The sequence below is a fragment of the Carassius gibelio genome, chromosome B8 (assembly GCF_023724105.1).
Source record: "Carassius gibelio isolate Cgi1373 ecotype wild population from Czech Republic chromosome B8, carGib1.2-hapl.c, whole genome shotgun sequence".
Classification (NCBI taxonomy): domain Eukaryota; kingdom Metazoa; phylum Chordata; class Actinopteri; order Cypriniformes; family Cyprinidae; genus Carassius; species Carassius gibelio.
In genome coordinates, this window is record NC_068403.1 from 25,299,328 (window position 1) to 25,523,261 (window position 223,934).

At 38.8% G+C, this 223,934-nt stretch overlaps 8 protein-coding genes, 1 long non-coding RNA gene and 3 pseudogenes across 11 annotated transcripts; 6 read left to right on the plus strand and 6 right to left on the minus strand.

The window, feature by feature from the left end:
- Nucleotides 1-11,209: 11,209 nt before the first annotated feature.
- Nucleotides 11,210-26,993, plus strand: LOC127964192 (taste receptor type 1 member 1-like; annotated as a pseudogene).
- A 10,740-nt stretch (nucleotides 26,994-37,733) lies between these two features.
- On the plus strand, nucleotides 37,734-54,396 carry LOC127964193 (taste receptor type 1 member 2-like). The gene is made up of 6 exons (XM_052564335.1): nucleotides 37,734-38,042; nucleotides 38,190-38,933; nucleotides 39,157-39,369; nucleotides 53,294-53,414; nucleotides 53,809-54,236; nucleotides 54,358-54,396. The coding sequence occupies exons 1-6, from the start codon at nucleotides 37,734-37,736 to the stop codon at nucleotides 54,394-54,396; spliced, it is 1,854 nt and encodes a 617-aa protein (XP_052420295.1).
- A 19,489-nt stretch (nucleotides 54,397-73,885) lies between these two features.
- Nucleotides 73,886-88,441, plus strand: LOC127964195 (taste receptor type 1 member 1-like; annotated as a pseudogene).
- A 10,934-nt stretch (nucleotides 88,442-99,375) lies between these two features.
- LOC127962874 (syntaphilin) lies at nucleotides 99,376-111,396 on the plus strand. Its single transcript, XM_052562471.1, has 5 exons — nucleotides 99,376-99,479; nucleotides 104,141-104,242; nucleotides 105,391-105,516; nucleotides 107,628-107,777; nucleotides 109,758-111,396. The coding sequence occupies exons 2-5, from the start codon at nucleotides 104,199-104,201 to the stop codon at nucleotides 111,028-111,030; spliced, it is 1,593 nt and encodes a 530-aa protein (XP_052418431.1). The 5' UTR covers nucleotides 99,376-99,479; nucleotides 104,141-104,198; the 3' UTR covers nucleotides 111,031-111,396.
- A 3,091-nt stretch (nucleotides 111,397-114,487) lies between these two features.
- Nucleotides 114,488-116,842, minus strand: LOC127962881 (peptidyl-prolyl cis-trans isomerase FKBP1A-like). Its single transcript, XM_052562479.1, has 5 exons — nucleotides 116,722-116,842; nucleotides 116,462-116,509; nucleotides 115,582-115,694; nucleotides 115,141-115,315; nucleotides 114,488-114,842 (listed from the first exon to the last, which is right to left on the minus strand). Exons 1-4 carry the CDS (start codon nucleotides 116,756-116,758, stop codon nucleotides 115,187-115,189), a joined length of 327 nt encoding a protein of 108 aa, XP_052418439.1. The 5' UTR covers nucleotides 116,759-116,842; the 3' UTR covers nucleotides 114,488-114,842; nucleotides 115,141-115,186.
- A 1,450-nt stretch (nucleotides 116,843-118,292) lies between these two features.
- Nucleotides 118,293-126,884, minus strand: LOC127964196 (sodium-dependent lysophosphatidylcholine symporter 1-like; annotated as a pseudogene).
- A 2,488-nt stretch (nucleotides 126,885-129,372) lies between these two features.
- Nucleotides 129,373-134,146, minus strand: LOC127962875 (protein FAM110A). Its single transcript, XM_052562472.1, has 3 exons — nucleotides 133,984-134,146; nucleotides 133,803-133,846; nucleotides 129,373-131,028 (listed from the first exon to the last, which is right to left on the minus strand). The coding sequence occupies exon 3, from the start codon at nucleotides 130,896-130,898 to the stop codon at nucleotides 129,621-129,623; it is 1,278 nt and encodes a 425-aa protein (XP_052418432.1). The 5' UTR covers nucleotides 130,899-131,028; nucleotides 133,803-133,846; nucleotides 133,984-134,146; the 3' UTR covers nucleotides 129,373-129,620.
- Nucleotides 134,147-134,537: 391 nt separating this feature from the next.
- LOC127962869 (prickle planar cell polarity protein 3-like) lies at nucleotides 134,538-194,433 on the minus strand. Of its 2 annotated transcripts, XM_052562466.1 has the most exons (11): nucleotides 194,193-194,433; nucleotides 188,386-188,468; nucleotides 151,574-151,757; nucleotides 149,469-149,582; nucleotides 148,924-149,061; nucleotides 147,078-147,281; nucleotides 145,206-145,392; nucleotides 142,687-143,019; nucleotides 141,559-141,837; nucleotides 141,122-141,481; nucleotides 134,538-137,649 (listed from the first exon to the last, which is right to left on the minus strand). In XM_052562466.1, exons 1-11 carry the CDS (start codon nucleotides 194,232-194,234, stop codon nucleotides 137,237-137,239), a joined length of 2,337 nt encoding a protein of 778 aa, XP_052418426.1. In that variant the 5' UTR covers nucleotides 194,235-194,433; the 3' UTR covers nucleotides 134,538-137,236. The 2 variants fall into 2 exon arrangements, with proteins under 2 accessions (XP_052418426.1, XP_052418427.1); XM_052562467.1 differs by lacking the exons at nucleotides 188,386-188,468; nucleotides 194,193-194,433 and adding an exon at nucleotides 154,967-155,091.
- A 943-nt stretch (nucleotides 194,434-195,376) lies between these two features.
- LOC127962879 (proteolipid protein 2) lies at nucleotides 195,377-214,846 on the minus strand. 2 transcript variants are annotated; one of them, XM_052562477.1, is made up of 7 exons: nucleotides 214,620-214,827; nucleotides 214,381-214,494; nucleotides 206,533-206,688; nucleotides 206,349-206,447; nucleotides 206,132-206,228; nucleotides 199,177-199,257; nucleotides 195,377-196,307 (listed from the first exon to the last, which is right to left on the minus strand). In XM_052562477.1, the coding sequence occupies exons 2-6, from the start codon at nucleotides 214,477-214,479 to the stop codon at nucleotides 199,205-199,207; spliced, it is 504 nt and encodes a 167-aa protein (XP_052418437.1). In that variant the 5' UTR covers nucleotides 214,480-214,494; nucleotides 214,620-214,827; the 3' UTR covers nucleotides 195,377-196,307; nucleotides 199,177-199,204. The 2 variants fall into 2 exon arrangements, with proteins under 2 accessions (XP_052418437.1, XP_052418438.1); XM_052562478.1 differs by lacking the exon at nucleotides 199,177-199,257 and having other exon boundaries at nucleotides 214,620-214,846.
- LOC127962878 (putative per-hexamer repeat protein 5) lies at nucleotides 203,011-206,124 on the minus strand. Its single transcript, XM_052562476.1, has 2 exons — nucleotides 205,297-206,124; nucleotides 203,011-204,292 (listed from the first exon to the last, which is right to left on the minus strand). The coding sequence occupies exons 1-2, from the start codon at nucleotides 205,602-205,604 to the stop codon at nucleotides 203,584-203,586; spliced, it is 1,017 nt and encodes a 338-aa protein (XP_052418436.1). The 5' UTR covers nucleotides 205,605-206,124; the 3' UTR covers nucleotides 203,011-203,583.
- On the plus strand, nucleotides 207,470-214,387 carry LOC127962882 (uncharacterized). The gene is made up of 3 exons (XR_008154679.1): nucleotides 207,470-208,343; nucleotides 211,107-211,992; nucleotides 213,598-214,387. It is a non-coding gene; the product is annotated as an uncharacterized LOC127962882 (long non-coding RNA).
- A 5,367-nt stretch (nucleotides 214,847-220,213) lies between the features above and the next one.
- On the plus strand, nucleotides 220,214-220,561 carry LOC127964197 (NFU1 iron-sulfur cluster scaffold homolog, mitochondrial-like). Its single transcript, XM_052564337.1, has one exon. It carries the CDS (start codon nucleotides 220,214-220,216, stop codon nucleotides 220,505-220,507), a length of 294 nt encoding a protein of 97 aa, XP_052420297.1. The 3' UTR covers nucleotides 220,508-220,561.
- Nucleotides 220,562-223,934: the final 3,373 nt, after the last annotated feature.

A 223,934-nucleotide genomic window follows, 5' to 3' on the forward strand; every position in this document is an offset into this window, starting at 1 on the left:
TGCTGATTGGAGACCCTCGTCTGCTCTTGTATTATTCTGGTCTTGTCCATACTGTTTGCCATTGTTTGACCCTTCCTGGGTTCTAACCATGTTTATTAATAAAAGCTTGCATGTGGATCCTCACGCTGCATGTCTTGTCGGCTACGTTGCATATAGCAACATCAGTCATCAGTTTAACCACATCTAAAACTGAAAACTATTGATTCTAATTCTTTCACAAGAGTTTGATTTAGAAATTCAAACATTTGTTCACATGAAAAGACATTTGTGGTGTAATGCTCTATTTAAAAATGACTGACATGCTTAAGGAGTTAAATATGGAAATTGACATTTGAATCAGTGATTACAGTGGTTTAAGCAAATTGACATGTGAAAATTAAGTCTTGAATATGAGCCTATCCTTTTTCAAATGATTAGCCACTACACACACAGTCTGTTTCACAACCAGTGGTTTCTATTAAACCATGCTTCTCAGTGGGATTTACATTTTGCTTGTGGGCTTTACTAATAGTTTCTTTTTCAAAATTTCTTGGTCAACATCAGACTTCAGCTTGGAGGAAGATTGATTATTGAGTGGTCTTTTCCCTTTACATGTAATTGAGCATGAAACAACTCCGTTTTCCGCAGAGACCACTGAATGTTTCAGGTAAGCAAGGACTTTTTGCCAGTCTATGTTTCTCAGTGCACAGTATTTTAAATTAAAGCAGCATTTTCTCTAATTTCTCATTACTAAACTGAATATTCAATTACGTGCTATTAATTTTCTCAGTGATGTTTTCAAGGCACATTTTCTCAAAATCTGGATATCACATGTTGCAAGTAATGTAAACATACCAATTTGAAAAATTTATGGAATGCATATGTAACAATTATGTCACCCTCAGGTTGAGGTATGCTGGACCAGTATCTAGATTCAGAGGAGCAGTAAATAAACTCACACAGACCACTAAATGTGTTTGAACTGCCAGCTTATATTGACAAACAGTGAGCACTCGTAAAACCTCACTTCACACACAATACAAAGAAAATAAATAAATTACCATCCACATTATAAAAGGAAAAAAAATAAAAAAATAAAGCAATATATAAAATGGATGTTTACCTTTTTTTCCCTATAGGTTTCCTTCTATTAGCGCTAATTTAACTAGTTTTGTTCACCTAGTTGTTTTATCCTATTTAGTTTAGATCTAATAAAGTTTTTATGTTCGCTTTTAGGCCTAATCAATTTAAGTTCGGTTCTTTTCTTATTCAGTGGTTTCTGCTATGCAGTATTACTTAGACTGCTTCAAAGTAACCTTTTTCTTTGTTCTAACACAAATGATAGATAGCCAAACTCAACATTCAAGAAGGTAGAAAAAAATAAATAAATAAGAAAATGCACAAAAGTTACAAAATTCTCAAAGTTGGTTTCACAATTCTGGTTACAGTCAGTCACTCAGTCCAACTGCTGTCTGCAGGAAGGAAAATATAGCAGTCTTTACAGTCCTAACATGATGGAGAATACCCAGGTGAATTTGCTTTCCTTTACAGGTCACTGATATATGGCAACAGTCTCTCTTCTCCTCAGCGGTTTGTTGGGTGGCTTGCCATCTCGTTGAAATCAAATTTCAGATGTCTTCAAAGGGAAAAAAAACCTGTCCTGTTTTATAAACAGTACCATACACACACAAACAGAACAAAACACCATTAGCAATACAACACAATCTACAAAGATTAAATATCTGCTTGAAACGATAAATCTTCCCAGTCTCAAACAACCATGAGATGTTCTCAAAATGGTGGCTGCACGTTTGTAATGCAGCACATGTGGATATACATTTCCATATAATCCACATCTCATTCCCACATAAATTAACCAAAACATTTACTCCTCATTAATAAGTTACAAATAAAAATACGTTTTTTGGAACCATACACATTTTAAACAATTTAGAGAACTCACCAAATCCGTTTGGTCTCAAACTCACAAACGCAAATATACTCCAAGTCAATCCAAGTCAATATGTAAATGGAAAAGATTTCGCCAATGTAGCACCTCAGAACAAATTACATTTACTTTTACAATCATAAAGTCAAAGTTATTTTTCTTTAACTTTGCACATGCGTTCTTCTTAAAGGGGCTGTGTTCTTTTTATCCTCCTCACATTAAAGTCCCCGTGAAATGGAAGTTGCAAACGACTTTTCTCCAGTGTTGTGACGCATTTCCAAGAGAAACGGAATAATAAATGAGGAAAATAGTGGCCGTGGCTTATTTTCCAACTAGCACCTGATTGGATCTAGATAAGTAAGTGTGTTCAATTGCATGAGACATGGTTAATTTTAAGTTGTTCTATATCTTTCAACATAAGTTACCCTTTGTAAAGTGTTAGAGATGACCGTTATGTCGAAACTGTCTTGATTTAAGTTGTGATGTTGGTTTTCGGCGCGCACGCACCAATTCACGCGCAATAAACATGTATTTAGTTTATTAAGCATAATATGACAAAGTAATGTTGGCAGCCCTGTATGATGTTCAACGTCTCAAGAGCTTGGTTGTAGCTAGTTCAACTCACCGTCAAACTTTGTGAGGTACCAACGGTGTACACTGATGGGACAGCGTTATCTGTCAATGACAGATATCTCACAAACCCCATTTCGTGTTCTGTCCAATTCTTTAGGCATTCGCGCGTGAAGTGCTTCGAGCACATCCGTGACCACTCTGTTATCCCTCCTTCCTCAAAATGTAAAAAATCGAGCCATCTGGACCGTGACGAGGGAATTTTAGGGAAAGGGAAAAGTGTTCCGTGAGTTCCACAACCAAAAATGCCCCTCCTCGCCATCTCTCCTTTCACGCGCTGTCAATGCTCGCAAACACACAGGCAGTCTGTCTACTGTCAGTTGGAGGGGCGTGGTTACAGATTAAGCAGACACCCAATTCCTCAAGCCTACGTCATCAGTGAAGGTCCTCCAATGCAGAGGGGAGGGGCATTTTCAGATTTTGATTAAAGATTATGAAGCCCAAAATTTCTTTTGTGTGGATTGACTCGCATGGATGAATTGTTCAGCACAAAACGATCAATTTAGGCAAACAAAGTAAATATAGTCAATTTTGATTTCATGTGGACTTTAAACAGCGTTTTAAACATTTAAATTGGTTAGTTAAGTAACAGAATGTAATTTTAAGATTTTCTCTTTTTCTTTTGAGGTTGTGTTTTTATATTTCTAACCTGGGTTACACATAGTCAGTATAAAAACCTGGATGAGTAGTAATTATAGGACCTAAAAACTCAGCATGTAATTATCTAGAACACTGTCTAAGAGTTGATGGCTGCTCTGTCAGTTCCCTTTCGAAGGGAACTTCGACAATACGTCAACGACGCTATGGGGAACGCCTCAGGTGTGACAGGTGTCTGAAATCAAATATCAACTCACAGCAATCATGCTGACCGGCGACAGCCGTGAATCATCAGCTTGAATGATGAGCGTGCGACCTGGATATAAAAAGGGCGCCTTGAAATCATGACAATATCCTTTTCGTCTTCAGGGACTGTTTTGTCTGATTTAAACATCTGCTTACAGCGAAGAAATGAAACGCACATCTAAGGCAAGTCCTAAAAGTTTTGTGAAATGTGTTGACCCGTGCCCAAGATATTTGTCGCCAGGTGACACTCACGAGATGTGTGTGTACTGTTTGGGTGAAGAGCACGCACAGGATGCTCTTGAGGGAGCATCCTGTGCAAATTGTGAGCGTTTTCCTATGAAAACGATCCGCTCTCGTCGGGCTCTCTTCTCGAGGGAAGAGAGTTCAGCGTCTGGTCCTCGCGGATCGGGTCCCGCTCGTGCCGAGGCAGAGCGACGACACGCTTCATGGGGCTCCCAGATGGAGCTCGCTGACAGTCTCGAGAGGGGCGTTAACCTCTCGGATGCGTCATCGGCTGACGAGAGTGAGCTGCAGGTGGATGACGGAGACTTTTCTCCTACTTATACTGCAGCGAGTGCTCTTCAGGCCGGGCAAGAGATGGCTAAGGAGGATGATTTAGATCCTCAACCTCGTCAGCCATCCTGCCCCGTGTACGCAGAGCTGGTGGAAGTTATGGAGCGCGCCACTGACAAACTTCAGTTGCCATGGCGCTGCGCTCAGGGAGAGATCGTTCACGGTCGTTTGGATGATCGGTTTCTCCCTGAACATAGACCACCAGCTCAGCAGAGCCTTCCATTCCTTCCTGATCTCCATTCAGAGATCGACAGGGCATGGAAGAAACCGTACTCTGCCCGTATTCATCGACATCAGCGGGGCAACTTCGCTGATGTTGAGGGGATCGGTGAGTACTGTTATGTGTCGATGCCGCCCATTGAAGAGACGTTTGCGAACTATCTCGTTTCTGGGCAGGTGTCGACACTAAAAGCTCCGACTCTGCCATCCAAGCCCCTTAAAGCCATGGCTCGCTTGAATGGCAGAGCGTACACGGCGGCAGGTCAGGCTGGTGCTGCCCTTCATACCATGGCAGTGCTCCAAGCCTACCAAGCTGACCTGCTGCAGGATCTTGACCAGGGGGCAGGGCTGTCCCCTGAGGCAGTCGCTGAGTTGCGCCGGACCACAGATTTGTCCCTCCGGGCCACTAAACAGACTGCTGCCGCGATCGGCCGATCGATGGCGGCGATGGTGGCCACAGAGAGGCATCTGTGGCTCAACTTGGCTGATATCGGGGAGAAAGAAAAATCCCTTCTCCTTGATTCACCAGTTTCGCCTGCTAAACTTTTTGGCACCTCCGTTGAGGCGGTGGTTGGAAAGTTTAGGGAGGCGAAGGCGCGCTCAGCTGCATTTAAGACCTGCATACCTCTGAGATCCGGGCCCCAGCCCAGGCAGGCGGGAGGACCTGGTCCGTCTTGGTCTGAGGACCGTAGGCAGGACCAGAGGTCTAGTGTCGCCTCTCGTGCCCCCCCTCCATGGAGGAGTAGGACACAGAGGAGGCGGGCCTCCCGCAAAAAGAGGGACTTAAGGGAGGTCATTCAGCACAAGCGCTGCAACGCTCAGCGGAAATAGGGTTTGATCTCCCTGGAGGGCCTTTTCTACCAGCCCTCTCCCTCTTCTTGACTCCCCAGGCGTTTACATTACACCAGCCCTGGGGATGGGCCTTATGATGAGAACTATGTTCTGATGGCCCACCGTAGCAACTGGTTGATGTGAGCACCTCTTTTAGGCATGTGAAAGTGGTGGACCCCAGATTCATTGAGAACTCTCTGGCGAGTCTTCACTCCGCACGCCGCAGGTGAACTTTTGGTTTGTAAAATTCTGTGTGTATAACTAACACTGATTGTATTTCTCTACAGACCCTGTTCCCTGTATAGACCTAGGGGGTCATTCTTAGAGGAGCAATTAAAGTATGGACTTTAGAGCCCTGAAGCCTGCCCCAGTTGGTGGCTAGAACGAATTAGGAGGAAGCTCAAAGAAGATTCGGCTTCTGTGCTGAGTATGTGATGACCTTCCTGTCATAACATTTTATATGCGTGGTGGGCCACCGCTCATTTCTGTTTAGCCTCAGGGCTATTAGCCACCCAGAGGGTAGAGTTGGTCTTCCTAAAAAAAAAAAAAAAAAAAAAACTTTTTTGCTTTAGGTTTAGACTGACGCTGGCGCTTCAGATAGATCTTCAGATAGATGTCCTGCCTATCGGTTTGTGACATTGGTATCCTGAGTACTCGCTCCCCTGAGCTCTGTTGGGTTTCAGTAGGTTGAGTGTTTTCACGGCCTCTCAATCAAGTAGGCTGTGGCTCCTCTGAGCCCTCAGGTAGATCTATGCTTGTAGGTTTCGCCCTCATCCGGGCCGCCTCTGTAGCTGGCCTAGGCTATTCTAGGGATGTTGGAGGCGTGTTGCTAAGTATAGCTGCCACATTCATTATGTGTTAGGCTTCCTCCCCTTGATTTCAGCCTCCTCCCTTAAATGGGAGTTGTTGGCCAAGGCCCGCCCCTTTCTCTGCATTCAGGGGTGATAGAGTAATGCAGGGTGGTAGCTGAGGTAGGATCAGTCTGGCAGGGTTAGGCCATCTTTCGCTCTGCGAAGTGAGAGTTTGTCAGACCCTGCCGAACAGAGATGTTTTTGGGCCTCTAGAGCTGGCTCCACTCAGCTCGTTGAGCTAATCGCTCGACCGATGGGTTGAAGTGGGTTGGCTTGCAATTTAGCCCCCCCGCTCCCCTAGGCTGGGCGCAGGACAAATCCCTGTCACCCTTTGGAGCCACTTGCAGGCCTGCTCCCTGTCTAACATTGCAGGGGCATATGGTTGTTACTCCCCCGCTAACTCAGGGTAGTTTTGAGTAGTCCATTCTCAGCTCTGTATGTATCTACCTCACACCACGATGGCTCCGGTTGAGCAGGGAGTTCTAAACTACATTTCATTCCGGTTTTTGAACTCCGCTCCCTTTGAAGCCAGAGCATTGCCATGGGCTGACGCCTATGCATTTAGTAGGTAGGCCCCTAATGGGGCCTCCACTAGGCAGAATGGCGTATGTTGTACTCCCCTGCTATAAGGGTATTGCTATTTGCTGAGTACACTTCCTCTGGCAATATGATTAGGTACCAGGATGCTGTAGCAACAGATTTCTGCCGCGAAGGCTGCACAGTTGGGTAGTAGGCCCCAGCAGGCCTCCTTGACGGAATAGCCCCCAATAGGGCTCCTAGGCCAGCTCACCTTCGGTGGTTGGCCCTGGTAGTTCGGGCAGAAGGCTCACTGCTGATTAGTAGGCCTTAACAGGCCTCCTCTGAGGTGGGTCGCAACATTGTGGAACATACACTTGGACAAAACTATAGGAAGAGTTTTTAATAGTATGGTTCCAGCAGTGTTCGGTAAAGTAGCAGAATAGACTCGCTATCAGGTAGCAGGCTCGACAAGGCCTCCCTGTTAGGCGAGTCCCCAGCAGCAGTTACATCCAGCTGATTAGACTGTTTCAGGTAGTAGGCCTCTTCAGGCCTCCCTGAAGGTGGGCTCCCACATTTTGTGGTGGTCAGGTAGTAGGCTTTACTAGGCCTCCCTGAGGGTTTAATCCCACATACTGTGGTTACTAGGTGGCAGGCCCCACAGGCCTCCCTGGAGTTGAATTCCCGCTTCTTTGAACTGTCAGGTAGTAGGCCTCATAAGGCCTCCCTGAAGGCAAAGCCCCAAAGACAGTCAACTGGACTGCCAGTCTGGCTCACTATCAGCTATGGTTTTCAGGTAGTAGGCCTCTCCAGGCCTCCCTGAAAGTAAGCTTTCCTGCACTGTGTTTATCAGGTAGTAGGCCTCACTAGGCCTCCCTGAAGTTGAGCTCCCACATACTGTGGTTGTCAGGTAGTAGGCCTCACCAGGCCTCCCTGGAGTCGAGTTCCAAATGACTTTCAGTTTCCACTTAAGGTGGTTATCTGGTAACAGGTAGTAGGCCTCTCTAGGCTTCTCTGTAGGTGAACTCCCACATATTGTGGTTATCAGATAGCAGGCTTCACCAGGCCTCTCTGAAGGTGAGCTCCCACATACTGTGAGCTCCCACATACTGTGGTTGTCAGGTAGTAGGCTTCTCCAGGTCTCCCTGGGAGTAGTTTCACGGTGATGCTGTGTTTCGTAAGCTAGTGGCCACTTACTTTCAGTTTAGCAGTCCTTATCAGGCAGCTACCGGAGGTGAGTTTGCGCCCTGGCTCGGCTCAAGTTTTTATTCTCTGCTACGGGTTCCCTCCTGGAACTTTTTTATCCTGCTACAGCCTGGTTGCCTACCAGGTAGATCTTATGCTCCCCTCACTGAGGGTCAATGTGAGTATGTGGTCTCCTGAGTCTGGTCAGTCGGTCGTAGGCCTCCCTCCCAGTTAGATCAGTCCTTAGGCCCTCACAGGCCTCCTCAGTGTTTTTTGAAACACAAACACTGGGTAGATCCGTGGATCGAGTAGAGAAACTCCCCTCGCTGGCAATTGTTGTAAAGCACTATGCTGAGTCATACTCTCCAGGATATCCCATCTCTGAGATCCGGGCCGAGTGGTTCACTGCCTGCTCCGCAGTTCCTCGGGCTGGATGCCTTCCTAAAGGCAAGTGTCCAGAGGCTCTGTCTTCGGACAGACAGGAAGTGGCCAGTCTGTAGTGTCTTATGTAGTGACACCAGGTCAGGCCTGCCTGGTGGCATTTCAGGTGGCACATTCCCCTGAATAGTGACTGGCTGGGGTTCCCTAGCCACATTCCCTAGAAGGGACCCCTTCTAAGAAGTTGAAGTTGTGGTCCTAGGCCCTTGAGCAGGCCCAGGTAGACCTTTCACTAAACTATGTTTATGGAGGGTTTCTGTGGTATCATATAGCTTGGGCTATGACCGTAGGGAGTGCTGTCACTGACAGCCCTGTGTGACCTGAGGGTGAGTGGTTCTAGCGTTCATTGAATTGCTGGTTCTGACAGTTGTCACTGCCATTGGGCATGCACTCCCTTTAGCATGGCGGCGTGGGTATTTCGTTCCCCATAGCGTCGTTGACGTATTGTCGAAGTTCCCTTCGAAAGGGAACGTCTCAGGTTACAAATGTAACCTTGGTTCCCTGAGAACAGGGAACGAGACAATACGTCTCCCAGTCATGCCTCAGGGTCTGCCTGCCAAACAGTCCCTTCAGACGAAAGGATATTGTCATGGTTTCAAGGCGCCCTTTTTATATCCAGGTCGCACGCTCATCATTCAAGCTGATGATTCACGGCTGTCGCCGGTCAGCATGATTGCTGTGAGTTGATATTTGATTTCAGACACCTGTCACACCTGAGGCGTTCCCCATAGCGTCGTTGACGTATTGTCTCGTTCCCTGTTCTCAGGGAACCAAGGTTACATTTGTAACCTGAGACGTTCTTCGTCATCAGTTAGGAACCTAGGTGTGCTATTTGAGAATCCATTTCTAGCATTTGTAAAACTGCATTTTTCTATTTCAAAAATATATCTAAATTACGACCTACAGGTATGCTCTCAATATCAAATGCAGAAATGTTAATCCATGCGTTTATGACCTAAAATTAGATTATTGTAATGCTTTATTGGGCCACAGGAAACAGACGATTATTCTGCACAATCTGACTTTGCTGCAACCTGAAATTGAATGGATGGTTTCTTCTGGTCCAGGGTATAATGGTTAGGTTAAAGACAGTAATTATATTATATTTTATATATTTTGTAATATCAGCTCACTTTGCAGCAAAAACATTCTCTGTCGGCTTTTATTATTTGAGAAATAAAAACTTGTCGTGAAAAGTTATTTAAATGGTTAACTATTTGTATGACTACATCACAAAGAGTCAAGTTTTGTAAAAGCCTTAGATGGAAAACATTGACATTTAATAAAAGTGTGTAAATAATAGAATTGCAGTTAAAAATTCCCTTTCTTTAAATGTCAATGTTCTAATAGTATTTAAGTAAAGAATATACTCACTATAGTCCTAATTACAAAAAAAAAAAAAAAAAAAAAAAAAAAAAGGGTCTTAAACCCTGGGTGTGTGGATGTGGGTGTGGGTTTGGCCATGGAAGAATTTTCAATCCTTTTTTTGCTTTTACCCCTGATATTAATGTAATGTATGTAAAACATTTTTAATGCATATAAATTTATGCACAAACTTGGTTAAGCAAATTTGAAAATGTAAAGTAAATGGCAACAGCATTTCTTTTTTTTTTCTAGTCCATTTGGAATCTATGAATTTTCTATTGACTCATTTTTCAGCTTCCTGGGAAAGCATTAAGAAGTTTTGAATACTCAAAAAAAATAAAATAAAAGCATCACAGCATTATTCACCTCACACAATGATCACAGGTTTTTTTTTTTTTATTATCTCTAAATTAGAAAATCTTTGTGATCCTCATCCAACTGTAAAGCCCTGTTGAGATTTCAGTAGGTTACAGCTTGTTTCACAAGAGTTGATTTGTAGTTTTAAAAATTTGTATAATTTGCTTTGTATGAGGAGACATCTGTGGTGTAATGCTCTATTTAATAACTGATTAATATATACTTTGTGAGTTTGACATGGAAATGGACATGTGCATTATGCTTGAAAATGGTGGTTTAAGCAAATTTAATTGTGTTTTAAGAAAATTAAGATATAATTAAGAAATATTAGACTGACTACTCTCAAACGAATATTCACATTTCTGCTTCATGACCAGCAGTCCATCTTTAACCATGCTTCTCAGTAGCATTTACACTTTTCTTTTGTGCTTTACTAATTGTTTCTTTTTCAAAGTTTTTTGTTCAACATCTGAATTTAGATTGGAGGGAGATTACTTATTGGGTGGCCTATTTTCCTTACATGAAATTGACCTTGTGACACCTGTTTTCAACCCGGAGACCACTGAATGTTTCAGGTAAGCAAGGATCTTTTACCACTTTAGGGTTATTAGTACGGAGTATTTTTTAATAAAATCAGCTTTTCACTGAATCTAATCAGCTTTTCATAATTCTAAACTGAATATTCAGTTACATTCTATTAACTTCCTCTCTGATGTTTTATAAGGCAAAATTTCTCAAAATCTGGATATCAAATGATGCAAGTAATGAGGTTTGCTGTTGAGGAGATCAATAATTCCACAACTCTTTTGCCCAATGTATCTCTTGGGTATGAACTTTTTGACCATTGTTCTAACACAAGGAATTTTCCTTCAGTCTTAAATTTCATCTCAAAGAATGGCTCAATAAATCCTAAAGAAAAACTCAACAACTATCAGCCTAAAGTTATTGCTTTAACAGGACCATACGGAAGTCCAAGTGCTATAACTGTTGCACCACTGACCACAATGGACCTTATACCAATGGTAAATTTTGTGTCTTTTTATACAGTACACATAACAAAATACATTTTGTTCCTACATTTTGTTCAGGACTAGCAAGTTACTATGAATATATATATATATATATATATATATATATATATATATATATATATATATATATATATATATATATATATATATATATATATATATATAAAACAATGCATTAAGAGGTCGGGGTGTAAACATTTGAACAGAATGAAGATGTGTACATTATTTCATCTAAATATCATATATACAGTGCCTATAAAAATTTATCATACTCCTTCATTCTTTTTAACATTTTCACTCCATACAGCATAAGAACAAAGCAAAAAGACAGATCTGTAACAACTTTGCAACTTTATTAGAAAAAAAAAAACTGAAATGATTTCATTGCATAAGTATTCTGGGACAGTTTAAATTAAGCTCAGGAGCATTCATATCACTTGTAGATGTTACTACACTGTGAGTGGGGTTAATCTCCGGCAAATTACTTTGAATGGGTATGATTTTGAAAGGCACACAACTCTCTATAAAAGGTCTAACAGCTGAAAATGTATATCAGAGCAAAAAAACAAGCCCTGAGGTCAAAATAACTGTCTGTAGAGCTCAGAGACAGTATTGCATCAAGCCAAACATATGGGGAAGAGTTCAGAAACATTTATGCTGCATTGAAGATTCACAGAATCATGTAGTCTCCATTAATTTTAATGGGATAATTTGAAAAAACTAGGACTCTTCATAGAGCTTGCCTCCTGGCCAAACTGAACAATCGATAGAGAAGGGCTGTGGTTAGATTGGTGACCAAGAAACTGATGGTCACTCTAGTTGAGCTCCATGATCATACAGTATATGTAGATGGGAGAAACTTACAGAAGGACAAACATCACTGCAACACTCCCCCAGTCTGGTCTTTATGGTGGTGTGGCCAGACTCAATCCTCTTCTCAGTGAAGACACATGAAAACACACTAAGAAACAAGATTCTCTGGTCGGATGACCCGCAATTCTAAGCATCATGTTTGGAGGAAACCAGGCACTGCTCATCACCTGCAGAATACCGTCCCAGAAGTAAAGTGTGGTGGTAGCAGCTTCATGCTGTGGGGCTATTTTTCAGCGGCAGGGACTGTGGGACTCATCAGAGTAAAAGAAAAGCTCAATGCACCAAAATATTTAAGTAGCGCTAAAGAAAACCTACTCCATAGCATTCAGAAACTCAGACTGAGCAGAAAGTCCACCTTCCAACAGGACAATGACCCTAAGCACGCAGCAAGTATGGCTTATAGACAACTCTGTGAATGTCCCTGAGTGGCCCAACCACAGCCTGAGCTTGAACCCAATCAATTATTTCTGGAGAAACCTGAAAATGTGTGTCTGCCCCCATCCAACTTGACAGAGCTTTAGATTTCCAGAGGTGAGTAAAAGAATGTCAAATAATTGACAAATTCAGATGTGCAAAGCTTGTGCATCATACCAAAAAGACTTGAGACTGTAAAGGTGCTGCAACTAAGTACTTAGTTAAGGGTATGAATACTTATGCAACACACTTATTTCAGTTTTTTAATTTTAATAAATTTGCAAAGTTGTCACAAATCAATTTTTTGCTTCATCATTATGGTGTATGGAGTGTAGACTGATACAGAAAATATAAGTTATTTAAACCAATTTAATACTTAAAAAAAATAATAATTATATATATATATATATATATATATATATATATATATATACATATACATATACATATACATATACATATATATATATATATATATATATATATATATATATATATATATATATATATATTATGCACTGTATATATATACATATATTATGCACTGTGTCTATATATACACATTTATTGTATGCCCTTCAGAAGATGTTTCCCAGAAGACAAAAGATTTGTTAAATTTTCTCTGATCTTCAAATTAAAAAAAGTTTTCACCTTTAGCTCTTAATGCATTGTTTTTCCTTCTGGAGCATCAGTGAGCATTTGAACCTTCAGTAATAGTTGCATTTGAGTCCCTCAGTTGTCCTCAAAAGATGGATCTCAAAAATCATACAGTCATTGTTGGAAAGGGTTCAAATACACAGAAATGCTGAAAAACCAAATAATTTGTGGGATATGAAGGATTTTTCTGAAGAACAGCTAGCAGTTTATCAATTCAGGACATACAAGAGACTCATGAACAACTATCACTAAACAAACAAACAAAAAAACAAAAACATCAGTTGATCGTTCAGGTAACAACACATAATTAGATATCAAGCATATGTAAACTTTTGAATGGGGTCATTTTTATAAATTCAACAATTATTTTCTCTTGTTTACTATATATAAATGTCTTTTATGTGAAATATCTTATTCAGGTCAGAACTAAACAAAAAATAACATGCATTTTGTTTGGTCCCTCTTATTGGTAAAATAATGAACATTTTGCCAATTCTGCAAGGTGTGTGTAAACCTTTGACCTCAACTGTATATATAAATATTTTCTTCTCTTTCAAAGGTGAATTATGGAGCTTCTAGCTATGTGCTCAGCAATAAACTTCAGTTTCCTTCTTATGTAAGAACACTTCCTAGCAACAAAGACCTGATAAAGATGATTATTCACATCATACAGTGGTTTGGATGGAACTGGGTTGCCTTTCTTGGAAGCCAACAGGATATGGATGGACTAAATCTGTTTAACAAATATATAATAAATACTAGCATTTGTTTGGCCTATCAAGAGGGTTTGAGCCTAAATGCAAACTATAGTCAAACGCTTAAAAAGATTGATGAGCTCAACATCAATGTCATTGTAATTTTTGCTTTGCCACAATATGCAACCAAAACAATCAAAGCAGCCATAGCAAACAACATCCAAGACAAAGTATGGATTGCAAGTCAACATTGGGCTATGAATAAACAGCTTCCAAGTGAGCCAGGAATTAGGAAAATTGGCACAATCATTGGCATTACTGATAACCTGTTGTCACTGCCTGGATTTAATGAATTTGTCTATAAAGCCAAAGGAACAACTGTTGTTGGCCATAGTGATAGAGCTGAGAGTGAAGTCCGCATGAAGAGTAAGACATGTAATCAAGTTTGTGATTACTGCTCATTGTTGACCGCAGAGGATATTATAAATGAAAATCCCACACTCTCCTTTGCCATTTATTCTGCTATATATACCATAGCTCATGCATTACATAAAGTTCTGCAGTGTGACATGAATGAATGCCAAAAAACTACAATGGTGAAACCGTACATGGTAAGTAAATTCATGTGAATCCATGAAAAGTTGAATAATTATTATATTTACATTGTTGAAGTAATGTTTTAATTAATTAATAATATTGTATTTTTAAAGTATATTATACCTTATTGTATTATTGTTTATATTATTTATTGTGCAATAATTTAATAAAAGAATAAAACAAAAGTAATATAAATTGTATTGATATTATACTGTAGTAAAATAACTTCAATATAATATAACAGATAGTTATATGATGCTTTTGTTTTAAACACCTCACAACAGCTTCTTGGAGAAATAAAGAAGTTGGATTTTCTACTCATTGGCCGTCACATTAAATACGATGATCATCTTGATCCAACCATAAGTTATGCAGTTGTGCTCTGGCGCACTGATGTGAATCCTCCACTGTTTAAGATTGTGGGCTCATATGAGAATCATCCAGAAATGTATTTTACCATCGACAACTCTCTCCTTCTCTGGCATAATGGTTCCGTAAGTTTTTAAAGTTCAATGCTAAAGATTTTATTTACAATGTAAAGTCTTTGTACAGCAGTTAGGGGGAAGGGTAAATGGTATGGATAATTAAAAAAAAGAAAAGAAAAAGATAAAGAAAAGACAAGACGCTTCTAGCTTCAGGAGGAGGTTAAGGCCAAAATAACAAACAAAAGGAGTTCATACAGGAACCACTTTGGCAAGTTTACTTGAGTTTATTGAACACAATTTATCTTTGGCGGTAATGGTTCCTTATTGGGGTTCTTGCTCCCAGAATAACTGAACATACAAGAGCTTTAACATTAACCCCCTGGAACCATGAATTTAGATATACATAACAATTAAGACTTTTACTTGCCAACTTTTTTTAGTTAATGATCTATAAGAATGGGGCTTTATTAGTGCTGTTCATTGGTGCTTTTTTGACATTTGAGTATAAAGTGTTTTAATTCTACAACATTTGGTGCAAAAACGTCTGAGTGCTTCCCACTTCAGGTTGAACAGTGGCTACTGCAGTTGATTTTTCCTATTGGGTGTTTGCAGTGGCAAGTGATGTAAGCGGTGGCAGGTGACGTAAGTTTCCAGCTCACCACGCCCCTTGGTACGAGCTACCACGCCCTTGGCAGTATAAAACCATCTTGTCCCGTCAAAATAACTGTAGTGAGTCAGGAGCTGGAATTATTGAAAACGATCAGGATAGACTATTATAGCATCTATTTAGCATATAAATTATAGAGTTATTTAGATCATAGATTTATCTGTATTTAGTACAGTGGTCAGGATGGTACGTAGGTGTGTTGCTGGTTGTGACAGCACTGCTGGACTGCACAGTTTTCCAGCAGACTTTAAAATTAGGCACCAGTGGTTGCATGCATTTGGCCTGGAAGACTGTGAGTTCCCGCCTAGAGCTGGAGTGTGCAAACTGCATTTTACATGGGATTGCTTCTCCAACGCAATGGAAGTGGAAATGGTCTTCTCCACACAGCTCACGCTGAAAAGCGACGCGATGCGGGAGTTAAGACTGCAGTTTGAGCCAGTAACTCGAATCGATATGAACAGACACCTCGACATCCTCCACTTCAGGTGAAGGTGGGGGAGAAAAGTCCTCTACTTCAAATGAACGCTCCGTTGCAAAGCTACTTGTGTCATTACAGTCATTCTCCATTTTAGCGACTCTGACAGCAGCTTTCAATCAATCCGTGAATGCTGGTCTCAGATTCACGCCGCACTCGCTTAGCCCCGCCCTCAGTTCGTCCCCTCTATCTCCGCTGTGATCTGACCACTTTTCAGCTTTTTTCAAATATTGTCAGTGGGTGGATTCAGGCTCTCACCAGGGGTTTAGTTACCCTTTAAAGCATACAGTGATAATCATGTAGATGTGGCAGTGGGACATCTATCCTGTAGCCAGGTTATGAAGATGGGTGTCTCTCAGCAGTGAGGTCCATGCCAGCTAAGATTTTTGGAAACTTTAGTGATCTGAAACAAACAAGATGACAGCCAGAAGGTGCGCAGTAATGTGCTCATGCTTATAATGGGGAGGGAGGGAGGGTTGCGAGTCGTTGAGCATACTTACCGAGCAGTAGTGCCACGTATATATATGTCCCATGTCTAATAAGAGAGAGGTGGTGATTGGAGCGATTTGACAGGTGACCCCATCAGCTGTTCACAGCCTTGCCTCTGTGGCCTGACTGAACTAACGCTGCGCTCGATGATGCTACATGGGAATAAGGGAATCTAACTTACCTATCAATCAAAACATCAAAATAAACAATACGTTTCTTCCTTGACTTCCTCACTGTCCCAACAAAACAAGTAGAAAAAAGTAAGTGTTGATAAAATAAAAGTGGCACCAACCTCCTTACTGCGTTTGCAGGCAAAATAATACACAGTCACTACAGCAAGTACAACAGGCTTTCCTCAAAGAAAAAATTGAGCTCCGAGCACACAATCTTCAACATGATCTGGGAAAACAGACTATCTCATGAACAGCCAGTTCCCTTTGTTCAAATGCAGACTGCTCTTCACAGCTCTGGTGAGGGACAGGTGACATAAATTAAGCTTCTGTGAGAGGTCAGGAAGGAACAGAAAACTACACTTCCCAGCAGGCTTCCCAGTAATTGCTTTGAAATACCATATTATCATACTACTCTTGCTATTTCAGCAGTATCCAGTATGTATGATGTAAAAATTTTCTGTATGCATCAAATACCTGGATGACCTACTATATTATACCAGAATCTGCTAAATATAACACACGTCCACTGAAATCAGTACAGAATCTGTGTTCGGAATGACTACCATACAACTCCTGCTATATTGCAGTATGCTGCTTGTATACTGTGAATAGTAAGTGAATGTTCTGTATGCATGGAAAGCCCGGATTACCTGCTACATTGGCTGAAATTTGATGTATGCATCTAAAGACACTGCATGGGATACTGTTTCCCAGAATGCAACGCGTAATGTTTCAGCTTCAAACGTGTGAGTGAACTAACACTTTTATACATACATGTTACTGTAAACTACAAACTATCACTGTTTATCTAAAAATAATATTGCAGAAATTGTACTTTAATCTCTACAGCAGTTCCCGGTCAAGTCAAATGACGTCACCTTTATCTCTATAGTGCATTATATAGTACAGTTTAATAAAAAAAATAAAAAAAAAGAATATTAAAAGTAATATAATATATTAAAAACATAATTTGTTGTTGAGACTATTTACATTAACTCCACCCACCAATGCCAGGCTACGATAAACAGCATTGCAAAAGATGCCCATTTACCTCTAATATCAGTAGCGCAGTGGGAAAATTATTTTGATACAACGACCCAAGTTCAAGGCCGCCCTTTACAAAACTTATTCTAGGCTACTCCTTTTCCCATTACATATCAGATCAGAAAGGCATTTATTTTCAGTAAAAATAAAGGAAATATAAAAATATTTGAAATAAAATGTCTAATTAATAATAGTGTTATTAGGTGGTTAGCAGTATAGCTGTAAGGAGTTTTTTGTCCAAATAATAAGTATGATAATTGAAACACATGTTATTGCATACTCTTTTATAATTTATTACAGTACTGAAAAATAAATATCTACCAACTAACTACTATTTACACAATTATTATTAGTTCTGTTCAGTATGTAAAGTCCATTATTAATAATGAAATTAGTTCTTACCACATGCACAAACCGAACAGGCCAAAACAAATCCTGAATGTTGCAAGCCATACCTGTCCACCAAATCATTGCTTTACCAAAAAACTGGTTCGATTAACTCCTGGATGACATGCCACATTGGAGCAATGACCCCATCGAATAACGTCTGACCGTAATCTCTCAGGCATGGATAGGCTGATTTGACATTTGACTCGATCTCCCATGTGAGTGTGGAAACAATACGTTTCTCAGGTAAAATGCACTTGGGAGTAGTTGGGTGATCGGAGCGGTCAAAAACTCGTGACAAATCATCGAGTTTGATGTTCTTAGACCCCGGGCGGTATGATAGGGAAAAATCAAATCGTCAGAAAAAGAGCCCACCGACCCTGCCTGGGGTCTTTTAGCTGATTTGATATTTTCCAAGTTCTTATGATCAGTCCAGATGACAAAGGGAACCCCCGACCCCTCTAACCAATGACTCCACTCCTCCAATGCTAACTTTACTGCCAACAACTCTCTGTTACCAATGTCGTAGTTACGTTTGGCTGGCGATAGATGATGAGAATAAAATGCGCAGCGATGCATCTTGTCGTCCAAAGGAGGGCGCTGAGGAAGAACCGCACTTACCTCCACCTCTGACGTGTCGACCTCCACCACGAACTGACATGAGGAATCAGGTGCAATCAGAATGGGAGCCAAAACAAAGTGGCTCTTGAGTTTGGTAAATGCAGCTTCGGCTACACCAGACCACCTGAACGTCATTCGGCAGGAAGTCGAGGTCATCAGAGGCGCAAAATTATGAATAAAACGTGGCTGAAATTATGAATAAAACGTCTGTTAAAATTGATGAACCCCAGAAACCTCTGTAGGGTCTTATGGGAATCTGGACTTGGCCAATTTACCCCAGCCTTGATCTTGTCGGGGTCCATGCACATTCCCTTGGATGACATGATTTACGCTAGGAATGGAACAGACTGTACATGAAACTGATGCGGACCAAATTATAAGCATTATGTAAATCCAGTTTTGTGAATACAGATGCTCCCTGCAACTTCTCGAAGGTGGAAGACATCAACGGCAAAAGATATGTGTTCTTTACCATGATGTTATTCAGCCCTTGGTAATCAATCCAAGGTCGCAGAGAACCATCCTTCTTACACACGAAAAAGAAGCCCGCCCCTGCTGGAGAAAAAGAAGGGCGAATTAACCTGGTTGCAAGAGAATCAGAAATGTATTTCTCCATGGCCTCCCTTTCCAGGACGGAAAGTGGATATAACTTGCCCTTAGGCGGAGACGTACCTGGTAGTAACACTACAGCATAGTCATATGGATGATGAGGAGGTAGAGAAGTAGCCTGGGACTTACTGAACACTTCCTTCAAGTCGAGGTACTCCTGGAGCACGTTTGATAAATTCACTGGCTCATCCTGCAACACAGAACTAGATACAGATGTACAGGCAGACACAAGACAAGAGGCTAACACTGATTACTCCAAGTAGTGATGGAGTTGTGACCCCAGTCAACCCTGGGATTGTGCTTGACCAGCCAGGGATGACCGACAACCATGGGAACCAGGGGAGAATTGGCAATGAAAAAGGCTCTTCAGTGTGGTTCCCGGATGTGATGAGGTTGATTTTGCTGGTGGTGTGTGAGATGGCTGGAAGTTCGTGTTCATTCAGTGCGCTGACAGAAAACTTGTGAGGAAGGGGGGTGACTGATTTGACAATGAAATTACCTTCTGCCCCCGAGTCATCAGGCTTGACACTGATTAAACGTGGTTGCCCTTTGCAGTCTTAACGGGAGGAGAGTTGATGATGAGGGTTTCTCTGTAGCCAGTCCACCTGACAGTTACCTCAGTCCTACTGCCTGGCTTGGTCTTTTACCAAGCAGTCCCTTAAAAAATGTCCAGATCCCCCACAGTAGATGCAGAGTCCCTTCATCCTCCGCCTATCTCTCTCCTCCCGGGAAAGCCGAGCTCTACCAATCAGCATGGGTTCATGATCACACGTAGGACCAACCAAATTACCACTTCTGGTTCTGTGATGTTCCGGGAACTTGGAAACCACTGTCTGACGAGTGTGCCTCTCTAGTCATTGTAACCGTGCGTCCACCCGAAGCGCCAGATCGATGAGACCGTTAAGATCTGTGAAAAGAGTGAAAATCTCCTTCTGAATGTGGTTGGCCAACCCATGCAGGAACATGTCCCACTGCACCTCCTTGTTCCATTTGCACTCTGCCGCTAGGGTGCGGAACTTGATCGAATAATCCGAGACGGGTCTGTCCCCCTGACAAAGCTTGGCGAGTTGATGGGCCACCTCGCGTTTCATCTCCTCGAAGAGTGCTTGGAACGAGGCACAGCAGGGATCCCACAACACCGTTCCCCACTGAGCCACACGTCCTGAAAGCAGCAAAGAGTTGTAGTGGTGGGTCAGACAGAAGCAAGTGCACAATGGTCCACTCCTGGCAGCACATGGACACAAATTGGCAACCAGTCTTCCATGGAACACGAGGAATGGAACGACCATGAAGACAACACAGGAATCAAGACAATAATGTGGGAACAGGACAGCCATGGACAGGACGACTCACAACAAACTCCAACGATCTGACAAAGACAGGAAGTGAGATGAGAACATATATAGGCCTGTGAAAGTGACTGCAGCTGTCGGTGGTGATCAGGTGATTGGTAATCAGTGGCCACTCCAACACATTTTCATAAAAAAATAAATAAAAAGAATGTTCAGTAATGACTCAGTAATGATTCGTTTAAAAATGAAAATGTGAAGAGTCACTTATCCAACAGCTCCTGCAGAAATGACAACACCTCTGTAAAATTGGACATGAGGGTCTTTGCCACGGTTTAAACACCAAGTGGAGAAAAAAGACCATTTCAAGGCTTAGAGGCATCTCGTAGATAGGGCTCTAGCCTCTGAAATTGTGTTTAAGACTCACTCTGGGAAGTTCAAAGGCCCCCGTCGAGAGGCCAAAGGTGCAGGGCCGATAGGTCAGGCTGAGGATGCCATACTGTCCCGTTTGTTTGAAAGAGGAGATCCCGTCTCACAGTGGAATGGGCCAAGGTGATGCTATCAACAGCTGAGTTAGCTCTGATATCCATGGATTCATCCAAAGGGGGTCCACCAGGACAACCATTTGTTTTTATTGCCTTCCTCACCTGATTACCTGCGTGATCAGGGTAATTGGGTGAAAAGCATAGAGAAGGAGGTTGGGCCAATTGTGGGCAACGCATCCCTGGTCTTTGGGAAATAAATTGGACAGTGAGAGTTGTCTTCCGAGGCAAAGAGGTCCACCTCGGCCTCGCTGAAGATCTCTCAGATCTTCCGAACCATCTGTGGATGGAGCATCCACTCCCCTGAGGGGACATTGCTACTTGATAACATGTCCACTCCTTGGTTCAATTTGCCCCGTATATGCACTGCTTTCAGAAAGTGCAGGTTGAGTTAAGCCCATTCCAGGAGGCACTCTACCAGAGTGAAGAGACGTTTCAAGGAGAGAACTCCCTGGTGATTTATGTAGGACACCACAGACAATGTTGTCTGATCGGATAAGCACATGATGTCCTTTTAGGACTGGCAGGAAGAAATGACAGGCTCGACATACTGCTAACATTTCCAGGCAGTTGATGAGGAAGCCCTTTTCCACTATCGCCAAGTGGCTAAAAGTCAGTATGCCCTCATACAGCGTCCCCCAACCTGAGTTGGAAGCATCTATCATGACAACTGTTCTTCTGCAAACCATCGCCACACCCTGTTCCAGCCAAGAGGAGTCGTTCCAGTGGGGCAGGGTTGTTACACAAGCTTGACTCACCCTGATCTGGGGGCGTCTGTGATGGAACCCATGGGATAGAACCCATGATTTCTACCAGCGCTGAAGGGGGCGCAAAGGAAGCAGACCAAACTGTAGCACTGGCGATGCTGCAGCCATGAGGCCCAGCATCCTCTTAAATGCTTTAAGAGGGCAAGAGGTACCAATCTTGAAGGAGGTCGTCAGCCTCTGTATGGACAGAGCACATTCTGGCATGACTACAGCTCTCATTTGGAGTCGAAAACTGGGTTGGGGTCCCTGACACTTAGGAAGAGAGTAGCATTTAGCTGAAAGAAAGCATCCCCATGTCTGCTGCATCTTAGCAGGCTGAATGGCAGGGGTAGATGGTGCTGGCTTCACAGGCTGCTGAGTCGACACAGACATAGGGCAAGCAGAGGCAGCAGTGGAGCTGGAGCACTTAGGCAGGAAATGTTGTAGAGCCTGGGATAATTTATGTACTTCCGTAAAGCATTCTGTGTATCCTTCAATTGCCAATCCGAAGAGACCTTTGGCAGAGACTGGAGCATCATCCTTGATCTGTGTAATTGTCGAGCACCACAAGGCTGGCCATCAATCTCCCAATTGCCTGAGAGTTGGTCTTAGTGGTGTCCAGAGCCAGGTCAGTTGCACTCCTCAGCTCTGTCAGAGGAAACAAGGATTTTGGCCTGTAAGACCTGGAGGACCGCCATTAAATGAAGTGCCAAAGTCGCCTGTCCAGCTGACGTGTAGGCATGTCCAGCAAGAGCTGAAGTGGTCTTTCAACCGCTTTTGAGAGGATTAGGAGAAGCTCGGCATCCATCCCATCTAGGGCAGCGCTAGCTGCGGACGATGGCAAGGGGGTAGGGTCAGTCACAGAGTCCAACAGTTCCTCTGTGTCCGATGCTGTTAATGGCATGCTGTCATCTATCAGCTCAGCCTCACTTCTCCTAAATGAGATCAGGTTGCTTGCATGAGCAGAGGGAGAAGAACTGATCAGACTGGGAGAAAAGGATGGGAGAAAACTCTCTATATGGTGAGGGCAAGGAAGAGCATGAGCTCACTCACAGCTGGTCGCTTTAGTCCTCTGACCCTCAGGTCCCTGGGAGGAAGAAAACTGGAGGGCGACGAGGGGTGGAGCCGCCCTCTGAGAAGAAAGTGATCTGGGAGAGGAGAGAGCTCATTTTAGTAAGCTCTTTTAGTATTGCCGGATATCGGCAGGGGAAATGGACCGGAACTGCTGTGTCACTGAAGCAGTGGAGAAGTAGGTCAGCCATGCTGAAAGGTCCAGATTCCAGCTGTGACGGTGTGTCAGAGGTGAGTGGCTTCAGTTCAGTGTAGAAACGTAGAGTCATAGCTGAAGGAGAAGAAATCTGAGAATCCTGTAGCGAACGCTCACTTACAAAACCAGATGCCCCGCCCATTCTGGCAGGCTTTGTCACCATAGCCTCATGCAGCTCTGTATCAACAAGTATCAAAAGAGAACACTTCTCTTACAGCATTGTCTGTCTCTGTGTGTTTTGCCAAGTCTTCAGTTTTGATTGTAAAACAACTTTAATTATTGATTCCTGTCGGGATAATCAGAATTTCAACCAGAATAACAAAAAAGTTCCTGGAAAAAATTTCCTGTCGAAACTTTTTCCCCTTTCAGGATGTGTTAATTTGAAGATAGTTTGTTTAGATTGAGAACACCGATCTTAGTTTGGAGAAATGTTTAAAATCAATTGAGATTTTACTTTAATAGTCATTTAACTTTAATGACACATTTTCTAATTTCTTTCTCAGGTTCCTTTCTCAAACTGCTCTGTTGAGTGTGAGGCTGGATATTCAAGGAAACCTGAAGGTTTTCACAGTTGCTGCTTTTCATGTGAAAAATGCCCACCTAACACCTATATGATTTTTTCTCGTAAGTACCTTAGGCAACAATGACAGCTTGGCATTTTAAGAGATAGTCCACCCCCCAAATTTTTTTTGTCATTTACTTTCCCTCATGTGATTGCAAATCCACATACATTTCTGCAGAACACAAAAAGAAGATATTTTGAAGAATGTTAATAACCAAATAGTTTTGGTTCCTATTGATTTTTCATCTATATTTTTATCAATTCAATTAAAGTTAGTGGAAACTGTTTGGCTACAAAATATCAGCATTCTGTAAATCCGACTAACAGGACTCTGAAGTGCAGCACGAACAAACATGGTGGCGCCCATCTCACATTACAGATCACGATCAAGATAATTTAGAAACGTTTTTAAAGGACAAAACTCACTCATTTACACATACTTGTTAATCGGAATATCAGCTAGTTCATGACATGGTGGTGTGTCACATGACAAGCCTGATGCGTTGCCATGGAAAAAGTAAGGGGAAATGTTCTTAAATAATTGCCTTAAAAAAACTCGCTCTGGGGTGATTTTAAACTCACCACTGAAAAGGTTAACCCAGTTCAATATGGTAGATCATGGTATGCTGATTGGCTGCCTGGAATACTCAGTCGGGCTTAAGTAAAATGTGCTTAAGTGGTTTAAATCATATCTCATGGGAAGATCATTCTCTGTCTGCAAAATTCATCCAGTTTGCCTATTATATGTTACCTTTAGGATCATTTTTTTTCGAAAATATAATGTAAAGCTACTAGTTTAACTACATTTCTCATTAGCTTGGTCGTAGCTTCGCTGCTTTCTGAATCAACTAGCTTTTTCAGTAGCGAAGCTCTTTTTTTTTTTACCAAGTAGTGCGGTAGCTTCCACACAAGTTACATTTTCGCAAGCATTTCTGAAGCTCATACTCAAATCGGCAAATACAACTGCTAAGATCGCTGATCCTGGATCAGTAGTGACGCGATGGCGCTACTTCATCTTGTTCGTGTTTACAGTGGATAGCAACCAACCATCTTTATGATGCATTACCGCCACCTTCTGCTCCGGATGGTACCACTCCTTGGCCAGTCACGCAAAAAATTATTTGATGAAATGATGGCATAGGATGAGGTCGGAGAACAGTTAATCCCGAGGAGTGAGTCGCCGTGGCCGTACCTCGACAAGTACATGACACTGACCGAGATAACAGAGAGAAAATATGTTTTCAGATGCTGCTTGTAAAAATTATCGGGGTCCAGCCTGGCCATTTTTTTGTACTGTTTGGAGGTCTTGCATTTTGTTCTGCAAAGGCCTACAGTATATTAAGCATGCCCATGCAACAGGTGCATACACTTACTTGTGCGCACATTGTTAATGGTATGGTATGTATTATGATTGTTTTTGTTGCCAAATTGATAAGGAACACAAACAACTATTAAACTAAACAATTACACCTGCCTATCTGTTTGACTGACAGATTTGAACACTGAGATAGCATTGACTTGTAATAAAACGTGTTCAACATAAAAAAATAATTTTAAAAGTAGCTTGGATGTAGCAAGCTACTGTTGATGTAGCTTAGCTTGCTACATTTCCCAGGGTGGTAGCTTCAGTGTAGTGAAGCTTCATTTACTGTAGAGTAACTGGTAGCTTAGCTCACTACATTTTCCAAGTAGCTTGCCCAACACTGATGTATCCTATGTAGCCTTTTTACATTCCTTCTAGATCTTTGAGATCTGAAAATCAAAATATTCTTTGTGTTGTAAGAAATAAATACTAACAAGAGGGTGACAGTATATTTTCTTGTGTCGGACCCAAACTGTGGTTCATATTATTTATGCATTTGTTTTTTGTGATTGGTAAGCCCTTTGGGTAACAGTGGTGGCATTAAATGTGCTATAAAAATAAACAAAACAACATTTTTGAGGATCTCTTTAAGCTTTGACAGGTCATTATACTATACAACAGTTATGGAGTTATGTGCTATTTGAAGTGTGATATTTGACGACAATATATTTTTCCACATCCAGTTACAATTACTGCAAAATTCTAGTACTAAACATTCATATTATTTTACTATTTTTCAGGCGACCCCTATACATGTTTTCCATGTGCAGAGAATGAATGGTCTGATGAGGGCAGCACGACATGTAAGACACGTTCTGTTGTCTATCCTCAGTTCACAGAAATTCCCTCCATCATTGTCATGTTTTCTGCCGGATGCCTAATTATTTTCCTTATTGCTGAATTTGTGCTTTTTGCTTACAATTACGACACACCAGTGGTAAAGTCTGCTGGTGGCAGCATGTGTTTACTCATGTTGGCCAGTTTGATTCTGTCTAGTATAAGTGTGTTCTTTTTCTTCGGAAAACCCACATCTGTATTTTGCCTCCTGAGAAATGGCATATTTGCTTTTTTCTTCACTGTCTGTATTTCCTGTTTGACAGTCCGTTCCTTTCAAATTGTTTGTGTTTTTAAAATGGCTGTTCAGTTTCCTAAAGCGCACAGCCTTTGGGTAAAACACAATGGCCAGTGGCTTTTCATTGCATTTTCTTCTTTCATCAATTTATTTTTTTGTGTGGTATGGATGACTGTCGATCCTGTCAAAGCCACTGCTGACTCATGGAGTTTTAAAGACCAAATTATGCTCAACTGTGAAATGGGGAACACTATAGCATTTGCCATTGTATTGTTTATAAGTTGGTTTCTTGGTTTCCTGTGTCTCCTGTTTTCTTATATGGGAAGAGATCTGCCAAAAAATTACAATGAGGCCAAATCAATAACATTCAGTCTCATTTTGTACTATCTGACCTGGATTGCATATTTCACAGCATACCTCACTACCAAAAGCAAATACATCATAATTTTTAATGCAGTGGCCCAGATAACCAGTATAAATGCAATTCTCTTCAGTTATTTCATACCAAAATCCTACGTAATAATATTCCAACCGCAAAAAAACACTCCAGCATACTTTCAAACATCTATTCAGAATTACACCCAAACCATTGGTAGGTCTTAGACTCAGACTGTAGTCTTTATGTATAGAAAGTAAGCCAGCTTATTTCTTATAGATCCTTAACTTTTATTTAATCACAGTCTTAAACACAAGTAGAGAAAACAAGTAAGCAAAGTAGAGAATAGGGATCTATTGGGTTCAATCGTCATATGTGATTTTTAAGATTTATACGGTACAGTATGTAATGTAAACACAAAGGCTTCCATTTTTGTTTTTACTTATAATAAAGAACATTTGAAAACTCAATAATTAGTGTCCATGTTATACGTTTGTGAAGTGTGGGTCAGCTGTCTTGTATGTTTGATATCATACAGTACTCACTGTCTATTATTTAATAGTCATATATATTGATTTGTTTAGAAAATGTGCATTCTTCTTTATAAAAAAAAAAAATAATAAAATAAATAAAAATAAACAATAATATGATCTCACTGCATTCTAATAACTTTGCTTTGGAAATCTTCATTTTCAAGGCCTTGAGAACCTCCTTGAGGTCTGTCTGTCTCTGTGTGTTTTGCCAAGTCTTCAGTTTTGATTGTAAAACAACTTTAATTATTGATTCCTGTCGGGATAATCAGAATTTCAACCAGAATAACAAAAAAGTTCCTGGAAAAAATTTCCTGTCGAAACTTTTTCCCCTTTCAGGATGTGTTAATTTGAAGATAGTTTGTTTAGATTGAGAACACCGATCTTAGTTTGGAGAAATGTTTAAAATCAATTGAGATTTTACTTTAATAGTCATTTAACTTTAATGACACATTTTCTAATTTCTTTCTCAGGTTCCTTTCTCAAACTGCTCTGTTGAGTGTGAGGCTGGATATTCAAGGAAACCTGAAGGTTTTCACAGTTGCTGCTTTTCATGTGAAAAATGCCCACCTAACACCTATATGATTTTTTCTCGTAAGTACCTTAGGCAACAATGACAGCTTGGCATTTTAAGAGATAGTCCACCCCCCAAATTTTTTTTGTCATTTACTTTCCCTCATGTGATTGCAAATCCACATACATTTCTGCAGAACACAAAAAGAAGATATTTTGAAGAATGTTAATAACCAAATAGTTTTGGTTCCTATTGATTTTTCATCTATATTTTTATCAATTCAATTAAAGTTAGTGGAAACTGTTTGGCTACAAAATATCAGCATTCTGTAAATCCGACTAACAGGACTCTGAAGTGCAGCACGAACAAACATGGTGGCGCCCATCTCACATTACAGATCACGATCAAGATAATTTAGAAACGTTTTTAAAGGACAAAACTCACTCATTTACACATACTTGTTAATCGGAATATCAGCTAGTTCATGACATGGTGGTGTGTCACATGACAAGCCTGATGCGTTGCCATGGAAAAAGTAAGGGGAAATGTTCTTAAATAATTGCCTTAAAAAAACTCGCTCTGGGGTGATTTTAAACTCACCACTGAAAAGGTTAACCCAGTTCAATATGGTAGATCATGGTATGCTGATTGGCTGCCTGGAATACTCAGTCGGGCTTAAGTAAAATGTGCTTAAGTGGTTTAAATCATATCTCATGGGAAGATCATTCTCTGTCTGCAAAATTCATCCAGTTTGCCTATTATATGTTACCTTTAGGATCATTTTTTTTCGAAAATATAATGTAAAGCTACTAGTTTAACTACATTTCTCATTAGCTTGGTCGTAGCTTCGCTGCTTTCTGAATCAACTAGCTTTTTCAGTAGCGAAGCTCTTTTTTTTTTTACCAAGTAGTGCGGTAGCTTCCACACAAGTTACATTTTCGCAAGCATTTCTGAAGCTCATACTCAAATCGGCAAATACAACTGCTAAGATCGCTGATCCTGGATCAGTAGTGACGCGATGGCGCTACTTCATCTTGTTCGTGTTTACAGTGGATAGCAACCAACCATCTTTATGATGCATTACCGCCACCTTCTGCTCCGGATGGTACCACTCCTTGGCCAGTCACGCAAAAAATTATTTGATGAAATGATGGCATAGGATGAGGTCGGAGAACAGTTAATCCCGAGGAGTGAGTCGCCGTGGCCGTACCTCGACAAGTACATGACACTGACCGAGATAACAGAGAGAAAATATGTTTTCAGATGCTGCTTGTAAAAATTATCGGGGTCCAGCCTGGCCATTTTTTTGTACTGTTTGGAGGTCTTGCATTTTGTTCTGCAAAGGCCTACAGTATATTAAGCATGCCCACGCAACAGGTGCATACACTTACTTGTGCGCACATTGTTAATGGTATGGTATGTATTATGATTGTTTTTGTTGCCAAATTGATAAGGAACACAAACAACTATTAAACTAAACAATTACACCTGCCTATCTGTTTGACTGACAGATTTGAACACTGAGATAGCATTGACTTGTAATAAAACGTGTTCAACATAAAAAAATAATTTTAAAAGTAGCTTGGATGTAGCAAGCTACTGTTGATGTAGCTTAGCTTGCTACATTTCCCAGGGTGGTAGCTTCAGTGTAGTGAAGCTTCATTTACTGTAGAGTAACTGGTAGCTTAGCTCACTACATTTTCCAAGTAGCTTGCCCAACACTGATGTATCCTATGTAGCCTTTTTACATTCCTTCTAGATCTTTGAGATCTGAAAATCAAAATATTCTTTGTGTTGTAAGAAATAATTACTAACAAGAGGGTGACAGTATATTTTCTTGTGTCGGACCCAAACTGTGGTTCATATTATTTATGCATTTGTTTTTTGTGATTGGTAAGCCCTTTGGGTAACAGTGGTGGCATTAAATGTGCTATAAAAATAAACAAAACAACATTTTTGAGGATCTCTTTAAGCTTTGACAGGTCATTATACTATACAACAGTTATGGAGTTATGTGCTATTTGAAGTGTGATATTTGACGACAATATATTTTTCCACATCCAGTTACAATTACTGCAAAATTCTAGTACTAAACATTCATATTATTTTACTATTTTTCAGGCGACCCCTATACATGTTTTCCATGTGCAGAGAATGAATGGTCTGATGAGGGCAGCACGACATGTAAGACACGTTCTGTTGTCTATCCTCAGTTCACAGAAATTCCCTCCATCATTGTCATGTTTTCTGCCGGATGCCTAATTATTTTCCTTATTGCTGAATTTGTGCTTTTTGCTTACAATTACGACACACCAGTGGTAAAGTCTGCTGGTGGCAGCATGTGTTTACTCATGTTGGCCAGTTTGATTCTGTCTAGTATAAGTGTGTTCTTTTTCTTCGGAAAACCCACATCTGTATTTTGCCTCCTGAGAAATGGCATATTTGCTTTTTTCTTCACTGTCTGTATTTCCTGTTTGACAGTCCGTTCCTTTCAAATTGTTTGTGTTTTTAAAATGGCTGTTCAGTTTCCTAAAGCGCACAGCCTTTGGGTAAAACACAATGGCCAGTGGCTTTTCATTGCATTTTCTTCTTTCATCAATTTATTTTTTTGTGTGGTATGGATGACTGTCGATCCTGTCAAAGCCACTGCTGACTCATGGAGTTTTAAAGACCAAATTATGCTCAACTGTGAAATGGGGAACACTATAGCATTTGCCATTGTATTGTTTATAAGTTGGTTTCTTGGTTTCCTGTGTCTCCTGTTTTCTTATATGGGAAGAGATCTGCCAAAAAATTACAATGAGGCCAAATCAATAACATTCAGTCTCATTTTGTACTATCTGACCTGGATTGCATATTTCACAGCATACCTCACTACCAAAAGCAAATACATCATAATTTTTAATGCAGTGGCCCAGATAACCAGTATAAATGCAATTCTCTTCAGTTATTTCATACCAAAATCCTACGTAATAATATTCCAACCGCAAAAAAACACTCCAGCATACTTTCAAACATCTATTCAGAATTACACCCAAACCATTGGTAGGTCTTAGACTCAGACTGTAGTCTTTATGTATAGAAAGTAAGCCAGCTTATTTCTTATAGATCCTTAACTTTTATTTAATCACAGTCTTAAACACAAGTAGAGAAAACAAGTAAGCAAAGTAGAGAATAGGGATCTATTGGGTTCAATCGTCATATGTGATTTTTAAGATTTATACGGTACAGTATGTAATGTAAACACAAAGGCTTCCATTTTTGTTTTTACTTATAATAAAGAACATTTGAAAACTCAATAATTAGTGTCCATGTTATACGTTTGTGAAGTGTGGGTCAGCTGTCTTGTATGTTTGATATCATACAGTACTCACTGTCTATTATTTAATAGTCATATATATTGATTTGTTTAGAAAATGTGCATTCTTCTTTATAAAAAAAAAAAATAATAAAATAAATAAAAATAAACAATAATATGATCTCACTGCATTCTAATAACTTTGCTTTGGAAATCTTCATTTTCAAGGCCTTGAGAACCTCCTTGAGGCTTCATATACAGACTGTACACTTAATATGACGTCAGTTTGTGCTTTCAGAATCGACAAATCTGCTGCCGTCGTTCCTGCAGCGGAGACCTGAACCAGGAAGTTGGTTACCAGATAACACGGTAACCAGTTAAAACATAACACCAGGAAGATTAGGCAAATAGACTAGTGACGTAGGTCTACACATGTTTCTCAATACAAAGTATGCTGATTTCAGACTTGCATCCTCAGTAGTTCAGACTTTGTTCATTCGACTCGGGAGTGTGATATCCGCAAGGATGCAGGTCCGGTAATTCTGCAAACAGCTTGATAACATATCAGCTGGCTTTGGCTGCTGCAATTTTCCTCACTGTATATTTACAATAGAACGAAAAAGTATATGAAATACCACTGCCTCCTTTAATTTTTCATTTAAACATAATAATAGCAGCAGAAATGTACTTAATTCAGGGAAATGTGTTTACATACAGTCATTACAAATGAAACTAAATATTATATCAATTGCCTCTTTTATTACTGTCGGCAGTGAGTGACATCACTTCCCAATGCAAACATGCCCAATAAAATGGCCCCACCCTGTCACTTGATTGACAGGTCTCCGTGTAGACATCGGAAATTCAAATGGAAAAGGAATTGTGATTCCATTTGAGTTTTGCCAGTTTACATGCACAGTGCAGAGAGAGTGAAAAAGCAAATGTGGTAATTAATATTGCTATTTAAATATGACTGTAACAAGGAGTCAGGGACATTTGGATCCATGTGCAATGTTTATTAAGAACTCGTAGTGATAACAGGCAGGGTTCAGACAACAGCGTCAGCGATATCAGAGACAATCAAAGACAGGGTCGATTACCAGGCTTGAATCGGGGCAGGCGGCAGACAGTATACAAGTCGTGGGCAGAGCAAAGGGTCAGTAAGGCAGGCGGCAGAGAATCGCCAGGATCAGAACAGTTCAAGATAATACATGGAAAGGCAGGCAGGGATAAACGCTCAGAAATGTCAGACAGGCAAAACAAGACCTTGCACTGTGTGTGTGTTTGGTTGCAGCTTAAATAGGGCATGAAATGAGGAACACCTGGTGGTGATTAGTCCAAGGTACGGGGCCGCTGGGTAATGTAGTCCATAAGAATGTCAGTATTCCGGTGAAGGTGCCCTCCGGTGGCTGTCGGAGAGAGCCACAGAGCTCTGAGTCATAACAATGACAGTCTCATAACTTGTAAGAATCGGGAAACACAATTGCAAACGGACTTTGTATTTCCATTTTAAATTTGGCAGACACTGTGCGTTTGCTTAAACAAAAATGCAAACGTTAATGCACGATTTGCATTTGCGTTTGGATTATGTCACATTTTATGCGTCCACAAATTGAAACGCAATAGCAAATACAATTTGCAATTCCTTTTGAATAATGTCCGGAGTATCATTCCATAGTTAGTGCTCAGTTTTAGAGATATAAAAAAGTTCTAAGCTTAACTAAACTAATCATTGTCTTCCTCTGTGTGGGATTTATCGCCTTCATTCATTACAAGATGAAAGTTGGTCTGCGAACTTAAGGTCACCTTCTTTTAGGAGTCTGGATTTACTCAAAGAAGACCAGATAACCTTCTTGAAGATTGCAATGATGCATTGGTCAAAATTAAAGTTGCTTTCAGGCCAGGTAAATGCAGCCTCATACAATATAAGTTGTCTCTGATGTTAAATCTGTCAGTAACAACATAATTAGGGAATGCTGCATTAGAACTCAACAATATTTCATTTTTATTCACAGAACAAACAGATCTTATCCAATCTGAGGATGCAGTGGAGGCCACCTTAAAAACTATGGTAATACTTTCTATGAAGCCTGCATTTATAATACATTATAAGGGCATTCTTAAGGAATTATAATGAATGCATAATGAATTATAAAAAACCTTAGAATATGTTGTATCATCTCATGAATATTCATAAGAACAGTTTTAATATATTATAATTTTTACTTATTTGTGGTTATAGCTTTTAAGAGTATGATAATTTATAACACAATGAACACGTTGCATCAACTTTTACAATCGACTACACTTCTCATAGTTATAATGTATTATAAGTCTCATTTCTTGCCATTTTTCTTTTGCTACTTTACTTATAAGTAGTAATAATAATATTAATAATAGCATTTTTTTTCTCAAACAGCCATAAGATCAGATTCCAGATAAGTTAAAGTTGTAATATGACACATTTGATTTTAACTATATTTATTGTAATATATGTTTGATTAGTTTGATGGAACCCTTTAGACAGCTGTTGATAAGTTACTCTGCAACTACATATCAATTAGCGGTCATTAGAGTGTTAGTATGTCTGCTACTGTAAATATGTTAACACTTTATTTTGATGGTCAACCAACAGATAAACTGACTATAAGAGTCTTTGCAAAAACGTATTCTACCATACCATAGAGTCTACAATTCTTGAGCATACAGTACTAATACTCTAATGAGAGATAGTTGGCATGTAGTTGCAAAGTTGCTTATAGTCTATTGATTAAGGGGACAATCAAAATAAAATGTAACCATATAAAACATTGCATTTTTAGTTCAGTTGGAGTATTTAGCTAACATCAATTAATTAACATTAGCTCCACAGAAACACTCAAATAACACTCAATATCTAACCACTCACAAGCTGTAGTAAGATACTGTTACAGTATGTTATACTGTAAATGAAGTTTATTTAATATGTTCATTGAGTTATAATCATACTCTTAAACTTATAACCACAAATACGTAAGTATATACTGTATTATAATTGTTGTTATGGTTATTCATGAGTTTATATAATATATTATACTTTTTTTTTTTTATGCATTCATTATAATGCCTTAAGAATACCCTTATAATGTATATAAATATGGGTTTCATAGAAAGTGAATGATCACTCTACCAGAGGACTTCACTGATTTTGATTCCAAGCTGCCTGATCTCAAGTATCATGTTTATTAACAGCTCTTCATATAGATTTTTTGCTGATGTGTGGCTAGTGTTTTCATGACTTCTTTGGCACGTTATGTCTCTCTCAGCACTATTGATGTGGCCGATCACTTCTCTTTAAACCAGTGCCACACTCAGGATATTACTCTCAAAGAGAACTTTGAGAACCTCTTTCTTAACACGGAGAGAATAGGTAACACCTCTGAATGATCTATAAAATAAGCTTTTACATAAACTTTGCAAATCTATAAATGTGGTTATATTTCCCATTCAAAGATGAGGAAATCCAATCTTATCAAGGATTGTTTGATCAGAGTTTCAGTTCTCATAACGACTGCTTTGGTGATGAGGAAATGGCTATCGACATCATTGGTACAGTATAAACATTTCTAATAATATATGTACAATCATAGGTGTAGCTAGTAATTCATTAGGAGTTTCATCAAAGGTATCAGGCACCACAGCATCATCAGTCGTATTAGCTGTAAGATCGTCACAGAACACAAATAAAGAGAAATCAACAAATGTTGGACTCTGAGAAGTGGGAGAGTGATACGGTTTCATAATTTTTGTTATTTAAAAAAGACAAAAATTAAACAAATTTGTTTGTACACATTTGGATACAATGATTTTGTACAAAAGCATGAAAAGCAATATATAATGTATTTTATTGAGCAATGCTAATTATAATTAAGTATTGTATATTTTACTAAAATAAAAATAAAAATTCAAAGCCATAAAACAAATTATTTGAATATCATGCATTAAAAAACACATAGTCAGTATTCATTTCAACTTGACTGTAAAGGGTAGGAGCAGTCCAGCCCCAACTGAGACCCCTTTCTTAGTAAAAAATAAATACAAATAAATACAAATCTGTGATCATTTACTCACCATCAAATCATTCCAGACCTTTATGAGTCATACTTTCTTCTGACAAACATAAAATAATATAATTTGAGAAAGGTTTTTTCCATACAATGTCAAAGTTAAAGTCAAATGTCAAAGTCAAAGTTTAGAATATCTTAATTTATGTTCTGCAGAAGAAAGAAAGTTGTACAGATTTGGAGCAACATGATAGTGAGTAAATGGTGAAAGAAATGTAATCTTTGGTTGAATGTTGGGGTTAAACTGCTCTCATGAAGCCACTTGAGGGTGCTGTTGACAATCAGGAATAAGAATATCCATGTACAGTTTCTAGGGCTAATGACCAGGGTGTAGTGACTAGATAAACAACAAACTATTATGTATAGTTTGTGATATTGGCTCACTTTACAGCAAAAGCATTCTCTGTTGGCTTTTATTATTTGAGAAATAAAAACTTGTCCTGAAAACTTATGCAAATGCTTAATTATTTGTATACTCTACATCACAGAGTCAAGTCTTGTAAAAGCACTAGATGGAAAACCTTGACATTTCATAAGTGTTTAAATAATCAAATTGCATTTCAAAATTGCCTTATTTCTTTATTGCCATTTCTTTAAATGCCAATGTTCTGATATTTAATTTGTGTAGGTTAAGCATGTACTCCCTATACTCCTAATTACAAGAAGAAGAAAAAAATGCTCTTAAACTCAGAGTGTGACTGGTATGTCTGTGGAATGGGATTTGGATGAGGTAAAATTTTCAGTCATTTTTGCTTTAACCTCTGAGATTAATGTGAGGTATGTAAAACATTTCAACTTATGCACCAACTGGGCTAAGCAAATTTTAAAATGTAAAGTATATGGCAACAGCATGTTGCTGGTTGTTCCCTGGTCCATGAGGATTCTATGATTTTTTTATTGACTAGTTTTCAGCCTCCGGGGAAAGCATTAAGCAATTTTGAATACTCAAAAAATAAAAAAATCACAGCGTTCACCTCAACGGATGCTGCATAAAATCTCTAAATATATATACACCCACATCAGTCATCACAGTTTATTTGTTTAACCATATTTAAACCTAAAAACCGTTGTGATTTATAAAGCAACAGTTAAAACCCTGTTGATAGTTCAGAAGGTTAAAGTTGGTTTTACTAGAGTTTGATTTATACATTTAAACATACATTTGTACTATATATATATATATGTGTGTGTGTGTGTGTGTTTGTGTGTGTATGTGTGTGTATACAGTATTGGAACAGTAAAGAAAAAAATTGTTCTGTTTGCTGTGGCGTCAAGAAATCTGTAAATATGATTAAAATTAAATATGAGACAAAACTACAAAATGGCACATTTTATTATTGGGTGATTCAACAAAAAATATTTTTACCTGCTAAGAAGATCAGCACTTTTATAGTTTCATCTCCCTATCTGATGTGAGCAGAAGTATTTGAACAGTTGCCTCACATGTCTTTCTAAGTGTTAAGCTGTGTTCTGTTGCATGAATTCTTCAGATATTAAAAGCAGGGAATGTGTCATAAAAAATACATCAGTAAAATCACCAACAACCTCCAGAAAGCTGGGCAGATGCTCTGTCAATCTACAGTCCACATGGAATTTGACACAGAATTAAAAAAGCTACAAAGCAAGATGCAAACCTCTGATTAGCACCAAAAATAGAAAAGCAAGATACTTCACAAATGTGAGCGAGTAGAGTTTTGGAACTGAGTTGATAGACCAATGAGACAAAGATTAAACTTTATCTAAGTGACTGGAAAGCAAAAATGTGGAGACAAAAGGGAACTGCAAATGATCCTAAGCATACAACCTCATCTGTCAAGCTTGGTGGATGTGGTGTCATGAGATGGGCATGCATGGCTGTCTCTAGAACAGGACCTCTTCATTTTAATGATTACTTAATGTATGATGGCAGTATCAAAATCATCTTAGCTACTAATATTCAAGGAAATGCCACCAAACTCATTAGAAAGCACTTCATATTGGATCAAGACCATGACCTAAAACACCCTGCCAGTTCAGTCAAGGACTTTATCAGGGCAAAGAAATGTAAAGTTTAGATTGCCCAAATCAATCTCCAGATTTAAATCCCATTGAACATTAATTTCACCAGCTGAAGAGGAGACAGCAACAGTTGGAACTGAGCTGCATTAAAGGCTGTGGAAAAGCATTTCAAAGCATAAGACCAAGAGTCTGGTGATTTCTATGGGTTGCAGACTGACTGCTGTGAATTGCATGCAAGGGATCTGGAATGAAATATTAGCTTTTAATCTTTTACATCTGCCTAAAATTCAACTGTTCCAATACTTATGCTCACATCAAATAGTGGGACTCTAAAATTGCTGTCCTTTTTATTTGGTAAAACATGTGTGTCGAAAGACCTAATAATAAAATGTGACATTCTGTATTTTTGTTGTATATTCATCTTTTAATCATATTTGCAAATGTCTTGACTCCAAAGCAAAGAAAGCTATTTTGTCTTTACTGTTCCAATACTTATGGAGGGCACTGTGTGTGTGTGTGTGTGTGTGTGTGTGTGTGTGCGTGTGTGTGTGTGTGTGTGTGTGTGTGTATATATATATATATATATATATATATACACACACACACAGAGAGAGAGAGAGAGAGAGAGAGAGAGAGAGAGAGACACACACACACATAAGGAGACGTGTAGTGTAATGCTCTGTTTAAAAATGATTGACATTCTTTATGAGTTAAATATGGAAATGGACATTTGAATCAGCGAATATAGTGGTTTAAGCAAATTGAAATGTGTTTTAAGAAAATTAAGTCTTGAATATGAGCCTGACAATTTTCAAATGATTAGCCACTACACACATAGTCTGTTTCACGACCAATGGTTTCTATTAAACCATGCTTCTCAGTAGCATTTACGTTTTACTTGTGGGCTTTACTAATAGTTTCTTTTTTAAATTTTCTTGGTCAACATCAGACTTCAGCTTGGAGGGAGATTACTTGTTGGGTGGTCTTTTCCCTTTACATGAAATTGAGCATGAAACAACCCGGTTTTCCGCAGAGACCACCGAATGTTTCAGGTAAGCAATGACATTTTTACCCAGGGTCTAGGGTTATCAATGCACAGTATTTTAAATTAAAGCAGAATTTTCTCAAAGTCCTTATTACTAAACTACATATTCAATTACATGCTATTAACTTCCTCACTGATGTTTTCAAGGCACATTTCCTCAATATCTGGATATCACATGTTGCAAGTAATGAGGTTTGCTGTTGAGGAGATCAATAATTCTACAACTCTTCTGCCTAATGTTTCTCTGGGCTATGAAATTTTTGACTATTGTTCTAATACAAAAAATTTCAATTCAGCCTTAAGTTTCATCTCAAAAAATGGCTCAATAAAACCTAAAGAAAAACTCAACAACTATCAGCCTAAAGTGATTGCTTTAACAGGACCATATGGAAGTACAAGAACTATGACTATTGCACCACTGTTCACAATGGACCTTATACCAATGGTAAATGGTTTATTATTATTATTATTATTATTATTACCTTTTTTTAATAAAGTATACATAATAAAATACTTGCATACTTGCTTCTTTCCGTTTGTTCAGGACTTCCAAGTTACTACATACATATAAATGTCTTCTTTTCTTTCAAAGGTGAATTATGGAGCTTCTACCTCTGTGTTAAGCAATAAACTTCAGTATCCTTCTTTTGTAAGAACAATGCCCAGCAACAAGGACCTGATAGAGATGATTATTCACATCATACGGTGGTTTGGATGGAACTGGGTTGCATTTATTGGTAGCCAAGATGATTACAGTTCAGATGGACTAAAGCTGTTTAATAAGTATATAAACAATACTGGCATTTGTTTGGCCTATCAAGAGTGTCTAAGTTCAAACGCAAACTACAGTCTAACGCTTAAAAAGATTGATATGCTCAACATCAATGTCATTGTTGTTTTTGCTTGGCCACAATATGCAAGCAAATTCATCAAAGCAGCCATAGCAAACAACATCCAACACAAAGTATGGATTTCAAGCAATGCATGGTCTATGAATAAACAGCTTCCAAGAGAGCCAGGAATTGCAAAAATTGGCACAATCATTGGCATTGCAGAGAGACTGTTGTCATTGCCCGGATTTAATGAATTTGTCTATAAATCCAGAGGAACAACTGGTGCTGGTCTTAATGATTCTGAGGGTGCAATCAAGAGGAAGAAATGTAATCAAGTTTGTGATTACTGCTCATTGTTGACCGCAGAGGAGATTATAAATGAAAACCCCACATTCTCTTTTGCCATCTATTCTGCCATATATACCATAGCTCATGCATTACATAAAGTTCTGCAGTGTGACATGAACGAATGCCACAAAAATACAATGGTCAAGCCATACATGGTAAGTGAACTCATGTGAATCCATGACAAGTTGAATCAGTATTATTATACATTATATTATAATATTGCATACATTATTGAATTATTATGCAATAACAAAACAAAAGTAGTATTAATTTTATTAATGTTATAGTAATATGATATTAATATAATATAACATTGATAATATAGATATATGACAATACATTATTTGTCTTTTTATTTCTTTACACACCTTGCAACAGCTTCTGGAGGAGATAAAGAAGTTGGATTTTCCCCTCAGTGGCCGTCAGGTGAAATACGATAAAAATTATGATCCGACCATCAGTTATGCAGTTGTGCTCTGGCGCACTGATGTGAATCCTCCACAGTTTGTGATGGTGGGAAAATATGAGAAACTTCCAAAAATTGCTTTTACCATTGATAACTCCCTCCTTCCCTGGCATAACAATGGTTCAGTAAGTCTTTTTTTGTTTTTGTTTTAGGTTTTTTGAGTTTTTATCTAAATATTTAGCTTTGTAGGTTATAGTTTTATCAATCAATTAAAAAAAAAAATTCCAAATGAAAGTCAACTAACAGACTTATACTTTAGCAAAACAATTCAATTTATTGTCATGATGAATGAGAAATTATTTTTGCTGAGTAGATTAAAGTCGTCATGATTTTGTACTGTTCTCTGAGGTCCACTTATGACGTTATCATGATTTTATATATATATATATATATATATATATATATAACTTCATAATTTAGTAGTAAAAGGCTATTTTCTTTCCTATTTTGACCCCCTTAAGCGGAGCACTCCATTTATAATAGAGGTGGTGGACTGCAGACTAAGAAAAAAAACTGACTGTGTGACTGGCTAACTGTTGTGTATGTTTGACAGCCTCCAACTTTCACAGATGGACACTGTTGTGATTTAGGTAAAAAAGAAAAAAACGAATAAATACTCAATACATATCAAACAATCTGTGATAGATAACTCTCGGGCACAACATAGTCAGCCCAGCATCATCTTTTAGTTTAAATCTTTCTGAAAATCCTGTATCAAATTGTGCTTTGTTTGTAAATTAATCAATTGTAACATGAATTGAACAGGACCAAGTTCTGACTGATGCTTCCACTCTTTCAGGAAAGCAACGAAAAGACTGTTTTTCTGCAACTTGGCCCTGTACATAATCTTATTGTCTTCGCAGCCATCTTTATCATTTGGTTTCTGCATTGAGCAGTGTTTGCCTCTCTCGATATTTACCTAATATTTACTTATTTACCTACTATTTGTAATTGGTGGGCTGGGATGAACAGGCAATGTAGAAGCAGGCGAGTAAATGTAGATGTAAAAAGTAGATTTTTATCTGCAAAAGCAGTGTTTAGGCACACTATTACATCATAATAGTCAGAGGCCCATTGGCCTCTGACCATCATGGCCTCCTAAAAATCCCCATATCCGCTGATTGGCTTCATCACTCCGTCTCCTCTCCACCAGTAAGCTGGTGTGTGGTGGGCGTTCTGGCGCAATATGGCTGCCGTCGCATCATCCAGGTGGATGCTGCACACTGGTGGTGGATGAGGAGATACCCCCTGTCTATGTAAAGCGCTTTGAGTGCCTAGAAAAGCGCTATATAAATGTAAGGAATTATTATTATTATTATTATAAAGTGGCATATTCCACAACTAAGTCATTTTGGCTTCAATATACAGGTGCTGGTCATATAATTAGTATATAATCAAAAAGTTGATTTATTTCAATAATTCCATTCAAAAAGTTAATAATAATAATAATAATAATACGTTTTATTTATATAGCACCTTTCCAGAGCTCAAGGACACGTTACAATAAACAAACAACAATAAATGCAATTGACAAAGAGAGCAGACAGAACAACAATAGGCAAATGAGAGTGCAAGTACAGTAAGTGAGAATTGTGTAGATGGGGCAGCAACCAGCAGAGAGAGAGGAAAAAAATAAAGTAAAAAATAAAAAACACACTAAGAACTATAACATTCAGAAAATAGGTGTGTTTTGAGCATGGATTTGAATTCAGAGATAGTGTTAACAAAACGGAGTGATGGGGGGAGAGAGTTCCACATTTTGGGCGCAACAACACTGAATGATCTGCCCCCCATTGAAGCAAGGCGATGCCGAGGGACAACGAGAAGGCTGGAATCAGCGGATCGTAAAGAGCGAGTTGGGGTGTAAGGGAGAAGCAGGTTACAGAGGTAGGGGGAGCAAGGCCATGCAGAGACTTAAAAGCGAGAAGGAGAATTTTGAATTTAATACGGTAAGCCACAGGAAGCCAGTGAAGATCATGCAGAATTGGGGAAATATGTGCAGAACGCTTGGTGTGGGTGAGTGGTCTGGCAGCAGAGTTTTGAATGTATTGTAATTTGGAAATGGAGCTAGCTGATAGGCCGATGAAAAGTGCATTGCAGTAATCAAGACGTGAGGTGAGAAATGCATGGATGACAGTTTCAGCATCAGAGATACTGATAAAGGGACAGAGCTGAGCGATACGACGTAGATGAAAGAATGCCAACTTAGTGATGGAATTAATGTGAGAGTGGAAAGATAGAGAGGAATCAAAAATTACACCAAGATTTTTAACAGTACTAGATGGTTTGATAAGAGAGCCGGCGATCTCACAGGTGAAGTTAGTAGGAATTTTATTAGTGAGTGATGAAGGTCCAGTGAAAATAATCTCAGTTTTGTCCATGTTAAGTTTTAGAAAATTTGAATGAAGCCAATCTTTTATTTCATGTACACAGGCAGAGATTTTGTCAGTTGTGAAAGATAAAGTTGATGTACAGGTAGTATATAATTGAATGTCGTCAGCGTAGAAATGATAATTAAAACCATGACGGCAGAGGATCTGACCAAGAGGGATTATATAGATTATAAATAATAATGGCCCAAGAACGGATCCCTGAGGGACACCTTGCTTCAGGGGGACAGTGGGTGAGCGAAAATTCTGAAGTGAAATGTAAAACAGTCTGTCAGAGAGATAAGAGGAGAACCAGGAAAGAGCAGCACCAGAAATACCCACATCCGAAAGGCGTGAAATGAGTAGTTGATGGGAGACGGTATCGAAGGCAGAGCTGAGGTCGAGCAGCAAAAGCATAGACAGAGAACCAGAATCACCAGAGAGAAGCAGATCATTCAGTACCTTAACTAGAGCAGTTTCAGTACTATGCATAGGGCGAAAACCAGATTGAAAAGGATCAAAAAGATTATTTTCAACTAGAAAAGACTGAAGCTGGGAGGCAACAGTACTTTCCAGTAATTTAGCTATGAAGGGGAGATTTGAAATGGGACGATAATTAGATAAAACTGAGGGATCAAGGTTGGGTTTCTTGAGAACAGGGGTAACAGCTGCAGTTTTGAGTGACAGAGGAAATGAAGCAGAGGTAAGAGAAGCATTGATGAAGTGAGAGATAGGTGCAGAAATAACTGAATGGCAAAGTTTCAGTAGAGTAGTAGGAGCAGGGTCAAGATGACAAGATGAAGGGTTGGATTTCAAGATTAACTCAGAGACAGAAGAAGGAGTAGACAGAGAGAAAAAAGGCAGGGATTGACAAGGTTGATTCGGCAGATGACTAATGTTACTGGCATCATTAAAGAGGCACTGGTTTACGGCATCAGTCTTTTCTAGCATGTGAGCCAAGAATGAAGTGCAAAGTTCATCAGAAGCTAGAGCAACATGAGATGGAGGTTTGGTAAGTTTATTTATTGTGTTGAATAATGCTTTTGGCCTGTTGCTTGATTTATTGATTATAGCAGATACAAAACTGGAACGAGCCAAACTCAGGGCCGATTTATAAATCTTGATATGTTCGATGAATGCCAAATGGTGAACAGTCAGGCCAGTTTTCCTATAGTAATGCTCAAGCCGTCTACCAGTGGCCTTTAAGATACGGAGCTCAGGAGTGTACCAAGGAGACGAATGTGTGGAAGGGACACTTCTAGTCTTGACAGGAGCATGCTTATCTAAGATATCCGAGATTATGGAGTTATAGTTGGATAGTATCAGTGAGGGTGAGGAGATATCAAAGACATCAGAGAGATTAGAAGAGGAAACGGAGGTACAAAATAATGCAGTATCAACAGCTTTGAGATTGCGGTAAGATATGACAGTTGTAGAACAATTCTTATGCATAGGCAGGCTGAAGCTAAAATCAAGAAATTTGTGATCAGAAATACCAGTGTCAGTAGAGGTGATTGAAGAGATATTGGCCATTGATGTACAAATCAAATCAAGGGTATGACCACGGGTATGAGTAGGAAAATTAACATGCTGAATTAGATTAAAACAATCAAAAATAGAAAGTAACTGGTTGGAGTTAGAGCAAACAGCATCAACATGAATATTGAAATCATCAAGCAGTAGAATGGGAAATGACAATGAGCAGACAAGGGTCAACAGTTCACTGAGTTCAGAAAAGAAGTTAGACAGGACCTTAGGAGGTCGATAGAGCAAAATAATTATGAGAGAGTCAGCCTTCAAAACCATGTACTCAAATGTATTGGTGTCGTGAAAGTCAAGTTGCTTGATACGGAGGTTATCACGATGGATGATAGCGAGACCACCCCCTTTACCATGGGGTCGCGGTCTGGATAGATATTATATACATCTGGCGTAAGTAGATTTAGCTGTAAAAATTCTTCAGGAACTTGCCAAGTTTCAGTGAGAAGAAAAATGTCAAGGTATTGTCAGTGATCATTTCATTGAGATAAGGGGCTTTGTCCGAAATTGATCGACAGTTCAAAAGGGCAAAGTGATGATGCGAAGGATTCAAATTAGGTGTATGTTGCTGATCGCTATTAGTGAGATAGATCAGAGAACGCTGGGTAGACAGTTGTTTTGGCATGGAAGATAGTCTATTGTTGGTCCAGATGCAAGGAGGGGAGTCAGGCTTTGAACAATAGGAACTCAAGAGTGTTCGCCGCGAACGATGTGTGTATCTTGGGCGACGGAGAATCCCTAGTCTCCGACAGTATTCATACGTCACCGAATCAAGACACGGGCGGCAGTTAAAGGCCCTCAGTTGTGATGTAGAATATTCAATATCCATCGCAGATGTAAGACAAAAAAATAATAAGGCAGAGGAAAAAAGAAAAAATGTTTTTGCACAAGGCATGTTGATACTGAAAGTGAAAGCCCAACCACAAGCAAAACCACGTTAGCCAAACCTGAACGTCACTTCACCAAAACAGCTAACTAAATAGGAGGCGACGCACCCAGATAGTAAGCAGTAAACAAACGGCGCAACCGATATAGAGAGCGGTTAACTCACCCATCTGAGGAGCCGAGTGTGGTAGAGATGTAACAGGGAAGAAAGCTCGCAGCAGCCCGGCGGCAGACTTATCAACAGTTCAGTTCAGAGTTTAAACAGTGGAAAAAGGATTAATCCAACCAGGGGTGAAACAGCTGCACAGACGCGCACAGTGTTCGCAACGCCTTGCAGACAGCAGAGGTGGTCATTGCGGTGACAACAGTCCAGGTCAGAGAAACGGAGTAAACATCACAGTTAAACTTGTATATTATATTCATTCATTACAGATGGACTGATATATTACAAATATTTATTTATTTTAATTTTGATGATTATAACTGACAACTAAGGAAAATCCCAAATTCAGTATCTCAGAAAATTTGAATATTGTGAACAGGTTCAATATTGAAGACCTGGTGCCACACTCTAATCAGCTAATTAACTAAAAACACCTGAAAAGGCCTTTAAATGGTATATCAGTCTAAATCTGTAGACTACACAATCATGGGGAAGACTGCTGACTTGACAGTTGTCCAAAAGACGACCACTGACACCTTGCACAAGGAGGGCAAGACACAAAAGGTCATTGTAAAAGAGGCTGGCTGTTCACAGAGCTCTGTTTCCAAGCACATTACTAGAGAGGCGAAAGGAAGGAAAAGATGTAGTAGAAAAAAAGTTTTCAAGCAATAGGGATAACCGCACCCTGGAGAGGATTGTGAAACAAAACCCATTCAAAAATGTGGGGTATATTTACAAAGAGTGGCCTGCATCTGGAGTCAGTGCTTCAATAACCACTACACAAAGATGTATGCAAGACATGGGTTTCAGCTGTCGCATTCCTTGAGTCAAGCCACTCTTGAACAACAGACACCATAAGGAGCATCTCACCTGGGCTAAAGACAGAAAGGACTGGACTGCTGCTGAATGGTCCAAAGTTATGTTCTCTGACGAAAGTAAATTTTGCATTTCCTTTGGAAATCAGGATCCAAGAGTCTGGAGGAAGAGAGGAGAGGCACACAGTCCACGTTGCTTGAGGTCCAGTGTAAAGTTTCGAACGAGTTCACTGTGCACTTTGAGAGCTCTTTGTGTTGATAGTATGATGCTTCAGTGGTGGTGGTTTCCCATGTTGAGTGGGTTCCACACATCAGGCTGTACTATCCCCTGGTTTTGTTGCAGGCTGTTTGCTTTAGCACACAAAAATAGCTTTTTCTCTAAAAGTGCATTCATGGGTGTATCTTTTTAAAGACATTTTGGCATTTCTGGATGAGGTCATTACCTGGTGCTGGGTTATGGTCACGATCACTGCTTTGTGTGCCTGGGGCATTACTGGCGTTACTGGATGAGTCATGTTCTCATTGGGAGAAGATGAGCATGTCGGAGCCGCGTGCCAAGCTTTGTTTCCTCAAAGGGGCAGAGCTCCATTGCCTCTGTCTCTGTCTGCGTCTTAAGGTCCCTGTGTTCCAGTCCGCAGCACATTCCAGGGCCCAGTTTATGCTTGAGCCTCTTTCTGACATTTTTATTGTATCGTGTTGGAATAACTCAAACATACTATCCAACACCATTGGATAAAGATGCTAGGAAACAGCCAGACACATCTTAGACGGCAAGAAGAAGACCTTTGGTACCAAGCCTAGGAAGGACATGTTTTTTCATTGGTCTACAGACTGATTCTTAAGGTTTATGGCCTATGATTGCCCTTGAACATTCCTTAGGATCTCCAGATACAGCAGCAGTGGTTGAAGCAAAGAAAGATCACAAAGATACAAGAAAATCTGTTCATAACTATGTTTTCAAACCAAAAATAAAAACTGATACAAACTACAACAAGACCATCTTATACTTATACTATATCTCCTATCCCCAAGGGATAAATCCATAAAAAAAATGAATCTCTTTTAGAGAACTACAGACCAGTTTCCCTTCTTCCTTTTATTGCAAAAACACTTGAACGAGCTGTGTTCAAACAAGTCTCTACATTTCTCACACACAACAATCTCCTTGACAGCAATCAATCTGGCTTCAGAAGTGGACATTCAACTGAGACGGCCTTGCTCTCAGTTGTTGAAGCTCTAAGACTGGCAAGAGCAGATTCCAAATCTTCAGTACTTATCCTGCTTGATCTGTCCGCTGCCTTTGACATGGTTAACCACCAGATCCTCCTATCAATCCTACTGGCAAATGGCATCTCAGGAACCACACTTCAATGGTTTGAGTCTTACCTATCAGATAGGTCCTTCAAAGTATCTTGGAGAGGTGAGATGCCCAAGTCTCAACATCTAATTTCTGTGTTGCCTCAGGGCTCAGTTCTTGGACCACTTCTCTTCTCTGTCTACATGGCATCATTAGGCAGACATGGGGACTTGTGACTTGGTGACTTGGACTCGAGTCGACTCGAGTCGCTATTTTTAGGACTTGAGACTTGACTCGGACTTGGAAATTAAAGACTCGGGACTTGACTTGACTTGAGACACGATGACTTGAATGACTTGAGTGTTAATCAAATCATGTTTTCAGTTTGAATATAAAATATATAAATTATTTTTAAAAATAAAGTTGATTACTCAGCTGGAGCGCAGGCTGAGAATAGCGTCGTGACTGGATCAGGACACTATCATCAGTCATGCCCTCTCTACCTTAGACACACCACGCCCACTTAAATCAGATATCACATCACATCAACATGTCAGCCTGAGAGGTACCGAGGGTCATCACTTTTGTCTTCAATAGTTCGCGACTAAAAACGCGTGGAAATCGCTAGTCGCGCCGCTTTCTCCTTCTTTCCAAAGCGCTCGGGCAGAAGTGCTCCTGGTGCGTCTGTCGTTGCTAAGCATCCATGACACGCTCTCTCTCAATGAAGACGTAGAAATTTCAGCAAAGGATAAATGGATTTGCTGCACTAAAAATCGCTCTAAGTAGCTCTGCTACTAAATTCATTTCAAAATGGCAATCCATATACAGCTATGAACAGCTGTTCCTTCATGTTAGCTGAGCTTTCAACGTTGATACGGGAAAGGATGAAGCTGATTGGTTAGTTATTGTCACATGACCTGCGGTGCGCTTGCGGCATTCTGAAAAGTTGAGATGTTTTTAACTCGATGCGGTGCGCGTCGTGAGCGCGTTGCTTCCATTATGAGCGCGCATACCGCGCGCCTACATTGGAAATAACGAACTTGCGCGCGCAAAAGACGTGATGTGAACGGCCCCTAATGATCCGCTAGCAGGCCGTCAAAAAAACGCATTCCAGGGGCGGCGCTAGGGCTGGGCTAAGGGGGCATAAGCCCCGTATATTTTGTTACCTTGTCTTTCTCATAGAGCAAAACAATTAATCAGAAAAACAAATGTAGCTGCCGCGATTACCCAATCATGAGAAGTGCATATTACAAAAGGGCCAACAAGTGCTAAGCATCTCTCAGGGAACTCCTTCAAGACTGTTGGAAGACCATTTCAGGTGACTACCTCTTGAAGCTCATCAAGAGAAAGCCAAGAGTGTGCAAAGCAGTAATCAAAGCAAAAAGTGGCTAATTTGAAGAACCAAGAATATGACATATTTTCGGTTGTTTCACACTTTTTTGTTATGTATATAATTCCATATATAATTCAAAATGTGTTAATTCATAGTTTTGATGCCTTCAGTGTGAATCTACTATTTTCATAGTCATGAAAATAAAGAAAACTCTTTGAATGAGAAGGTGTGTCCAAACTTTTGGTCTGTACTGTACATAACAAAAAAGTATGAAACAACTGAAAATACGTCATATTTATATTCTATACTCTGAGAGAGAGAGAGAGAGAGAGAGAGAGAGAGAGAGTGTGTGTGTGTGTGTGTGTGTGTGTGTGTGTGTGTGTGTGAGAGAGAGAGAGAGAGAGAGAGAGAGAGAGAGAGAGAGAGGAGAAATGTAACAGTTTAATGTTGTGTTTAAACTGTGTTTGAGAGAGAGAGAGAGAGAGAGAGAGAGAGAGAGAGTGTGTGTGTGTGTGTGTGTGTGAGAGAGAGAGAGAGAGAGAGAGAGAGAGAGAGAGGAGAAATGTAACAGTTTAATGTTGTGTTTAAACTGTGTTTGAGAGAGAGAGAGAGAGACAGAGAGAGGTGTTCAGAGAGGAGTCTGTTGGATGTTTAGTTTTATGGACTCAATGTTGAAACTGTAAAACATTTCCAACACTGTTGGCAGAAGTGAAAAATAAATAATTTTAGAAAGTTACAATTTTGTTTGATTCCATGATGTATTTTACTGAACATGAGTATTTACAATGCAAATCCAAATTATTTTAATTTACTAATTTATATCTTGTCTTTTAACTTTATTAAGCTCAGATTCTGCAGGTAAAATAACAATATTAAGGTGACTTGACTTGGACTTGACTTGACATAGCTTGTGACTTGACTTGACTTGACTTGCCCAAGAAAAAAATACTTGGGACTTACTTGAGACTTGAAGGTTAAGACTTGAGACTTACTTGAGACTTGCACATGTGTGACTTGGTCCCATCTCTGTCATTAGGTTCTGTCATTCAGAAACATGGCTTTTCATACCACTGCTATGCTGATGACACTCAACTCTACCTCTCATTCCATCCTGATGATCCAACGGTAGCTATTCGCATCTCAGCATTTCTTCCTGGATGATGGACCATCACCTTCAACTCAACCTTGCTGTAACAATATTAAAACTCCATATACATCGGGAAGAAGGAGGCGGGAACCGGTGCACAATCAAAAATCACTTTAATATTCAAAAATAAACAAAACAGCGCGTCAGCCCCTCACAGCGACTGACGCGCACAAATAAAAGCCAAAACATAAAATAATGTCCCAGGCCTGGTCCTCTCTCGTCCTTCACTATAGTCGCTCCAGTTTTATATCCTTCCATCTCCTACGTGGGACTCGATACTGGCGGTGGGGCGCAGGTGTAGCTCATCTCCAATCACTACACCTGGCCTCACTCCTCGTTCCCACGCCTCTCGGCCCCGCCCCACTCGCCACACTTGCCAAGACAGAACTGCTTGTGATTCCAGCAAACCCATCGTTCCATCACAATTTCACCATCAAGTTAGGCACATCAACCATCACTCCTTCAAAAACAGCTAGAAGCCTTGGAGTTATGATTGATGATCAGCTGACTTTCTCAAACCACATTGCTAAAACTGTCCGATCCTGCAGATTTGCTTTATTCGATATCAAGAAGATCAAGCCCTTTCTTTCGGAACATGCTGCACAACTCCTTGTTCAAGCTCTTGTTCTGTCCAGGCTGGACTATTGCAATGCCCTCTTGGAAGGTCTTCCAGCCAATTCAATCAAACCTTAACAATTAATTCAGAACGTGGCAGCAAGATTAATTTTTAATGAGCCAAAAAGAATACACGTCACACCTCTGTTTATCAATTTGCACTGGCTTCAAATAGCTGCTCGCATAAAATTCAAGGCATTGATGTTTGCCTACAAAACTACCACTGGCTCTGCACCCATTTACCTAAATTTGTTACTTCAGACTTATGTTCCCTCTAGAAGCTTGTGTTCTGCAAGTGAACGTCACTTGATTGTGCCATGCCAAAGAAGCACAAAGTCACTTTTACGGACTTTTAAATTAAATGTTCCCTTCTGGTGGAATGAACTCCCCAACTCAATCCGAGCAACTGAGTCCTTAGCCATCTTCAAGAATCGGCTTAAAACACATCTCTTCCATCTATATTTGACCCTCTAACTTTAACACTCACTATTCTAATTCTATTCTTAAAAAATCTAACTACCTTTCTAATGTTTTTGTATTCTATTTTCTTTTCATTTATTATGCAATTGTATATGTATGTGTGTGTGTATGTGTAAAGACCTCAAACTAGCTTGCTCTATTCTTTATTTTTTATTTTTTATGCTATCTGTTTTCTTTTTCTCCACAATCTTCCTCAGGGTCCGGTCAACTCTTCTCGTTGTGCAGCGTTTTTTGCAACACTTTTTCCTTCCCACAGACTTCCCACTGAGGTGCCTTGATACAGCACTCTGGGAACAGCCTATTCGTTCAGAAATTTCTTTCTGTGTCTTACCCTCTTGCTTGAGGGTGTCAATGATGGTCTTCTGGACAGCAGTCAGGTCAGTCTTACCCATGATTGCGGTTTTGAGTAATGAACCAGGCTGGGAGTTTTTAAAAGCCTCAGGAATCTTTTGCAGGTGTTTAGAGTTAATTAGTTGATTCAGATGATTAGGTTAATAGCTCGTATAGAGAACCTTTTCATGATATGCAAATTTTTTGAGATAGGAATTTTGGGTTTTCATGAGCTATATGCCAAAATCATCAGTATTAAAATAATAAAAGACCTGAAATATTTCAGTTGGTGCGCAATGAATATAAAATATATGAAAGTTTAATTTGTATCATTACTGTCAGCATTTGACCTCCTGTAGTTTGTCTCCGTGCCTCTAGAGGTCCCCTGTGTTCCCTTCTGTCTTTGTTCTTCTTTGTCTACTCTTGTTAGCGTTATCCAGGTCACCTGTGCCTTGTTTCTGTTAGAGTATTTTAGCTGAGTCTTTCCCTTGTTTGACACTTGGTTTTTGAGTTCAGGCTGCATGATTTCAATTGGGTCCAACACCTCAGCCTCTGTGGCCTAGTGGCAGATCTCACACCCACCACACCAGAGACCAGAGTTCTAGCCCGGCCTCTTGACAATTACATTATGGAAAATAATGAAATTTTTATCACAATATGCTAATGTTTTGAGAAGGACCTGTACATTCAGGTTCTGAGACTCTGGTTTGTGAGGGAGAGACATCAATAGTCCACGCCCTGAATATCCAGCCCGCAAGGAAAAAGGAACTCTACATTCAGAGGTTTTCATCCAACGAGACAACAACAGATGCATAATGTCCTGTGTGTCCATCCTAGAGAGACAAATCTGATTAAAAAAAGTTCTGAGTCTCTAGCCCAGAGAGGCAAGACACATGCAGACATTTGCAACAATGTCAAGCTCTAGTCAGCAAACATTCACTTCAATGTACTTTTTTTTTTCTTTTTTTTTTTTTTTAAATGCCGAGACCTACTACTGCCAATAAATCCACAACATGCTGCTGTGAGCATGTAAGAAATACTACTGCTGAACATATAAAATGAATAAAGCCCATAGCATACATGATCACCCTGTAGCAGATCTACGCAGGTAGAAATGGGGAAGGTGGAAGGTTTATGCTAGCAAAACTGCTAGCACAAACATTAGCCAAATAGTTTAATGTTGAACAGCGAGCTCAGTGGCTACAAATACAGGAGAGAAACAATCGACTGTGACATGTGATGATGCTGTCATTTTGTCATAATGAGTTAGATCTATCGGACTGTGCCATCTAGAGTTTCATGCCAGAACTTAGTATTTCTCTCATGACAACTATCAGAGTGATTTACATGGTAACGCTGCTACACATATGACATGAATAACCCCCCACAAACAGGAGACACAAGAATTAACAATACAACCCAATATGTGCATGTCGCTGAGTATAAGGATATACTGTAACTGAATCAGCAGACACATAAAATATCAACAAGGCAAGATAGACAAGACACCCCCCACAAAGCAAATCTATTGCCAAGACATATGTACTGCTGCTGCTCGTTAGAGCCAAGTGAGCTGCATTATTATCTATGTGTGCCTGGGCTACAACGCCGAATGGCTTAACAATATTGACCTATGGCTATGTGTGCCTAGGCTATCGTGCTGACCGGTTTAACTCTATTCAGACGCACACTATGTGTAATGATCACAAGTGTTACAAAAATATGTGTTGCAATCCGACAGATAAGACCCCAGCAGTCATTAATATAGCATACATTAATTAATTAATATAAAACATCAATCTTTGATTTAAACAAATGTGACCTTGATATTATGCCGCTGAATATTGTTGTCACAGTTATGGACTATTGTTTGTTTTCATTTCATCCCTCAATTCCTTGACCTAGTTTCTGTCTCCCTTTAATTGTGTATCCTTGAAAGCATGAACAATAAATCTTATTTAATTTAGCCATTTAGTTTTTATGTCTTTTACTATCAGCGTGTCCTTAGGGAAGTTACATGCTCTAAACCGCATTTTCTCCAGCTATATAAACACAGATGCACAAATGCTGCTGCTAATATGCTTAATATTTCACTTCTGCTTACGATGGAAACTGCTAGACTTGAACTTTATGCTTATGCACTTTATTCCATTTCCATTTAAGGCATTCATTATAATAGTTGTTGATAACTCTTGCCTACCTTTTGTTAAATAAATCTGTTTTATTAAACTTGTGTTTTCCCCAACTTCTATAAATAATACAGCTATACAAGTTAGATACCAGTCTTTTTTATCATATGTACTAATAATGGCACATCCAGAAATAATAATGTCATCATCATTGGTGAATACCCATTACTACGCTATATTACATTTACCTGACGCTTTTATCCAAAGTGACTTACAATTGCTATTTATGTCAGAGGTCGCACACCTCTGGAGCAGCTAGGGGCTGTGTGTCTTGCTCAAAGACACATTGGTGTCTCACAGTGGATTCGAACCCAGGTCTCTCACAGCAAAAGCATGTGTCTTAGCCACTGCACCAATACCACCACTATATCACTTCCATAGGTTGCCGAAAGCAAAATCACTACAACTCTCTGGTGGCATTCATATGCGATCAACTTGTAAATATGATCTTTCTGACTTAAACGCACCATGCTAGTGTCACACAGTGGAACTCCATATATAAAGCATGTTTTCAAACAACCGTTGCAAACACCCCTTTAATGCATTATGCCTCCCCAACTCAAAAATTGCAAACGCAGCTCATAAAAACACTTGTTTTAGTTTAATCTCTGTGTATTTTGCCATGTCTTCAAAATTTGGTTGTAAGACCACTTCATATTATTGATTGTGATCAGGATAATGAAGAGGCTTTCAACCAGTATTAACAAAAATTGTCTGGAAAAAATAACCTGCACCAACTTTAACTGTTTTGAAAGCAAGAGCTAAGAATTGTGTGTGCATTTAAGGCAAATATGTAATTTGTATTGTATTCACTGATCTTATAGAAATATGTAAAATCAATTTAAATAAATGGTAACTTTATTAACACATTTTCCCATTCCTTAAAGGTTCCGTTCTCAAACTGCTCTGTTGAGTGTGAGGCGGGATATTCGAGGCAACCTGAAGGTTTTCATAGTTGCTGTTTTTCGTGTGAAGAATGTCGACCTAACACCTATGTGAATTTTTCTCGTAAGTACCTTAGACGGCTGACAATGACAACGTGGGATTTAAAGGGATAGTTCACCCATAAATGGAAATTATTTTTAAGAATGTTAGTAACCAAATAATTTCAGATCCTATTTTTTTTTTTTTTTTAATCCATACAATGAAATTCAGTGGAAATTGATGGTAACCAGGTACCAACATTCTTCAAAATATCTTCTATGCTCCTCAGAAGTCATACAGGCTTGGAATGACATGAGGCTTAGTAAATGATAACAGAGTTTTCCTTTTTGATGAGGACTATTCCTTTAAGCTTTTTAAGTTCATTCTACAATATCTTACTGCAGTGTTACAATTGTTACAATGTTACAATTATGGCAATACTGCAACTAAACATTCATACTATTTTAATGTTTTTCAGACAACCCCTATACCTGTTTTCCATGTGCAGAGAATGAATGGTCTGATGAAGGCAGCACGACATGTAAAACACGTTTGGTTGTCTATCCTCAGTTCACAGAAATCCCCTCCATCATTGTCATGATTTCAGCCGGATGCCTAATTATTCTCCTTATTGCTATATTTTGCCTTTTTACTTACAATTACGACACACCAGTGGTAAAGTCTGCTGGTGGCAGCATGTGTTTACTCATGTTGGCCAGTTTGATTCTGTCTAGTATAAGTGTGTTCTTTTTCTTCGGAAAACCCACATTTGTATCTTGCCTCCTGAGAAATGGAATATTTGTATTTTTCTTCACTGTCTGTATTTCCTGTTTGACAGTCCGTTCCTTTCAAATTGTTTGTGTTTTTAAAATGGCTGCTCAATTCCCTAAAGCACACAGCCTTTGGGTAAAACACAATGGCCAGTGGCTCTTCATTGCATTTTCTTCTTTCATTCATTTAATTTCTTGTGTGATATGGATGACTGTCAATTCTTTCAAACCCATTGCTGACACATTGACTTCTAAAGACCAACTACTTCTCATCTGTGAAAGGGGGAACCCTATAACCTTAACAATAGTCGTGTTTATAAGTTGGTTTCTTGGTTTCCTGTGTCTCCTGTTTTCTTACGTGGGAAGAGATCTGCCCAAAAATTACAATGAGGCCAAATCAATAACATTCAGTCTCCTTTTGTACTATCTGACCTGGATTGCATATTTCACGGCATACGTCATTATCAAAAGCAAATACATGGTCATTTTTAATGCGATGGCCCAGGTATCCAGTATAAATGGAATTATCTTCAGTTATTTCATACCAAAATCTTACATCATAATATTCCAACCGCAAAAAAACACTTCAGAATACTTTCAAACATCTATTCAGACTTATACCCAAACCATTAGTAGGACTTAGACTCAGACATTAATATTTGTGCAAAGAAAGTTAACTCTTAAACTGTTTAAGTCTATTGTTACCACGGTCTAAAAGAAACACAAGTAGGAAAAATATGTAGCAAAGTAGAAAATAGAGACTGTGATTTTTTTTAGATTTATACTTATAATCTAATGTAAAAACAAAGGCTTCTTTTTAAAACTTTTAATATAGAACATTTTCAAACTTCAATTATTAGTGTCCACATAATCCATAGATTTGTGAAGTGTGGATCATCTATGTTGTACTGGGCATTCATTTGATTTCAATTTAAACACCATTTACATATTTAACTTTACCCACATATGACACACATTCACCTACAGGAATTAAAAAGAAAAGTTCTGCATGTCCATTCACTTATTAATCTAAATAGATTAAAACAGAAATTGAAATGCAACATTACATTCACCAGATATTATCTTTTAAAATTGAACTGGTTGATTACATAATGTACAAATATATGTGATATTTTGCAATCTAGGCATTTTCTTGTTTTATAAACAATGCGTACACATGTACATTTGTCTTTCAAAACTGTAATAATTCTGTATATGTTGATGCAAACAGTAGTGGTTATTAATTGTGAATTTTTACAGCATTTGATTTACAGACCACATAAATGTGCACACAGATTGAATAATAAATTACCATGTTAACACCTATATGTGTGCCTTGTGAGTTTTGCACAAGAGGAATATTTTTAGCACATTTTTTGTGATAAACAGGAAAAAACTGAAATATATTATAATGTATATGAATGGGATGGATATTAATCATAAATTCCTATTAAATAGCTTGGAGGATCTCAACGCTCAACAACTGACAAAGCTGTATTAGTTTAATCCCATATACACTCTTAACCTGATTACTGTCACTAACGTTTTTGAAGATAGACTTGAATGTGTATGATGCAAACCTACATTTATAATTTTATAACTGAAAACATTTTGTAACATGATTTTGATTTACCATTTATATGGAAATGCAATGTCTGATTTCAAAATGGGTTTAAAGGATGAATTTTGAGATTTTATGTTTTCAAGTGATATATAACTTCTGATGATTTCTAAAATGTGATAGAGAAAAAGGCAACGAGGAAGTCTTTTTTTTTTAAACCAAGGTCAAAACTCCTTTTGTAATGTAGATTTCTGAGGGTGCACTCTTGTCATAAATTGATCTATTACTTTTCCTACATAATGTTTTACAAAGAATATTGGTAAAATATATATTTGGGAGTCTTAGACCTTTCCAACGATATATAGTTTGTCAAGATTAGATTAGATTTGATTGTAATATAGTATAGTCAACGTAGGCGTCCCGTATACGGGACGGGGTGACAGTTAACAGGTAAAAAAAAAAAGGTGCCAGGAAAAAAAAAAAAGTGGGATTCGTGGCGATGCCATAGAGGAACCATTTTTATTTCCCTTAAGAACCATTTTGTGAAAGGTTCTTAAAAGAACCAGTGCTTTTGATGAATAGGTTCTTTATGGCCCCATTTCTTTCAGATCAATATCCTTACATTTATCATACTATACATTTTCTTATAGGATTGTTTATAAAGTTATTTAAAAAATTCAGAAGGAAGAAGACGTGATATATATTGTCACGATCATTAGATGGAGTGCCCATGAACTTCAGTAGAGGGCACTCCACTCAGGACCATTCCACCCATCAACCACCAGATGTCATTTGTACACTAGAACCCCTCATACTGTTGCACCACACCCGAACTACATTCCCCATGAGTCACTGCATCACAATCACCCTGCCACACCTGCACCTTATTCATCAGCCAATTTCCTTGCCACACCTGTACCTCATTTACACAAACATAAAAGCAGCACACTCACTCTAGGCGTTTCTCAATGTCAAGGATACTTCCTTGGCAGGACTGGTCCTTCCAAGTCACTTCCTTCAGAGGTTAGGTGAGACTTGTCTTTAGCATTCAGAGAAAACGTAAATGGAACAGGCTAGCAAGTGCACATAATTGCGTCATTACGTCAGTGAAAAGGTCCGTTTGAATAACGCTGTGAATGGTAGTAATATGGTAGTAATTTGTACTGTCATTTAAACGTTAAACTTTACTTATGTTTACTACAGTTATAACTAGTGATGGCAAAATAAGTCTTCCTGAACCACTGAGACCTCACAGCCCATTGCTTCACCAAAAGGTTAATTACTCGAAGCTTCATTCATTATTGCTCACTAGTGACACCTAGCTACTGTGCAAAGAAATAGCAGACCAATAAAAACATACTGAATCAATGACCTGAGCAGACATTTGTCCATTGCCTGGGTATCAAATAAAATGTTTCTCTGTCTGTCTGAATTTACTTGTGCAGAGACAACTGTCACACACAGTCCATTCATTATTCATAAATTGTTTCGATAGTTACCGTAGGAACAACAAAAGTTAGACTGTGTTGAGTGTAGTTCTTATGGTGGAGGGAGTGTAATAACGCAAATTGCAACAGAAAAGTGTGGGGCGGGAAAGGTTAAAAATTGTTTCTGGTGTGTTTTGTGCATTAAACTGTTACTAGTTTTAGTGCAGTGTTGTGCTTATGGGACTATGGATTTAGAGGAACAAACTGCAACACTGGGTGGGTGAAGGAAGGATCACACATTCTTTTTATTGAGGAACATATTTTGTTCAAGTGTGTTGGGGCCTAGACGATTCCTCCTTTTGGACATAACCTCTCCAGCCTCGGAAAAGATCCTTTGGCATGGAACAGAGGATGTGGGGGAACATAAAAATGTCAGTGCCAGCTGGTATAAATGAGGATAGAGATGTTTATGTTGAGCCCAATATACTAGTGGATCCTCAGATCTTGTGAGATTCATTTAGGATAAATATTGATTTTGATTTGATTGATAATGATTGTTAGTAGTCTGTGCATGCTCATGCAGTGCGCGATAATGCCTGAGCATGGAGGAGGTGTTATTGTTGTATGTCTGCTCCTTTAGGCACAGCAAGCATTTCACCTAGAAACATAAATGAATAGACATTAAATATAATACAGCCTTATAGTGAGTATTATTATTAGATCAAGACAGTAAAACAATAATAATACACATACCTCATTGTGACCCACCATTTAAAAAAACTCCCAGACAGGGGAGGATTTCCTCTTTCTTGCTGGCTCCATTACAAGGAAAAAGGAAAAGGTCACAAAAAGCAAACAAATCCAAAAGGGCAATCCAAATCAAAAAGCAGTCCAGTCCAAATCCAAAAAAACCAAAGCAATGCAAAAAATCTAAACTAATTAATATAACAATACTGTAATATAATTACTTTAATTAATAATAAAAATATACTATAACTAATCTAACCTGATATAATCTAATATTATACATCCCTAACACATATATGACACAATAACGATGACGACACAACTACCTAACTCGCTGACTCAACTACAACTGATTCATCTACTCCTGACAACACCCACAAGGTGGCGTGAGTTTCGAGCCCCCTTTATCCGGAACCGCCACTCAGACCAAACCGATGACGTGCCCACACAAACCGAGGCCTCGTTTGTCATCAGTCACGTGATTTCCATATTAACAACACAGGCCTCGAATCGCGGCTTCATCTGGCATGCCCCCTTTTTTCTCGACACAAGCTCCGACGCCTCGGTTCAAATGTCACATCACTAGTTATAACAAATGTTTGGTAACGTAAATAAAAACTGTTAATGCTCCGACTCCGCTAACGTTCGACATTTTTGAGTTTTTGAACAAGATCACAAAGCTGCGCGCATAGGCTTGTTGGTGATTTGAGAGCGCGAAGGATACACATATGCATCCTTTCTTGTGTATGGGATATTTTTCGAATGAAGGACTCAGTCCTTGGTTGAAACTCGGAGGATCCTCGACATTGGAACAGTCCTTCGACGGATGTCGATGATGTAGCATCCTCAAAATTCTGGCTTCCGAGGATCCTTCCTTGACATTGAGAAACGCCTTCTCACTCACTGCAAAGTCTTGTTTAACCTGTCTAACATGAGAGTGTGTGTGTGAGTGATTCCTGTGTTTGATCTTTGCACTCATTACTCTGACTCTGATTCTCTGCTGCCTGCCCCGATCTCTGCTTGTTTTTAGCTTCGACTCTGGTTATCCCTAACACACTTTAATAGGGGTGTGCACAAGTACTAGAGAACTCAGACTTGAAAGCAATGATTGATAAAAGAAAATGTTAAGTCACTGCACTCATTAGTTTCATGATAAATCATCGCTGTCAAGTATGAGTAATTGATGATAACCTGACTTTTTATATTTCAGCATTTAAGTTGGTTCCTGAGCTTTGACTAGTTAGTGTTAGGACAGCATGACATCCAGACAAAATCAAAACCACCAATACTTGAAATGAAAAACTGACAAAAATGTGTAATACAATGAATAGAGCAGGTTAATGTTAGTACCCCCATCTTCCACTAGTATGCCCTTGTTCATCCCATGGAAACTGCCACTGGTGGTTCAAACAATACCACCTTCATCATCTCTAGGGTTGTGGGGGCTGAAGCGTATCACAGCATCTCGGGCCACAAATGCATACAATTAATAATATTTAAGCAATATAACACTAAGTAACCATGTTATACATGTAACAGAAATGAGTCGAACCAGACAAATTAAAGAGTCTATCAAAGCGATGTTTGAAACACTGAGCCGAATTCCTCAGGAAGTCATAAATCAGTTCTAGTGCCACAAGAACCAAACAAGATGACCAACAAACTTGTTCACACAACAGCTTTCAACATTAACACCACTAGAACAATTATTGACAATTTCAATTTGAAGAAGAGAAATTTGGTGTCAAATGTGTTGTTCGTAAGGGAAATGCAACGCTGGACATCACATGTAAACCCAGGAGATCAAGTTAAACACTTCCATTGACTTCCCCCCACCTAGCAGAACCAGACTGAAATTCCTAAGGGGGAAGGGCTTTAAACCTTTGTTCTTCACAGAAGTCTTTGTCATGAGAATGGCAAAGAAACTGCTTTTGTACAGATATATGGACCAGAATGAACTCAAAAAGACTTATAAATGAATCAGTCCATCGCATCACTCCATATTCATTTATGTGTAACCCACACATTTGACTATCATGTTATAATCACTTATTGTGTATGTTTTTTTTTTAATAACTATGGCATAGCTTAACGATTCATAATTGTGTTTGGTATGTGTGTGATCGAATCTTGCTTGAATTAGTACAGACAATAATTTATTTGTCCCATGTATCATATTCGTGTTATAGGAATCATGTCCAAAATTAGACCCTGCAAGGCAGGAAAATTCGGACCACATGCTTGGTAAGATAAACATATGTTTTATGATACCCCCGAGCCAAGACAATATCTGATTGGTCAAGACAACATTTGAGGTGTGGCCAACAGTCCAGTTTAAATACTTGGGACACCATAAAATCTTTGCTTTTAGTCTCTAGCTATGCTGCTGCTATCAGTCATGCTGGCTTTTAGTCTCTAGCTATGCTGCTGCTATTAGCCATGTCTGCTTTTAGCTTTTAGTCTCTAGCTATGCTGCTGCTATCAGTCATGCCGGCCTTTTAGTTCTAGCCTTGCTGCTGCTATTAGCCATGTCTGCTTTTAGTCTCTAGCTATGCTGCTGCTATTAGCCATGTCTGCTCTTAGCTTTTAGTTCTAGCCTTGCTTGTGCTATCAGTCATGCCTGCTCTTAGCTTTTAGCTTGTAGCTTTGCTACCTAGCTTTAGCTTCTCTAGCCATGCTGTTTAGTCATCACTGTTTGAGCGCGGTTCCAGCATGCTTCGGCCTGCAAGCCTGCTGCTACTTAGTCTCTCTCCAGTTGATCCTTAGCTTTTTCGCAGGAGACGCAAGTAACTTTACCTCCAGACTCTGACCTTTACTGGTGTATCTAATATAATTTTAACCTCACTGAGGAACTCAATGCGAGGGCTAATTACGTGGTTGATGGTTGTTCATGTCTATGCAATTTAATGTATTGCTGTAAACTTGGGATTCCATATTTCCATTCTCTTAAACTCATCTTTGCCTAACTTTCGATCTTCCTGCAACTTGTATGAATGTGTGAGTGCATGCGTTTATGTGTTAGATTAGTTTATATGTCTTAGATTTATCTAATAAAGCCTTATTCATATTGAAAAGAGAAGTATCTTGTGTTTTGTGCTTACAAGTTAATGTCTTAAACTGCCGATCTTGTTACTGTGCTAATTGATAGTGTTTCACTATAGTTTGGATATTAGTATCCAGCGCAGATTTGATGTTAAACGGCTAGTTCACTGAATCGCAGGCGCGTCTCCGTGACCAGCCGTGAAACAGTGATTCTGTTCAAATTCCCTTTAAAATCTTAAATGATTCCCTTTGAGCTAAATTGACCTGTTTCCGTTACATACAGTACCTGTCAAAATTTTGGAAACATTACAATGTTTTTGAAAATCAAACAATAAACCAATCAAATAAAAATCTCTTCTGATCACTAAGCCTGCATTTATTTAATCAATGATACAGAGAAAATAGCAATATTACACAATATCATTACAAATTAAAATAAATGTGGTCTATTTTAATATACTCTAAATTGCAAGTTATTACTGTGATAAAAAGCTAAATTTCTCTGTTTTCTTGCCATAAATGTTTGAATGGTATTGTCTCCATAAAACATTTTAAGCAGCAAAATATGTTTTCAACATTAGTAATAATCAGAAATGTCTCTTGAGATGCAAATCAGCATATTATGATGATTTCTGAGATATTTTACATTTTAATAATATTTTACAATATTTCTGTTTTAACTGTATTTTTCATCAAATAATTGCAGTCAGCAGAAGACCTACATAAAAAAAAGAAAAACTCTACCATTTAAACAGAATTTTTGAGGATTTACTTACTAGTCATATGGTTCATAGTGCCTTAGAGATGTTGTCGAACAGGAGCTCTGCTCCAACACGGCCATCATCATTTATCACAGAGCCAACAATATTGAGTATACAGGCAGTTTTATTTAAGGGAAGCAAGCTAGAGCAGAAGTAAAATGCAGAAAATAAAATAAATTACATATAAATAAATTCGCGCACACACACAAACCAGTTTCTCAAAATAACAGAATTAACATTAATGTTTTTAGGTTTGTGTCACTCACGTTTGGATGTCAATATAACAGATGCATGGTGATATAAGAAAATACGTTGTGAGAAAATGCATATGCAAATGCATTTTTATCTCTGTCATAGAGAGATTATATTATCACTTGTGAAGCCACATAACAAATTTTATTAATATTTGTTCATGTTTGAAGTAACGTTAGATTCAGTTAATTCGCTCTCCTTGTAAGTGAAGTCACCGATTAACAGTACAGTACATATTTTAGGCTAAATAAGTAAGACAACTTTCAATAAATCATTGAAAGCATTGTCACTTATTAAAATAATCACCCTTTACTTAAATATATGAACACACAAAACTGCTGTTAAAAGGATAATATAACGTTTCCCATTCTATGACTAGTAAAATAATGGCTGCATCTTCTTTAATGTTTACTCCAGGATGTCAGTGGCTCAGTTTGATGCTTTGCAAGCGATACTAGAGTAACATATTAAAAAGAAGACCACCAATTTCTGTGAACTCAGTGAGAAAGGATCTTTACAGTGCTTTGTGCTGCGAGATGAAGTGGATGAACTTGACAATCATTATTCTGGATTTTGGTATTCACTTTTACAGTGTCTCTGAATTGTCAAAACACATCTCAGTGGACAGATCCAGATTAAAGTTCAACTTGTTGCTTATCCAAAGCAGGAGCTTGAGCTTAGTGGCCACACTACCTTGCTTACCCTGTCTTTTCCGGCATTTTTTTCACAGGGAAAAGGTTTTGAGAACGGCGCAGACAAGCTGGTAAGGATGCTAGGGAGGGAGGAGGCCAGTGTCATGGGCCTCTCTGAATTTATAGCAGCACATCAGTAGACACAAACTAAAAAAACGCAGACGACAGCAGACGGCAGGTCACACACAATGGCGCCGTCTTGAATTGCGACCTACATCTCGACCTCCATAAATTTCAAGGTTACCTCAGCTCTTCAGAACTTTAGGGGGGCCTAATTGTGCGGCCAAAATATGTAACCGAGACATTACCCCTAGACTGAGTCTCTCTCCAGTTGATAAAACCATTCCTCAGAATTCTTGATTGATTGTCCCTACTCGTGAAAGGGAAGTTGACTTGTGCACTGTAGGTAGGGAGCAAGGTCATGTCTCAAACAATGGGCCACTCCGTACTGTACCGTACTGTTTGTTTCTTTATCTCGAAACCACCCCTTCCACTATCATATCTTCTTAAGACAACTTAATAAACACATTCTCTTAAGATATTTATAAAAAAAAAGTTGTCTAATGGCAATAACAGCAATACAGCTAAATGGAATACTGTATATTAAGTTTAGTTAGACTACAAACAAAAAGTCTGAACCTGTGCTATCAGGCTGTTGAGCTGTTGACTGTATGTGTCAGCATATCCTGTGAGAGTCTCCGATTGGCCTTTAGTAAGATACCCAGCAGAAACCGCAGGAACAGATCAAGGTGTCCATTTGCATTCTGATTTGAATAGCTTGTACAAACTGTTCCATGTATGTCCTTCATTCAGATAACACTAAATATCCAGTATAAATTAGCATGAATCCCATGCTGGCATTATAATCTCTGGTTGGATGACTGGAGAGACAAGAGGTGCCGATGTTCAGTAAATAAATCTGATTAATAAGCAGTGGCCATACTATTTAAGGATTTAAGCACTAAGAGAAGAATGTTAAAATGAACCTGATAGCACACAGGCAACCAGTGCAGGGAACATAGAACTGGTGTAATATGATACCGTTTTTTAGTAGTCGTTAAAAGCCTTCCAGCTGCATTTTGAACTATCTGCAAGCAGGGTAGGGCTGACTGACCAATATCAAAATACAGTGAGTTGCAGTAGTATAATCTAGATGTGATAAAAATATGAATTACTTTTTCAACATTTTTATTAGACAAAATAGGTTTTACTTTCGCTAGAAGTCGAAGATGAAAAAAACATGACTTGACCACCATATTAATCTGTTTGTCAAATTTTAAACCATCAAAAAAAAAAAAAAAAAAAAAAAAACCCAGATTTTTTACCAAAAGCTTCATGAAAGAGGTTAAATTGCCAGTATTTACTTTTGGTTTTCCACGAGAGTTTGATGGAACAAACACAATTATTTCTGTTTTACTCTCAATGAAAAAATTAAAATTAAGACAACCAGGCTTTCACATCAGACAGGCATAAGACATAAGTGCTTCCAGACCATTTGAACTCTGTTTTAAGGGCAGATAGATTTGAGTGTCGTCTGCATAGCAATGGAAAGACAGACCATGCTTCCTAAAAGAATTGAACCCAATGGGCGCATGTACAAAGAAAAAAGAATAGGAGCCAAAATGGATCCCTAAGGAACACCACATGACAAAGAAGCTACCTTAGATGAGTGATCAGGAACATTAACTCTAAAACTTTGATTGGAGAAATGAATTAAGAAAATATGTGTGCATCCCAGGAGCTCTACTAGGATGTTATAGAGTGAATGCCAAGGAAAACATGAAGAAAAGAAAGTGAAAAATAACACAGGTAAAACAAATAAATACATTATTTTCATTTACGTATTAAACTGTTTATTTGTGCTATATAAATAAACTTGTGTTGTATAAACTGTTGGTAAGCCTACAAGAAAAGTTATTTAGGAAATAAATTATTTTAGTTATTGTATTTAAGACTGCTATACTACATAGAGCTCTAATAAAAAAGTAATATAGCCACACTGGAGATAGGATCCAAGCAGCTGTTGATCAAATGAGCACATGACCGAATGATGTCACTTTAGGGCAAGTGGCATGTATCCATGGCAACGATCAGCCGCTAATGACTGAGCGGCAACCTCCCGCTCTCTCTAGTGAAGCCAATAGAGCATCACAGTCCCGCCCACAGCCCGAGAGAGCTGCCGGAAGTAAATTTCCCCCATTGACTTTCGGGAAAATCTGTATCTAAAGAGTTTTAGAGCATGTGTGAGGATAACCAGCTACGGCTGAACTCATAAGCATATAACATATAATTTCAAGTGAAAAAATAAAGACAAAATCCAAAAAAAGTCAAAGGTACAAGACTGTGTTCATATTTTCATTTAGAGCGCAGGAACTACTCATCCCATAAACCACCGCGCCTCATTGAATTCGACTGAAGCCACAACCGCGAACGAGACAACGAGCCTTTTGAGCGACTTCCAAATCTGATGATGGCCACCCACGCAAACTTTTTCCTCCAGTGAATTTTATTTTATATAGTGAATGTGCAGTAATAGCAGTTATTTCAGTATTAATTGTGTAAATAAATAGTGTTTTATATATGTATTGTGTATTGATTTTTATATTTATCATCGTGTATTTTATATTGTATTTTATATTGTGTGCGTGTGTGAAAGTGGTTTACAATAAAGTCAGCAATGGTGCAGTGCTTTGTACCTGACTGCAATCACCGCTCGTCAACACATGTCGTTGCCATTACACAAATGTTCAGTAAATGCACAAAATGGTATGCCTAGGCTAAATATTGTTTTGACAGTGGCATTATAACATGCTTGATATGACTCATACCATATGAAGGCTACAGAAGCCTAGCTAAAGTTGACGATAATGCTTACTAACGTTACCAACCTCCCTGCAAAACTTTTGAGGCAGCCATGGCGATCACGATTGAACCGATTAGTCAACCGTGCAAAAACGCAACACAGGTTTTTATTTTATTTTATTTTTTTATTAATCGTCTTCAGTCTTCACGGATCTTCGCGGGGTTTAACCTGACGGTTACAAGAGCTCCACCAATCAGATGCATCACTGTGGGATTGTGGGATTGTTCAGGATTGTGGGTAATGAAGTCCTTAGCCAAGACATCGCGAATAAAAGGCATTTATATCAAAACAAGGTTAGTGCCCCATGATCCTTTTGCGTTTATATCAGCATATCCTATCGCTTAGTACAGCCGTAGCAGGTTTTAAGTCTACCATGGATGGTTACGTTTTTATGGCTTATACCCCAAATGTCAATGCAGAAATTGCATTGAATTTTTACTTCCGGCACTAGCTGTGGGACGGGACTGTGATGCTTTATAAGGAAGTGACTAAAATTGCAATTCACCGACTGGCCGCTTGAGGCTGGCTGCAAAAGAGAGTCAATCCCTTAAACTCCCCATGTTAAAATGCCCAACTTTACAGCATAAAAAAAAACTTTTTCAGCCTGGTGCAAAAAAAATTATTTTGGTCTATATAGCTAATTTTGCCCTTCATGACAACTGTGAGGAGGGTGAATTTTTTTTTTTTTTATAACTAATCCGTTTAAATTATATTAAGCCTTAAAGTTCTGCATAATTAAGGGCGTGGCCACTTGAGTGACATGTGAATTGCCACTGCTGTCACAGCCGTCGCGCTAGGTGGGCGTGGCTTCAGCAACCAGCTCCCTCACCTTTGCCCATTTTTTGATTGTCCGGGAGACAAAAAAAGGTATTTATTCTTTTATATTATAAGACATTATATCTACCGTAACTACTGTTTATCTCCTAATGCTTACATTTGATGAAGTTTACCTTTTTAAACCTTTGCTGAAGTTGTCCCATGCAGCTGCTGAGGTAAGGCTATGTGAACACTTTCTAAGCTAATGTTAGCTTGTAAAGCTGAAATGATTAAACGTATATAATACTGGGAGATATTAAATTTCAATATGGTAAAAATACACAATGAGACACCTATATGCAGTAAAAATTTTGTTGTTTTAGATTAGAAGACAATGGAAAGAAATGCCATCGACTAACCACAGCTGACAACCAGACACACACACACACACACACAAAAGTAGCCCTGCAACTTTACGATTGTTCAATTAAAATAAACGTATTTTGCTTCATACAGCGTGTCTGTTGTCTTTGATTAGCTTAAAATTACAATAAAATGACATTTAGAGGATTTAAAGCGAAAGTCCCCTAAACGTCCCGAATGTCCGCTGCACACCCTGTGAACGCCCTCCTGAACGTCCGGGGGACTTCTTCGCGAAAGTCCGCTCGACGTTAAGCTGACCCTACACGCTGACGTCCAGGGGCCGTTCGCAGAGGCCATTTAGGGGACTTTCCTGAGGACCTTTTTTTGTTAGCTGGGTTGTTATGTCTTAAGTCAACGAACGTATTTACTTGTGACAAAAACTGATTTGGCTTTATTAGTGTGTGCATGATCGCATTAAATAAATAAATTCTAAATAAATTGTTCAGATTAACAAAGCACAAGGATTTATCGGGGATTAAACGCGGAGTTATGTTCTGTATTCCAAATATGAAAACAAGCGTATGTGCACCAATAACTGCGCTTTGTATCTGCTGATTGCTGATCGAGATTTACATGCTTGGCCGACTGACCCTGTATACTCTCATTCATTTCATTCACGGATGAGATGTATTAGTTCATTCAACTCTTTCACCTACGAGAATATCGTATTCGTTCCCTACATTCAACAAGTCACATGCTCCGTCACATCTTGAGTAACTCTTTTTGACAGGATGAAAGAGTTCACAGAGCTGTGCATGCGCTGTTGATAGCACCGCGCTCGCGCTCTGCTGTGGAAGGAACTTCATTGAATGAGAAATGAGTCTTTTACTGTCTATGGTCAGTGGATTATGTAAACGAGAACAATTCGTTCACCTAAACGATTTGTTCACGAATGAACCATCATAGTGCAATTACCTATAGCATATATTGATAAGGTTATGATAAGAAGGTCTAAGTAGCAACGTAACTTCCGTGATGTCCCCGATGTGCGGGGCGGGTCGGTGCGGGTCAAGAAATTTTACTTTATTTGCGGGGCGGGCTGGGGCGGGCCAAATAATTTCAGAAAAGCGAGACCTGGCATCACTATTATGCGAGCCTTTGTCTTCTCAGGTTTAAATCACAATGATATTCATGATAGTTGACGCCTACTCGCAATATGACTTTTACAAAGAAAAAGTGTCTTAGAAAATTTTCATCAATATATTGTTCTCTGTAAGTGAGTAAACAAGATAATTTTCACATAATTTAGAAAGAAAAATTCTAGGCTACAAGCTCCAGTTCTCAAAAATCCCGGGAACCATTGTTCTTTATGTGTTTGTTTGCCCTATTCAAGTGATTTAACATTTTTAGTTTTTCACTAACCACGCATAGCATTTTTTTCCTCAAAAATACAATGATGTACATGCATGCATTTCACATATTATTATAGCCCAGTTTATGCTGATTACAGTGAGATTAGATTTTATCCATTTAGATATTTATAAGAAACTGAAAAAAGCACAAATGTCAGGGCATGACAAAACTTCTCCAGGCCACAAAAATACCTTTAGACTACAGAGGGTTAAATTGTGTTCCAAAGACGAACAGAGCTTTTATGGATTTGGAACGACATGGGGGTAAGTGATTAATGACAAAATTTTTGTTTTAGAGGTGGAGTAACCCTTTAAGTCACATGATAACATCAACATGGCGGATGATGCCTGGATCGCATTCGAGATTTAGCTGTAGAGTTCCTACACTTTTAGCACTCGTTAAGTAAGTACTTACTGAACCTAACTAAAGATTAGACCATGAGACCAACACGACGGACGACAAGCCAAATACACCAGTACTGCCATCTTCCATCAGTTTTTATTTTTATTTGACACATTTCTCCATAGTAATGTAACTGCTCTCATAATGATTAAATCGGTCCTATTATGCTTTGACACTTTTTCAATTTTAATTAGTCTGTAACGTTGCTGTTTGAGCATAAAAACGATCTAAAAGTTCTCTTCAAAAGGAGATATATTATTTAACAGAAATCACTTTTTAAAAACCACAACGAATGACTCATTTGAACTACAACGCATATTTTCCAGATTTGTGTTATCACAAATACGGACGAATGGGACGAGACCTGGTTGAGTTCAACGAGTGTTATCACTATGTTGAAGACATACTGGCTTTCCTATGGCAGACGAGCTAAGAGTGGTTACAATCATCCAGGTTTAAATAAATTCCTAAATTCATTAATTCAGATGTATGTGTTTATTTAAGTTTACAGGGAGAAGATAAACAGTAATACTCAAAAATGATGAAATCATCACATTCACCTCAATAGGTTTTGCATATATTCACTTCACACAGTGACCACAGGTTATTTTTTCAATTATCTCTAAGCTGGAAAACCTTTGGAGTCCTAATTCAACCGTAAAACCCTGCTGAGAGTTCAGGAGGTTACAGCTTGTTTCACGAGTTTGATTTGTAGATTCAACAATTTTTACAATTTTCTATGTATGAGGAGACCTTTGTGGTGTAATGCTCTATTTAATAACTGATTAACATATACTATGTGAGTTTGACATGGAAATGGACATATGTATCATGTCTGAAAATGGTGGTTTAAGCAAATTTAAATGTGTTTTAAGAAAATTAAGTTGAAAATATGAGACTGACTACTCTCAAATGGATAGCCACATTTCTGCTTCATGACCAGCAGTCCATCTTTAACCATGCTTCTCTGTAGCATTTACACTTTCCTTTTGAGTTTTACTAATTGCTTCTTTTTCAATGTTTCTTGCTCATCATCTGAATTCAGATTGGAGGGAGATTACTTATTGGGTGGCCTTTTTGCTTTACATGAAATTGACACTGTTACACCTGTTTTCACCCCAGAGACCACTGAATGTTTCAGGTAAGCAAGGATCTTTTACCACTTTAGGGTTATTAGTATGGAGTATTTTGAATAAAATCAGCTTTTCACTAATTCTAATCAGCATTTTACAAATATAAACGGAATATTCAGTTATATGCAATTAACTTCCTCACTAATGTTTTTAAGGCAAAGTACCTCAAAATCTGGATATCAAATGTTGCAAGTAATGAGATTTGCTGTTGAAGAGATTAATAATTCCACAACTCTTCTGCCCAATGTTTCTCTGGGCTATGAAATTTTTGACCATTGTTCTAACACAAGGAATTTCCATCCAGTCTTAAGTTTCATCTCAAAGAATGGCTCAATAAAACCTAAAGAAAAACTCAACAACTATCAGCCTAAAGTGATTGCTTTAACAGGACCATATGGAAGTACAAGAACTATGACTATTGCACCACTGTTCACAATGGACCTTATGCCAATGGTAAATTTTGTCTTTTTATACAGTATGCACAATAAAATACTTACACACTAGCTTTTGTTCCTACCTTTTGTTCAGGACTAACAAGTATATTGCTATGAGTGTATATATATATATATACCATTGCATTAAAAGGCAAGCAGTGTAAACATTTAAACAGAACGAAGATGTGTACATTTTAAATTTTTCCTAAATATCATTATATATATATATATATATATATATATATATAGTCACGGGCTGAAGAATCACACGACAGGGTTTGGTGCAAAGTGAAGCCCCGGAGGGTGTATTTATTAAATGGTGCTCGGTGTAGTGCTGTATCCTGTAGTGTCCGGTGCTCGTCCTCTGTGCCACGTGATCCTGTTTGCCGGCCGGCTGAGTGCAAGGGAACTTGGTGTCCGGTGCTCGGGTGGCGGGCTGGTCGATTCGCAGCTGTCTAGAGGGACAAGAGACACAACGTTAGTTTCAGTCATCTGAAGATCCTCTCTCCCTTGTGTCACCCTCAGCCACAGCGTTTATAGTCCTCTCCTCATCCGCTTCAGCTGGGACCGATCAGCCCGCTGTGATTGCGTGCAGGTGAATCTCCCTCGTTGCCAGGGCGACGCTGATAGGTGCCCAGGACACGGCTCACACTCCCCCCTCCCCTAAGCGTCGCTCTGGTTCCTCGGGCGAGGGGGGAGGCGGGGGCTGGTGGAGGAAGAGTACCTGACAGACCTGCGAAAGCTGTCCACAGGCGGGAGAGTCCGTCCGCATTGGCGTTGGCGGTTCCAGCTCGATGTCGCACGTCAAAGTGGAAGTCCTGGAGCGCTAGGAACCACCGCGTTACCCGGGCATTGGTGTCCTTAGCCCGGGCCATCCACTGCAACGGGGCATGATCGGTGAAGAGGGTGAATTTCCCTCCCAGTAGGTAATATTTCAGCTCCAGGACTGCCCACTTGACGGCCAGCGCCTCCTTCTCCACTGCCGCGTATCGTTGCTCGGTGGTGGACAGCTTTCGGCTGATGTAGACCACCGGGTGCTCCTCACCGTCTTGCACCTGGGACAGGACGGCTCCCAACCCGGTGTCGGATGCGTCCGTCTGCAATAAGAAGGGACAGTTAAAGTCGGGAGCGCGCAACAGTGGCTCAGATGTGAGCGCCGCCTTTATCCTTCTGAATGCCTCATCTTCCGGGGTTCCCCACTTTACCTTCTCCGGCTGTCCCTTCTTAGTGAGGTCTGTCAGGGTTGTCGCTAGGGTGGAGAAGTTGGGTATAAAACATCGATAATACCCAGCCAACCCCAAGAAGGCCCGTACCTGTTTCTTGGTGGAGGGCCTCGGGGCCGAGAGAATGGCTGTCACTTTTCCCTGTTGTGGACGGATTAGGCCCCGGCCCACCTGGAAACCCAGGTACTGTGCTTCAGGTAGGGCGAGGTGGCATTTCTTGGGGTTGGCGGTGAGCCCTGCCCACCGTAGCTCAAGAAGCACCCTCCGGAGCCGCTCCAGATGGTCCTCCCAGGTCTCCGAGTGGATGACCACATTGTCTATGTAGGCCGCGGCGTAGGCTTGATGGGGTCTCAGCACTATGTCCATCATCCTCTGGAAGGTAGCCGGAGCCCCGTGTAGCCCGAAGGGGAGAACCCGGTACTGCCAGTGGCCAGTAGGGGTGGAGAAGGCGGTCTTTGGTTTGGCGGTCTCTGTTAACGGTACCTGCCAATAGCCCTTGGTGAGATCGAGCGTGGATATGAACCGGGCTCTCCCCAGCCGCTCCAGCAGCTCATCCACACGGGGCATCGGGTATCCGTCGAACTCGGAGACCTCGTTTAGGCGGCGGAAGTCGTTACAGAACCGGAGGGTGCCGTCCGGTTTTGGGACCATGACTATGGGACTGGACCAGGGGCTGCGGGAGGGCTAGATGACCCCTAGCTTCAGCATCTCTTGCACCCCTTCTTCAACCGCGTGTCGCCGGGCCTCCGGAATTCGATAGGGCCGCTGCCGCACAACGGTCCCTTGTGGTGTGCGGACATCATGCTGCAGTAGGTTGGTCCGCCCGGGCCGTGGGGAGAACACATCGGAGAAGTGTCCGACCAGATGTTGAAGCTCTGTCTTCTGGGCGGCCGACAGGTGGGGGCTGACGTCAACAACCACGGGTGAGGAGGCGGCTAGGGCCGCAAGCTGAGTCCCCGTCCCCTCCCAGCGTTTCAGGAGATTGATGTGGTACAGTTGGCTTTCCTTCCGACGGCCCGGCTGGCGTACTCTGTAAGTCACGGGCCCCACCTTCTCCGCGACGATGTATGGGCCTTGCCACTTGGCGAGGAATTTACATGCCGCTGTGGGGACGAGGACTAGAACGTAGTCCCCTGGCTGGAATTCCCGTGGTTGGGCCGCCCGGTCTTATCGCCGGCGTTGAGCTTCTTGGGCGGCCGCCAGGTGCTCCCGGACGCGGGGCATGACGCGGTGGATCCTCTCCCTCACGTGCTCGATCGTGGTCCGATGGGCAGCCACGCGGCGGAGCATCTGCTTCAAGGTTTTGTTGAACCTCTCGACCAGCCCATCGGTCTGCGGGTGGTACACGGTTGTCCGAAGCTGCTTGACCTTTAGGAGGTGGCAGAGGTCAGCCATCGTCCGGGACATGAAGGGGGTGCCCTGGTCGGTCAGTATCTCCCGGGGTATGCCGACCCGGCTGCACAACAGGAAGAGCTCCTGGGCGATGGCCTTGGACGTGGCTTTGCGCAGTGGAATGGCTTCGGGGTACCGGGTCGCATAATCCACGATGACGAGGATGTGTTCGTGTCCCCGGGCGGACTTCGGCAGCGGCCCTACGAGGTCCATTCCTATTCGCTCAAAGGGCACCTCAATGATGGGTAGCGGGATTAGCGGAGCTGGGGGAGGAGCTTGGGGGGACGTCCGTTGACAGTCCGGACACGCCTGACAAAACCGCTTGATCTCCGCCTCCATGCCGGGCCAATGAAACCGGTCCCGGACTCGGTGAGTGGTGTTTTATGTCTCAATGCTCTATGTCGTCGTGGACGGTCATCTTCGGCAGGAGCTGGGTGGCTTGAGTGCGCGGGTCCGGCAGCGGGGCCCGCTGAGCAGACGTGAAGCGGAGAGCGGCGACTTCACGCTCCGTTTCTCCTTGGCGAGCGGCCATGTGCTCGAGGATCTGCTGCTGGCGAAGGCTTACTTCCATCAGGTGCTTGAGGAGCTCTTCCATAGCTGGGGAGGGAGTCACCGCCTGACGAAGAAGCAGAGGGGGGAAAAAAAAACAACTTGGTGAGTCGGTGATTCTTCAGTAAGTTGCCCGCATTCTCCACCAGTGTCACAGGCTGAAGAATCACACGACAGGGTTTGGTGCAAAGTGAAGCCCCGGAGGGTGTATTTATTAAATGGTGCTCGGTGTAGTGCTGTATCCTGTAGTGTCCGGTGCTCGTCCTCTGTGCCACGTGATCCTGTTTGCCGGCCGGCTGAGTGCAAGGGAACTTGGTGTCCGGTGCTCGGGTGGCGGGCTGGTCGATCCGCAGCTGTCTAGAGGGACAAGAGACACAACGTTAGTTTCAGTCATCTGAAGATCCTCTCTCCCTTTTGTCACCCTCAGCCACAGCATTTATAGTCCTCTCCTCATCCGCTTCAGCTGGGACCGATCAGCCCGCTGTGATTGCGTGCAGGTGAATGTCCCTCGTTGCCAGGGCGACGCTGATAGGTGCCCAGGACACGGCTCACAATATATATATATATATATATATATATATATATATATATATATATATATATATATATATATAGATATATAATATATTATTATTATTATTATTATTATTATTCATGCCCTTCAGAAGATACATGTTTCCCAGAAGACAAAATAAGCTATATTTTCCCTGATCTTGAAATACAATAAAAAATAAATAAAACAAATAATAATAAAAAATTCAGTCCCTGGCTCTTAATGCATTGTTTTTCCTTCTGGAGCGTCAATGAACCTTCAGTAAGAGTTGCATATGAGTCCCTCAGTTGTCCTCAGTTTGAAAAGATGGATCTCAAAATAATACAGTAATTGTTGGAAAGGGTTTAAATATATAGAAATGCAGAAAAAAAAACAAAGAATTTGGGGACTCATGAACAATTATCACTAAAATAAATAAATAAATAAATACCTGCTGTGGATCATTCAGGTAACAACACAATATTAAGAATCAAGCAAATGTCTTTTGTGTGAAATATCTTATTCAGGTCAGAACTAAATAAAAAAATAGCATGCATTTTGTATGGTCCCTCTTTTTGAAAAAATATTTAACATTTTGCAAATTCTGTGTGTCTACTTTTGACCTCAACTGTATATATAAGTGTTTTCTTCTCTTTCAAAGGTGAATTATGGAGCTTCTAGCTATGTGTTCAGTGACAAACTTAAGTATCCTTCTTATGTAAGAACAATCCCTAGCAACAAAGACCTGATAGAGATGATTATTCACATCATACGATGGTTTGGATGGAACTGGGTTGCCTTTCTTGGAAGCCAACAGGATTTGGATGGACTTAATCTGTTTAACAAATATATAAGAAATTCTGGCATTTGTTTGGCCTATCAAGAAGGTCTGAGTCTAAATGCAAACTATAGTCAAACCCTTAAAAAGATTGATGAGCTCAACATCAATGTCATTATAATTTTTGCTTTGCCACAATATGCAACCAAAACAATCAAAGCAGCCATAGCAAACAACATCCAAGACAAAGTATGGATTGCAAGTCAACACTGGGCAATGAATAAACAGCTTCCAAGAGAGCCAGGAATTGGAAAAATTGGCACAATCATTGGCATTACAGAGAGACTGTTGTCATTGCCTGGATTTAATGAATTTGTCTATAAAGCCAAAGGAACAACTGATGTTGGCCATAATGACAGAGCTAAGCGTGAAGTCCGGGTGAAGAGTAAGACATGTAATCAAGTTTGTGATTACTGCTCATTGTTGACTGCAGAGGAGATTATAAATGAAAATCCCACACTCTCCTTTTCCATCTATTCTGCTATATATACCATAGCTCATGCATTACATAAATTGTTGCAGTGCACCATAAATGAATGCCACAAATATACAATGCTCAAGCCATACATGGTAAGTCAATTCTTTATAATAATATCTAATATTTTTTTTTATTAATTAAATAATGAATAATATTGTATTTGAATGAAATAGTATGTTATGTCCTATTTTATTATTGTTTACATTATTTAATTATTGTACAATCATTTAATAAAAGAGTCAAACAAAAGTCATATAAATTGTATTAATATTATAGTAATACAACTTTAATATAACACAGATAATATAGTTATATTTATACATTTCTTTTTTAACACCTCACAACAGCTTCTGGGAGAAATAAAGAAGTTGGATTTTCTTCTCAATGGCCGTCACATTAAATACGATGATCATCTTGATCCAACCATAAGTTATGCAGTTGTGCTCTGGCACACTGATGTGAATCCTCCTCATTTTGAGATGGTGGGCTCATATGAGAAACATCCAGATATTACTTTCACCATAGACAATTCTCTCCTTCTCTGGCATAACAATGGATCTGTAAGTTTTTAATTTTGAGCCTTTATCTAAACATTTAGATTTGTAGATTACAGTTTTCTCAATCAGGTTTACATATTTTGCCAAATGAATGTCAACTTTCATTTGGTCCGCTGATGCACAATTTTATTTTCTTAAGTTTTATTTACTAATTCATGCAGTAGAAATCAATTTACTTCCATATGAGGAAAGATTATAAGGTTTTATTTTAATTGTCTGTTAAAACTATGGTAGGCAGTGTCTGTGCTAGAAGTCTGCATTCCCATAGGACCCGATATGACATGTCTGACAGGTCGATCTGCCTTTGAGCTCTCCAACCCGTGCTGGATGCATCTGTCGAGACAACCGTCCTTCTTTGAACCAAGCCCATAGTCACACCCTGCTTGAACCACTGTGGGTCTTTCCAAGTGGCCAGAGCTGTTACACAGTCCTGGCTCACCGTTACATGAATGCATCCATGACGCCACGCGTGGGGTGGAATTTGAGGTTTCAGCCAGTACTGAAGTGTTTTTATGAGGAGCAGGCCCAGCTGTATTACCAGTGATGCAGAGGCCATGAGACCCATCATCTTTTGAAACATCTTGAGAGGGTGAGAGGCTCTGATTTGGAAAGACGCAGTGAGCTGTTGTATGGCCAGTGCACATTCTTGCCAAAAACAGCTCCCAGGAATGAAGTTTGTTGGCTGGGAGACAGCAAAATTGAGTCCCAGGCACTCTAAGTGGCTGAGGACGAGGGACCTCTGAGATGACGGCCTCTGACTGAGCTAAAATGAGCCAATTTGTGATGTAATTCAGAATGCAGACTCCCATCTACCTCAGAGGGGAGTGGGCCAAGATCATGCACTTTGTTAAAGTACAGAGAGCCAGAGACAGTCCGAAGGGCAGGACCATGCACTGATATGCTACTCCCTTGAAGGCAAACCTCAAGAATCATCTGTGATGGGGGCTACCTAGATGTGAAAGTAAGCATCTTTCAGATCCAGAAAAAATATCTAGTCCCCTGGGCATATTTGTGAGAGAATCTGCTTCAGGGTAGTCATTTTAATAGCCGTTTCATGAGGGCATGGTTCAGGTGTCTGTGATCAAGGTGAACAACATCCTTTTTGGGGAAGAGGAAGTAATGTCTGTAAAAGCTTGACTCGCTTTGAGCTGGTGGAACGTCCATTGTCAGCTTGCTCTGGGTTCTTGGCACTTCGGAAATGGGTAGCATCTGGCTGATTGGGAATCACTTAAAGGCGGGTCCAAACAGCCCCGTAGGGGAGACCAGAGAGTCGAGGAAGGGGACCTTGTCAGCCTCCTTAATCTCTGTGAAATTTAGCTAAAAGTGGCATTCCAACACCACTAAGCTGGCCATTGACCTCCCGATGGCCTGTGCTGTAGTCTTTGTAGCTCGCAAAGCAAGGTCAGTTGTACCGCACAGCTCCTTAATGGCTGCAGGGTCAGATTATTTCTGCCCAGAAGATCAGGGCAATACCTGAGGCACAGGATCCAATGTCAGCTTGCTCTGGGTTCCTTGGCACTTCGTAAATGCGTAGCATCCATGACTTGTAGGAGTTTGGCATGAAAGACCTGGAACATGGCTATGGAGTGTGGAACTGAGGCTGCCTGCCAAGCGGAGGAGTACGCTCGTCCAGCGAGGGCAGACATTCTGCAGGGCTGTAAGGTTAAGAGACCTTTGCTTTCCATCCAATGCCAGTGAGAGGACAGAGGTGCACAGCCCCTGACTCATCAAGGGGAGCCAGTTTTTCGTGGCCTCTTTGCTCAGTGCCATCCACTGAGGAGAGTGCAGAAGATGAGAATGCGCAAAGGCAAGCAGTGTAGGAAGCACGCCTTGACTTTGTGAGCTCGATATGGACTTCCGGGAAAAACGGCCTGGTGGCACCCCAACAGGAACCATTCATCCAGATGTGTCCTCTGGCATTTACCACTCATTCCCAGCTCTTCAACAGCTTTAGAGAGGACATGGAAAAGTTTGGAGTCCATCCCTAGCTTGCTGTCACTGAGATTGGCAGAGAGCAAAGGGGCAGGGTCAATAGTAGAGCACAACATCTCATGGCATCTAACTCTATTAGAGACATGCTGTCATCTTATAGCTCATCATTACACCAAATAAGACCATGTCACTCGCATCCGCTGAGGGAAGCTGGTCTGAGCGTCAAAAGAAGATGGAAGAATCCTCTCAGCTTTGTGAGGGCGAGGAATGCGGAATCTGGGCCAGCATGAGATCGATTGTAGCTGAGCATTTAGTCCCATTTCCCGCTATTTTTTCCACACAGGTCCTGGGAGGAAGAAAATGGGAGGGTGCAAGGGCGGAGTAGCTCTCTGAAAAGAAAGCAATCTGAGCATGTAGAGAGGCGAGACTCATGTTCATACAGTGTGAAAACTCCATCTCAGTCAAAGTGGCTTCTGTGTGGGGCTTGCACAGGAAACACACTCTGAGTCGCCATTGTTGTTGAAGGCGGCTTGTAAAGCGGGTGGCAACAGTAAAGAGGTGCAGAGAAAAAGGTTGTTGTCCTTTTTTGTCCACAGTGAGGTGTGTCAACGGTGATCGCTTCAAGTCCCGTAGATCAGCGAAGGGGAGATCATCATCACTGAAGGAGAATTGATTGATTACTTACTGTACGAAACAATGGCTGCGAGGTTACACTCCGTGATTGTAAAGGCTTCAGTACTCAGAGAAAAGGGAGGTTTTTTTTCCCCATAGCATCTTGCGATGCAGTACGGGTAAAGTATCGAAAGGGAACGATAAGGTACAGGTACAACTTAAGTATGAGGTAGCATTTAGCGAGAAATTCAGCCCATAACGTTTGGGTTGGCTGGTACAAATTCTTTGCATATGTCCCGGGGCTGACTTGCTACGCCACTGGTGTCACGTGTTTTATTTGCGGGGTCACAACTTGATTGCTGTCAGGATAATCAGGACTTTTAACTGTTTTAAAAGTGAGAGCTAAGAAATGTATGTGCATTTAAGGATGTGTTAATTTTTAAGATAGTTTTAGTTTGAGAACACCGATCTAAGTTTGGAGAAATGTTTAAAATCAATTGAGATGAATGTTAACTTTAATGACACATTTTCTCATTCCTTTCTCAGGTTCCTTTCTCAAACTGCTCTGTTGAGTGTGAGGTGGGATATTCAAGGAAACCTGAAGGTTTTCATAGTTGCTGCTTTTCATGTGAAAAATGCCCACCTAACACCTATGTGGATTTTTCTCGTAAGTAGGCAACAGACAGTGACAGCTTGGAATTTAAAGAGATATTCCACCCAAAAATTGACATTTTGTTGTCATTTACTTTCCCTCATGTGATTCCAAATCTACCTACATTTCTGCAGAACACAAAAGAAGATGTTTTAAGGAATGTTGTAACAATTTAAACTTCATAATCACGGGAAGAAGTAGGCGGGAACCGGCGAACATTCAAATCAAACTTTAATAATATAATAAACACAAAATAAAGTCCAGGCCCGGTCCTCTCTCATCCTTCACTGTTGTAACTCCTCTTTTGCATACTTCCTGAGCTCCTCCGTGGGACTCGAGACTGGTGACTGGCGCAGGTTTCACTCATTTCCATTTACTCCTCTGTCCCCGTTCCCTGCTCGTCCCCATTCTGGAGGATGGCAGCAGGCTATAGCCTCAGGCGAATGGCGGCGACTCCTCCACTCCCTCATGGATGGCAGCCGTCTCTCCACATCCCGGCCGGACAGCAGTGAGCTCGTCCATCCCCCTGGCAACTCACTCCAGCCCACTGCCTCGAGTGTCCACAATGGCAGACTGCTCCGCCATGCTCGATGGCACTGCGGAGTCACCACAGCGGCAAGGGATCTTCGGCAGTGCGTCCCTCCTTCATCCTGGGTTTCAGCACCAGTCTAACAATATAAACTTTATAATCACGGGAAGAAGGAGGCGGGAACCGGCGAACATTCAAATAAAACTTTAATAATAAAATAGACACAAAACAGCACAGACCGGTGTCATGGTAATGTTATTAACCAAATAGTTTTGGTTCCCTTTCAGTTGGTCACTCTCGGCATCCTCTCAGTGACTGATGAATTGGAATCTTGCTTCGAGAGACCAATCTACTTTGACTGTAACTAAACGAGCCAGTGCACATTTACATGCAATTATTGCAGCCAGCTGCCACTGATCACAACGTGAGTATAAAAAGGCAGCAGGTGCAATGCATACCAGCTGTCCCTGTATCCCCATGTCTTTCCGAAAATCATGGAGGGGGGATCTTGTTCCCCTCAGAGTGCAGGGTGTACAAATCCTCAACTATCTCGACGATTGACTTATGCTAGCACAGTCTCAAGATCAGTTGTGCGAGCAAAGGGACATGGTGCTCCGGCACCTCAGCCTGTTGGGTCTTCGGGTTAACTGGGAAAAGGGCAAACTCTCTCTAACGCAGAGGATCTATTTTCTTGTTTGGGAGTTGGATTCGGTCGAATAGACAGCATGCCTCACAGAGGAATGTGCATGGTCGGTGCTGACCTGCTTTGAAATCATTCAAGGGCAGGATTGCAGTCGAACTGAAACCATTTCAGAGGCTCCTGGCACAAATGGCAGCTGCAGCGCCACTTACAATGCTAGAGCTTTTGCATATGAGACCGGTTCAACACTGGCTTCATGGCCGAGTCCCGAGATGGGTGTGGCATCACTGCACTTACCGGGTCCAAGTTACACCGGCCTGTCGCCAAACCTTCACCCCATGGTCAGATCTTACATTCCTCTGGGCAGGAGTGCCCCTAGAACAGGTCTCCAGATATGCTGTGGTTTACATGGTGCCTCCACCACTGTCTGGAGGGGCATGTACAACGGGCACACAATGTCAAGTGTTTGGATGGGCCCCCATTTGCACTGGCATATCAATTGCCGAGAGTTGTTAACAGTACACCTTGTCTTGAACCGTCTCAAAGGGTGCTTACAAGGCAAGCATGTGCTGGTCCAAATGTACAAGAAAGCGACCATTGCATACTGTGTATTAAACAACAAGGTAGTCTGAGCTCCCATCGCATGTCGCAACTCGCCCTCCACTTCCTCTTTTGTCAAGTCAAGTGGTGAACCTGCAAGTGCTGTCCCCGAAGGATGCAGACCCAGCCTTAGCTTTGCTTTGTCCCGTCCGGGCATTGAGATGCTGCGTAGACTGGCCACAAAGCTTTAGGACCTTAGACCCCAGCTCTATTATGGAGACCAGCAAAAAGGGAAAGGATGTCAATAAGCAGAGGATGGCCCACTGGATTGTGGATCCAGACAAGGCGTGCCCTGCCTGCTCAGGTTGTGTGTAGTAGAGCTGTAATATAATATAATAACTTAAAAGTTAGGCCCGACAGGACACGAGCCCAACACATTTCGGACGGAACACGACAAATACATTTCTGATTGACAGCTTTTTAAAAGCCTGTTTACAGCCCAACATTATTCAAATGTGCGCACGCACACAGCTCTTTTGCCTTTTGACAAGAATGAGTAATTTCTACATGTTTTAACAATTTATTCATGACTAACGTAGGCTATAGGCACTTGGAAGTTGAATAAAAAAATAAAATAAGTAATCTGTAACATCGTAACATCTCAGCACTCTAAATGGGTGGTCTATGGTGGACTAAGCTTTGTGTCAGGTCTACCCATCATCTCAATGCCCAGATGGGATGAAGAAAAGCTATGGCTCGTCTGCCTCCTTTGGGGACAGCACTTGCAGGTTCACCACCTGACTTCCCTTCCACAGGGTCATGGTGAGCAGCATTCTAAATAGGCACAGGCTAATTTTGCCTATAAACATGCCAATGCACCAATAAAAATTAGTCTTTCTTAACAAATTAAATTAAGATAAATTCTAAATTAAGATGGGTATTTGGCAATAATGAAATTAAGATAAATGCTCTGCCCGATTTGCTTCGCCACTAGCAGCTGAAGTTTAAACGAATAATTCCAACATTAGCCTATAAACTCTGTCTACATTATGCATTTAAGACTCAAATTAATAGTTAGTTATCATTTGAAAAAACCTTTACTCACCAAGATTAGGCTAGGCCTACATGATTTTGTGGAGGAAAATTATTGAATCCACTGTAGATGGTTTCAGCATGTTCCTGTACTCACTGATGCTGCGTCAAGCTATATAACCCACTGGCTTATTATTTTTATTATAAATATTTTCAAAACTCACCTCAGACTTTGCTTTAGTTGCTGGTGCAACCAAACCATAATCACCAGAAGCCTCCGTTTCACCTACTCAGCATAAATTTTCGCATCTTTTTCATGCTAATCCAAACACATCACATGACCACTCATTTACCTCACAAAACGGTGCGCAAGTCCGAGCCCAGCCCGGGCCTGTGTAAAATTATATATATTAAGCCCAAACCTGTTGGGTCCCATTGGGACCTTAAGCTCTAGTGTGTTCACTCTACTAGAAGTGTTGCATCCTCCTGGGCACTGGCTTGTGGTGCCTCACTGACAGATATTTGTAGAGCTGGGGGACCCCCAACTCGTTTGGTAGATTCTATAGCATTTGTGTGGAGCTGGTATCCTCTTGTGTTCTCTTGTGCCTTATATGGGTAGTGGCACTGAGAGGCCCCGGTTAGTGTTGTCTTGCTAAAATTGCTTCAGAGTGTCCATACTGTAGACCCTGTCAAGCTCCTCTATCCCCTCGACAGACAGATGCAGCAGAACTTCTGGCACCAGGCCTTCACCCTTCACTTCCAATTTTCCAAATGCACCTAAATGGATGTCCATATATGTATTTGCTTCCAAAACCTCTTTTGGGAAGGATGGGTCTTCTGCAGGGTGTCGCTTTCAATTGGAAATGGTACTTATGTAACCCTTGTTCCCTGAAGGAGAAAATGGAGATATCACATCCCTTCGCCACAGCTGCTGTACCACCTTTGAGAGGCTGGATCACCAGTTCGTTTCCTCAATCAAAACCTGGTATGCAATGCACTAAGTGCAATAATTGCATGCTTATGTGCATCAGCTCATTTAGTTAAAGTCAAAGTAGTTTGGTCTCTCGAAGCGAGATCCCAATTCATTGATCAATGAGGGAACGTCTCCATTCCTTCCTTCAGGGAATGAGTGTTACATACGTAACTAAGACATTCCTATTGATTAATTTGTTTTTTTATCCATTTAAGTAAAGTCACTGGAAACTGTTTGGTTACCAAATAGCAGCATTCTTCAAAATATCATCTTCTGTGTTCCTCAGAAGAAAGAAAGTCATACAGGCTTGGAATGACATGAGGCTGAATAAATGATGACATTGAGCTACAGATGTTACAGATTCCTTTGATTAATCCTGTGCTGGTTGCACTTGTATATCATCCTCTAAATGCAAACAAAGACTTCATTTGTGAATTTTCTGAACTCTTGACCCTAATGAAAGGAAAATATATTCACGAATATATTTCTTAAAATATATTATGATATATTGTAATATATTATTTTCCCTTTTTGTTTTCTAATATTTTATATGTTTGAATACATTGAATAATATATTGCAAAATATACAAATGATTGCCGCTTTCAGTATATTGAAATATATTGGAAAAAATAAATATATATGAGAATATATGCCTAATATATTACAATTACTACTTAAACCTAGCCCTAAACTAGCCTAATGGTGTTTCAAGGAGAGTCCCCCAGTAAAAATCTTGTTTCGAGGGGTAAAATACACGTTTTTGGTGATGTTCCCCTGGTAAAATTTGCATTTCAGATGCTAAATATCACATTACTGGGGTCGCTTCAACCCGCAGACATGAAAACCACAGAAACAGTGTTAAAGCAGCCCAATTCTGCCAGAAAACTGCGGATTTGGCAACTCTGCCCATCCATTCATAGGTCTCGCCAACACTTCTGCAGATTCTGTCACCAGCACATGTTTCTAAACTATTTAATAAGCCTGAGTGCTCCAATTTTTGTCTGCTGATTGCCGCACAAGAGGCTTCTTAAAATAAGGCAAATACAATTAAAATCTTCTCCTGGAGGTCCTTAAAAGTCTGTTGGTGCCTCAGTTGAACTTGTCAATCTCTGCTGTCAGTCATGACATCACTCTCTAATTTGTCTCACGTCCCATTAGACTACATAGAGAGATGGGCATTTATGACCTACAGTATACTCAGTCCAGCCACCTGGGGACAATCAGAAAGTTTTGGGTTCACTTATCAGGACTTGTGCAGCACACTTGGTTGGTGAATGTATCCTTCTACTGCTACATTGATGAAACTCCAGATATATCTTCCAGTGAGACAGGTGCTTCATAAAACAAGGCGCTTCCTATCTTTCGAGTTTGTTGCCATTTTACAATCTTTCTTTGTGCTGTAAGAAAAAAATACTAACAAAAGGATGACATAGGTTTTTCTGGTTTCTGACACAAACTGTGGAATGATTTCCTTATTTCTGTAAGGTCAGTAAAGTCACTACCGGCATATTAAGCCATGTTAAAGGTACATATTTTAAATACTTTTTGGTCATCTTCATGGTGGTGTGTTTTAATTGTTTACCTTAGCTATGACTTTGTTTGTTATCTATGCATTTGTTTTTTGTGATTGTGAAGCCCTTTGACATTTGTCAGCTGATTATACTATACAACAATAGTTTACTGGAGTTTTGGTGCTATTTGAAGTGTGATATTTGATGACAAAATATTTTTCCACATCCAGTTACAATTACTGCAAAATTCTAGAACTGAACATATTATTTTACTATTTTTCAGGCGACCCCTATACCTGTTATCCATGTGCAGAGAATGAATGGTCTGATGAGGGCAGCACGACATGTAAGACACGTTCTGTAGTCTATCCTCAGTTAACAGAAATCCCCTCCATCATTGTCATGTTTTCTGCCGGATGCCTAATTATTTTCCTTATTGCTGAATTTGTGCTTTTTGCTTACAATTACGACACACCAGTGGTAAAGTCTGCTGGTGGCAGCATGTGTTTACTCATGTTGGCCAGTTTGATTCTGTCTAGTATAAGCGTGTTCTTTTTCTTTGGAAAACCCACATTTGTATCTTGCCTTCTGAGAAATGGCATATTTGCTTTTTTCTTCACTGTCTGTATTTCCTGTTTGACAGTCCGTTCCTTTCAAATTGTTTGTGTTTTTAAAATGGCTGTTCAGTTTCCTAAAGCACACAGCCTTTGGGTAAAACACAATGGCCAGTGGCTCTTCATTGCATTTTCTTCTTTCATTAATTTAATTTCTTGTGTGATATGGATGACTGTCGATCCTGTCAAAGCCATTGCTGACTCATGGACTTTTAAAGACCAAATTATGCTCATCTGTAAAATGGGGAACCCTTTAACCATAACCATAGTCGTGTTTATAAGTTGGTTTCTTGGTTTCCTGTGTCTCCTGTTTTCTTATATGGGAAGAGATCTGCCCAAAAATTACAATGAGGCCAAATCAATAACATTCAGTCTCATTTTGTACCATCTGATCTGGATTGCATATTTCACAGCATACCTCACTACCAAAAGCAAATACATCATAATTTTTAATGCAGTGGCCCAGATAACCAGTATAAATGCAATTCTCTTCAGTTATTTCATACCAAAATCTTATGTCATAATATTCCAACCACAAAAAAACACTCTAGCATACTTTCAAACATCTATTCAGACTTATACCCAAACCATTAGTAGGACTTAGACTCAAACTTATGTTTAGAAAGTAAGCCAGCTCATCTCTTAAACTTTGGTTTAGATCCTTCACTGTTATGTAATCACAGTCTTAAACACAAGTAGAGAAAAAAAAGTGGGCAAAGTAGAGAATAGAGATCTATTGGGATCAATGATTTTTTTTTTTTTTTAATTTATACATGTACAAATGCTTCCATATTTGTTTTAAATTATAATAAAGTAAATTTTCGAACTCAATAATTAGTGTCCATGTTACCCATATAGGTTTTTTGAGGTTTGAATCAGCTGTCTTGTAGGTTTGATGTCATACTCACTGTCTATTCAAAAAATTATATAATAGTAATATATATATTGATGAGCAACAGCAGTTAAACCCATTTATTTTAGAAAATGTGCATACATCAAAATAAATAAATAAACAATAAACAATATGATCTCACTGAAGTTTAATAACTTTTCTTTTGAAATCTTAATTTTTCAAGGCCCTATATCATTCAGTGACAATAATATGGGGAACTCAGTGAAGCTTCATGTACAGATTGTTAACTATTACCAGTTTTCAGAGGTTTCAAAACCAAATGTTGGTCACTTTTTATTTGGCTGATATTTAATGTATTTAAAGGGAATGTTGAAACTAGAAATGTATCTTGTTTGCCTCTGTCAAAAAAAAAAAAAAAAAAAATTGTATAGGACATACCTGTTTGAGTGTCATACATATTCTTTTTTCAAAATTGCAAGCTTGTAACTCAAGAAGTATTAAATTTATCCTAATATGAATTTAGATTCTGTAAACTTTTTTTTGGAATCTTGATTTTTAAAGTACCCCATTATGCCATTTTTATGGTTCCGTATATTTTTTGTGAGTCTTCTACAATAAGATTACATGCATGCAAGTTCAAAAAACGCGTTTGTTTTCAACATTGTTCCGTATTTTGAACGCTTGATAGAAAATCTATTTATCATACTTGTGATTCAGTGCAGCCAGCTGGTTCATAAAAAAAAAAAAACATCTTTCAAGAGCAAGTGCTTAGTGAATCTCACGTTGAACTCCCCGAGATTAGAGAAGCAGTTATCTGAAGAATTAGGTGTTTGTGGGTGGGGGGTCAAGTTGCCAATGTAGAACATAGGTGGGAATTATGCAAATGTGTTACACCGTGACATGAAGCTACATGAAGCAACAAAAGTGGTATAACGGAACTTTGTGAAATCGCCATCAGTTCAGATGAGTGGCAGGTTTTTAGGGAGCTTTCTTTGCACGGTTTATGTAGGCTATATGTAATTTATGTTATTTATATAGACCTATTTGTATAGTACTTGTTTTTCAAACTACATGCTGGAAAATTCTCTTGCAGGGAACAATTCCCTTCCTAAATTAAAGAATTGGCTATATTTTTTACATGTATAAAGACCCACCTAAGCTAAGTATAAATATTAATTATTTTTAATTCAATTATTGTCTTTTTCTTAAGCTGACTGGGTAATAGTAAATCACGTTTTTCTTTAGGACTACACCACTGTATCCTACCCATTTTCAATGGTCAAAAACCATGTGGTTTGGTGTTTCATCACTGTTGACACTGTCAAATATGCAAATAATAACAGTAACCCAAGGAATGTACAGTGTGATATGTCAGATTATGAATGACCAGGGTTTATTATGTGGTACTGTGATATGAAAATTGAGCATAATACCAAGTCTTGATATGCCATTCAAAGCATTTGAATGAAAAAACAAAAACAAAACGTTTATGCTAATATATAAATCAAATACAGGTAAGGGGCAAAAATGTAACTATAATAACACATAATTTGACGTAATTCATACTCATGCAATAAAAATAATAATAATTAGACTTTATGGCCAACATAGCATAGAAGTAGTAAAGCACACGTGAAGTGGGCGGGAAATTGTTGAAAATGCTGAGCAGCAAAAGGTATGGCCTACAGTACAAAAATATGTATTGTTTAGACTAAATTTATTAAAAAAATATATTTATAAACAAATTAACAAAGCTAATTTCCAGGATACTGAAATTGTGAAACTGATGAACATGAAATTGTGTGGGTGTATTTATTTGGCCAGCATTACACAAGACGAATCAAAAACAAGTGAGCTCCCTATCTAGACAACATTATTTGGTGTCATAAGCGCATTCCGAAAGTACAACACATTTGGTGTCCATCTAGACAGCAATCTGGAGCATCGCCAGTGCGGTGCCTATTAAGGCTGTCTGGGACCGTAACGTTAGCTAAATGTGTTTTGAGACAAAGCCTAATAAACCATATTTAAGAATTGGGAATGACAGCCATAACTCAAATATGTAACACATATTTACAAAAAGCCAATTCTTATATTACTGGATAAATGGATGACTATTTAAGTGTACAGTTGAAAAACACTAATAAGTTCAATAAGTTACATTAGCTTCACAGTCTCCCATGTTGACGACGACAAATGTTTTCTCAGACACGCCACACATCACAATGTTTTATGCCCAAATCTTCACCTCTAAACAAAGCACATTAGCCAAGATATGTCTGGCAGTCCATTTGGAGAAGAAAATAACCAAAGCCCACGTTTGGATGTGACCTAGAGACCACCATAAAGGAGATCTTATCACCCCAGGTAAAGTTCACCTGGTTAATTTATATATTAACACAAAACCAACTAACTTAATGATGTTAGTGTTCTCTTTAGGAGATAGAAAAAAGTGTAAAGCTAAACTAAACTAATCATTGTCTCTTCCTCTTTGTGGGATTTATCCACATGATTCATTATCATTAGTGGTGTTGGCGCAGTGGATGAGACTTATGCCTCTGGTGTGAGAGACACGGGTTCGAATCCACTGTGAGACACCAATGTGTCCCTGAACACGACACTTAACCCTAGTTGCTCCAGAGGCGTGAGACCTCTGATATATATATATATAGCAATTGTAAGTCGCTTTGGATAAAAGTGTCTGCTAAATGCATAAATGTAAACTTCAGGTAACTTTCTTTTAGGAGTTTTCTGGATTTTCTCAAAGAAGACCAGATACCTTCTTGCAGACTGCAGTGATGCATTGATAAAAATTAATGTGGCTTTCAGGTCAGGTAAATGCAGCCTCATACAATACATGCCGTCTCTGATTTTAAATCTGTCAGTAACAACAGAATTGGGCAACGCTGCATGAGATCTCAGTATTTAATTTTTATTCACAGGACAGACAGAGGCCACGTTTAAAACTATCACTCTACCAGAGGACTTTACTGACTTTGATTCCAAGCTGCCTGATCTCAAGTATCATGTTTATTAACAGCTCACAGCTCTTCATAGCCTATAGATTTTTTGCTGATGTAATACTTAGTGTTTTCATGACTTCTTTGGCACATTATATCTCTCCCAGCACCACTGATATTACTCTCAAAGTGAACTTTGAAAACCTCTTTCTTAACATGGAGAGAATAGAACAAGATTTTACATAAACTCTTCATAACTGTAGCTGTATGTAGTTATATTTCGCATTCAAAAGTGAGGAAATCCAGTCTTATCAAGGATTGTTTAATCAGAGTTTCAATGTTCATGGCGACTACTTTGGTGATGAGGAAATGGCCGTCGACCTCATTGGTGCAGTATAAATATTTATGAGTTCATTTATGAGTGCTTTTACGCTGAAAATTTGCACACATACTAATGAAATTTGTAATATTTATGTGTGTGTTTCTAGTCAAATTTAAATGAATACTGACATTGTGCTTTCTCTAAGTCCAACTCTCTAGCGCCACCACTTGTCCAAAGTTTCAATATTCCTATGCTAATGACTTTTGAACTGTAAGACAGAAAATAAAATTTTTTTTTTCCTCTGATTCCTTGGCTTATGCCAAGTCGAATTAACCCCAAAATTCAAAAATCGCAAGGTTTAGTTTTTTCGTTATTTTAAATTTTTTTGAAAAACCTACTTTTTCGAACTCATTCTAGACAATTGGCTCAGATCATCTTCAGAAAAAGCAAGCAAAAAGTTATGGAATTCAAATTGATTCGTCCAACCGTTCTCTAATGACACGTGAACAAATTTGACAAAAAGCACTCAAAAGTGCATGTGAGGCTATATCTCGGCAACAGTGTGGCATATTGAGACCAAACTTGGTGTGTGTTATAATAACCATGACCTGAGACTGCAGTGTTTCAATGCAGCGCCACCTAGTGGTCAGGAGATATGAAAAATGCATATTTTTGCTTATAACTTCTGAATGGTTTGGCCAAAAATCACACAACTGGTCTCTATAGATTCTGTGAGTCATGGCAAGTCAAATGATTTCCCGTGTCAGCCATTTTTGGCGTCTGCCATTTTGAATCATTTTTTAAAAAGCTTATTACGAAAATAATTACAAAAATATTCGGCTCCATGCCCTGAAGGTACTCAAAAAGTTTGGTGGCAGCGCCACCTTGTGGTCAAGAGTTATAAGGAAATATCAAAAAAATGCTAATAACTTTTGAATAGATTAGACTATTGAAATCAAAATGGTCTCCCTATATTCTTTGGGTCATGTTGAGAACATAGATACCAATTATGCCAAAATTGGCCTGTTAGTCAGACTCACTTAATTTGTCACGGATCATCTTTAGACCCCATTGGCCAAAACTTATGGATTTTGTGTCGATATATACGAACCAGTTCTCATTTAGCACATCAACGAATTTGCTGGAAGGATGCCAAAATGCATTTGAGGCTGTATCTCTGCAAAGCTTTGACATATTTCGACATATTTCGTGTCGATAGACAAAACCGTTGTCTCATAACACAGCGACGAAATTGAAGCATGATACCAAAATGACTCTTCAGGCTGTAGCATGTGTGTGGGGGGGGGGGGGGTCCTTACGAAAACAACTCTAATTATATACACTAAAAACAAAATATATAATCAAAATGTGTTAATACTTTTCTATAGTTAGGGGTAAATACTTTTATCAGCTGTTTATTGTTCATGCAACAATACATATTACATATTACTGTTATATATTTTTTTTATTAATAACCATTGCTATATATCTGATAACATTGTCTAGTGCTTTATAATACTTTATAGTGCTTTATAGCTGATAAAACTGTCTAGTGCTTTTATGAATTGTGAAAATTTAACTACTAATCTGAATGACAAAGCATAGATTTCTTCATGGCTAGTGTTTGTGTATTTCATTTCATTCTTACCTGTTGTACAGATCTGTGTACTGGTATTAAATGCTACTGTTTTGACAAAGTTGATAATGTTTCTGTCGGACTGTGTATTCTGTCAGCAATAACTTGACCATGTGCTTTTGATTACTGTCAGTTTAAGATACAGTGTGTCACGCTGTCTAGTCTCTGTTTCCCTGGGTGTCCACTAGTGGGCTCACTTCCCCTTAGGCACTTCACCATAGGCACTAGAATTCCTCTAGTCTGGTCCTGTCTTCACAGTAATTGCACTCCAGTTAATTGCACCAGGTGCAGGCAATCTATTGTCCTTAGCCTCCTTATAAATACCAGTCTTTCCCTGTTGTGTGTATGGAGTCCTTACCCTTTGTGTATGCATCTTTCTCGTCATCCAAGTTTTCCCTTCTTCTTCTCGTCTCCCGGATTGACCCTATCTCTCGTCTTCCGAGTTCCCTTTTCTGTTCCCTCCTTGGTTTATTTGTTTTGTTTATTTTTTGGATTGTCTGTTTGGCTTTGACCTCTGCTTATATTTGACTATGATTTGGATTACCCCTTGAATAAACATCTGCTATTGGATCTCGCTCTCTCCCTGTGTCTCTCTGCTGCGCGATTCGTTACAGAAGGACTCCATCATCAGAGGTCCTGCAGATTGTCTATTCCAATTTCCTCCCCAGCCACCAAGCGGGAGAGGATTGGCTTTGAGGGTACTCGCCTGGTTTTTTTCCGTGGGACCAGGGGAGGTCGCTCAGGAGTGAGTGGTCGAAAGGAAGTGCCGACATCACTCTCCCATATGGCCCACCGGAGACCCTGAGTTCTGACCACATGGTTGTTGTGGTCTTCTGCTCTGCCCCTGGGGACTCTGGCCTCGACCACAATGATGTGGAGGTCTTCTGTTCCACCCTGGGGGGCATCCATCCCGACCACATGGTGGTGGTGGTCTTCTGCTCCACCCTGGGGGGCTTCCGCCCTGATCACATGGTTGTGGTGGTCTTCTGCTCCACCCTGGGGGACTCTGGCCTCGACCACAAGGACGTGCTGGTCTTCTGTTCTGCCCTAGGGGGGCATCCGTCCCAACCACACGGAGGTGGTGGTCTTCTGCTCTGCCCTGGGGGGCTTCTGCCCTGACCACATGGTTGTGGTGGTCTTCTGCTCCGCCCTGGGGGGCTTCCACCTTGACCACATGGTTGTGGTGGTCTTCTGCTCTGCTCTGGGGGACTCCGGCCTCAACCACAAGGATGTGGTGATCTTCTGTTCCGCCCTGGGGGCATCCGTCCCGACCACACGGAGGTGGTGGTCTTCTGCTCCGCCCTGGAGGGCTTCCACCCTGACCACACGGTTGTGGTGGTCTTCTGCCCCACCCTGGTGGGCATCATGTGATGTCCTTTATGGACTTATGTTTTTGTTTTTTCTGTCTGTTTCCTCCTATGGACCTGGCCCTAACATCCCTCCCCCTGATCCTCCGCTGGTCCACCTCCCTCCTGGACTTCTTTTTTTTTGTTGCACTTGTCTTGTCTCTGTTTCCCCATTTTACCTGGTTGTCTTATCTCTGTTTTACCATGTTATCTGGCCCTCCGTCCCTTCCCCTAGTCCTCCGCCGCTCCACCTCCCTCCTGGTCTCTTTGTCTGTTTGGTTTTCCCTTGGGTTCGGGTGAAGCATCTGGCAGCTGCTCCGTGTAGGAGGGGTAATGTCACGTTGTCTAGTCTCTGTTTCCCTGGGTGTCCACTAGTGAGCTCACTTCCTTAGGCACTTTACCATAGGCACTAGAATTCCTCTAGCCTGGTCCTGTCTTCACAGTTATTGTACTCCAATTAATTGCACCAGGTGCAGGCAATCTATTGCCATTAGCCTCCTTATAAATACCAGTCTTTCCCTGTTGTTTGTTTGGAGTCCTTACCCTTCGTGTATGCATCTTTCTCGTCATCCAAGTTTTCCCTTCTTCTCATCTCCCGAGATTGACCCTACCTCTCGTCTTCCTGGTTCCCTTTTCTGTTCCCTCCTTGGTTTATTTGTTTTGTTTATTTTTTGGACTGTCTGTTTGGCTTTGACCTCTGCTTATATTTTGACTACGATTTGGATTACCCCTTGAATAAACATCTGCTATTGGATCTCGCTCTCTCCCTGTGTCTCTCTGCTGCGCAATTCGTTACACAGTGTTGCTATATAGTTTTTTTAACTAACCAAAAACCGATATTGCTGAACCTAAACTGCAACTTCCCTCTTTATTAACTTTCTAAAGTGTCAAATTAAGTGGAAAATACAAGTCTAAAAATGCGTATAATAGCTGAATCTGGCAATGAATCCGCCAGTGCCCTCCGTTACAACTCTCACAAGAGCTTGTTTTTAGACATGAAAAGCCTAAAGATTGGTGGTCTCAAAACTGTCTGGAATCCACCCCACCAGCTGCTTTTAGGAGCAAGCTATGTCAGACACCTTAAAAACTCAGCATTCAAACGTAGTTATTATTATTATTATTGTGTGGAACTTCAGTTTCCACTCAGGTGAAAAAAACGGAGACTAGATGGCCACAAAATGCTTGACAAATTACAAATGACAAACAGGGACATTTAAATAAAAATTTCGAAGGCAAAGAAATTAAATATTCTTCAGTGACCAAGTCAGTCACCTGATCCCAATCTAATATAGCATGATTTCCCGTTCCTGAAGACAGAAAGACCCACAAACAAGCAGCAACTCAAGGTGGTTGTAGTGAAGAACTGGCAAAGGATCTCTACAGAGGAAACTCAGAATTTGGTGATGTCCATGGGCTCCAGACTATACAGGCAGTCATTGACTGCAAATGATTTAAACTGTGCTTATATTTACAATTATTTCACTTTGTTCAACTATTGAGCCCCTGGAAATGTTGGTACTTTGCATAATATAGGTGTCATGGTTCGTGAATGCACCGTCTCCAGCTGTATTCATGTTACGTCATGTTGATTGTTTCATGTGGGTGCTACTCATTCCAACAGCCTATTTAACGCCCTGTCTTTCGTCTCCTGTTTGTCAGATCGTTGGTTGTAGATCCGTGGCTGATGTCTTGTTCGTGTGTTCCTGCCTTGATTTGTCTCCTGTCTGGTTTCTGTTGGACCTTTGCCTTCACACACGGATTATATTCACCGCACTTGGAGTTACCACCACCGTCATCGTCATCAGCGCACTCAACCCATCTACTCACCAGTCTGTGCTGCCATCGTGGTTCCTGCGTCACTCTCCGACCTTCCATCATCTCATCTAATCCAATAAACTCTGTTTACTTGCTATTGTCTCCTGTCTTCCATACCCAAGCATCACAGAATGATCTGACCAACATGGAGGCAGCAAATACTCGACCATCTGTTCTTGAGCAATTTCTCAGCGCCAGTGTTCGGAGGATGGACTCCAAGTAGAGGACTCTTAACGACACTGGTCGCGTGGTTCAAGCCCTGGTGACGCAGGTGTCCGAGCTCACCCAACAATTCCATCTTCTTTGAGCTCCCACTCACACCGCCCGTTCTCCTGATACTACCAGTGACTGCCTCCAAGCCAGAACCACGCCTTCCGATCCCGGAGGCATACTCGGGTGAGCCTAGCTTCTGTAAAGCATTTCTAACTTGTTGTGATAGGCATTTTTCCCTTCAGCCCAGAACATTTTCAAACGAAACAGCAAAGGTGGCCTTTGTTTTAACGTTGCTCTCTGGGAGATGAGGCTCTCCGCCGAGATGAGTCGGGTCTTTGATCGGGCCGTCGCAGGACGTGAGGCAGCCAGGAGGCTGGCAGAGTTAATCCAGCACGAGAGATCCATCTCAGACTTTTCGATCGAGTTCCGGACCCTGGCGGCAGAGTGCTATTGGAATGAGGAGGCACAGTGGGACATGTTCCTGCATGGGCTAGCTGACCGCGTCCAGAGGGAGATCTACGCCCTGGATCTTCCCCCCTCTCTCAATGGACTTATTGAGCTGGCGTTACGGGTCGATGCATGTCTCGGACATCAAGCCCATGCCTTTCCGGTAAAAGGCCAAGCCCGGTAGTACGCATGAGGCTACTATCGGGTGGGATCTCCATCGAGAAGACCTCATCACCATCATCATCATCATCTACGCTCCTTCCGGTAAGGCTGCGGTGGTCAGCACAGACACACCACTGTCAGGCACTACTGGACTCTTGGGCAGAAGGTAACTTCATGGACAGTACTTTAGCACACAAGCTCCACATTCCCCTCAGACCCCGTCCGCACCACATCACGGTTCACGCCCTCACTGGACAGCAACTCCCCACCATCTCAAACATTACTGAAGACATTACACTCATCACCTCTGGCAATCACTCCGAGACCATCTCTTTTCACATCCTTGACTCTCCCCTGGCACCTATTGTCCTCGGGCACCCTTGGCTCCTCCTCCATAACCCCAAAATAGACTGGTCCTCTAATTCCATTTTGTCCTGGTGTAAAAAGTGTCATGAGTCTTGTTTAGTGTCTGCCTGTCCGTCTGTGTCTGTGTCTGTGTTACAGGAGGAGGCGGTGGATTTATCTAACGTGCCTGCTGAGTACCTCCACCTGAAGGAAGTGTTCAGTAAGTCTCTGGCTGCTTCTCTTCCTCCACATCGTCCTTACGACTGTGCCATAGATTTACTGTCAGGTAAGTCTCCGCCTTAGGGCAAACTTTATTCACTTTCTGTTCCAGAAAGGGAGGCTATGGAGAAATATATTTCTGTTTCTCTAGCTTCCAAATTCATCCGTCCTTCCTCTTCTCCTGCGGGGGCGGGGTTCTTTTTTGTTGGAAAGAAGGACGGATCTCTGCGACCTTGCATTGATTACCGAGGGCTGAACTACATCTTGATTAAGAATACTTATCCTTTGCTGCTGATGTCTTCAGCCTTCGAGAGGTTGCAGGGAGCGATCTATTTTCACAAAACTGGACTTACACAATGCGTATCATTTGTTTCGGATCAGGGAGGGGGATGAATGGAAGACCGCTTTTAACTCCCCCAGAGGGCACTTTGAATATTTGGTTATGCCCTTCGGGCTCTCCAACTCCCCAGCGGTCTTCCAGGCACTCATCAACAACGTGCTGCGAGATATGATTGATCAGTTCATTTATGTCTACCTGGACGACATATTGATTTTTTCTTGCTCTCTCCAGGAACATGTGCAGCACGTCCGATGAGTTCTTCAGAGGTTGTTAGAGAATGGGCTTTTTGTCAAGGTGGAGAAATGCGAGTTTCATGCACAGTCTATTTCATTTTTGGGGTATATCGTATCGACTGAGGGAATACGCATGGATCCTGAGAAGGTTAAGGCTGTGGTAGAATGGCCAAGCCCAGATTCCCGTAAGGCCCTACAGAAGTTTCTTGGGTTCGCTAACTTCTACTGGCATTTCATTCGCAACTTCAGCCAACTAGCCACGCCTCTGACCGCCTTGACCTCCGCCAAGACTGCGTCCATCTACTCCCGAGTGTATTTTTCCTGAGACATTAGTGGTCTCCAATCGAAGGTCAGAACGGCCTTAGAAGGGGTAACGCCTCTGCCCGGGTGCCCACCGAACCGTTTATTTGTGCCGGAGGGATTAAGGTCTAACGTTATCCAGTGGGGACATTGCTCTAATGTTGCTTGCCATCCAGGGGTTAACCGTACTAGATTTTTAGTCAGGCAACGATTCTGGTGGCCACTTATGGCTCGCGACATTCACAGTTTTGTTTTGGCTTGCTCGGTTTGTGCCACTGGTAAGACTTCTAATCGGCCCCCTGATGGGTTACTCCAACCGCTGCCGGTTCCTTCGAGACCCTGGTCCCAAATCGCACTAGATTTTATTCCCGCCCTCCCAGGGCAACACGGTTGTTTTAACCGTGGTGGACTGGTTCTCGAAGACCGCCCACTTTATTCCCTTGGCCAAGTTGCCCTCAGCACAGGAGACAGCGTTGACCGTCATAGACCATGTCTTTCGTTTACATGGCCTCCCGAAAGACATGGTTTCTGACAGGGGACCCCAATTTGTGTCTAAATTTTGGTGAGAATTATGTAAATTACTGGGAGCGACTGTAAGTTTATCCTCAGGGTTTCACCCCCAGAGCAATGGTCAAACCGAGAGAGCCAACCAAGATTTGGAAAGGGTGTTGCGATGTTTAGTCTCCAAGAATCCTTCCTCCTGGAGCCAACAATTGTCTATGGTGGAGTACGCCCACAATACCTTACCAGTATCAGCTACGGGCCTATCTCCTTTTGAGTGTAATGTAGGTTACCAGCCACCTATTTTTCCCAGTATGGAATCCGAGGTTGCGGTCCCCTCAGTTCACGCCTTCGTCCAGAGGTGTCACCGCACTTGGACCAGAGCCCGCGAGACTCTACTCCAAGTGGGGCTGCGCACCAAGGCCAAAGCCGATCGCCACCGGTCTAGGCCTCCCGTATACGTTGTGGGTCAAAAGGTGTGGCTTTCTACCAAGAACATTCCTCTCCGTTCCGTATCTAATAAATTGGCTCCCAAATTTATCGGCCCGTTTACTGTCACCAAGATCATTAGTCCGGTGGCAGTCCGCCTTAAACTCCCTCCTACGTACAGGAGAATTCATCCCGCCTTTCATGTATCCAAAATTAAACCCGTATTTCATTTTCCCATTAATCCGCCTCCCCCGGCCCCTCCCCCACCGCGTCTTGTAGATGGGGAGACCACCTATTTGGTTAATCGCATTCTGGACTCTAGAAGGAGGGGACACGGATTTCAGTACTTGGTGGACTGGGAGGGTTACGGTCCGGAGGAGAGAAGTTGGGTACCTGCTAGGGACATCCTGGATCATTCCCTTATCGATGATTACAATCGACAGGTAAGAGATTCTGGGGACGCCAGGAGGCGTCCTTAGGAGGAGGGGTACTGTCACGGTTCGTGAATGCACCGTCTCCAGCTGTATTCATGTTACGTCATGTTGATTGTTTCATGTGGGTGTTGCCGCTGATCGTCTGATCAGCGGCAGGTGCTACTCATTCCAACAGCCTATTTAACGCCCTGTCTTTGGTCTCCTGTTTGTCAGATCGTTGGTTGTAGATCCGTGGCTGATGTCTTGTTCGTGTGTTCCTGCCTTGATTTGTCTCCTGTCTGGTTTCTGTTGGACCTTTGCCTTCACACACGGATTATATTCACCGCACTTGGAGTTACCACCACCGTCATCGTCATCAGCACACTCAACCCATCTACTCACCAGTCTGTGCTGCCATCGTGGTTCCTGCGTCACTCTCCGACCTTCCATCATCTCATCTAATCCAATAAACTCTGTTTACTTGCTATTGTCTCCTGTCTTCCATACCCAAGCGTCACAATAGGTGTAACCTCTAAATGGTAAATGTCATTGTTGTGGAACCTAAAATAAAGCTAAAAGTCTGCACTTCAATCACATCTTGATTGTTTTATTTCAAATCCAATGTAGTGGTGTGTAAAGGCAAAAGCACAACATTTGTATTGTGTATTTTAAGTAGTCTGTTACACTACTATAAGTAAAGATTTAGAATTTAATCTGACTTTCTGGCCATATAAATATAAGCAAATGCACCAAGTTGCTTTTTTTTCTTACTTTGGCTTTTGAGTAAAAGTGTGTTTTTTCTCTCTCTCTCCTTAAGTCTTTCTCCATTCTCCTGTATCATACTATACCAATTCTCACTATTAAATAGTTGCTTAAAAGCATGCCTAAAATAATATATGATTAACATATTGGTTGTTAATTACTTATAAAGCACATATTTTGCATGACCACATTTGCATCCCTGTTCTTACTCAATACCTAAACTTAACAACTACCTGCACCTTACTAATTCTTGATAAGCATTGTAATGGCTTGTTAATAGCAATATTTGAACATTAAAACAAAGTGTGTATAAAGAAGTTTCTAAAATAGAGAAAAAGTAAAGACAAATGTATGACTAATACATTGTAATAGTTGTACAACTATTAAAAAAGGTTTAAACATTCACTGATGCTCCAGAAGGAAACACGATGCATGAATTTGAAGATCAAGGTAAATTGTACTTAATTTATCTTCCGGGAAACAAGCAAGTATCTTCTGTTGCTTCCAAAGGACAGTACTAAATGATTTAAAAAAAAAAAAAAAAAAAATATATATATATATATATATATATATATATATATATATATATATATATATATATATATATATTTTTCAAGGAAAGAAGAAAATGTTTGACATTTTCATCCTGTTCAAAAGTTTCCATCCCCCAACTTTCCATAAGCGTAATGGTTTTTATACTGTACAAACAGTATTTTCTATCAACCCTACACCTGAACCAGTGATCCTCAAATCTGGCCTGCGAGATTCACTTTACTGCAGAGTTTAGCTCCAACCTTTATCAAACAAACCTACCTGTGATTTTCTTATGCTGCTGAAGACATTGATTAGCAAACTCTAGAGCTAAACTCTGAGCTAAACTCTGCATGAAAGTGGATCTCGTGAGCTAGATTTGAGGATCACTGACCAAAACCATCCCCTTTTAAGATAAAAAGAAAACAACAACAACAACAACAACGACAAAAATAAAAAAAACATATTGCATACATTGTTTTCTTTTATGTATTTTGACCTCTCAAAGTGGTCAATGGCCTCTTGTTCAATGAACATCGATAGCCTACTAGCTCCAGTAAAATAAGTGGTTCAAGCAATTGCCAAAGACTTCCATGTATGAACGGCAACGGGTCAAATATAATCATGAAAAGTTTGATTGTATTTTAGTGGAAACCGTCTTAAAGCAGTTACAACTGAGGTGAACCAACGTTTTAGAAGTTCAGAGCACTAAAAGACATTAATTAACCTGTTCTCATAATTTGTAATCAGTACAAAAATCCCTTGACGCAGCTCTGATGCCAACAATTATTATTTTGAAACTAAATAGATAAATATTATGTTGATTATTTGTATTATTTATATTGGATGTACCTTATTTTGCTGGGTGTTGGTGGTTAAAAAAAAAATGTAAATAAAAAAAATTAACATTTGGTCTCTGTCCCTTTAAGAATCGCGGTCGCAGCGTCACGCAAATGCGTCGGTTCTGCTCTCAGCAGCTGCAGCAGCATCCGTCCATCAGCGCAATGACGCCGCGCGCATCACTGGCCCGACTCGAGCACAGGGCAACGCCAACATCCATGAACAAACTTCACTGGGATACTACTGGGAAGAGCAGAGGATGTAAGTGACGTTCATCCCGGTTCACTCTTCTCTGTCATGAATTCTCTCGACTCACAGCTGTTTCAGAAACAATGACAGGTGAAAATGTTCATCATCATCATCATAACGATTTGTACATCATGAGTAACTGCGTCTCTCAGCATCCTACACTTTCTATAGACTAGGCGTATTATGTCATTTAGTTTCATGCTGAACAAAGTCACCGACGCACTGTTGCAGCGGCGCGCTTCAGTCTCAGAAACGGTTACATAAGACAGCGTGTGCCCTTAACTACAAGTGATGCGTCTACAAAAATGTAGTCTTGTGCTATACTGCAGTACTACTCTGTGAGGCAGAAATTAACCAGGGATATGTCCCAGATATTAAAAATGTGGGGAAAAAAATATTTATTTAGTATTATATATATATATATATATATATATATATATATATATATATATATATATATATATATATATATATATATATATTTTTTTTTTTTTTTTTTTTTTTTTTTTTCTAGGTCTGTCTAGCCATTGGCTTGGGATCTCTGCATTTTACAGTGACCTGTAGCTGTCAGATATTACTCTGAGGCAAGTGTTGTTGAATATGCTAATGTCAAATGAAAGTAAAATCAGCCCTAGAAACAATGGATGGAACTCCAAAACATAGAAGAAATAAACTGGTATATATGTATTATGTGTGTGTGTGTGTGTGTGTGTGTGTGTGTATAGATAGATAGATAGATAGATAGATAGATAGATAGATAGATAGATAGATAGATAGATAGATAGATAGATAGATAGATAGATAGATAAATGAAAATAAAATAAAAAAGGAGTTTTAGCTGAATGTTTCTTCTTTTATGAGCATAAAAATTGCCTCATATGACTCATTTAGCATTTAACAAGACAATTGTTATTGTATTTATTAATCTTTGTTAATATAAACAAAGTTTATAAAAGTACAACTTTTCATTGTTAGTTCATGATAGCTAAGGTCCTTGTGGTCTTCAGCCAATTTTGAAAACCTTTTTTTTTTTTTTATCGTAGCTTCATCAGAATGGTATGAAACTTTGTGACTTTTATGGCACCTGGTATGTGAACACACACACACAAAAATTGAGGACATGGTTCGAAAAAGCTAAGTGCCTGTAAAAAAATAAATAAAAAAAGTCACATACCGGTATCCGGTCTAAAATACTCACACACAAACACACACAAACAATTATGAACTGGTGTGCCTGTAACACATCAACTATGTAAAATAAAATAAATAATTCAACTACAATTTAGTAAAAAAACAAAAGTGGACAGCAAGGAAGGGTTAACACTAAAACATCAAGAGTGCAAAACAGAAACATCCACTCACACACGTGTGTGTGTGTGTGTGTGTGTACAAACCTTGACAAAAGGTAGTCTTTAATAGTGACATTCAGCCAAGTATGGTTACCCATACTCAGAATTCACGCTCTGCATTAAACCAATCCAAAGCACACACACACAGACACACACACACACACACAGTGAACACTCACCCAGAGCAGTGGGCAGCTACTTACACTGCAGTGCCCAGGGAGCATTTGGGGGTTCAGTGCCTTGCTCAAGGGCACATAAGTTGTGGTTTTGCTGGCCCGAGATTCAAACCCACAACCCTAGGGTTAGGAGTCACACTCTCTAACCACTAGGCCACGACTTCCAAGAACGTCTCAATATACATTTAAATCCACAACCTAATAAAATGTAATAATTGTGTATAAAACAGCTAGGGAATTCAAAAGCCTCTCTATAGATTCCTATACAGGCATCTAGTGGTTACACCATGAGATTACAGGTCTTCCTTTCTTTGCTCTCACCAGGAGGTGCTAATGGACAGGTGTATCCTTCACGGAAGTGTTTTTCATTGAAGAACCTGACAGACGTATAAATTACAGTTAAATAAATCATACATGTGATACACTTCGAACAGGACATCTTGCTTTATTAATATTTATTATGAATGTCTTAAATAACAAACCTTAACAACATAAGGGCAGATCCCTTTAGCAGAGCTGATGACGCTTTGAAGTGATGCTAAAGGGAGCGAGGAGATTTCATTTCACTTCAGTTCCTTGCCTCCTGAAGGAATGGAGCTAAGACGCAAGGAAAGGAAGTAAGGAAAGGAAAGGAAACAAGGATACACAAATAAAAATTGAGAAGCACACCATGTCTCTATTTTAATCTGAGATGCTGCATTAAATGAAAAATAATTATAAAAAAATGGGAACAATTTATAATAGTTAAATTTCAGGTGTCCGGTCACTTTTGACCGCGAAGACCATGAGTATGAGTTCAAAATAAGGATTCCAAAATATTAACCGATAAAGCATTTGATTTTAATGATGCATTAGTAAATGTTGAAATTAAAATGAACTAAGATTAATAAATGTTTTAGTAGTAGTTTTCATTGTTAGTTCATGTTAACTAATTTAGTCAACTAACGGTATCTTATTGTACAGTGTTACCAAAGTGTTATATGGTTAAGAAAAGAAAAAATACCTAGAAAATAAAAAAGTACAAATGCTGAAAATTCAATCAAGCAAGCAAATATTGCCCCACAAGTGGTTTCTTTTTGACACCAGTAATATGTCTAGTTCATCCGTAGTAACATAAGAACTGCCGTAACACAGTGTTCTGAGCTACAGACTAGAACAGAGATGAAAGTGAGCAAGAGGGAGAGAATATTCTGAGGGATTTTTTGAGATGAAAAAAAAAGTGACTTGAAAGTTGCAATGATTTTGATTGTTCAGTCTGGCTTTTGAACATAAGGATTCCTCGTGTCAATGCTTATGTAACACCAGCAGCTCCAGATATGTGTGTGTCTCTGTTCATGTTACTTGTAGCACAAACACCCTGTGATGTGATGTCCTGAACTGAACCCTGTTGTCTGACAGATGCTTTCAGGGGCCAAGTATACTGACAGCCAAAAAAAGACAGAAAAAAAAGAAAAAAGACACCTTACCGACAACAGAGTATTTCATTAATTTCCCTTTCATTAAATATGCATTATAAACTCGAAAATATAAATCCTGCACACTATCCACAAGTCTGCATCATAACAAAAATATTTAAATGACATTTCAGTCAATTGACCGTCCTCAGGCTTAAAAAAATATGCAAAGTGCAAGCATATTTGAGAGCCAGTAATCTAGAGTGTAATCAGTTTTTGAAATAATAATCACAATGCCTCCAATTAGAAAAAAGAAAAATTTCAAAATTGTGTTTGAATAATTTAGCAGCACACGAATCAATAGTTCACACTAGCTTTGTCATGGCAGCCAGTGTTACATCAGTCACACCCACACACTCTTCATGCTCCGGAGAGACAATCGTTGTTTCTGTGAGTGTGTTGAATAGCTCAGTTCAAAGTGTGGAAGAATCCATCAGCTCTATTGTGTGTGTGTGTGTGTGTGTCTAGTTAATTTTGTTTACCATTCTCAATGCTTGGTTTACATAAGCATTTATTTTCTTGTGCGTAATGTGGCATCCGGAATGAAATGCTCTCTGTTGGATTCTGTTCAGCGTCTGATGTTCTAATATTGTCTGGCATGTGTCTTTTTTGATTTGGTATTTTAATGGGATGCAAGGTTACAGAGTCTCCAGATAACACGCTTGTGGCTATCAAATGGCCAACCAGCAAATTATACTCACTCACCCTTGTGTTATTATAAACTCATCACCTCTTTCCATAGAACACAAAAGCATTTTACCAGAATCTTCACGCTGCTCTTTTCCATACAATGAGAGTGAATGTGGACTAATATGGTCAAGTTTCAGAGCAGTAAATCAGCATATGATTTCTAATGGACCATATGTCACTGGAGACTGAAGTAATGATATTTCAAATTCAGCTTGGTTTCAAATAAATAATTACATTTAAAATATATTAAAATTGTAAACAACTGTTTTGAAGTGTAATAATATTTCACAATATCACTGCTTTTTTGCACTGTAGTTTTGATCAGGAAAATGTTGAACAATGGTGATAAATTCTTGGTGAACATGAGACTTCTCTCAAAAACATTTAAAAATCTAACCCCAAACTTTTGAAAAACAGTTTACATACCATCAAAAACACAAAGTGGATTCCATTGCAAGAAAGAAAAATAATCCACGTCCATAGCAGGCAAAATATAAAAAGCCTTTATTGTAAGAAAGGGCTACATGTTAAAAAACACCAACACGTATCAGCCCAAGCAGGCCTTCGTCAGAGTGTTAGACAACAGAGAATTGTCTAATACCCTGACAAAGGCCTGCTTGATTTTTATATTTTGCCTGCTATGTGAGTGCTTGGAAGTGGATTATTTTGTTTCTTGCAATGGAATCCACTTTTTGTTTTTGACATTTTGTTCCCTCTGGAGCACCCATAGTCTCAATCGTGAGTACCTGATGTGCCCCTGGTCAAGACTTTTTTTCAGTCATAATATTAAAAAAATCTGAATCACTGTTGATTTTTTTTTTTTTTTTTTTTTCATTAATCAAATTCATGTACGGCTAACATGCAGAAACACACAGACCCTTTTGTGTCCTATTAAAAAAAGGTCCTTTTCCCTTTAAATACAAAGAGAATAATATTTTGTTATTCATATATGTTTTTTTTTTCTTACTGTATTTCATATTCTTTGGTGTATGTGTGTCTTCTAGAGAGATCTGTCCTGAGGAATCCTTGTAGTTGTGCTGTTACAAGGTGCAGTCCTCATCCATGTCCCTCTCAGAGAACCGAGTGGCATCTGCTGGCTCCCGCAGGTAATGCAGTCTTTCTCCTTTAAAGGTGCCATAGAATGCAAAAATCACTTTTTATAAGGTGTTTGAACACTGTGTGGCCGCAGTGTGTGAAAACATCCAGCCTATAATGGTAAAAAATCCACTCATACATGGTTTTATAATTCCCAAAAATCATAAACAGTCTCTACACAGTGACAGTTCCAGACTATGATGACATAGTCTGTGAAAGTCCCACTCATATGTGAGCAGCTGGAGGTACAATGTCAGATACAAAAGAGCCATTAAAAGTGTTGTGTGTTGAGTCTCTATAGATCACTGAGGACACAGTGGTTAACTTTCATTTTCGTAGGAAAATATATATATACTTTGTGGTAACATTTTACATGGGACTCAACTGCCTCACAAAGGAGGGTCAGTTCAGCGCTGTAGTTGTGCAAAGATTGTTTCTGAAAGAGGGATCGATACCAGCGCTTCGTGCACAAACCTCCAGACAAAGTAAGCAGCATGCATCATATTTATATATATATATATATATATATATATATATATATATATATATTTATTTATTTTTTAAAGCTTGTTGGCTCTCTGTAAGGATAATGTTGCTAAAGCTACCACTGTCACTTAATGCTGCCTTCACCTGATACCAGAATGATCATGAATAGGAATGTGGTAGTTCAAAATTGCGTTTGAAAGCAATGTGTGAGGTTAGTAACACAGGTCTGCCCACGAACAAAACCCTCCAGCGGACATGAAAAGCAACTCGCAGCAACAGTGTAAAGAAGCCCATTTACATGGCAAAACTGGGAGGGAGGCAGGAACACGAGCACAGCTTCATTTAAAGGGGACATACACATAAACAAGAGCGTTTGGCTCATACCCTTAAAGTGGTAAATTCAAGAAGCTATAAAAAATTATCTATGGGGTATTTTGAGATAAATTGTGCATACACACTCTGGGAACATCAGAAAACAATTTAAAATATTGTATCAATGCATTCTATGGCACCTTTAACATACAAATGTTTTCTAATTATCATAAAGTGCTATATTCATTCAGTGCCAGTTCCTTTAAAACACATCCAGTTTTACGATGTGAAACGTTTCACTGTGGCATCCTGTTTGATAGAGACGTCAGAGCTCAGCTGTCATTGTGTGTGTGTGTCACAGAAGGCCTGCTGCCCCAGGCACTCAACACTTGCATGGAGACTCGTCTGTCCGTAGCAGTTACTCAGCAGCGTCCTGCAAGTGTACAGAGAGCAATACTGTATCACGCTCCAACCCAGCCACACCACGGTGAGCGACACACACACACACACACACTCAAAGGCAGATTAGATTTGTCTTCCATCAGGGTCGTGTTCCAGATTTTGCATGGTGGCAGAAAGGATAGTACAGAAATAGAACTGATGGAACAGACATGATACTACATACATTTAAAAGTCGGGTTATTTTCTGTGAAGCTGCTTTGCAATAATGTGTGTTGTGAAAAGCAATATACAAATAAACACGAAAATTATTTGTGCCTTAATCGGATATTCAAAAATATAGATTTCTGAAATACAGAAATACAGAGCTGTTTTTATTTCTCTGTGGTTCACAACAGGAGATATTTTATAAGAATGTGCAGGCTGCTCTTTTTTAAATAAAAGTGAAAGGGGAGTAAAACTATCATAAAAGGCACCATAGATGTAGATCATAGTTCTCACACATTAAGTCTGCTAAAGTTATACATAAGCTGTTAATTTACTAAAACGCCTTTTCCTGTAGATCTCAATTACATTTGTGCGATTGAATCAATATAATTTTATATTTAACTTTTGTAAATGGTGTTGATATCATTGCAAATGTCATTTATTGTCTGGCAAATAAATAAATAAATAAATAAATAATAATAATAATACATGTTCAGTGTTGGATAACTTTGTAGACCCAACAGCTTCTCAAATCTGCGATTAAAGTAAAAACCAATTAATTCATTGAATGCTAAGCTTTTGACGCATTAAGAAAAAAAAAATTATTATACACATATATATATATATATATATATATATATATATATATATATATATATATATATATATATATATATGTTGAGGAAATATGTTGAGATCATGAGACAACTTTTTGTTATGTATCATGCATGTATTGCCACTTAGGGCTTCTGTAATTGTCTCCTCAACCGAAATATATAATTTTCTTTTTGTTTAGTTTTTGTGCAGATGAGATGGGTAGACATCCTTGTTGCATAAATTTACTCTATGGGTGTTGCACCAGTTCCCAGTAAACTTGAGCCTGTTATTTACATTACATTTACATTTAGTCATTTAGCAGACACTTTTATCCAAAGTGACTTACACTGAACAAAATTATAAAAGCAGCACTTTTATTTTTGGCCCCATTTTTCATGAGATGAACTCAAAGATCTAAGACTTTTTCTATGTACACATAAGGCCTATTTCTCTCGAATATTGTTCAAATCTGTCTAAATCTGTGTTAGTGAGCAATTCTCTTTTGCCGAGATAATCAGTCCACCTCACAGGTGACATATCAAGATGCTGATTAGACAGCAGGATTATTGTACAGGTGTGTCTTAGGCTGGCCACAATAAAAGGCCTTCTCTAAAATGTGCAGTTTTATCTCACAGCACAATGCCACAGATGTCGCAAGTTTTGGGGGAGCATGCCAATGGCATGATGACTGCAGGAATGTCCACCAGAGATGTTGCCCATAAATTGATTGTTCATTTCTCTACCATAAGCCATTCTAGGTGGTGGGGCTATGGTATGGGCAGGTGTATATTATGGACAATGAACACAGGTGCATTTTATTGATGGCATTTTGAATGCAAAGAGACACCATGACGAGATCCTGAGGCCCATTGTTGTGCCATTCATCCACGACCATCACCTCATGTTGAAGCATGATAATGCACGCACCCATGTTGCAAGGATCTTTACACAATTCCTGGAAGCTGAAAAGATCCCAGTTCTTGCATGGCCAGCATACTCTCTTGACATGTCACCCATTGAGCATGTTTGGGATTCTCTGGATCAACGTATACCACAGCATTTCCAGCAACTTCGCACAGCCATTGAAGAGGAGTGGACCAACATCCCACAGGCCACAATCAACAACCTGATCAACTCTTTGTGAAGGAGTTGTGTTACACTGCATGAGGCAAATGGTGGTCACACCAGATACTGACTGTTTTTGTTTTTTTTACACACACACACACACACACACACAAAGAAAAACAAACAAACAAAAACAAATAAAATAGAAAAAATAGAAAGCTATTTAGTTTTATCCTAATATGCTAAATATGTTGTAATTATATGAGATAAATCACAATTATAAGTTATTATATATACATGTACATTATGTATTTCTTGCTCTCTGACCAGACGGCAGGGAAGGTATGCAACCTGTAATGAGAATCACGGGATCCGTCCGCCTGCTCCGGAGCAGTATCTCACCCCACTGCAGCAGAAGGAAGTGTGTATTCGCCACTTAAGATCTCGACTGAAAGAAAAGGTGGAGAGGCTTCAGGACCGGTCAGTAATGCTTCTATCACTCAACATCCTGTCAGTAGAGTTTTATAGCTTCGGGTCATTCTGCGTATTATACATCCAGACATATATAGCAGAACCTACCTTGCATCTGAATATACCTACTTCCCTACTATGTGGTCTGTGAAACAATCATTTCATAAAGCGCAAAAGAAACTACGAGTATGCAGTATTGTAGTAATGTCATCATGAAGTTAACAAAAAGGTGAAAAAGGCAAATAAAAATAAAATAAAAATAAAGCTGCCTTAAAACTGTGCATGCATGTATTTGTTATATATGAGTCTCATTTAAGAACTCCCTCATCTAACACACCCGATTCAACTCGTCAGCTCATTAGTAGAGATTATAAGACCCCAAGTGGGTCAGAAAAGGTAAAGGGGTTGTGAGAAAATGTGTCAGATGTGGCTCCCTCAAATGTGTCACATTAAGCAGCGGGTGTTCTTAAAGTAATAGCAGCCAGTTAAGCTAATAACCAGCAGATGTGATGTCTGTTAATCAAAAAAATACAAAATTAATCCAATGATCATCTATATTTAATTTAGAATTTAGTGTGTGATAACTTTATACAATTTCTGAATATTTTCTACTTGCTGAAAGGTACAGGTAACAGGTAAATATGAGATTTATTATAATGGGTTTATGAGAAGACTGATTAAAGTTCACTTATTAAATGACTCATTAAATGTCTGCATGTAATTCATAATGTTTAGCGTCCATGGTATGAAAATGATTGCTGCGAGAATGAGTCTTCAGAGAGTTGTGAGCGAGAGAACGAGAAGCAGCCTAAAGTTTATGCACAGTTACATTATTTCCTGTTTGGGTTTGTATAAATGCTTTATTTTTTAAGATTAACAGTTTTTTCCCCAAAAACATTGTTAAATTCCAGTGTTTACTGTCATAACTATGCTTTGAAAGATTTAAAGATTTGATTTCTAAAACCATCTCATTGCTACTAAACTATTTCTTGTTATGATTTTAAATCTGTATTTAACCACAGAATGATCTCATGTGCTTTAAAATGAGATAATTAATAATTAATCCTTCAACTGATAAAGGATTCTGACAGTAATCAGTGTTGAGGTCTACTGTAAGGTTAACGTGCCTGCTTAATGTTTGAAAACAGTTGAAAATATTAGAAATGTAGAAAATGTATATAAAAAAATAGTTACATTACTTATTGCAAATAGTGGCAATTAGCTGCACCTCAGTAGTAAATTATAAAACAGTATGCAATAATAACTTGAGTCTAGTTTGATGGATGCCATCTTATTGGGACAATAAAGCCCTCCCTACACCTACCCTTAACTTTGTGATTATTTACTTAATTTTCAATGAAATTAAATGCTTTTTTTTTGATGCGATTTGAAATTTAAAAACGAAGAAAAATTTTGCCAAAAGGCAAATTTCGAGCCCGGGTCAATCGTGTCAAAGTATGTACAGTATGACACACGAACTGCTGCACCACAGGGTATGATTTAAAAATGAGCACCCCTCCAAAAACATCTACATTTCTGTCTCTTTTCAACTGTTAGAGTACATAATTAGTTGTATTTATAGGGGTTATTATAGCACAATTCTATTATAAGGGGGTTATTACAGGAACTCCCTGGACCTCACTAATGTTCAAAGCCTGGCTACGGCCATGTCTGAGAGTAATACAATTTCAATTCTCTGTATGTATTTCCTGTACATGTGGAAGAATTTAAAATAAAGCAGACTTTGTTTATAGTCAATGTTTAAATATTAGGTAGAAATTGTTTAATTGATTGACCGCACTAGTCTGTTTATAATATTAATAAAACATTATCTTACCTCAAACAATCATATCATATAGGATAATTTTTTAGCAGATGTGAAGTTCAAATCAAATGTAATACATACTACATAGAATGCCATTTCAGACAAAGCATTAAATGTATTCCTATGCCCTTTTTCTTATGCTTTGTTTTTTTTTATCATGGCAGAGACTCGGAGATCGAGGAGTTGCGGATGCAGCTGACTCGGATGCAGGAGGATTGGATCGAGGAGGAATGTCATCGCATAGAGGCCCAGCTGGCCCTAAAAGAGGCCCGGAAGGAGATCCAGCAGCTTCAGCAGGCTGTGGAAACCGTTAGGTCCAATCTGGGGCCCCATGAGGCAGATCAACAGGACTGTAAGTCTGAAAGTTTAGGCGTTGGTAGGATAGGCCCACGAATTGGGGCATCCAGGTCTTGTGGCTGCTCTCCGGCCCACACCATGAGACGCAGCGCCACCTTCACCAGGCTGAACAGTGACATGTCACCTGGTGCTACAGATCGCAATGGAAACGTACGTTCTGATCGCTACATTCCTGCCAACAGAGGGGCGATGACATTACCAAGAGGGGACGGACGTACTCATCTACTTCTAGAAGCAGCTCTACTGTCTGAGCAAGCTCCTCACCCGACACTGTGCTCCACTATGTCCCGATCCTCCACCTGCGAGAGAATGTGCGGCGGAGAGATGAAGTTGCCCGTTAGCCGATCCTGCCATGCTGTTAACAACAACTGCAGCTGTGCTCCACATGCCTACCTCCCACACCACCATTTGTTTCTGCACCTCCCACAGGAGGAAGCACCACCTCCACCACCGCCCCCTAGTGCATCAGCGGTCAGTGACAGGCCAGGATACCGTTCACAGGCCTGCAGCCCCACCATAACCTGGATCTCTGAAGAGGGCGCAGGTGAGGAATTGAGCATCATTACTTCAGCGGCTTGTGCGCCAGACATTAGTTTAGCTGAACCACAGGTGTTTTCGCCATCCTCTGCAACTGCTTCCCCTGGCCAGATGTCATACATCACAGAAACTTCACCGCTAGACAACACAGTTGAATTTACATCATCAACAACGACGCAAACAGTGTTGACGATGCCACAGGTTCAACAACCTTGTCGCAGAGCGTCACCACCTCTCGAGGCATCACCACAGGAAGCAGTGGTAGTAATGGTCGGTGGTGAAGCTGGAATGGGGGAGGACACAGAATCAGCTCCCCCTCAGAGGAGCCACTGGAGCCGTTATTTCCTGATTGACTTCTTAGCGGTGACCGTTCCTGTAGTTCCCACACTGGCGTGGCTTTGCCGGGGGGCGCGGAATGAAGGCATGCCAGTGTACAACATGTGTTCCCTGTTGCGCGGCTGCTGTGCCATTGCGCTGCACTCTCTGAGACGGGTTGGTAGAGGCCGTGGCCCCTCAGGAACAGGAAGAGCGACACCTATCTGATAACTTTAGGATTAGCGTACCATCAAAGACTTTTAACTGGATCTTGAGTGGAATCTTTGTCCTCGATCTCTCAGTAGGTAGTTTGTTTTCTGAACCAAGGAGGACTAAATCCATCACACCAATGCTTGTTTGGGATAAAGATCGAGGGAATGTGGCCCTAATTTGCACAGTCACTCACAAGGTTCAAGGTTGTTGCTCATTTCCACCATTTGTTTTTCTTTTCCTTCTGGTTCTCTTATCTGCTTTATTTCCTCCCATTCCTGGACGAAACTCAGCTGGCAGTACACGTCACAAATGGCTACAAACAAGAGACAAGCTGAGCAGAGAAGTCACAATGTAGATAAAAAAGATTAAAAAAAAATATATATATATATATATATATATATATATATATATATATATATATATATATATATATATATATATATATATATATATATATATATATATATATATATATGAGAGACAAAATGTAAAAACAAAAAATCCAGAAAATTACATTGTAGGATTTTTAATGAATTTATTTGCAAATTATGGTGGGAAATAAGTATTTGTTCACCTACAAACAAGTAAGATTTTTGGCTCTTACACTCTATCTAATGTTCTTTAAGAGGCTCCTCTGTCCTCCACTTGTTATTAGTATAAAAGACACCTGTCCACAACCTCAAACAGTCACACTCCAAACTCCACTATGGCCGAGACCAAAGAGCTGTCAAAGGACACCCGAAACAAAATTGTAAACCTGCACCAGGCTGGGAAGACTGAATCTACAGTAGGTAAGCAGCTGGTGTGAAGACATCAACTGTGGGAGCAATTATTAGGAAATAGAAGACATACAAGACCAAAGATAATTTCCCTCGATCTGGGGCTCCACACAAGATCTCACCCGTGGGGTCAAAATGACCGCAAGAACAGTGAGCAAAAATCTCAGAACCACACAGGAGGACCTAGTGAATGACCCGCAGAGAGCTTGGACCAAAGTGACAAAGGCTACCATCAGTAACACACTACGCTGCCAGGGACTCAAATCCTGCAGTGCCAGACGTGTCCCCTTGCTTAAGCCAGTACATGTGTGAAGTTTGCTAGAGAGCATTTGGATGATCCAGAAGAAGATTGGGACAATGTCATATGGTCAAATGAAACCAAAATAGAACTTTTTGGTAAAAACTCAACTTGTTTGGAGGAGAAAGAACACCATACCTACTGTGAATCATGAGGGTGGAAACATCATGCTTTGGGGCTGTTTTTCTGCAAAGGGACCTGGACGACTGATCCGTGTAAAGGAAAGAATGAATGGGGCCATGTATCGTGAGATTTTGAGTGGAAACCTCCTTCCATCAGCAAGGGCCATGAAGATGAAACATGGCTGGGTCTTTCAGCATGATAATGATCCCAAACACACCGCCTGGGTAATGAAGAAGTGGCTTCGTAAGAAGCATTTCAAGGTCCTGGAGTGGCCTAGCCAGTCTCCAGATCTCAACCCCATAGCAAATCTTTGGAGGGAGTTGAAAGTCTGTGTTGCCCCAAAACATCACTGATCTAGAGGAGATCTGCATGGAGAAATGGGCCAAAATACCAGCAACAGTGTGTGAAACCTTGTGAAGACTTACAGAAAATGTTTGACCTCTGTCATCGCCAACAAAGGGTATATATCAAAGTATTGAGATAAACTTTCGTTATTGACCAATACTTATTTTCCAACTTACTTTGCAAATAAATTCATTAAAAATCCTACTCTGTGATTTTCTGGATTTGTTTTTTTTTACATTTTGTCCCTCATAGTTGAAGTGTACCTATGATGAAAATTACAGGCCTCATCTTTTTAAATGGGAGAACTTCCACAATTGGTGCCTGACTAAATACTTATTTTCCCCACTGTATATATATATGTGTGCATATATATATATATATATATATATATATATATATATATATATATATATATATATATACATACATACATACACACACACACACACACATATGTAACTGTTTTACTGAGCTGAATTAATTCTGCTCTCATTCCCTGAGTGAGGCCAGTTCACAAGAAAGTTTTGCATGAGACTTTAGGTAGGTCACAGACTCTGGTGACAGCTGTTCTTCATGAGAAGAACAAATTTCAGGTCCATAGCTCAAACAAATTAGCAAGGCTAGGCTTTCAAATGTTAAACCTCTACATACCTGTTTCTAAGCAATCATTGTGATAATCTCGTTTCATGAGAAACATAACTTTTTACAATTATAGGCATTTTAAAAGGGAAAATATTATATTAAATGGTAACTGCACATGAATCAACCCTGCAACTCTGATGTTTGGATCTTAAAAAAAAAAATGCTTCAGTCATTAATTAAATAAAACTAGAACACTGATTCTATGAAACATAAAATTGTTTTTATTATTGTTTTACGGATCAGTATTCTGATGTCATTCTGCACTTCTTCTAAAAGGTAATCTTAAGTTGTTTTATCAGCAAAAAAAAAAAAAAACTGCTTTACAGTGCTTTTTTTGTATATTATTTTTTGGAAGTGTAAAAAATAATTTTCACAAATGCCAGATTTCATTGACAAAGCAATGGAAGGTGATGGTTTAAGAAGACTTTATTCTTCTGTCCTTTGGGGGGTAGATTTTTCTGCTCTTTTTAACTCAAGTCTCAGGTGGAACTCAGGTGAATAGAACTAGATAGGATGTAAAATTAGCAGAATACCATGTCAAAACATTTATTCATTAAAAAAAAAAAGTTTGTATAGAAGAAAAATAGTTGTGAAAATTTAGATTTACTGTCATAATAGATTTTCTGATGACCATCACTTCACAAAACAAATAGGTCTTTAACTTGCATGTAGATTTTAGTTAACTCTATTAGGGAAAAACTTGCAATTAATTAATGCATTTGTAAAGCAAATTATTCTGTTTCTTTGAAGTAGCACAACATTTTTTTTATACATATTAAACCGGATTATCATGAAGTTCCAGTAGATTTTTTTAAGGGCTTAGATCGCATATTAGCACAATAATTCCTTGTGGTTAATTACCAGTAAACATAGATTCTAATTCAAATAGACATTCACATAAAGAATGCACAATATGATTGTGTGTTTAAGACAAAGCCCATCAACATTCAACCCTGATTGTAAATTTGGATCGTTTCATTCAGCCGCCCCTTGAAAATAAAAGCGTTTCATTAACATGACTTTTTTTGTTTGTTTTTAATTTACACCTTGTTCTCACTAAAATCAAAACACTCATAAAGAACCACTACAGGAAATCAGAACATAATTAATGTTTAATATTTAGTTCTTTAGTATGCAGAGTGGGATTCAGACCTATGTGATTCATTGAGGGTGGATCCACCAAATGACTGGAAAAATATACCACCATTCTTCATCATATCTGACATGATTATGACATACCTGTATACACGTTTCAGTTTCTCAATCAACACAGAGACCAGCTTGATCTTTTTATAAACAATTTATTTTCAAGTAGTTTTGTTTTATATTTAACCAGATTTCCCCACCAGAGTACTTATTACCAGCTCAGCCACAACCCTGTTGCTGTGATAGCGTTTACAACACAGAAATCAAATATAAAACGAGAAAAGGAAATGGAAGGGGGAGGGAAAAGAAACTCGTGTCTTAATAATGAACATCAGATAATTGAGAGGATACCAGTGATTGTGTCAAGGAGAAAAGAAATAAAAAGGCAACAAAATATACAAATGCAAAACAGAGCTAAGCTAAGTGGTATCGCTATTAACACTAGCCCCCTTTGAGGATCACGTGCATGGAGCAATGTTCCTTAAAAGGTTGACCTGGAAGAAAACAAAGAGAGAGGTTTATTAAACAACTAAACGGTGTTCCTCAAAGACCATAAATACGATTACGAGGGTTTAATCTAAGAGCCTGTTAAATAAACTCCACAGGACATCTAAGACCGAGACAACAATAATCTCCTTTAAAGATTATCTGTTAGTTATTAAAGTGATCTATGCAACTGGAGGAACTACAATGATAAGCTATTTTTTTTCAGGTGTAATGCGGTCATAAAATTAATTAAATACCAAGTAACAAGAACAAACTCAAAAGAGACGTGAAGAACTTTGCACCTACCCTGAAAGAATGAATAGGGAATAACCTGAGTCCAATTCTGGGGGCTTTACTCCAAGCCAATCAGCTCCACATCAAAGATGAGGGTTGCGTTGGGAGGAATGATGCCCGGGTGCCCCTTGCTCCCGTAAGCAAAGTCCGGAGTGCAAGTCAGCTTGGCACGCTGTCCCACACTCATCTGTTACAAGAAAAAGAGGTCATTTTACCAAATAAAGTATAGTAAGATACAATTAACGGGGGTTCAAAGAAGTGACACCACTTGGTTATAAGAAGCATAATAGACAGCTTGTGTTGTTTGTTTTTTTGTTTGAGCGAAAGGGAAGATTTTCCAATTAGTACCAGACCTACTTTATGAACTGATGATGTGCCTTTAGATGACAACACAATGTAGATCAGGCAGATTTATATTGCAAATATAAAAAAGAAAAGGTAATTTTACATTACCTGGGCTACTCCTTCATCCCAACCACGAATCACTTCCTGTTTGCCGATTTTGAATTTGAAAGGCTTTCCTCGGTCCCGGGAGGAGTCGAACGTGCGTCCATCTGTCAGAGAGCCTGAGGAAAAACCACAATAAACACATATGAAGAAGCTCCATCAACCTGCACATGCACAATTTCACACAAAAAAAAATAAAAAAATAAAAATAAAAAAAAAGTTTTTTCATTCATTCAGACCGTGAGCGTCAAATATTAAAACTGCCTTCCGTGATTGCAGATCACAAAAAAATTGAATTAATCAAAACAGGTTGGTTTGAAAACACAAGGGCCGCCCAGACCGTTTGAATGTAAATATGTGCGGATTAAAGACGCCGGATGTTCAAAATCAAAAAATCTGACAGTTCGAGGGCACGTTCAAACCGAAACATTCTGAAAGATCACACCCACGGAGGATTCAAATTGCAACATTTTAGCAGCAGAGCATTCGAATCTAAACATTCTAATCGAGAATCATAATCGCGGTAAAATAAACTTCGAATGTGATGTTTAAACGCCATTAGAATCTCAAAAAAAAAAAAAGATTAGTTTGGTGAGGCTGCGCGCTATTTTTTCACCTCATTAACGACATCAAAATAACCACTCTATGTCCGCAAAAACAGGCCACGGTTTCCAAATCCTGTAGTTTTGGACGCATTATATAGTAAAATGAAAGATACAACAAGCAGCAAATATCAAATGTAACGTTACATAAAATCTTGAAGATTTAAAGAATCGATGAGCCGATCGCGGGTGGGAAAACGTCTATTGTGTTGATGCGGCTAATCGGCTAATGCTGGCTAACACCCTTCGTGTTATTCATCAACACGATCACTTCTCAAACTTACCCACGTAGTGCACGACACACGTCTGTCCTTTTTTAGGGAAAGTACTTCCTAAAATTCAAAACAAGAAGAGAAAAATGTTAACGGCAAATCCTGTTGGAAGGGGTTAGTGTTTAGCTAACAGGCTAACGCCCGTGATGCCCTAAACCGGCTAAATGTGTCGATTTAAAATGCGGCTGATTTGATTTACATATATATGTATACATATATTAGAACTGCGGTTTGTATATTGTCGTTGCGTTTCCATCTGTGGCGTATTTTACCGTCTCCAGGAGAAATAGTTTCAACCTCGACTCCCATCCTGGCAGCTTGTTTTGACTCCTGAAGCTCTGCAAACAGAATGCGCTTCAGTAATTGTGATTGAGGGCAGAAACCCCCAGTCTGCGCCACACTCGCGCTTACAGCGCCCCCAGCGGACAAACCGCGCTCTGCCTCTGAGCTTACTTGGTATTAGCCATTACTGTCATAAATAGAATAATTGTATGTCTTATTATTGTATGATTACTGGAAAGCATCTGTTTTTGCACTATAAAAATCTTGTGCTCTGTAAAAATCATCTACCAATTCTATATCTCTCCATCACAACCAGATCACCTTTTGTATATTGTTACTGCATTGTACAAAATCTGCATTGAAATCACTTTAACATATATTATTGAATCTAATCTCATTTAAAGTATGAACATGTAATTGTTTTAAACCTTTAAGGACATTTAAGTGTTAGGGAAAGTAACTTTATATGAAATGGATACAGCAGCACTTTATGACTCATAGACTTGTAACTTAGGTGTATTTTTTCCGTTTTCAATATTTATTTCACAAGTGTATAGAAGAGTACTTATACTTAAAGCGGTCATATGATGTTGCTAAAAATAACATTATTTTGTATATTTGGTGTAATGCAGTGTGTTTATGCGATTTAAGTTGAAAAAAAAAACACATTATTTTCCACATGCTGTACATTATTGTTTCTCCTCTATGCCCCGCCTTTTGAAATGCATCGATTTTTACAAAGCTCATCGTTCTGAAAAGCAAGGTGTGCTCTGATTGGCCAGCTATCCAATGCGTTGTGATTGCCCGAATGCCTCAAGCGCGTGACGGAAATGTTACGCCCCTTAACACTGTTAATGCCGTGTGTGCCTGATGGGTAGGATTAAATGTTAGGACACCGGCGCGATGAGACAAACCAATAAAACCCATTACAAACGAGGCATTTTTGCGTCCAGTGGGGACATAATTACTGATTATAATGACTTAAGTCAGACTTGGCATATTTTCTTGACAAGAGAAAGTTAATCAGTGTTTTTTTTGTCAAATAAAATGCTGGCAGCGTTTTGGCTACAAATAGCAGCCTAGGGCATCTTTTGTTGCTATAAAAACAGCAGTGCAATCATGGTAACCTAGTGCTTTGTGCTGCAGAAATGTTGGCTTTCGAAGTTAATGGGGAGGCTAATGTCAGTTCATGTAAGTTCACAATAATGTTTGTCGGAGTGCGACATTATACGGGGAAGGAAACCGTGTGGTGCATTCAACAATTTAGTCCAGGAGCTCTGTTTGGATGATGCACAGTTTGCGGTATATTTAGACTAGATAGAGTTTTTTATTATTTATTTTCATACAACTCCTCGTGCCCCGAAACTAGTACGATCTGTCTAACGGCTATGTTAAAAAAAGAAAGAAAGTATTTGATAGTATTTGGTTCCCAAAAATATAACCAAATGAGAACCAGAAACTAACTTTAGGGCAAAGTTATGTGTTTGCTGGGAATAATAATAATAATAATAATAATAATTAATATTATTATTATTATTATTATTATTATTTGCCTCTTATAAAATATCTGTATTAAATTAAACTTCAGTCTATAGTCTATAGTCTAAAATAGGCTATTCCAAGCCCAGAGTTGATTATTCAAAGATAGTTTGATCTAAGTGCAGTTATTGGATTCCATTATATTGTAGACTGATTGAAGATTAATCCTTATAAACATGCTGCTACAATTAAAACCTAAACAATTATATTAAAATACATTTAAAACTGTGTGACTTGAGCAGCGTGCAGATTCTTGTCAGGACTGTGGAGACAGCAGCGCGGGCAATCGCTTTGCTCGCTCATATAATGTAAACAATATCTATTGTAACATATCTATTGTAATATATCTATTGTGTTTTGCTCAACCTTGATTTATGACGTTTCACACTTATATTGTTATATTGTTGTGATGATGTTGGGTAACTTCTTGGTTTATGACATTGGATTGCTGACTTCTAATCTGGCAAGTGTGGCACGGTTAGACCTAAAAAGGCAAGAGAAAATACAGAATACACTATTATTAACATTCATAAATCATATAAGATTAAGACATTGGCTGACACTTGTATATCTTACCTTGTGTTTTCGAGATCTTGTTGAATCTGCTTCCATCGTACTTCATTAATTGGGTATAGATAGAAAAATACTAAACCTACCAGCAAAACGGTGATTGGAATGGGGGGCAAAAGCTATTTTAGGGCCAAGACAACTCCATCTGCATGAATACATGCACCTGCTTTATATCCTGTGAAGCTTCAACCAAACACATTGCTCAGTGTAAATATGTTAAGGTAAACAATTCAGACTTCCACAAAAAGGCTGAACTATTGCAAACATGAGCTCAGTCTCACCTGACAGTATTTAAAAACTTGCAGGACACACAGAGCTTGAACAATCGTGTTCCAATATTTTAAAAAACGGACCGACTGCCACTGTAAATCAGGCATTACATTGGCTTAGAGCGAGCGAGTGCTGACTCACTGTAGTGTCATAGTGGAGATGCCAGCAGACAGGCCTCCTCCAAGCTTGTTGCAAAACCTCGAGCAGGAAAAAAAAAAAACAGGGGCTCCAGGCTTTTGAAGGACGGTTTCTGAACAGTGAACTCATCCACTACATCTGGCAGCATTGACCTGAGCAAAACAAGTCATTTTAGGTATTAAAACCAAATTTGTACATTTTGTGAAGAAATGTGAGTGATGCTTCTCTGTGCAAAAATGTGAAACCACCATGCTAGGGAGTAGGCTTTGTGGTTGTTAGGATGCTTGGAGTGTTATTTGTATTGCTGTAGATTTGATTTCTAGAGTGTTGCTTACTGGCCAAGTTCAAACCTCTACTTTGTTTTTTTTTTCAACCGTTTTATCATTCAGTATGCAAAGTTGTGTTTGCTTATAGAAATAATAGCACACCTGTCTCTAATAAGACTTAATGTGTAATTGCCCAGTTTGCACGTGTGGTTCAGGACTAGTTATCTACAGAAGTTTAATAAATAATCAATGATAAATAAGAGCATGGGCATCGCTAGGCCATTTTTAGGTGGGCTTTAGTAATAGATTGTTACTATATCTGCATCTGTGCCATTCTTTGCCATGCATACAGTTTACAAAATGTCATGTGGGAGCAATTGGTTCCCATCTACTGTAGAGTTTTCGCTGCGTTCACTCCTCATCCCACTGCTTCCTCCAGCAAAAATGTAGCCATAAATTAACTTTTTATAAATTGCTTTATATACTTTCTAAAATTATCATGTTGCAATGTTCATTTGAAAAGTAACTTTCAATAAAAAGCATATTACAGTGCATATGGAAAAGAGGTTTGTACTAGAAATGCAAATAGTAAAATGTTGTGGTTGGACAGTAAACAGGTGTGTGTGTGTGATGAGGAACACTTGTATTTGGCTTATTATTATACCTAAGCATATTATGCATAGTACATGCAATACAGTGGAATACTGAAATAAGTATACCACCCTATAGTCAAACATTTATTGATTGATTGATTTACCTACCTACTACCCTACTAATCATTATTATGGGCTGAGCCCCCTAAAATTAAAATCCTACAATCAATAAGAGCATACAGGTTGAAGAAAATAAAATAATCTTGTTTAAAAGACATGTGCCGAGTGGTCAATTGTACAGTCCTGATAGATTGCATTTTAATGTGTTTTGAAGACATTAATAAATCCGTCTTTAAAAGTACCACTAAATTCATGACCTCTCCATTGGAACGTAATGGAATTGATAATGTAAAAAAAAAAAGGCACATTTTAAATATTACCAAAAGTGATGGCAATCCCCTGCATAAAATGTCATGAAGATTTACTGATGGATAACCGAGTGCTAAACTTTCAATGCTGGAGAATGCTGGGCTGATTAGCACAGATCAACAGCATGAAGTGGACAGACCTAGGTCTTACTGTTACTCACCATGGTAACAAATCTCATAAACCATGCTAAAACATCTTTTCACAAGTTCATCTGTTCATGTAACCTATTCTGGTCTTTCTATAAATTGTTCAAGTGGTGCGAAAATACATCATATAGTAACACTCCCTGACTTGTTACTGATAAATGTTACTGTGTCAATACTGTTTTGAGTTTGTTTATAAAAACTACCGCATTTTTATGTCTAGACTTACCAGTATGGCTAACATGAGATACTGGAACTGAGCTCCCAAGCCAGCAATGTGAACGTTGTGAAGTTTCCCAAAGACATCTGGAAATGAACCCAAAAATGTTTCAGAGATTTCAGTAAGCAGCAATGGAAGACTCTAATTAAAAAAAATGAAAAAATAAATAATAAATAAATAAATAATTTCGCTGTATTAATCCCCTAGCTTTCAAATACAACGTGATGATTTTATGCATTATAGAATGTAGGTGCTGATTTTTTACCAAATACAATTTGTGATTGCATGTTAAGGTAGTCTTTTAATTTTAACATACCTTACAGGTAAATCAGAGATCCAACCTGAAAAGCTGAAGTGGAGAAGGGGAAGCCGAGGACCAGACGCAGGTGTGACACATGGCCAATCAGCTTCTTCACAACATTCAGGTATGTAGTGTGCATGTGACTCTTACCACCGAGACGCCCTGCAGGAGCCAGAGAGAAGAAAAACAATACATCTGCACAAAGCTTTGAAATATGACACTGAACTGGTGAAGCGTTAAGAGCTAGTTTGGTGGGATTTGATTCAGAAACGAAGAATTCACTGTTTGCTGCCTGATAAATGCCCAAGATGTAGCTTACAATAAAGTTATTTTAAGGGTCGTTAAGAGTCCTCAACACACCCTCATGGTCAATAGTGTTTTCAGGGAATATAGAAAAACAAAACACAAAAATACTTTATTAGTAGTTCACTACAGTTCAAGCCTTTATTGTTATATGTTTTTAAGAGTCCTCATAAAAGCATCATGCTTGATATTCAGGTAATCTATAAAAGAAAATAAGTTTTGTTATTCAATTCACTACAGTTTCAAAGCCATATTGTTGTTAAGAGTCCTCATGTTCAATAGTATATTCAGGGAATCTGTCAAGACAAAAAAAGCAGACAAAACAAAACAAAAACAAACAAAAAACAAGGTTTTATTTGTTTATCAATTCACTGCGGTTCAAAGCCATATTGTTGTAAAGTGCTTGGTAAAGCCTTATGCTCAATTATATATTCAGGGAATCTGTCAAGACAAAAGCAAAAACAAAAATGGTTTTATTTTTTAATCAGTTAACTGCAGTTCAAAGCCGTATTGTTGCTAAATATTCTTAAGGGTCCTCAATAAAGCCTCTAATGATATGTTCCTAAAATCTAGGAAAACAAAACACTAAAAATAAAAGGTTTTATTAGTAAACAAGCTATTCTGTATGAGCCAAGGACATATTTTTAGCTTATAAACATGTCCAAAATGTAGCCTGCCATCAAGATGTCAATAAATGTTGTTAAATCATTAAATGTAATAAAGTCTCATGCTCAATAATATACTTGGGGAATCTGGCCAAAAAATACAAAATACAATTCAAGTCCATGTTTCACTGATAAACATGTCTAAATGTGACCTACCATGAAGATATTATTGAATGTTGGTAAAAGTTCTCAACAAAACCTCGTGCTCAATAATATATTCAGAGAATCTGACAAATAAAACATTCTTTGAATTGACTTTTATTTGTGCAAAAATGTACTGTACGCCGCACCTCTTTGCTCTTTGACCCACAGGTACAGCACCATACAGCAAACAAGGAAGAGAGCGCTCATGACCAGTGTTGATATCATAAAGGACAAAGAAACACAGACATATATATATATTTGCACAGTAAGTGTATATGCAAACAGTCTCAGATTGCAAATGATAGTTGCTTTACTAGACCTCCCTAAAGAACGTGTGAGGGGTCTACAGCATACTACAGTCTACATATTAGGCACTTTTCAGCTGTTTACATACAGTGTCTTGACTACAAGAGTTAAAAATTGGATTACATGTCAGACAGAGTGTGTAATTTTACATGACACCAGAGACTAACAGTCCCTGAGGTGCCAAACCAACCTGCAGATTACCCCTAGAAAATGCTTTAAAAACATTGAAAGTAATTGTATAATTAACACACTACACAGAACCTAAATAACACCCTTAGGTTAAATACTTTTTATGGCAAGTAATGCTTTCCTCAGCAAACGGCAGTAAATATAAATAGTAAAATAGCCGAGTAACATCAAAACAGTTGCAGTACACAGTATTTTACAGTGGTGCTGGTGGTGTGTAGGTGTGATCGTGTTACAGTTTCATGCAGTGCAGCGCTGTGTGGGAGATCCGGTGTTTGGTCCACGCTCAGACAGGCTTGATCTCGGTCTTTGTTATACACCCACAGCACCTGACCCTCAATCACAGCCGCCATCAGCATAGCAAACGCCTCCACACTCATCCCTGACAGAAAGAGGGGCAGACAGATGTGCATGCAACTGATAACACCAACTACTGCTCAGAGAAACACCATCACACACATCCTGCCTGGAATTAGTTAGGTTTTTTTTCTTCAGTCTTGTCTGTTATATAAGCTCTATTTCAAAACCTAGAGAGCTGTCTACTGCCTAAATGGGCAGCTGTCATATAAGGCAGCATTCTAACCAAAGGGTAACCTTTTAAGTGATGGATTTGGAACGATCTATGGAAGTGGCAAATTTTGCTCCACACAAAACTGGTGTAAATGATTAAGTGCTGTCTGTAATGGTTATCTCTGATAGAGTGTGTTATGAAGTGAGCTGTATTGTATAACAGCTGATATTTTTTTAAATGCAATGTAATGCATTCTTGTGATCCAAGGCAGAATATCCGGCATCATTATTGCAGTCTTCAGTGTCACATGATCCTTCAGAAATTGAAATAGACTTTTTTTTTAAACAATGTAAAAGTCATTAGACTCGTTACAGTCACTTTAGATCCATTAAATGCATCCTTGCTGAATGAAAGTATTCATTAAGTAAACCTTACTGCTGCTAGTCTTTTGAACGATATTACAGTTGTATTGTTTTGCATTGTATTATTTGAATTACTTTCTCATATTACCATTTGATCAAAGGAAATATGAGATGCAAGCTAACAGACTAACGTGCTAGCAGTATGCTGACTTAATAATAATAGGAAATATTTATATTCACAGATTGCTTTGTAATTATACATAATAGTATAGAATTTCAAAAGAAATTATATATCGAGGCTCAGAAACGTAGCAAGGAAATAATAATCATCCTGTTAAAATAATCCATGTGACATCAGTGGTTCAACCGTAATTTTACAAAGCTACGAGAATAGTTTTTTTGAGCGTGAATGAAACAAAAATAACGACTTTATTCAACAATTTGTCTCCTCCACATCATCCTATAGTGCTGTTTTGGAGAGTATCACATACATAAACAACGTATGCAATGTATATACGTGGATACACTGTTTACGTTAAACACGTCAAACAACATAAACAGCATATCCACATATGGTGCAGCTGACAGAAAAGCAAACATACTTTATGTTATTTTTGTTTTCTTTTCACACGAAAAAAGTATTCTCGTAGCTTCGTAAAATTACGGTTGAACTGTAATTTTGAATTAATGACAGAATTTTCATTTTTGGGTGAACTATCACTTTAATAATATTTATATGCGTTTGACTTTATTATACGTTTTTACTTTATTTTATATTTATTCTAGTTTTTAGTTTTAGGACTTCAAATAATATTTCAGTTAGTTGACAATGTAGTTAATTTTGCTAACCTTTTTATTTATTTAACTTTTTAATCTAATATTTATATTTTAATTGATTTCAACTAGGCTATCTCAATTAGTAAAATATTTTAAAGAAGTTTTAGTTTACAGTAACACCACTGCAACAATGTTTTACATACACTAATCTAGACACACAATATTAATAGTAAAATAGTAAAAAGATTAGTCTCATGTTGTTTCAAACCTGTTTGCGTTTCTGTAAATATGTGAAGCATGTTCTGCCTGCTCTTTCCTCAGAATTTCTCCTTTTTCCATGGAGAAACGCCAGGTTTGAAACAATGAGAAAATGATGACAGTTTAATTACAGTTTAAACAGTTTTATTTAAAGCTGACGATAGAAGTGTTCTCACTGTAAGCTGTGGCAGAGTCTCTGTCTTGTTGGTCTCCTCCCAGAAACATGCTGAGGGATGTGTATGGAGCGCTGTAGCACTGCAGGGAGCACAACGTTCACTTTGAAGGAGTCAGCACATGAAAGATGTGCGGGGGAGCTGTGTGATGTAACAGCCAGTTGACCTAAATAATGAACACTAGAGTGCCACTAATGGAAGCCGGCTAATTTGGATATTACATAAAAAGCATCACATGGAGAAAGGACAGGGCATGTGTTAGTGATTGAGAGAATAAAAGAAGGGATTCATACACTCATGGAGGTCTCGGAAAAACAGCTGATGGTTAGGTACCAGGGCACACTGAATGCTGAACTCCCGGCATTGTGAGGTATGAACCAAAAGAAGATGTAAGAGAGAATGACCAATGGCACTGACAGCACAGCCCTGAGACAGGAACAACCAGATGAGTCATGAAGTGCTGTCAAACGATTAATCACATCCAAAATAAAAGTTTTTGTTTACGTAATATATCTGTGTATACTGTGTGTATTTATTAATTATATATAATACAAACACATGCATGCGCGCATATATATATATTGTTTATGTATTACATATATTTATATATAATATAAAATATGAGAATATAAATATATAAATGCATATACATATAAATAATTTCAAAATATATAATGTGTGTGTATTTATATATACATAATATACACAGTACACATACATAAGCTATATAAACAAAAACATTTATTTTGAATGCGATTAATCGTGATAAACCGTTTGAAAGCACTAACATACACATCTATTATTTTATTTTTTTAATCCTCTTGATCTATGAAAATGGTCTTTTAATTCCTTCGTGGAAAATCATATTTTTTTATGAATCCATTGATAAGTTCACAAAACTGGTCTAAGCAATTTGTTCCCAAATCAAACAGAATTTGTTTAAAAAAGTGGGTTAGCAAGATCTCATTAAATAGAAAATAGTCCTTTTTTGTAACGACATGATTTTAAGTACTATTTCATTTTAAAAATGTTATATCCTTTATGTCACAAACTCTGACCACCCACCATGGGAGGAGCCCGCCTGCACTCCTGCTCCCGTCACGGCATCCCAGGCACGACTGATGAACAGAATCAGAAATACTGAAAAAGCCTCCATCTGCATACAAAACAAGAGAGAAATAGAGAAATGAGGGTAAATATGGGATTGCATACAGGATATTTTCCACTTCAGTGATAAGATTGCTGATAAAATGCTTCTATGCAAAAAAATCGCAGACATAACTTTAGTAGTCAAAGCAGTTAAAGTTAACATGAAATCAAAATGGATTTCTTTGCATAGTGCAACTACAAAATATATAAATCCCAAAAATATATAATATATTAAAATATATAAATCCCAAAAAGATGACTGACAATTTTAAACAAATGTTTCATTATTTTAGAGTAGATGTTTTGGCAATGTCCTGTTTGGTTTGGAGGCTTGGTAGCTTTTTTCAGGTATTATAAACCTCCTTCGTTATTCTGTAGTATTATACTACATATCTATCAATATCTGTAATAATATATGTAATATTATTTATGTTACATAATATTTCATCAAAATGTAAGTTGCTCAATCTCTGAAATGACCGATTTCACTGTGGCTGAACTGGCTTTTTTTTGGATGCATTTATATAAATCATTATCCATATTTACTCAATGCAGGTGATAAAATGCAGATTCTTACTTGCACCAAATCTAACAGAAAGATCTGTAGAGAAAAACCCGTAGCAATGTTGGTCATCTGATACGGTACACAACCTACTGCGTAACACAGCTTTCTGGAAAGGGGAAGCCTCACCTTATTGTGAAGACTCAGAAAGAGCAACAAAGATAGAGACGTTGGCCTCTTAAAAATGAAAGCGCATACAAAAGTTAAGCTCTGTCTGGATGTGTTACAAAACACTTTGTTAAGAAGAACTTCCAGAGGTCTCTTGTCTTTCTCTGATGCCGTGTTCATCACTGATACAGGTGAAAACACTGTATTGCGGTCAGTCAGTGTGATTGGTCTTTGGTGGTCTGTTTTCTTAGTCTTAAATCATAACCAAATCTACCGTCATTTGCTCATTCTGCTGGTTTGACTAGTGCCTGGTGAATACTAAGAGCAGTGAAAGCAGTCAAACTAGTCCAGCTGAATCCTGATTTCACTGATCCTCCCACAGGAACCGCACACTGTAACTAGAGCTGCCGTCAAGCACATAGGGACTACTTTTACAAAGTAAACAGGATTTATAGAACAACAGTGATTTATTTTTTATTATTATTTTATTTGTTGGATTACATTCTAGATTTCATTTGGAGAGAGTGTTTTAGTTGGGGACAAAAAACCTTGTTGGAATTTCAGTATATCAAAAAGGTTCTTGTCCCATTTATAAAATCATATTGTATATTATGTCATTTTTTAACAAACTTGTTTTTTAAATTATTGTATTAGGTCTTGCTCAGTTTATTAGTTTAAAAAAGCTAAGTGAAGTATAAACAGGCATATTTAAAGTCATTGCAAAATGGCAGGCATTTTGTGCACATTACAGCAGGAGCAATTTACATAGTTTTATTCAATGTTGGAGAAGCAATTTCGATACTTTGTCATGCTACAGTTTAAAGTAATACAGCTATAGTCAGGTCTACAGGAACCAAAGCTTCTCAGCTTCTGAGAAAGCGTGACTCATGAGCTGGAGGACTACGCTGATCTGTATTCATCACTTTGCCCTCTGGACAAAAGAAATAAATCCATGTTTTTTTTCTGGATATTTGTGCCATCCACATAATATATATGGGCTCTGCACAAGAGAAGGCTAGCGTTTCCACAATGGTGATGGAAATATAGAGTAGCAAGGTTAAAACTGTGGTCTAAAAAAGTAACTACATCCCCCATAGCTTTCCTGGCCATAATAACAGGATGTGATAATTAAGTGAAAACAGAAAAAACCTTGTGACCTTCAAATACTGTATTCTTTTAAATGCTATGTTTATGCCAGAGGAAACATCAGTTTTGATGTTCAAACAACTGTCTTTTTTTTAACAGTCCAAACTGTTTCATTGTAAACAATGACTAAACGGAAGTGCTCTGGAGTAAATTAAAGGTCCCCTTCTTCGTGATCCCATGTTTTAACCTTTAGTTATTGTGTAATATTCCTGTTAGAGTATAAATAATATCTGTAAAATTCTAAAGCTCAAAGTTCAATGCCAAGCGAGATATTTTATTTAACAGAATTCACCTACAAAAAAAAAAACGACCCGTTTGGACTACATCCCTCTAGTTTCTGCATTAATGACGTCACTAAAACAGTTTTTTGACTAACCTCCGGCCACACGAATTCACAAAAAGGGGGGCATGGTCTTGTTGCTCTCCGACGGAGAAGGAAGAGCTGCGTTTGTGTTTGTCGCCATGTCGTCTTTGATTTTTTGATTTGATTTGATTTATCATCATATAATACCTCAAACATCATTAAAAAGAAATTTTTTAACTTCTCTTGTAAAAAAAACTTTCGTCTTGAATTTGTTTTAAGCAATCAGGCAATTCATTCCAAGCAACAGCGCTAGAATACAAAAACGAATTCTTCCCATTTAAACTCTTATACCGACACAAGTATATATTGTTTATCCTTGACCTTGTAGAAAAACTATGAATATCTCTTATGAAAACATAATAATCACACAAAACGCTGTCGAAACGCTGTTATTTTCATCTCGGAGTCCAATCATCTTTGTTTGGGCTTCCCAGAGATGCTGTGCTTGGAGATTAATGGTTACAACTTATGTTTAACTTGGTTCCCGAAAATTATAATCCACATGTAAAACATGTAATCACAACACAGGAACCGCTGGCCCAATCAGAACTCGTTACGTATTTCTGAAGGAGTGACTTTATAGAACAAGGAAGGCATCAGCCCGTTTTTTACACGCGAAACATGAACACATGAACACATGTTATATTGCACACTGTAAACAATCAAAGCTTTCAAAAAAGCGAGAAAAACGGGACCTTTAATTTTTACTCCCATTCTTTAAGATCAATTTGCTAAAGCGCCATTTTTGTAAGTACAACACATCATTGGTTTTTGGACTGCTTGATGACAGACCCCTTACCAAATTAAATCTACTTACTTAAATATACATGGAGTATGCTATGTACAATTGCATTCAATGTACCAAATGTTACCTAAACATCAAAGTTTACCTGCCTCCTTCTGTCTCATAATAAAGATCTGATGCGACACACTGACAAACGTTAAAAATATTCACATACTATTTTTGTCATTGCATGACACAAGATAAAATATATTAAAACCAATCATTAAAGTTTAGCTGCAATAAGTTAAACAGTAAAACAATATTTTTTTTGGATGACGCAAGTACCTTTTCATGCATCAAAAATCCTGTTATTGTTTTATTTGGCCTGTCTAATATAACCTATCATTGCTGAGAAGACAACGATGCAACAGATGCATTGTGTTTAAGAGTTTATTGGTGGTCACCATAACCATGCAACAATGCATGCTTCGTTACTGTTTGAGAACATGGCTACAAACATGAGCTGTTATACATGTCACACGCACAGCCATTTTAACAAGACAACTCTAAAATATACAGATGAAAGACAAAATACTGAATGGGGAAGTAAGCAATTTGTACAACATGTTTTGTATTTGATTTCAGTCTGAATAGTGGTTGTTTGTTAGTCCTTTGTTGCCTGTTACATATCGGCCACTTTGGGACTCTCTTTGGCCTGGCGCATCCCATAAAGCCACTTGATCACGCGAGCATTTCTCTCAATGACCGACACACCGTAAACAGGACGTTCATCTTTTGCTGCATCTTCTTCCTCATCTTCACCCTCAGCCGAACGCTCAGATGCCGGCGCACTGGCGCTACGTAGACGTGAAACAGACACGATGTCAGAACCCGGTCTCGCCAGCTCCTCTAAATCCGATGGGTCAAGGCCACAATAATTAAAGAAGCGCTCAAGTTCTACTCCTACTCTTGAAAAGCAGTCGCTGACGTCAGATTTTGAGCGCGTTAGGGAAGGACGCTTCCTGGAGCTTGTTGAGGATTGGCGGGTGAAGGCTGGAGATGGCGGGGACTGGAAGTCATTTTTGAGCAACGCAATGGAGTTTGGAGTAAGTGGGGTCGGTGAGGAACACGATAATGGTTCTGTGATTGGTTTTATGGAGAGGGGTAGAGGCGGGCTAGTCGGGGATTTGGAAGAAGGTGAGGTTTGCGCAGCACAGTTTGGTGGTTTAATAGGTCCTTTGTTGGCATTTGTTTTTGTGGCTCTATGGAGCCTTTTGAAGTCAGCTGGTTGTTGATTTGGCTGTGTGTACGGTCTAAGCAAGCGCAGAAGTTGTATTGGGACCTGAGGTGTGGTCTGTTGCCCTGGTGGTCGGTTCTGTTGCTGTGGTCTACCTGCCATCCTCATCTGAGGTAACTGTGGCCTGACGTCAACTCTCCGCACTGTCATGGTAGGACATCCGCTCGCCCCTAAAGCCTCTACTGGAGCTTTTCCTTGACTTGCAGAAGTCAAGCCCACAGAAGCTTCTTCCATTGTTGGAGAGGTGGCCTTGGATGGATCTGCAGCATCTTTCTCTTTGTTGTTGAGTTGTGTAGATACGTCTGGAACGGTGGCATCACTGACTCCATCAATCAGCTTGCAAAGATGTTCCAGGTTAAGAGGTGGCATCTCCGACTTTGTAGGTCTTGCAGGGATCTTCCTTGATGGCTGTTGAGCACCTTGTCCACTTTGGCTGTTGTTGGAAGGACAGATAACTGGCTGCTGCTTCTTCAAAGCCACCTGTTGGCTCTTGACGTACTTGGCCTTGTCTGCTTCCAAACGTTCCACCGCACTTGGTTTGCGTATGCCTGGAGATGATTTGACTGGACAACTGGACTCTAGGTTGGGACTTGGAGTGCCAGAAGTTACAGCTAGCCTTATTATTCTCCGTGAAGATGGCTGGAGAGTGTCAGTTGACATCATTGGCAATGAAAAACTTCAGCTGTTTCTCTTTTGTCCTCCACTTGTTTGCTTAGAAATAGATGAATGGACTTACAGGCAGAGTATACTTCCACATTAATGCATTGGAGACACTGGATTCAAGTTTTAATTTCTGGAGGAACAGAAATATTTATCACAATCAGAAAAAAGCAGCTAGACAGTTTACTATTATGTGCACTCACACTTTTATAGACCTTAACCTGTCAACTGTCACCCCGTCCCGTATACGGGACGCCTACGTTGACTATACTATATTACAATGAAATTTAATCTAATCTTGACAAACTATATATCGTTGGAAAGGTCTAAGACTCCCAAATATATATTTTACCAATATTTATTGTTAAAAATTATGTAGGAAAAGCAATAGATTCATTTATGACAAGAGTGCAGCCTCAGAAATTCACATTACAAAAGGAGTTTTGACCTTTGGTTAAAAAAAAAAGACTTCCTCGTTGCCTTTTTCTCTATCACATTTTAGAAATCATCAGAAGTTATATATGACTTGAAAACATAAAATCTCAAAATTCATCCTTTAAAACCCCTTTTTAAAATCAGATATTGAATTACCATGTAAATGGCACATCAAAATCATGTTACAAAATGTTTTCAGTCATGAATTATAAATTCATTCATTCAATTTAGGTTTCTATCATGCACATTCCAGTCTATCTTCAAAAACGTGAGTGACAGTTAACAGGTTAATAATAATAATAATAATAATAATAATAATAATAATAATAATAATAATATTATATTTTTTATTTGCTGATGAACATATTAGCTGTGCTTGACTGTGCAAGCCTGACCCTCAGGCCATCCTAGCTGTATACAACTTGATTCTTTCAAAAGAATACAATCGGAGTTATGTTAAAAATGCCATGGCTTCCCGAGGCTTTATAATGGCAGTTAAACGGCTATTGATATTCAATAGTCTAATTGAAACCCAAATGCATTCCACATAAAAAGTGCTCCAAAAAGGCTCTGGAGAGTTAATTAAGACTAAAGTAGTAAGTCCTAAAGTGACTCAAAGTGTTTGTGTAAGAAAAGTATCCATACTTAAAACTTTATAAACCTAACTTCCGCTAACCGTCTTATGCGAGCGAGTGCTGTGCCAGCAGATGATGTAGGACATAGACCTAGCATGATCTCTGCTGAGAGGTGACGAAACACAAACACCCATCATGAATTAGAAGTACAAAACGAGGATTAGTAATATTTCGATATAAACCAAAAGGAGACTGTTTTTCCTTTGCTTAACAAGGAATACTTTGTTTCTTGGCTCCTGAAAACAGAACAATACACCTACAGTACGTCATCAGTGAATGAATGTGTGTACTACAGTTAGTGGAAGCAAGAAATTAGTTTATGAAGTTTTAGATATGGATATTTTTCTTACATAACCACATTGTTTCAGGAGGCCTTTATTAAGCCCTCCGAAGCCATGTGCAGCAATTTTTATGGTGGATGGATGCACTTTTTTGGACTTCAAAATCTCAACAGCCATTCACTTCCATTATAAAACTTGGAAGTGCATCCATATGAGTTCCTGGCATAAGTGCCAAGAACAAAGTCATATACATCTAGAATGGCTTGAGGGTGAGTTAATCCTGGGATAATTTACATTTTTGGGTGAACTATCCCTTTAAAGGAGTGCAGTATATGAATAGTGGTCATAAACAGCTATTGAGATTCTATCCTCATTTGATACAGACTAAAGTCTTGGAACGGGATACAGGATATGATACGTCAAAAGCTGATAAGCAATTGATATGTCACAAGCAGATAAGCGCTTTTGCAGCATATGGCTGACAAGAAACAACATCAGTAGAATTCCAGTAAAATACAATTTAGTACAGTATGACTGTAAACTGATTCAAACAAAGATTTCACCACCCTTTCCTTAAATAAATCTATGAGATTTTCTTTCATCAGTTTAACTGTCTGCAATTTAAAATTATTTTAATTGCTTACAAATGAGATGGCACAATGCTCATCAGCAAGCTGCACAATTTGAGTCTTTCATTTCCATAACACAAAGAGTACAGGACGTGTTATGCTTCCTTATCCCTAATTACGAGCATTAATAATAGTGATACTTGCTATCACTATACTTGCGATACTTGTGTTATCACGTAACACCACTTATGAGCTCTTTAGGCTGTTGATGTATGTTGCAGGATGGCTTGAAAGCATCATGAAGCCATTCTCAGAAGATTCCATTAGCAGTTGCTAAAAGGCTGCCACTTTCTTCTAGAATACTGATGAAAGTAACATTCACATAATTGATTTTTAAAGGAATTATTAATGGAACAATTCCTAAAATAACTGTGAATCAGGCTGAAAGCTTATTTCAGTGCCCTTTCCATTTAGCAAACCAGCATGACAGATATGAAACTTTTGTCAAAGATTGTGACTGTTTACATGCCCACCTTACGGAGAACTGTGACACTGAAGTCACAAGGTGATTTTTGTCCAGTGTTGTTAATAAATGACAGCTGTGCTGCTTTTATCAATGGACTTAAGATACTTTCCTCAAACTACTGCCAGTGATATACCAGCTCATTGTCTAAATGTTTATCATTGCTTTAACAGCCAGCACTCCACCTAAGGTTAAAGTGCACAGTGTATTATCCTTTCCCGTCTTCTACAATCCGAACATTATTCCATCCTTTTATCCTCCTCTCTTCTCTCCAGTTGTCTCCATCACTCAATCAATCTTTCTAACCTCACTCTCCCTTTATATACATTTCTATATACCCGTTTTAAACTCAAAAACAAGGAAATAATTCAAGATGAAGTAAATATGAAATCGATCCCTTAAGGCAAAAAATAAAAATAAAAAAAGGTCACCAAGAATAAATGCAACACAAGGTTTCCACTTACAGATTCCAGGGACAGGCATGTCTCTACATGATCCAGGAATATGTCTAGAACCAAAACAACAGTTACGGGGAATTAAAACGAGACAGAATGTAGTAAAGTATAATGTATGTAGCCACATTGTTTAAAGCTATAGATCACACTGAGACTCATACACAGACAATGCACACACAGCCGAACATACCTGTGACTGTTCCAGGAAACTCATCAGTACCGGTTTCCCCTTTAACTCTAAAGCTAGAGACAGGGTCAGGATTCAGTCACTAATGTCTTTTGTGTGCCTGAGAGCAGGAAGAAAGTGAGGCAGATGGTGCACGCGTGTGTTTGAGTTAAGGAGAAAGTAAAACTTGCCAGACTGGTTCTCCTCGAACACTCCTCCTATCCTTTTTTTTTTCTTGTCCCATCCAATCAGAAACTCGTTCACTCTCCAGGAAGTATGTCCCATATGCCCTTTGAGTCTCCTGATCACTGAAGAAAAAAGCAGCCTTTGCCTTGAGAAAATTCTCATGCCGCCTTTTGTCTGGAATCTGCATAGTATCTTAATAATGTACTTTAACATACACAAAATATATGAACATAATGTTTAGGATCAAGTGTTTTATTTGTCTCATTCAAAAAGATAACTTCTAAAAATATTTTAAGCCAGAAAGCATTTAGGCAAGAATATAAAACCATCACCATGTTGTTTATAAAAATACAATTCTAACATACTTTTATCTCTATTTTGCAAAACACAAATTGAAAGTGATGTGCCTTTATTTAAACTCTCATTTACACACAGAGAGGTTTGAAATGCCAACATTTACATATAATACAGTTGATGAGGAGATGCAGACTGTATTTTCCCACATTCTGTTCTGATATGGCCTGTCGTAGACTCATGACTTTCTGCTTTACAGTTTGTTGACTTGGGTTTCTAGTACATGCTCAAATACAATAACTCCACAACAACGTGTTTGCATTTCAATAGGTTTCACATATAGTTAAACCTTAAACAAATGCAAATTACACAGCTCTCTCAAAACCAGTCAAACAAGCTCACTCGTTAAATTAGTTTGTTTTGGATTTAGCACTTGTACTACAGCTTTAGCAGATGTGGAACTTTAGGGACTACACATCTTAGAAATATAACCAGCGTTGGGGTAATGCATTACATGTAATGAAAGTTACATAATTAGATTACTTTTTTCAAGTAACTACTGCAGTAATGCATTACTTTTAATTTACATGAAAATATTTGAGTTACTTTTTCCAAATAAGTAAACACCGGTTACTTTGTTTTCCCACTTACTGACTGACAGCTCTCATGTTGAGAGAAATCAGGAGTAAACATGATGTGAACATGATGCTTCCTGTAGTTATACACTAAGTGCGAACATGCATTTACTCATCTCACTTAAAAAAAGAAGATTAAAATAAAAAACAGATTCGGTGTTCCTCAAAATAGATAAACACAGTGAAATGCAAACTCAGAATATGACACAAACCTGCAATAATTAAATTATTTTCTTAAGCATGAGGCTTATTCAGTACACTTTTGGTGTGAAAGGGTTTTTACATTTGCCAAAAATATAACTTTTCTATATTAAAAACTAACAAACCAGCAAGCCCAGGCCAGATGAGAAAAAGTGATGCAAAAGTAACATCACTTTGCAAAAAAAGTACAAACGCAGTTAGTTGCTTTTTTTAAGGAGTAATGCAATATTGTAATAAATTACTTTAAAAGTAACTTTCCCCAAAACTGAATTTAACAACAGCTCATTACGATGATTTAACTGGTTTTGCTGAATAAATTGAATGATCTTTCACCAACTCACATGCTGCGTTAATAGCATATAACAATTGTATACTTTTCATACAATTCATATTTTCCTTAGGCATTGAATATTTGACACATTTGTCTAAATTTGACAAAACGTGCAGTATTTAGTAGGGCAAACACTGGGTAATCCATTCCAATGTGCTTGATTTGACCGCACACTTTCCATGTAATTGCACATCTGTGATTTTCAACACCTTGTTTCATTATTTGATCGCCAAAGAAATTTTAACACAAAATTAGATTTAAAAACACAAGATGACTATTTTTATGAAGTCATATGATAACACAGTGTCACATTACTCTTGCAATTTAGTGTTGCATTCATGATACAATACTGCACTACAGTATGCTTATATTCCAATTTGAGCATAGTTACCATGGCTCTGACTCCAAGATTACTTACACTGACAAAAATTTGTTGAAAAAACTGGTCCAATAAACAATTTCTGTGTTCTAATCTGTATTTTGGTTTCGGTGAGCTAATCTCTATTTTGCACTGTGAATAAAACTGGCCAACCAATAACATTTATACTTTTTTTTGTCACATTCCCAAAGTTGCTTCTGTTACTTGAAGTTAAATCTTGGTGGCGCTTACGGATATACGAAGCAGCTTTTTCTAAGCAACAGAGAATAGCCAAGGAAGAATCCAGAAGCAGCTTTCTTGTCTTTGTGTTTGGTGTAATTTGATAAACAAAATAAATACAAAAATCTGAACGGCTGTTAGTAAACATGTGAATAATGATTTGATTTCCAAGCAAATGTCAACGGAATGAAAAGATAATGGAACATTTTTTTGTTGTTGTTGTTGCAGATGTAACTCTGCTTACATACTATGAGTGAAACTGCATTTTCATGCATTCCGTCTGACGTATTGTTATAAACTATGAAAGCCCATTTCCACCACTGAATACATTTTTTTGAAAAGGTAATTTTGCCTTTCTCAGAATTGCGAGATAATTCTTTATAAACTCAGAATTGCAAAAAATAAAGATCTAAATTACAATACTGACTTATACACAATACTCCACAATTGCATGTTTATATCGCACAAATGGCCCCCCCCCCCACCAAATTCTGATATTCGTTTTTTTCCATTCAGACTTTTTAACAAGCAACTATGACTTTGTATCATGTAATTCTGACTTTAGAACTCGCAATTGTGAGTTTATATCTCGTAATACTGAGAGAAAAAGATGCAAACTCACAATTACGACATAAAAAGTCCTAACTGTGAGAGAGAGAAAAGAAGTCGCAATGACCTTTTACTTTTATTCAGTGGTGGAAACAAGTTTGTTGTCATAATTGGAGTGAATTTATTGTGCCGAATATTTGTGTTGCGCGAAACAGGCCTTTAGCCGTTGCGCTCTCACATAAATTTAGAAAATGTAGTTCTACTTTTCCTGTAACAAACAAAATTTGGATTAGAACTGTTCCTCGGCCTGATTAATAATGCCAGTAAATTTGACTAGGCACCCTGATACTGAAACTGACATCGGATAATATATCATCACACAGATGCATAGAATGTAAGAGAGGTTCTATTTTTATCGTACAGAATGTCACTCATCAACTTCGATCTGGACTGAGCAGCTCGCTGGTTCAGAGAGTCTTGGTCTCAGGACAGTATGCAGTTCTTGTCCTTGTCTTTTCTACTGAGACTCTGTGTCCTTCTTCTCCTGAAGCTTCCTCTTCGGCTCTTGTCCTCGTCCTCTGTCTGTCCTTCTGCTGCTCTCTCTCCACCCGTCAGCTGCGGCGGCAGAGGAATGCGCTGGCCCAGAAAGAAGCCTTCCTCCTCGGAGTCTGAGGAAGAGGAGCAGGTGGAGCAGGAGTCTTCATGTCGGTAGCGGGTGGAGTGCAGGGTAAGGCTGCCGTCCAGGACGCTGTTGGACCGCCTGCAGTCTCCTACCCTGCTTTCCAGGGTTTCCAGACGAGGTCTGTCGCTTCGTGAACCTCGGGAGCGTCTGAGCCTCTTCTCCGTGGGATGGTGGCCACCGCTTGCCCGGCGGAAACTGCGGTGGTACGACCCATCTGAAGGAAACATGATCAAATGAGAAGTCATAATTTTTAACTCTAACTTACTGTGAACAGTAAACTGCAAACCAGACAAACTCAGGCTGATCCAGTTCTTTTTAACTCACTGGTTTAATTGAAATTATCTGTGAATATTGACCTTAATTGTAATCATCTGTATTCACACAAAGGTACTGTATGACTTCATAAGACTTAGAAGGTTCTTTTAGTGTTTTTTTAAAGCCTCACAACCAAAGTCCCACAGTTAGTGCTGCATGATAAATTATATTTAAATCATGACCAGGATTTCAGTTTTTCCCAATTGATTAGGCATAATCAACCTGCTGGTTATTTATACCCAAAACATTTCATTCATTTAGCTTTAATTCAATTCAATTAAGCTTTATTAGCATGACTGTGTAATACAATAATGCCAAAGAATTATCTTAGATTGGTAACATGGTCAAAAGTTTAAATCACCCTATCTATCGCTCTTCTCCTAAATGGATATATTTTCTGCAGTGTTTTACTTAAAAGGTTAGTTCATTGAAAAACCCAAATTCTGTTATTAATAACTCACCCTCATGTCGTTCCAAACCCGTAAGATCTCCGTTTATCTTTGGAGATATTTTAGATTTAGTCTTAGAGCTCTCAGTCCCTCCATTGAAGCTGTGTGTACGGTATACTGTCCATGTCCAGAAAGGTAAGAAAAACATCATCAAAGTAGTCCATGTGACATCAGAGGGTCAGTTAGAATATTTTGAAGCATTGAAAATACATTTTGGTCCAAAAATAGCAAAAACTACGACTTTATTCAGCATTGTCTTCTCTTCGCGAACGAATCATTCAGTGTAACCAGATCTTTTTGAACCAGTTCACCAAATCAAACTGAATCGTTTTAAACATTTAAACGGTTCGCGTCTCCAATACGCATTAATCCACAGATGAATTAAGCTGTTAACTTGTTTAATGTGGCTGACACTCCCTCTGAGTTAAAACAAACCAATATCCCGGAGTAATTCATTTACTCAAACAGTACACTGACTGAACTGCTGTGAAGAAAGAACTGAAGATGTGAAGAGAGAACTGAAGATGAACACCGAGCCGAACCAGATAATGAACAATGGACTGACTCGTTCAAGAGTCAAGAACCGTTTCTGTCAGACGCGTCCGATTTGAGATCCGAGGAGCTGATGATACTGCGCATGTGTGATTCAGTGTGAAGCAGACCGACACACAGAGCGTCTGAACTGAACTGATTCTTTTGATGATTGATTCTGAACTGATTCTGTGCTAGTGTTATGGGCGCGGGTAAACTGAAAGCTTGAATGAAAGGCAATCATCGCCAATGACGCCATTATGTTAATGCGTATTGGTAACGCGAACCGTTTAAAATGATTCAGTTCGATTTGGTGAACTGGTTCAAAATGATCCGGTTACATCGAATGATTTGTTCGCGAACCGGATATCACAAACTGCTTTGTTTTGAACTCTCACAACAGACACAGAAGAGAAGACAATGCTGAATAAAGTCGTAATTTTTGCTATTTTTGGACCAAAATGTATTTTCGATGCTACAACAAATTCTAACTGACCCTCTGATGTCACATGGACTATTTTGATGATGTTTTTCTTACCTTTCTGGACATGGACAGTATACCGTACACACAGGTTCAATGGAGGGACTGAGAGCTCTCAGACTAAATCTAAAATATCTTAAACTGTGTTCCGAAGATGAACGGAGGTCTCACGGGTTTGGAACGACATGAGGGGGAGTTATTAATGACATCATTTTGGTTTTTCAATGAACCAAACTTTTAATCTTCCCAACCTGGCAATCATGCACACATGCTCTCTCTACATTATGGAAAAACTGCTGAAGAGCGAAGAACACTGGCAAATTTACAGACTATTGAGATCTTCCACTCAAAAGTGTCATAAAGCCAGTCTGTTTTGTTTCACAGTGTTAGTGTGAGACTAAATCTATAAGCACACCAGGCTAACTTGGCATTCTCTCTTTTGAGCAAACTCATTGTGATTAATAGTTTAACCATTATTGTGCAGCCCTAGCGCTGGTTCACTCATTATAATGAAAATTTGTGAGAATTTTCCTCAGAGATTCATCTTTTATGCTCTACAGAACAAAGTCAGTCATGCATGTTTGTAGGGTGAGTGAATGTTGACAGAATTATTGTTTGGGTGAACAATACCCTGAAGCAATCAAGAAATGATAAACTTCTTGAATTTCTTGTTTTGTCTCTCTGGTTTCAGTCTGGCCTCATCAGCACTGAATCCATCTGTCCAAACCAGAATTTGGATGAAAAAAACTGTAAACAATGAAATGTGTGACTTTAAGTGCACCAACAGCTTTGTTCTAATGATGTTCAACAAAAGTGTCTTTCCTAAAATAATGCACGACTTGATAATCAAGGTTTAATAAGACTTCACAGACCAATCGGTTTATTTTAATACTTTTTATTGAAATAATTATTTGACCCATGTTTGGGAAATCCTGTCTTTAAGCATAGTTAGTTACACAACCTCGTCGGGTGCTTTGCCACGAGGAAAGTATTTCGATTTTTTTTTTTTTTTTTTTTATTAAGGCATTACTTGCACTTTCCATAAACAGGACAGAAAAATATTAGACCCCTTTGTTGGGTATGACATATGGAATGGGTATGATTTTTTCTGCTTTTCTAATAAATGCAAAACATGATGCTAAACCTTCAGAAACTAGTAAGGAGCTCAGATTGGGACCAAATGTTGGTTTGAAGCCATTTGTATTTATTTCCCCTAATTTATTAAATACATTTTTTTTAAAATTACATTTTGATTCAAAGGTCCAACTAAACAAATCTTATTTCATTTAGCTGTGCTTTTGGACGTTGCTTTCAAAAATCCAGCATGTACGCACACACACACACACACACACACACACACATACACACTACAGAATAATAGAACAATTTAAGTTTAGAATTCCTAAGAATTTTTTGTTTTGAAATAAGTATTTTATGCTCACCAAGGCTTAATCTATTTAAACAAAAAATAGAGTACTATTATGAAATATTACTACAAATTCAAATAACTGTGTTCTATTTAAATATCTTTTAAACTTTAATTTATTCTCTGATCAAAGGTGAATTTTCAGCATATTTACACCAGTCTTCAGTGTCACATGATCTTCAGCAATCAAAAAAAACTTATGATTTTACCATTGTTCAAAAAAAAAAATTCTCCTTAGTATATATATATATATATATATATATATATATATATATATATATATATATTTTTTTTTTTTTTTTTTTTTTTTTTTTTTTTTGTGGAAACTGTGATGCAGTGAGACTTTAGAAACATTAAATAAGCTGGTAAAATGTTAGTTTAGGAACAATTATCACTGTTAACTAGTTGATTATTAGCATGTAATACTAGCTGTTTAATACCCTACAATAATAGCACATTGTTTCAGTGGGCATTATGATCTTACCCAGCAGCTCCATTTGAGATGGTACTTCAATGCAGTAACGCAACCTGTGTCCCAAACTTCCTTCAACTTCCTCTCCATCTTCCTCCTGCTCCTCTTCCTCTCCCTCTCTTCTCTGCATCTCCACCTGTTCCTCTTCCTCCCACTCTTCCTCTTCCACTGAATAGCTGCAGCTGATTGGCTCTCTGAAGCTGACCCTGGCGGTGCTGCCGCGGACCGGTGCTGCAGGGGCGTCCTCGGCTTCAGTGACAGCGGCCCGGGAATCAGACGGATCGAAGAAAACAGGGGGCGGAGGAGGCGGGAAGGAGTCGGAGTCATTTAGATCGTCAAAGGTATCTGAAGACTCCAGCTGAGAGGAAATCCCTATGACAGAGGAAGAAATACAGCTTCAGGTATGATAAATAGCTTAACTGAATCTGACTCTGTGAAAACAAACATACCTGTACAACTGATGTTCCCACAATCCTTTGCAGTGGAAGTCCCTCTAGACGTGCAGCTCGGCGGAAAAGGGCCAAATTCTGCGTATCCGTTCAGCTCCACCGTAAACTCCAGACTGTCTGGCCGGTGAGTCACTCGCTGTTTGCTGACGCCTGATTGGTCCTTGCAAACGAATGCCGTCCTGTCATTGGCTGCTGGACAGAGCTGTGAGTGTTGTGTTTGTATTTGATCATACGGTGGAGGTTGGCCATTGGGTATAGGATGGAAAGAGGTGAGGACACCTGCAAAATGAACAAGTGGATAATTTTTCTTCTTTTTTTTTTTTAAGGTTGTATTACTTTATTTCATTTTTTTGAGATAGAAGTCATCTCTTACGATCACCAAGGCTGCATTTATTTAATACAAAATAGTTCTACTGTAGTGAAATAATATTACAATTTAATATAATCATTTTCTGTTTAATTAAATATCGTATGTCATTTATTCCTGTGACGCAAAGCTGCATATTTTTTTTAATAGAAATCTTTTGTAACATGATAAATGTCTTTACTGACACTTTTGATAAATGTAATCCATCCATGCTGAATAAAATTTAAATAAATAATAATAATATAGTAATAATGAAGAAAAGCTATTTTAGGACCTAAACACTGATCACCTCGTCTGCAAACCTTTTTTGAAACTACGTATACATAAAATTATACTTTTCAATTAAAATAAGATTAATTTTATTTAACTGTTATGATATTTTTTTTTCGGAGGAAAACGGCTTAATTATGTTTAATCACCATTGCGATTAGATTTTTTCCAAGTTAAAAAAGAGAGAGAGAAAAAAATACTACCGTACTCCACTTTCTTATTTGAAGAATATCTATTTTCTTCATTTTTTTTTTAATTAAAAATAAGAATTAATGATAATAATTTAAAAACAAAACTAAAGAAATAAAACATTAAGACATAGTACAACAATGAGAATATTTGGGGAAAAAGTAAAGTTTCTAATTGTTCTTTTTTTTTTTTTTTTTTACTATTGACTCAGAATTGTACTATTTCTTGCTAAGCATTTGTGAGATGCACCTGAATTTTGTGTGTTTTATTTATTTTGTTTTGAGAAAAAAAAGCATAATCACATGTAGCGCTGCTGCCCAGTGTGACATGAGCCCCGTTGGCTGTTGTTGTGCTGGCAGCTCTGACGCTGGCTCCCTCCTGTGGCCGTGGTGTGGATGTGCGCTGCTGGTCTTGAATGCTCTTGTGTGACACTGGTTTGCTCTGCAGGGCAGAATCGCAGGAGTCTGAGTTGTCTGGGTCTTCCCCGAGCGAGCAGGAGCGGGAGCAGAAGATGAGTCCGCTGCGAGGCAGGAAGGGTCGGCCCAGCAGAGGGAGCTGACAGCAGGCGCAGCAGAAACAGGCCTCGGTCGCGTGCCAGTGCTGGCCCTCGTACGTCATCTGACCCTGCTCTATACCTGCAGACAGACAGTCAAACCCTTCAATCAGGAAGCACAGCATTGCTCTGTAATTACAGAGCTATTTACTGCCATCATTGAATGGAATGGAAGCTTCTGCATCTGTAGCAATGCTGTCATTTACACAGAAACAACTTCAGGTTAAAACAATCAAGAAATGTGCTCATGGTATGGGAAGTGGCCAGCGCAGCAAATAAATGTTTTGTGCTGATGCTCAGGAAACATTTCTGACATGATTTGCTGCATCATATTTTTGAGGAAGCTGATATTTGTTTTCAGGATTATTTGAATAGAAAGATAAAAAAAAAACCTTGCTGATCCCAAACGTTCAGCTTCTGATGTTCTGGTGGTATTATATAATACAGATTATTATAAGGTTGAGGCTTTTATATTAGACTTAAATGTCATGATACATTTCATAAGTTCATGATAAATAATAAGTTTCCCCCTAAATTCTCAATTCTGTAATGTAAATATCTACAGTCCCCTCCACTGATATCGGCACCCTTGATAAATATGAGCAAAGGCAGCTGTAAAAATAAATCTGCATTGTTTATCCTGTCTGAATACTGGATTCTGATTGGCTGGCAGGTGTTGATTAAATTCATTTAGTTGCACAGATAGGTTCAGGTCAGATTAATCACGTTCTACAGACTAATTTGGAGCGGACGTCCCAGTTATGTCACTTGCAGCTGCGCGCATATAGTGGTGGCAGAAAAACACTGGTAACCAGTGAAGGGAAACGGGTAAAATTCAAGGAATAAGAGAAAAAATTATTGTTGTGCCTTTGGATGTCAATAATTTTTTATATAAAACTGTCGTCAAAGATGCTATTTGAAGCTAAATGCAGACATTTAAATGGACAGACTATGGATGAAACCTGCTATGATAACCCTATTTTAAAGCATAAACATGATTTAAACAATAGGTCTATATAGTATAATATCCATATAGGCGACATATTGTATTAGCATGAAATACAATATATGCAAGAAATACTATTTAAACCTATAACATTTTACATAACATTTACCTATTTTATCTCAAAATTCAGACTTTTTTTTTTTTTTTTTTTGCAAATGCATGTTTATATATAGTTCGGACTTTATAACTTTATTCAAGTCAACAATTGCGATTTTATCAATTCTGTGGGAAAAAAAGCCAAAAGTGTGGAATTATAAAAGAAAAAGATAGAACGACGAGTTGATTTTTCTTACCAGAATTGTGAGATATAATCCCGGAATTGCAAGAAAAAAGTCAGAATTTTAAATAAATCCTTGATTGATATGAATATAATAAAATGTATTATACAATTATAGTGCATTTACTCTATTAAATAACAGCAGAGTGAGCGAGTTTTTGGATATGGTACGATTAAAAAAGTGATTAAACGAGCATCGAATTATAAAAGTGATAAAACGAGCATCTTCCATCTGAAGACTTGTTGCATTTCAGGGCAAAACAAAAAAGCATCGAACACCAAAATAAACTGCAGGAAACGATTAATCAATTATTCTACTATTAACTGTATTACAGATTATACCATGCCTGGAAACTATTATAAATTGATAAACTGTTCAGCATGATGACGTTTTATGTCTATTGTAGTCCCATTTACAAACTTGTTAGCAACCATCTTTTTAAAGGAAAACAGAATAAAAAAATCTCGAGTGGGGTGTAACTGGTGTGTTTTATGTTGTAGAACGAAAGTCTGTGTGAACCAAGGACCTTATTTTAGGGATTCAACCAAAATCCCATTCAACAACCCATTGAATCTGAGACTGTGAAGTGCTAAAATGCTAACTTGCTTCTGGGATTTCACCTACAAAGTGACATCATAGTTCCTCCACTCTATTAAATAGGAAATATTTGTTGTTGGAAAAATAAACGTGACATGTAAGGGATAATCAGACAAATGTGTCTGAATTAAGGAGCGCATAAGCGGTTGTCAACACTGCCCTGCGCCTGTAGGAAATACCTAAGCTTAAACTGCTACATTATACTTCTCATCAGTGAAAATAACACCAGGGCGCAGGTGGGCAGTTCATCATTGAATTCAGTGATGTCATCATCCAGCTCAGTTCAGTTTAAATAGTATCTGTGCAGTCATTTGCAGTCATATGGCTGTAAATGAAGCTGTGTGTCATGTCCATGTACTCTGGTGCTGGTACCCAGTGTGCTCTCACCGATGTGTTCTCCGCAGGTGTCGCAGTATTCGGCGTACAGAGACTCGTAGCAGTGGCAGCAGTACGGCCGGCTCTCTCTCATGATGTAGCGCTGGCCGCCCAGCGCCGTCTCACACTCGAAACAGCAGAAGTGCTTCATGTGCCAGTGCCGGCCCTCCGCCTCCGTACACTCGTCCGCAAAGATGATCTGATCACCACAGGAGGAGCGAGACACGGTGTAAGTCACTCACTCAGTAAATCATGCACAGCTCTATTAGTTCAGTTCATAAATAGTATAAAATAGTATAGATTTTATTATTAGTACAGCAGGATTATTAGTGAACTAAAAATAAATCTATATAAGACATCTTTGATATGTAAATAAAAAAAACATTAACTTTTAAACATTAAACATTAACTGGAAACAAAAACCATATAAACAGCTACTTGCAAAGGCAACATTTCTCATTTGTTTGCTCAGATTAAAAAACTAAATTACTAAATTACCCCACCCCCCAACCTCATAGTGAAATAAATAGTGTTTAAATTATATGAATTACTGTTATTAAATACTGAATACTATAATGAGGGGCTGGGAGTTATTATAGTTACTTAAAACTAAAAGCATGTTGAATCCTTGAAATAAAATAAACATTCAATGAAATAAAATAAAAAAAATAAAACAAAAATCTAAATTTTTCTTGTTTTGTTGAAATAATAAAATAAAAACAAAGTATAATAAAAAGGCAGAACAAAATTACTAAAACGTAAAAAAAAAAAAAAAAATCTTAATAAAATCTAATTTAAAATACAAACTATAATAGTGTCACTAAAATGTAGGGGTGTCCCCAATTAAGGATTTTCGTAGTCAAATCGGAATTTTCGAATCTTGCCGATATTTAACTGATAGTCGAATCATATTTTTGGGGCGGGGCAAAATACACTGAGTCAAGTCAGACATTTGACAGCCATAATTACTGATGTTAACACACAGGAAAAATGTGTAACGAACATCTAGCATATATAAACGGGGTAAATAATGTTTTATGTTTTGATGAACAGATAGCTAACACTTAACGTCGGCAAAATCATAATCATTATTATTTATTTTTTTTACAATAGTGCTCTCATTGTAATGAATGCTCATGAATATATCTGTGGGGCTCTGAATGCGAACTCCAATGTGCAGAAACACGGCAGCTAAACTCTAAAAATTCACAACGTTTTAGTATAATGGTCTTCTCATTATAATAGTATGTATATAATAGTCTCAGTTATTAATATTCTGCATTGTAGTTTGTCCTGCTCGCGCTGTGCGCTGAAGAGATTTCACCGTAGTACTACAATAAAGCGTTTGACTCAAAACCAAATGCATCTTATATCAGGTAAATAATATATCCACGTTATATATATATATATATATATATATATATATATATATATATATACACCGGCTGAAATGAAACTTTTACCCTACAGTCTCTGTCTGTGTCAGGTTGAGTCTTGGTAAAGTTTTAAATCCCTGCCGACAAGATGCTTCTCTGTCGGTCACGGATTATGGAAAATGAAACATAAATCCACTGGGCTGGTTGGATTTATTCACGCACTTTAAAATATTAATTTGAAGCATCGATTCGTCGACTATTCGGGGTCACCCCTACTAAAATGACACCATTCTATCATTATTTTATTTTATTTTTATTTTATAATTAATAAAATATATTAAATGCTCATTTATGCAGGGCCGAATCAAATTCTATTTTGGTCAATTCGAACCTGAGGCTCAGTGTGTCTTGCACGTGTGTGATAAGCACGCCTCCAACAAATTCAGATATTGAAACCCAACAGATTGAGTGAAATATGAAGTGTGTGATAAGCAGGGATAGAGAGGACCTCGTCGCAGGCCTGGCAGCGGGGTTTGATGCGCTCGGCGTGGTGCCGGCCGCAGTAGATGTGTCCGTCCTGATAGAAGTAAATCAGATCCACCAGCAGCTCGCTACAGGAAGCGCACTGGAAGCACTGAGGATGCCAGCAGGAGCCGTGACCCGCTCGTGACGCAAACACCGCGATGTCACCGCCGCAGATCTGCCTGCCACACTGAGAGGAAGAGACATTTAGAAAGTTTTAACTCATAATTACACGGTGGAAACTCAGCATTTTCTGAAAGCACTGGCTGCTCCCACATGACCGCAGGAATGAGACAGAAACGAGGAGAACCGCAGGAACAGAGAAAGATCCCATCAAATCTCCTGATCACTGCAGTTTTTATGACTTCTAGAACAATATGACATAAAAGTTATATAGTTGAAAAAGCAAAGACATTGGTATTGTTATTTTACTGTTGTACTGCACAATTTTTTTTACATTTCTACAGTAAAGTAGTAGTATTTCTATTTTTTTTTTTCATTTGTATAACTTAAAAAAAGTTACTTAATAAATTAGTATTATTAAAAAAATGAACTTAATAAATTAGTATTACTATGCTGTAAAATAAAAAAAAATATGATTATTAAATACTTGTATGTTTATGTATATGTATTTTTTAAAGGACAATAGCATTACTACTATAGTGATTGTCTATTAATTTAATATATACATTTTAATAAATAATAATAATAATTATTATTATTATTATCATTATTCAATAAAACAAAACTAAAATTGTACTGTAACATACTACTACTATAATTATTATTACTACATAAGAACGTTAATAAATTTAACTATAGTACAATTATTTATAATAATAAATATTATTGTTATTATTATTAATAATAAAAAAATACTCCACTTTTTTACTTTACAATCCAAAATACATTTTTATAAAGTAACTTAATAATTATTATTATTATTATTAATTGTACTGTAAAATAATCATTATTACTATTATATTTAAATACTACATTCTTTTTACAGTACAACAGTATTATTACTATAGTAATATATATCTCTTTACCTTCTTTAATTTCTATTATTTAGTACAATTAAAATACTACAATTTATTATTATTATTATTATTATTATTATTACTAAACATTAAATGCAGGATGAGTCATAAATAAATAAATATATAAATAAATATATATATATATTATTTTTATTTTTTTAAATACCAGGCTAAATAATAGTTTAACTTGATTTTAATGTAATGTATTAATTAAGCCACTTTTAGCCACTCAAGCTTGTGTAACAGTGATTTTGCGATCAAACAGAAATGGTAAATCTGCTTCACATCATGTCTAGCACTCTTTAACAGCACTGGCTTGTTATTTAGCAGAGCGAAGCCTCTATAATAAACAGCTATAATAAAGCTGGTCATAAAAAGACATGACACAAACTGCTTCTCCCCGACAGAGTCACACCCTCCTGGCAGCTACTCATCAGCTGGAGTGCATTATGGGTGTTGAAATGTGGCAAAACCCTTGGAATATAGCAGAGGATGTACGGAATGTATGCGCTTTTATCTAGTACATATGATATCTGCCTTGGCTCGGCTCAGGCTGGAGTTTGAATTGATCATAGCATATCCAAAAGTTTCCTGAAGCCACATGCCAGACGAGAGCCTCTTCAGCTCAGTAACTCAATGCACACTCCATTCTTCAGCTGAAGTGACGCTCAGATAAGTATGCACTCTTTTCCCTGGGCAGTGCAGCAGTGAGTTGTGATTTCAAGGTGAGAAGCAGCATCAGGGCTGATGTGATCAGCAGACTGTCACACTGTGGTGTCTCTGTTTCTCTACCTGTTGACAGATGGCTCCGGTCATGGTGACTGGAAACAGTCGTACGATGCCACGGCCCAGATTCTCTCTCTTCCTCTGCTGGCTGAATGACCTCAGTTCTTTCTTCTCTTCTTCATCCAGAGAGTTACAGTACTGAGGCTGCACACACACATTTTCAAGACATTATCAATGTCATCAGTAAATTCAGGTGAATATGGATGGTGAAATTCATGAAAACATAAATTGCACCCTAAGAACATATATCTTGCATAGTGAAAAAAAAAGCCTATTTTATGCCCATTATTTTATTTTATTTATTACTACCGTAATATACAACATAAATTTTTTTTTCCTCTCTTCTCTTAGATTTTATCGATTAGTTGTTGAAGCCCTATTAACATTGCATACTGCTTATTACTATAAAAAATAAGTACTCAGTGTGCATAAGCTAGAATTAATCTCTGATTTCAGATCAGAATCTAAGACCAGGCTGTAGGGTTCATAGAGTCAGGATTCCCAGCTGGTTTGGGATCCAGAGACGAGTGTGAGGATGTAAGCAGTTTTACCTCGCTGTCATGGGCCGGCAGCTGGTGTAGAAGCTGTTTAATTCGATATCGTTCTCCTGGACTGTTGACATAAGGAATCTTGTCCTCTGGAATACAGCTGTAATACTGATACACCTGTACATACACAAACACGGATAATTAACTCTCACCCCCGCAGCATAGACGTGAAAATGCATATGAAATGAAATTCATGAATGTTTTGAAATACAGACCTAAGGTTGGTCTCTTTTATTAAAGAAGACAAACTGTAGATTGTTGAAAGTGAAAAGCATTTATAAAATATTCAAAAATATTTTGGAATATAAAATTGCTGTAAAACCAAAGCTATACATCAATTTCTGTTCCAAATTTGAAGTTGATATTACAAAAAATGAGGTTCCAGTGAGATTTATACCAAAAATAGCCCCCTGGTATAAATGTCTGTCAAAATAGATCTTTCCAATGATGTTTGTCAAATAACTTGATTATAGAATATTAAAGTGAATCTGGAAATATGACACGTGGTACCTCCCACTAGGGGAGGTACAGTTAAAGTACAGTTTCTGATTTCAATTTAAATAGTCCTTTACAATTGTTGATCGTCAGACTATGAACATGATCATGTCAAACTGTGGGATCTCAGCTGTATTAATTTCAGACTGTACGACAGTCTCAAGACGTGTTAAAAAACGGGTGCATTCAAGAAAACTTGTCTGGAGTTTTACATTATCAGCCTATACATGTTTAGTGACTGCGAGCTGAATTACAAGGCTGAAATGTTGGCTATCATGAAAATTAAATGAATAGTGGCGTATTTAAGAAGAATCGTGTAAGATGCACTAAACACCCAAATGAAAACAGCGGCAACCAGTGTTTATATAGCAAAGGCAACATATCATATGAATTCCGTGAGCGGAGGATGGTACCACTGGAATTTATGGGGATTATAGAAATCTCTAATTCTGATAATGGCTTGAAAAACAGAGACAGTTTGACGTTCTTCGTAGGAGACATCACACTGCAGGACAGTGCGCCAAATCGTCTGGCACTGCCAGAATTTTGTTGAAGGTCAAATTCGATGACAATGGCCATTAATCGGCTGTCGGTGAACATGTCAAACCAGCGATCAAAGACTACAGATTTTAGCCTAGGATTACAGGAATATTTTAGGATTTTAAAAATTTGTCTAAGCCGACCAAATTTAGGCCAAAATGACACAGTGTTAGCTAGACTTAACCTGTTAACTGTGAGCCTGTCCCGTATACGGGATGCCTACGTTTACTTCATTATATTACAATTAAATCCTAATCTAATCATGACAAACTATATATCGTTGGAAAGGTCTAAGAGACTCTTAAATAGATATTTTACCAATCTTTTTGGTTAAAAATTATGTAGGAAAAGTAATATTAATTTATGGCAAGATTGCACCTCAAAAACCTACATCATAACAGGAGTTCTGACTTTTGTCAAAAAAATTAAATAATAATCTTTTAACAAAGAACTAATCAGAAAAGATATATCACTTGAAAACGTACAATCTCAAATTCCATCCTTTGAAACCCCACTTTAAAATCATGTTACAAAATGTTTTCCATCATGAATGATAAAAATGTAGTTTTGGATCATGCACTTTCAAGTCTATTTTAAAAAATGTGAGTGACATTTAACAGGTTTCAATTGATACCTACTTTAGGATGATTCCTAAAATATGTGATAGGTAAAAAAATGCAATAAAAAAGCACATACTTAAAAAGAAATCCACACTTACAATACAATTTTACATTGGCTTCGAAAACTACACACAAACTGTGACTGGTTGCTTTTCACATGAGTACAGCCTCTTCCTGAGCAAGTGGGTTACTAGGCAGAACTAAATAAAAAGTGGAAAAGACATAATTCTAAATATCAAAACTACACGAGGCAACCAACATGTTTTTTGTCCAAAGTGAAGCTTGACGTGTGAACCGCCATTATGTCTCATTGTATGGAAAACAGCATCTGCTTTGTTTGACTGAGTTCAAGAGAGGCTATGATTGGCTGATTCAGAGCAAACACTCCATTCAGTGCACACTTCACTAAAATGTCTTTGTATGTATAGATTCTTCTGAATGCTGCCTGCTCACCTGTTCAGGCTTGATCCCGGGCGGCACCCAGGCATATTCTTCTGAGGCGCAGCCCGAGTCGTCGTCGGATATGGAGTGCCTCTGGAAGTCTGAAACCAGCTTCATCATCATCCTCTCCAGCTGTCCGGGCACAGAGCGCACCACATGCTCCTCCCGCACACACTTACAGTGCACACAGATCTTCCTGTGGAAACAGGTCAGCAAAATGGCGCTGAGTAAACAGAGCCAAAACAATGGACTTAAACTCAAAATAGGCGTATACAAAACTGTTCATGATTTTGGATACTATTGGAAACTATTGTGAAAAAGACAATCAGGCAAACAAAATTCTATATTCATGGTCAAATGAAAGTAGTTAAAAAAGACTTGAGAAACATGAGAAAGAGGGAGACGCCACTGCCCATGGTACATTTGTGCAACTTCAGCAACTTCATTTCCTCAAAAAGACAGTTCACCCAAAATAAAAATTCTGTCTACTCTCCGCCATGTACAAAATAATATTCTTGAAATGTTTTTCATTAAACATAACAGGACATATCCACTCACTTCCACAGTCAAAGTGGAAACCATCCACAACCCAAAGTATTTTATACTAGTATATTTTACACTAGTGTATGCGTACAATGCATGCGGCACAAATTTCATTATCAGAACAGTAAAACAAAACTTTGTATGTAATCTACTCGCGCAAATCTTTGAACTCACGTTTGCTATGTATGCCCAATTAATGTATTTGCATGTACACGACTGTATTTGTTGAACAAGTGGTAATCGCTTTCATATTATCTGACTAAACAGTAATCAATTAATTTGATAATTTTGGGTAGAAGACAACAAATCCCATCATTCCACGCTCCTTAGCGTCATCAAACCACGCGATTGTTATTGTTTTGGTAGTGCGCCCTCTAGTGGCAGGTCCTACAACCTGTACCTTTAAATCAAATAGTGATATGGACTAGTATCTGTAAATATTAAACAGTAAAAAAAAAAAACTATTTAAATATGAATCATGTATGTTCTGCGTGTCTCTGTGAATGAATGGCGAAGACGCATGGTTTCATTTACTACACACATACTGAAGCGCGTGATGAGCATCTGTCATCTCTCTAAAAGAGGACATACATACATGAACAACATCTCCAGAACCGCTCTGAGAGTCACTTCCTGAGAATTTTACTATTTCATTTGATCATTTCATTTTGTTCAAATCCATTTACAGTTACACAATTAAAACTGATCTTGAAAAACTGAACGACCTCATTTCTACATTAAACTCTGTATGAGTTGAAGTTGGTGGCAGTGCCATGCACTTAATGCCTCATCTGTGGTCATTCTTCAATAAGCTTCATTAGTTGACATCAGTTAATTACATGAGTTAACATATATAAATAACATAATAATGAACAATATTTCCACAGCATTTATTAATCTTATTTCATGTTCATTTCAGCATTTACTAATGCATTATTAAAATCACAAGTTGTGTTTGTAAACATTACTGCACTGTGAACTAACATGAACAATGATCGACTATTTTTATTAACATTAACAAAGATCAATGAAGTGTGTAATAAATGTATTGTTCATTGTTCATTAATGTTAGTTATTACATTAATGTTAACAAATTAAATCTTATTGTAAAGTGTTACCATTAATAATTAATCATCATACTGTTTCTCTCTTGTTATTTCATAGGAGCTTCAAAGAAGACTGAGAAAGCCAGAGTCTTGTGAACTGCGTTTATCAGTATCCTTATGTTCATTAGGTGAAAAAAACTCAATAAACAAAGTAACCCCCTCCCCCCCAAGGTTTCTATAGATATCACGATATATCCATACTGTAAATTCATATGGCCATAATAACCACGATATAAAAAATCTAATATCATGACAGCCCTACCTCAAACGTAACCCAGGCACATGTCCCTTTACTGGCCACAACACGGTTTCTGCCTTCATTTTGTCTGGCGTGAACAGTCAGAGGTTGGTGGAGCTAGAGTAAATAGCTTTCAGTGATAATAGACACTGTGTAATTAATTAGTTATGCATTTATTCAATTCTGAATGCGGTCAAACCCTATCACTGAGATTCTTGAGCACTGGCTGACGTGACTGATGTTCATGATACCTATTATTACTCCTCAAAACACACCGTCATTTCAGGCCAGTGATTCATGACTTGCACCACACACTCACATAAAAGGTGTTACATCAGCTAGTGTTGACATTCCTCAGAAATCAAACGTCAAAACAGACCCGGAGGTCCATTTTTTTTTTTTTTTTTCTGAGTACTGGTCTTACTGTGGACAATTCATCATTTAGCTCAGATAGAAGAAACACACGTTTGCCTTCATCAACATCAAATCAAAATGATATGACTTGCTTCACCTTTCTATGACTTTTTTAAGCTGATGTTATGAAGCCCTGTTATTTTTCAGGCTCTCTTTATTCATAATGAGAATTTTCACAATCCAATCAATTCCTCAATGATAGAGTCAAGCCCTGTCCTTATTTTCTTTTCTTACTGATTATCCTCTTTCACTCAAAAGTATGGCATAATAAGGAAAAAAAAGAAAGAAAGAGAGAAAAAAGACTGGGTTGCAAATAGCTTTCATATTAAACTATACACACACACACACACACACACACACACACACACACACAAATTGAAGTGCATTAAATGGATACACAAATAAAGACATGTTGAGTAATATTTAACAGAAAAGGGAAAGTAGCTTGTGGGTCCAGACCAGCTTTGTCCCACATCATTGGTTTGACACCTGACCCTGTTTTAATTCACCTGCTGTTGGCACAGCAATTTAATTAATGACATCTAGGACACCTATTATTAACAACATGATCTAATGTTTCTGATGAAGACAAGCACTGCAGGTTCATCCATGACAACAGCAGAAACAATGACTAGAGTCGAGGCAGTGTATTCAAATCTTATACTTCACTACAGTCACACCCATGCCAACAAAAACCACCAACACACACAGACACTATTCAAATCAGAGCCAAACCAAGCATGCATTATTTCATATAGAGGCACAAACTTAACAAAAATAGGCATATATAAATATAATTTACTCTATATCTCTCAATAATATGTATTGATATAGAAATGCTTAGTTTAGTTTTGTAGCTTCAAAACATAGAATGCAACGCAATGATACTTTTACTAATATTATGTACGGATAATCAAGTAAACCCAAGAACCTTTCTTCAGTCCAGCATCTTGCTTCAGTGTTCATCTTGGAATATTACTAGCATTACATGAATCCTTATATTTTCCAGTAATAATATTAATTATTAGCAGTAGGTGTTTTTCAGTCCTAAACTAACAATAATCCTTAAAACATTCTATTAAAAGAGAATGAACAAATACGTACTGAATACTTTTCAAGAATCAGCCAGAAAACATCCAGGTGTGGACACTTTTCAAAGAAACTAATCATCTGCCCTGACTTTGACCCACAACAACAAAACAAACATCCTCCACGGACGGAGCGCTGCTGAGACTGACGGGTGTCCCAGTCTGAGCCGCCCTCACAGGGCCACTGATGACATCACACCACTTCATCTCAGCTTTCTCTCGGTTTCATGATGAAAATGAGGTCAGAGCCGGGTCTCAACGTCCACACAGAGGTGAAGTGGGAATACTGTGGCGGTCCGTGTGTGTGTGTGTGTGTGTACGGGATGGGGGTTTAATCCTTCTCAGTACAGTTATGGGATAAGCGCTGCGGTTTTCTAAGTCAGACATCAGTTAATTTTATGGACAGCTACAACCATGCTGACTAACAGAGAAATAGACAGCAGATGAATAAAAATTCTCATATAAAGGTATGTCTGTGTGTATTTCTCGCTGTTGTGTATCACCTCAGATTGGTTTTGGTGGCAGGTGCAGAATGGATGCTCACAAGCACAGATGGAAGACAAAGGCAATTTTTCATTGATTTTACTCTCTTCTTTCAACTATCCATCACCCCACTCTACCAATTCCTTCTTCTCGTGATAAACCGCCACTCCACGTCCTCAGCCGAGATTGTACCTAAGTGTAATACATACATACATACATACATACATACATACATATATATATACATATATATATATATATATATATAAAATATATTTTGAAAATATTTACATGTATTTACATATATTTATATTAGTATAATTTTTATTAGATATGAATATTTAATATAAAAAATAAACATTTTCTTAAATATATATGTGTGGTTATTTATATATACATAATAAATATACACCGTACACACACACATATATTATGTTAACATAATACTTTTATTTTGCATGCGATTAATCAGAATTGTTTGACAGCACTAATATATATATATATATATATATATATATATATATATATATAAACTTTCATGCATTTGTGCTGAGAACCAAGCTCTCCACATAAATCTCCCAGAATAATAACTAATATTCATATTCATGTTCAAATCCACACAATCTCTGAATAAGAGCTTACAGGAAAGCTTGCATAAACGGGACCTTTTGTCCTATTGTTCCCAGAAAGGGACAAACACAGATTAACACACTACAAAAACGGTGTGGAAACGTTAAAGCTCAGACATTGGTCAACAGGTTCAGCCGTGATGGTTAAGCTCTGCTGGCAAAAGCCATCCTGACCAAAGATCAATGTACAATCTGCTGCCAGATGTGTCCCCAAGAAACGGCGCATGTGCAGATGCTATGACTGCACTTAATAATGTCACATTAACTGTATGTACATGCATTCACACAGAAATGGTTTGAAAGAGAAGACTGTGTGTGTGTGCGTCCTGGTATTCTCCACTTTATAAGGATCAATGTCCCCCAAAAGATATTAATAGAAGTACCGTATTTTTCGGACTATAAGTCGCACCTGAGTATAAGTCGCATCAGTCCAAAAATACGTCATTATGAGGGAAAAAAACATATATAAGTCGCACCGGACTATAAGTCGCATTTATTTAGACCCAAGAACCAAGAGAAAACATTACCGTCTACAGCCGCGAGAGGGCACTATATGTAGCATAGAGCGCCCTCTCGCGGCTGTAGACGGTAATGTTTTCTGTTAGTACATTTATCTCGGTTCATGTTAAATTAATTTTGATTTTAAATTAATTTAAAATTAAGGTGTAGAGCCCGACAAGTACATTTTGATTGACAGATTTTTAAAAGCCCGAACCCGTTTACAGACCCGACAATATTCAAATGTGCGCACACACACAGCTCTTTTGCCTTTTGTCAAGAATGAGTCGTTTATACATGTTTTAACATAATTTATTCACAACTAACGTAGACTAGACCACTTGGAAGTTGGAATAAAGAAATAAAATAAGTCCTCTGTGACATCGTAACATCTCAGCATTCTAGAAATAGGCTCATTTAACCTATAAATAGACCAAAGCACCAATAAAAACGAGTCATTTTTAACAAATTAAATTAAGATAGATTTTAAATTAAGATGTGTATTTGGCAATAACGAAATTAAGATAAAGGCTCCGAAATTTGCTTTGCAGTAGCAGCTGACATTTAATAAAAGAATAATGCCAATAAATACTCTGTCCACATTATGCATTTAAGACTCAATTAATATTTAGTTATCATTTGAAAAACCTTTACTCACAGAGATTAGGCTAGGTCTACATTTTTGTGGAGGAAAATTATTGAATCAACTGTAGATGGCTTCAGCGTGTTCCTGCGCTCACTGATGGTGCGTCATTATTCTCATTATAAACACGGTCAAACTTTTCCACACTTCAGACTTTGCTTTACTTGCTGGTGCAACCAAAACGTAATCACCAGAGGCAAGCCTCCGTTACACCTATTCAGCATTCATTTTCGCATCTTTCTCGCGCTAATCTAAACACATCACATGACCGCTCGTTTACCACGCAAACCGGAGCGCAAGCCTGAGCCTGGCCCGAGCCTGCTTAAGATGATATAAATTAAGCCCGGACACGACTGAACCCATCGGGTCCCGTCGGGTTCGGGCAAAGATCTTCAGCTCTAGTGAGGTGGTTGTCATAGTCTGCAGCTGGAGTGCCCAAGATGGCCACCAAAGGACCCTCCTGTGGTTTTGTGCGAGTACATTGCTTGTGTTGTGCTTGTTTGGTTATTTGTTGTGCTCTCTCCTGTCTTATTGTCTGTCCCCACCCATCTTGTCACCTCATTATTGTTTTAGTTACTCCACCTGTGTCTCGAATATAATGATGTGGCTCTCAAGGACTTGTTTTCTTAGGTACTTGATGAGTCCATCAGCACCTAGAGGAGGTACGGCACGAAGCTCCTGTCTTTTGGGGCATTTTGTAGACCTGAACAGGAGGGGCTGTTTCCTGTTATGGCCACCAGTCCAGAGCCTCTATATAGGCTTTTCCCAGGGTAGTTTGGCGGCCCACCGCTGAGGTCCGTGTGAGCTGCTGTCATCTCTAGGCGGTTAACATTCCGATGGTCCTGGTGGACCCAACTCTGGTGTTCCTACAGGATGCGACTTTGGTGATCCCAGGTCCGATGGTCCTGGAGGACCTGACTCTGGTGGTCCCGAGTCTAATGTTCCTGGAGAACCCAATTCAGGTGGTCCCAAGTCCGATGGTCCCAGAATCCCTGAGCCACCTACTCCAGAACAGCCTGAACAACCCACTCTCACTACTACTACCATGAGGGCCATTATTGATTAGCCCGCTCTTTGTTTCAGCCATGGAGGCCACCATAGAGTTGCTTGCTCTCACTGCTGTTGGCATAGGGGCCATTACTGAGCAAACTTCTCTCCTTGTCTTGACGACAGAGACCACTACAGAGCCACCCATTTTTTCTGCTGCTGTCTTAGTCAAGAAGGCCATCTTTACTTTTCACCTTAGGACTGTTCTGTGTGCATAAACCACTTCAAAATTCACTCCAGTTTCCCAGGAGCCTGCCTCAGAGTCCACTCAGAAGCCCGCTTCAGTCCGGGAGGCTTCAGAATCCACTAATAAATTCACTCCAGTCTGGTAGTCTTCAGAGTTAATTCAAGAGCCAGTTCCAGTCCAGGAGCATTCAGAGTCCAGTTATGAACCCACTTGAGTATATATCAATTATATTGAATGCTATCTCTATACAAGTGCAAAGTAATGCATTCTTAGTCAGTCTTTTATTTTGTAATTTTAAAAGTAATAAACATATATTGCAATGTTAAGGAATTTATGTTTTTTTTCATTCAGATATGTAAATCAACATGTATAAATTGTTAGTAGTCAATTAATGGGGAGATAATCAAAATAGAATCGGTCTGAAAAATTAATCGTTAGATTAATCGATGCATCAAAAAAATAATTGCTAGATCGTTTAAAAAATAATCGTTTATCCCAGCCCTAATAGATATCCAAATCAAACGTAATGAACACTTTTTTCACACTTCAGCTGACTGTGGGGAATTGGAATACATTAATTTATGACATTAACAACGATTAAACAGTTATTCAACAATGAAAGTTATAGAAAACTCCTACAAGCCCAAAACACATACTTCTGCCAAACTACATCATCATTCATCACCATCATCATCATCGCTACTGCTGTTATGACTAAACGAACTTCCTGTCAGACAAGTTCAAACACAAAACGAATAGATACGCTTGACAAGATCATATTCTAGGTAACCAAACACCAAGTCATCAGTATTCAGAGTATATTACCTTGATCACAGTGTAGTCCATGACACAACAAAATCCATTTTCATCTTGATTTTTAAGAGCATTAAAATGTTGAATTGTTCAGACTTAAGGTGTTTTAAGCAAGTTCCCCATTCTTCGGTGACCTCGTAGTGAACAAAACGTCATCCGCTTGAGCCGAGTCAAATGACAGTCCTCTCTGCTTCTCTGATTCTCCCCCCTCAGGCCGCTGAAGCCAACACTGGACCCAAACAATAGGTGGCTTCCTTCACAATCCCTCCCCTCTGCCTCCTCCCTCACCAACATGTTTCCAATTTCATTTTTCAAACATGTTCTCATCTGTAACAGGCAGCTCATGTGATCATGAGGATGTACAGTATGAAGTTGCTCTCTTTTTCCTCATTTGTCTTAAAAGAATATTCTGTCTTTAATGGCCTCAGCTCAATGGACAGCTCACTTTCAACTTGTTCCACCTTTTATTTTATAAAAATAAAAATTTCTTTAAAATTCATAAACATTAAAATGAGGGGTGCATGATATAAATCACCGATGATTAATGCACATCTCATCAGTAAAGCCAGTTATCTGAATAGAAGCTGTGCAAATCTACGTTCATTATCACCATTGATTTGCGCAGCTTGTCACTTAACAACGGCTCTGTGTAGTAACAGCTGCTCTATGTGAAATCACGCACCTGATGGAATTTACCGCTGAATTTATGGCTTTACTGACAAGATGCAAATTAATCATTGCGCGATATATATCGTTGCACCCCTAATTAATATACTAATTTTTCACAAGATGTAAACTATATACATGTTAACACAATTTTAATGTAACTTACTAACCTTTATTGTGTAAAGTTATATCCAACTTCACAAACTATAAAACTACTGTATATTATTTAAACCGCTTTAGAGCTTGAATATTACAGATTAACAAAACTATAAACTTAAATTTCTGCTTTTAAATCCTCCAAATATTTTCCCCACTCACTTTCATTCAATATGGTGCCCCACTGACAATGGTCTATATTGCTGCGGCACTCATGATTTCATAAGCAAATGCAAAAAATCCAACTACTAAGACTGCTGAAACCAAATGAATGGGGTTATGTTTCAATAAGCATGTCAATCAATGGAGAAAGTATCCGTCAGCCAGAATGTTTTAACAAGGTCTCTGTCAGCATGTTTGTCAGTTTCTTCATGCTCGTCAGTCTTTGGATAGTTGATGTGGTGCAGTCAAGTCAAAACATGCCAAAAATAAAGATACATTTTCTTCACAGTTTTTCTGCACCAATTAATTTTCAGGCTATAACAAATGATTATTTTGATAAAATAAGATGTTTGCTAACAGTGAAGCATCGTTTGCATATATTGAACTTCTCTTGTCCTAACTGAAGAAAAAGTAAAAGACATCCACGTTGTTTAGCAGAAACACACAACTGCAGTTTAAATGAGTACAAAGATATTTTTATTGTAACTTCTGGACAGAAATAGCACACACTCTGAACAAGGATGCACTTTTCTAGTATATATATAGTACATATATATATATATATATGTCAAATACTCTGAATATTACTGTTGCATCCCAAGTTTCTTTTGTTCAAATAGCATTTTAAAAAGCCAATTTTTTGGGCTAGAGCAGCCGGTGTGCATGTGCAGTCCTTAGCGCACGTCTCTTAAAGCTTACTGTTTCTATAGCAACCAGGACTTCTAATGGCGCTGACTTTACTGATTACCGATTGGCTCTTTTGCTCAGAAGGCTGGACTTTGTTCGATAGTGCAGCCATATTGAGTGTTGCATTTTTCCCCATTCAAAACTATAAGAGTGACACGTCTTGGGCATTCTATAGTCTTTTATGTACAATGTAAAAAAAAAATAAAAAAAAAAATAAAACAGATAATGTACTGGAAGAAAATTACCAGGACATTTTCCCTTAAATTTACGGACACTTCCTTCAACATTAAAATGGAAATTTCTGTAGATTAACATTTTTAAAAAAAATTATAGCATAGGCCTATCTTTTGTAGCAAAATAAATCCAGCACAATATGTACGAATTGATGGTTTATTTGAACCTCATGTGAACATTCTTAAAAATACGTTCAGTAGCTTTTATTTGCCTTAAACAGGTGAAGACAAAAATATTATGAGATCAATTAATTTAACAATGTGAAGAGCACCATTGAAAATGTCTGTATTATAGAAAACTTTTAAGTTTTAAACAGCAACATGCAGAAAAAAGAAAATATGAGCAGGTACTTGTACAATATTGGTGTTGTAATAGTGGTCACAAAGATAAAAATTTTAAAATACATGGGGTAAAAAATTAAAACAAAGACAGGGCTTTCATTATTTACAATTGCTACAGACTTATAGTCAATAGTCAAGTGAAATGACACACATTCCTATAGAACACAATAGGGCTGCACGATATTGGGAAAAAATGACATTGCAATATTTAATTTTTCTGCGATATATTTTGCGATATTTTTTTCTTACAAACAAAAATGGTGTGAGCACACTTAGATTCTCATTTTAAATGATTTAAACATCGACACCATCGAGTCAATTGATTAATATGCGCGAGGGAGAGAGAGCAAGACAGCGCTCATGTTGTTTGAAGACGGCTCGCTCTCTCTCTGTCTCTCTCGCACGCGCTCTCTCTCTCTCTGTCTCTCTAACGGATCAACTACAACAGCCTACATCGCACATCCTGCGATGTGACTATCGTGGATTCGTACATCGCGATATCGATGCTTTAACGACACATCGTGCAGCCCTAGAACACAACATTATTTAAAAGCACAAAATGTGAATTCTGTCATCAGTTACTCTCCCTCATACCGTTCCAAATACATACGATTTCCATTTATCTTTGAAACACAAATGAAGAGTATTTTTAATGAAATCTCTGCTTTCTGTCCCTCCATTGACAGCCTATGCAACTGCCATTTCAGGGTCCAATACAGTATAGCAGTCAGATTTCAATAAAATGGATCTTCATTAATGTTAAAAAAAATGAACAAGTGTCAAAAAAAAAAAACCTTCCTTGTACAGCATTTGAAAATAAAGAATAAAGATTCATGCACTCATGCCTGACATTTCAATGTTAAACTAAGAGAACTATACAATCTAAATGAAGATAAGGGCTCTAAGTGTTTGTGTGCTTTTAGTATCTCTTGCCATGTGCCCGTTTGAGGAAACTACTTTTTTTCTTTTTATGCTGCATGTTCAGTCCAAGTCCTAAATTGAGATTTGAAAAAAAACTTGGAATCTAGAAGTAGTTCATACATGAGTCTTGGAAGCGTAGATTCCCTTCATCTTAACCTCTGACGCTCGTTCAGGATTTCTTCACAGGAAGACTGTTAATGACAAGAAATGAAAATGAATGAAAGTGAAGTACAGAGTAACGTGCAGAACAGGTTGAGATTGAATTATCAAGATCCAGTTTAAACATTACTTATAAAATGCTAAACTTGCATTTCCAGTGGTCTCCAACACAAAATTAACATAAAATTACAGTTGAACTACTGATGTCACATGCACCATTTTTACTATGTCCTTATACTACATTTCTGTTCCTTGATCGTGGTAGGGCCCCTGCTGTCTATGGAGGGTCAGAAAGCTTTCAGATTACATGAAAAATATCTTAATTTGTGTTCTGAAGATGTACGAAGGTCTTACAGGTTCGAAACAACAAGAGGGTGAGTAATTAATGACAGAATTTTTGTTTTTGAGTGAACTAACCCTTATTATTTTCAACTAAATGGCAACATAACAAAATGCCTTACACAGTTTCATTAGATATGTTCCTTACATTTGTATGAATTCCATCGTAGGTGCCGTTCTCCTCCAGGTATTTTATGTTTAAAATAACAAAGAGAATGTGTCGCTACAAATGGTAACTTGTATGACAGCAATCTGGAATCACCAATAACAAAAAAATTATAAACAACACATTGTAAATTCAGAAAGCCACTCCAAACATTGATTAAATCTTTCCTACACAAACAACTTCACTAACCAAGTTAACTGAATAAACGACTCAATGACTATTTTTTGTCAGTGTTGAACATCCCTAATGGTAAATAAATATGGATGCATATGGGTAGCACAATTTAATTTTAAATATGCAAAATGGCAATGCAATACATAAAATGCCAACGTAGTTTTGAATTTTAATCAACATTTTACCATACATGTGTCAAATTTAGAGCAAAATGAAAATGCAGTTATATAATCTTTGCAAGTTTCAAAATTACAATGAAAATGTATTACCCAAATTGATTAGATGTTTAATATGTCCAAGCAAAAACTGTAGCAAAATTATTATTAGTTTTCCTAAATACATTTAGACTTGGGGGTAGGACACTTGGGATTACATTTTCATCATAATACCTCGTGATAATTGTAGCAAAAATGTAGTGAGAATTTCAGAATGCATTCCGAGCCAAATATGCAGAAAAATGGTGATTTAAATCTTTTATTTTTCTTAAATGCATGGACTCTTACATATAAGATGTTTCAATAGCATTTTCATTTAATACCCTGTGATGAATTTAGTTTAAGTCAGTGTGGAAAGCGTTTGTTTGACTGAATATTGAACTATTGCACATCCTGTTGGCGATCCCCACCTTGATGTAGCCTAACGATTGAAAGATCAGGAGTGTGTTGCATTTTCAAATGCATTTCATATCCATATTGACTTTATATTCATCGCGAGATATTAAATGAAAATGCAATTGAAACAACTTGTATGAACCTGCATTCTTTGCGCGTGCATGACATGCGTGCGTTCACAGACAGCGTGTCAGTAAAGATACAGAATTATCTTATATTGTGTGTGTGTGTGTGTGTTTAGCATAAACAAGCCGATGAAATGTCTAAACCTACCTCGTTTGGCGGAAAAGGTGTGTCATCCTTGAAGAACTCCGTGACGTCAGATCTTCACCTAGTCGTATAATCTCTTTTAAATAATAAGTTGTAACGTTAATGGGGTCTTCTTTTCTTGACAATTACTCTGCCAGATCCTGTTGAAGGCATAAAGCGCTCTAAACACAGTTGTACCGCACTTCAGATTTAACGTTATCACAGGTGCTTAATATCAGAAACGTTAATATGCCGGATGCTTTACGTCACGCTCATTAACAAACACATTAAACTGCATCAACAACAATGAAAAGTTAATACATCTTATAAAACGAAAACTGAGCACTGTAACACGTACTTCCACGTCGAGTAACTTAACGTTGAGATGTGACGGTATGCGGAAAATGACGAATGCGACGGCTCCGACATTTATTTGTCATACAAGCCAGGCAGCAACTAAGTTAATGATACAGTTTGTTACATTTAACAAAAAATAATTTACAAAGGAAGTGTAAGAACTATTCTCAAAATCCTAAATCCAACTTTAAAATGAACCGAGAACCTTTTGACCGAGACTATCTCCGTGAATAATGGTGCCTGCTCAAGTACTGGTTTTGCGCTGATTGTCGACTCAGCTTCTTGTACCCACAATGCAAAGCATAAATTAAAAAATACGGAGAAGCGCCTGTAAAAAGAAAATACGGACAATTCCTTTAAATTATTACGGTATATTGTACTGTATTTTTACAGTGTATGCGCTAAATAGAATTTTGATAATTGAGGCCTCTTCAAAAAAGACAACACACATCAGTTCATATCTATACATCGCAACAGACAGTTTCTGGATGAAAAAAAAAATGATATTCATTTTCTCTATATAGAAAAAGAGAAAAACAACTGATTGTTTTTATAGTTTCAATTAATTCAAAATTCATTAATTCAAATTATTTTTCAAATAATCATGTTTAATAGAGGAAATCATGGTGAAAATCTACATTACCCATGATGCTGTGCAAAAACTTCCACAAATCAAAGAGTGGCAGCGAGCAAAGCATGGCAAGACTGATCTATAGCATATATATCATAATAAAGTAGTTAAGTATTTGTATATGTACAGCCAACAACTTAAATGAACTGTCAAATTCTCCTCCATGACAACATCCAAATTTGTACTCCAGCAGACATGCGTGACATGATGTCCTCTCCAGTGCATATTCTCTCTCTCTCTCTCTCTCTCTCTCTCTCTCGCTCTCCGTCCACCCCACCCCCTCACCCCCCCTCGAAAATTCATTGACTAATTGTAAATGTACTCACACCTTTAGCCAGCTGAAATGTTGCAACCATAACGCAAAATTTGTTATCTTTTATAGATTAGCTAGATTTATAGCAATAATTAACTGAGAAATAGATATTTCTTAAATAGTTCTGAGTGATCTCAGTGAGTTATTCACTTCTACCAGTTCAGTGAAACAAACAGCTTGTTCAAATGAATCCTATCCAACACTACTGTCTGCTAGATAATATCTTTAAAGGGCAAATAAACAGCATGAACACACTGCCTCTGGCTCTAGTGTCAAAAACATGTGCCTCTGTTGTCTCAGAAATGCATTTCTTGTCAGCATATGATGTTATCCTGTCATCCAGTGAGTGCTGTGTTTGGCCTGAAGCGCTGAATCTGTGTGCATGTGCACTGGTGAATTAATAGAGCTATAAACATCAGATTATACACATGAATAGCTGTTGATGTGCTTCCTTCCTTGGTGCTTCCAAGTATATTTCCATATACTTACAATAAGAGGCGCTTATTAAAGAAGAAGAAGAAAAAAAGCAGTTATCGTAAACACCATCTAGTGTGAAAACAGCTAAACTACTGTCAGAATACTGATAAATATTACTAGTACAGTAGGTAGCATTGTTACTCACCCACACCGATCTAAAGGAAAACATGTGTGACACAATGGAGGGAAATGAGAGTGAGTGAATGACTAAATAAAGAAGCAGCGAGGCAGGAGAGGGACACTCTTCAGAGAGCAGGGGACGTGTGGGAGTCTGATGGCTCTATTCCTGCAGTCTGGCTGCAGAAGGACCTGAAAGGACTAATCGTATTAGTCTGACAGGAGGGATTAGGACACAAAATAGGGGGCCAGACGGGTGGACATAGGGAAAAAAGACTGAAGAAAAGAAACAAGGCACAACGGGTAGAATATGAAAAAAAGGAACGTTGCAGTGATGAACAGTAACATCACTGCAACGAATGCTCAGTTTTACAAAAAAAAAAAAAAAAAAAAAAAAAAAAAAAAGCTTAAAAGAGCTTGTTGAGCAGAATCTGAAGCCTACACATAGATTAAAGCAGCACATAGATAGATTAAAGCCATGTAGTTGCAGATCTAGATGTTATTGTTTCTGTTCTCTGGATTAGTTTGTAGTATGTGAAGATTTCGCCTGATGCTGATGTCTGACTCTGGTCAGAACCGCAGGCGTCAGATTGAAGAGTGCAGTAATGAGATTTATGGCTACTTTCTGCTCTGTTAAATTAGACACACACATGGGAATGAAAAGAGCAATGGTGCCAAAAGCTAGTACCATCCACTAATTTAAGGTGAGAACAGATCTCATGCACCCTTGTTCATTTATAGCAGTATAAGTTCCTGACACATACCCTAAAATGATGAATGTGTGTGTTTATATAGTAGTCCAATATTTATTTACTATGGCATCCTAATTCTTGAAAATGTAGGGCAATGTTGTATGAGTTCAATTTAAAGAAATTAGGCTATTACTAACAAATTTAAGACATTCCAGCAGTTTCATCTCAAAAATAAATATGAATTTCAAACCCCAAATTACTGACTTCATTGTAGTTCAGCATTTATGCACAGACAAATTACGTCTGAAATGATATATTCATTGAGCTAACTTGCAATAGTTTTTTTTTTTTATAGTTTATTATAGTTTTGTTTATTATTTACTAGTGGTGGGCCGTTATCGGCGTTAACGTGCTGCGTTAACGCGAGACTCTTATCGGGCGATAAAAAAAACATGGCCGTTAATCTATTCTCAAAGTTGGGTTGGGAGCTGGGTCTATACTAAGCAAGGTATGATGACTTTAACCTTGATATTTTATATAACCGACTGGCTGAGGCCAGCCTAAAAAGATGCTCAGGACAGTTGACGGGACACTGCTGCGCATCGTCACGAAAGCTTATCTTTTTCACGTGTTGTTAAGCCTCACCGCTTGTCGATTTAAACATTAAAGCATCCAAAAACTAGACGCGAAAAAGCTGAACAGAGTAGCGCGTGCCGTGTTAGGTGCGCACGAGAGAGAGAGCCCCGTATGACAGACAGCGACACTGAACCGAGCTCTCTTCTGCGAAGTTCACCTCGAAGTTCCTCCTGCACCTGAACGAACAAATGCAAATCTCAGTTTGAACAAACAAAAAGATGTGAAAGAGCACAATTCAACACCATGGTGTTCAGGGCTCGCGCAGAGAAAGGCGTCTCAAAACACTAGAACATGGAATTTGCTTATTTTTGCTCTTGTGCCGACAAATACATACAAAATATGTCAAAATATCCACCTTGGAAATTATGCTCGAAAAAAACTGTCAGTTATTTCTTAAGTGAAAGTAAACAGTTGAGGAAAAAAATGGGATGTGTATTATATTGGATGCTTTCATCGTCTCTTAAAGTGACCGCGCCTAATTTAGCGACTGGCTGCTGTAATGTTAATCCAAGAAAATGAAAATGAAAATCACTCACTGCTCTTGACTGAATTTCTTTGTAGTTTTAACAATCAACCCAAAAATTATTCAGAAACCAGATATAATTTTTGATATATATATATATAGCAAAACTGTAATAATGTGAGAAATGTTTAAGGTGTCTGAATAAATGTAGGTTTGATTGTATATTTCATTTTTACATCGAAGACTATCCAGTGCTATTATTTGGTTTCTGTACCTTGACACCTACAAACTTGAAAAAAAAAACTTAAACATTGGTGTGAAACAGGAGTAATGTTGTTTGCACCTTGTGCAATGTGGAATTAGTTTACATCTTTTTCAAGCACTTTGTGATGCATTTTGGAAACAGGAGATGAGCCCCTTTTCTAATGCACCACCTAGCTTGATAAACCCCTTCTCAAAGACTTACTGTTTGTCAATTTTATTTGGGTAACACATATTCTGAATGCCTTAGGCAGAATTCGAATGAGCCATTTTAATCTAGATTAATCTAGATTAATTTCAAGATCACAGTGAGATTACTCTAGATTAAAAAATTATTTACTTTATTCATTAACCATTTTTAACACTATTAAATTATATATATATATATATATATATATTTTTTTTTTTTTTTCCTCCAAAATAGCTATGTATAAAACACACATACTTACATTTGTGGTTTAGGGGTAATCTCTGTAGGCGTAATGATTTTTATACTGTAAAAACTGTCTTTTCTATTGTCCTACACGCACCAACCCTACATCTTCCCCTTACAGAAAACTACTGCCAAATTTTGAATTTCGTAAAACACTTTTGTATGTTTTTTTAAACCTTTTGTTTTACGGGCACACAAAAAGTGTCCTCATAAACCATGTTTATGTTGTAGTTCCCATGTCATTATAGACATTCGCGTCCTCATAAACCATCTGTACCAGTTCACACACACACACACGCACACACCTTTGAACTCACTGGAATGCCTCATGTCCTTAAGCATTTGTTCTGGGTCATTGTCTGGCTTCTTCACACACCGGCTGCCAGTTGAAGGTAAGTGTTTCTGAGGCGTGTGTGTGCACTCAAAAAAAAATAGTGGGTTATTTTTGTATTTTTTTTTTACCCAAATGCTAGGTTCAGCCTGTCATTTTATTAGGTTGTTTTTATTACTTTATTTTACCCAGGTGCTGGAAAGTTTTAATGTAACTAAGTTGTTGGGTCATTTTTAACGAGTTATTTTTTTCTACCAAACTGCTGGGTTAAGCCTGTCAGGAAAACAGCCCAGCTGCTGAGTTACAGTCTGAGGGCGGCCTTTTGAAATCCACTACAGGCTGAGAGGGTTATCAGTTCCGCCGATTTGGTGAATTCTTCAGCGAAATAAAGGTTTGTATACATTTAAATTTATGAATTCTTTACTGTGCTGTAAATTTTATTATTTTATGCAACAATATGCAAGGATGAGAAGTCAGTCAGTTGCGTCAGCAGCAATCACTTTGCATGATGGAAACACATTTTGTCTTGCAAAAAACATAAATGGATTTTGTTCGTTATAGTACTGAGTTTAAAGGTGCTGTATGTAGAATTGACACCGAGTGGTTGAACTAGGTATTGCAGTCCGAATTCAAAATATTGGACAGAGTTTTTTTTTTTCACCCGGCCCATCCTCCTCAGACTTGACACACACAAAGGTTGTCAGATTGATGACACCAACAGAAACGAGCGCACTTGTCGATGAATGAAATAAAGTATGCTATGTTTTCCGCCATCTAGCAAGCCGGGTGCCAAATTACAATTGGGTAAACTGGCAGAGGGTGGGGGGGTTTCACAAACCTGAACAAACCGGAACGCACATTAACATAACAGATAAACAGGTATGTTAACTTAGCATGTTTCTTAAATATCTGCAAACATATTATGGTACTTTTATGCTTTAGCAGAGTCAAAACCTTACATAAAGCACCTTTACAGCAAGTTAATTAGGGCCCGAGCACCGAGGTGCGAGGACCCTCTTGTATCTGCTTTGTTTTTTTAGGGCCCGAGCACCGAGGTGCGAGGACCCTCTTGTATCTGCTTTGTTTTTTATTATTATTAGGGCTCAAGCCCAAAGGGCGAGAGGCCTATTGTTTTCCTTAGGATTATTTTTTATTATTATTATTATTATTTTTTTCCAACGTCTCGGGGGCTTTTGGGGCCCTTAACGTGCTTAAAAAGTCTTGAAAATTGGCACACAGATTGGAACCTGCGGCCATTAGGGCCGGGCAGAGACTGATACACGGGCGTGGCACAGGGGCTCTACAGCGCCCCCTGGAATATGGAGGGCCATATATCATACATTCTTGCTCGTAGACGTATGAAACTCGGTACACATATAAATCTCATCAATCCAAACAACTTTTGTATTGCATATCATGGGCTCCGCCCAACAGGAAGTTGGCTATTTAGGGTTTAGTATTCAAATTTTTCGTCAAAGTTGTGGGGGCTTTTGGGGTCCTTAACATACTCAAAAACTCTTGAAAATTTGCGCACACTTTGGAATCTGTGGCCTTTAGGAGCCTGCAGAGGCTGGGACCCGGGCGTGGCACAGGGGCTCTACGGCGCCCCCTGGAACACAGTCAGAAATGTTGATGTATAGCTCACACATACTTGCACATATTCATATGAAACTCAGTACACATATAGATCTCATCGTGCCGAACAACTTTCGTATTGCATGTCATAGGCTCCACCCAACAGGAAGTCAGCTATTTAGAGTTATGTAAAAAGCGCATGCTCTGGAATTTGAAATACTTGTCATAGGTTTTTTTATCGATTGCCGCCAAACTCGGTCAACATGATCTCAAGACACTGGGGATGAAAAATTGCCAGGGGATTTTTGATATCTCGAACGGTTTGCTCGTGGCGAGGCGTTGAAATTATGGCGAGAAATTAGAAACAGGAAGTGTCTAATACCATCCACATACATTTCCTGATTTTAATCAAACTTCATCAGATTATTCGTTGTATGATGTCGATCGCATATATGTGACTATTAGGAGTCAAAGTTATAGCGCCACCAACTGACAGAAGGAAGTGTGTCATTTTCAAAATGATTTGAATTCAGCATCTTATTATTACTCGATTTGCTTCAAACTTCATCAGAATAATGTTAAAACACAGTTGATATAAATCTGCAAGGGGGATATTGATATCTAAAAAATTGTTGCCGTGGCAACATGTCAAACTGGAATACTTCTCAGGTGATTTTGAGGCAAATAACATACTTAGAATTTCACAAAACTCTGAACACACATCAGTATTTCTGATAGGAACTTAAATTGTGAATGGATTTTGGATAGCTTGAATGGTTTTGCCGTGGTGATTTTTTTAAATGACCTTACAAAGGGAATCATTATTGTATTTTTAAATTGCAGCTTCCAAACACGTCAAAGAATTTTTTCATACAGATGAAAAAGTCATTCTGAGGAAATATGCATAGTTTCACGACTTTACAACACTGTATGGATAACAGAAAATTAAAAAAACTGTCAGACATCTCATCTCACTCTGTCCCTCTGTTTGAGTATATGTGCTTAGACTTCCATTGTCTGAGAGAAATTGCGCCCCTACAGGTTCAATTCCCGGACTTTTACTTTCACTTTTAAATCGGTTAAAAATACAAACAAATACTTAGATTTAATTCACACTGACAAGCTAAACCAACATATCTGATTATTACCGGTTCAGGGCTCATGGATAAATTATTTCTGGCCAGAGATACGTGAGAAATAGGAGAGATGAATCACCGTTGTGATCACGAGCGTCTGGAGTAAAGAGCTCAGAGAAAACGAATTTATTCCTGTTTTAAAGCTTTTAAAAATAAATTATTACAGTGATATCACACAATCAACCAATTAGAACACACCAAGAGCTAAATTAAGATGTTTTTGAACTGTTTGTGTGAAAATGAAATATTTGCAGCTGCCTATCTGAAATCACCGCCTCCGATCAGCGCGTACAGTGTCCAGCTCAAAACAAACGAATTTATTCTTGTTTAAGAGCTTTTTTAAATAAAATATTACCACAAATGCACACAATAAACCCATTGTAACACAACAAGAGCTAAATGCAGGTGTTTGTGACCTGTTTAAGTGTGCAAGACTATTTGAAAGCGCGACTGGCAGAATAACATATCTCTCGAGCTGCAGGATTCTGGCTTTCGTCGTACGAACGAACACATCACGGACAAGATTATTTCAAAACACATAATAGCTTGGCGACTATAAACGAAAACAGCCACGTGAACATAAACTGGATCTACTGGATTTGAATATTAAAGTGACCACATTTACCACTTGCTTCTGTCTTCAATTTTAATCTATATAAAAAAGGAAACTCATTCGACTTGGCTGCTTTTTTAATGTGTGCGTATTTATTTATTTATCTTTTTATACATTTTGTATAATTTCATAGTTTGTGTATTACAATTATAAAAACAAAAATAAAATTAGCCACTCACATAGAAATAGCTTAGGCCTTAACCTTTTTCTGACAGTTTTAGGGATTTTTAAAAATCCTAAAAAAACCTTATTTGTGCTGCAAATAATAATTTCAAACTCATTTGATACTGACCTATGACATCCTGTGACATTATATTTATTTTAATTTACATAATCTCATGGATGTAACAGTAAATCTGTTCAGCTCACAGATCAATACTAAGCTGTAATGCAAGCAGAACTTTCACAAATGCTTATGAGTCATTTAAGGATTTGATAACACTGTAAAATAATGTCTAATTTGTTAACATTAGCAAATTCATTGATAACACTTTATAATAACTGCACTCATTATTAAATAGTCAGTTCATGCTTTATAAAGCCTTGTCCCAATATTAATAGTCAGTAGTAAGCAGTTTATAAATACAGCTATAAATAGCTTGTCCTTGGTTTATAAGCACATTTATTAAAAATGAGAGTAAGTTATCTTCCTATGAAAAATAAAAGATAAAAGTAAACAAACAACAACACAGATTGATACAGAACTCAGAAATTTTATTGTGGATTTATGATAAAGCCTGCAAATGAATTCATACTCCTACTCATACTACTCCATACTCCTTTTTCAACATGATGCCAATATACTGAGATGTTAAATTGTGAATGGGTTTAGGATAGCTTAAATGGTGTTGCCATAGAGATTTATTACAGTAACATAAAAAAATACAATAGTTATTTTACTATATCTTTACAATTTTTCATTCTAAATCTTCATAATTTTTTATATAAGTAGAAGTCCTCATTTGAAGGAAGCACAGTAAGTTTCATAGCTTTATCACTTTCAAGAGCCAGCATAAAATTTAAACTATCATAACTTATAAATCAAGCTTGCAATTCTTAGTACCTATAATGGCCACCAGAGGGAGCTATAGGATTACTTTTAAATAATTATTGTAGAAACGAGTATGATTTAAATCATTTATAGAAATCTTAAAAAAAAAATGAATTGTATATATTTTACTGATAAAATGACCCTCACTTAATTAGAATAACAAGCTGAAGTATTTTGAACTGTATATTAAGAATAATTATTTATAGGCTTTATGGACAGATACGTTTGAGTGACTCTTGAAGGATCAGCACCACATCCTCTTTTACCACTGTTTAAAGAATTAATCTTACAGAATAGGTGTGAATGAATTTTGGATAGCTTGAATGGTTTTGCCGTGATGTTTTTTGAAATAATAGTAAAAAAGGAACCAGTAAATGTCTTTTTATTTTTTTAAAGTGCAGCTTCTAAACACTTTTAAAAAAAAAATGTACACATAGAAGACCAGTCATTCTGAGGCATATTTCCTCAGAATGACTGGTCTCATGACCATAGTTTCATGACTATACAACACTATATGGATGATAGAAAATTTAAAAAAAACTATCATACATCTGATGTCACTCAGTCCCACTGTCACTGTGGGTAATGTGTGTGTGTGTGTGTGTTAAGTGAATTAGGTGTGAAACTATCAGGGTGCATTTAGTCTCCAGCGCCAACATTTTACAGAACTGCCACTTTCCTGGAGTCTCCAGAATTACTCGGTGTCGGACTCCGAGAGACTTAAGATTCCAAAAAATGATTTAATTAGAATACCATGAAGTATTGTGAAATACTATATATTAAGTCTTTATATATAGGCTTTATGCACAGATTAGAGTGACTCGTGAAGGACCAGCACCACCTCCTCTTGTTCGATGGTTTGAGGAATATATCTTCCAGAATCCAGGATTAAGATTTAGGAGCTCATTTTTATTCCACCTCCTTTCCTGAAAAGTCTGTCTTGCAGAAATGACTAAAAATTAATCTTCACATTAATTACTAATTATTTTGCAATTCTTTTTGTCAGTTCTTCTTGACCTGCTTTTTTCTTCTTCTTTTCTGACCTCATGACCCAGTCAGTATTTTTTGTACAATGGTCAAGTCTTAACTTATCCATTTCTGTATTGCATTTGTGTTTGATATTTCTCATGGGTATTTCATAATTTTCGACCTTACAGTTTGAGTTAAAAGTCTATTTTAGCGCATTTCATCTGTAAAAGAAAACATGCCTAATAATTCTGCACACATGAATATAAGGAGTTTTTCTCTTCCAGCTTTCCTGGACTATTGTATAGCACTCATAAATGATTAAATAAAAAATAATGGTAGTTATTAAGATTTATATGGTTTGGAATTGGTAAAATGTACTTGGAAAAAAATCACAATAAAACAATGTTTTCATGTTTAAGTTTGGAATATTAACTGACATGAATGAATGCTATATAAATATTGTTCATGTTAACATAATGTTTATAAATGAAATCTTATTGTACAGTGTTACTAATATATATATTGTTCTGTGAATGTGATTTTAAAGTCTAGATGATTCGGATTAACCCTTTAACTGCCGTATCCTTTAAAACCTCACTGCCAGAGGGATATTGTGAATGCATGTGCCCGCTGGGCACAGTTTACCTGATGCCACCGGGGTGGCGATGGCATTGGTGGCTTGAGCCCGCCATCGCTGCTTGCAGCTATATTTATTATTATTCTTCTTCTTCTTCTCCCGAATGAATCGCATTTTTGAGGGCTTTAACATGCTCAAAAAGTCATGAAACTTTGCACACGCGTCAAACCTGGTGAAAATTTTCGTGTGATATAGGATTCAGAAGAGGGTGTGGCAAAATGGCTCGACAGCGCCACCTATACCAAGAAAATCAACAGCCTTCCAGCTATGTTTCACGTACATGCACGAAAATTGGCACACATATGTAACACACCAATACCTACAAAAAAGACTCTTGGAGTGAAATTCTAAACCCAACAGGAAGTCGGTTATTTTTAATATTATGAGCAAATTTTGTGTAATTTTGGTCATTTCCATGTGTTGTATTTTAACGAACTCCTCCTAGAGAGTTCTTCAAATCATCACCAAATTTGGTATGCCTAATCTAAAGGCCTTTGCGATGTTAAATTGCGAAGATCTTGAGTTTTCGTTGAAGGGCGTGTCCGTGGCGGCCTGGCGAATTTCGATGATTCGCCATGAAAAATGAAGTTGCTATAACTCAGACATACAATGACCAATTTGCCCCAAACTTCACATGTTTGATGAGACTCCGAAGCTGAACAGATTGACATGCCCATATTCAGTTATATTCATAGCGCCACCTATTGGCAACAGGAAGTGACATATTTTACGCTGCGACGAACTACTCCTAGAAATTTTATGACATCAATGTCTTTTTTGTGGTCAGTCTAATCTAAAGGCCTGTGCGATGTTCAGTTGTGAAGATCTTGAGTTTTCGTTAAATGGCTTGTTCATGGCGCCGCGACGAAGTTCGATGTCTCGCCATGAGAATAAAAGATGTTATAACTCAGGCATAAAATGTCCGATCTTCCCCAAACTTCACATGTGTGATAAGAGTCCTGGCCTGAACAGATCTTCAGGCCAATATTCCACCGGGTGTGGCAGAATGGCTCTATAGCGCCACCTATACACTTTCAACGGAGTGCGCCTCGAGCTATGTTTCACGTACATGTACAAAAATTGGTACACACATGTAACACTCCAATACCTACAAAAAAGTCTCTTGGTACGAAATCCGGATCCCAACAGGAAGTCGGTTATTTTGAATTTTCCCTTCAAAATTGCTGTTGTTTTTGCCATTTTCAGGGGTTGTACTTTAACGAACTCCTCCTAGAGATTTATTCAGATCAACACCAAACTTGGTCAGTGTAATCTAAAGCCATTTGCGATGTTAAATTGCGAAGGACTTGAGGTTTCGTTAAAGGGCGTGTCCATGGCGGCCTGACAAATTTCGATGTTTCGCCATAAAAAGGAAGTTGCTGTAACTCAGACATACAATGTCCAATCTGCCCCAAACTACACATGTTGGATAAGACTCTTGACCTGAACAAATCTACATGCCAATATTCAGTTATAGTCATAGCGCCACCTATTGGCAACAGGAAGTGACATATTTTACACTGCGACAAACTATTTCCAGAAATGGTTATGACATCAATGTCTTTTTTGTGGTCAGTCTAATCTAAAGACCTGTGTGATGTTTAGTTGTGAAGATCTTGAGATTATGTTAAAAGGCGTGTCCATGGCGCCGCGACGAAATTCGATGTCTCGCCATGGGAATAAAATATGTTATAACTCAGGCATAAAATGTCCGATCTTCCCCAAACTTTAAATGTGTGATAAGGGTCCTGGCCTGAACAGACATGAAGGCAAATATTCCATTGGGCGTGGCAAAATGGCTCGATAGCGCCACCTATACACTTTCAACGGAGTGCATATGCACTTTCAATGGAGTGCGCCTCGAGCTATGTTTCACGTACATGTACAAAAATCGGTACACACATGTAACACACCAATACCTACAAAAAAGTCTCTTGGTACGAAATCCGAATCCCAACAGGAAGTCGGTTATTTAGAATTTTCTCTGCAAAATTGGCATAGTTTTTGCCATTTTCAGGGGTTGTACTTTAACGAACTCCTCCTAGAGATTTATTCAGATAAACACCAAACTTGGTCAGTGTAATCTTAAGCCCTTTGCGATGTTTAATTGCGAAGATCTTGAGGTTTCGTTAAAGGGCGTGTCCATGGCGGCCTGACAAATTTCGATGTTTCGCCATGAAAAAGGAAGCTGCTGTAACTCAGACATACAATGTCCAATCTGCCTCAAACTTCACATGTTAGATAAGACTTCTGCCCTTAACAGAGCTACAGGCCCATATTCAGTTATAGTCATAGCGCCACCTGCTGGCAGCAGGAAGTGTCAATGTTTTACACTGCAAATAACTACTCCAAGAAATTTTATGACATCCAAATTTTATTTTGGTCAGTCTAATCTAAAGTTCTTTGCAATGTTAAATTGTGGAGATCTTGAGATTTTGTTAAAGGGTGTGTCCATGGCGCCATGACAAAATTTGATGTCTCGCCATCGGAAGAGAAGTTATTGTAACTCAAGCATAAAATGTTCAATCTTCCGCAAACTTCACATGTTTGATAAGAGTCCTGGCCTGAACACATCTGAAGGCCAATATTCCATTATAATGATAGCGCCACCTGCTGGCAACGGTAAGATTGGCACATATATGGGATATACTTTGATATATTCCACTTATATTCAGGACATTAAATGCATATTTCTCAACGTTCACCTTTTTACTAAAGCCACACGATGGCGGTGCGCCCGGGTGCGAGGGCCCGTTCATCGCTGCTTGCAGCTTTAATTAGGGCCCGAGCACCGAGGTGCGAGGACCCTCTTGTATCTGCTTTGTTTTTTATTATTATTATTCTTCTTCTTCTTCTTCTCCCGAATGAATCGCATTTTTGAGGGCTTTAACATGCTCAAAAAGTCATGAAACTTTGCACACTCGTCAAACCTGGTGAAAATTTTCGTCTGATATAGGATTCAGAAGAGGGTGTGGCAAAATGGCTCGACAGCGCCACCTATACCAAGAAAATCAACAGCCTTCCAGCTATGTTTCACGTACATGCACGAAAATTGGCACACATATGTAACACACCAATACCTACAAAAAAGACTCTTGGAGCGAAATTCTAAACCCAACAGGAAGTCGGTTATTTTTAATATTATGAGCATATTTTGTGTAATTTTGGTCATTTCCATGTGTTGTATTTTAACGAACTCCTCCTAGAGAGTTCTTCAAATCAACACCAAATTTGGTATGCCTAATCTAAAGGCCTTTGCGATGTTAAATTGCGAAGATCCTGACTTTTCGTTGAAGGGCGTGTCCGTGGCAGCCTGGCGAATTTCGATGATTCGCCATGAAAAATGAAGTTGCTATAACTCACACATACAATGACCAATCTGCCCCAAACTTCACATGTTTGATGAGACTCCGAGCCTGAACAGATTGACATGCCCATATTCAGCTATAGTCATAGCGCCACCTATTGGCAACAGGAAGTGACATATTTTACGCTGCGACGAACTACTCCTAGAAATTTTATGACATCAATGTCTTTTTTGTGGTCAGTCTAATCTAAAGGCCTGTGCGATGTTCAGTTGTGAAGATCTTGAGTTTTCTTTAAAAGGCTTGTTCATGGTGCCGCGACGAAGTTCGATGTCTCGCCATGCGAATAAAAGATGTTATAACTCAGGCATAAGATGTCCGATCTTCCCCAAACTTCACATGTGTGATAAGAGTCCTGGCCTGAACAGATCTTCAGGCCAATATTCCACCGGGTGTGGCAGAATGGCTCTATAGCGCCACCTATACACTTTCAACGGAGTGCGCCTCGAGCTATGTTTCACGTACATGTACAAAAATTGGTACACACATGTAACACTCCAATACCTACGAAAAAGTCTCTTGGTACGAAATCCGGATCCCGACAGGAAGTCGGTTATTTTGAATTTTCCCTTCAAAATTGCTGTTGTTTTTGCCATTTTCAGGGGTTGTACTTTAACGAACTCCTCCTAGAGATTTATTCAGATCAACACCAAACTTGGTCAGTGTAATCTAAAGCCCTTTGCGATAATAAATTGCGAAGGACTTGAGGTTTCGTTAAAGGGCGGGTCCATGGCGGCCTGACAAATTTCGATGTTTCGCCATGAAAAAGGAAGTTGCTGTAACTCAGACATACAATGTCCAATCTGCCCCAAACTTCACATGTTGGATAAGACTCTTGACCTGAACAGATCTACATGCCAATATTCAGTTATAGTCATAGCGCCACCTATTGGCAACAGGAAGTTACATATTTTACACTGCGACAAACTACTCCTAGAAATTTTATGACATCAATGTCTTTTTTGTGGTCAGTCTAATCTAAAGACCTGTGTGATGTTTAGTTGTGAAGATCTTGAGTTTTTGTTAAAAGGTGTGTCCATGGCGCCGTGATGAAGTTCAATGTCTCGCCATGGGAATAAAAGATGTTATAACTCAGGCATAAAATGTCCGATCTTGCCCAAACTTCACTTGTGTGATAAGGGTCCTGGCCTGGACAGATCTGAAGGCCAATATTCCATCGAGTGTGGCAAAATGGCTCAATAGCGCCACCTATACACTTTCAACGGAGTGCGTATACACTTTAAACGGAGTGCGCCTTGAGCTATGTTTCACGTACATGTACAAAAATCGGTACACATATGTAACACACCAATATCTACGAAAAAGTCTCTTGGTACGAAGTCCGAATCCCAACAGGAAGTCAGTTATTTGGAATTTTCTCTGCAAAATTAGTGTTGTTTTGGCCATTTTCAGGGGTTGTACTTTAACGAACTCCTCCTAGATATTTATTCAGATCAACACCAAACTTGGTCAGTGTAATCTAAAGCCTTTTGCGATCTTAAATTGCGAAGATCTTGAGGTTTCGTTAAAGGGCGTGTCCATGGCGGCCTGACAAATTTCATTGTTTCGCCATGAAATAGGATGTTGTTGTAACTCAGGCATAAAATGTCCAATCCTCCCCAAACCTCACATGTTCGATAAAAGTCCTGCCCTGAACACATCTGAAGGCCAATATTCCATTATAATGATAGCGCCACCTGCTGGCAACAGGAAGATTGGCACATATATGGAATAAACATTGATATATTCTACTTATATTTATGAGTTTAAACGCATATTTCTCACCGTTCACCTATTAACTAAAGCCACTCGCTGCCGGTGAGCCCGGGTGCGAGGGCCCGTTCATCGCTGCTTGCAGCTTTAATATTATTATTATTCTTCTTCTTCTTCTTCTCCCGAATGAATCGCATTTTTGAGGGCTTTAACATGCTCAAAAAGTCATGATACTTTGCACACGCGTCAAACCTGGTGAAAATTTTCGTCTGATATAGGATTCAGAAGAGGGTGTGGCAAAATGGCTCGACAGCGCCACCTATACCAAGAAAATCAACAGCCTTCCAGCTATGTTTCACGTACATGCACGAAAATTGGCACACATATGTAACACACCAATACCTACAAAAAAGACTCTTGGAGCGAAATTGTAAACCCAACAGGAAGTCGGTTATTTTTAATATTATGAGCATATTTTGTGTAATTTTGGTCATTTCCATGTGTTGTATTTTAACGAACTCCTCCTAGAGAGTTCTTCAAATCAACACCAAATTTGGTATGCCTAATCTAAAGGCCTTTGCGATGTTAAATTGCGAAGATCTTGAGTTTTCGTCGAAGGGCGTGTCCGTGGCTGCCTGGCGAATTTCGATGATTCGCCATGAAAAATGAAGTTGCTATAACTCACACATACAATGTCCAATCTGCCCCAAACTTCACATGTTTGATGAGACTCTGAAGCTGAAAAGATTGACATGCCCATATTCAGTTATAGTCATAGCGCCACCTATTGGCAACAGGAAGTGACATATTTTACGCTGCGACGAACTACTCCTAGAAATGTTATGCCATCAATGTCTTTTTTGTGGTCAGTCTAGTCTAAAGGCCTGTGCGATGTTCAGTTGTGAAGATCTTGAGTTTTCGTTAAAAGGCATGTCCACGGCACCATGGCGAAGTTCGATGTCTCGCCATGGGAATAAAAGATGTTATAACTCAGGCATAAAATGTCCGATCTTCCCCAAACTTCACATGTGTGATAAGAGTCCTGACCTGAACAGATCTGAAGGCCAATATTCCACAGGGTGTGGCAGAATGGCTCGATAGCGCCACCTATACACTTTCAACGGAGTGCGCCTCGAGCTATGTTTCACGTACATGTACAAAAATTGGTACACACATGTAACTCACCAATATCTACAAAAAAGTCTCTTGGTACGAAATCCGAATCCAAACTGAAGGTCGGTTATTTTGAATTTTCCCTGCAAAACTGGTGTTGTTTTTGCCATTTTCAGGGGTTGTACTTTAACGTACTCCTCCTAGAGATTTATTCAGATCAACACCAAACTTAGTCAGTGTAATCTAAAGCCATTTGCGATGTTAAATTGCGAAGGAATTGAGGTTTCTTTAAAGGGCGTGTCCATGGCGGCCTGACAAATTTCGATGTTTCGCCATGAAAAAGGAAGTTGCTGTAACTCAGACATACAATGTCCAATCTGCCCCAAACTTCACATGTTGGATGAGACTCTTGACCTGAACAGATCTACATGCCCATATTCAGTTATAGTCATAGCGCCACCTATTGGCAACAGGAAGTGACATATTTTACACTGTGACAGATTATTTCTAGAAATTTTATGACATCAATGTCTTTTTTGTGGTCAGTCTAATCTAAAGACCTGTGTGATGTTTAGTTGTGAAGATCTTGATTTTTTGTTAAAAGGCGTGTCCATGGCGCCGTGACGAAGTTCGATGTCTCGTCATGGGAATAAAAGATGTTAAAACTCAGGCATAAAGTGTCCGATCTTGCCCAAACTTCACATGTGTGATAAGGGTCCTGGCCTGAACAGATCTGAAGGCCAATATTCCAGAGGGTGTGGCAAAATGGCTCGATAGCGCCACCTATAAACTTTCAACGGAGTGCATATGCACATTCAGTGGAGTGCTCCTCGAGCTATTTTTCACGTAGATGTACAAAAATCAGTACACACATGTAACACACCAATATCTACAAAAAAGCCTCTTGGTACGAAATCCGAATCCCAACAGGAAGTCGGTTATTTAGAATTTTCTCTGCAAAATTGGCGCTGTTTTTGACATTTTCAGGGGTTGTACTTTAACGAACTCCTCCTAGAGATTTATTCAGATCTACAGCAAACTTGGTCAATTAAATCTAAAGGCCTTTACGATGTTAAATTGCGAAGATCTTGAGGTTTCGTTAAAGGGCGTGTCCATGGCGGCCTGTCAAATTTCGATGTTTCGCCATGAAAAAGAAGTTCCTGTAACTCAGTCATACAATGTCCAATCTGCCCCAAACTTCACATGTTAGATAAGACTTCTGCCCTTAACAGATCTACATGCCCATATTCAGTTATAGTCATAGTGCCACCTGCTGGCAACAGGAAGTGACATGTTTTACGCTGCGACAAACTACTCCTAGAAATAGTATGACATTAATGTTTTTTTTTTTTTTTGTGGTCAGTCTAATCTAAAGACCTGTGCAATGCTAAATTATGGAGATCTTGTTTTTTTTTTTTTAAAAGGCGTGTCCATGGCGCCATGACAAAATTTGTTGTCTCGCCACAGTAAAGGAAGTTGTTGTAACTCAGGCATAAAATGTTGGAACTTCCCCAAACTTCACATGTTCGATAAGAGTCCTGCCCTGAACACAACTGAAGGCCAATATTCCATTATAATGATAGCGCCACCTGCTGGCAACAGGAAGATTGGCACATATATGGAATAACTTTGATATATTCCACTTATATTTATGAGTTTAAATGCATGTTTCTCACCGCTCACCTATTTACTAAAGCCACTCGCTGCCGGTGAGCCCGGGTGCGAGGGCCCGTTCATCGCTGCTTGCAGCTTTAATTTGATATTAAAATTAGATTTAAATCTCAGTACTGTTTGTTTTTAGGCAGGTTTTGGAGTCAGACACAGCATCTTCAAGCTACGAGAGAAACGCAAGGCTGCAGTCTAAAGTTCACAGTTCCCCCGTGAACAGCAGCCCTTCACCAGCTCAGATTTCAGCGGCACAACGATTAGAGAATTAGTGCTATTTTAGTAAACAATGATTACAGAGAATGGTTGAATACGCTTAAATTAAAATGCTACTTTTAAATGTATTTTTTATTATTATTATTATTTCTAAAGAGTTTAAATGTGTGTAATATTCTAAACTACGCTCTATTTAACTAAATAAATTCAATTTGTCTTGAATTTTTCCATGGGTGTTTCTTGCTTACCGTATTTTTCAGACTATAAGTCGCACTACCTGGTGAAAATTTTCGTCTGATATAGGATTCAGAAGAGGGTGTGGCAAAATGGCTCGACAGCGCCACCTATACCAAGAAAATCAACAGCCTTCCAGCTATGTTTCACGTACATGCACGAAAATTGGCACACATATGTAACACACCAATACCTACAAAAAAGACTCTTGGAGCGAAATTGTAAACCCAACAGGAAGTCGGTTATTTTTAATATTATGAGCATATTTTGTGTAATTTTGGTCATTTCCATGTGTTGTATTTTAACGAACTCCTCCTAGAGAGTTCTTCAAATCAACACCAAATTTGGTATGCCTAATCTAAAGGCCTTTGCGATGTTAAATTGCGAAGATCTTGAGTTTTCGTCGAAGGGCGTGTCCGTGGCTGCCTGGCGAATTTCGATGATTCGCCATGAAAAATGAAGTTGCTATAACTCACACATACAATGTCCAATCTGCCCCAAACTTCACATGTTTGATGAGACTCTGAAGCTGAAAAGATTGACATGCCCATATTCAGTTATAGTCATAGCGCCACCTATTGGCAACAGGAAGTGACATATTTTACGCTGCGACGAACTACTCCTAGAAATGTTATGCCATCAATGTCTTTTTTGTGGTCAGTCTAGTCTAAAGGCCTGTGCGATGTTCAGTTGTGAAGATCTTGAGTTTTCGTTAAAAGGCATGTCCACGGCACCATGGCGAAGTTCGATGTCTCGCCATGGGAATAAAAGATGTTATAACTCAGGCATAAAATGTCCGATCTTCCCCAAACTTCACATGTGTGATAAGAGTCCTGACCTGAACAGATCTGAAGGCCAATATTCCACAGGGTGTGGCAGAATGGCTCGATAGCGCCACCTATACACTTTCAACGGAGTGCGCCTCGAGCTATGTTTCACGTACATGTACAAAAATTGGTACACACATGTAACTCACCAATATCTACAAAAAAGTCTCTTGGTACGAAATCCGAATCCAAACTGAAGGTCGGTTATTTTGAATTTTCCCTGCAAAACTGGTGTTGTTTTTGCCATTTTCAGGGGTTGTACTTTAACGTACTCCTCCTAGAGATTTATTCAGATCAACACCAAACTTAGTCAGTGTAATCTAAAGCCATTTGCGATGTTAAATTGCGAAGGAATTGAGGTTTCTTTAAAGGGCGTGTCCATGGCGGCCTGACAAATTTCGATGTTTCGCCATGAAAAAGGAAGTTGCTGTAACTCAGACATACAATGTCCAATCTGCCCCAAACTTCACATGTTGGATGAGACTCTTGACCTGAACAGATCTACATGCCCATATTCAGTTATAGTCATAGCGCCACCTATTGGCAACAGGAAGTGACATATTTTACACTGTGACAGATTATTTCTAGAAATTTTATGACATCAATGTCTTTTTTGTGGTCAGTCTAATCTAAAGACCTGTGTGATGTTTAGTTGTGAAGATCTTGATTTTTTGTTAAAAGGCGTGTCCATGGCGCCGTGACGAAGTTCGATGTCTCGTCATGGGAATAAAAGATGTTAAAACTCAGGCATAAAGTGTCCGATCTTGCCCAAACTTCACATGTGTGATAAGGGTCCTGGCCTGAACAGATCTGAAGGCCAATATTCCAGAGGGTGTGGCAAAATGGCTCGATAGCGCCACCTATAAACTTTCAACGGAGTGCATATGCACATTCAGTGGAGTGCTCCTCGAGCTATTTTTCACGTAGATGTACAAAAATCAGTACACACATGTAACACACCAATATCTACAAAAAAGCCTCTTGGTACGAAATCCGAATCCCAACAGGAAGTCGGTTATTTAGAATTTTCTCTGCAAAATTGGCGCTGTTTTTGACATTTTCAGGGGTTGTACTTTAACGAACTCCTCCTAGAGATTTATTCAGATCTACAGCAAACTTGGTCAATTAAATCTAAAGGCCTTTACGATGTTAAATTGCGAAGATCTTGAGGTTTCGTTAAAGGGCGTGTCCATGGCGGCCTGTCAAATTTCGATGTTTCGCCATGAAAAAGAAGTTCCTGTAACTCAGTCATACAATGTCCAATCTGCCCCAAACTTCACATGTTAGATAAGACTTCTGCCCTTAACAGATCTACATGCCCATATTCAGTTATAGTCATAGTGCCACCTGCTGGCAACAGGAAGTGACATGTTTTACGCTGCGACAAACTACTCCTAGAAATAGTATGACATTAATGTTTTTTTTTTTTTTTGTGGTCAGTCTAATCTAAAGACCTGTGCAATGCTAAATTATGGAGATCTTGTTTTTTTTTTTTTAAAAGGCGTGTCCATGGCGCCATGACAAAATTTGTTGTCTCGCCACAGTAAAGGAAGTTGTTGTAACTCAGGCATAAAATGTTGGAACTTCCCCAAACTTCACATGTTCGATAAGAGTCCTGCCCTGAACACAACTGAAGGCCAATATTCCATTATAATGATAGCGCCACCTGCTGGCAACAGGAAGATTGGCACATATATGGAATAACTTTGATATATTCCACTTATATTTATGAGTTTAAATGCATGTTTCTCACCGCTCACCTATTTACTAAAGCCACTCGCTGCCGGTGAGCCCGGGTGCGAGGGCCCGTTCATCGCTGCTTGCGGCTTTAATTTGATATTAAAATTAGATTTAAATCTCAGTACTGTTTGTTTTTAGGCAGGTTTTGGAGTCAGACACAGCATCTTCAAGCTACGAGAGAAACGCAAGGCTGCAGTCTAAAGTTCACAGTTCCCCCGTGAACAGCAGCCCTTCACCAGCTCAGATTTCAGCGGCACAACGATTAGAGAATTAGTGCTATTTTAGTAAACAATGATTACAGAGAATGGTTGAATACGCTTAAATTAAAATGCTACTTTTAAATGTATTTTTTATTATTATTATTATTTCTAAAGAGTTTAAATGTGTGTAATATTCTAAACTACGCTCTATTTAACTAAATAAATTCAATTTGTCTTGAATTTTTCCATGGGTGTTTCTTGCTTACCGTATTTTTCAGACTATAAGTCGCACTGGACTAGAAGTCGCATTTATTTAGAACCAAGAACCAAGAGAAAACATTACCTTCTCCAGCCGCAAGAGGGCGCTCTATGCTGCTTAGTGTAGACTACAGGATGGTAATGTTTTCTGTTAGTTCATGTCAAATTTATTTTGATAAATAAGTCGCACCTGACTATAAGTCGCAGGACCAGCCAAACTATGAAAAAAAGTGCGACTTATAGTCCGGAAAATACGGTAATAATAAATGTTCATCTTTTTAATAATGCGGTTGCCTCTAGAAATTCTGTGTGATTTTTTATTTCCAGTCCATTTTAAGCCAGAAACAAAATAATTTGTAAACAATAGTTTACTTAAAAAAACAACCCAGCATGGTAGGTAAAAACATTTAACCCAACCAGCTGGGTCAGAATAACCCAGCATGTGTCCTGTCCAATATTTACCCAGCGCTGGGTTGCCAAATAACCCAAGTTGGGTTGTTTTTATCCCAGCATTTTTAATAGTGTGTGGTCAAAATATGACCCTAAACTTGAGGACAAATATTTGTACTTTCAATCAAATATATATATACAGTATATATTAACCTTTATGCGCCCTTAATTCAACAGTGGTCTTATACTGCATACTGAGACCTATCAGTGTGGATGTAGTGTCGCACAAAAGTAATACCTCTCAGAACTTATGCCATCATATTTTTTTCCCAAAAGCTAAACAGATTAAATTATTGCTGTAGTTGATGAAGAAATCGCCAAGAGATTCTGAAAAATTGATTTTTAAGGCAGCTAAACTACAGCAGTCACATGGTCCATTTGTGAGGTTTACAAAAAATGCACACAAGAAGAAGGATCAACAACTGGCATGCATTAACGTCACATACCGCCCTTTGGATTATTATTCCTGATATCTAAAAATTAATTTTATGGAAACATAATCTACAGAGCTGAACAGAAAGTATTTTTTGTTTTATTAATTCGCTGTCTGTCTGTGAAATGCTGGAACTGACACAAGAGAAAGTGAACAGCATCAGTTAAACAGCCAATCAGGAACATTCTCCAGCTGATCCCAAGTGATCTGGATTGTTTACATGCAGATAATGTTGGATTCATAAACTCATTCCCAGATATACAAATCAATAATCTGTAATATTATAGTAAGATATACAGAGAACACAAACACACACTACAGCTACACTAATGCTCCTCATTCTTCAGATGATGCTTGTCTAAAGCCCCTTTCACACTGCCATTCCGGCAAATACAGGGGTAAAGTGTTCCTGCAATTGTTCCCTGGTCGCTAGATTTGGCACTTTCATACTGCCAGTGATGACCCGGTATATGTGCATGCTTTCACACACAACCCTTGAAGATCCCGTAACGACACGTGCCATCAGCGCGTGACGTGTAATGTACGAGTCGAGAATGTTAGGCACGTTATACTGAAGCAAGGAAACGATCTCGGCATCAGCGCGGAAAGTGAGGAACTAACTGATCTCTGCTTCATTACAGTTTGCACATATGTTTTCGTCGCTAATGTTGATCTTCCTTCAAAACAGCCGGTAAAAGAGTCGCGCGATAACGCTACGATACGGAATTAGATCTGGCTTTTGTTCACACAGCGCTCGTCCCGGGATCGATTATCGCAATGTTACTAGGTCCCCGACCCGGGTTCAATTAGGTAATCAATTCCGGGACGTAGTTGCTTTCACACAGAAGGCGACCCGGCAATGTTCCGGAAATATTGCGGGTCCCACGTGTAGTGTGAAAGGGGCTTTATGGTGTAACAGTGAAGTGTGCTCAGTGTAAACACTGCGCTTCTTTTATTACCTGCTCTGGAAATATGATTAGAGGTCTCATGTTACACACAAGAATCCCAGGTATCTCTCTCACACACACACACACACGTGTATCTGGTCCTCACAGACTGTCATTTATCAGTACCATCTTCCCTCCTTTCCTTTTCTGCAACTTAATTTCAAAACAAATGAATAACTAAAACAATTATCCAAGATGTTATGTCTGAGGATGTTATGTTTCCGTCTGCACATTCCCATGCCTGGGACGAATGTCCTTCAAAAGTAAAGGGTTGGATCTTGTAGTACATTTATCAAAAGTGTTGCTTTGAATCTGTCGTGCATCATTTTCATTTCAAGTAAAAAAAAAAAAAAAACGTAAAAAGGGAGGACAAGGAAGTTCTGGGTCTTTCGTCAAGTATTAGCGCTGCAGTCTTACCTCCATCCATGCATGCGGAAGCCAGGACACTGTTCTCCACAGCGCATACACGGCTGCCCTTGGTCCGGATCCTCAGCATCTATCTGCAGGACACAAATACACACACACATAATTTACATCCCATTTACAGCCAGTTGCATTAAAGAGAACTTCTGAATAAATTGGTAATAAAATGTTCACACAATACTGTCAATTTGGTGAACTGGTTCAAAAAGATCCAGTTACATCGAATGATTCGTTCGCGAACCGGATATCACAAACTACTTTGTTTTGAACTTTCTCTCACAACATGTTATCTTATGGGTACCGTATTTTAACTTTTTTTTTTATCATTTAAAGAAACCAATTTGTTATATATTTTTACATTTGAGGCTTTATACTATAGAAAAGCACAAAGTTTTTCAGTTTGACTGTTTCAACTTGTTTATTTTCATATAAAAATATGGCATGCAGTTGCATCAAACAATGGTATAAATATCATTCAATAATATTAATCGTAATTAATAATCCCAATTACAATTTCAAGGGAATAAATCAACAATTATGATTTTTGTGATAATCCTGCAGCCGTCCTCACACTGCATATAGTGTGACCCATTAAATATAACTATAAAAAATGAATTAATAAGTTATAATATTATTGCACTTATTTATTTAGTTTTTAAAAAAAATAATAAAATTATAGTAAATTAACTAAATAAAAGTATATAATATTATTAAAAATAAAAGGCAGTCCTAGTATTAAATACAAATACATTTATTTTATAGTAAACTTTTATAGTAAAAATAAAATGCTAATATTTACTACTACTTTCTTTGTTTCTTTGCCTCTTTAAGAAGAATCGCTTTATGTATTCCCCAATTTTAAGTAGCTTTGGATAAAAGCGTCTAAAAATAAATAAATAAAAGCGTTTTCATCATATTCAAACTTAAAATCAGCAGGCTTTTATTTTGGCGGGTAGCCGGCAAGTAAGTATACGCGCATAGCCTAGATTTATGCTTTCAGGTTGAAAATAAAAACTTATATATTACAGTCTGTGATCTAAAATGGTAATTGTGTATTAACAGCTGTCAACCATGTCGGTACGCTAATGCGCTGTCAGAACAGCATTTTTTTATTTTGGTCGTGCATGCGGACCTCTTATGTCGACCCGTTTATTATGAACTATACATTTGAAAGCGGAGACCTTGTCTGTCTGTCGGTGTGTTGTCAGTGCCCTATTTGCTCTGTGATGTGATGTGTTTAGTGTGAGAATGGCATTGTTTGACCTAGCAACAGTAACTTAGGAGGGCGCGTTTATTGCGAAGAATCAATTTAATATTTTGTTTTTCTCTTGTAATATTTAGAGCATCAAGAACATTGACCTTAATCTGTCTTATCCAGCATACAGAACAAAAATTACCCAAAAGGTTTCTCATTAGTTCTATACGAATCTCATATGTGACCTATTTTAATATTTTGATCTCAAAAAGGTGAATTTTGAACACAAGGTGAGGTGATTACATCTGTAAGCAAGAAAAAGTGATATCACCAACTTTGATCTTTACATGAATAATACAGAGTGTACAGAGATTAACTTCAATGAACTTAATGAATTAAATCTGTTGTGGTATGCAGGTGTGTAGTATAAATGCATTCCTGGACTTGCTACACCCACTCAGCTGACACGGTCCTTTGACCTGTAACATACGAACCATCTGGAAAATAATTCACTCCGGCCTCGTAAAAGGGATGGCTCACCCCAAAATTAACAATCTGTCATCACATACTTGTTCTAAAACTGTATTACTTTCATTTTAATCTAAAAAAAAAAAAAAAAAAAAAAAAAAAAATCACAAAAGAAGATATTTTGAATCATGTAACCAAAATGTTTTATAATTATTTTTTATTTTTTAATCTGACGATTTCCCAGATCCGTGGCATTATGGGATTGTAAAGTGTCCCCTAGCTGTGCCCTTGAGAATCTTAGCAAATGAAGTGTGCCATTCGTACATTTTTAGTAAAAAAAAATTACAATTGCATTTAGTATTTTTAGTAATTTTTAGTGATTAGTTATTTTGTTGTCGTCACAGAGAAGTTGCTCTAAGTTGTTTTGAATGGTCTTTCTGGTGACGCATTTAACATCCTAAATAAGATACAAATTTCTCCAACAAAACACACAGCACCAAAATGTTGAAGAGCAACTCTGTGTTATGTACAAACTGAGATGTGTGTACTGTACAGCTCCATGTCAGGTTTAGATTAGCCTCAAGGTCTTCTGCTTGTTTGTGGGAACAAATAAAGCAATAAAACTGAGAACTTGTTCTTCAAAACCTGCAAGTGACAGAGTTAGGGTGTTTGAAATCTTTGACATGCCTGTATATGTCAACACAACAGCCATAAAACTACTACACTGGGTTTGCTCTTTCACACATACTGAAGGGGGACCCGGGAGAAAGTGTGTGAACCATTTGGAAAACAAGACAAAGAACAAAAATGTCTGGTTTTTGTTTTTCAGCTAGGCTACATAAAGAAGCAAATTCTAACTGTAAAGATGACACGCATTAAAATGTTGGATTTTATAATTATATCATAGTTTATAGTGTATATCATTCCATCACAGTACTATAATACAATTAGCTAAGTACTCAAAAATAGACTTTTTCTTTCAGGAGAAAATATGGGTTTGCACAAACATAGACAATGCACTTTATTTGACGAAAAAAAAAGAAGCTTTTTAACATTTTTGCAAAGCCCAGTCAGGATGAGCGAGTGTGAGAGAGACACGTGTGCTAAAACAAACACTGCCTGCAAGATCAGTGAACTCTAACAAGACCAGAGAGAGAGAGAGAGGGGGGGGGGGGGGGGCAGGATCTTTGAGTGTTTTTTCATCACTGAATAGTTAATCGCATTAGCCTGTTTAAAAGAATGAATAGGAAAGAAGGGGGAGGTATGAGAGAGGGAAAAAAAATCACCTTGCACAGACACAACTGTAGCTAGTCCAAGAGTTCTGTGAGAAACATTTTTACAGGCGGTTATAAAGAAGAAAACCTGCCGTACAGGTCCAAAGCTGCTAATGTTCATGGATCTGATTTAATGTACTATTGTGCATCTAGAAAAAAAAACTGAAGCCATCATGGAGAAGTATATATGATAATGGTGAATGTATACAAGTGGGTTTGAAAAAGACAAGAACATGTTAGTTTTGTTGGTTCGTTTGTTTTTGTATGCATTTTATTTCGAACATTTATTCTCTTAAAGACATTTGTCAATAACATTTACTTTATCCCAGTTCAGAAAACTTGATCTAATGCAAGACTGAGTTGTATAAGGATTTACAAAATGCATCGTTTAAAAGTTCTCAAATATCCAAAGTAATGCAAATGAGCAAAGTAACAAATGTACTTAAAGTAACATATGCAAGGAAAGTATTTTATTTAAAGTGTTTCATTTTGTCTAATCAGGCAGGGCTACACAGACTTACTCAAAAGTCCTTCAACAAAACAGTAAAGTAAGCAACAAAAGTATCAGTATTAATGTAAGCAAGTAATGTAAGAATAAAAGTGCCACAAGTAACACAAGGAAGTGAAAGTAATACCAAGGAAAGTAAAGCAAGTAATGACTGTCAAAAATAATGCAAGTAACACTATTGACACAAGTAACCTGAGTATGTACAGTAAGGAAAATAAGGAAAGTATTAAATTTAAATTATGCATTTAGCAGATGCTTTTATCCAAAGCGACTTACAGTGCATTCAGGCTATCAATTTTTACCTATCATGTGTTCCCGGAGAATCGAACCCCCAACCTTGCGCTAGCTTGCTTGCTAACGCAACGCTCTACCAGTTGAGCTACAGGAATAAAAGTGCTAAAACTAACGCAAGTAAGTTAAGTAAATAAAAGAAAGTAAAGCAAGTAATGACTGTCAAAAATAATGCAAGTAAAATAAGTAATGTAATGAAAGTATTTTAATGCAAGTAATAAAAATGCTAAAACTGGCACAAGATATGGGAGTAAAGTAAGTAACAACAGTGTAAAAAATAAGACAAGTAACAAATAATTCAAAAATTTAAAGGAAAGCAGAATGCACGGAAAATAACAAAAGTGCTAAAAGTGACACTAGTAATGCAAGTACGTAAAGCAGGGACAGTAACAAAAGTAATATATGGAAATATGGAAATTAAAGTAATAAAAGTAACAAGTGATGCAAACAAGTAAAGAAAGAAAAAAATGCAAAAAAGTAATGGAAAATAATGTAAATCACTGTGGCTCAGTGGTAGTGCATTACGTAAGCAGCGCAAAAGGTCATGGGTTCAATTCCCAGGGAACACACATACTGGTAAAAAAAAAAAAAAAAAAAAATGTACAGCCTGCATGCATTGGAAGTCTGATAAATGCATAAATGTAAACAAAAATGCAAGTAAAGGAAGTACAGAATGTAAGAAATGTATAAAGAATAAAGCAAGTAAGAGAAGCAACTGAAAGTACAAACGATGACTTGATAACCAGAGATGATATTAGCAGTGTTATGTCTCATAGCAGATTAGTGCGTGGATATGTTTGCATAGTAAAGATAGTGTGAAAGAGAGCTTAATCAAATGATTTTATGATGTACAGTGTATGTGAATAAACAACTATAACTTGAAGGTTTTATGTAGAAAACTGGTGTGGGAGTCACCTTTGTGTCCCGTCTGTGACGGTGAGACCGGATGCCCTCGGGGTGTCTTCCTGTCCACACCCTCAGGGGACATTTCCTCTCAGTTGTCACCATGACAACAGCTACGAGAGGTCAGAAGCTCAAAAACACTTTTTAGAAAGTTGTATGAGGCCCACCATCATTGTTTACTCGTGCCGAGTTACAGTAGAGTCAGACACAGTAGGACTTTCTGGATAATAGTTAGCATGACGCATAAAAAGGAGGTTCTGGACAAAATCTGAATGTTAAAAGGTCAAGTTTGTGTTCATATATAAAATGGTCCAAATTTAAATGACAATATCAAAAGATCTGCATTCATTTCATTTTTATACCCATGCCATGACTACAAGATTAAGACCATCTGGTAAACATCTGAATCAGCACATTACACAGAGCCGCTTCAGGAAACAAAGAGTTTCTAATCCATTCAAAATTATCTAATCCAATGCACATCTTTAGTGAATATAACCATGTTCTTTCCAGATATTCAATAAACATTTCCTCAATAGAAGGCACTTCTTTCAGGAAGGAAAATACATACAAGACGAAACATAATATGAAGCATTCAGTTGAAATGATAACTGATTCAGATGCACCGTGCATTTCAAGTATGAATGAATACTAATATAACTATGCATAAAATGCATAGTTTTTCTGTAAAACGAATTCAGTGTAACAAATTAAAGGAAAATAAACTAATTTCTATATCTAATATGAAATGCTATCCTTAAACGATGGCGTCACCTGAACAGGTAATGGTGACGTAGGCACACAAGCCACGCCTCCTCAATACAATAGTTATCAAGACCACGAAAAATGCCTCATTAATTGTTAGGCGCAAAGTTATGATTGCCATGTAAAACGTACCCAAAACACACTACTGATACGATTACATATAGGAGTATAAGTTTTGATATGTTTATCCCGTGCCTTTAACTTGAAATGAAAACAGGCTCAGGTAAAATAAGTGCGAGACACAAAAGTAACTTTCGATCATCAACACAACATGATAGGTTTAAAATGACCCTAAAACTTCAAACCAGGCTGTGTTCGTTCATAGAACCGAGGAAAGAGTTAATAAAGGATCAAATGCCTTCAGATTGTGATAAAAGCGGGATGCCTCGACACTTACCGAGCGATTGGAGCGTCGCTTCTTCGATCCGCGCGTGAACATGTCGACGGCGCCGGTGTGTCTGGATTCACGCGAGGACTCTCATATATCCGCTGAAGTTTACCACAGTGCAGCCTAAGCTCTTCTCGCTCGTCTCCGCGGTCTGGTCTTTGGCCTGTAGACCTCCGAGCTGAAAACAACTGCGCGAGAAGTTACCCGAGAGCGCCTAACTAACCAGACGGGCAACACCTACAGGACAAGTGTTTAACTGTAGAGGGTCAGGACCACCCCCTGTTCACCACTACTGCACATCATACTCATCACAATCAATCAAGAAATAAACCCATTCAAAATCACCCTTAAAAATATATATGTGTTGCATTGCTATTGTGTATTGTGTAAGCCTATGTAGCGATTACTTTTTGTTTTTTAGTTGTATTCAGGCTATCTATCTATCTATCTATCTATCTATCTATCTATCTATCTATCTATCTATCTTTCTGTCTGTCTGTGTATGTCTCTGTCTGTATACGTTTAGAATCACTAAGACATTTTGCTTTCAATTGATGCTTCACAATTAAACGTAGCATGTGATTTATTTTAAAAGATAAAGTTAAAATCGTGTACATTTTTATTTTGACATTTTAATTAGAAACATTATTACATTTATATTTTATGTTTAAACATTTGTTAGACCTACCTGCACTTTCAGAGCCAAATCTACGAATTAAATATTAATGGTAATATTGCCTATTTATTTATTTACGTGAATTAATTAATTTCATTCCAAAACTACTAATACATAAATGCACTTTCATAAAAGCAAAGTCTTCTTGATCTGTTAAATAATGCTAAAGGTTTCACGTCACTCTGAATTAAAGTAGATGCTGCCATCTAGTGATAGATATTCACCTGGACTCATCTGCTTATCACTGAGTATAGTGAAATTACTATATTAAGTACTTATATTATATTATATACTTATATTAAGTTCTTCCTTTATTTCTTTGATTTAAAAAAATAATTCTTCAAACATTTTAATATTAAGTAAATATGTATAAATAAAAAAACATTTGTGTATAACACGTCATATTGGTAGTCGAAATCATTCGTATATTCCAACAGGTGGCGCCGCGCGCACAGTATCCCTCACACACACACACACACACACACACGCGCACACACACACGCACGCACACGTGTAATAGTTGGAAACGTTATAACAGCATTTTATTAAATGTAATCGAAATACCACCAACACCATTTTAAAGACATACACCCTACATAATTAAATCTCGTGCTGTAAACACAGAATAAAACAAATGTCTGTTTGAAAAGAGTAGAGTATCATGAGTTAATAATTTTTTACAGACTTGATGGCATTTCTGATCATCTCGCAAATAAATGTTTTCAGGAAATCACTGGGGTAGAGGTGAGGTCGCAAAAACAATACAGACATGAGAGGAAAAACAGGCCAACTGTCTTCAGCTAACTGGTATATATAAGTTTTAAATGGTAAAAAACAAAAAAAAACTAATTATACGTTATAAATGGTTTTCAAGTAGGAGAAAAAAAATCTATCCTCTATGACTTCTAAAAAACAATTTTTATTGAGTTGAAAACATCCGACTTAAATCCTTTTTGATTAACCTTATACAACTACAACTACTCCATTTAAGCACAAAACACAAGAACAATCAATAGTTACTAAAAATTAGGTGAAATGTTATAAAAAAACAGCACCAGACTAAATGAAATCAAGTTCTCCAACACAATTTACTAATAATGACTTGGTCAAAATGTGTCTTTCTCTAGTAAAGAATGGGAAGCTCTTCTGAACACTGTATTCATGTTGTCAGATTGATCAGATGTTATCAAATGTTGTGAGAACCGACCAAGCCAACACACAATGTGTGCTACTGAAAGCCGCCTGACCGAGATGACGGAATGAATCTTTGAATGCCTTTATTTTCAATCCCTTGTACATGAACCTCTTTTGCCGTGTGACGTTTCCTCTGGTCTTCATCTCTCACGATAACTCTCAGGAATTCACTCCTTTTGCCATTTGTAGACTTGTTCTGCATGTTTTGCTTGCTGTTAATGTTGTAGTGAGAAAGTAGTTTCAAACTGTGATATCTGTTAAAAAACAAAAAAGGGAGACGCAACGAGGGAACAGTTAGTCAGGTTAAATTGTTGTAGGTACACAGAAATTCGTTGAGATACCAGTGTTGCCACTGTCAGAATAACTGTTTCAGTCAAATGTGAGTCGTAAGCATCCGGCAGCCTGTTCAAAGAGAGTTACAGCACCACTTCAAATCAAACCCGTCTCTGCCCTCAAACAATTGGCAGGATATTAATGCAACATCCTGTAAGTTTACTCCTTTTTTATTTATTCATATTATTATTCCTAATACTGTACATGTATGTAAACAACTTTCTTTTTTATTCTATAATACGTGTTCAGATTTTGTCGTTTTACTCATGATCATTTAGTTCTAAACCCATAAGACTGTTGTTCATCTTTGAAACAAAGATCATAATTTCTTTAACAAAACCTGCAAGTACATTTGTGCTTCCAATTAACATATTTTGAGTTTCTGCATAAGGATCTGTCAAACTTCATATGTAAGTTAAAGTCTAAATGAAATATGTTTGTTAATGAAAGTGATTATGTGTTAGGGTTTTGGTGTAATGGACTTTCAGAGGATGAATACAAATCTCTCCGGTGTCATTAAAGATTAGGGGTGTAACGGTTCACAAAATCCACGGTTCGGTTCGATACGATACACTGATGTCACGGTTCGGTTCGGTACGTTTTAGATACAGCAAAATGTAAAAACATCTCAACTTTTCAGAATGCTTCAAGCGCACTGCGGGTCATGTGACAAGAACTAACCAATCAGCTTCATCCTTTCCCGTAACAACGTTGAAAGCTCAGCCAAGATGAAGGAACAGCTGTTCATAGCTGTATATGGATTGCCATTTTGAAATACATTTAGTAACAGAGCTACTGCGAGCGATTTTTAGAGCTGCAAATCCATTTATCCTTTGCTGAAATTTCCGCGTCTCATGGAGAGAGCACGTCATTGTTGCTTAGCAAAGGCAGACGCCTCAGGGGCGCTTCTGCCCGAGTGCTATGGAAAGGAGGAGAAAGCGGCGCGACTAGCATTTTCCACGCATTTTTAGGCACGATATGTGAACGGCCCCTAAGGCGCTCGCTCACTCAGCACGCGCTGAAGACTCGTTGCAAAATGTCTAATGCGTTTAACAGACCAGAAATAGAAGATCCTCCAATAACCAACAGGTCTGGTGTTTGGGTGCACTTTGGATTCCCTGTAAGCTATAATGGTGATAATAGAATTAATGGTAAATAGTAAGATCTCATATGCGTGGCTATAATGTAAATGTAACGTAAATGTAGCCTACCAATCGCCGCGGTGATGTCTTTTGCCCTGTTCGAGTCAGTTGGAAATGTCTTTTCCCAGATACTGACACACTAAAGTGATGTCGGCGTAAATGAGTCGACATGTTTCAAGTATTTGCGCTGTTTTTTTTGTGTTTTTTTTTTATTCCCGCTGGTGTACCCTATTGTCATGTAGCAGATGCGACATACCATTGTTTTTTTTATCCACCACTCTCTTGCCATCACCATTATAGCTTACAGGGAATCCAAAGTGCACCCAAACACCAGACCTGTTGGTTATTGGAGGATCTTCTATTTCTGGTCTGTTAAACGCATTGGCCATTTTGCAACGAGCCTTCAGCACGTACTGAATGAGCGAGCGCCTGACTGAGTAGCCTAACATAAACATATAACTGTAAGTTGGTGTTTTTTTCTTCTTCGGGAGTGTCAGGGGCGTTGCCTGTTACGTCGTTTGGGTTATTGGGCTACCTTGTTGAACGCATATCATTATATTTCTCTTTTTTTTTTTTATATATAATTAATTAGTCCAGCGGTTCAATACGAATACGCGTATTGTTACACCCCTATTAAAGATATATCTTCATTTCAGTGAACTCAATTCATTTTTAATAAAAAAGCATTGTAGAGGAGATACGATACCACTTCTGAATTTGGCATTGCAAAAAACAAACAATCCACAGTGTGTTAAAAGAACAAACAGACAGCATCTGTTGACATTTGTAAAAACAGAAAAACTAAAATCTATCATAAGTGCTTTACGGTGCACATGGTTTTTGTTTGTGCAAATTGAAGTACTAAAGTATTCACTTGTACTGAATCCGGAATGTTACTGCAAGATATAACTCTTTTCATATTTAAATATCTAAAAAATTTAATAACAGAAACTTTAGCATAGAGCCCGTCCGAGATATCGGCCGGCCGATATTATCGGCCGAAATGAGCTTATTGCATTTAAATCGGAAACATGAGAAACAGAGTCTCATGCTTCACTCATGTTATGAGTGTTGCATAGTTTGCCCACCAGAGGGAGCTCTGCAGCTGCGGAGTTGACAACAGCGCCAGAAATCCACTAGCGAAGAAAGCGATCAGCCAAGCCACGGAGATGTACTGTACTGTTTTGACGGTGAGTCTGTCGTTCGTCATGTGAAATTATTTAGTTCATACACTGTATATAAAAATGGTGTGGCAGTTCTAGCTAACGGTCCTATCATTATCACTTCTAAATATTCTGCAACATCACTTACAGCCGCTAATGCATTGCTATATTAGATTAGCCACAAAGCTAATACCATGTTTATCAGTGGAAGCGCGTGAACGTTAATAAGAGGTCAAACTATAACGTTAGCGTTTAACTTATTCTAAATATATCTGCAGTGTTTCCCACATAATGACCGAGTAACTGTGGCGGGGGAGCGTGTAATCAGTCAATGACTAGAAGTTATGAAGTTATGTACAGTGTGCATTAACTTGTTTGAAGGTGGTTCTTCTCAAAATTGACAGAGGTGTGTTCATGACACTAACGTTAACCATTCAACTTCGAATTGATTCCATAATCTTCCGGTAACAGTAGGCTAACTTTACCTTCGCCAGCGCATGACGTTGTTTTGATTCAGACTGCACAAAGAGAAGAGGAGAAGATATACGGGTCCGTTGTGAATGTGTCTGAGAGAGAAAATATAGTGTAGTTACAGTAACTACAGTAGGTGAATCAGAAATGTTTAAACCAGAGGGGACATGTAAATAAATGTGAGCTGAACACGCGCTTTTTTCCTTTTTTTTTTTTTTTTCCAGATTGTTTCAAAGCAGCTTTACAGACATAACAGGAAAATGTTGTAATAATAATGTTAAAAATAAGTAGGTAATACCTATTGCTTGACAAAAAAAATAAAATAAATAATAATATATATATATATATATATATATGTTTCTCATTTTTGCCTATGTAGGAGATCCCTGTTTATTATTATTATAATTCTAATGATGACATGAGTAATGATACATGGTGATATTATTAATACACATGCTTATTCTTTCTCTGTCTCTCTTTCTGCCCTACAGATTGCTGAAAAGGGTGAATGCTGTAGCAGAAAAGTGTGGGACTACTTCTGCAAATACTTTAACTTTAGTATTATAATTTATTTACAGTACACACACAGACTGTTAAATCCAGCTTCAACTGGAATAAAGTAAAAGTGATAAATGTTTAAAATCAGACTGTTTTTTGATCTTTAGAAAATATATACTTTTGATGTGCAATTGTTTAGTCATTGAGACCGTAATCTAAGGCTTTTTTTTTTTACATAAATCCCTTCTGGAAAATGGTTTATACAGCCCACATACATAGAACAGGCAGATATTTTGCTATTGAATGTTGTGTACGTGCAGTTTATAGGAAATGGGTCTAATATCCAGTTTATTTTCAAAATCAAAATATCGGCTTATAAATCGGCTCTTTTCGAGTTAATATCGGCATCGGCCCCCAAAAATCCATATCGGACAGGCTCTACTTAAGCATATGAGATTTTTCCAAATATGGGAAAAAAAGGAAAAGGAAATAACATCCTGGAATTCACTGTAATTTAACAAAATAATAAAAAGCAATAAAAGAGAAGATGAACATGTGGATGGATTAGGATACATAAATATATGAAATACCACTGCATTAGATAACATATTAAACCAAGGAGCTTTTATTTTATACTGTAGAAAGTTTTCACAACAAGAAATGTTTGATGAGGTATTGACGTACCCAAAATGGAAAATTTGCTGATCATATGCTCATCTTAAGTTCATTGAAGATGTTTCTACATGAGAAAAGATTTGGAGAGATGTAGCATTACACCTCTTGTTCACCAATGGATGCTCAGCAGTGAATGGGTGCCATCAGAATGAGAGTCCAAACAGCTGATTAAAACATCACAATAATCCACAAGTAATCCACACCACTCCAGTCTATCAGTTAACGTCTTGTGAAGCCAAAAGTTGATTTTTTTAAAGAATCAAATCCATCATTGAGACATTTTTAACTTCAAACCACTGCTTCTGGCTACAACCCTTTATCTACAATATTGATTTTTTTCCAGCGAAATTATTTTCGGAGGAAGCATTATTATGGATTATGGCCTCAAATTTTGGTCACAAGCAATGGTTTAAAGTACAAATGTTTTAATGATGGATTTGTTTCTTACAAACAGACAGGTTTTGGCTTTTCAAGATGTTAACTGATGGACTGGATTGGTGTTGATTATTGTGATGTTTTAATCAGATGTTTCGACTCTAAATCTGACGGCACCCATTCACTGCAGAAGATCCATAGGTGGTTAAAAAAAAAAAAAGAAAGAAGGAAACTCTTCTACATATTGAATGGCCTGAGGGTGAGTACATTTTTGGATGAACTATTCCTTTGAGGAGAACTGGCACAGTAAATCCAATAAAATTCTGCGGAAACTTGATTTGCTATTGTCACAGTGTCTGGGTTGTTGTTCCCCGGGGTTCCACTAGATGTCCTCCTTCTCACGGTGTCTGTCCCAGATCACTTCCTGTTCCCTTATATGGTCACCTTCCTCCTTGTTTAGTTAATTGATTGTCCCCCACCATTCTCTTGTTCCCTCATTATCCTTCTGTGTATAAATACCCAGTCTGTCTTAGTCTGTGTTACGGAGTCCTTGTTTAATGTTATGTATTACTCATGCCCGTCATTCGTGTCTTGCCTTGTGTTTATGTCTTGTTTATGTTCTGATTTGGTTTCTCTGGTTTTGACCCTGCCTGGACTGTTTACTCTCTTGGATTACCCTTATAATAAACGGCTTACCTGCAATTGGTTCCTTCTCCCGTGTTTTCTATAACACATTACGTGACAGAAGGACTCCGTCCACGTAGGAACCAGCGGTATGTCACTTTTCCTTTCCCCAGCCAAGATGGCGGAGAGGCGGGTCAAGTTTCTTCGGTTGACCGCCCTCCGTCAAGAGGGCAACGAAGTGGGTGCCCTGGCTCAAGTGTTCTGGTCCCTGGCTGAAGGCATGGGATACAATGATACGGCCCTTAAGGACCACTTCAATGGCGGGCTGGATGATCCAGTGCCTCAGGAAGAGATGGCGCAGTTGGAGACGCTGGAGTTCTGGGAATTTGTGCGCTACCTGCAGTTTCGGTGTCGGTGGGATGCCCCAGCCACTCCTGTCTCTTCCGGCAGGGTGGTCGTCAGCCCAGCACCACTGCCCAGGAAGGCCGTCAGCCCAGCGCCACAGTACAAGATGGCCGCTAACCCAGCGCCAATGCCCAAATTGGCCACCGGTCCAGCGCCACAGTACAAGATGGCCGCCAATCTAGCGCCACAACACAAAATGGCCGCCAGCCCAGTGCCACAGCACGAGATGGCCGCCAGCCCAGCTCCACAGCACAAGATGGCCGCCAGCCCAGCGCCACAGCACAAGATGGCCGCCAGCCCAGCGCCACAGCACAAGATGGCCGCCAGCCCAGCGCCACAGCACAAGATGGCCGCCAGCCCAGCGCCACAGCACAAGATGGCCGACTCAAACCCTGAGTCTCCAGATAAGGTGCACGATGCTGTCCCGGAGGCAGAGGCAGTGCCCGATGCTGTTCCGGAGGCCGAGGCAGTGCCCGACGCTGTTCCAGAGGCCGAGGTGGCACCCGATGCCGAGGCTGTTCCGGAGGCCGAGGCGGTGCCCGATGCTGTTCCAGAGGCCGAGGCGGTGCCCGACGCTGTTCCAGAGGCCGAGGTGGCACCCGATGCCGAGGCTGTTCCGGAGGCCGAGGTGGTGTCCGAGGTCGAGGCAGTGCCCGTTGCTGTTCCAGAGGCCGAGGCGGTGCTCGATCCTGTTCTGGAGGCCGAGGCGGTGCCCGAGGCTGTTCCCATTGCAGTTACCGAGGCGGTGCCAGAGGCTGTTCCGGAGGTCGAGGCGGTGCCCGACGCTGTTCCAGAGGCCGAGGTGGCACCCGATGCCGAGGCTGTTCCGGAGGCCGAGGTTGTGTCCGAGGTCGAGGCAGTGCCCGTTGCTGTTCCAGAGGCCGAGGCGGTGCTCGATCCTGTTCTGGAGGCCGAGGCGGTGCCCGAGGCTGTTCCCATTGCAGTTACCGAGGCGGTGCCAGAGGCTGTTCCGGAGGTCGAGGTGGTGCCCGACGCTGTTCCAGAGGCCGAGGTGGCACCCGATGCCGAGGCGGTGCCCGACGCTGTTCCGGAGGCCGAGGAGGTGCCCGAGGCCGAGGCGGTGCCCGAGGCTGTTCCCAATGCAGTTACCGAGGCGGTGCCCGAGGCTGTTCCGGAGGCCGAGGCGGTGCCCGACGCTGTTCCAGAGGCCGAGGTGGCACCCGATGCCGAGGCAGTGCCCGATGCCGAGGCGGTGCCCGATGCCGAGGCGGTGCTCGATGCCGAGACGGTGCCCGAGACTATATGGTCACCTTCCTCCTTGTTTAGTTAATTGATTGTCCCCCACCATTCTCTTGTTCCCTCATTATCCTTCTGTGTATAAATACCCAGTCTGTCTTAGTCTGTGTTACGGAGTCCTTGTTTAATGTTATGTATTACTCATGCCCGTCATTCGTGTCTTGCCTTGTGTTTATGTCTTGTTTATGTTCTGATTTGGTTTCTCTGGTTTTGACCCTGCCTGGACTGTTTACTCTCTTGGATTACCCTTATAATAAACGGCTTACCTGCAATTGGTTCCTTCTCCCGTGTTTTCTATAACACATTACGTGACAGAAGGACTCCGTCCACGTAGGAACCAGCGGTATGTCACTTTTCCTTTCCCCAGCCAAGATGGCGGAGAGGCGGGTCAAGTTTCTTCGGTTGACCGCCCTCCGTCAAGAGGGCAACGAAGTGGGTGCCCTGGCTCAAGTGTTCTGGTCCCTGGCTGAAGGCATGGGATACAATGATACGGCCCTTAAGGACCACTTCAATGGCGGGCTGGATGATCCAGTGCCTCAGGAAGAGATGGCGCAGTTGGAGACGCTGGAGTTCTGGGAATTTGTGCGCTACCTGCAGTTTCGGTGTCGGTGGGATGCCCCAGCCACTCCTGTCTCTTCCGGCAGGGTGGTCGTCAGCCCAGCACCACTGCCCAGGAAGGCCGTCAGCCCAGCGCCACAGTACAAGATGGCCGCTAACCCAGCGCCAATGCCCAAATTGGCCACCGGTCCAGCGCCACAGTACAAGATGGCCGCCAATCTAGCGCCACAACACAAAATGGCCGCCAGCCCAGTGCCACAGCACGAGATGGCCGCCAGCCCAGCTCCACAGCACAAGATGGCCGCCAGCCCAGCGCCACAGCACAAGATGGCCGCCAGCCCAGCGCCACAGCACAAGATGGCCGCCAGCCCAGCGCCACAGCACAAGATGGCCGCCAGCCCAGCGCCACAGCACAAGATGGCCGCCAGCCCAGCGCCACAGCACAAGATGGCCGACTCAAACCCTGAGTCTCCAGATAAGGTGCACGATGCTGTCCCGGAGGCAGAGGCAGTGCCCGATGCTGTTCCGGAGGCCGAGGCAGTGCCCGACGCTGTTCCAGAGGCCGAGGTGGCACCCGATGCCGAGGCTGTTCCGGAGGCCGAGGCGGTTCCCGTTGCTGTTCCAGAGGCCGAGGCGGTGCCCGACGCTGTTCCAGAGGCCGAGGTGGCACCCGATGCCGAGGCTGTTCCGGAGGCCGAGGTGGTGTCCGAGGTCGAGGCAGTGCCCGTTGCTGTTCCAGAGGCCGAGGCGGTGCTCGATCCTGTTCTGGAGGCCGAGGCGGTGCCCGAGGCTGTTCCCATTGCAGTTACCGAGGCGGTGCCAGAGGCTGTTCCGGAGGTCGAGGCGGTGCCCGACGCTGTTCCAGAGGCCGAGGTGGCACCCGATGCCGAGGCTGTTCCGGAGGCCGAGGTTGTGTCCGAGGTCGAGGCAGTGCCCGTTGCTGTTCCAGAGGCCGAGGCGGTGCTCGATCCTGTTCTGGAGGCCGAGGCGGTGCCCGAGGCTGTTCCCATTGCAGTTACCGAGGCGGTGCCAGAGGCTGTTCCGGAGGTCGAGGTGGTGCCCGACGCTGTTCCAGAGGCCGAGGTGGCACCCGATGCCGAGGCGGTGCCCGACGCTGTTCCGGAGGCCGAGGAGGTGCCCGAGGCCGAGGCGGTGCCCGAGGCTGTTCCCAATGCAGTTACCGAGGCGGTGCCCGAGGCTGTTCCGGAGGCCGAGGCGGTGCCCGACGCTGTTCCAGAGGCCGAGGTGGCACCCGATGCCGAGGCGGTGCCCGATGCCGAGGCGGTGCCCGATGCCGAGGCGGTGCTCGATGCCGAGACGGTGCCCGAGACTGATCCGGAGGCCGTTACCGAGGTGATGCTCGAGGCCGTTCCAGAGGCAGTGCCCGAGACCGAGGCGCCTCAGGTTTCCACAGACAGTTCAGAGTCGAGGCAGGTCCCGGTGGACTCTCCGGAGTCGGGTCAGGTCACGTGGTGGTCTGCTGCTCCGTCCTGGGGGACTCCGGCCTCAACCACGGGGGCGTGTGGGTCATCTGCTCCGCCTTGGGGGGCTCTCGTCCTGACCACATGGCTGTGGTGGTCTTCCACTTGGACCTGGGGGGCTTCCGCCCTGACCACAAAGAGGTGGTGGTCATCCGCTCCGCCCTGGGGGACTCTGACTTTGACCACAAAGCTGTGGTGGTCTTCCGCTCCGCCCTGGTGGACTCCGGCCTCGACCACAAGGACGTGGTGGTCTTCCGCTCCGCCCTGGAGGGCTTTGACTTTGACCACAAGGCCGTGGTGGCCTTCCGCTCCGCCCTGGTGGGCGCCTCAACATGCCCTTTATGGACTTCTGTTTTGTGTATTAGAGTTCTGTGATGTTCCTGTCTGTTCCCCTTAGTTTTTCTGGCCCTCCATCCCTCCCCTTGTACCTCCTCCGGTCCTCCTCCCTCCTGGTCTCCCTGTTTTATGTTTAGATTTCTGGTGTTTGTCCCCCATGTGTTCCTTTTCCAGCCCTCCGTCCCTCCCCCTGAGCCTCCACCTATCCGCCTCCCTCCTGATCTCTGTGTCATGTTTTGTCTTGGAGCGTCTGGGAGCCGCTCCGTAGAGGGGGGGTACTGTCACAGTGTCTGGGTTGTTGTTCCCCGGGGTTCCACTAGATGTCCTCCTTCTCACGGTGTCTGTCCCAGATCACTTCCTGTTCCCTTATATGGTCACCTTCCTCCTTGTTTAGTTAATTGATTGTCCCCCACCATTCTCTTGTTCCCTCATTATCCTTCTGTGTATAAATACCCAGTCTGTCTTAGTCTGTGTTACGGAGTCCTTGTTTAATGTTATGTATTACTCATGCCCGTCATTCGTGTCTTGCCTTGTGTTTATGTCTTGTTTATGTTCTGATTTGGTTTCTCTGGTTTTGACCCTGCCTGGACTGTTTACTCTCTTGGATTACCCTTATAATAAACGGCTTACCTGCAATTGGTTCCTTCTCCCGTGTTTTCTATAACACATTACGTGACAGCTATTTGATGTCTAATGCAATGGCATTTAAATGAGGTTTAAGTTCTAACATGTTTGAATAAATAAATGAGTGCTCATGCACCTGTGGGAGCAGCTGTATTCTCTCTGCTGCTCTTGAGGACCAAGTAAATCGTGTAGGCATCATAAGCATACAAGACCCCAGCCACCAGACCAAACACCTGCGAGAGAAGATGAGCATTATTATAAACAGATGCTGGTTGAGTGATAATCCAAGGAGGATATAAAGCACATGAAGAAATGAGTATGGTGTGTGTTGATGCTGATGTTGGATGTCTCACCCCACCAGTGATGAGAGCCCCGTCTCCATGCCCCCTGAACACACAGATCAGAGAGGTTATGAGATAAAGTGCTGCACCGATTACAGCGCGGATGAGATCCTGAAGAGACAAACAGAGAAGCTGTAAGCAGCGTTCGCAATGCTAGGCTGAAACAAGACGCAAGTGTGAGTGAATTCATACTCACGCTCCAGATCCAGTGCACCACCCGAAACTGTTTGTCCAGCTCCAACATGAAGACAACGAAGAAGACGGTGGCAATGACCGTCTCACAGATGGCGACCGCTGTATACCCTCCATATATAGACATGGCATAGCAGATAAGGATGATGAAACCGAGGATCTACAGAAAAACAGACAAGCATGCAGTTTAATAACTCAAACTTGATCGCATCAGTGTACAAAAGCATGTGAGGATTGCTAGTTAACAATTCTGCAGATAGCCTGTTTCTTTACTGCAGTATTATTATTGTTAAAGTCGCAATAAAAATGAAGTAGTGACTGATACTAGTAACACTTTCTCTCTATTAACTAGTTGCTTATTAGCATGCATATAACAAGTATATTGGCTGTTTATTTGTACTTATAAAGCACATATTAGTTCCTTATTCTGCATGACCATATTTTAGATCCCTTAACTCTACTCAATACCTACACTTATCATCTACCATACTAACTATTGAGTTTACTAAGGCAAAAAAAATAAAAAAAAATAAAACAAGCACTGTTCATGATGACATCTGTAATATGCATATACAAAATAGATACAGATTTCAGAAATTTCATTTCATGCTAAAAAAAAAAAAAAACTACATGGCGAAACTTTCCAATTAACTGAAAGAAACAACAGTGGAAAACTGAAACTAAAGTGAAACTAAAATACATCTACAAACTGAAACTTAAATAAAATGACAAGATACCAAAATGTAATTAAAAAAATAGAAATGTACACAAATTAATTTGACGTTTATAAATATGTGTGTGTGTGTTAGTGTGTGTGTGTGTGTGTGTGTGTGTGTGTGTGTGTATATATATATATATATATATATATATATATATATATATAATATATATATACACAATTATTATTATTATTATTATTATTTTTATTTTTTTTTGATACGTTAATTTGATAAATCCTAAAACACGAAAGCATCGCAAGTGGCCAATATTAAACATGAAAAAAATCTGGCTAGACAGCAATAGAATGTCCAGTGTTTATCACTTTTTAAACTTTTTCATTAAATCAATTCAATTTGTTAGTCCTACATTACTAAAACTAAAAATATAACAGTCTGAAACTAGAAGACTCTTAAATAACTAAATTAAATCTAACAACAACAGAATGAAAACAATCTGTAACTTGTTCAGTTATGTTATGCATCTAGTGTCTAATACAATGACATTTTCTAACAGTACTGCTTTGGTTCTCAAATAGTATTACTGTGCTCAAATGAAACAATCCTTAACTTTTTCAGTTGTATCTTGTATAAGACTGTATAAACTGTCAGTGTGTACGAGTGTTTTATTATCTTCCTAAATCTCTTTGACTTTTCAGAGTGGAAATTCTCCCTCTCCAGTACGTCACAAATGTTTGCTGCCAAATCACCAAAGCTGTCTCCTGTTCACTCCCCACAATTCATCTGAACGTGCCATCTGCTCTAGGTGTCAGTTAACAGTGAGCTCCCGATCTCTCACATCTTCTGAAGCCTTTTCAAGTTTAGGGATTTCTAAAACATCTGTTGAGGACTAAAGAGAGGAACGCAGCATGGATATAAACACAGCACAATAGAAGAGGTTAAAGCTCATTAGAGGGTTATAAACAGCGAATTATTATAAGAATATTTTTGGGAGTATCAAATTTAAATCAGCCCATAGACTCAAACACTGCGCTGCTCTAAATAAACACTGCCGGGAACTATTAGGAAAAGTTAGTGAATGTTACAGACCCATGGAACTTGGACTGTAATATCTCATCTATGACTGATGCAGTGCTGGGTAAGTTACTCTAAAAAACTCATTCATTACTAGTTACTAATTACATCTTCAACAGTGTGATTAGATTTTTCCGGGAAAAATCGGTACAGACTATCTTTCTCTTATGAATATAATAAAACTAAATACTTTTTGGAGTTATGAAGGATGCAGTACTACTCTATAGGTACTCAAGCTTAACAGGATATTGAGTGAAAACGAGCATTTCACCCCCCCTTTAATTACTTAATACTTTTTAAACCCTATATCAACCTCGACAAGTTAATGATACAAGGATTGACATGAAATGGTTATTTTAGCTCTTTCAAATAAATAATAGATAACTACATAAATTATTCTGGTCACACTTTAGATTTGCCTCAATATACTCCTTATTACTGCTTATTAATACTTAGTTAAGTAGTTGTTAAGTTTAAGAATCGGGAAGGATTTAGATAATAGTGAGAATTTGACACTGTTCTTATTAACTCAACAAACTATTTAAAGTGAGAAACATTAAATGAAAAAAGTCGCAGATTTCAGATTTAGCTGCTTTTATTTCTTTCAAGTTTGTTGGAAGGACAGTACAGGTGTTTGTGCATGGTTCCTCTTGAAGTGCTATTTTTGTTGCCATGAGGGGTAAATGATTTGTCCACAAGCCACTGTGCAACACCTGTGCCTTGTGTTTGCGCTGATCTGCTGCCACAGCAACAGCTGATAAAACACTGCAAGTGTGAAGATCAAGACAGGAAGATTCTCAATGTGTTAGGAGGCAACTTCCTGTTTTCTGTCACTTGGGGAAATTACAAAGTTATGCTACCAGGCAATAACTACGGTATCATAAACATTCAAATAAACATTCATTTCAAAATGCATGTAACTGATCTTTCTGTAAATGACTCATGGTTTTAGGCCACATCATATCTAAACTGAAATGTCCTAACTCCACCTTCCGGTAAAATAACAGACTTCTCTGGTGACGTTAGCAGGGCTTAAACGCTTTTTCATAATCCATCCACCTGCATCAAATCAACAATATAGATATATTGCATTTAAGTGATAAAAAATTACAGTAAAGACATCTAAAATAGTTTTAACAAATGCTGTTCTCCATCCTTTCAGTTTCATCATAGAATCCTGAAAAAAAATGCTTTGAACAACCAAATGCAGCCTTTTGAGCATAAGAATCGTACCAACTTTTGAATAGATATTTTTATTATTTTTATTTTAGGTTTTTATTTCCATTATCCATTCACAAAACCATTGTGTAAATTAGGTGATGTAGCCACACAAACAGCACATGAGCTCATTTTGAAGTGAAGTGACATTCAGCCAAGTATGGTGACCCATACTCTTGGTTCGTGCTCTGCATTTATCCCATCCAAAGTGCACACACACACAGCAGTGAACACACACACAGACCGTGAACACACACACAGCAGTGGTCATCATTTATGCTGTGGCACCTGGGGAGCAGTTTGGGGTTCAGTGCCTTGCTCAAGGGCACCTCAGTCGTGGTATTGCTGGCTGAAGATTCGAACCCACAACCCTAGGGTTAGGAGTCAAACTCTCTTACCACTAGGCCACAACTTTCCCATTTTCACCTCAATTTGACTAAAAAGGCAACAGAGGGCAGTTCTTTTCTGAGAGGCAAAAAAAAAGCCTGGAAGTTATATATATTTGAAGTAGGGGTGTGCCTGGATAGTCGAACATTTGAATATTCGTTCTGCTCTAATTATTTGATAAATAAAAATGATATTAGTTCACAATAAAACCTAATTTGGTCACTTTCTGTGATTCTCCACGGCATATTTGAAGATGTATGCAAGCAAAAAATAATGAATGAATGAATAAGGGGCCGTTCACATATCGCGCCGAAAAGTTGAAATGTTTTTTATACTCGATGCGTGCGAACGCGCCTGGAAAAAAATGGGCGCGTCGCACACCGCGTGCGCATCACGACTGCGTCGCTTCCATGAGAGTGCATACCGCGTGCCTACATTGGAAATAACGAACTTGAGCACACAAATATGTGAACTGATTCACAGTTAGTAACATAACATATTGTTAAGTTTACAGGTATTGGCTATGATTACAGATATATAATATGGTCATGCAGAATATGTGCTTTGTGAGTACTAATAAACAGCAAATATTTGTATAATACTCATGGAACTAGTTAATAGTGAGAATAGGTCCCTATACTAAACTGTTACCTTTATTATTTTTTTTTTTATGTAAAAGGGTTAAAAAGTTGCTGCACAAAACACGGGTTACTTATTTATTTTTAAATGTATGATTTAGTACAAAGGCACACACAAACTAAATGACACTACTGTAGCGGGGTGTTGGAATTTGACTGTGATCAGCCATTGACAAATCCATAATTGTTGATCAATAATCTGAATATTGGAAGGACGCATCACCCCATGATTGTTCCCCAGTTAAAGCCTTGAAACTTGAAACTTTGGATCTGAGGTGATTTTCGAGTGTTTAGGGAGAAGTTAGGGATGGACTTTTAGAAGATTTTAAACGAAATTCTAAAAATGTAGCCTATAAAAATCATAGTTGTACTAACTTTGTTTCATGGAAACAAATACAATTGTATATTTATAATTAATTTCTTTATGAACACTATTATATTTTAAAGCACGCTAAAACGCCTAAAACTCACTGTAGCTTTATTAACTTCATTATATTGCCTCATTTAAATAATTGTAAGCTAATAACATGTAGCTCTATTTTAAATTTTGATGTTTAATCTTATGCTAAAACATTTTTTTCCAGAGCCCTACACAGTTATTTAACAATTGCTAAATCTACATCCCTGGCCTACCCCAAAGTCATTACGCCTGGCCTGTGGGCGGCGTGGAGAGAATGATGTCATCAGGCACCCCTCCTTCAGGCACATATGTATCGGAGCTTTATGAGCTGTGGGGACTGGCATAAACTGCGTCTATGAACCTCACAAGCAGACTGAACTCTAGGCAGCGCACAATGAAGCTCTATTCAAGAATGCAGCGCTGCCCCTTTAAGAACATCCACTACTGATGGCTCCGGGCTGCACAAGAAATATTCAACACCCACACACTGATCATTTGGCAAAGAGTCAAAATGTACTAAGCAATGGCAAGGAGCCCACCGCTTGATTCTAGAGCAAACATTTGTGCATGTGTTCACATGTTTTTGTTCAAATCCACAAAGTATAATAGAGCTATACAGTATATCCCTCGTTTACTGTAAGTCTACTTACTAGTACTTGTACATAGTACTACTACTATGGCTGCTTACTGTAAGTCACTAGGCGTGTAATTTTAGTTGCCCGTTACTCAACATGTTTGGATGTGTGTCTGAACAACAAAGCTGAACTCTTGTAAATGAGTTCTTGATGTCCAATGTCCTTGACCAGCTATTAGTTATACAACATGTGATTATTCCTCTCAGTAACACAGTATTCTGTGTTATTAGGTAGGTATTCCATCAGAAGTCATGACAGGCCAATGCACAATATGCTGATGTTTTTTTCAGCAGGATACAGGAAGTCGGGCATGTGAAATGTGGTGAACTAGGAAAGCGCCACTGATGCATAATAAATGACAGGAGCTGGACTACTTTACCATTCTGCCATTTATCAGTGTGTTCTCTGATGGTTTGTCTTGTATGCAAAAACAAGGTGAGTTTATGAGTCTACAAAAGTCCCTCTGTCAGATCCGGTTTGAATTATTGTTAACACTTTAGTATAGGGTCCAATTCTCACTAATAACTAGTTGCTTATTAGCATGCCTATTATTAACATATTGGCTTTATATTAGTGCTTATCAGGGCTCCAAACTGCAACTAAAACGGTCGCATTTGCGACCATAAATATTAAAATGCGAGTGAAGTTTTTGCTGAGGTCGCCACTGGCGACTAGGCCTATGTATTTACATGTTATCTCTTAAAAAATCTTTTTTCCTGATTGTTTTGCATTCATATCTTTTGTTATGTTCACGCATTGAGAGAATGCGCATTGAAGTTTTAGAGGGAAAAAGAGTTTTAAACAGTCCTCATCTGCCGCGCAGCAGCGCTGACGCACACCTGATAAACCCGCGCGAGAGAGAAATGATGGAGACTTGAAGAGAAAGTGCAGAAAAACAGCGTCTATTTCGTTCATAACTTGAACAAACTACAACAGGTAAAGCTGTCATCTGTGTGGATATTGGCAATATCGTTAACCGTTCTCGTTTATAATCATAAGGCTTCTTCTTAACAAGATCTTAGTCCATGCTGTGTTCTGTTAATGCATGAATTTCATTATTTGAAGTGCACTTGCCGTCCAGTAATCGCAAAAAGCTTTGTGCTTTGTTACTTTTTAATTTACAAAGTATCAGCTTTAAAATTATTCCAAATTCATAACAAAATTCAAACAATAAATACAGTTTTGGTGCTCTTTAAGGGGCCGTTCACATATCGCGCCTAAAAACGCGTGGAAAACGCTAGGCGCGCTGCTTTCTGATTTTTTTCCAAAAGCCTTCGGGCTCTTGCGCTCCTGAGGCGTCTGCCGTTGCTAAGCAACCATGACCTGCTCTCTCCATGAAGACGCGTAAATTTCAGCAAAGGATAAATGGATTTGCAGCACTAAAAATCGCTTGCAGTAGCTCTGCTACTAAATTTATTTAAAACTGGCTATCCATATACAGCTATGATCAGCTGTTCCTTCATCTTGGCTGAGCTTTCAACGTTGGTACTGGAAAGGATGAAGCTGATTGGTTGGTTCTTGTCACATGACCTGCGGTGCGCTTGCGGGATTCTGGAAAGTTGAGATGTTTTTAACTCGATGTGGTGCGAACGCGCCTGGAAAAAAACTAGCGTGTCGCTTCCATTATGAGCACGCACGCATACCGCTGAAAGTGTGAAAGACATGCACTCTTAAAAATGGCTCCTTACTTGATTTTTTTTGTTTGGAGCCCTGCTTATAAAGTACATATAATGCATGACATCCATACTCCTACCCAATACCCTAAACTTAACAACTACCTTATAAACTATTAATAAAGAGCAAATTAGGAGTTAATTAAGGCAAAATTCATAGTTAATGGTTAGTTAATAGTGACAATTGGACCTGAAAATAAAGTGTGACCGAATTATTTACTCTGAACAAACTTGTTAACAAGAACTTTGTATAGACTTTTTGTCCATTTGCTATTGCTTAATATGAGTTTTTACAATAAGAAGATCTATTACAGAATAGCTTACCACAGCGGAAAATTGTTCCTTGTGTCTTACTGCTTTCTTCCAGAACACAAAAGCAGAAGTTTTGCAGAACAGTTTTGAAGTAGAAGCAAATAGTGACTATGATCTGTCAAGCTCCAAAAAGAATAAATGTCATCTGATGACTGATGACAGACAGGCACCCACAACTGAGAGACAGATAAGAGAGGACAGCGGTCTGGTGTCTATGGATCCAGCAGATGGGTGACGTCTCGTGAACTCTGACCTCACACACACCAGTCACATGTGGTCTCCTCCAAAAGCACACACTGGTGTGAAGTTTGAGATGCCTCTGTGATGAGAGCTACTTCATTCAACAGCACTGTTAATACTCTTTCACACACTGTAGGCTTAAAACAAGACATAACTGAATGTGTGATGAAGGTTTATACTTATATTTGCCACCATACTTTATCTTAGTCAAGCTTGTTATTTCGAAACAGTCAGCTACTGTACATGAATGCAACAGTATGACAATTCTAGCACTTTCTTTAAATCTATTTTTAGCTCTAAAAATTTAAAGTATGTTGTTTATGGACTCACGATAAGACTAAATGTTTACCACATATGCTGTGGATATGAAATAAAGATACAATGATATTCTCAAGTGTGTGAATCAACAGGAGAGATATTTTTGTTCAGCGAGTGGGAGCGTCTGCATGATAACGGTTCATGTTAATAATGCACCGCGGTATTTTGTTCATCAAACGACGAAGGCAAATTAAGAACTGATGGAGAACCTCTGAGCGTTTTACAAGCATGTTATGAAATGAAATGTAAAGTTAAAGTCACATTCATGTTAATAACTTACTATTTCAGCGGCCAGGATGGTTCCTTTCCGAGTCCGCACATAGCTCGTCAGTTTCTCCAAACAGCCTCCGGAAGAGCTTCCCTCCATTTCTGCTGCCATCCTCCAGATGTTTTCCTGTCAAATAATAACGATTTCTTATGAAGCCTAGCGTCCGTATCGGCGAGCGTTCACAAACACGATTCTGTTATTTAAAAAAAAGACGCCGTGACGAGGAAATATAAACGCAGTTTCTAACTTACGCAGCTTGTAACTTCTTGGTGAACTTCCTGAGTGTCAGAGCAGCAGTTGAAGACAGGAACCTCAAAACTAAGCGCGTGAGAGTGTGCGGGGCGTTGGCTAGGGCTTCAGTGTACTTCTGTAGTGTCTTGAGGATAAATCACAGAGAGAGAGAGAGAGAGAGAGAGAGAGAGCGAAACCAACCGCCATGCCCTAGACAGAGTATAAAAGCGTTTCCTCTCAGCAGCTGAAATGACTGCAATTACTAAGTAGGCGGCTGCAGCGCGCGAGGTTTTGCAACGCAGCCCGAATCATAGCTGCGAGCGGTGAAATCTTCAGTCAGCAGAGCAGAAGTAAAAAAAAACAGTTTTACCAGTTTTAAAAGGGAAACCACAGCTGCCCCAGTTTATATCTGCAGTGGAAAACTAAAACTATTTTTTTTATATATCTTTATATGAGAGACATAAAAAAATACAAAACCATGCAAAAATATATATACATATATATTAAAACTTTAACTTTTTCGTTATTCCATGAAATTTCTCATTATCGTCATTGTTTTACTTTCTTTTAAGCTTTTGAGTTGTGTGTGTTATCATTGCGATATGTATTTTTACTGTTTTAAAATAAAAATGTAATAAAAAACAGTCAAACTAAAAGTGAGTAAAATCGACATCATTATTAACAATAAATGTGCATCAAATGATAATATATATATATATATATATATATATATATATATATATATATATATATATATATATATATATATATATACTGTATATAATAAACATAATAATAATAAACTATATATATATAAACATAACATAAATAAAATAAACTATTGGATACATGTTACATACATACGGTAGTAACATAAAAAAAAAAAAAAAAATCTTAAGAATTAATATGATTTGTTCTTGACAGGTTCATGGGATTCACCCATATGCCAGTCATTCAGTACTGATACAACTCCATAGTATTAACATTTTATACCATCACTGACTGCACCTTGTTACTGCCACAATAAGTTTTTGGGGGACTGTATTTAGGACTATTTCTGTGAATTCTGTAATTTCCTCCATTTCCTTCTATGATTTCTTTCCTATTTACGGTTTAAAAAATAAGACCATAAGGAGCTGTGAAGAGTTATGATAAATGGTTTTGAATGGGGAAAAATTTTGTAATGCTTCCCATCTGGATTGTGTTTCTTTCTCCTGATTTTCAGGGAGTGTAACTACACTGACAGAGAGAAGGAGAGAGGTTTCATGGAAACTATCGTTTATAGGTAACAATTTGATTTAAAGTGACATTGTGGAAAAACTCTGTGCCATAAGTACTTTGGGTTGGGTTTGACGTTCTCCCATGGGCACACACACACACACACACACACACACAAGAGGGCCTTGTTTTGGCAACAGTGAGTGATCATAACAAATGCTGCCACGAGCAGTGAGGACACATCTAAAGGAAACCACACTTTTCTGTCTTACAGCCTGTTTCACAACACCAACACTTGAGAAGAAACCATTAATTATTGTTCCATAACTCTGTTAATAATAATTGTGAATTATATTTTTGCTGTAGTACTTGTAACATTAATGTAAGCTATTATTAGAAAGATGCTAATTAATACAGTAATCTAAATTAAATATTAATTCAGGTTTACAGTAAATTTCAAACAGAATATTTATACTTCCATTCATACGTTTGGGGCAAGTACTTTGTAATATTGTAATATATTTGTTATTTATATATTTTGTGATCAAAGCTGATTATCCAGCATCATTAACATCATCCAGAAATCATTCTAATATTTATCATCAATGATGAAAACAGTTTTTCACCTTAATGTTTTTTTTTATAATTAGTATTTTATTAAGTTTTTAAACATCACTATTAAAAAAAAAAAAAAAAAAAAAAAAATAATCAACATTGTAGTCAACTTCACAATTAACATCTTGACATGTATCCCATAGTGATGATACATTTTAAATGTACACAAATAAATAAAAATAAACAAAAAGAAATAATAAAAATCATATAAGACTAGAAAAAAAAAAAAAAAATATATATATATATATATATATATATATATATATATATATTTTTTTTTTTTTTTCAACAGGCACCACATTCTCATCTAGTAGCAAGATATTGCACATATTTTCCCCATTTCACCACATATTTTTCTGTCCTGTCATTAATATTGAAAGAAATTTTTTCGTATGATGCCACTTTTGCCAGTTCCGTACTCCACTCCTGAAAAGAGGGCTCCCCTGGGTTCTTCCAGTTTCTCATTATTATTTGTTTTCCTACCATTATACTAGTCTGAATAAAGTCCGCTGCTCCACAGTTCGATGTCATCTGTGGATCATTTAAAACATACAACCTCGGACAGAACTCCAGACCAGTCCGGGTAATATTTTCAATGCGATCATGAATCTTTAGCCAAAAATTCTGAATCACGGGACATTCCCAAAGCAAATGAAACAGAGACCCTTCTGAACTACAGCACTTCCAGTAGTCTGCATTATCTCTCAGCTTCAGCCTAAACAACCGAGTCGGAGTCCAGTAAAATCGATTAAGGATCTTAAACTGTATTAGTCTAATTTTAATGTCTCTTGAAACCCTCTTAATGTTTTCACAGATACGATCCCATTCTTTATGTGCAACATCAATGTTCAAATCTGCCGACCAAGTTAACATTGTTGCATAAGATATGGTAACTGTCTGTTGAAATAACATCGCATAAAAGATAGCAGCTTCATGCCCCAAACCCATTATTTTCGTAATCTGAGAAAGAAGGTTTGACTGCTGAGGTTCTATTCCTTTCCCTATGACAGCAATTAGCAGGTGACGCATTTGAAGATACTTCCAAAAATTATTTCTGGGCAAATTGTATTCACCTGCTAACCTTTCAAATGATTTTATATTATCCCTCTCATACAGACTTGCAAGTGTAATAATTCCTTTTTCTACCCAATCTTTCCATAGAAGAGAATGTTTATTAACACGTAAGGTTGGATTATTCCAAATGCAGGATTCAAAATTAAGATAAACTTTAATATTAAAAGCTTTAGAAAACTTCTTCCAAACATTACAGAGGTTGGATATGATGGGGTGAGATTTTAATTTGGAGGGTATATTGCTAGACAAAGCACTTATAGGGGAAAGTGGTGAAAATAATCTCTGTTCGATCTCAAACCAGGGAGGAGCTCTCTCAGGTGGCAGTGTCCACTGAGCTATATGTCTCAAGCAGAATGCATAATGATACAGGGCTAGTTTGGGGAGGCCCATGCCACCCTTATTGATTGGCACCTGTAGCCTTTCTAATTTTATCCTTGCACATGTACCATTCCATAAGAACTTTTTGCAAATTTGGTCAAATCTTTTAAAGTATTTGTGGTGTATTGTAATAGGCAGGCATTGCAGCAAATAATTCAACCTCGGGATACAATTCATCTTCAGGACGTTGACCTTTCCCCATAATGATAAAAATAGTGATGACCATCTATATGTATCCAATTAAATTTTATTAAAGAGTGGATTCAAATTCTTTTTGATTATTTTATCAATTTGGTGAGGAAAGAGAATAGCCAGATATTGTATGCCTTCACTAGGCCACTGAAACAGCCCTGCCTGAAATAAAGTTCTTGGACAGTATAACGTCAATGGAAGGGCCTCTGACTTGGACCAGTTAACCTTATACCCTGATATCTTTGAGAATGAATTAATAACGTCCAATAATGCTGGGACTGATCTGGCTGGATCCGAAGCAAGCCACAAAATGTCGTCCGCGTAAAGCAGAAGCTTATGTGTAGACTCATTAATTTTGACTCCCTGAATATTCTGATTCTTGCGAATGGCTGCCGCAAGAGGCTCGAGAGCTAAACAGAAAAGCCCTGGCGATAATGCAGAGCCCTGCCGGGTGCCTCTATGAAGTGTGAAATAAGAGGAAATCAAACCATTTGTTCTCACTGCGGCCTGTGGGTCTTTGTAAAGAATATCTATCCATCTGAGAAAAGTCTGACCAAAAGCAAATGATTTAAGCGTATGAAACATGTACCTCCATTCTAGCCTATCAAACGCTTTCTCAGCGTCGAGTGAGATAGCTGCTGTTGGATCGTTGGAGTCCCTCACTGACCACATAATATTTATAAGGCGTCTCACATTATCAGAAGAATTTCTCTGTCTAATAAAGCCCACCTGATCAGGGTGGATAAGTGACCCAAGTGTTTTATCCAATCTATTTGCAAGTATTTTAGATAAAAGTCTACAATCCACAGATATTAAGCTTATTGGACGATAGCTTTTACAGTCAGTCGGGTCCTTTTCTTTTTTGAGAATAAGAGAGATAATTGCTTGGTTTAAGGAGGAGGGTAATTTGCCAGATTTAAATGCTTCTGTAAGCATATTTTCAAATAATGGTAATAGGTCTTCTGCATAGCATTAAAAAAATTCTGCTGTAAACCCATCTTGGCCTGGGGAATTACCTGATGGTATAGGGTCTTAATTGCATCCAGTATCTCCTGTGAACTAATAGGCAAATCTAAGTCCTCCTGTTGTGATACACTCAACGTAGGAAGGTTTTCACCTTAATGTTAAAATTCTGATACCTTTTCTTTACTGTCAAGTTTGCATTTGTTATTGCTAAATAAAGGCATTCATTTATTTTAAGAATAAATAAAGGAATTTAAACAACTGACCCCAAACTTCAGCACAGATTAAAATATACATAAATATAGCTATGAAAGAATAAAATAAGATGGATACTGTAGAATTAAATATAGAACGCAAAAAAATGTGCATGAAAGTAAACTGTAGTTTTAAATATTAAGATACATAGGGATGTACAATGTGCATTATACAGTAGTCTTAAATATTAAGATACACGGGAATGTACAAGAGGCAAATGTGCAAACAGGGTGACACTGTCAGTATGTCAATGTGAGGTAGTGAATGATGAAGATCTTACTGATAAAGTGAATATTAGGTGGAGACATGAAGATGTTAAGAGGCTGGTTTTGAGTTTAGGAGCCTGATGGCCTGGGGGAGGAAACTCCTGAGTCTCTCAGTTTTTGCCATCAGACTACGGAAACATAGTACTTTACAAGATAAACAATCAAGATACTCAACAACTGCACTAATAAACATACTAGCATGTATGCAAATGTAGATTTAATTTCTAATTTCTTAGAATAATCGTTTCATTTGTATTTATGTATTTTATTTTGCATATTTAGTTCGAACAGTCACATAATATACTAAATGTCTCCCTCTTCTGGTCTTAAAAGGCACCAAACATGTCTGTCTGTCATTTTAACCAAACTTTCCCATTACTCTCCTCTCTAACCCCACAGTGAGATTACAATCGATCCACATCTGAATGCTTTGCTTTTTTAAAACTGTTAGATATTACATTTTCTGAATACCATGTGTTCAGTGAAAAACAAGCACACTGGAGCATTAATGTCATGAATCTAAGATGATTTTATTTTGCAATATAATGAGGGATAGAAAGAAAGCTACATGGACCTTCATGTACAGGCAGAGAGACAGAGACAGCATCGAAACAGCCATCTCAGTCTGAACAAAAAGCCAAAAACACATGGAAATGAACTTTCTGGAAGAATATTCCTGCTCACTCACACTCATGTCAAGAAGAGCATCAGTGGAGATTCACAGCACTAGATGTGATGTCACACTGCATGTGAACTTCAGGCCCACGGTGCAGGAGGATGGAGGTGATGTGTTGTATCGTGGTTTTGAGGATGGTATTGTAAAGCTGAAGCTGCAGGGTTCCTGCACCAGCTGTCCCAGCTCCATCATCACGCTGAAGAGCGGCATCCAGAACATGCTGCAGTTCTACGTTCCCGAGGTGGAAGGAGTCGAGCAGGTGAGGAGTTAAGAACGGATCATCTGCTCAGAAATCAGAGTGAGCAACGATAACACAATTCTCAAGTTGTTCCCAACCTGTATGACTTTCTTTCTTCTAAATTTTGCAAAACATGGACAACCAAAGAGTTTTGCTTCTCATAGACTTCCATTGTACTTTTTGGCCACACAATGGATGTCAATGGGAAGCAAAGCTGGTTGGTAACCAACATTCTTTAAAAGATCATTTCACATTTCACAGAAGAAAGTCATGCACGTTTGGAATGACATGAAGGTGTGTAAATGACAGAATTCACATTTTTGGGAGAATGATTTTATTACAGTGCCTATGGTTTTGTGAGAACATGCACTCAGCAGTAAGTTATGAAGTGTTTATGTGCTAATATTCTGTGCCTTTAATCTCGCAGGCGAAGGAAGAGGACGTGGATGTTGAAAAGGAAGTGATATTTTGAGTTTTAACGGACTTTATCCTTTCTTCATGATAAATTACCCAGCACCCCTCTTTCCTATCAACATCCAGTCATGTAGAAGGAGCCTTGAGTTGTAAGAAATATGGACAAAACTGTGTGTCCTCACACTCCTTTAAACATATATTAGCTATGGACATTGATATTAGGATATCAAGTTTGCAGGAATTGTTATTAGTCTGCACTTTTGGATAGACAATGTTTGGTCGGTGCTGACTGTAAGAGGTTTGGGTTGGTCATCCATAATATTTTACAGAATATCACTAGTGCGCTGGTTAAAACAAAAAGCTGAATTTAATCTATTTGTGAATAAGTTGCAATATGTGTTTTCCCAGACGTAGAAATCTCCAGGTTTTTAATGTATTTTCAAGAATCTTGATTGTATCATGGGTCATTCTTTATTATATATATATTATTTAATAGAGATTATATTTTTAAGATTGGTAGAAGTATACACTAAATAAATGAAAAACATAAAATTCAATATTTTCTTTCACCATCGGCTGAAGTGCTCTTCTGATCAATCATTTGAATTCTTCATTTGTTCTTCAGAGCAAAGCTTCTGCTAAATAAATAAATATAACTGAGAATGATATTAAAACTACATGTGTGTGTGTGTGTGTATGTATACACACACACACACACACATACATAAATTTGTTCAAATACGTTTTTAATAGTGGCTATTCAAAATGGTCATTTAAATGGTCAAATATATATATTTTATTTATTTAAAGAAGAAAATGTTACATGTAGAAATTATTTGGTGTGTGGCTAGCCTCTTCTAAAGGGTCAAATGCATGAATATTAAAAGATATAAAATAAAATAGAAAATATGAATGATGATTGTAAAAAATGTGTATAATTCTGGTTTTGGCTAGTAATGTGTCACATTACTATAATGTGAGCAGCTGTTCACCAAATCACTGCATGGCTCCCATAGGGCATTATTGATATTGTTGCATTCTGAAGAAGACAGGAATCATCTGATGCAGCTCCACTTAACAAGAGAACAACTTTAACATCAATAATCTAAAAAACTCCAGAGAGAATATTCCTTTTCAGACTCACAAACCTGAATTTCTTTTCACTCATATCAATAGCACATAATATTGAAAGAATCCTCACTTTCTCAGTCAGTGAGAAAACATCTATAAAAATGATGTGATATCATTATAGCATTACTGCCGGCTCAAATTGGATCTGCTGCCAGAATATATATTATATATTGCAGTTGTGTGTTTGTATCCCCAGGAGAGTGCGCTCTAGACCGATACAAACGGCCGCAAGAAAATCACAGGTCATTCAGAGACTGATTCTTTTGATGCTAATGTTCATAGTCCAATCAGCATCTTGGATCCATGCACTGCATCTATATTGACACACCAAGGGTAGTAACAGAAAGAAGCTCTGTTATATAAATATTCATTACTATTACTGTTTAATGTTTGTTTAAATGCCTGTAAAAGGTTACTCAGCAGCTTCATACCAGCTTGCTCCACTTCAGTCCATAATGTCTGAAATTAACTGTATATTGTTGTGAAATGTTCATTAGCTTTTGTAGTGAAGACTTTAAAGTATGTGCCTATTGAACTTGACTTTTAAAAAGAAGCCCAAATGTTCACTCTAATTAAACTAGCATGACTTTAGATTTATCTTTAAAGCAAAACAAAAGATTCAAAATAAAAGAAATAGAAATAGAAATATCATCTTTATTTAATAATCTTCTGTATCATATGTATATATGTGTGTGTTTTAAACGAAAATTGCATTTTAAAGGTCTATTATGGAGACCGTTCTCTTAATCTCTGGAAAGTGTCTTTAAATAACATGAATGCAGTTAAACCGGGATGAAACAATGGCCTCTAGCACAACGGCATGTTTAGAGGAGGCACAGTGTATAATGAAAATCCGAGCCCCATTTTTCATTGTTGCTGTATTTCTGGATTACTGAACATGACCATTGTCCAATTTAACACATGCTGAGCAAGAAAATATGCATGCTCAGCAAGAAATACAAGCTTTTACAACACATGCACAAGCTCTAAATATGATCTGGTAAAGTAATATGCTCTTCATATTTTAATGCATGTTTTATCCATTATATTATTATAAATATTGTATAAAGATGTACAAATTGACCCTTTAAGAAATCACTTATAAGGTTGTTATTTCTTTCTATTTTTGAAACACACAAAAAAGCATATTTTTATTCCTTAAAATTAAATTCAGTTGGGCCCAAAACCACATAACATTGTATCCAGTTAACTTTCACCATATGGATTTTTTTGTTAATATCTTCTCTTGTGTATCACAGAGAAAGTCATGCAGGGTTGAAACGACATTCTGGAATTTCTGTCAACATTGGTGATTTATTGATTATTGTCTTGGAGTTTTGTCAACTGGGCAGCTTTTGCTAATTTATATTTTATTTATTTGCTGAACTGGCAATACCAGCCAACAAGACCCAGAACACATCTGTTGTACACTCAAAAAAATAACTCTTTGATCGAACATAAAAAAATCATGGAAAGGATTTCCACATGATTAATTTGCTTTATTTCAGCATTATGCAATTCTGTTACTCCAATTTAATGTACTTACATTGGGTCAACTTAATTTATTAAGGTTGATTCAACTTATTTACTATGGTTGGGCAAAGCTTAATTTAATAGTGTCAGCCCAACTAATCTGCAATGTTTTGGACAATGTTTTTAATAATTAAGTTCATTTTACAAAATAAGTTTAAGTAAACTTAACAAACCTTAATAGAGTCAACAAACCACAAATGAGTTAATTGTACCTGAAAATGTTAAATAATGATGACATAAAATTTGAATAATGCCATTTTAGGAATGCCACCCCCTTGCATTAGGATCATGAGTAGCTGATTAAAATTATTTTTCATTCAAACCTTTATATAATTACAGCTTATCAAGCATATTACAAACATATTTAAATTACAAAGCAACA

Excerpts from the sequence above, each read along its gene's own strand:
- LOC127964193 (XM_052564335.1), top strand. The coding sequence starts at position 37,734 with ATGTTTTCAAGGCACATTTCCTCAATATCTGGATATCACATGTTGCAA. Across the intron at positions 38,934-39,156 it reads CAATGGTCAAGCCATACATG|CTTCTGGAGGAGATAAAGAA; the intron begins GTAAGTGAACTC and ends ACCTTGCAACAG. Across the intron at positions 53,415-53,808 it reads CACCTATGTGAATTTTTCTC|ACAACCCCTATACCTGTTTT; the intron begins GTAAGTACCTTA and ends AATGTTTTTCAG.
- LOC127962874 (XM_052562471.1), top strand. The coding sequence starts at position 104,199 with ATGTCCCTCTCAGAGAACCGAGTGGCATCTGCTGGCTCCCGCAG. Across the intron at positions 105,517-107,627 it reads TCCAACCCAGCCACACCACG|ACGGCAGGGAAGGTATGCAA; the intron begins GTGAGCGACACA and ends CTCTCTGACCAG. Across the intron at positions 107,778-109,757 it reads GTGGAGAGGCTTCAGGACCG|AGACTCGGAGATCGAGGAGT; the intron begins GTCAGTAATGCT and ends TTATCATGGCAG.
- LOC127962881 (XM_052562479.1), bottom strand. The coding sequence starts at position 116,758 with ATGGGAGTCGAGGTTGAAACTATTTCTCCTGGAGACG. Across the intron at positions 115,695-116,461 it reads GTGTGTCGTGCACTACGTGG|GCTCTCTGACAGATGGACGC; the intron begins GTAAGTTTGAGA and ends GTTTTTCCTCAG. Across the intron at positions 115,316-115,581 it reads GGGATGAAGGAGTAGCCCAG|ATGAGTGTGGGACAGCGTGC; the intron begins GTAATGTAAAAT and ends TTCTTGTAACAG.
- LOC127962875 (XM_052562472.1), bottom strand. The coding sequence starts at position 130,898 with ATGATGTCAACTGACACTCTCCAGCCATCTTCACGGAGAATAATAAGG.
- LOC127962869 (XM_052562466.1), bottom strand. The coding sequence starts at position 194,234 with ATGTTCACGCGCGGATCGAAGAAGCGACGCTCCAATCGCTCG. Across the intron at positions 188,469-194,192 it reads AGCGACGCTCCAATCGCTCG|ATAGATGCTGAGGATCCGGA; the intron begins GTAAGTGTCGAG and ends TGTGTCCTGCAG. Across the intron at positions 141,482-141,558 it reads TGGGAACATCAGTTGTACAG|GGATTTCCTCTCAGCTGGAG; the intron begins GTATGTTTGTTT and ends CCTCTGTCATAG.
- LOC127962878 (XM_052562476.1), bottom strand. The coding sequence starts at position 205,604 with ATGACACAGAGATCAGGAGGGAGGCGGATAGGTGGAGGCTCAGGGGGA. Across the intron at positions 204,293-205,296 it reads AAGTCAAAGCCCTCCAGGGC|TGGAACAGCAACGGGCACTG; the intron begins GGAGCGGAAGAC and ends CGCCTCGGCCTC.
- LOC127962879 (XM_052562477.1), bottom strand. The coding sequence starts at position 214,479 with ATGGCAGCAGAAATGGAGGGAAGCTCTTCCGGAGGCTGTTTGGAGAAA. Across the intron at positions 206,689-214,380 it reads CCATCCTGGCCGCTGAAATA|ATCCTCGGTTTCATCATCCT; the intron begins GTAAGTTATTAA and ends GTTTTTCTGTAG. Across the intron at positions 199,258-206,131 it reads GAATACAGCTGCTCCCACAG|ACACATTCACAACGGACCCG; the intron begins GTGCATGAGCAC and ends TTTCTCTCTCAG.
- LOC127964197 (XM_052564337.1), top strand. The coding sequence starts at position 220,214 with ATGAACTTTCTGGAAGAATATTCCTGCTCACTCACACTCATGTCAAGA.